Source organism: Talpa occidentalis, unplaced genomic scaffold (assembly GCF_014898055.3).
Source record: "Talpa occidentalis isolate TD23 unplaced genomic scaffold, MPIMG_talOcc4v2.1 talOcc4.14, whole genome shotgun sequence".
Lineage (NCBI taxonomy): Eukaryota > Metazoa > Chordata > Mammalia > Eulipotyphla > Talpidae > Talpa > Talpa occidentalis.
The window spans coordinates 88680643-88965367 of record NW_023601433.1 but is presented as its reverse complement, the minus strand read 5'-3'; the positions used below and the strand labels follow the sequence as shown (position 1 = coordinate 88965367).

The 284725-nt window shown below is 56.5% G+C and overlaps 1 protein-coding gene across 1 annotated transcript; it reads right to left on the bottom strand.

Annotated features, from left to right (window-relative positions):
• Nucleotides 1–106215: 106215 nt before the first annotated feature.
• On the bottom strand, nt 106216–272377 carry TMEM132B (transmembrane protein 132B). The gene is made up of 10 exons (XM_054695431.1): nt 272352–272377; nt 227847–227992; nt 185291–186182; nt 159893–160039; nt 128022–128208; nt 118203–118346; nt 110680–110891; nt 110348–110615; nt 108219–108410; nt 106216–107388 (listed from the first exon to the last, which is right to left on the bottom strand). The coding sequence occupies exons 3-10, from the start codon at nt 186178–186180 to the stop codon at nt 106249–106251; spliced, it is 3180 nt and encodes a 1059-aa protein (XP_054551406.1). The 5' UTR covers nt 186181–186182; nt 227847–227992; nt 272352–272377; the 3' UTR covers nt 106216–106248.
• Between the last annotated feature and the right edge of the window lie 12348 nt (nt 272378–284725).

Here is a 284725-nt window from a genome sequence, read left to right as displayed (position 1 = left end):
CGCAGACACAGAGACACACACGGGAGGAGAAGGCAGATGGGCCGGGGCGAGGCAGCGAGGACGTGTGTGTTCCCCCAGCGCGGGCCCTTGGCAGGGCGGCGTCCAGCAGGAGCCGGAGTGGGGGCCGCAGAGAAGCCCCTGCCTGGCCTGGTCTGTCGAAGTCCACTCTCTGGCGTGGTCGGCCCGGGTGGGGGCTCTTCTGGGCCAGCATTCAAGCCACCCCGCTCACCCAGGGACAGGGAGAGCGCGTGGAGTCCGTCCCCAGCGCCGTCCTGGGGGCCTGCAGCACTCAGGGCCCCAAGAAGAGCAGCGCCCGTGAGGGAGTCGGAGTACCTGGGAACGGCCTTCCTGAGCAGTGAGGCCCTGACACTGGGGACGGCCAGGTGCTGACTGACCAGCTGCAGCCACTGCCGCACACAGCAGCCGCCTGATCTGGCTGCAGCCAGCAGCCCCTCCAGAATGGCCGGGAGCGCGGTGGTCTGTTCACTCATCCCCGCTCCAGCAGCCAGGGCTGTGGGCAGCGCCCCTCTGCCCGCGGTCAATTCAAAGCCAGCGGCAGACCCCGCAGGGCTCACTGGCCTTGAAGACGGTGGCGTTTTGCTGTCCCCGCGGTGGCTGCCCTCGTCTGCCTGGGGACAGAGACAGCTCTGCCATCCACTGGAGGGTCCTGGCCAAGTCCTCTTTCTGTGGTCATGGCCGCCGCCTCCGTGGTTACCCTTGCTGACCCTTCCCTCAGCCCGCACCCTGGCCATGCGGCAGCGCACAGACACGCCAGCGTGTCCACAGGCTCCCTGGAAGCTTTTGTCAAGGCCAGCTCGTTTTTATTTATTTATTTATTTTCATTAAAAAGTGCCCCACAGTCAAGGATTGGGTGTCTTTGGGCAGCAACATGTCTGAAGTTTGATTGACATCACAAAGCCCAAAGGCAATTCTTTACAGTCCTTCTTTGCTCTCCTCTACGTACTTAGGCCTTTTAATGGCAAGCACCCGGGCTGCATCCTGGGCGCAGCCGCCACTGGCGAGGCCCCCTAATCATCAGGGGCACCGTCTGGAAGGCTTGCCCGTATCAGCACCCGCGCCCTTCTCTGGGGAACTGGCAAGGTCTGGAAGGCGATTCGGAGCTCAGCCGGGCCCTGGCGAGTGTCGTCCCCGAAGGCCCGCCTGTCCCCTTCTGGATTATCTGCTGTGAAACCATCTTCCCTCAGCGTGCCTGCTCCCCAGGGAGACGGTCCCGGAGACTCGAGAGAGAAGCAAACAGGTGACCTTCTGGAAGGACGAGTAAGTAGGGGCCGGGCTCACCCCAGAGAACGCCTGGCCGCCCCACGTGCCCATGAGTTCATCTGCGAACATCTCGCCGCCCCTCCGGCTGGAAACGCCCCGCCTCGGCTTCACCAGTGACACTCCTCACAAGAGGGTTGGAACAGTTAAGCTGCTGAATTTAGGTCCATTTATCCCTAGTTTTGGAGTTGGAGACTCCGGGAAGGAGGGTGGGGAGACACAGCGGAGATTAAGTGTATTTCCTGCTGCATCATGGACGGGGCTTTGTCTTTGCCAGTTGTTAAGGACTGTGGGCATGGTTAGAGTAAGTATGTTTTATCCATGTGACTGTTCCGCAGCACTGTGACCTGTATAGCATGCGGTGTATATACTCTAATTTAGCATTAAAATAGCCTGACAGTTGTATGAGTTTTTTTTATATGTCTTGGCTATTGGTTCCTCCTCAGTTCTGTCGTGTGTGAATATTTTCTCCTATTTAATACAAGGTCTATTCAGTCACATTACAGTGATAGGTGACAGTTATATGTATGAAACGTACACCTTCGTGCTCCTTTTTGGGGGGTTGTTTTGCAATTTGAGGCCTTGTGGGGTTCAGTCTAAATCTCAATATTTTTCCTTAAGTTTCTTTGAAAAGGATTGCATTTGGATGGAGGTACTTGCCTCGGTTCACGGATTTGAGGCATTAAATTTATAAATCATTTTAGGCAGGATGGTCATTTTGATTATACTGATTGTACAAAATGAACAATGATATAAAATATATACAAATAAATAAATTAAAAAGCCTCCAAGGCAGACAGGAGCTGAGGGAGCAGGCAGGACACCACGGCTTCACCCTGTTGTCGGGAAGAACAGAGGACCCTGCAGGGCCCAGGAGCTGGAGCAAGGCAGGGGGCTTGATCTGGGCTCTCTGGTCTATCAAGGGCTGAGCAACCCGAGCCAGGGTCTGCATGGGTCAGCCCTGCTCACCGTGAAATTTGTAGCCAGCACCTCCAGCTGCAAGACCCACCCCCCTTGGCACCGGGGACCTGTTTATCAGCAACAGGAAGACACCCATGGGCTCATGGCCAGGCAGCCCCTGTGGGGACACCACCCAGGGTATGTGCACCCCAGATTCCCTGCCCCACAGAAATCCTCTCCAGTAACCACACTCACCAAAGCAGCCCTTCAACAGTCTTTGAAGACTAAATTCCCATATGCTTAGGACTGTAGTCACAACTTTCTGGAAATGTTAAAATTAGATCCTTATTAGATCTTAGAATAAACAAAGATGATGAATTATAACAAATCCGCATCATCGAAGGTGTGCTTGGGAATTCTTTGTGTATTTAAAATTGTTAAAGATAGTTGACCACATTAAGTTGCAGATTCTCCAGTTAAAATGCTACTGGAAATCAAGTTTTCACTGGCGGTGTTTAATTGAAAAGTGTGAGGAGTCTGTCCATATACTGTTCCTGTGAACAGTTACCATCAAAGACAACGACTTGTTCGTTGATTAGATTTATTAAGCTTGTCTAAATACACAAGCTAGTTGCGTTTGGTACATAGTATTTGAATTGTTTAAGCATTACATTTCAACCAACGATGGTTCTTCACACAGAATTCCTTCTTCCTTAGCAGGGCGACTTGTTCCGGAAATAAGCCACCTTTAAGGGAAGTGGATTTTTCATGACATGATACGCAACATTTTATTATAATAATTATAATTCTCATTGTTCTGCCTTTGCTTGATTGTGTGGACAGAGCTATCTCATTAACTTAATTATGTGCAATTGCTTAATAATATAAAAGAAGCTTTAATCCATCCGTTTTTCAGGTTAGAAATGGCCTGATCTAAATATTTCTTTTTGACAGAGGAAAATTTTTCTCAGCTAAGAATTTGGAAGAAGCAGCGGTTGAAAGGCTGAGTATATATTTAATACCCACAGCAGCAAACAGACCATGTAGTTTTATTCAACTCACTGAACAAATGTGATATTAAGTAGTCTCCACCAAATACATCTTGGGATAAAAACAAAGTCTGTCTTTTTGTCCCATCTGATTTCATGAAATTCACACACCGCTGGCTTGTTATAAATTAGAGATTAGTGTCATTTTTTGGTTTGGTTCAAAATGCAAGGTGACAGAGATGAATTAACTTTACAGATGTTCAGAGAAATTGTATTAGGTTCACCCAAGTAGAACAAAAGGGAGCCAGTTATTAAGGAAAGGGATAACATTTGAGACAGAAGTTACTGAAAAGAAGAGGCAACTGGCTAGGGAACAGGAAAACTCACCCAGCACAGAGTGTCTGTGTCAAGGGGTCGCTCCCGCCAGGCTCTGGGGGCCCTGGCCTGTGGACACTGGCCAGCGCCAAGCAGTGGAAGAGCTTCTGTCCCAGAGGGGGACCTCTCAGCAGAGGGCAGGTTGCATGTCGCCTGCACCAGCTGACAAAGGGTGGAGCTCAGAGGGAGGCGGGAGGCTTGGAGGAGGCACGCGGAGCAGAGACAGGTGAGGAGGCCGCACTGGCTTCTCGGCCTTGGACTTGCACCAGGGATTTGGGGGATGTGAAGGAGACACTGGAGGAGACAGAGACGTGGGTGAAGGCCCCGTGGGGAGGTGGCCGTGGCAGCTGTTATCTTGATTTTCCTTCCAGACCCACCTGGCCCCTTCTGCCCCTTCCTATGGGTCCCCCCAGGAGGGTCCTTAGACTGTGGCAGGATTTTAGGCCCCAGTGGCCCCGCTTTGGGCCAAGCCTGTTGGGCTGGACTTTTACCCACAAGGGCATGGGTAACTTGGGGTGTTTAATTGGGAAACTATTGTCCTTTCTTCTCTTCTCTCTAATCCTATTAAAATTCTGTCACATTAGGGTCTGCTTTGTCTTTATGCGGCGGATGGCAGAATCTTTTAGAGCTTTCAAGTTTGGGGGTCTCGGGGTGCTCCTCAGTGTTCACACTAGCCCTTTTACAATCTTAGGGACCAAAGGAGGCTTACAGGCCATTGCACAAACCCCTCTTCCTGGCTCCTCAGTCCGCATGCAGCGGGGGCAGAGAGCTCTTCCCTGCGACCAGCCGCGCTAGAGCCCGCTGTGCGCTGCCGCACCTGCTGGTCAAATTTTCCCCCCTCGGTCAGCCCCCCAAGCGCTGGGACCCATTACAGCGTGCCCCAGAGAAACCTCTCGGCATCACTACCTGCGAGCTGCGGGACACACAGCCATGGTCCCATTTACGGAGTGGACGTTCACCCGTTGCCTGTTGGCTGGGTGGAAAGATGGAGGGAGGGACAGACGGCCGGACGGGCGGGCAGACATCCGTCTCTCTTCGCGGGTCTGTGATCTCCATAAGCCCCGATCTGCTGTCTTCACGGTGGGTCTGCAGTGGAATTCTGACGTCATCGGGTCCACTCCCCACAGGGCAACTGTCCACAGTCAGTGCTTAACGGATGCTCCTCACTGATCAGGAAGGAGGGAAAGCGCCGGCATCCGAGAAGAAAAGGGACAGACGCATCTGCCTGAACACAGCGTGAGCTCCAGACCCAGAGCACAGACCCTCAGTGCCCTCCCGGCCCCACGGGGACAGGCCCAGGCCTCCCCTGCCAGAGAGGTGAGAGCCTTGTCTGATCAGGGCCTGGATGAGACTCCGCGGGGCTTTGTGCTGCTGCCTGAGGTCCGAGGTCGGGGAGGACCCTGCCCCGGGCCCCACGCCCGGTGACCCCACCTGTCCCGCTGCTCTGTGACCCAGGATAAGGCACTGACTGCACTGGCGCCCTCCAAGATTTATTTACAGCAACTTGCCCGTTGTTTTCAAATCCAACACACAACACAGCACGGCAGATGCCGCGTGGAAGCTTCCTGGAGCCTGCTGGGGTTTCCTCAGGTTTCTAGCTTTTCCTGTTCCCCCTCAGAGCCAAGGGGCTGCCAAGCACCCCAAACCTCCCACCATCAGTCAATGCTGATTTCAAGCATTTGCAAAAGTAAGAGAACAGCCTCCCTCTCTCTCCTGGCTGGAATCCCCGAGACCACGCGTCGTCCCCAGGAGGCCATCGTATGCGCCGGCCATGGGCAGTGCTGTCTCGGCCGCCCGCCCTGCAGGTGAGGAGACACTCTGGAGGGTGGCTGCCCTTCGCACGGGAGGGCACTTGGCATTTGATGGACTGGACCTGGTATTGGTAAAGGCTGGGGTTCCTCTCCAGCCACCAGCGACCCAGGAGGTGCCGGGCCCAGAGCCCCGGACTGGGGGTGGATGAAGTTGTTCTGAGCTGCAGGAGCGGGGGCTCCTGGACCCCACACGAGGACCACCTCTGCCCACCACGGCACAGGCTTCAGTCACTGACAACCAGGGAAGTCAAATCAGAAGCCACATGCCTGCCTTGCCCAGCTGCCTAGTGAGAACCTGCTTCTCCAATTCACCAGAGATTCATTAAACAGAAAAGTCCCCTCCAATTTAACTGGAGTAGCCCATGAACTTCACGCTCTAGCCTCTGGACAGCGGCCTTGATCTGGGGGCGCCGTGCCCTTGCAGAAAGACGCCTTCCCGGCTCATGCGGCTTGGGCTCTGACCCCTGAGTTCATACAGGCCAGGGCCATTTCCTCCCCGCGGACATGTCAACACGGGCCAGCGGAGGTCGTCGTTTCTCCCTTCAGATTGAATTAGCAATTTTAAGAAGACGTCACTTTGGTCTGCGCTTGAAGAACGGCGGCTTCTTCATTATCCTTGACCCCCGGGACCCCTTCCCGCAGCGTCTGGGCCGGATGTCTCCACATACAGCTCCCCTGTGGCATGACACGAGAGAACCGTCGGGGTGGAGAGACTCCAGAGGGGCTTTGGCAGGGAGCAGGAGTTAAGCTCTCCGCCACGGAGAGGAATAAACTCAGCAGTTGACAATGTCGGCCAGGGCCACACAATAGCCAGGTGTCTTTCTTAGGCCCTCTCGGAATTCAGCGTCACGTGATGGAGACTTGGGATGCGGGACGAGAGGACAATCAACTCACGGGGGCTTTTGCTTCATTGCTCCTAATAATCCCAGTATAAACCTTACAGCAGATGTTCTCAGGAGCAATCTCGGCACCGGCCCTTTTATCCCCAGCGCCGAACAGCAGGCACCGCTAACAGCTCAGGTGTGACAAATTCCCCATGCTGGGGGCCGAGGGCAGGAGAGGTAGAAATGGACCCGACAGAGCTCAGAGGAGAGTCGGTGTCTCTCCTCACGGACCCCAGGAAGTCAGGCCTGCCAGACGGGTTCTCAGTGGGCTCTGCCACCCCGGCACCAAAGCAAACATACTCGCGTGCACAGGACCTGTAATGGGCAGGAGCTGTAATACAGCTGGCGTGCGACAGAGCGGAGGGGAGAACAGAGCTTCCAGATCAAGCACCCACAGTCTCCCGTCCCCTCGTGGGTGAACACCCACCCCAGCAGGGTCGGCCCAAAGCGGGGCCACTGAGGCCCGAGAGCCGCCCCGGTCTCGGGCCCCTCCTGGGGAACCCACAGGAAGGCGCATGGGGGCCCAGGCGGGTCTGGGAGGAAAGGAGCAAAATCGAAACCCAAGTCCAGATAATGGCTGCCACGGTCACCTCCCACGGGTCTCCCCACGTCTCTGTCTCCTCTGAGTGTCCCTTCCACGGCCCCCAAATCCCCGGTGCAGGCCGAGAAGCCAGCGCGGCCTGCTCCCCCGTCTGCCCCACGTGCCTCCCCAGGCCCCCTCCTGGCTCTCCCTCCTCCCTCCTCCAACCTCCTCCCCAGCTTCTCCTCCCTGCTCAGCGCCACCTTCCCCAGGTGGGGCAGGGAACCCAGGACCTCCCCTTTCCCTGGGGACTCCCCAGTTGCAGAAATAAAACTCCTGACTGTCAGAAGAAAATCCCTGGTCAATTTGCACAGCTCCCCCCCACCCTCGCCCGGCCTGACATCCAGAGGCGTTGCCTGGGAATTAGGGTGTCTCTGGCGCCCCAAGAGTGACCCCCTAATGCCGTCCCTGCTCAGAGGCCAGGGTGTGCGAGGCCTGTCACCTGGACGTCAGGCCTGGCCTTGGCCTTGGTGCAAACATCAAAGTGCTGGGGGCTTCTTTTCTCTCCACTGGGATCACAAGGGCCCGCCCGGGCGGCTAACACCAGCTGAACCCAGCCGGAGGGCTCGGCAAGGGGCTGGGGACGGGCCGGGGATGTCTGCGCTCGGGGGGGAAGTGGAGCAGCTATGGGGCATCAATTTCAAATCATCTGCAGCCATGGGAGGGACATTTTCTGAGGTTCTTATGAAATGGGATAATTTATGTTTCTGTCATGGCTTTTTTATACACACCGGGGGGGGGGGGGTGGGGGGAGAGAGAGCGCGAGAGAGCGCCACAGCCTTTTTAACTCCTCACCTCATCCCAGGCCTCACACCCATGTTCCGTGTAAACCAATTACCAAGAGCTGAAATAAGAGCTGTCTCGTAGGGATGGGATGTCTTTATGAAAATAAAGCAATTTAAAAATCGTGTCTTCTTCATTAACTCGCACTGCTGGTGGGAACAGTCTCCTATTTTTCAGCTTGTGGATGACAGCCTGTGCTTGGGAACCAACTCGTACAATGGCTTCCCCTCCTTGAGGAGTGGGGAGGCGTCGGAGGCAGGAGAGCTCCCCCTGCCCCAGGGCCGGGGGCTGGCCGGCCAGGCCACTGCCTCTTCTGGAATCTTCCTGCACCACCGACCTGTCCCTGGGAGCCACGAGGCCTCTGTGCCAGGACATCGGTGGGCTGGGGTCTCCCTCCATCATCACCTGGGGTCCCCTCCACACTCATCCTGGAGGACCCCACTCCTGCACTGGGCTCCCCATCTTCTGTACCCTAAGCCTCTCTCCTCCTTGGCTTATCCCTCATTTTGGTACAGAAGTCGGTCCAGCGCAAGTTGGACTACCAGTCCAGGGTTTTAAAGAGTGTAGTGAACCCCAGCTGTGTGACCCTTTAAAACCAACCACACCCCCCACATCCATGTCTGCTGTCCACGACAGTGTTGCAAATGCTCTAAGGATCAGGGAATTTAGGGTTCACCTGGTGATCTTAACGGGGAGAGGCGGGAGCCACAACTTCGTTCCCCATGATCAAAGCCAAGTGCACTGGCCCAGAGACCAGGTATGGGGGAGTGTCCCCCTCGAGATGGACATGGGGATCAGGGCCTGCAGAGTGAAGGTCTCCATCCTGCAGAGCCCCGTCTGTGCTCAGCACATTTGAGGATGAAGCCAAGAGGCAGGATTATCCCTGGGCCATAGGAAGCTGGATCAGCACTAGAAAATTGTTTGCAGGCGGGGAAATAAATTAGAATATGCAAAGCTTCTAAGTCTAATACCATTAACATAGGAGATAAAAAGGCGCATAATTTCATGAAGCCAAACATAGAGGCCTTCCCTCAGCTCCCCAGTAGCCACTTCTTTCTCCCCTCCACAGTTAATCATTTTTATGGTGATCGCCATAGTTTATGGAAAGAGAGAATAATCTTTATTTATCTCGGGACATTATCTGCATAGACGGCTTGCTGCACACGTACCGCCGGCCCTCAGCAGAAGCTGCTTCTGACAGCTGTGGCGGAGCCTCCTCAAGATCACCTGATCTGTGCACACCCCACTTGCTAATGGAAAAGTCACTCAAGAGAAATCTCAGACTAGTCGATAAATATTTTATCCTAATGCTGATCTGTCTTTTATATAAATGGCATATCAATGACATCTCTCCCTCTCCACGCCACTCCCCCAAAAAACTACAAAGGAACGGAGAAAGCCAGCCTGTTCATGCTCCAGGATAATGGAATATATTTATCGATGCAGAATAAATGACATGAGTCAGGAGTTGAACTGTGGAGACCCCCAGGGCCCCCACTAATCTTATCAAGATGAAGTGTGCTGGGAGTTTGAATAAATGAGACCCATTTGGTCCTTGAAAGCCCATTCAATTCACAATCTGAACCCAGCGTTCTTGCATTTTCAAGGTCAAGCAAAGTGCTCAGTCCTGAGCCTTCTCATCTTTGTGGATCCGAATGTCATCAGGGAAAAGGAACTAAGGGCTAAATCAGCCTCATCACAAACACTCCTCCGGCTGCAGACTCTGTCACGGTCCCAGTCTTCACGCATGCATTGTCGGGGGGCCAGTGCCATAGACAAGGGACTAACACTAGCCACTAAAGCCCCTCCAGGAGGGTGATTCACAGCATCCCGGGAGTGACTGGAGGCTTCTCTTCCCTGGTGCCCACACGGCAGTCTCCATGTGGTCAAGCCAACCCTTCGGCGCCAGCTGGGCCTCAAAAGACAGAGCCCTGAATCGCAGCACAGCTCTGTCCGTACTGTCACTTATGCATATTCACCTGACGATGATTCTGGAAAGCTTTTCTTGCTTTCTACTGAACCGTAGAGTCAGGCTTGATGAGCCTGCGTGGACTTCTCCAGCTGGATCGCCCCCCACACTCACCTGCCCAGGTGCCCAGGCCCTGGGCCACAGGTCACCTGGACTGCCTTGGGCTTTGCCTGGACGGGATGCAGTGGATGTTCTGGCTTGCAGCTGCTTCTGTCCATGAGACATCTTCATTTCACTCTCTACTGGTGTGTTTGTACTTGGTACATTTCACTTTATTTTTGCTGTATTTGGTAAGGATATACCAAGCTGTATTTTCACCCTTTACATTTGAGCTTCTGGGTGGTATGTGATGTGGGAATATTGTAATCACTCTGCTAGGAACATTCTACCATGTGTATCTCAATGCACCTGTGCAATTGCTGGGTCGGGGGTTCAATATGCCCCATTTCAGACAATAATGTTAATTAGGTTCCCACGGTGGTTGGGTTAGTGCGAGTCCCACAGGGACAATAGGAGGATGCTAGTGACCGAAAACCCTCACCTGTGACAACCAAGTGCCAGGCTGTCGGGTCCTCAGCGATTTGGTAGCCACGTAAGCAATCTCAACGAGTTTAATCTTAATTTGTGCTTCTCTGACTGACGAGCTTGAAATGGTTTTGAAACGTGTCCCTTCTGGGAAACCACCCGCTCTCTGATATTGAAAGTGCCCTTTCAAGAATCTTGCCAGTTTTTTCAAATGGGTTTGAACGTCCTTCGCCTGTTGATTGAGGAATTTTGCCGTATCCTGGACGTGAGCTCTTGGCTCACTTCTGACGTGCCAAGACCTCCTCCGGCGCTGCGTGTGGTCTCCTGATGAACACCAGCTCCAGTGAGTGACGTCCGGTTCATCAGTGTCTGGCCGTGTTTGCTGCTTTTGTGTTTGGCTGAAGAAACCTTTGCTCCCCAAACATACGTTGCCCTCCAGGAAGCCTGTGCCCACCGTTCGCATGTAATGCTAATGCTCAGGAAACTGATTTTTGCGTGCGGCGTGGGGTCGTGGCCAGGGCTCAGCTCAGGACTCGTAGATGAACCCAACACCACGTATTGGGATCAGTAATCAGTGGGATTACAGGAAGCCCCCACACTGAAGGGCCACCTCTGACAGACAGTGGGGGCCCATCTAACAGCAGGTCTGTTCTTAGGGTTCAAGTTTGCCCATGGGTGGGTTTATCTCTCCTTCTGACAGTACTTGCCTTGAAGCAGTAACTAAAGCTCTTTATTATAGCTGAGAGAGAAATATTTCTACATTCACCAGCTCAATTTTTTTCTTTTATTTTTTCTCTACATGCTCTACATTTTCACAGAAATTTTAGAAGGTGCCTGTCGAATATCTCTGGGGTTTTGATTGCAGTTCTACCGAAACCAGGTAAACACGTTCATCACAGGAGGGCGCCGCCCATGGCCAGGCCCATCCCGCTCCATGGACTGGCCTGAGCTCATCTGAATGACGCCGCCCAGGTTACGCCGGGGAATCTTGGCTGTCTCCGCCACATTCAGTCTTCATTTCATTTCATTTCATTTCATTTTCATTTCATCTCAAATGGCAACAGTTATTCCATTGCGTTTTCTAAGGGTCTGTTCTGTGATACAAAAACGCTATGGATTTTTTTATTGATCTTGTATGCGTGCGACGTGACTGGATGTACTTACTGATTTGTTTAGATACGTCTATATTCCTTTAGGACGTTCTGTGATGTGTTTCTGCATCTGCGAGCAAGGGCCGTCCGTTTCTTCTTTTCCAATCCGGAACAGTGTCGTTCTTTCCTGCCTGTTAGATCAGCTGGGGCTTCTGCAAAGCGTCCAACACGAACAGTCATCAGGCTTTTTTGGCCCCTCTCCAGACCGAAGGCATTTTCCCATTAGGCGTGGTGTTTGTGGGGTGAGGGGCAGGTCTGTGTGTGGCAGGTGTGAGGGGGCAGGTGTGCATGGGGTGGGGAGCAGGTATGTGGGGGACAGGTGTGGGGGGCAGGTGTGGGGGCAGTTATGTGGGGAGCAGGTGTGTGGGGAAGATGTGGGGCCAGATGTGTGGGGAGCAGGTGTGTAGGGGGGTAGTGTGTGTGTGTCAGGTAGGGCGCAGCTATATGGGGGCAGATGTCAGGGCAGGTGTGTATGTGAGTGTGACCAGTCACCCCGGGCAGCACCCCTGGCTCCTACTGGTGGCTCCACATGCTCATGGCCCCCACCACAGGGGAGGTAGGTACTTTTCCTGCATCAAGATGGTGCTGAGATTTCTCTCCTAGATGCCGACAATGTCATGCCCTTTTTCCATTTAATAATTTAGAAATGATTCTGTGAATGTTGAAACTTGCCACAAACATTTTGTTTTCTTAAAAAATCTTTTCAATTGAAACATTTTTATGAAACTGACTGTCTCTCCCGACTCCGGCCGGCTGAGCCAGGCGGGCCGCCTGCTGCAGAACCTCCCCACCTTTCCTGCCAGGAGGCCAGTTTAAGGGAATTCTTAACTATGTCTACCTTCTTCTGAGCACACTTCTCCTTGAGAATGAGCTGTTACTCCAGCTAAGTCTATATTTGATCCCCTGATAGAAAGAAACGTATATTTTTAGCTGGTGATTTTTCCAGATTTAGTAAAGAGAAAAATTCTGTAGCTACCTGGGAAAAAGTCAAGTGAGTTTTTTAATACATGCATTAAATCAGTTAAAACCACTCAGCAGGATGGGGTGAACTTGTATTTTTAGAACCCAAATTGAGACAGGTAGGAGCCCTGAGTTAGGGGTGCACGCGTGATTGCTGAGCGCCGTCTGCCTTAACTGTCCCCCCAGGCCCGGCTGCAGTCCGGCCTAGCCACCCTCCTTGCATTGCCAGCCCCGGGTGACCTCCCGGCAGAGCGAGAGGCCAGGCCCCTCCCCCACAAGTCTCGTCCTGCAAGGGCCCCCGACAGCGAACACGCAAGGACCCGAGCTGTGGGCCTGTCCTGCTCCTCATCGCCATGTGCGCTGCCCAGGTCATGTGGCCTCAGAGATCTGGTCAGTGGTGCCTCTCAGTGGACACGCCTGCTGCCCGCCCAGCGCTCAGCATGCGGACCTCCTACAGCTTTCTGATGACTCAAAATGGATTCCAGCACCAGCATTCCTCAGCACGCGGGTGGATGAAGAAGTGACCCTGCCCTTTGGGGCTGGCGGTGAGTGCCGGTGTCCAGCCCCTGTCCATGCAGCTGGCCTGGCCTCCGCTGTCACCGTGCCCTCAGCTCCAGAGGCGCAGCTCCGTGCCCTGCTCAAGGTGTGGGGACTTCTCAGCACCGTAGGCGTCTTGGCAGCACCCCCGGGCAGCAGGACCGTCTTCACTCCTGTCTCTCAGGGGAGACTGAGGCGTAACAGGGAGGGGAAGCTGAGTGGCCTTTAAACACCTGTGCCTTGTCTGTGCCGCTGGCAACCACGTGCTCCGACGTTCTTCCAGGTTCCTTACCGAGTTACTCAAGAACCGACTTCCAGAGCCAAGAGATAAGCAAACATGGAAGCTTTGCAATCCTGCAATCCCTGTAGCTCGGCTCTTTGAGTCCCTCCCTGGGAGGAAGGTGGTGTCACCTGGCTGGGGAAGATGGTGCGGGCACCCGCACACCCTCTCAGAAGTGCCTGGCCAGCGACGTCGGGAAGGCGGGTCCAGGCAAGAGTTCTGTGCTGACATCGAGCCTTGGCCGGGCCAGGGTGGAGATGTGCGCATGAGCCGGTGCGCAGGGGTGATGGAGGCGCCTCTGGACAGGTGATGACCGTTCATCAGTTACCAGAACTCCAGAGCTGATATCACCTTTCTGAGTGGAGAGGAAGTGAGAGCAGATTAGCAGGGACACGGGCAGGACGTGATGGGGGGAGGGGTGACGTGGAGGTGAGTTGAAGGTGGACAGAGAAGGCGCAAGCCTCCCCCACCCCGCCCACGTCCAGCCCCATCATCAGAGGCGTCACGGGGCTTTCTGTTAAGTCTTTGTTAACAAGGATAAAATAGAAGCTCTTGGTAACACAGAATAGTGATTTGAGATTTGTTCCGATCTATTATTCATGGGTTGTCCTTAAGGCGTGAGCACACGCTCCCGGCAAGCACAGCCAAGGGCAGAGGCACGTCAGCGGACGGGGCGGCTCGCGTGGCTGGCACCGTGACTTTCCGGGATCTGCTCCTCTCCTTAATCCCTGAGGATGTGAGCGTGAGCGTGGCCCCCACTCGCAGGCCTGGGCTGGGCCTGTCCTCCGTGGTTCTAGCCACTGGGTGCCTGGAATATAGATCTCCCAGCGTGGCCAAGCCCTCGTGGCGTCCTCGAAGCCCAGAATGTGGCTCTTAGCCCCTCACATGGCCAACCATAGACAGGCTGTGCCCCAGCGCCCCAGCAGACACCCCGAATGTACACCGAGCAGAGGCAGCCAGCAGGAAATCCACCGTCAAAAGTCACGTCAGCTTGACGAGTGGGTGCCCAGTCACAGTCACTAACGGCGCCAGAGTGTGAGCAGTGAGAGGCGAGACCGGAGCCACACGGGCCGAGGTGCCTCAGCAGAGACAGTGGTCCCGTTTCACAGCGGGAGAGATGGCCCCTGAGGCTGGCGTGCTGGGAGCCCTGGCCTCCAGCACCCCAGAATGGGACGGTCTCTGGAGAGAGGAGTCGGATGAGGTCACTAGGGTGGTGGTGTCCTTGGCAGAGACTGGGGGGATGCTTCTGTAAGCCAGACAGCAAGGATTGCTGCTCCTTGCTGGGAAGCAGCAAGGAACAGGCGCTCCGGGACCCAGCCCTGCCCTCGCCAGGGTCCTGGCTTCCAGAACTGTGATCTCTGTCATTAAGTCACCCAATCAGTGCTACTTTGTTAAGGTCACTCTGGCAAATTAACACCAGCTAAGGTGTTACGGTGGGACTGGGCGTAAGATGAGTAGATCCCTGGGGGGAGCTGGTGAGGGTCCGTGCAGTGGCCGGTGCCCGCTGCCGTGGGTCTCAGCTCCTCCGAACTGTTCTGTGATTAAGAAGACACGGGGGCGTCGGGGGAGACGCGCAGCCTTTTGCAAAGTGAGGGTTTTGCAAAACACCATTAAATTGTCACAGGCCAACTGTTCCCCCAATTATATACAATAATTCTGCGATGTTAGCCCAAACCAGGAAAAAATAATCTCCTTATGCAAAATGTATGCGATTAATAAAAGATGAACATTTTTATTCAGCCGTTCTTGTCCTTCCAAAGACTAATTATATTTATTGCTTTTTTATTCGTGCAAAGTCTTTTCATATAAATGGAATCAGGGTTTAGTAAATCCGCGCGCGTTTGTTAACAGCAATGCTGATCACATCTCTCCAGCTAAGGCTCGCAAAGCATTTCATTAAAATGGTGTTGGCACCAGGTTCGCCCCATGAATGGGACGTGTGATAACGGGACAATACGCGGGCACACCAGGGGCTTTGAAAAGAGCCTCTTTGCCTGTTATCAGCCGCCTGCCGTCGCCAGAGACCGTCCGTGTCCCCAGAGCGATGGGCCAGGGGGTCAGGCCAGCGGCGACCGCAGAGCACCGCGCGCAGAACACACAAAGGGCCTCTGTTCAGCTTTTCACTTTCTGCTCGGCAGAGGGGGAGTAACAGCAGCGTGTCCTTGCAGAAATAACCTGGGCGGAAAAAGTGGCTCCCGCAGAACCCGTTCCTGAGTTTCCTCTCAGCCCTGCGGTCACCAGGCCGGATGCAGCGGTCCTGTCCTTCCTCAGTGGAGTCGTCCTGGCCCGGCGCTCACTCACAGAACCGTGGCATTTCGGGAGTGCAGCTGCACACCTGGGCAGGAGCAAAGGCCTGCCTGGCCCCAGCAAGGCCTCATCACCGGGGCGCAGGCCTCCTGCTCGCCCCTGCACTGCCCTCCAGCAGCCACCATATTTTTCATACCTAAGAGTTATTTTGTAGATTTGCCAGTTTTCTTGGGATTTTCCCCCTCCACGGGTGCGGGAGACCAGCGGTAACTGTCTTCCACCTGCTGACTTATTTCGCTCAGCGTCATCCCCTCGAGGCCAGCCGGGCTGTGGCACAGGCAAATGTCTGTGGTGTTCCCAGCAGGGCGGTGCCCCCCTGAGCACGTACTCCATGCAGCCGTCTGGGGACGGGCGCTCAGGTGGAGGCCAGGCCTGTGGATAACATTGCTGTAAGCATAGGGGAACGCACATCTCTTCAAGGGCGTGTTTCCACACTCACTAGCTGAGTGCCTGGACGCGGCCTGCTGGGTCAGGCGGCCTTTCCTTTTCTCACGCATGAAGGAGCCTCCGTGCCACTTTCCACTGGGGCTGCACCGTCCCCTTCCCGCCCGCAGTGGGCGAGGGCTCCTTTCTCTCCACGTCCTTGCCGGCAATGGCTGCCTCCTGTCTCCCCAAGCTGGGCCTCTCCCGCAGAGGAAGGTGACAGCTCACTGTGGTTTTGATTTGCCTTTTCCTAAAAATGAGTGATGCTGTCGTCTGCCTGCTCGAAACACCCACCGCACCTGCTCACCCCAGACCGTCAGCGGGAGGGAGCCTGGCAGGAGGGCAGGGAGGACCTTGCAAAGATGGTCCATGCTGTATGACCACCCCGGTGTGTAACAGGCTGGCAGCTCACACCTCACGAGGCACCCTGCCTGGACCTGGGGAGGGGAACCACAGGTCGGTACTCAATTTTCCTCTAGTTAAGAAAATGATGGACAATCAACCCATCTTTGGATTTCATTCTTTCCCACGCACACTTGGTACAAAGTGGCCCCTGGTACCGTGGCTGTGTGCGGAATCAGGGCCCAGGGCACGGAGTGCCTTTGTTTTAACTTCCGATGCCCCCTCTGACACGCTGCGCTCCCAGCGTTTCTGGGACCCAAATGTGAGGCAGGTGGAGAGATGAAGTACCGTGGAGAAACGTCAGCTGGTATTTCAACATATGATTCCACCTTTCATTTCACGCTTCAATCTCAATCATAAAGACAAGCGATAAACAAAGAATTCAGGGAAAGTCCTGTCACCTCGCCCGGTGATACACATGGGGAATATTCTTAGTGCCCCGAGTGTGACTTTGCAATAAGTTCTGCAGGAATTCGGACTGTTTATTAAAGCATTGTCCCCCACCTAGACTGTTCTCGCCTCTCGAGCCGTGGGCGTGTGCGGAGCAGTTTGAAGAACACGTTTCCAAGATCTTCTTCAGCGTTAACACTCTATGCGCCTATATTGAAATGCTAAATGGAATTTCTACCTTACAGGAGGTTTGGTAAAACCAGAAATGTAGACGGGACTGAACCAACGGCCTGGGGGGTCTAGTGGGATTCACTTTGTTTCTTGCCTGTAGGCTCCCAGCCATGACGACAACCCCAGCAGGTGTGTGCAGGGCCCTCTGCAGTGAGGACGGTAAAGCAGACCCATGTGGTCAGCCTCCCTGTGCTGCCTGCGCAGAAGCGTCATCCTCTCCGCTCACAAAGAAATCTCCCTCGTGGCGGACGGCCCCTCCTCCTCCAGTTCCATAATGAGTGTAATGGTGCCCAGGTCTTGTTGGCACTGCCTGCACCACACGTAGATATATGACTTGCATTTCTCCAGGAGAAGGAAGTTCTGATGGGAAATCCTTGGTGGGGGCGAAAAAAAAAAAAAAAGGATGAATAAGGGATGAATTCCCTGGATAGCAGGACATTATTCCCCGGAAATAAACAGTTTGTCTTGTCCAGTGGCTGTTATGTCTCGTTGCAATAGTTCTGTCCCTGCAGCCCTGATGTGTGCTTGAGGCTGAGGGCAGTGCCCAGGATGCTAGACCAGAGGGAGGAGGAACCGAGGTTCTTGAGGACACCCCTGGGCTTCAGAATCCCCCACCTCTGTGACCTGTTCCGGGCAGGACTGACTAGTGTCCAACACGAGAAAGTTCTTTTCTTGCCCAAGACCGTTTGAACTGGAATTAGATTACTTTATTTGCAATTATCCAACTACATGAAAATTGGTGTCATCCTCATTTGCAGACAAGAATCCAAGATGCGCGCCTGGCAACAGCACAGCTTTGCAGCGAGAGCGCTAGAAATGGGACTTCGTTTCTCTGACTCAAGTTCCTGGGAGCACAGAGGGGAGGGAAGTTAGAAATAAAATCTTTAAATAAAATGGGGCTGGTAACTGAGGCGCCGACCGGGAGCCTATGTGCCTGGAGAAAGGTTTTTAGAGGAACGGATAACATCAAATCCCTCATCTTATCTTTCCCCTTAAGCTCCAATCAGGCCCTCGTTCCGGCTGCTAGATTGAATTCTCAGAAAAAGGATAAGTTGAAGAATAAGACTCTAAGTATTTTTCTTTTTGATTTAATTCCCACTCACACCCTGTCCTTCGGTCCCTAATGTCTCTGATCATCCCGTGCTTCTTAGGGACGGAGGTCAAAGACTCTTGACCGGCGGGCGGGAGGGAGCTCAGCCTGCCTCAGCCACAGCCACTCGGGGATGTCAGCCCCACACCCACGAGGAGACGATCGTTTAGTTCAACCTGCTGCTCTTTTTCAGACAAAATGCAGGTTCCCCTCTTCACTCGCTATTCCTTAAAGCCCTCTGAGCCCACGTCGCTCCTCACCCACCCCTCCCTCTGACTTTGAGGTGATGACTTGCAGACGCCATTTCAAAGCAGAGTCTTATTTCTCATCCCCTAAGTTTAGAAGTGCCCGGTCATCGGCCAACAGAGGGGCTCCCCCAGCTGAGGAACGGTCAGCATATTTGTGAAGGACAAATTCCACGGCCGGGCTACACCCACACCTGACTGCGCCAACCCAGCAGCGATAAAACAACAAATAAATAGATGATAGTTAATTGACGAATTAACCAAAACCTCCTGAGCGATCACGTGCAGGGAGCCGCGCTGGCTGTGGGCAGACGGATGGGAGAGGATGGACTGTCCGTCCTCGAATGCCGGCAGCGCAACAGCTGAGTGTTTTCCCCCCGCTGCCAATAGAGACAAACCAAGAAGCTCCTGACCTGGGTAGGAGAAGCCAGCTAGCTTCACATGCAACGCCCCGGCCGTGAGGAAACGCTGCGTGAGGGGTTGGTCCTTGACTGTCACCCACTAAAACCCCAGCACCCTCACCTCTGCTCTCCGTGGGGGTCTCTGTGGACGTGTGAGCCCCAGGGACTGGCCGGCCCAGCAGTGCTGAGGGAGGACGCTCGCCAGGGTTCTGCCTGAGAAAACCAGTGCATCTGGGCTGGAAAGGGGTCCCCCGATTTGTTGAGCAGCTGGCAGGACTCCAATCAGGGTTCCAAGACACCCCCTGACCTCCTCGCCTGGACCCCGGCAGCTCCTGGGCACGGGTCCTCTGTGTCACCATCATCAGCTCAGTGGCCCGTCCATGCACTATGACCCCAGCCTTTCCCTGGAGAGCCATTTAAACTCACTTTCTCTGTGGCAGTGTTCCCTGGATTTGCAATTCAAAGCTGAGGTTGAGATTCCTCAGGGAGCTGGGATGTCAGTAGAGGGAGGAAGGACACCACACCATGACCGGTCCACCTGCACTAGACCCCCAAGGGTGCAGCCCCGGGGTACTTGCTGCTCCATCATAGACCCTCCCAGCTTCACCCACGGCCACTGCAGGGAGATGCTGACTGGGGTCCCACTCTGAGCCTCCTTTGAACCTAGTGGCTGTGAGGTCCACAGGCAGGTGAGTCGCACCCAGTACAAGCAGAAGCCGGACCCCACTTGACGTCCTGTGCCCCCGCGGAGCAGATGCAGCCTGCACAGTCTGCACCCGGGAGGCTCCGGGCTAAGGGCCAGAGCTGCTGCATTTCCCTGAGCAGGGAGGGCAGGGACACTCGGGGTCCAGAAAAGGCAACCAGGCACCCCCATTTCTGCCATCCTCCAGCCCCTTGGGCCCCCAACATCCCGGCCCTCGAGACAGAGGCGGAGGCTGTGCTGGGGGAGCGGCCGGACCATCCACAGGGGCTTGGCCGGCATCGACTCTGCCTGCCCCACGCGGTCTGGCCGCGTCTCCCGACTTGAATTCAACAGAAACAGATTTTTCTCTGTTCCACCGAGGGACATGGTGGCACACAGGAAGCAGGTGGTGCCCCAAATCAGCGGCGATTTGGATAAGGGACCAGTGAAATAAAGTCACTTTATCTCTGACTCAAAAGCCATTCATCCAGGCACACCAGGGCAGGTGCTGGCCCGCGCTCCGCCGCCTGCACGCCAAGTTTCATCGCTTTGAAAAGCTCCAGCCCGCAGAGCAGGCCCCGCCAGAGGGGCGGCCGGGAGAGGCCGGAGCCAGGCCACGCGGGGGCCACCTCGGCCCGTGTCCTACCTCGGCCCGTGTCCTCCAGCTACTCGCAGCCCCAGGGTGTCCACAGAGGGCCTCCCCCGGCCCTGGGGCCAGCATGGCCAGTCCGGGGCCGCCGGGTCCCGAGGCTCTGCTTGGAAGGTGACGCTCCTGGACTTCAACAGGGCCGGTTCCAAGCACGTCCCCGCCTCCAGGCCAGGGGCCGTGCCGCTGCCCCCGCGGGCGCCCCGACGCTGGGCTCCATGCACGGTCAGCACAGGGGGATTCGGGTTTTCACTGAAGCCCACCAGGCCCAGGCTGCTCTGAGCTCCTGAGCAACTCGGGGAACAAGGCAAACCCCAGCCGTGGGTTTGTCCTCTGCGCCCCGCCCGGCTCCCCCCATCTTACGAGCTCTGAGCCAGGGCCCGGCTCTGCGGGGAGCCCACGCTGGCCCCGACCGTGGGCCCGGGAACGAAGCATCGCCATCCTTTACAGCCGCCCAGCTCCTGGAGTTCTGGCACTGGAGCCTGCACGGGCTAGAAGCAGTTTGGGCGACAGCGTGGAGATTGTCTCCCGGGGCGCCAGCCGGGGGGACTTGCGTTTCCTCCATTAAAAGAGAATGATGGTGATTCCAAGGGGCGCCCAGATCGGAACAGCCCCCACCAGGCACGTGGGACGTGGCCCAGCCCCAGGCCGAGGCAGCCCCAGCACTGGGAGGGTGAGCAGCGCCCAGGCACCGAGAGTCGGACCCTCCCCCGGCAGAGGCCGAGGATGGGCCCCCACGGCAGACGCTGGAGGAGGGGAGGGGTGGAGGGGCCGGCGGGGAGTGGGGGGAGCCCTTCCATGATGCTGGGTCCTCAGTTCCCGGCTGAGCATCCCCCGGCGTCCTGGTTCACCTTCCCCGCTGGGGCTGCAGGGGACAAAGCCCTGCCACCCCCGGACAATCGTCTCTCTGGCCAGGAAGCCTGAACGCCGACTCCCCAGCCGCCCAGGCTGAGGTGGCATCTGGCCCGAGGCTTCACAGGGGAGAGGAGAGACGGTCCTTTCAACACAAGCGCGGCCACGAGGCCGCCACAGATCCAACCACCGTGCGAGGCCCTGGCTGGCGGGTTGGGGTTCCAGCACCCCTGCTGGCAGCAGCATCTGCCCGCCTGGCTGCGGTTTGGTGAGGCATGTGATTCGAGAATATTCCAAACTGAATATGAGAAGAACCCCGCAGAGCTTCTGGATGGGGCGATGTGCATTCTCGGCTGCCAGGAGGCCAGGCCGGGAGGAGGCGGCCTTCCTGCGGAGAGGAGGCAGGCCAGGCTGGCCGCCCGCTGCGTCTGTTGGACACACTTGCCAGGTCCTTCTGTGGCCGTGGAGCGCCTGGCGCGTCTCAACACAAACCTGCCAGAAGCTGAGCAGCTTGCCGTCCAGGTGCCGCGCAGCCAGCGCAGGCAGGTACTTGTTACCCCGTCACCGAGGAGAGAGGCGGCCCCTGGCCCCTGCTTCGGGCGACGCGGCTCGCGAAGCCGGCGGTGCTTTCTCTACAGCTCTGTGCTCCCCGCCTCGCTCCCACCGGGCCCACGTGCACCCCGCAGAGACCACTCCCTGAGCCTGGGCTGGAACGCGGCCCCGCCCCCACCCGAGGCCCCCAGTCCTCCTGGCCGCGAGCCCCTGCGGCTCAGTTTGTCAACTGTCATCCCCCACAGCGCCCCGACGAGTGAACGGTCTCTGCCCATGGCTGCATCCCCAGTGACAGGACCGAGGCCACCCCCCTTGCTGGATGGAAGGTGGAGGGGGGTACACGCCAGGTCCCCGCTGAGGCGGCGGACTCAAAGCATCTCCACAGAGAGGCCAGTCAAAACCACACTCACCACAGCCCCCCCACCGCCACCCCAAGCAGGAGCCACCCACATGCCCATCGGCAGACCAACGGACCCAGGGACGTGGCCGTTCAGACAAGGGACCTCACTGGCACAGGAGGGACCACGCCGGCCCTGCTCTGGCTTGAACCACCTCAGGACATGACCTGAGCCCACCAAGGTCAATTCCTGTGTGATTCCACTCATGTGACACACCCGGGACAGGTAAATCCACAGAGATAAGAAGCGGATAGAGGGGCGCCAGGGACTGGGCAGATTCAGGAGTGAGGCTTCCTGGCCCGGAGCTCCCTGGGGGGGGATGTGCTGTCCTGGACCTCCGTGGCGGTGGCCGCTGGGGTCACGCCGACATGCTGGATGCCTCTGAGCCACTTCAGCAAGGTTCATTCCATTTTCTGATATCTCACCCCAATATTTTAGACTCACGCAAGAGCCGTGACCCCTCCTGGGATAAACTCTTCTGGCTTCAATATCTTCATAAATCTTCCTAAATATCAAACTGACAGTGTTGCTGGGGGTTCAGCAGAGACTGAGCATAGGGCAGGGATTTGTCAATTATAAGGCTCTGCAGAAATGCCAGTGACCGTCTCCCTGCTTCTCCTGTACCATCTTGATGGGGCTGTCACCCTGTGTGGTTCCAGCTGAGCTTAGGAAGGTGTCACAGATGAAAAAGGGAGGTGACCGTGACCGCTGTCTCTGTCCTCTGAGCTGCTCTTCGCAGAGAAGTCACCCTATGGACAGTGTTTTCTGTTTCTTGGTACTTGGTACACCTGTGACAGCTGTCCTTGGATGCACTGTCCTCTGAGTTGGACAGCTCTGCCCAGCGTCCCCTCCTGCCCACTCTGTGCCCAAGAGACCGACCTATGTGCCAGTCACCCCAGCTCCGCATCACCATCCCGGGGACCTCAAGGGCCGCAGAGGCAGGCAGTGGAGGACAAGAGCATAGCGGGGTTGCTAGAGCGCCACCTAGAGGTTGTGCAGATGGGGGCTGGTCACGCACCCTGGAGGAGCTTCAGGCTTTATCTCCTGCCACCCAGGGAAGGGAGCACCCACCGGGTAGCACCGCTGTGACATTTCCAAAGTTAATACACAGAAAGTGCTCAGAAGATCGCCCGGCTCGCCATCATCACTGTGGTTTGCTCCTGCTCCTGCGCTGTCCTTGGAGCAGAGCGTGCTTTCACTTAATTGTACGCTTTTATAGGTTTTGGAGCCCGTAAAATTACTTTCAACCTGAGTTTTAATGCTAATGTCCCATTATATGCTGCAGTCATAATTTGTCTCACTAATCGCCTATTATGAGATCTTTACCTTTTTTTCCCAACTGTTCTCTAATACAAACACTGTTTTGATAAATTTCCTGCCATCATATTATTGCCCACACCCTTTAATATATGCCTGGGAAATAACTGCCGGATCCAAGGGTATGTAAATATTGGCATTTATTTTTTAAATATACATACATAGGCAAAATATGCCCTGGGAACACTGCGCACATGTGGAGAACCACCAGCCAAGTTTGAGAATTATCTAGTTATGGCCTCACTTTTTAACACTGATTTTTAACTCTTTTAAACACTGAACGTTGTATAGTTGATCTAATTTTTCCTTCAAATATTTTGATATTAAACGAAAATGCAGTGCCCAATGATTTATCACAAAATAACATTCAAAAAGTTTCCTCATGCAAACATCACTCCGGTGAATATAGCTTGACCACCCCCCCAAAACCATTCTCATTTTAATGAACTTTTATAAATATTATATAGTTGGTTTTTCTCTTTAACTCAGAGCTAAAATCAATATCAATATCTTTACATTGAACATTTCACTCTCTTTACAACCTCCCCTATTAAATCATACACTCTTTACCTCTTTTTAGTTATTACCCCAGACATTGAATATGTCTGGTAGCGTGGTAGTTTTTCTCTCTTCCAGGACAACAGGTCAGGTCGTAGAACAGCTTGTATTTATCACCCCCTTCCTGATGTCTGTGTTCTTGAAGTCGTGTATTTGAATTTGTCTTGTTTTTAAATTTTCATCACTGTTTTATGGGTTCAGTATTCATTGAGTTAGATACAGTTTTTCACCCCTGCCCGACTCCATTGCTTCTGCACCTTTAATTTAGAGCCTGTGATCATTTTCCTTGTGGATTCATCAGGATTCTCGCAACTGTGGGTCTGTGAGAGATTTCCCTGAGCTTTCATTTGTCTGAAAGTATCGTTATTTTGTCTTAATTTTGAAGGATCTTAATGTTGACTGTGTATGGGCTCCGTGGTTGGCGTTATTCTCTTTCAGCCATGTGCAGAGGTCATCCTATGTTTGACTCTTCCATTGTCCAGACTGAGAAGCCACGTGTCAGGGCAGTCGCTGCTGTCCTCGGGGGGCCTGCTCTGCTCTGTGACTCTTTAAAGATTTTTCTGTTTTGTCTTTGAATTCTGGCACTTGTACTCTCCGTGCCCAGTTGGATGTGAATCTTTCTTTTCTAAGCTGTTTTCCCTCGGATTCCCTGGCCTTCTTTAATCTCTTTCTGATGTCTTTCATCACTTGGGAAGGATCCCCAACATTCTTCCTGCAAATACTGTTCTGGCTCATTTTACTCTGCGCCTCAAAATACAGATACTCAAATATTAGACCTTCTTCTTGTCTCCTTGTGTTTCTGGCCTCACTTCCACTGCATTCTTTCTTGGTCTCTGGGAGCTTCTTTCTGGATTGTTCTCCCTTCTTGTCCACTGACTCTCTCTAAGGGTAAGTCTGCTCTTCAACTAATTACTGAGTTTTGCATGTTGCCTTTTGTATTTTGTTTTGTTCTACAGTTTCCATTTGGTCCATGCCTTTGCTTTAACTTTTCATATCACCTCTTGTTTCCTGGACAGTGCATATTCATTTTAAAGTCTGTGTCCAGTAATTCCAAACTAGCACGATATTCTAGAGCATGAATCTCTCCCCTCCATGTATCCACTTCGCATGGTTTTCATTTATAGCACTTTGGGACTTTGCGAGACTGTTTATTCTTTATTTGTTTGGGATAAATCGATGCAAAATCATGAACAAGAGCACTAAGATGACGTACTCTTCTGCGAGAGAAAATTTGCACTTACTGTGTTGTCTCACAATGAGTGTTCAAAATCTACGATTAACTCTACGCTGTTTCGATAGAGGAGATGATTTAAAACTGAGCTGTAGGCTCCGGGAGGGGCTGCCCAGCTCTGGCCCACGCTTATTGGCATGGTGCTGCCCACAGGGAATCGCAGTGTGCAGGGGCTCATCAAACCCCCTCCCATCACTCCCTGAGCCCCATTCCTTTCGCACACCAGCTGTTTAACAAGCTGCTCAGATGCCAATATTTCAACTAATTCCCCTGGAACGGTCTCCAGAGAAGAGAGGAGCCAGAATCCTGGGTTACCGCCCCGGGTGTCTGGAAAACCCTCCACACTGGCCTGGAGAGTCTTTGTCAATGAACCATTGGCTGTTCTCTGCATCCTTTCTTTCTTGTCGTCCCCGAGGGGAGGGTAATTGCCGGGGAATTATCCCAGAGGAGCCTAGCTTTTCGTGACTGAAAGTGAAAGCTTTTCATTATTCCTTTATTTTCATTGATTGTTTGGTCAATGATAATTTTTTTCATGTGCTTATTAAAGATTCTATCTCTTCTTCTGAGATTGCCTTTTTGATATGATATCGATTTAGAATTAACAAATTCGTAAGCATATTGACTCCTTTGTCCCCTCTGAACTAGTACCAATGCAACCAATTCATTCCGACATGTCAGGAAGTGTTGATTGTGAAATATGAGATTAAACTCACTTGAGAAAAGATATAAATTCCAAAATATTGGCCATTCCTCACCCTTAGTTCCTGGGCATGAACAAAACTGTCTGTTTGCAAAGGGAGCTGCCTAGACCAGCTCTTTCTCTGTTGTGCCTCTCAGGGGCATCTGAACACAGCAAATGCAAATGAAACCTGTCACTGTGACCTATTTCCCATCTTCCTCAGTCCCCAAATCATTGAAATCTCTGGCAAACTCTAGGGCTGTTTTACTGGGTGGCGGGGGTGGGGGGATTGCTTTATCCTTAAAGGTGGAAACATCAAAGGTAGCAAGGTATCCAGAGGCTTCAAAGGGGAGGATAGAAGTGATGAAGAGAGCAGGATTTATACCAAATATCAAGAGGACCTCAGGGTAAATATCTGCTCAGGAAGCCCAGCGAAAGTCGAATTTGCGGATCAATAGCCTACTGGGTACACTGTGCCTAAGTGCTCTCACACCCCACGCTGCCATCGATCCTGCCTTCCCATGGAGCATCCCTTTTAACAGATAGAAAAATTGGGGCATGGGCCCCCCAGTCATCAGGTGCAGACATCGCTGCTTCTATAACTCGAGGCATTGGGGCCACGTGTTACGGCCATGCACACCCCCCTTTGAGCCCATTCTGTCAGCACCTGCACCATGCATTAGAGAGCAATCACCGTGGGGCTTTCTTAATAATATTAATGCTCCCTGGAGGAGAGAGCCCTGCCCCCTGGGAAAGGGGTGCAAAGACCTCCCAGATGCACCTGCCAGGCGGCAGGAGAGGAGGGGTAGCCCCGACGTGGCAGCCAGCCAATCCCAGTCCCGGGTCCGCAGCCTGGCCCCCGCCCCCGTCCTTGATGGATGCACACCCAGAGCCCCCTTTCTGGGCGCTGCTGTGTGCTCCCTCACGCTTCCTCTGATCTCATTTTCCAAAGAATAAATGGTGTCTAATGGAGCTAAAGCGCTGACATTTACAGAGGGTTAGGAGACTAATGATATTAATGACATTCTTGTTAGTTCCACATTGTTTTTCTGCAGATTTCAATTCATGCTGCACTCCCTCCAGGGGCATAAGTTAAAGGTTTTTAAAAAGCTTCTTAGTAAATGTCTTAGTTAATGGAAACCAAAATAAGCCAACGATTCTTTTTCTCTAACCTTGAAATTGCAAAGGTTGACAATGAACTCTGTAATGCTGCCCTGGCCACTTGCAGGATTTGGAAAGCTTAGCTGTCCTTCCTGTAATGATCCTGCCCCACATGCTGTACATAACAAGAAATCAAAAACAATCCCCACAGACCTTAAAAATGACTGTGAGCAATCCACGGTGAGCAGCAGCAGCCTTTCTCATATTTCTTGCTTAGAATAAATAATATTCCTTGTCCAAGGCAACCAGCTATTTGCATGTGGCTTTTAATTTGTCAGATTTATTCATTTAGTAACTGCAGCTTGAGCCTCTCTGATGTGCTGGACATCAGGCTGGTGTCTGGAGATGCCGTCGGAAACAAAGAAAGGATCTCTTTCCTGGGATTTAGGGTCAACCTTGGTGAAAATACAAACTAGATTTTGTCTCCTGCGAACAGTTAGCCCAGGACCCAACCTATGTCTGCCTGACATTGTGTCATTCTTTAAGTTAACCATCAACTTTTAAATAGCAGAATATTGCATGTGAAAATAGCATTTCCCTCTTCCTCTTAAAATATGGAAGATTAATCAAACTTAAGCCCATGTTCTTGCCCAGAAACAGTGACTCACTACCTGGTCTTGAAACAGGAGCCCAGGGGTACGGTCAGGTTTGAGGGCCAGCCCTGGAAGGTACCTCTGAGACAAAAGGCCAGCAGCCAGTACAGGCTGTGGCCCCAAGCCTGCATGCCAGCTGGTGGGCTCCGGCAGCAGCCATCTGCAGTAATTTCCAGATGTTGGGTCTGGGCAGCTGCCTGAGTTTGCTTTTAAATACTCCCCCCCCCAATTGTAAATGGACCAATCAGGTTTGAGCTCCCACCAGTGTCATTCAAGGGTTTTGAAATGCTTCAGGATTATAAATGGACCAATCAGATTCAAGCTTGACCAGCTTCAATCCAACAGCTGGAATTGTAAATGGACCAATCAGGTTTGAAAGGCAGGTTCCCTGGAGGGGACATAAGCTGAGATTTGAGAGGGCTAAGGATCATCAGATTCGTATGGACCTTCTCCTGGAAAGACTTTTGCAGACATAGTCATTGGAAAGAGTCATTAGGTCAGACTTCCACAGCACTTTGCATCTGATCTCTACTTTGAGCTACAGCCTGACTGCCTCTGGCCCTGCCCCTGATACCGCCAGTAGAATGGCACCACTGGCCTGTGCCCAACGTCTCTAGAAGGGCTGTCTGCTGTTGGCATAAGCCATCGGCTCTTACAGGACTGTCACCCTGGTGCCTGTTTTCTGGCACCATCACCTACTGACAGGTGTGGACCTGTGACCAGCACCCTGGACTGTGTTCAGCTCCCTCTGAGAGCTGTCCACCACTTCTGATCCTCCGGCACCACCTCCTGTTGTCCGTCACGAACTCTGAATAGGTATCACTGGGTGCTGTGGCGCCACCTCAGCAACACCACCTGTGAGCACCTCCAGCTGCCATCACGAGTTGGATCCTGGCGTATCACTTACCACTGTGCTACCAGCTCCAGGCTCTCGTCAAGGGGACACCACCATCTCTTGCAAGCAGCCTTTGCTTTTGGGCTACTGGACAAGGAGAACACCACCTGGGACAGGACAGCCAGCAATTTGTGGCCTTAGGAACTCCTTCCTTTTTCCCAGCTACCCCTTTGTTAATGACCCCCACTGCTGCTGCACCCAATGCCTGAGTGTTTTGCAATTGTGAGTGCACAGGAGAGAACTTACAAGCAGTGACCTGTCCCCAAGCCTTTGTTACAGTCCTGGCGGGGCTGTTGCCCCAGAGTCACCACAGTCCTAGCTGACTCTTGGCCCACTCATTTCACCAATCCTGCTAAAATTATACTGATGAGTGTAAGTGCAAGGGGAAAAGTCATTGCACAAAGAACTACCTAATTACCTCTACAGTCCGTATTACCACGGTAACGTTAAAGGACATATTATATGTAATGGGGGAGCTCACGTCCTCTCAGCCCCCAGCCCCGGGACCTCTGCAAGTCAGGGGCAGAGAAGCCAGGCAGGTGAGCCTGGCATCCGCCCTGAGCCTTAAAAAGTGAGCTAATTTCACGCTCCATGAAATGATTATTCATCTTCGCTGGATAATGTGCCTATTAATCTGGCTAAATACATCTGTTATCAGGAGCCCCTTTGCTTCAAAAGCTCTGTGTACAAGTTCTATGCCAGCCCTTGTCACTGTCGTGAGGATCTTAAAGCTGTTGAAAAATAGTCCCACGGCAAAGAATGATGTAAATCCTGATGTTTTAACTTTAAGCAAGACTCTGAGCTGTTCCATTATTCAATTATTGCAATGCTGCAGGGTCACAAGGCCAGTGTCTGCAGGTCTGACATATTCATCTACTTGGCATTCAACAGTTGACACTGTTTCCACAGCGTGACATCTGCGGGAGAAGGGCAGAGCCTCGTCCTGCCCACCCCTGCCCGCCGGGCACCTCTGTGAATGCAAGTGCCGCTGCTGGAAAGGGGACACACTTAAATGTGGGAAGAGAAAGCCCCGTGGTGTTCAAAAGAAATATTTCAAGGACAGGGAGGTGCACATGAGGACGAATCCGCCTTTCCTTTTATTTGTCCTTCAATAGATGGAGCTGGGAAGGCTAATAAAGTTGCCTCCTCTTCAATAAAATCCCAGCCCATAGTTACTTCTCGGCTAGGGAAGAGGCTGCCAACCTCCTCACTCTGCACCCCCCCGCGCTGACCTGTGCGCACAGAGCCTCTGCCCCAACCGGTAACCCCCGGTGGTCGCCAACACCAGGCGCGCACGGCAGGAGAGGCGCTCCCGGGCGTCCTGGTCATCCTCGGCACAGGCCCCTGGCGCGCTCCGTCAGGGTCCCCGGGCGCGCGCGCGATCCCACACGACGTGGGTTTGGAAATGGGGAGCTTCGCGCCACCCACGCTGTTGATCCCCCACCAGAGCTGATCACACTGTAAAAGCAGCCTCGGGTGCTCACCCTGCAGGGCGCGCAGACGCGGCTCCCCGGGTCTCCGAGGAGCGCCCTGGCTTGAACTCACTTCGGGACACCGTGGGGTGCGGCGGCTCCGGTCTTCGGAGCAGGGATGCGTGTCCCCCCGAGGAACGCCGGCCTCTCCCTGTCCCGGGACCCGGAGGGGACGCCGCGTGGACGCGGGAGGAGGCAGGCGGGGCCACCACCGCCCTGCGCGGGCCCTGGCGGCGCCTGATGTCCTCGCTCGGGCCGTCCTCGGGGGAGAGCCACGCGCTGCGAAGACCCCGGCCACGCGAGCGGTCGCGGCACAGCCCTGCAGCCCTGCGGCCGGCCGGCAGCGGGGGTCGGTGCTTCTGCTCCCCGAGGAGCCCCCCGTGGTGGCCGCACCCCGCCCCGCGGAGGCACCTCCGGCTCTGCGCGCTTGCCCTGTCCGGAGCTTTCTCGGCAGCGAAACCACAAAACGCGCCCTTCAGCGTCTGGCCCCAGACTCGGCCGGACCGACGCGCTCACGTCCGCGCTTGGCTGAGCGCGGCCCGGGGTGCGGCCGGCGCCCCTGCAGCGGCCGAGGGACTCGGGGCGTCTCGGCGGGGCCATGGTGGACGTCGGGGGGTGAAGGTCCCGGGAGCGGGGCTGCTGGGCTGCGCGGGCTTCTCGGTCCGGGGGGCCTCCTGGGTTCCCGCGCGGCGACCCGACTATGGGGCTGCTGGGGAGAGAAAATGAGCCCAGTCTAGGGGCGCCCTCGGACACGCTTCTCTGGCGGCCAGCTCCGCCCAGACCGGCCCCGCGCTCCCCCAGGGCGGACACCCCGCCTTCTTTGGTGACTGGCCCCAGCTCCAGCCTCGCCCCCTGGAAATCAGGGGGTGGCCCTGAAAACTCAGAAGCTCTCCCCTTGGTTGGCTCCTCTGCCCCCATCGCGGCCTAAGGCGGGGTTCACAAGTCACCTCACTCCCGCAGCAGGAGACACCTTCAGGCGCGCCCCAGAAGAGGGGGTGGGGGGCGCAAGCACCCGCGTAGACGGCGCCGCTGAAACGCCTTTTTCACTGCTCTGCTCTGGGGCGGACACGCTCCCCCTTTAGCTCTCAGATTAAAGGCAACAAATACTCCCCGGCCAGGACCCTCTCCGAGGCCCTCTGAAAAATCGCTTCTTGGCATTTCCCATCCCAGTCCCGGCTGCCTGGTCAAGCGCGCCCTCGCCTGCCCAGCCCCAGGCTGCTGCCGGGTGGGCGCAGCAGCTCCGGGTCCTCTCCGCCGGGGGTGAGCACTGAGCGTCTCCTGCCGCCAGCCCTCGGGGTGCAAACAGGTGAGGACCCCTGTTTCTGGCGCGCGCCTGGGCGGCGGGGTAGGCGGTAGCCGTCGGCGAAGCGGGGGCCGATCCCTCGGTCGTGCGCGGGGCCGCCAACCACGTGACCTTGGTCCAGGTCTGCAAATGCAGCGGCCAAAAAACTCCAGATTCAGCTAACGAGTCCCCAGAAGCCTGAGCCCCGACGGCGCGGCGCCTGGAACCAGCCCTGGGGTCGCGGCGCGCGCTCCTTCTCCACGGTCCTCCCTGAACGTGGCCAGAGAGAAAACAGGAGCCCGGGGATGGGTCTCGCTCCCCCTCGAGCGGGCGGCGGGACCCCCCGGGTCGCCCCTCGGGCACTGCAGGCGGGAAGCACCCCGGCCCCGTGCGCCCAGGCGAGCCCAGGCGCGCCCGCGGGGCTGTCGGTCAGGCTGATCCCCGCGCTGCGCTGGGGCCGGCGCGCAGGTGGGTGGCGCCGCCGCGGACCCCAGGGCTCCACCGGGAGCAGGGGGCTCCCGGGCCTGCTCGTCCGCGACAGCCCCCCCGCAGCCTGAAACACCAGCACCTCCTCCTTCCCCGGAAAAGGAAATAACACGCCAATTTGAATGTCGCCTCATGCAGAAGGCTCAGCTGTGCAGTGTGCAACCTGCTCACCCGTCCAGGGCAGCTCTGCTCACTGGGTCTAATTCTTTAGAACACAACCAGCAGACATGAGGAACTGTGCATCCCAATTAATAATGCAAGATGACCTGCCATAAAGGTGTAAGTGTGCACATTGTCACTACTAGGACTACACTCTAAACCTGCATGTCACCCCCTTCTTGTTCCTTGGGGTACGCCTGCAGGTGCGTATATCAGCTGCCAGCAGAGAGGACAGCACCCCAGGGGTCAGTCTGGCGGACATGCTGCAGCCTGGGGGAGGCTGCCTGGGGACGTCACAGCAGCTCTGCAGGGGCAGCCACGCCGACCCCCTTTCAGCCCCCAGGAGTCCCCACATGAAGCTGCTATTCCAGTGACAGGGAAGGGGTGCACACGTCCCCACGGCCTCAGGGGTGCCCGGTGGAGGATGAGGTCAGAGCGGAGCCGAGACAGTTACTGCAGCTGTGGGCTCCTGTTGTCTTGGGCGGACTTTCCTATAAACTCTGTCCCAGGTGGCTGGGCAAATGCTTGAGCCTTGAAATGAAATTTTGGAGCGCTCCGTAACCCGCACCAACTCAATCAATCTTGGATGTGTGTAATAAACTTTAGCCTTTGGCATTTTATGATTTCAAGACTTTTATTGCACCAGCTGCTTTTATAGTTCATCTTCTACGTTACTTGTGTTTTCGTTATATTTTGTGTGAACTCTTGGAAAAGACACTATTAGATGAGCCCTTCAGTCTAGGACGAGTACTGACATTTTATCATCTTCGTTATAGGGAAGTAATGCTATTTTTATTTTCAAAATATCTCATTCAAAAAATTTTCTGCTAGAGGATATATTATTTAATTATTCCTAGTAAGCACCTCTGGACTGTGGCGTATCCTGGGAAGTTTGTGGCCATGTAAACAATTTTCTTGTAAAACCCCTAAAATTAAAATTTACCTCATATTTGCTTAACAATCATTAATGTGTTGATGGAAGAAACACACTGAATCCAGAAGGAAGCAAATATATTGGATCAGCTTATACTAGCATCAGTCTTATTATTAGTCAAATTCCTACTTGAACAACAAAAAAATTGTCCTATAGGGCCTCCCTGGTGGCGCAAGGGGTTAGGATGCAACCTATGAAGCTATTCACAGACACTGTAACATGAGTTCAATCCCCAGCCAGGGAGCTACCCACAGGGCGCAGCAGACCTCACCTGACTCACCCACTGCTCCCCTCAGCAGCGTATTTCCGTCAGTCTGCCTGTTCTGTTCCCCACTCTGTCTCTGGTGAATCCTCTCACCCCCCGCACCTCTAGCCTGTGCCCCAGCTCTTGTATGTATGCATAAATAAACAAATCGTTAAAAAAATTGTCCTAAAAAATAAGGCATGTTTTTAAAAGAAAGATTACTTACTGAACATATTAACATTTTCAAATTATTCATACTGACATGGGAATATAATAATGCCCATAAAATATAACATAACAAATGTACAAACCCCTTACAACACCCAGGCTGTAGGCTGTGTCTGAAATGCTCACATAGTAGCCCATTTAATCCTTGCAACGACCCCATAAGATAGGAACGCCTCTACCTCCAGGTTCCAGGTGAAGAAATTTAAGCAAAATTAGTCATGTGCAACATATCTTAGTATCAGATAGGTAGTAAGTGACAAAACAGGCCTTTGAATGCAGGTAGAATTGCCCAAATATCGTGCTCATGATCTCAAAATCATACAATATGTCTAAAAATTGTGCTATTGTAGATCAGAAGCTTGAAACCATCATCACCACCACCATCTTCATCACTACTACCACCACCATCACCGCCATCATCATTATTTTATTATTTCAAATAATGCCACCACCTCTGGAACATTTTTCTTTGTGTATACATGCAGGGCCAGCTCTAATCCATACAACATCACATGAAATTTTTTAAATGTCACATCTCCCATGTTTTTATCAATAAATGTTCATATTACATTGACTTTGTAAGACTAGAGCCTTCTTCTGTCTGCTGGGATACAGTCCAAAGAAATAACACACCAATTTGAATCTCGTCTCATGCAGAAGGCTCAGCTGTGCAGTGTACAACCTGCTCAACCGTCCATGGCAGCTCTGCTCACTGGGTTTAATTCTTTGAAACATAACCAGCAGACATGAGGAATTGCACATCTCAATTAATAATGTAAGATGACCTGCCATAAAGGTGTAACTGTGCACATTGTCACTACTAGGACTACACTCTAAACCTGGATGTCACCACCTTTTTGTTCCTTTTTGTCAAACTTGCTAAATTTATTTCATTTGAAAAGTGAGTTGCCCTGATGACTTCTGAGGTTGAGGGGGAATTAAATCCTCTTGGAAACATGAATCAAACATACCAGTGGGTAAATAGTCATTAAAACAGTCAGGGAATTTGATCTCTAACTGGTTAACAGAATATATAATAATTATTATTAATTCTATTAGAGGCGATGGTAGTGATATAATTGTTTTGAGATGCATCCTAAAGTATTTACTGATGAACTAGGTTTAGCCAGATGGGACGAGTACAAAGCAACAAGATCAGCAAAATGCTAATACTTGTCAAAACTGGGTAATGAGCACATGAAGTTCATTAACTTAGGTCTCCATTTTCTGTTTTGATGTATGTTGAAAATTTCCATAAAAAAGAAAAGTCACATTTTATTTCCTCATAAAAGAATGATCAAATAACCTTAAGTAACCAATCCCATAGAGATAAGAATATTAGAGTAAGTGGTACAGAAGTTAAGTTTTTCATTAAAAAAAAAAAACAACTACCTGTAGATTTCAATGGATCTAAAATATAATCTACCTGAGGGCTGTGTGATTTAGGACGTGCTGAGGGAAGCCTGGGAACTCCTCACGCGCCATGACATTTTTATGTTCCTCTCTTAGCAATGTAAGGTTGATTATTTTATATCCTTATGGATTTCTTTCCTGCCCCATTTATGTGAAAAAAAATTAACTGTGGAGAGAGGTTAAAATTAATGGATAACTTTAAGATAATCCCCAGGTTTCTAGGGGCCTGTGTGTTCCATCTGCTATTATTCTATTTAAACTCTTGCTTGATGCTGTACCTACAGCAGGATCAAGAACACGGGGAGAATTAATCTGGACAGGTCTCCCTCATTCTACCGAGCCCTCGCCAATTCCTGACTGTAGAATTATCTAAGTTTACTATTGAGTCAAAAGCGGGAGACATGTCCCCAGAGCGCCCACAGACGACCACAGAACTACAGCGTGTTTCAGCTCTGCCTCGGGAGGGTCTGATGCCGCTGTTTGCACAGCATCTTACAGTCTGCTTCCTCAGCCTTCTGCAGTTGAGTCCTACGGTGTAGCCACTGGGAAGGACACGGCGGGTCAGTCACATCCTGCCTCCCTCCTCAGCAAAGCCAGCTGGAGTCACTTTTCCTTATTTCCTGTTCATTCACGGAAGACCTACTTTTAGAGCATCCACCAGGGAAGAATATCTTGGCGAACCAAACAGACAAACCTTTTTCCTCAGGGATCTTAAGTTCTAGTGTGAGAGGAGAGACAATTAAAGAAAAAAACTCTGAAAAAAGAATTTACTGATCTGAATGTCTACCAGGTTTGGGGATGGGTGGATTTAGATTCTTGGACTGGGTTATCCAGACTTGCTACCTTCTACTAATACTTGTGAATGTTGGGCTTTAAATAGACAAGATGCACCCTATGATAGTTTGAGTTTGCAGCAAAACACAGGCCAGGGGGGTAGGAGACCAGGTGACGGATGGTCTCAGCACCTCAGCTCACACAGTGAGTGGGGTCACGGAAATGACTGGGTCTTATTTGTTTTGGATCAACGCTTATTTTCCCCTCGACTGGTCAGGCACGTGCCAGGTCAGGTGCAGACCTGGCACATCCGTTTGCTCCTGACCCACCTGCGGCAGGAATGACGCAACAGCAGGTGCCCAGGTCCTGGCACTGCAGTAACAGGGACCAGGAGCAACAGAAAGTCTTTCAGTCCAAAAGGTGGCAATCAAGGTGATGGGGCCTCGCATCCCTAGGGCCAGGCCCACCCCCGCCTCCTCCAGCCTCAGCTCCAGACCGCATTGCTCCATCCCTGCCTCTTCCCACATGCGTCCTTGCATTGACTGAAAAGGACGCCAATCAGTGCATGTAGAGGCCCCCTGAGCCCGGGTGCACCCAGAAGGACCATTACACACACAAAGACCTTATTTCTAAATAAGGCACATCCTGAGACTCTGGAGGGGGCATTATTTCACCCCGAAAAGCAGGCGCCGTCTCAGTGGAGGTCTGTAAGAGCTCTCTGGACTAGGCAGGGGGAGGTGATGACCCTGTGTTCAGATATCGTCACCCAAGTATGGAGAAAATGGACCGGTCAGGCCTAGCCATGCCTCCCCAACAGCTCCTCTGCATCTGACCTAACAGGTGGTTTTCAGCCCCAGCTTCCTCCCCGCTGACCTCATCCAGCGAGCCCCAACCCCACCATAGGCAAGATGGTGTCTTGAAGCACGCATGTCTCTTGAAGACCAAATTACCTGGGCCGAGCACTGCAGGTGCTGGTGCATCTACACAGGCCACCACGTCCCATGGGGCAGGGACCTCCCTTCTGCAATGAGGAGAGCTGTGGCTTTCGGTTGGCTCAGGCACTGAGGATAAAGAACACTCTCCCAGCTCCTTTGAAACCGGGTGTAGCAAGTGTCCAAGGTCTCCAATGGGGCATTGGTGGGACAGTCGTGGGCAAACTGCAGCTCCACCCTCACACCCCTTGTTGCTGCCCATCCTCCCTGCTGTACCCGGGGTTGCTGGGGCCTCCCTGGCCTTGAGCAGACCTGGGGGATGGAGACGAGCATCAGAATGCTGTGATGGAGGACATCTGGGCCTTTTGTGGCATTCTGGGGCTCAGGCACCTGCAGCCAGGCCGCCTGCTCCAGGCTTCATATTGGATGAACTTGGATCCCTGCATAAGCAACTGCTCTTTGTGCTTCTTACCGACTTGCCAATAAAACCCTCTGCACCAGTATGTTCCCCAAAGCAGAAGTGTGAACCGGCACTGTCGGTACCACATTCTTTGAATACAAGAAGAAGACGCAGGTGTGTCCCCACGCAGGACACAGCACCCCTGAGGACAGACACCTGCCCCAGCACACGGCCTGTCTCCAGCCACCTGCCGTAACTGGCTGCTCCTCGCTGGGCGCCCCGAGAGCGAGGCTCGCCCCCACCGCTCCGTTCTCCAAGACGGCGGGTGATGGAAAATAAAAACAAAGTGAGATTTGTTTCAAAAACAACACCGTTACCGCTGTCTCTGCTAAAAAGGGAACATGGTTGGAGCTGGGAAAAATTGTCTTCCTGATACTTCTCTCTGCAAGCCTGGGTCTTTGGGTTCTGTGGCCTGGAAAATCCGAGGCCTCTTACCTGCGTGAACATATTGCATCATTTTTCCGGGGACCCCTCCCAGTCTAGCAGGCAAGAGAGAGCGCCATCTGCGAGGACTCGAGGTGGGCAACAGCCGCGCAGAGCCTGAGGCCCGCAGGGGAAACCCCGAGGACTGAAGAGCAGATACAGGAGAGGCAGCAGGGGGTGCGGCCTCGCCCCCTCAGGGGTTGCTCAGGAAGGAAGAGATTACATCTTGCCGCGTCATGGCTTGTGGTTAAAACAACTTAGAAGGAGAAGCCCCTCCTGTCCCAAAAAATCACATTCCTGGCGTGGACGGCTCGCCCCTCCCCGTAGCAACTGAACCCCGTGCAGTGTGGACCAGCTCTCGCGGCGTCCAGGCCAAGGGACGGACTTCTCACCTGGATTATCTCATGTGGCCCCTGCCGCCCGCTGCTGAGACGGTCTCTGTGAACCCCGGGGGCAGGGAAGGCAAGGGAGCAGAAGTCTGCCAAGCGGAGCATGGGACACAGCAAGCAAAAGCAGCCCCGTCCAGAGCGGATGGTGAACAAATGGCCGTCAGCCCCCGCCCCTCCCAGGGGGACCCTCCACCTCTCCCATGGGGATGAGTGAATGCAGAAGCCAATGGCACCCCAGCACCCTTGGGGAGGGAAGTTCCTATTTCACGCTGTCCTGGCCGGACCATTTCACCATCCGCAGGGCAGAGGCGATGTCTGAAGAGCTGAGTGGCACACAGGTGGCGGGGGGCGCGCAGGTGAGTGATGGATTCGTGGGGGGGCTGAGTCACCACAAGGAAATTGAAATTGATCCATGCACAGGGTCACAAGAAAGATGGCGTTTGATTTTATGCTTCTCTGCCTCCTTCTTGTGAGTTGTTGCTCTGGCACTGGGGTCCGCCTTAGGCATTTCATGCGAGAAAGCAAGCAAGCAGGACGCACGGGTTGAACACTTGCCAGACAGACCCGACTCCTTGGAGGGGGTATACAGACACTCTGGGGGTACCCCGTGCCTGCACCCTGCCTCCAGTCCCTCAAATGCCCACTTTTTGCCAGCCCACACCCCCGCTGTGACGGGGAACAAAGAGCAATCACTCACATAAAAGGGGGTCCTATCAGAATAAACAGGCCAGCTCGTTAATCCATGACGCACGTGGAAACTGGAGCCCTCACAAGCAGCGGTGTGGGGAACAGTGCACATTCCGCCGCCAGAGCTATGGACAGCGGCACGTGGCAGGAGCCCCGCAAACAGGTCTAATTATGCCACTCAGAGGCCTTTCGGGAAGGCCTCGCCATGGCCAAACCCCCTAGAAGCTTCTGTTGAACAAGGAAGTCAGAACCTACCTGACTCGTCAGATTCCAAAGGAAAGATGCGACAGAGGTGGCGAAGAGCAGCCTGCGGCTGAGAAACAGGCGCTCTGGAGCTTGGGGAAGGCGCACGGTGGAGCGGCACGGCACCCGCGTGGGGCTCATTCCCGGAGCCACGGGGCTCGCGTCAGCTCGGCCTCCTGGGAGACTAAACCTTGCATATCCTCCATGTCTGGCTGCTCCTCCAGCCTTTGAAAATCCTTCGGGGGGTGGGTGGGGGGTTCTCGCGTGGAGTCTGGCGCTAGTCCAGCGCATTTTGTGAATGACGAGACCCATTTTCAGACCTGAGGGGCAGGTGTCGTGCTGAGAGCAGCGAGCATGCATGTGCATCACACACACGGTGGGCGGGGGGGGGAGGGCAGTGTTCAAATCCCCGCAGAGTGCGTGCGGGTCTGTGTCGTGTCCACGGGCAAGCGTGTGCCCCTTTCCTTACGCATTGCTTCCCGCACACGCAGGAAATCCTGCGTTTCGTGCCCTCCGTCAGGCTGCGTGGCGCTGCCTCCGATTCAGCTGCTTTGGATTCAAGTCAACTTCTCAACAGACAGAAGGCGCCGTGGTTTGTTCTCAAAGACAAGTCTTGTCACCATCCTTGGGGGAAATCAAGGAAGGGAGTCGGCTTTTATCACGATAAATGCAAATGAAGCTTCCAGTCGCTGAGAAGGTGACAATCGACCCGGGGATGTAGTGGGACAGGACTGCTTTACTCAGTGGGATTCTGGGGAGATGCCGTCTCCCCCAGAGGCCACAGGACGACCGCAGGGCGAGCCACCTCTCCACACGTCCATTTCAAGCGTTACCTTAACTCCCAGGCGGCGCCCGGGCGATGGAGGGAGAAGAGTACAGTCTCAATGAAAACTGAGCTCTTTAGGGGACAAGCCAATACCTAGAAACCACCGAGACGGCGCCCCAGCTTCCCGGCGGCCCTACCTCCTAAAGCTGCGACGGGCTGTAAAAACCCCTCAGCAGGCCGCTGGGCCGTGAAGACAGGATGTGCGTCTCAGGTTCCTCTTTCTGATCCACCAACACGTTTGGTCCAATTTTCGCCAACAGAGAAGAGAGGTGTCAGGGCTGTGGAAGCGAATGAAGCCGCTGCAGGCGCCCGCTTCCCTTGCTCCCTGGCACCCCGGTCCCGGAGGCAGGTGGGCAGCTGGTTCGTGTTTCCCTCCGACCGCGCTGATCTCCTGGTGGGGCCAACAAGAGGCTGCACCTGTGGCTTACGGCACACACAAAAATTAATTTGGAGAGATGAAAGACATGAACGTAAGACCAGAATCCACAGGATGCTTAGAAGAAAACATGAGCGTGAGCGCCCTGACATCGGCCCCAGAGAGGTGTTTGGGGATTTGTCTCCAGCAGCAGAGCGAACAAAAGCAAAGATAAACAGGTGGGGTGACGCCAAACGAAAATGCTTCTGCACAGGTGAAATCCATCTCCAAAAAGTAAAGGCAAACTGCTGAAGGGGAAAAGTTCTTTGTGACTCTTACACCACACAGATTAACATCCAAAATGCATAAAGAACTCATAATCTCAACAGCACAAATAGTTAAGTCAACTAAAAAATAAGCAAAGGATGTGAACTAGACGTTCCTCTAGTGGGGACCCAAAGGTGGGCACAGGTGAAAGACGCACCTCCCCAAACTGCTAGGGAAACGCAGATGGAGCCCCGCGAGCTGCGACCCCACTCCTGGGGAAGGCCCATCTCCAAAAGACAGGGAGCCACAGCGGGAGGAGGCGGGAAACTGAGGCCTCGCCCACTTTGGTGCCGCCGCTCTGAAAACACCCAGGTTCCTCTCAAAGCTAAGAACAAGCCTCCGGTGTGATCCAACCATCTCACCTCTGGGGTTTAGCTGCAGAACACAAAAGTGCTAACTGGAAAGGATCCATGCCCCTGTGTTCAGTGTAGCATTACCTGCAACAGTCAAAACGTGGGGGAAGCTGAATGTCCTTCCGTGGTCAAACAGAGAAGGACACACACCTGTGGACACACACCAGGGACGACGACTCAGCCATGGAAAGAGTGGACTCTTGCCACCTGAGACAACATGGATGAACCTCTAGGGTATTACGCTAAGTGAAATACCTTAGATGCAGCAAGAAAAAAGGCATATGATTTTTGCTGATATGTGAAGTTTAAAGTAACAAAGCAAATGAGTGAGAAAATAAACACAAACGCTTAGATGCAGAGAACTGATCTGTCGCTGGGAGAGAAGGGGCTGGGAGATGGATGGGTCCGACGGTTTGGGGGTCAAGGCTGTGGGTGGAAACGAGGCTCTTAGAGTTGGAAACGAGGGTGTTTTGGGTAGAAACTAGGGTTTGGAACTGATCACAACATAGCAGGGACAGGTCTCAAAAATCCCGTCTGCACACCAGAAATCTGCATGATCGTCAACCAAGGTTACCCCCATAAAATCTATTTTAAATAAACAAACAGTTCCGAGACGAAGGAAGCAGCTATTAAGGTCCAAATCTCAAAAAATAATCACTTGCTATATTTGAGGGTCAGTTTACAATGATACATTTTGGAGGAGAATGAAGGGCTTTTTTAACCGAAAACAATGTCCATCAGAAACGCAGGTCTTTCCTAGAAGTTGAAAACAGCCGTCATAGAAAAGGAGTTTCGTCCTGGCGAGAGCTTGCTGATCTCACTGCGAGCTGGAAAACCTCACCCACGGCTCGTCTGTGTCCACAGCACCATCACTTGTCATAGCAAAATCGAGGACCAGCCCAGGGAGGCGTCGTCCGCCGGGGAAGCGGTGCAGCAAGCAGCAGCGTGTCCCGGCCCGGAGCCCACGCGGCCGGGAGAAGTCACAGCCCAGCGCGACGCCAGCACCCTGGAGGAATCACCAGGATGTTACGTCGAGAGAAAAGCCCCTCAGCAGGCAGATGCTGGGAGCTCGTGGGTATAATGCTTCGGAACTGACAAAGCTGTCAGCAGAGGCCAGGCAGAGGCGGGGAGGGGGGCGGGGAGCTGTGGGAAGCTGGGAAGGTGGAGGTAGGAGTTCTTCATAGTCACAAGGAGACAGGTTTGCTTACAAAATGTCGCCCTGGGGTCCTTGTGGTGTGACACTGACAATAGAGCAACCGTAGGGTGGGGGTGCAGGTGGGAGGGGGCTGCAGGAAGCCACAGAGGGGACACAACAGACCCTCCTTCACGTGCTCTGCACACAGTGAGCGCACGTGACCTGTGACATCTGAGACCTGCAGATGCCACCCAGCACCCCAGCCGGGATCCCCCGTTACGGGTTTGTCAATGTTTCCACGGCAGGTCCTCAGCAAAGGGGACACTCGCTTGTCTCTTGCAACTGCCTGTAGCAAACTGTGGACATGAATGATGCAAAAATGCTCTCCCCAGTTAGAAAGACACGTCATGCCAAACCACGAGACAAACAGCCGACCTTCTCTAACACGCCAGGTGGGGAGTCTTCAAAGCTATTAGAGCATCAAAAAAAGGAGGCGCTGAGGATCGGGCTCAGCCTGGAGGGGACCGGGGATGGATGTCAAGCCACGTGCTAAGCAGGACCCGGTGGAACCAGCACCCTGGGCAGAGCAGAGGGGCTCCCGGTAAACAATGGGCGTCATGACCAGTGGACACTGCTGGCTCACGCGCGACGAAGTTGCCATGGAAACGCAGGATGAGGGGGGCGGCTGCGGGGGTGATGGGAGCTCCCTGTACACCTTGACAATTGCTCTGTCCTAAGACCATTATGCAATTAATTAATTAGTGTGTCTAATGATGAAGTATTCCATAAATCAGCAGGGCCCACCCGGGGGTGGGGGTGAGTGCAGGGACTCCCCAACCCCGCCGGGGCTCCGGGAGGGGCTCCCCTGTGCATGAAAAGGCAGCGGATCTCTCTGACCTCACAACCATGGGGGACACGCTCTCCATGCCAGAGCTGGCATCAGGGACCCGGCCCTGGGTCCAGGCTCTGCCAGGCTGGTCTCAGTGGAGTCGCCGAGGGATTCTTGAGCCTTTAGTCAGCATTGAAAGGCTGCACTGAAATACCCCTCTAAGCACAAGGGCGGCGACGGATTCAGCTAACAACCGGCTGTCCGGCCCACCCGCTGGCACCGCAGTGACGCATCTTTGCAGGGAAGGGATCCTCTTCTGCCTTCGCCCCAGATGATGCAGAACCGGGGCCTGGGGCCACTCACAAAGGATCAGGCCACGCCGTGGTGGCTGCAGCTGGCTGGCTCTGGAATTGACTGGGGGCTGGAAGCTTGCAGGTTATTGTTTAAATCACCCCAACCGCCAGACCCAGAGGTCACGCCCACAGCCACGGGGTGCTCTGGGAGGATGCGGGGACTCCGTCAGCCGGGATGGAAAGCCTTTTGAAATTTCCCGAGAAAACAGGTGAAAAGGGGGTTCCTTTCTCCAGCCCCACTGTCTTTTTTGATATAATTGCTCGTTTGCTCCTGATCACAAAGGAGAGGTTTTTGGTTGTGATTTAACGCACTGTGAATTAGCGGTGGGGTTCTGCAGGCAAACGGCAGGTACAAAAGTCTATTCATACAGGGCGATCCAAAAGCACCAGTCACGCAGCACCCTCTGAGATGCTGCTCTGGCGACAAAGCCTCGTTCCCCTGGCTCAGATGTCCTGTGACGTGACCTCACAGGCACAAGTCTCTCTCCAGGAACCCAGGTGTCACGGCCGGAAGCAGAAATCCCCCAGCTGTTATTTTCATCTTCCCCCGCAAACTCGGTCTCTTAAACGAATTGACTGGAAGGTGTTCCGCCCTCCACTCTTCCTGTGTTTATTTCTAGGACAAATATATTGAACCAATTTAATTCAAGGATTATGTGGGCTCAGGCAAGGGCTTCAAGTTCAAAGGGTAAAGAAAGACTATAGAGAAGAATAAGCCTGGCTCCTTAATTTCGCAGTATGTTCGCTCTAGCCCCAAACAGCTCTCTTTGATTCGGCGCTCGCTTTTATGAAGGACAGAAAGACATGCCTGGAGCAACGAGCACAGCATTTATCCTGCAGCGGTAGCAAATGAGCCTTAATATTAGAATAAAGTAGGACTCAAGTTCGGCGTTTTGCAAATCCTCTGGATTTAATCTGGTCAGTTGCGGTCCTGGATTTTTGACAGTGATATTAGCAAGAGGGAAACAATAAAGGCAGCCAGGGACTCAGTCCGTGCCCTGGAAACCAACACGTGGCCATTGATCTCGGTACCTCGGACTTCACAGAGCGGATCAGGGTAACTTCGGGGTGCGATCAAAGCCACACAAGTCACTTGCAGCCTATTTTTCTGCTGACACTTGATTTGCTCTGTCTTGCAGAATTAACTTGGAAAACTAATCACCTGTTTTTTTAAAAATAAAGATGCCTCTGCTGTTGGGGTTCACTTTTAGCCGGAGTCTCCTTCTGCAGTGCTGCTACCCTAGCCTCGAAGCGATTGTTTGAAGTGTGATTTCCAGTGAAGTGTGATTTATCTGTAACAGAAAGGTGAATTGAACATCAGTCAGAGAGGCTTTCAGAAAGCTGCAAGTTCAGAAATGCCCAGATACTCAGGAATCGAAAAACACCAGCCTCTTTTGAGGGGAAAAATGAGCGACCTTGGAAAGCTTGGACACCATGGCGCCATCTATAAAGCCACACTCACCAAAACAAATGTCCAGGGCTCTCTGGAAAGCAGTATTGAAAAAATGACCTACAGTCACAATGACTTTCATGTTGGCACATGAGAAAAAAAGAACATTCAATTCTTTGAACCAAACAAACACGGTCACAGCAGCTCTTTTAATGGCCTTGTCTGCTAATTGCGATAATAGTGTGACCGCTCCCGGCTGGGGTGACCGATTGGCTGGTTTCCTCACTACTGGCCAGGGGTTCCTGGCCCTTCACATGCCTGATCATTTTTGATTGGACATCAGACACTGGAAATTGACTTTATTGACTGTCTGAGATTTTGGTAGCCTTATAAATATTCTTGAGCTGGTGGTGGTGGGTGCAGTTTGATTTCTTGGAAACTGCTTGATCCTTTTAGGTCTTGCTTTAAAGATTCACTAGGCTGAACAGGAATGGGGCTCAAATTAAAGTGAATTATTCCCCACTGCTGGAGGAACCCCCTTCTGTGTTCTCTCCCCAAAGCCCTGTGAATCTTGAAGTTTGCTCATCTGGCTGGTAAGACAGATACTATTCCCAGCCCTGCAAGGGCACTAGATCTGTTCTCTCAATATCTCTCTCTCACACAATCACTCTCTCTCTCTCTCTCTCTCTCTCTCTCTCTCTCTCTCTCTCACACACACACACACACACACACACGCGCGCACACACGCTGAATGCACGAGGGCCTTAGGCACCTTTCCAGGGCTCTGTCTCTGCACAGCTCTCTCTGTCTGGCCTCTTGTCCTCCAAGCTGTGACCTGAACTAACCACACCTATGAAGCGAATTCAAAGTCTAGTGAAAGAGAAATTTACTAAAGACTTTATTTAGAACCAAACTGAGGCTCCGGGACTGAAGGCCAATTCCAGATTTCTCTGAGCGACTGTCCCCTGTCCCTCTGGGGTTTCGAGCCTCCATTTTTATGGGTAAGTCACATGCACAGAAATAAAACTGTTTTTTCTTGACAAAGGGCATAAGACAGCCACTTGGTTTCCAGCACTGCCAGTCACTAGAGGAGGCTGATCTCTAGCGCCCTTGGCTCGTGACAAAGGAGGACCGTGGCCATCACTGCCAAGCCGCCCCCGATGTCACAGCCAACCCAGCACACTTCTGTGCCTGGACCATGCTAGGGCAGAGGCGACTTGAGTCTCTCGTCCTGAAAGCACGTGGAGAGCTGACAGGCTGTTTCTCCTGCTCCTTCTTCCTGCAACTCGCAGCTCAGGGGCTGGGCTGAGGCCGGCCGCTTGCTCTGTGTCTCCCCTGGTTCCTCGCACAGAGCAAGAGCCATTGTTCTGCCGACTCCAGCCTCTAGAGGCTCCCGCAGGGCACAGGGAGACGGGTATTTTTCCTTTTTCTTGTTTCCCCTTTTTGTTTTTTTGGTCTAGGCATCCCCAGCTGCTGGCTCCCCTCTTCCATTCAAGGCCAGTAACTTGAAGGGGCATCAGGCTCACCCCTGTGTTTCCTGATTCTCTGTCCTTGTTACCGTATCTCTGTGGTTTCATGTATGTTTGTCTGTTTTCTGATTGTCTGCAGCAAGTGGCAGAACCTGTCCCATTCTGGCTACAAGCAGAGGCTGGCTCTGACCATTGCGTGCTCACTGCAACCCAAGCACCTTCAGCGCACGCCTGCAAGGCCCAGCGCAGCAATGGCCTTGGGGACCCCCGACACCCAGGCAGGGAAGCCTCAACATGGAGACTGACGCGCAGTCGCTGACCCTGCCGGCCCCGCCGGAGGACAGGCAAGGCTGAGGAACAGCTGCCCGGGCCGTGTTCCCGACCCACGCGCCAGCGGGTCGCCCCAGCAGAGCAGCTGGTGAGCTGTCGGCAGCACCCCTCGTTCTCAGGGGCACCACCTCCTAGAGCAGGAAGATCTGCCCCCAAATGCAGCTCTCACTGTTCTGCGCCCCCAAATCACAGTGGCTGTGAGGACATGCCCTGTCACCAGAGTACGCAGATGGCGCAGAAGACGGTGGGTCACGACGGAGGAGCCTTAGACGACTGTGGTGTCTACTTGGCTCATCGCCCCAACCCTACATGCACCCTGTCGCCGTGCTCCCGCCGATGAAGGACAAAAGTGGAGTTTAAAGAAGTTGGCCAAGGTCACTTAGTGTCGCAGGAGGCAGACTGGGATCTCAGCCTGGAGGGGTCTCAGCCTGGGGGGCGTCTCTGCCTGGGGGGTCTCAGCCTGGGAGTGGGGTCTCAGCCTTGTCTGGTAGCAGACCCCATAGGCAGGTCCCGTCTGCCTCTCAGCCCTTGAAAGTGCATCGTGCGCAGCTTCCCAGCCCAAGTCACTCTTCACAAGGGGATGCTAGTGTTTCCATTCGGTCCTTCGCGACCATTCACGTCGCCTATGGAAGTCGGGGCTAGGAAGGCGCAGGTGAGCGCAGCAGTGATGTCAAATCACCCTCCGCCCAGGCCACGAAATGCTGACGCTGCACCATGCGGGAGGGCAGCCAGCGTCTGCCCCTAGCCTGGGGCGCCTTACTGAGGCCACGCAGGCATGGGAAGTGTTTAGAAAGGCAGCGTCTCCACAGCGGAATCCAATTTCGTGCCTTGACTTTGCTACCTTGTGAGTCTCTTTCCCCATCTTTGCTTGTCACCCTATCTTGCTGGAGAAAAGCCAGCAGGATTCAAAACCTGGGAAATTGTGGCCCCTGTTCCTGAAAAGATTCTGTCTGAGGCAACCAAACAACCTTCTAGGTTACTCGTTTGCTGACTGTTCCCAGGCTACAGGCTCAGCATTTATCAGAGCAAATGACCTTTCTGATGTGGCCACAGGACAAGCAGGGCGAGGAGGGAGGGGAGCTGTGGGCGCCTGGCCGGTGTGTTTCTGAGCCTTGATTGCAAAGGCGTGAAAATACAAGACAGTCTGACAAAGCAGCAAGAAGCTGCAGGGCCAAAGAAATGACCGGTCGCCCCCTTCCCCCCTGCTCCCCCAGGAGAGCTGCCGGCTTGCAGAGAATCTCAGGGGAGCTGAGAGGCCAGAGCTGGCGGGTGGGGGGCGGGGGGCGGTGAGGAGGGCCCTCCCCTCCCTGTGCAGCAAGCTCTGGGCAGAGGACTTACAAGCACAGTTAGGATGTTTGGCATTTTCCCCTGTCTTCTGAGGGCAGAGGTGAGAATTCCAGGTTCACGTGTTAATTCCTTTTGCACAAACCTGCCGTGACACTGCCCGGCTGCTGCTGTGTCTCCGCGCAGTCTGCAGGCCTCCGTGTGTCCCAGGGTAAGGGAAGGAAAATTTCAGGGGTTCAGAAAAATGGGGAATCCTGCCATCCCAAAAGTGGTCTGATTTTCTCTCTGTGACAGGGAGGATCAGGGTTTAGGTTTTTGTGGCTCAATTTTTCCGCAGCAACCAGCTTCCCAGGAGTTCCAGAACTCATAAGAACAAATTCAGTCTGTGCACAGTTCTAATTAATTTTACCTTCAAGATTAAGAAAAAATGATTTTGATTAAAATGACTTCCCCTGGGTAGACCAAGACGTAATAAACAGAGCAATTTATAATCTTTGTTTCTGATTAATGTCAATTAAAATATCAAGCTTGGGTGACAAACCAGTATTGAGCCCGGTCTCTGTCTGGGCGCCTTCGGGGCCAGCAGACTGGCTTCTGCAAGGAATGATAAATTCAGATCAATGCCGGTGCAGGGACGAAATGAACAGATTCCTTCAGAAAGCTCATCTCCCATATGCCACCAGCTAGTGATTTTTTCCTTCAACTGCCAGCTAAAAATTGTGGTTTTCACAGCATCTCTTCTTTTTACTCATTTATAAATACCAAAGCATGTCAATCTAGCTCACACTGTGTTTGACTTAGCTACATATTGGTTCAATTAAAACTATCTCTACCCACGACAACAGTGGGGCACGGAGCTAATCAATGGAGAATGAGATTTCAAAAACAGAGCCGGGAGGACGCGGGCTCGGTGCACCGATAAGCCCTGCCCGTCTCTGTCTGCCGGGCTTGACTTCCAGGGGTGATGCCTTGTTCACTGTGGCTCCGGGGCGAGAATGGCCCAATGCTTTTTTTCATGATTTTTTAAAGATTTTATTTATTTCTGCATACAAGAGCTGGGGTGCAGGCCAGAGGTGTGAGGGTGGAGGACTCACCAGAGACAGAGCAGGGAGCAGAACAGGCAGATTGACCAAAGTAAGCTAAGGGGAGCAGCAGGGAGACAGGAGAGGTCTGCTGCACCCTGTGGGTAACTCCCTGGCCAGTAAAACTCTGACCTTTTATTCCCTAACATAAAAACAACATATATTTAGAGTCCAAAATTCGGGGGGAATCACATGCAGCCTTGTAGCAACCCTCCCACTCATGATGATTAACCATTTTCAGTTTGTCTTCTGTTGTCAGCGGCTTTGTCCTTTTGGGTTTATTCTCATGAAAACATGGATGTTAAAAGAGCACAGTGGACAGAAACTCCTATGAGAATATGAAGAGACTGCAGCCTCCACGCATCGTGGGAATATGTAGTTGGCAGACAGAGTTGATAGGTCACTTTGGAACCACAAAGGACTCACCATACACCCAGCAACTGCAGTTCTGGGCATTTGCTTCAAAGAATTGCAAAGCAGTTTTTATGCAGAAACCTGTGCTTGAAGCCAGCCCTTGATCTCACAGCTAATCCAGCCAGTGTCCCTGGCAGCTTTATTTCTGAGTGCCCCAAAGGGAAAGCTGCCCTGAGTCCTTTTCCAGGTGAGCGGTTGAATCAATCATGCCGTAGAACTCTGGTCAGTAACCAAAAGGCATGGGCCTCAGGGACATTACCTCAGGTGGAAAAGTCAATCTCTAAAGGATACATTCTGGAGATTCCACTCAAATAACAAAGGTGAAGTAGCACAATTGTAGGGAAGAGAACAGATTGGCGGTTTCTACAAGCGAGGGGAGAAGCAAGCGGGGAGAAGGACAGGAGAGAGAACACCAAGGAGCGCTGTGGAGCAGGGTCTCTGTCTGCAGGGGCTGTGAGCCCGCGTGAAAGTGTTCGATTGCTCTCGGACCCCAGAGCACAAGAGAAAAAACACTCACCTAACTTTCTGTTGGAGTTAACTTTCATAGACTGCAGAGCCTGGAGGCTGATCAGCACGTGACCCAGGCTGAGCCGAGCAGGACCACCTGGAGCTGCGCTGCAAGCCAGCCGGGCCAGGACCACGACATACATAGCAGAGAGAAGGGCCGCGTCTCCTCCTACGCCCCCATCAAGGAACCGCCCTGTAACTAGCCAACGTGCTGTGGTCAAGGCCACATGAACTGGCCCTGAGCCCATAAAACTGAACCCCTTTGTGCTCAACCCAGTCCCCCACAGGGCCTCATTTATCATCACGCGCTGATGACTCTACAGAGCCTCATTCCCTTTCTTATCCAGGGAGGCAGGAGGTGGGAGTTCACCCCCATCTTCTTGCCAATCGATTTGCAGTGAAGCTTCTTTCTTTTCTCAAAACCCAGTGTCATGGTATCAGCCTCGATGCACATTGCATGGTAAACAGCTATGCGTGCGTGTGCACACACACACGGGCACACATGCACACACACGTGCACACACAGAGACGAGTGCGTGTATAACTGGTAAGACCTGAATGAACTTTTGGGTTGGACCAGAGCTGCCAGTTCTCTGATTTCGCTCCTATCTCACAGTTACACGGATGTCGAGCTGGGCAGGCTGGGTGGAGGGCATCTGGAATCTCCCTGCATGTTTCTCTGTAATTTTCTGTAAATCTGTAATTATCTTAAAATTATTTTTTGAAGAATAAGATAGTAACCTTGCTCTACTGAAGAATGATATATAGGGTTTTTTATATAGTTTTTTTTTTTTTTTCCTAAAACCATTATCCTGCTCCAGGGCAATTTTAAGATTAAAGGAGAATTAATATGATCTATGAAGGAAATTCTCTATTTCATTCAACGGCATATTAAAGTTGCTATAGATTTTTTAAAAGCATGCTGTGCACCCGGCACTGTAACTTAATTTAACTTTAGCTCTAATTGCCATTTTCCCATGTCATTAAGTACATTTTTGTAGCATCATTTTTTGTTGCAGTCCAGCGTGAGGCAGACCATGCTGAAGCACACCCCTGCCAAGGGGCATTTAAGATGTTCCGTCCCAGTCCTGTCATAAACCTGTTGACCTTAGACCAAAGCATCAATCATTTCACCAACACGGCGGAACAGTGTCAAAGGGCAATTTGGTAGTGAGTAGGAGACAATCTTTTGTTCCCCAGAACAAAAGCCAACACCCTTACACGCCCTCCAGAGGGGGCTCCTGCTGGGCACAGGCACCGTGTTTCTCCCACTGGCGCGGGAAGAACCTCACTTTCCCTGAGAGATGAAGGCCAGTGGGCTCTGTGCTTGCTGATTGCCAACTTCCAGCCTCCCCGCCTCCTTTTAATAGGGTTTCTGTGTTTCCATCTTCACAATCTTTGGGGTACCATGATTGATCACGTTCCTAATTTTCTTAAATGGAATTTGGCAAAATGCATAAGGCTTGGATGGGAGATTCACCGCGGCCCCTCTCAGGACCTGCCCACGCCTGCTCTCCCAGCACCGGGGAGAAACCGAGTCCTCCCCCCACACACAAGCTGACCTGCAGGAAGCTCCCCCTGCAGTTACCTGCACAATAGCGCCAGCTGACCCCCATGGGCTAGACTCCCCCGGCCTGCTCAGCATGGAGGTCCCTGGGGTTAGCAGTCCGCTCAGCCTTGTCTCCTGTGACTGGAGACACTTGGTCCCCCAGAACACCAGGAAGAGGAGAAAAGCGGCATCTTCCAGCCCGCTGAGCTCGGGCCCATCCGAGTCAGCACCAAGTCAGCTCCAGTGCAGCCGTCCTTGGTCCCAAGGCGGAGAAACATTTGAGAAAAACCACGAAAACGGCAAAGAAGACATAATTCCTTTGGACATCACTGAATTTTCAAGAAGGGAGACCAAAAGGAAGCACTAAACCAAGTGAGAGGAGCAGCACGAACCGAAGACAAATCACTTAAAGGCCTAAAAACATTTCGTTGAAATCGGCCGCACAAGTGGGAAAGCGAGCTGACGGCCAGGCAGGACACCCCGCCCCCCAGGAGCCCGCGGCCCCACCCCTGCACAGCGGCCTGGGGGCAGCCACCTCCACCCGAGAACTCGGCCTTCCACGCTGCTCCCCTTCCTGGCTGGTACAAGTCACGCAGCCACGCACCGCCGGGTGGTATCTAGGGGGGCCTCAAGTTATAAAGTGCCGAACGGCCTCCCAGCGTAGCCATCCCAGTGTCAGTGCCACTTTGCTTCTCTTTTTGGTCTGGGGAAACAGAGTCTGCAAGATGCAAGATGCTTGGCTTGCACGCGTGGTGTATTCTAAAATGGATGATGTGGGGTTGACGCTCCTGGTCCCCGAACCGTGTTTTGAGATGAGAAGAATCCCTCGCGTGACTCGGTCACCTGGGCCGCTATGAGAGTTTCTGTCTCAACGGGCTTCTTGGGATGGGGAAAGAGTTCCGCTATGCAAGGGCCGGCTGCGCTGCCCAGGGGAAGGCCGGCCCCTGGATGAGTCTTAGCAGGAGCTTGGACCTGCTGCTCTCTGCGGACGAGAATTTTATATTCAATTAGAACATTAGAATTATTATTGTTAAAGTCAGAAGTTTATAGCAGGGAACAGGTGGAACATTTAGAATTTCAGAATTCTCCGGGCAGTAAGCACAGGGGGAGCCTGGCGGGTGGTAAGAATGGGGGCCAGGAGGTGGGAGGGGCCCCCCAAGGTGGTGTCCAGCCCCAGGGGAGGCACCAGATGTCTCTCTGGGGATGGGTGCCGGGACTTGAAAACAGGGGAGGCGGTGGGCAAGGGAGACTAGAGGGAGGCCCCGGGCTTTGTCCTCCTGCCCAGTAGTGGCCGTGGAGCTGGGACTGCGACGTCCTGGACCACAGATTCCCGATTCATCTTCGACTCATGGTCCACCGAAAGGCTGGCGCGGGCAAGGGTGGAGCAGACAAGCGAAGAGAAGATTCGCTGAAGTTTGGCAGGAATGGAGATTCCAGTGGTTGGCAAAGACACTGGCGGATTCTCAGCTTCCCGCGCACCACCCCCCGACAGCCGAGGCGGAGTCAGGGTGCCTGTCCTCGCAGCGTACGCCCCCACCCTGGCTGAGAGAGGCTTCGGGATGGAGGTCAAGGTCCTGTCCTTCGGGATGAGTTCGGCGCTGCACAGAACACGGACTAGTCTTCCCTTCGCTTTTAGAAAAAGACGGTGACAGCAAAGTGGCGTGTTCCCAACAGAAGCATCTTTTTCTTTTAAGACGAATTTTAAAGATGCATTTTGCAAAAGGAGGCAGAGCCAGTGCCTGGCCGGGGGTCGCCCTCTCCTGCAGGCTTGAGCTCTAGGTGCAGGACGCCCCCCCATCAGCCCTGCTGCTGCCTGGGGTTCGGTCTGATGACAGCTGCTCCCGCGTATTGATTTCCTAGTTTGCATTTTTGATTGTCTTGATCAACATGCTACATTTTACTGCCCGGCTCAGTCTCTGTGCTGCATTCTGATGTTTAATTTAAAGGCAGTGTTTGTTTTCTGGGGCGGTTTCTGTTTGAATTAATAACGTGTTCGTGTAGAAGAAAGCGAAGATGTGGTAACTGTGGGTGAGGGACCCTGCCGCCCCTCTTCACGACACTCGGGGGCGTGCAGAGTTGTTGGGGGGCGCAGGGGAGCACCTGCACCTGAGCCCCGTCTGCAGGCGCCCCTGCTCCAGCACGCGTGGCAAATACCCTCCGTCCGTGACCTCTCATTTCTATGCAAGCCCTCGCAGCCTGCGCCGCAGAGAGCAGGTTCTGAAACAGCGCCGCCCGGTGAACAGTGTGATTGATGAGTCACCTGTGTCCTGGGCGCGTGGGAGTAAACTCTGCACGGCCCGATTGAAGGGGACGCAGGCGCCCCCCATCCATCCCAGCCCCGTGATGGAGCCGCAGCGTCTGGAGAAACGAGAGATGCCACTGCCCCCACACAGACTCAGGCCGAGCCATGTTTGATGGGCAACGAGGGGTGTGGCCAGGGCGCTGGGACTCGGTCACCCGGAGCCCAGACTCGCTGCTCGGCTACTGGGCGCGTGTGCTGTGAGGCCTCTGGCGTCCAGGCACAGCCCCCTCCCGAGGTCTCCCGAGGTCACTGAGGGACACCCAACCGGGTCCTGGGAGAATGGCCGCCCGAGGCCACCAGCTCCCCAGCCGCCGCGACAGCAGGCAGCATGTCACACGCTGTGTTGTCTCCCGCCGGAGTCAGGAACACAGAGTCAACGGGCCGAGAAGCAAGGGGTCCTCGGCTGCGGGGCAGACTCAGTGCCGGCCAGAGGCTCGCGGTGAAGAAGTCACCAGTCGGAGAAGGGAAAAGGCGGATTTACTGACATACAGAGGGGAGAACAGAGACCGAGAGGCCTGCTGTGCAGAGTGGGGGTCCCCCGCTGTGTTATTCTCCATGTCTCAGGATTGGTCGGGGGGCTGGTCTTGGGGGTGTCCTGACTCATGATCCCCATCAACTTCATGGACCACCAGCTTAACGGTCGATTCCCAGGCCTGACTCCCCTTATCCTGCCAAGCCCAGACTTGCTTGCTGGGCGAGCAGTGAGCCTTCATTTTTAAATTTAGTGATGACACCGACCGGACCAGAGAGCGACTCCGGCCTGTCCCGATGCTGGAGGCCCCAGCCCCTGGGCGCCGGGTGAGCAGGACCATGACTTCAGCCTCTATCATCACTTCTCTGACTCTGACCTGCTCCCTTGGTCTCACCCGAGAACATCTGGGGTCCCACCGACCAGTGGCATCACCAGGGAAAATCTCTGTCTCCAGATCCGTCCCCACGTCTGCAGAGCCCCAAGGAGGAACCACATCACTGGGGATCGGGATGCGGATGCCCCAGGCCACTGCTCCACCAGCCATGGGGGCCACGCAGCCCCGAGATTGCACTTCCAGAAATGCAAAGAAAGAGGGAGACTGGTGCTCAAAGTCCGTGTTTGTGGCCCAGGGATGATCACTGAGCTCCTGTCTCCAAATGTATGTACCGCATCTCTCTGCTCCCTGATGAACCAAGCCCACGTCTTTCTGTCCTACAGTTTAATCTGTTTTCTTTTTAAGATTTATTTATTTGTGCACACAAGAACTGTGGTCTAGGCCAGAGGTGCAGGGGGTGAGAGGACTCCCTAGAGGACTCCCCAGAGAGCGGGGAGCAGAACAGGCAGATCTACTGAAATCCACTGCTGAGGGGAGCAGCAGAGAGACAGGAGAGGTCTGCTGTGCCCTGTGGGTAGCTCCCTGGCCAGGGATCAAACTTGTGCTGCAGTGGCTGTGGACAGCTTCATAGTGCTGAGACTGAACCCCTGAGCCACCAGGGAGGCCCCTAATCTGGTTTTTATAGGAAGGGAATCTATTCCCCAAACGCTGCTGTCGAATTGATAATGCATTTTTATCCCAGGTATTAAGTACGTGAAAATGCTGATAAACCTCATTAGGGAATTTTCAGTGAACAGCTAATCGCTGCAGTCTGGCTCTTTACGACCAAGGGGACGGAGTGGACCGCATGTTATTGATGATTAATGACATAGTGCCAGAGTCGATCAAAGGGGCAATTCTGGAGACAGCAGCCAGGAAGCAGGAAGAGAAAAACCCCTTTGGTGTGTGGGTGGGAGACCCCCTGGGGATACAGTATTTCCTGAGGACAGTGGAGATAGAAAGGGGACCAGGGAGCCTCAGAGCCTGGGGTCGGGTGTCCTGGGTACCAGCCCTACCTGCAAGACGGAGCAGTGGCCGGGCCAGGGCTGCCTGGCGGGTGAGCGGCTTTTAGGTCTCTGCTGCGAAGGACCGCAGGCGTGAACTGAAGCCAGAGATGGGTGCTGGGTGGGAGCATTTCATCACATCGGAAACTCACAGCATCACAGGGACTGAGGGACGGTCCAGTCTCTCCAGCCCCGAGCTTGCCCCTGAGGAGGGAGAGCCCCGCTGAGGAGGGGCTGGGATTGAGCTGGCAATGACCTCTCTGTGCAGACGACCTAGAACGTCATGTGCACAGCTGTGGCTTCAACATGAGCCCCACGCCCCAGGGCTTGCCACTTCCTGGGTCCACTTAGCGGCCCCACAGGGGTCGGCCTCGAAGGCACAAGGCTGGACTGGCGCAGCCCCCCAACACCCTCTGTGCTTCCTGAGGGCTCTTCCACGAGACCCTCTCTTGCCTCCTCCTCACCCAGCACTGGGCCCAGAGCTGGTTTTACCCAGACAAAGCGTCCTCTGGAGCCTGGGAGCAGCAGCTCACCCGCCTACAAACACCTGAGGCCCCAGGGGGTGACTTTGAAGCTTAGCTATTAGGGGCTTTTCATTTGCTCTGACTCTCCACCTAGGAGCCCCAGGATCCAAACGTGGGAGTCAGCCCACAGCCAGGTGCGAACAGAGCGGCTGCAGGCATGTGGTGGGGGAGAGGGCGAGGGGCTGGGCTGCGTGGGCTCGGCCTCTGGGATGGGGGGCACCGGTGCCCAGGCAGGGAGCCCAAGAGGCTGAGGAGCAGATGGAGCAGAGGGCGCCCCCTTTTCTGGCTCGTCTTTCCACTCACCCGGCGGCATCTGGTCTGTATCCTGCTGTCCTCTGGTCCTGGGGCAGCATCTGGCACCTGTGCACCTGGGGATTCCCCTTGTAGAGGGGACCAGGTGACAGACCAGACCCCATCGCCTCAGACTGCAAAGAGCATCCAAAGGGAGGGAGCCAGAGCATGTGGGCGCTGGAGGAGGAGCAGGGCTGCCACATGCTTGTCCTGTCTCACGGCAGGCTCACCCCACACCAGGTTCCCCCCTTCGGGGCCCTCTCTGAGGAGCTGGTCTCAGTCCAGGTGCTAAGGAAGTGGAGGTGGGGCCAGAGCCCTCAGGACCCCAGGGTGGGTCCGAATTTGCAGCTTTCCGGTTCCCAAATCACCCCGCTTTAACCGCTGCATTTTGCTGCCTCTCCTCACAACAGAGGAAGCAACTTCTATCGTTAATAGGAAACCCAGCAATTCTCACCCCCAAGCCATTACTTATTCCAAAGCTAGTATCGGAGAAAGGCTGATCCTCTTCTAAAACTCTTTTTTAAAAAACAGTGCAGCTCCCAGCCTGCTTCCCAGCAAGTGAGAGCATTTCCCCCCTCAAATCCCACAACATCCCGCAGCATGAAGTGGCCCCATGCTCGGTGTGGACCCCCAGGGCTGCTGGGTGAGACCCTGTGGCTCTGGGTCAGCTGCTCTCGGGAAACTGCCTCCAGGGGGCCAGGCCTCACGCTTTCAGGGCCGGGGGTGTTATAAACCCACACAGGTGTCCAGCCGGAGCAGACGTCACTCAGGGCGGTGAGCCGGGCGCCCTGGGCACCTTGCTGACCGGGCCCAGCCGCCCACACGCCGCACGGCCTGCAGACTTCGCTTGGTCATGTGGCCAAACTGCCCAGCGTCAGGTCCTGAGCCTTTAACCACCAACCCCCTCACCCCACCCACATACCCAGGAAGTGTGGCCTGACTCTCACCTGAAGGTTCAGGAAGGGAGACTTCACCTGGACCCCACCCAAGGGAGCTCGGCCACACCCGGCCCCGGAGACGCCCTTCTGAAGGGGCACTGACCTCACAGCCACCCCAGCACATGAGTCCCAAAGCAATTCATTGTGATCGGGCCCGGCCCCACGGAGCGTGCGTGGAGGAGCTCGGGAGAGGGCGGTGCCGGTGGCAACCATAGTCTGGGCCGAATCCCAGGCTCAGGGCCTGTGTGAAACCACCGCCAACTCTGGGACGCGGAGCAGCGCTTGTCACCTGCAGTTCTGGACTCCAAAGCCCAAAATCAAGGGGCCAGCGGGTCTGTGTTCCTTCCGGACGTTCCTCGTCTTTTCCAGGCTCCAGGGGCACACACGCGGCTGTGCAGTGGCTCCTCCTCCTCCACCGAAGCCAGCAGCGTCTCCGCCTCCCTCTCTTCCCACTGCCCGACTCCCCCTAAGTACCCCATGGGCACACTTGGTACAGTTAACAAGCGTGCTGAGGCCGGCATTCGGTAGCATACTGGGCCCACCGGCACCCCCATCTCAGGCTGCGAGGACCCCATCTGCCATGTAAGGTGGCACAGTCACGGCTCCAGGACTGGGTATGGCTCGGCGACGGGTGGGTTCATTCACCGAGCCCGCCTGCCAGACACCCCTCCTCGTGCATTTGGGGGAGTGGGGTGTTTGGGGTGAGGGGAACATTTCAGTGATACAGTGAGTCAAGCAGACACTGCCCCCCCCACCACACACCCCCACATGGGTGGGCCTCACCCAATCAATGCAAGGCCTGCAGAGAACAAAAAGGCTGCCCCAGGCCCCTGTTCAGAGCTCAACGCCTCAGGGCTTGAGGGTGGACCCTGGCTTTTTCTACCCTCAGACTTGTCGGAAACAGCAGCCTTGGCCTGGTGGCATCACAGACCTCTGGACTCAAAGGAGAACTAGGCTATCAGTTTCCAGTTCCTCCTGCAGATGTGTCTGTCTCCACCATCAGCCAATTCTGAGCAACACGATCCATGTGTGTGTGTGTGTGTGTGTAAATGTCCTGCCTTAGTGTGGACTGTGTCATCCCCAGACATTATATAAATAAACAGCCAATGAACCAGGAGCTGGGCGCAGCTCCGCTGGCGGCCCGGGGCTGGGACTGGAGGGAGAGTTGGGATTGCTGGGGGTCAGGAGGCTCCTGAGGGCTGCCTGGCAGCAGTAGAGGAAATGACATTCTAATCAGATGGCAAACACCAGCTCTGTAATTGCAGCCTGCCTGAGGTGCCTTTTAGACTATTAGTGCTACGGGAGTCGTTTGCATCTAAATTAAAATTGGACTTCAAAGCAGTTGGACGTGGTTGCCTCGCTAAGGATAGAAAAGCGTGACAGACAGCTTACTAATTACTGTGGAGCCTGCACAGTGGCTGGGGACAGCAGAAAAAGAACAATAATAATCATAATAATAAGGGGGGGCACTGGCAGAAAGAGCAGGAAAAAGTCATCTGGAGTCAGAAACTTACCTCTGGAGCCCATTATTTCTGTGTGATTTGTAGTGGCTTATATTGACAGTACAGTTATTTATTATGTCGACGTTACATTATTTTGGTGATGTCGAGGCAAGTATAGAGAGAATAATTTAAAAGTAACATCAGAACATGATAGATAAAACCCTGCATGCGGCTATTTTTACATCGGTCTTCTGAAGTGTGCATGTTATAGGCATGCTTCATTTTATCCTGCTTTGTTTAATTACACTTCATAGATCTTTGCAGGACCCTCCAGAGCAAAAGATTAAGATTCACTGAAGGCTCAGGCGATGATTAGTGCTTCTTAGCAATAAAGTATTTTTAGGGCTTTTTTCCCCAGTTTTATTAAGATATAATTGACAAATAAAATCTGTATATTTTAAGGTGTATAATATATGAGTAAATAAATGTATACATTATGAAATGATTGCCATGATCGACTTAATTAGCACATCTATCACCTCACATATTAGGTAGACAGACAGACAGCTAGAGGGAGGGAGGGATGGATGAATAGATGATAGATAGATAGATAGATAGATAGATAGATAGATAGATAGATAGATAGATAGACAGATAGATAGATAATACATATCCAAAACTTTATGGCTTTTATTGACAGACCAATAGGGTGCAGATATGTATACATAGGCACGTATCATCAACCAGGGACTATAAGTGGTGAATTCTGAGAAGGCAGGACCCAGCCCCCAGCACAGAACCTGGCAAAAGGAGATAATTTTAGACAGTGTTATATGTTGAAAGCAGGAAAAAATGGGGTACAGGTGACTTAAACATTTTAGCAATTACAGGGCTGGTGTTTGCCATCGGATTAGAATGTCATTTACTTCACTGCTACCAGGCAGCACACAGGTATTCATTGATTCCTAAAAGCGAACATTCACAATTGCCTTCAGGTATAGCTTGATCCAGGGGCTCAGTTTATGTCCATAGGCATCTCTTGATCTCTCAGATACACTTCCCTCTGTGTTAGACTTATGGATGGACAGATAGGATCTCCACATGTCACAGCAAATTTGACCACAAGCTGTTCCAGGCTTACCTTCTAGCAGGACCACACCCTTCCACTCCCGGCAAGTGCCACCTCTGTGCTGTGCTTTGCTGGCCTTCATTCTGTGAGCAGGGACTAAAGGGCAAGACTGGGGCCAAAGGCTATTACAGACTCTGGGGGAATGGGAGGAGTAGGTGAGGATGAATAGGGCCAGGTGGAATATGGCTGGGGAAGGAAGAATCAGTGGGGGTGGGGACTCTGATGGGGAATATAAGGGATATAGAAGCAGCCCCCGGGGTCAGCCATTCCAGTCCCCACGATGCCAATCTCCCAGACTGATGCTGCAGGCCCCCAAAGGATGGATGTGGAGAGGCTTCCAACAGCCAGCCTCTCAGGAGGAAAGTCGAGAAGTCTTACAGGTAGCCAGGTGGCTGGAACTATTCCCAACTTGGCTGCCATTACAGCTGGGAGGGGAAGGCGAGGGCCCAGAGCAGGGCACCTCACTGAGCTGAGTGAGTGTGGCTACTTGTCAGGTTGTTTGGAGGCTGCTGCTTCCGGTGTTGCTTGACTGATACTGTGTGTTGCCTCAGGCACATCTTGGTGACTCGGGTGTGTCTCCTGCTGGCATCCTAGCCTGCTGTCTCTGGCTGCCGCGTGCTCCAGGCCCTCAGTGGCAGGAAGACGCCATTTTGAGAGCACAGCCTTTTGTTACAAATACGTGGTCCAGGTCTCCAGTGGCGGGAAGACACCATCTTGGCCACCGTTTTGTTTAGGACTTGTAAACATTGGACACTTGTGTGTCCTCAGTGTCTTTCTTCCGCCCTCCACTTTGTTAATTAAATTCCATTATTGTTGTTCCCTAAACCTGAGTTTTCTTGCAATTGCGTGCATGGGTGAAGGGAAATATTTGGGCAATGTCCTTGGCCAGTTTTAATGCCCCTTAACGCCCAGTAACAATTCCAAAGTGTTACAGGGCAGGGAGAGGGTCACCCCAGACCCCACAAACCTGCCTGCTCTAAATAGGTTCTGCCATCCACTGCATCAACACAAACCTATGATACTTTAATGAAAAGGAACTTCAACAATTAGTAAACAATACAGGAAAGGCAAAGAATATAGTTTCTGAATCAAGCACCCAAAGTGACCCGTCCCTTCGTGGGTGAAAGTCCACCCAAGCAGGATTGGCCCAGAGCAAGGCCAGAAAGCTGCCACAAGTCTGAAGCACCTTCCAGTGGGACCCACAGAAAAGGGTCAGAAACAACCAGACAAGTCTGGGAGGAAAAGAGCAAAATCAAAATTAAGACAAAAACCGCCATTGTCCCCTCCCCACGGGTCTCACCCACATCTGTGTCACCCCGTCCACAACCACAAGGCATTGCAGTTTCTCCACGTGTCTCTCGGCTCCATGTGCCTCCTCCAGGGCTCCTCCTTGCTCTCCATCCTGCTTCCTTCCTTCCTCAGTCTCCTCTGCAGCTTCTTCAATCCCTGCTCAGCTCCGCCCTCCTTTGGGTGGGGCAGGAAACTGGAACTTCCCCCCTTCCCTGGTACCCCCTGTTACAATAGGATGGGAGGGAACCAGGGAGCCAACTTATATTCTGGCACTGAGAGGCCCAAAATGGTTTTTTTTTTGTTTTTTTTTTTTAAAGAACAAAGACTGAAAGGAATTGCACCAAAGTGTTAACCCTGATGTCCTCTGAATATTGAGATAACTGGTAACTTTTATTCCCTTCCTCACACTTACCTGGCTTCTACATCATTTATGAGAACATGTGTTCATTTGGCAATAAGAAAAAATAAAAGTGGAGCAAAGCAATAGCGTCCCATTTAAATTATTTTATGAACTATTTTAATATAGTTATCAAGATCTGGTCAGGCCTGTAGCCCCCGGGCTGATACCCTCACCCTTTCTTACAAGCTAAAGCAGTTTTCATTGTCTGGCACCTAAAAGGCACAGAGAATTGGGGAACAAAGCCGCAGACAACACTAACGTTGCTGGGTGGCCTCTATACTTCAGAACCACCCCTCAGCCGCTCCAGCACCCTGGAGGCAGGGCGGTTCCCATCCGTTTATTTTTAAAATTGACCTACTTTCCGGACTAAAGTGGGAAAATGCCAGGAGCCAGGCGGCGGACCCGATTCTGTGCACAAGGCAGGGTCGCGCTGACTCCAGCCACCCCAGCTCGGTGAAATGCATAAAGGAAGCCCAGCAAGTGCGGGAGGAGGCCCGGCTGGGGTCCCGAGCTCGCACTGACAAAATGAGCATCGAGAGAAAGGCTCTGAGGGCAGCTCCTGCCTTAAATGGACGGGGAGAGAATAGAAGTGCATTTCACACAGGTTTGCCCTGAATGCGCGGCGCTGAGTGACAGGCTTCAGAACCTCAGAAATGCGCAGCAACGCTGCCAGCGCCAGTGCCTTCGGGAGAGGGGCTTTGAGGGAGAAAGAAAGGCTGATTCGTCCCGCTCTCCCGCCCCGCCTGTGCCCTGGCTGCCACAGATTTCTGAGCAATAAAACACTATCTCCTAAGAAGGGTTCCAGCGGCTACCGGACAGGACAGGTCACCCCTTTGTCCTGCGGGAAGATGATGCCAAAAGGGCCCCGGCCCCAGCAGGTAGGAGCGGCCTAGCGAGCCAGATGCCCTGTCTAACTCGGGACACCGGCTGCCCGGGGCTGGAAAAAGGGCCCGGGGCCCGCTGGCTGGCACTCACCAGAACAAAACAATAAAACCATTATTTTCCCAGAGCCCTTCTTATCTGCTCTTGCATTTTCATCACACTCAGCGAGGACGGAATGTCCTTCATTGATGACCATTCATTATCTGCTACATTTTGGACAATGGAGAATAAAATCAATAATTTTCTATTCTCTGCAGAGGCTCTTACTCTTCATCACCACAGAGCCCTCTTTGATAGATGAGTTTCTGTTTTAAGTGGAAAACGCCGGCCAGGGAGGGCTGGGCGGGCCCAAGGGCCCTTGGGCTCAGGGCAGCCCGGGCAGGTGTCCGTTAACTCATTATTCCAGGCAGGTCCCTGCGCGCACTTTGTTTCGGAAGGAACGGGGTTCTTTACGGTTCTGTGTCTGTGGCAATGCTGCAGCTGCTGATTATGCTAATTCTTGCTTACTTGCAAATAGCCCTGTGTTTATTTGTGCCACACCAGCTGTCAACAAAGACATTTTAGGAATAATTGCCATATTTAAAGGCAGACTTCTGCGGTGGGCCCTGCTGGGTAGGTGCTGAGGGTCGGAAGGTGGGCACAGCTCCCGTCGGTCTCCCCCAAGCTGCGAGTGACGGTCACTCAGCAAGAACCCTGCCCTTGGGAGATGAGAAAGCATTTTTAGTGGACTCCCCTAGGGTGGGGAAATTTTCCATCCTCTGGTGCTCAGCGAGGCTGACGTTGTCACTGGTTCAGAATCGAAGTTTGGGAAACTTCCTCTGGAGGAAATCCCGTCAGAGTTCAGAGAACCAGTCAGACATCGTCAGAGATTGGAAATGCCTCCCACAGGCTCAGCGCTGACCCTCCTAAGTGCATTTCAGGGTCAACGCCGCCCCAGGTCTGGCTGTCACCTCCTTCAGACCCTCCACTAAGTCCACGAAAGACTGTCAGTGGCCAGGATGCCATTAGGAGTTCTTGGGAGAGGTTCAGTGCGTGATTCTAGAAACCACGTCTGCTTTGAAATGAATTTGCAACACAGATGATCCTTTTCCAAACTCACTCTAGCACCTGAAATGTGTCCCTCCCACGAGGCACATTCTTACCCCCCAGGCCACCGTGTCTTCTGTATTCAGGAAAGTTCTTCCAGGTCCAACTTTCTACGGATGCCCTTCATTGTTCTCGCGCTCTGTTTTCAGCGGAAGACCTTCGGGCGCTGGCGCTGCGCTGTGCTGTGGTGTTTGGGTTTCTAGAGGAGGAGATGATAAAGGGGGAAAGGGGAGTGGAGAGTGAGGGAGGAAGGGGGTCATCATAAGCCGTCCCCAACCAGGACCCTTGAACTACCACCTGACACGGGTCCTGGTTCAGACACGTCTGATTACGTGACCTGAAACGAATGTCCTCCTCGGGCAGCCACCAGCAACAGTCAGACGGGTAGCCCTGGGCTTCCAGAAACCCAGACCGAGGGAGTCACCAGCAGAAGGAGCTCCCCCATGGCCCAGTCCTGGCCCACAAGAATGGGCTAGGGCCCCAGTACCCTGACTCCCAGGTGAAGGTCATGTGCCTGCCACGGGGAACCCCATTCAAGGCATGAACTGAACTGTAAGAGTCAAGCCAGGTGGTTTCTAAGATCCCTTTGACTGTCAAATTTTCTTTATCTTATTATGCAAAAGACCAAAGACCAATTATTCTTAATCAGAGACGGGATGTCCAACTCTTGGCGCCATCTTTGCTCACAGTTCAGCCCCCACTGGAAAAGACACCTATGGAGAAGGAAGCCTCATCCCTCGTGAGCACCCCAGCACACTGACCAGAGAGCTCCCTTTCCTCTGGGCGTGAGCTCAGCACTCACGTCAGCCCCGGCACAGGAAATCTGCCCCGGAATTCCTTCCCGCCGCGGTAGCGGTAGTCGTGTCTCTTCTGGCTGGGAGGCATTTGGGGCAGGTGCTGGGAGGCAGAGTCTGCATTTGCCAAGATACCGAACAGCAGAAACAAATTGTTTTTCTACTTTAGGTGGATGCCCTGAGTCGCCCTGCTCTGGCACCTCCCAGGACAGCATGTGGAGCTGGTGGGCATGCATGGGCTGGTGTGGGCTGGTGTGGGTGTGGCGTGGTGTGGTCCCCAGAACAGAAGGATGCCACTCCTATGACCACCAGGTAGTGATGCCCAATTTTATCTCAATAAAGAAAAAAAAAAAAAAGAAACAAAAAGTAACCTAAGGGAAATGCTTACAAATAGACTGATTTTGCAAAGGACAGTGAACCAATATTTTAGAAAGCAACACAGTATGGTCCATTTTTTCAGTCATAAACACTATGAATATATGTGTTTTTCTTTCATGCCTAGACTCAACACTGAAATTAAATAAATCAAAATGATTAACCATGGTTATTTCTACTCAGAATAGAGATGGTTTATCTTTTCTACTTAATTGTCCTTGAGTTTGAATTTTTCTACCATCAACCTACACACTTTTTCTCCAAACTTTATCAAGGTATAATTGACAATAAATACAACTATATGCATGCATATTTATGTTATAAATATACAGAATTATGCATACACATGTATTTATAATGATGCCTTAAATAGTAAGTAAGATTACAGGTCTTGGATTTGACAATGCAGAAAAGCAGCGGGCGCTTCCATCAGCCGTCTGCACGTCAGCTGCAGTCGGGGCCTGTTCAGAACTTCCACCAGCCCAAACGGCAGGAGGGGACACACGTGACTTGGGTTCAGCGGCACCTACTCCCGGACTCCCGAGGTAGGACAAAATCATCACACGATCACACTTACTTCTTTCCATTTAATGCCGGAGCAGAACATCAGGTGTGATGACTAGATCATCATCACTGCTCGTGAGGCCCCGCAGGCGATGAAGAGCGCAGCCCCCATTTGCGTTCACCCCGCGAGCCGCGCCGCTCAGCTGACCCTGCATCTCCGTGTCCTACCCAGGGTCTGTCTGGGTCACGCCCAGACGCCGGACGCTCTCCCCAATCAGCCCCAGCCCCGCGCGTCCTTCTCCGTGAGGGCCCCGAGCCCTCTCCAGCCCCTCCGCGGCAGCCCGTCCCCGACCCCGCAGCCGCCGGCCTGCCCGGCCCCCGGGACGCTCTTTCCAGCGGCTTCTGGGGCGCCGGGGCGGGTGCCAGCCCAGGAGCGCCGCAGCTCCACGTGGCGAGAGCGGGGGTGCGGGCGGGGCGCCGAGCCCCGGAACAGGAGCAGTGACGTCCCGCCCCCGGGTTTGGGGGTGTCCTGCCCGGGCGTCTCCTCGGGTTTGGGGGTGTCCTGCCCGGGCGTCTCCTCGGGTTTGGGGGTGTCCTGTCCGGGCGTCTCCTCGGGTTTGGGGGTGTCCTGTCCTGGCGTCTCCTCGGGTTTGGGGGTGTCCTGCCCCGGCGTCTCCTCGGGTTTGGGGGTGTCCGGTCCCGGGGCTGCTGTCAGCAGCTCTGCCGAGGGATGGGCGACAGCGCCCGGGGGCTGCCCAGAGGCTGCTCGCCCGGCACCTGGCTGAGAGGGGCCCCTGGTGTTCCCTTAGGGGGTCCCACAGCCCCCCAGAACCTGGAGGTTATGACAACCCTTCTGGGCTCAGGGGGTGCGGAAGGAAAACCAGCGGGCGGAGTCGGGGACCAGCCCCGGCCTCGGACCCCACGTGGCCCTCGGGTGAGGCCCAGGCCGCTCCCTTGCGGCGCCCCTGGCGCAGGAGCCACGGCCTTGGGGCGTGACGCAATCGCCCCCCCCCCGTCCCCACCCCCACCCCCGGCAAAGCCGCCTCCCGCAGAGCTACGACGTTCGCCTTCCCCCCCAGATAAAGCCAACGGGCGACCCCAGAGGGCCCCGCCCGGCCTCCGCCCCGCGCCTGCGCGCAGGGTCCACCGGGCCCGCCCGGCCCCGACCTCCGCCCCGCGCCTGCGCGCGGCCAGCCCCCAGCCTCTCTCTGCGCCTGCGCGCGGGGTCCGCGCTCGGCCCCGCCCGCCGACCTCTGTTGTGCGCCTGCGCACGTCGCTGGCTCGGTCCCGCCCACCCAAGCCACGCCCCGGGCCCTGCTCCGCGCACGCGCGCTGAGCCGCTCGGCCTCCGGCGAGCTGGAGGCGGGGCCCGGCAGGGCCGCCCCGGCACGTGCGCGGCGAGGGCGAGGCCCGCGGTGCGCGCAGACCCCGGGCCCGGCGGGCGCCCCATGCCCCCCGCTTCCTCAGGGGTGCGGGGCCCGTCCACTGCGGGAGAGGCGGGTCCCGAGGCCGCGCGGGGGCGCCCGGTGCGAGCGTCCCAGCCTCGGCGGGGCCGTGAGGGACGCGGGGCTCGGAGCGGAAACAGCGGAGCGAGCGGGGCCCGCGCCGGCCCCTGGGCTGCGCCCCCCTCGGGGTCCACGGGAACTCTCAGAACTGCCCCCCACCCTTCCCCGCCCGCCCCCCGGCGCCACTGCACGCCCGGGGCCTGCCGGGGAAGGCGCGCCTGACCCCGTCCCCGACGGCCGGCCTCCCGGGGGGCAGGGGCAGAGATGGGGTGACCCAGAGATGGGGGTGACCCAGAGATGGAGGGGGTGACGCAGAGATGGGGGTGACCCAGAGATGGAGGGGGTGACCCAGAGATGGAGGGGGTGATTAACAGTCATGTCAGCTATGGTAGGCCACAGGCAAGGCCAGGAGCTAGAGGTGGGGAAGAAAAAGTTAAAAATCCTTTCAGCAAATCAGCTGAACTCCAAAGGGGGACATTCCCTTGCCCGGGGGCCCTGTATGGGCGTCTCTCCTAAATAACCCTGCCCTTTGCCAGCCTGTGTCAAGGCAGGTGTCTTACCCCTTTTTCCAAAATAACGTGCTGTCGGCTGCTGAAGGAGGAACTCTGCGAATACTCATCAGAGGGGCCCAAGAACCCCACTTACCCAACCCCAACACCTAAACCCCATCACTATCGCTTCCGATAAAGTTTCATTTCTAACTCACTTGTTTTGACACCCATATGAATTCTTCCTTTGCAGAGATCTGTCAGCACCCCAGGGCCCCATTAAACACCCCCCCCACTTGGAATTCCAGCAAGTGATTTCGAAACTGCTGAGGACCTACTATGTGACGGAAGAAATGGGCTAAGAGTCCAGGGAGACAAGAACTAAGGAATAAAATTTTTTTCCTCAGGGGCTCAAGATCTAGAAGTAGCGAAGCACTCTCAGAACTAATGCCAAAGCACACCATGGAAAGATTCAACACTGTGGAAACACTGAGAGAGAAAGCAGTTCTCACGTGTGCCTGTAAATAGTCCCGCATTTCAACATTTTCTGGACTTGACTCTGAAAACAAAATAAATGCTTGTGCACACACCGAGTCTCCTGGTGCGGGGCCTGGATGGTGAAGGGCGACTCCGCACGGCGCGGGCAGCAGGCAAGGTGCAGGGCTGACCTGTCCTCAAGAGCATTTATTTCAACCCCACCTTGACCAAACTTTTCCTGAACTTGGAAACATGCCTCCCTTTGACCCGGAGAAGCACCAACAACTACGACCCAGGAGCAATAACGACACACCAGAGAGAAAACACAGATGCCGTTTTCTTAACAAAACACATTTGAGTTTTCTAAAGGACTATATCGGAATACCAGTAATTGAACCATGTGGTCAGCACTAACACTATTTACCCAACCCCTGGAAGCCATGTGGACACAGATGTGGTCTGTTGTAATCACGTCTTTAGCTACCAACACCCCTGCCCAAGCCAGATGGTCCACTGTCCGGGGTCAGTAACTCAAACGCATCATTGAAGCCTGCGGGGAAGGGATCCTGACCCCCCACCGCACCCCAGGGCCCAGTAATTAGCAAACATGGGCTGCCCTTTGCCTACTTGACAGTGAGGGGGAATCTGGCCTGGACACAGAGGCGAAGTGTTGCACCAAGTATCGGAAACAAGCTCCGGCCATCAAGTCTTTTTCAGGGAATGTCCACTCCCACAGCTCAAATAGTTACACATTTCAGGTTGAAGGTGATTTATTCCTGTATGATTTATTTCTCTCTTCCTGGAGCGTTTGGAATGGAGTCCCAGGTTGTTCTGGCTTGTTGTTAAGTTGGGTAGAAGTGCCGTATTATTCTTGAGTGCTCGAGTTTGATGAGGTTATTAAAATGGTGACAATATCAATTGCTAGAACAACAAACACATCAATCTAGAGACTGATTTCTCCTATGATTCCCAAGGTCTTTACGGCTGCCAAAAGCTCGGACACGACACAAATCAAACATTCACCTGCTCAGAGGTCAGTAGCCCTCGGCTCTGGCACTGAATCATTGGGGACGCTCAATAAGGAACAGCACAGACCGTTTCTTTTCAGATCCGGGGAGTTAAAAGGACCCGGTGTGTGCAGTCACTGTGCCTGCTGGGGACCCCGACCTCTGTCATAAATCGCCTGCATCTGATGATCGATTGCTTGAGAAAGCAGAGTCCCCAAGGGGGACAGGGCCTTCCCCATCACCTGTGAATTTCGTTCAATCTCATCCACAATGAGGCATCTTTGTCTCCCAGTAATTAACGCGAATCAAAGCAGAGTGAGAAGACAGTTACCTAGGAAGGGAGTGTCACCAGCGCCACGAACAAAATACACAACTAAAAATATATGAGGCAGTGGAAAATATGCTCCATCTCATCCCTGCTTGACAGGCACATAAATCTCTCGTTGCCGGCTTCATCCAAAGCCAAGAACTAAAAATAGGAGGTGGCACCTGTGTTCTGAAGCAGTGTTTGCTGCAGCAGTGGCTTCGAGGGAACAGTGTGTTTTTGGTTGAGCAAACGGCTGTCCCTTAAAACAACAGAAAACGTGAGGTCCAGATCAGACGCCACTTGGAAAGCTTTTCCTGGCCCCTGTCCTGCATGCAGTCTTCTCGGTCTGTGATTTGGAACGAGGTTATGATGTAAATCACTTACCTAAATGCCCCTTTCTCCAGAACTTACTGTCTCAGCACCCCATCATCTGATACTTGAGAACCAGGAAAACAGAAGCTGAAGTGTGTCCTAAGACAATCACATTCTTAAATTTCCTAGGCAAGTTGTTCGTTTTTTTTTTTTTTTTAAGTCATTTTAGTCCTTTAAATTTTCAGTAGGAAACAAAACTCTAAAATGCTGGGCCACGTGAAGGATTCATTCATTCAACACACGTGTGCATGGCTCTACTCTTCTGACCACTGGGGATTCAGAAGTGAGCAGATCCCAGCGTCTGCCCTCCCACTGCTTACACGGTTGTTGCAAAAGTAATAGCAGAGCAGGTGCGTGAGGGAGGAGGCTGTCGTGGCGTTTCAGGCAACTGACACACGGTGGTTTGGACCAGGGAGCAGGATGGAGAGAAGCCATCAGATTCTGCTTATTTGAAGGTCAAGCTGACAAGGCTGATGGATGCGTGGTGATTGGAGAAAGAGGCATGAGTTCCAAAGAGTTGGTGCAGTGGCCCGGCACCAAGGAGGCGGAGGCAACTGTAGGAGACGCGCTGGAAGGATGGGGTTGGTTTGTCTGTTCCACCTGGCACACGCTCTGTGCAGCCACAGGAGATGCTCCGAGGAAACCTGGATCTATGGTCTAGAGTCACAGGGGAGACTCAAGCTGCAGATTAACATTTGAGAGGCCGGGGCGTGTGGAGTGTGTGGGTGGCACTGAAAGCCGCAAGACTCATCTCCTTGGGAAAAAGGAGGCAAGACGGGGCCAGCACAGGCCTGCAGCCCCTCCAGCGCTGGCGTCCCAGGATGGCGGGCAGTGAGGGCAGGGCTGGGGTGATGGAGGTGCTGCTGGCAGAGCTTCTCGCGGTCACCGCTTGGGGGAGCTGTGGAAACGGCTTCCCGTGGCCCAGGTTCACACCTTCTGGGAACGTTCAAGTCCCGAAAATGGCAAAATAACAAGAACGCAAAAGGAACAGCCAGCGATGAGATCGCAGATGACTCGCCAGCTTCCCTGCAGGCGCCTCTTTCCACCTGGGGACACGCATGTCTTCCAAAACATGTCTCCGTGGCAGAACCAGCCTCTGCAAAACGCATCTCCGCGTGAGGGAAGCAGCAGCATCCTGCTGTGTGCGGTGCCTCCGGGATGGAAAGAGAGAGACAAACGTACTCACCTGACTTTGGGGTTTGAAAATCCTACACTCCCCTGGGACACAGAAGCGTGGTAACAAAAGAACTTCGGGGAAAAGCACGGGGTCAGAATCTCTCCCTGCCTGTCCGCTGCCCACTGGAAGCGCTGGCCGGGGGCTCCGGGCCTGCGGGCCAGACCCCGACGTCACTGAGCAGGGAGGGGCAGGCGGGGCCCCACAGAGAGGGTCACGATCGTGTCGCCCGGCTGGTGTCTTGGTTCCAGCGGCGGGTGTGTAAGATGCCAGCCCGGGCGCTGAGTGCAGGGCGCGGGGGCTCTCAGCACTAACTTTGTGACATCTCCGAGTCTAAAATTATTGCCAAACTCTTTAAAAATAGTCCTCGCGCAGGATTGAACAACCCACCGAGCAGATGGCAGCGGGCGGGGCCCGGCTTTGCCTGGTGGGGCGGTAACGAACGTACAGATAAGCAGGAGGAGACTAGATCACCCTCGGGGTGTAGACGCCAGCCAGCGGCGTCAGCGTGGGCTGGAGTTGCGTGTACCTTCCCGTCTACACCGCGGTGGGCAGCGGTGCGGCTGCTCTGCCAGCAGGGAGGCCCTCGGCCAGGACCCCGGGGCACTGGGCACACGGCACCGGGGTCCTGGCTGCTGCGACGGCTCCGGTGAAAGGAGCAGGGGCTTGGGGACAGGCTGACCGCGGGGCCGGGCAGGAGCTGCATGGACACGTCAGGAACATCTTGGAGCGCTGGAGAGGAAGAAAGTGACAAAAAATAAAAACAAAAATGCCACAGCAGCCAACCACTGCACCGGCCACTGTCTCCTCCTTGGGGAGAATGAGGGGCTGCCAGAGGGGCCACAGGGGTCAGGCGGGGATGCAGGAGTCCAGCCTCTCACATGGCCCCTCCCAGCTGCTTTCTCCCTGGTCCTTGGTGTGAAGCTGGGGCACCTGCTGGCTCCGGGACTCCAGCTCCATCTCCTCTGGTCAGGCTGACCGCTGCCACTTGGCACCATGACCACTCGCACCCCTGCCTGCAAAGCGGCCTGGCGAGACCCCGGGGTCCCTGACCCTGACCCCACGGGCCTCCCTCCTCTGCTGCCCACCTCTCGGCGTCATGGTCCTCTGCACCCCGCGGCCCCGATCTTAAACATGTCGCTTAGATATCTCACCTATTTTCTTTGCGTTGTTTCCAGTGCACAGATAAAGCTAATTCTTCACTCCAGTGTGTCCAGACGTTACATCTTAATTTATTCTTTTGTAACCAGACGGAAGGGACCTGAACGCGAGCCCACCCCCGAGGACCCGGGGCCAGGGCTAGCGCGAGGAACTCAAGAGGCTGTTAAAGGAAAGGCTTGAAGAGCAACAGATCCAGGCAGGCCCGGCCAAGGCTACGCCGACCTGCGGCTGGGGTCTGAGAACAAAGGAATTAGGCTTTCGGGGCTGAGACGGCCAGCAGGTAGACTGGGCTGTGGGTTTGTCTGACCGAGGGGCTCCAGGTCCCGTTGCTGGCTGTGAGCCCCCGGCTGCGGCTCAGGGTCCTGCGGGTGACCCTGTCTGGGTGACCGTCTCGCGGTGACCGTGGGCCTGCGGCTCCAGCGGGGCCTGGGCTGGGCCAGGGTCTGCAGCTGCTGCTTCTGCCACACAGACTCAGGCACCTGCTGCGCCCGACAGAGCTGAGGGGGCCCCGCCTGGGACAAGTCAGTTTAAAGAAAAGCCACAAGGGACCAAGGACGCTGGGCACCTGGGCCCAGAGTCAGCTTCGCCTGCCCTCTTGTCTGCCAGCCGGCCCCGGCGTCCTGCTTTGTCCATCCTGGCCTCCCCCAGCCCCCCCAGCCCTCGATTCCTCCTCATCGCTGTATTTTGCATTTCGATCCAGTTCCCGCACCGCCCAGACGTGGCCCCGCGTCCTCTGCTTTGCCCCGAGGAAAGTGAAGCCTGGAGGGCGCGAGGGAGTCGCCGGGTGGCCCGGGGCGCGCTGCTCAGGGCGGGTGCCGGGCCCCGCCGCCCGGGGTGCGCCGCGGCCGTCGGGGAGCGGGGTCTCCGCTGGCCCCGAACAGTCCAGTCGCGACGTGGGGCGCCTGCTCCCCCGGGCCAGCCCCCGCTTGCAGAGGGCGCCCCGCGGCTGGACGTGAATGTTGAAGGAAAATCCCCCAGACCCGGGGCGGCACGCGGCTCGGCAGGGGGACGCAGCTCCGCCGCCTGTGGACGGGGCTCCCGCCGCTCGGGAGTCGGGGTGCAGGCGGCAGAAGCCAGGGTGAAGCCGCCTGGGGCTCGGCGGCTGCGAATCGCGTCCCGGGGCGCCGGGCTTGGGGCCCTGCAGAGGCGCCTCAGGTGCCCGCCGTGGGGGGGCAGGTGCCCCAGCAGGAGGCGCGGACTGGCTGCGCCCCCGCCCCGCCTTCCGTGGGCGCCCGGAGCCCGCGTGCGCGCTGCCCCTGCCCCAGCTCCGCAAACTCTCCTCACGGGGACCCCCGCCCCCGGGCCGCGACCCCGAGTGCAGAGCCCGCCGCGCAGGCCCCGCCGCCCCCCCACCCCCGCTCCTGCACCCGAACTAGGCGGCGGCGCGGGCGTCGAGGGTTCGCAGGCGCGCGGGAGCCCCGGAGCCGGGCCCTGGGGTCTGGGGTCCGCCCTCTGCCGCCCCGAGACCCGCGGACCCCGCGCCTCCCGCGCCCCGGCCCGCCCGCGGGGCCCCGTCCGGCCACGCTGGACGCCCAGAACCGGGGCGAGGCCCCTGTGCGCCCCCAGCCTCTGCGCAGTCCGCGGCCTTGGGAAACACCCTGAGCGCGGGAAGCAGCTGCGGAGCCGCCCGCGGCCGTCCAGGGCCGGGCGTTCTCCCCGCGGGACGCGAGGCCCCGGGGGCGCGGGCGTCTCGCTGGAACCTCCTGGAACCGGGCAGGGCCGGGCGGAGCCGGCGTCCTGCGCCCGCTGCCCAGAGCGCGTCCTCCCGGCAGAGGCGCATCGGTCACGTCCGTCGCTTGTGAGCTGGGGCGCTCTCCACCTTGGGGGTGGAGCTCCCGGCGCGTTCCCGGCGCAAAGCCTCGGTCGGTCGGCTATTTTCGAGAATATTCTCTCGTCCTCCGTTTTCTCGGCAGGCCCGCGGAGGGGAGACGCCCTCCCGTCCAGGGGAGACGCTGATGCTGCCGATGCCTCGCCGCGCGTCGGCGTCAGTCTCCGTCTCACCCAGGGTCACGAGGAGGTTTTTCTTCTGTTTCCTTCTAGAAATGCGCTGCTTCCGGGCCCGACCTTCCGCACTCGGGCCCATTTTCTGTTCTTATGGGCCAGAAGGTGAGAGTTGGGGGTGTTTTTTTTTTTGCCTGCGAGCGCTGAATTGCTCCAAAGTCCATGTGTTGAAAACGCCATTTTTTATTCTTTAAATTGCCTTGGAGACTTTGACAAAAATCAATTTTTCATAAATTGCTGAGCCGTTTTGTTCCATGACCAGCATATACATTCTCCTGCAAATGCCGCTGTCGTGGTGACTCTGGCCTCTTCATAAAATTTAAGATCAGATAACGTGAATGTGCCACTTTTGTTCGTTTTTGGAAATTTTTTACAATTCATTGGTTTGCCCTTTAATTTAAATTTTAGATCTTTGTAGATGTCTCAGAAAATTCTGCTGGCATGTTGGCCATGACTGCGTGGCAGAGGCAGATTCTGTGGAGAAGAACTGGTGCCTCCACAATCTGTGAACGTGGTAAAGACCTCAGTCCCCTCAGGGGCCACTCATCAGTGTTTTGTCATTTTCAGTTTCAGGACCTGCCCATGTTTTCTAGATGTATTTATTTATGCAGACAAGAGCTGGGGCACAGGCCAGAGGTGTGGGGGGTGAGAGGATTCACCAGAGACAGAGTGGGGAGCAGAGCAGGCAGACGGACTGAAATCCACTGCTGAGGGGAGCAGCGGGGAGCCAGGAGAGGTCTGCTGCACCCTGTGGGTTGCTCCCTGTCCGGGGATCGAACTCGTGCTGCAGAGGCTGCCGACAGCTTCGCAGGTTGCGTCTTAACTGGTTGCACCACCCGGGAGGGCCCCTGTAAACCTTTTTTTAAAAGCCATGATTCTGGGCTACTATAAAAGGAGAAGGTAAGGCCCAGAATCAGCTGGTCGAGTTTTAATTGTCAGTGCTCATTATTAAGATAAAGAAACATGCTTAATTTTTGTACACTGACCTTGTCTATCGTGGCCACAGTAAAAGCATTTAGAAGCTCAACAGCTTTTGCAGATTCTCTGGTATTTTCGCCGTAGATGATGACGCGACCTATGGACAGTCTTCACCTCTCCCCAGGAGATTCTTGGCAGAGAGACTTCCCCTGTGAGGGGAGTAAGGGGTCTGGCTTGCTCCAGATTTCAGGGCGAGGCGTCCAGACTTCCTTCTGCAAGGGTGATGGTAGCCCTCGCTGTTGGGTGTTTCATAGGACAGCAAGATTTCCTTTTCTTTTCCCAGTGAGTGGAGGAATCTTACGCTAAATAGGTTGCTTTGGGTACCATGTAGATAACGAAAGGGTTTTTCTTTGGCATGACGAAGCAAAAGCATCCATTTCAGGGCTGAAACAACCTGCATTTCAAAGGATGCCCCCCACCCCCGCCCCGGTCCTATTACCACCAGCGCACTTTGCTAGACTACTTGCCTGCTATTTTGGGGGGGACCTTTTGCTTCTATGTTCATGAGCAATATTGAGGCTTATATTGATCCCAAAACTACCGTCTATCTTATCGAATGTTCCACTTGCAAAGAATAAATCGTTTGCTGTTGTGGAGTAGAACGTTCAATAAATGCCGAGCGTGTCGAGTGGGTTGATAACCTTTGCTCGGGTCTTCAAAATCCTCACCAATTTTCTGTGCACTTTTCCTATCCGCTGAAGGAGGAGTGTTAAGTCTGCATCTGTGGCTGTGGATCTTTGCATTTCTTTTTTTCAGTTTATTTCCAGTCTGTGACTGATGCATTATGCATTTTGAAGGCCAGTTTTAGGGCCATCCTCATTTAATTGTTCTGTGTTCTTGCAAATTGACCTCTTTATCGAATTCACTCTACGCCTGGAAATAGTCCCCATTCCTAATGCTTTGCTGACATTAGTGTAGCTACTGTAGCTTTTTTCACTAATGTTTTCATTATGGGCTTATATCTTTTTTGTTGTTAATATACCCATGTCTGAAAAGTTAACGTGGGCTTCTTGCAGATAGCATCTATTGCTTTTTAATCCACTCTGTCTTTCAACATGTTTAGATCATTTACACTTAATGTAATTATTGGTCTGGTTTGCTTCCGACCTACATACAATTTGTTTTCTCCCTCATTTGTCCTCTTATTCCTCATTTTCTGCCAGAACTTATGTTGTTAATTTTCCTGTCATCAGTCTTGGCTCACGATTCATCTCTCTTTTTACAGTGGCCTTGGTGCTTTCTCCTGAGGTTCACAATATACAAACTCCGTCACTGCGCACGCCTTCAAATGCTACCACATGGCTTCACGCGGTGTGAGCCTCACAGTGGGACACCTCCAAGCCCTGCGTCCTATCTTTTGTGTTATTGTCACACAATTTATCTCTACAGTGCTGCTTGCCGCCACTTTTGCTTTAGACAGAAAATTACTATTCAGAGTGATGAAAATGAAGAGAGGGAAGGTTTTTATTAGCCTTATCTTACACATTATCACGGGGCTCCGTTTCTTCCTGTCTATACAAGCTCTGTCTGGTCTCTGGTTCTTCCTATTGGAGGAACTTTCTTTTACATTTCTGGTGGTGAAGACATGCTCACGATTCATTCTATGGTTCTGTCTCCCTGAAAAAAACCTCATTACTTTTCATGTCTGAAAATTCATGGTCTCTGCACAGAGAATTCCGGGGCTGACAGCTTCTCCCCCTCACTTCCTCCACCCCAGCAAACATTTCAAAGATGTCAGGCCACTGTTTTCTGATCTGTGTGGCTTCTCAGGCAAAGCCTGCGCATGGGTTTCCTTTTGTTCCTCGTGTAATCTCTCTTTCCCTCTGCTTCTCTTCAAGGTGTTTTCTCCGTTTTGGTTTCAAGCCATTTTCAAGTGTGACTTTGTCAGACGCCCGTGTTCCCTCCTCTTTGTGTTTCACTTTGAGGAGCTTCTCTTGACTCAATTTCTGACTTCAAGTCGCCCGTTCTTGGCTGTGTCACTCTGATGAGTGAAATGTGCAGGCGGTTCTGCTACCCTTTGAAAAGCATCTCTAGAATTTATATTGGATGCAGATAGTTCTCAGACTCTGCTGAAACTCTCTCGTATGTTCACGCGCGTCGTCCACGTTTGCTCTTAGAGACGTCAGCACGTGAGTCATAGTTATTTTTAATTCTGTCTTTGATCCTTCCGGCATTCAGATCCTCCTGGGCCTGGTGCTGCTGGCGCCTCGGGCTCTTCGGAGGGGCTGCTTTTGTTCATTTGTTCATTTTGAACCCCTCGTCCGTTTTCCGAAGGCCACGCGGGCTGGCAGGTGTCCCCGCGCACAGACGGCTCCTGCTCTGCTGTGGGGCCAGGGCTGGTGCGGGTCACCAGGCACAGGGGGCTGGGTTCGGGCTTCCCTGCAGCTGCGGTCACCGCTGCTTCCAAATCCTGGTGGCACCAGCCCGCACTCAGGGGAAGGCTGGTCTGCCCCGGGCTTTTCTCGCCTCTCCCCCTCTACCTTGTGGCCTGCGGCCCCGGGTGTTCCCCTCCGTGGTCCTGCGCCCCCAAACTGGGGAATAGCTGCTCTGCTTGTCCCTCCTGGTGGCGGGCAGGAGCGCCCTGGGTTCCGGCCCGTCCTCTGTCGTGGACACGCCTCTGCCCGCAGGCGGGGTTTTCTGTTCTGTCTCTCGGCGTCCTGGGCTGTGACCGCGGCCTCGGGGAAGTCTCAGGCACGGCCCTGGCCCCGAGCGCCCGGTGTTTGGCGGGAGAGTCTTGGGGAGGGAACCAGGTCAGAGGAGGTGGCAGGATGGGGTTGGCGTCAGAAGAAGAAGAGAAAGACAGGGGGAGGGAGGAGACAGGAGAAGAAGGGGCAGAGACCAGAGTTCCCGCTCTCTGGTGTGTGGGGACGCAGCCCGAAGGGGCTGCTGACCTTCACCTTGGAATTTCCAGGCTCAAGAACTGTGAGAAAATAATAGCTGTTTTCTAGGCCTTTCCATCTTTGACATCTGCCTGGCTCACTGGGCTGACCAGGGCCTTCATGACAGAGACGTCCACTGCGCTTTGCTCGGGGTGTTTTCCTTCCCCTCTCCCGGGGTGAGGGGTTCTCTCTGATACTCCCCGGAGACAGAGGGTCTCTCCTGGGCCCAGGGGACAGCATCTGCATCCCCGCCCTGCAGGCTGGAGACTGTCGTTCTCTAGGGAGGAGTCGTGGGGCAGGCCTTGACCGAGACACGGATCCTTGATTCAAACCCCGACCCGCTCACTGTAAACATAGAAAAGTGACTTCCCCAAGCCTCAGCGTCTTCTTCGGTGAAAGGGAGACAGGAAAGGCTCCAGCGTCCCGGGTGGACGTCGACGGGAATAGATGCCCGCCAAGCGTGGGGCGCGCGTCCCAGCACACGGCACTTGCGTGGTGAGGACCCAGCAAAAATCTATTTGATTAGGAGGGTTTTAAAATAGTTCATCTACTTCTACCCGCCTCATCTTTTCTGTGATGAGCCGATGCTATTTTTAAAACCGTTCCGAGCTTATCCCCGGCGAGGAGTCGCGAGGCCCGTGGGGCCTTCAGCGCGAGCGGCCCTGTCTCGTGAGAGGGCACTCCCGGCACGGAGAATCACTCCGAATTTGCATAATTCTAACTCAGTCCTCGCGGAGAGTGGCAGGTGGACCTGTTTATCAGTTAAAGTGGCATCGCCAGCGTCCGTGCATTTCAAAGTTCTGTAATTGTAGTGGTTTCCTTTTTAATAACTATTTTCTAAAGCGGGCGCATAATGGAGAATCGCATTAACATATTTACATTTCACTGTTGTTACTACCGACATTCAAATCGGCACCAAATCCCAAAGCCCCCAACGCCTTTCTAACTCCATCAGGGCTTCGGTGTCGGCTCTGAATACCCAGCTGTTGACCCGGCTGCCCCGACCTTGGCAGGACCTTCCTTCACCCCTGGGCGGCATGTCCAGGTGGGTGAGGCTGTGGATTCTCTTTCCTGCTAAAAGGCTGATGGGGACCTCGCAAACCCCAAGTCCTCAGGGGACCCAGAAGAAATACGTCCTGTGTGAACTCCCACGTTACCTGGGGGCTCACTGAGAGCCAGCAAGACCCCCACCCTGGAGCTTCTAGGTGTTTCTGAGAAGTAACTTGCACACACACATACACTTACAAACACACTTACACACACTCATGTGCACACATGCATTTACAGAATGTGTGTAGATACTTATGACACACTCATAGACACACTTATACACTGCTATACACGTGTGCTTGCATACACTTGCAAAACACGTGACATGCTCATGCAGACACATCACATGCAGCTACACCCTTACACATGGACATGTAGGCACACACTGATAACTAGACACATACACACGCACAGACACACATGCTTACAGACACACCTTGACACACATACACTTACAGATGCAAACACACTAAGGCTCATACATAGAGACACTCACAGACACATTTTGACAACTGGAACCCCCTTCAGTTGCTCCCATGACCCTGAGCTTGGGACCAATGTTCTAGGGGATTCCCTAGATCATCGCCCCACACATCCCAACTCCAGTTGAAAGGTCAAGACATTGACAGCATTTAACTCTGCCCGGGATGTGGGAGAACGGGCTCTCGCACGCCCTTTTCAACAGGGTGAAAATTAGCTGAATTTTTTGAAGGCTTTTGATGTCTATAAAAACTTTCAAGTACCTGCTAATCTACATTCAGGAGTAAATCTCATTTATACGTTTCACACACAACCAAAACTCAATTCGCAAGAATATTAATTGCCGTGTCATTTGAGAAAAATGCTCCTGGCACGAGTGTTCACATAAAGCAGCATCAGGCATTCGGCGGAAATGGCGGCTGTTTGTGTCGTGACTGGGTCCTCATTCATTCCATTACAGCTACTCATTGAAGGCCTGTTAGGAGCCAAGAATAGCTCCTGTCACCCGAGTTACTCTGAACAAGACATATTATTCTTTCTCTCCTGGAGCTCATATCATAACAGGAAGAAAAGGATCATCAACACTTAACAACGAACTACACACAGTCATTCCAGACAGAGACAAATCCCGTGGAGAAGATTACAGAACGGTGTGATAGGAAGTGGCCACGTCGGATATTTAGACTGGAATTCTGCCTAGAAGGTGCCAAGCAGTTGAGGGGAGAGGGTGATGCTGCGGAGGACTCTGTCGTGCCAAATCTGGGTGAGGAGGTTTCCAGGAAGCAGGCAGAGCACATGCAAAGGCCCTGCGGCAGGAGAAGCAAAGAGGAGCCGGTGAGACCTGAGCGCGAAAGCCAGAGGCTGCTTTAGTCAATCTTGGAGCAAAAGGTGGTAAAGAGACATATAAATACAGTTTCATGAAACAAATTTGTCCTTTTCAACCTGCTTAATAGCTCAGACACTCCAGCCTGGGTTGGGGACTTAGAATTAGCCTCCTTTGCGTGGGCTGGTGAATGGGTGGAACTTTCAAATACACAGGGAGGGTCAGGAAATGTCGCATCGTAACCAGTGGGACCCAAATGTGCCAGGTGAGCCCCCACTGACCTCCCGGTGCACACCCAGGACGTGGACTCCCCGTGCACACACAGGGGCTGGTGGTGGATGCCCCCACCTCTGGCTGACCTTAAGTCTGTTAAACCCTAATAAATGTGGCCACAGAAGGCTGCAAAGCTGTTGGGAGGTGGCGCGTGCTCCTGAGCCTACGTCTCCCCTGAACTTGAAGGCATCATCAGGGTGCCTTTCTCAGAATCTCACCAGTGAGTCAAAATTTTTCTGAGAATTGCATGGGTCCCTAGTGGTTTTGAAGCCAAGGTCGGATCTGCCCTCAGATCCCTAGACCCTGACTTAGCTAACTTCCCTGTGGAAGTCTGTTTTCTACAGATGCAAATAAGCTAAGCTGCAAGGTAAATGCAGGCAGGTGGACCCTGTTCTTAGGTGACACCCCAGCTGGTGGGAACAAAATCTCAACCCAGTAGAACCGGAAGCACCAGAAGACGAATGCACAGGATCATTTCCACAGCAAAGGGTGCAGCGGTGAGGACAAGCCAGAGAAGGAGACAGCATCCCCACTTACAGACTAAACTGGGACTAATTATAATTTGCCACCCTCCTTCCATGCTTCCTCTTTCCAGCCTGGATCACAACCCTTAAAAGCTCCGCCCACTTCAGGCGGAGCAAGACCTGCCCGTCTCCTCCAAGGCTGACATTGCAGTAAAGTGTTTTCTTTTCTCAAAAGCCGAGCCATAGTATTGGCTTCTGGCATTTGGGGCAGCAAGTGTATTGTTTGGTAACAACTTATCCTTGGTCCTTTAGTTAAAATCCTCAGGGAAGAAGTAACATAAAGTAACAAAGGCGCTTAAGGATTGACCTTTGCTTGTGTCATATGATTTTTCTTTGAAAATATGGAAGTACTAACAGTGAGCTAAGTTGTCCCCGATTTGAAAAGTCTGTAAATAAGGAGGGGTCCTAAGAGGAGACCCTGGAAGACATGGTTTTCACCTCCAGATGCCTTTGCCCCTTCGGGGCTACATGGCCAGCTGCACAGGTGAAGGCACAGGGGTGTCAGGCCTGCGTCAGAGACTGCAGGGCCACGGCGAGCCTGCTCCCGGTGTCAGAGCCCCCGCGGGGAGAGAAATTTCAGGGAAGTCAACTTAGACTCGGTCACACTCTGCCCACAGTCCAGGCCCCCATCTCACGAGAACAAAAGCAGCAAATTCCCAGTAGCAGCCTGAAGCAGACCCACTGGCTCTGACCCCCCCATCCCAACATCTCTGACCTCCATCAACTCCCCCCCCACCCTGCTCACTGGATTCCAGTCATCAGCCTCTTCTGCATCCCCAGATGAGCCCGAAATGTTCCATCTAGAACCTTCATCCACCCGGAGAGCCACTGGTTCCATCTCACTCCTGAAGATCTTTATGCAAATGTGAGTCACGCCTGCTTGTCTGTCTCTCCCCAACAAATGGTTCCCTCTCTTATTTTCTCCTTAATTACTAGCACCTGAAACATCACTGATTTAATTACTCAAGCATTTATTACCCGTTGCCACCCATCTAGAATGGAAGCTCTCTGGAGGTGGGGGACCTTCGTGTGTTCAATGTCCCAGTCCAGGGATCACACAGGTGTCTTGGGTCTGATCCAAATTGGGAGATGCCCAGTGAATGCAGGTGGAGTGAGTGAATGAACGGAAAAGGTGACTGTCATGAACTGAGAACGACAAATCTACTTTGAGGGACCAGTATAGTGTGTGCAGATCAAATGAAACATGTCTATGATTTGGGGACAGCCCTGGGGGCTACCAGCTTGCAACACCGGCACTGTCTTCTTAACGAAACAATCTACTGTTTAATCAACACCTATTAACCTCTGTGCTCCCTGCGGGGGTGCAGTTGCGTGCAGGGCAGCCAGGGAGGAGATGCACAAAGGCGGTTAAAGCCTCTAATGTGCTCATCCTCTGCTGGGACCCACGAGGGAGAAACTGAGAACAAGCTGAGACTATAAATCAGCTAGAAAAAAAGTGGCAAAGATGGATTTCTAGTCAATGACAATTTTTTTTTATTTCATACAGAATTTTTAAAAATGTGGTTGGGTTCCCCAAGGTCATCCTCAGGGTCAATGATTTTTCGAGGACTCCCAGCATTCATGGAGGCCATTATTTCATGGCCATGGGTTACTGCAGCGAAATGACGCAGATGAACTTCAGCCAAGGCAGAAAGCGCAGAGGGCACGTCCAGCAGAGCCTGGCTTCAGCGCCCGGTGTCGCCAGCTCTCCGGCCAGGACGGCAGCACAGACTGAGCACTGCCCATCGGGAGGCTCCCAGAAGCTCTTGTCCAGAGATTTTATTTGGGATCTGGCCACTCGTTTGTCCCCTTCAGTCCTCCAAAACTGGCACCATTTGACCTCAGACCCTCACCAGGAATCACGTCATCATAGACCATGCCCTGTGGCAGGTCAAGGGTCAAATTCCATTTTAAAAGGTACAGGGCTTGGGGCCACCCCTAGTGGCGCAGCGGTTGAGCGCTGGGTTGCGAAGCTGCCCGCAGCCTCTGCAGCGCCAGTTCGATCCCCGGCCACCAGCGAGGGTCCCACCAAAAAAAAAAAAAAAAAAGTACAGGGTTTGGACAATCCAGACTTTAGGAGTTAATCCTTTACTGGAAAAAAATATACGGTGGGAAACTTTCTCTTTAAATGAGAGTTCACAGAAAACCATCTGCTGCTGCAGGCTGCGCCTCCCATGCTGTCTCTTGACATGGTCCGGCCATTGGGGGAGACTCCCGAGAAGCAGGGAGTTCCTGTGCTCCCCCGAAGAGGGAAAGTTGTACTTCCCAGAAGAGGGGAGTTCTTGCACTTCCCAAAGAAGATCTGAACTAGGGGGTCTCTATGGCAACGCCTGCTACTGCTCTCCTCTTTGTTCTTGGTTAATGCAGAAGTTAGTTAGTCATTAATTGGCATTGGCGTATGAAAACCCAATTCGACCTAGACGTTAATTGATTTGTTATTCTTAGATTTGAATCAGTATCAAAGAAAGTGAAAAATGCTAACGGTATGGCTAGGAAAGAAATGTTCCGGCCCTGAGCACTATGGAGAACAAGCTGCCCTGAGCCGGCTGTGCTTGGAAGCCATAGCCTGACACGGGGGTGCATGTTTGCGGCAGCAGGGCATCTCCTGGTGTTTGCAAGAGCTCAATAGTTGGCAGCCGTGTGGAGGTGAGGAATTTCTAGTTAAGAGTTAGACTTCAGGAGAACTTACTTAGATTTGATGAGTTGTTGCAGACCACTTTGAAGTAATCAATATATTAGCCAAGTAAATTGAGTGCTAGGAGATAGATTGATTTTAGTAATTGGATATAGAATAGGAATTTTACACCCACTTAGTAACTGGGAAAGTTTAATTGTTGCCAAATGTTGTGCTGTCCTGTATGATTGATCCTGTCAGTAAATGAGCTGTACCCAGGAAACTAATTGTTCTTAAGGTTACCAGAGAGTTGCCCTTTAGGTGTGAGACCTGGGGAGTCTTTGCATGTTCATGAGAAAATATGTATTGATTGTCTTGGCTCTGCCTCGATGCTTGCACTGATGGAATCCCACCGCTCGCCTTAAGGTATAAATAAAGACCCGCTGAGACCCTCAGCAGGAGACACTTGCACGGAATAAGGTGTCTGTGTCTTCCTCACTCCTACCTCGCACCACTTCCCCTTAGGCCTCCGAGAGAAAAACTTCACCGACTCCGTCCTCTCCTTTCTGAGATCCCTGACACGACTTCTAGCTGGAGCTGGTCTCCAGCAATCTGCCTTCCTGACCGCTCGTGAAAAGTCAGAGTCCCTTAACATCGGCCTATGTCCCCACAAGGCAACTCGGGTTGATGGGGAGCAGCAGAGGCCATGGACACCTCATGTCCCCACCTGAGGTGACTCAGGGCTCTAGCATATGAATAGTCAGTGGAACCAAGGTGAGGGAGGACCCAGGATGGTCTGCAGCAGTCAGGGAAGGCTTCCTGGAGGAGGAGAAAGTGCAGGGAGTGTGGCTCTGTCTGGAAGAAGGAGAATTGCTTAAAATATCCTTCACGCACAAGAGATCCTATTTTTTTTTTAAATCCAGTTACAAAATCGAGATATTGGTTCAGAAATCTTGTCAGGGACCCAAAATGTAACTGTTCTAGCTCACTTATTTTTAAGTCTCCTGCTGCCCAAAAATGAGAAACACAAATTGACTTAACCACAGGCCCTGTCGTGCATGGCCGTTCTTTTCTGTCTGTATTTTCATGAATTCCAAAACTGTCGCGTCGGGACAAATTTTCCAGTAGGCTTGCGCTTGATCTCACGCATTCTCTCTGAAATATCCTGCATGTCAGGCCAGTCTTACAAAGAGAGCTGGGACCCAATAATAAAAAATAAAAAGGATATGTGGGCCTCAGATTGAGGCACCTTGGGGGCTCCCCCCACCCCAGCCCTGCACACAGAGCAACAAGGAACTGGCCTCTGGGGGGTCGTCCCAGAGCCGGGGGCGGGAGCAGAGAGTTCTCTGGCTGGGTGCTCAGGGTGGGGGGCTTGTTCGAGACACTCGTGACTGTCACGCTAATGAATCCACTCCCATATAATCACACAAGATCTTTAAGATAACACAGTCTCCATGTGTAATTTGAAAATAATTATGTTAATTATATAAATCAAAGTTCTAAACTTGCCATAAATGCAGTGTTCTCCCTGTTTAGGGCTTTCCCGTTCCCAGGTGGGGCTCCCCTCCTCCCCCCAGTTTGCTGGCTGCTGTTGCACCCCAGGGAGGCTCAGCCCGGCGGCTCTTCCTGGGTGAGACCGTAAGGAGCGGCTGCGCCCCAGCACTGCCGGGGTTGGAAGCAGACTCTATTTTTGGAGCCCTGTTGGGCGCCCCAGGCCCCTCGGTGACCCGCAGGGGAGTGTCCCCCCAGGTCCCCGGCCACGAGATGCAGCCTCCGCTCATGGTCTCCCCCTGGGAGCCGAGAAGCCCTGGTGCCTGCACCTCCCAGGACAACCAGGCCCTGGAGGACCTTGAGACGAACACTAGCATGAGGAACTCCAGAGGACGGCTCCAGGGAAGATTTACTGAAAATTGACAGAGCAAGAAATGGAGCCCGGGGAGAATTCCTTAAATAAAGTGGCTCTCTGAGGTGCGGGCCGGGGCCTACTGAGACCTGCGGGCTGGGGTTTGAGAACAAAGGGATTAGACTGTTGTGGCTGAGACGGCCAGGAGTGTGGACTTGGCTGTGGTCCACTTGTCCGACCGAGGGGCTCCATGTCCCGTTGCTGGCTGTGAGCCCCGGCTGCGGCTCGGGGTCCTGCAGACTCTGACCGTCTCGGGGTGACAGTCTCACGCCGACCGTTGCCCGCAGCTCCCGCGTGGCCTGGGCTGGTCTCCCGTCAGTAGCTGCTTCTGCAACAGCCGCCTCAGCACCCTGCTGAGCTGTACAGAGAGCTGAGGAGGCCCCGCCTGGGGACAAATTAGTTTAAAGAAAAGCCACAAGGGACCAAGGACGCTTGGCCCGTGGGCCCAGAGTCGTCAGATCGTTTGACCTCTGCTTGGCCAGCCCAGATAGTAGGGACAGACACATCCTGCCCTGGTCCGTCCCGCCTCTGCTCTGCTCTTCCCAGCCTAGCAGTGTTCTGGGTAGGACAGGTTCCACTACTTCTAGACCCCAAAGCTTCCCACCGACCGGGCCGAGCAGCAGAGCCCTCCGGCTGGGTCGTCCTGATCCAGCTGCTTTTGAAATTCCTCGAGGCCAATATTCCTGCTTCTGGTTCTGTTGTAAGGGGTCCCCGGAGGCCCACGCCGTGCCCCCACCAGAGGAGGAGTGAGCCGGCCTCCTCCCAGGGCTGCCTAGGGGCAGTTTTCACTCTTTTTTCTGGTTGATGTTTATAGGGGAGCAAAAATCTGCCACCCCAAAATATGCCTTTGGCACAGGCAGATTTCACGGAGGGACTCAGGATAGCTGTGTGCTCCCGCAGGGCGCATACGAGAACTAATCTCCTTATCTCTTCTCAGCAGAGAAGGCAGAAGCTGATCTGAGACCTTTGCCGGCTGGAAACTCCCTCCCTCCCTCCCAGAGTCCTCCTGGCTGGGCTGAGCTACTGGCAACGGCCTCGGGAGCCCCAGCGGCGCGTCCGCGGCCCCGCTGGACCCAAGAGGCGTCTGTGTTACTAAACTTTCTTTTACTTCCCCCCCCCCATCAACCTGCCTGATGCTTTCTGATGACTTGATCATTAACCAGCCTATCAGGCAGAGGGAGAAGGGGTGATTTTTTGCACCTGACACGCTCTTTATTAGCATCACTGAAGGTGATTTGGCAATGACTGTGCACGTCCCGCGAAGGGAAATGATGTTTCCAGACAACAGACGGGGACATGAAACTCACAGACTCACCCGGAGCTAAAAAATACTTCTTGCTTTATTTTTCTGTTAACAACATGCAGCCTATCAAAAATATGAATCTGACAGGTGAATTAGCTGTTTTGATATGTTTGCTTATGTTGGGCATGTGTCTCCGGCAGATAAGCGAGCCGGCGCCCCGGCCGCGGATGTCTGCGCGCTCAGTGATGCGGGGCTCCCGTTTCCGCGACGCTGTCTCATCTTTAAAATTAAAACATTTTCTGAAATAGAGCAAGAAAAGCATTAATAATTTAGCATACAAATCAGATTTTGCATTGATGATAAAAATTAAAAGTATTAGGGATCAGATAGAAACATGGGCTCATTTGCAGAAGCCCATTTTTCAACAAATAGCTTTTGGGGTCATTTAGGAAACCAAATTGAGGCATCGATGGGGAACCCAGACTTCGAATGTTCTCGTATTAACTTTCTCCTCTTCTGTCATCTTGCACTGGACTGGGAAGGACCGGGCAGCTTGCCCAAGTATTGGGATGGGGAATACGAAGCCGCTAAAGGCTTATTTATTGTTCTATATTTTAGTTAAAATTGTAAGTATGAATATACATTTATATTTTTGAATTAAAGTTTTAAATTATTGGACACGGCTCAGCAGTAGCCACAGAGTGGGACGATGATCAGGAGAGAGCGAGGGGAATTGTCAGCCTCAGGGCACTGCTGAGTCCCGGGGTCCTGTGGGCCCCAACAGGAAGGGTCTCGCGGCGAGGACAGCCCCTAAGTCTAGAACCACAGCAGGACCCTGAGGGTGATGATTGTAATTTGAACCGGGGGAAATAACTTCGCCATATTTGCAAAATAAATTCTAATGCAGAGCTTTATTAAAAACGCTGGCCCTCGGCAACCTCTAATTGCCGTATGGAAATCACCCCTCTTCGCTGGAGACGCCCTACGTGCAGGACTCATGGCCGCCATCGCAGTAAGAGACGTCACGACCCCTTTGCCGCGTTGTAGCGGCTGCCACCCGGCTGCTGCGAGGGTGGGATGGAGACACCCAGCACCCCCCGTCCCGCTCCCCTGTCAGTTGAACACCCACTGTGACCCCTGCTCCGGTCAAGGCTGCATTTCTGGGCACCCCCTGCAGCCAGGCATGGCCCCGCTTCCCTGCTGTGGACGATGGTCGAGGGTCTCCCTTGGGCATGTTCCTGGCCCCCATCTCGGGGTATGAGGGTGCAGCGCTGGGCCCGTCGCGGACCACACCCTGGGGAGGGCCAAGTTGCAAACGAGGCGGCGGGAGCCAGGCCCCTCCTGACTTGGCGGTGAGGACACAGGACCGTGGGTGATGGCGGCTGCCAAACCATGGCGGGATGTGACCGCGTGCCCCGAGTCACCCGACAGCTGCGTGGGGAGCAGGCAAGGAGCCACCTGCTCAGGCCGTGGCTGCAGGCTCCCCAGTGAGGGCCTCCAGGCGGGGCCTCCCTCCCCCAACACCCCCAGGTCGGGGCCCCTGCCCCCTTGGGCAGAAGCAGCAGCTGGGCCTGAGGCCATGACTCACCTTCTGGCTGGAGTCCCCGGGCCTGAACAGCAAGGGCCACACCGGTGGGGTCTGGAGAAAGGTCATGGCACGTATGGGAGGGGCAGGCGGGGCTGCAGGGCCATGGGCTGGCCCGACGGACGCGTCTCCCGTCACAGAGCCCCATCAACGGGGCCATGCAGGAAACATCGTCCCCTCGCTCTGGAGGCCTGAAGTCTGAGATCGAGGTGGCCCACTCACGGCGCCTGGCTTGGTCTGCACAAAGCCTGCTCCCCCGTCCGCGTCCACCTCGGCCCAGTGCCCTTCTTGAAAGGGGACCGGTCATGTCGGGTCAGGGGCCCACCTCCTCCCGGGTCACCCATCTAATTGCAGTGCAGTGACCCCATTTTCAATCAAGGTCACAGTCTCCGGCCTGGGGGTCGGGTCTCCCTGCGTTAGAGGTCAGCCCTTCCGCCAGGCCTTCGCGCCCTCTGGATGGCGATACCGGTTGTTTTGTTCCGTTTGTTTTTTAATAGAAAGTCACGAGGACCTGGGCTGCGGGGGCGCTTCCCATGCTTCACAGGCTCCAGCAGGCCCTTCTTAATGAATCCGTGACGCTCCCAGTGACTCGAGTCAGCAGGAATTGATGATGTGTTTCCACGCCACGGATGCCCGCGTTAGTGATCCCACATGGCGACTATCAAGGGGAGAAATTGGTGGGTGTGACTTGCACTTAGAATCGGAGCTCAGACCCCTGACCAGGGCGGCGGGCTCGTGGGCCTGGGGGGCGGGATGGGGCTTTGGAGGTGAGCGGAACCCCAGGAGCCAGGCTCTCCTCCCTTTTCACTCGCAGGAGACCCGTCCCAAAGACCAGGCCTCCTGCAGGTCAGAGGACAGTCTTGAAGCCCTGATTGGGGGGGGGGGGGCAGGAACCTCAAGGTCAAACAATGTCACGGCAATAGAGCGCCACGAAGCAGCCACTTTACCGCTTCCCTCCTGCAGCCGCACACGCGGAGCCCCAGAGAGTCGGCGGCCCCTTGTCCAAGGCCCAGGAGGCAGAGGCAAGAGGGGATGGACCAGACCACCCCCAGCCACCTAGTTCTTGAAGGTCGGGTGTGGGGGGCAGGGGGGATCCTCCCCGACATTTTTATCACACCTGAGAGTCTGGGACCACACACATTTGTTTCCGATTCAGCCTGGGCACAGACCATCTTTTCTTTGCCCTAATGAGAGAGAAAATGGAATTTCTCTCTCCCTTATTTTTTGCAGGCCAGAGGCTGAGAAAATCAATTACCAGCACTTTGAGGCCCCATCGCTCTCCATTGTCTTGACAGCACGAGCTTTTGTCTGCTGGGAGCTGATCAGGAGAAAACATTTCAAAGCAGGAGCCGGGGAGAAATTTCTGGACTGACCGAGTTTTGCAGCTTCCCAGGCTGAGGGTGCAGTTATGTAGATGAAGGTGACTAATGAGACCAGATCTCCCGTGTACCCATCTCTCCGCCTCTTCTGATGTCTGCTGATGGTGGCGGAAACGTGGACTTCTGTGGGGAAAATAGATAACAATAGTCGTCATTTGTCTGGGTCTCCTGTGGGGGCTTGTTTAGACGCACTGGCCAGGTCCTCCCGGAGCGCAGCACTGAAGGAGCTAGTTAGACACAGGGGTGAAGGGGGTCACCCAGAATGACCCCCGAGACTGCTGAGCGCGAGATAAATGTGCATCCCTCAGCTCGCGCCTCCTAAGTGGAAGTCTGAAGCCATCTCTGGGGCAGTAATGAATGTGTCTGCGGAGCAAGGAAGCGGCTAAAGCAATGAATAAAATAGAGACGATCCAGAACACCATTAACTTGGGGCGAAAGTGAGCCCACGTGAGGTCTGAGACCTCCAGCCTTCACGCAAAGGGGGAATCATTTCTGAGCAAACTGCTTCTAACATTTAAAGAAAAACCACACAACTTGGACAGAAACAAACGCAGCTGTGATGTAAATAGGTCAGCCGAGGGGGGTCACGTCGCCTCGCCGCTGGCCCGGGGTAACCGTCCCAAATAAGTCAGGTGTGCAACGTCCTAAGACAAAAACCCGAGGAATTAGGATTTCATTCAGCATCCCGCTTTGCACCTTTTGTGAACTCTGTGAGAGCTAGCCTTCGCATTTTGAAAACTGGGGTGCCTCTGGACAGGAAAACTTAAGAATACCACCCACACTTCGCAGTAAGACTCTAAAGGCGAAGTTCGATGTTCGCTGTGCCCTCGGCTGCTGGCTACCGGTGTTTCCAAAAAGAAAATTCATCTATTTCACTATGTTGTAGCATATTTGATCTAGTAAATACCTTGTAACCAACAGCGCTGAAAAAATTGAAAGGCTTTTAAAATACTATTGGTCGATATCAAATTTGTCATCAATTTGCCCTAACTTGGGCGCCAGGCCCCGGCGCTCGCCTGGCTCCGCTCCTGCAAATAACTCACGGTCCCTGGTGACGGAAATTCGAGGCATTAAATCCTGTCAAGTGCAAAGTTTGTTAGGATAAGAAAAAGATTCCTCTTCAGTGATTAGTTCCAATAAAGCTCATTTCAGGGCTTTCTCCGGTGCTGACTCTGACACTGCTCGTCATGTTTTTTAACATGCAGACGACTTAGTGGCACATTAAGGAAAAGCGCAGAGTGAGGAAAATAACCAAAATGTGTGCAGAAGCCACAAGGCTGCCCTTTGAGCAAAAATGCCTAAGTTTGGGTTCTTGGATCGTGATAGTCTGTGACTCAAGACATCAAAATATTTTGATGAGACTGAGATTTATTTTAAGTCTCCAGACAGGGGAACTGGAAGCTCTGGGCGTGTTTTTTAATTTGTTTTTATTTTTGCTTAGAAGAGCTGGGCTGCAGGCCAGAGAGGCTGGGGCTGAGAGGACTCACCAGAGACAGAGCGGGGAGCAGAACAGGCAGAGTCACTGAAATCCACTGCTGAGGGGAGCAGCGGGGAGACAGGAGAGGTCTGCTGCACCATGTGGGTAGCTCCCTGGAGGGGATGAACTCAGGCCACAGTGGTGACAGCCTGAGACTAACGCCTGGGCCACCAGGGAGACCCAGTGTGTTTTTTATTTCTAGTTATTTCTCCCAGTGCCCTGGCTCATGGCTGCTGCACGGGAAGCGCAGGTGCTGAGGGCAGTTTCTCAGGCGCCTGATGACTTCACCCTAGAAGCAAGCTGATCTCTGGCAGGAGACGCGCCGGGCTGGACCGGGATCTCCCAGAGGTTCTGCTCCCACTGACACTGCAATGCCGAGGGCAGTTTCCACCACCTGAGCCCTGGCAGCTCCCCCACCCCCACCCCAGGCCCCGCATCCTGACGGGTCCTCACTGCCCCACGCCCTCAGCCTGCTGCGCTGGTTTCTTGGAAGGTGATTTCATCCCCTTTTCATCTGCTGTTGCCTTCATCCTTTGTCTTTTGGAACAATCATTGTAACAGTAAGAAAAAGTTTGCCTTCCCATAATATGCAAAAAGCAGCTTTTAAGAAAATAAAAGGACACAGCAGATAAAGCAAGACACTGTGTGACTTCAAGTGATTCAAACATAGAAGATAAAATTAAAGCTGATGACCCCGGGGCAAATTAACCACCACGGCTGATGGTGTAATTTGTTCCCTTTGCTCTCTCCTCCCTTCCCCGGATACTGGGAGGTACGAAAAATCAAGCAAGAAAGAGAAATATTTTCCGAAAAGTTTTAATTCTCATTGTGATCATAGAAAAGACAGCATCCTTTAGGAAGAGCTGGTTTAGACTTCCACGCACAAATCATTCCCGGTCCCATAGCGCGTGGAGATTCTATCATTTTCTGAGAAGGACAGAATTTTCCTCCCAGCTGTGAGGGTAGAATGCAGGGTGATGTGGGGCACCGAGGAGTAATTTGAATTTTCGATGTAAGGAAATCCTTTTTTTCATTGACCAAGCTAAATATCAGGCATTCTCTACGATCTCCCCACTGGTTTGATTGTGTAGAAAATAAACATTTGAATAATACCTTCTGAGCACAGGACATCTTTAATGTCACCCAGTGTTGATAAACGAACACTCGGGGATTATTCATCAATATTTGGCAGAGGAATCTGTTGATTCTCAATATGGCTTCCAAGCAAAGGTTAAAGTTAGCCTGTTCGTCACCACTAGCCTCTCCCACGGGCTGGGAGGAAACAAAACTATGTGAATGTTTCAACAGAGATTTTTAAAATCTAAAATATGGAATAGCAAAAAGAAATGGTGGGGAAGCACAGCTGATATCTCTCTACTTTCTTGCTCAGTTATTCCAAGCTTTTCCAGTTGCACAAAACCCTTAGCTTTCATTCCAACCTCCTAAAATAAGAAATGAGAAAAAGAGACACATTTGACATCAGTAATCTATGTTTCTGTTTTTTGGTTTTTCTTCAAACTGACTAGAAAACACTAAAAGCCAGAGAATAATTGCTGGGACTAAACATGACTCTCAATTGAATTAATTGGTTCTCAAAAGTTTGAATTTTGTGCCAGATTATAATAGTGTCTGCATAATGGTAAATCATTCAAACCAGCATTTAAAAATTCAGAGTCTTTATTAGGCTTTAGCAGCAGGGCGGGACACCAGCACTTACGTTCACCTTCTAGGCCTTCATTCCGGCCTAGACCCACAAGAACAGGGGTGTGGGGCTGAACCCACATTCTCTGGGACAATCTTTGGGATACTGGGCATTAGCCAGCATCCGGGAAACAAGGACTCTAACCCATGTGTGCCTCAGAGAACCCCAAAGCTCAGGAGAACTTAGCACCAGGTACCTCCAAAAGTGAGTTGAGAAAGGGGCTGGGAACAGAGCCTTGAAGTGAGAGTCTGGCGCAGGCGCGCCATGCAGGGAGCCGGGCTGTGCGGGAAGGTCGGTCAGGTGATGCTCCAGGCATCAGTGAGGCAGGATCTCCGGCCCAGCCCGCAAGGACTATCCAGGGCACAGATGCACACCTGCTCCCCAGCCGCCCCCCAGTGTTGTGGGAAGAAGTCGAGGGAAGAAGGTGGACTCTCCCACCGGGGGTTCTTTTATATTTATATACAAATATACACGCGCACACGCACATCATTGTTCATTTTTAAACAATGTTTGCTTCCCCCCGGGTGCAGTCCCCATAGAGTTTCCTTCCCCGATGCTCCGTCACCATCACCTCAGTCCCCTGTGCTCCTCCCGCCCCCCTCGGATCCCGCTCCCTCCTCCCCTGCAGGGTGGCTCTGGTTTACAGTTGTCTGTTTGTGTTTGTTTTGTTGTGTTGTGTTTTGTGCTGTTATTTTTTCCCCTGATGTCTTATTTGGTTTCCTTATATTCCTCCTATAAGTGAAACCAGCTGATAGTTTTTTTTGCTTCTGATTTGTTTCCCTGAGCATCATTCCTTCTAGTGCCATCCACGCTGCCGCGAATGGCATAAGTTTATCTTTTTTGATTGCTGAATAGTATTCCATTGTTCTGCTCAGCCCCGGGGTGACTCCCCGTCTACACCCAGCCTCCCAGGGACCCTCTACAGCGAAGCCCCCGGGACAAGCGCGGCTTCGGAGGCCACACCCTCCGTCGCCCTCTGATGTACACAGAGGACTTGGAAACTCGCCACCATGTGGCAAAACCATTAAACTCAAAGCTAATAGCGACTGGGAAGAAAGACTCTAAGCGGAAAACATCCCAAAACAAGAACAAAAATCAGCAACAGGAGTATGTTGAGATGTATAAATTCTGCTTGGTTACAAGGTACAACGTCTGCTCTGTGGACAGGAACCATGGGCTTCATGCCTAGCACAGCTAAATCCAGAGGCCCAGCCAGGACCTTCCCACCTACCCGAGCTGTGGCCAGAGGGCACCCTGGGTTTGGTGGCACCTCCTAAGAAAATAAGGGCTATTTTCTGTTGGCATCAACTGGAGGGACATGAGCCAGTTGCCACTAGGTAATGCCTAACAAAAGGGTGCACACAGGGGAAGGCAAGAAATGAGCTTAAAGAAAATATATACTAGTGAACACCTGGGTTCAGCCAGACCTGCACCCCACCCTGCTCTCCAAAACTTCACGTCCATAAAGTTAATTTTTTTAGTTCATTCTTTGAACCAATTTGAATTCAATTTTCCATGACTACAAAAGTGAGGGGCCAAACGGGTACAGTTCATCCCTTCAGGACCTTGAGCTGCTAACGTGTGCTCCTGGCAGCAGAACGGCACGTACAGCAATGTGGATGCAGGAGCAGACGTGGGGAGACGACGCGTGGGGAGCGAGGAAGGCTGGGCGAGTGGCAGAGATCAATTTTACAGAACAGCCAAACTGAGAGGCAGCAAGGGTAGGAGTAGGTACATCCAGGAAGGGTTTTATAATCTCCACCAAAAATTATTTCCCAGATGGTCCCACCCATAAAATAAAATGCATTATTAGGCTTATCGCTTCCTCCCGTGGGTACTTTGTAACTAAATGGCCACCTTTAAAAATCGTACTGTTTTGAAAGAAAGTAATTTAAATTGGGTAGTGAATTACACAGACCAGTGGACTTTGATAAACAAGTCTGTTCTAAACTGATAAACTAGAAAAGCCATTCCTGAAACAATTAAAAGCGAATCTGACTGCCTGCCCCTGGCCTGCCCGGGACCAGGATGGATCCTACTTACGGCCGGAGAGGATGACCCCCCAGGATGACCGCGAAGACCAGGACAGCAGTGCCCACCTACCTCTGGAGATTGGGCGCCAGTGTTTGGAGCCCAGAAGAGGCACAAAGCAAAGCCCCCAGACCTGGCTTTCCTCATGGGCATGTTTGTTCCCGCATCTTCAGGGACACGCAGAGCAAATAGCCGGATTCAAAGTCTGAAACCTCCCGTGTCCACAGAGGAAACCCAGCCGCGGGGACAGGAGATGGGGCATCTGTTGCTGAGACCAGCTTCGTTGTCACTGGCCCACCTTTAGCCATTAGTTTGCTAGCCCTGCAGAGTCGTGTTTCTTCCATATGAAATTCAGCATCCATCCCTAAACCATTTAAGCAAAGCAAAGGCTCCAGTAATCGTTCAAGGGATTCCAACTTCTAGTTATTAAGAGTTTTAAATTTTTTCTGGTATCCATTCTTCATCACAGTGCTCTCTAATATTTATAAGAGTGTTAATATTAACAGGTGGGAATTACAGTTATAAAAAAGCTCACGAACCCCCTATCAGGACAATGCATCAAATTCCTTTGGCGTCCTGCCCTGGAGGCTAGCAAAATGTTTGCATGTTTAAACCTTTTCTTGTTAAAGAAATCTTTTTCTTTCTTCTTTATGGGCCATTTATTTTACTGTGTATTAAGCCAACAACAGAAAAATTGATCTGACATTTACTCTTAGATGTGATTTAATATAAACGTGCCTGAGTCTCGAGTCTACTTGCTCCTATAGCTGTAAGCCAAGCCTCGCTCTCACAGGCACCAGGAAAGATGCTTATAATGGCTGGATCATGGATCAGTCCCTGGGGATGAAGTCCCCCTTCAGTTCTCATTCTAATCCAGATCTTGTCTCCTATCACATTTCAGGAACCAAAAGAAATAGATGAAGAGATAGAAAAACTGGCCAGAATCCCCTGCAGTTACTATTGACATTTATCAGGAAATCCCAGGACAGGCTACATCTGATTTCTGATCATCTCCAACATGCTGATGCTTCTTGTTGGGGGGGTGGGGGATTCACCCTGTGCATCCTATCCAACCTGGGTACAGCCTCCTCTCTGGGGCGCTGAGTCTGGATGTGAGAGGCTGGGGTGGAAATTCAGGCTTCTGCTCTTCCTTACTCCAGCCAGTTGCCTTCAGAAGGTGACACTGGGAAAAAGTCAGGAGAACCTCACCTTAGAGTCTCAAGGGAAATTAAAAAACACTCTGATCAAGAGTTACCTGAAGTCCATCCTGTGGTTCTCCCTTGTCAGCTGTGTGAAACCACAAATTCAGCCTAAAAATGGATTTAATTCTGTGTCTGCTCATGATCTAATAAGCACTAGCTACTTTTCTGTTAGGTGTGAAATTCAATCTGAAATAGGTTCAAATTCTGATAACAGGTGAGATGCCACTAAATATTTGCTAAGGTTCTCATCATCACATCACATTCATCACCACATCATCACCATCACCTCCACCACCACCACCATCAGCATCACCACCATCACCACCACCACCATCAGCATCACCACCATCACCACCATCACCATCACCACCATCACCACCACCACCATAACCACCATCACCACCATCACCATCACCATCATCACCACCATCACCACCATCACCATCACCACCACCATCATTATCACCATCACCAGCATCATCACCACCATCACCATCACCACCATCACCATCACCATCACCACCATCATCACCACCACCATCACCATCACCAACACCACCATCACCATCATCACCACCACCATCACCATCACCAACACCACCATCACCACCACCACCATCACCATCACCACCATCACCACCATCACCATCACCACCATCACCACCATCACCATCGCCATCATCACCACCATCACCACCATCACCATCACCATCATCACCACCATCACCACCATCACCATCACCACCTCCACCACCATCACCACCATCACCACCATCACCATCACCATCATCACCACCATCACCACCATCACCACCACCACCATCATCACCACCATCACCATCACCACCATCACCACCACCATCACCACCATCACCATCACCACCACCACCATCATTACCACCATCACCATCACCACCATCACCACCACCATCGCCACCATCACCATCACCACCATCACCATCACCACCATCACCTCCATCACCATCACCATCACCACCATCACCACCACCACCATCACCATCACCACCATCACCACCATCACCACCATCACCATCACCACCACCATCACCACCATCACCATCACCACCATCACCTCCATCACCACCACCATCACCATCACCACCATCACCATCACCACCACCACTATCACCACCACCATCACCATCACCACCACCACCATCACCATCACCACCATCACCATCCACCACCATCACCACCATCACCATCACCACCATCACCATCACCATCACCACCACCATCATCACCACCACCATCACCATCACCACCACCACCATCACCACCATCACCATCACCACCATCACCACCATCACCATCCATCACCATCACCACCATCACCACCACCATCACCACCACCATCCATCACCACCACCATCACCACCATCACCACCATCACCACCACCACCATCACCACCATCACCACCATCAGCATCACCACCATCACCACCACCACCACCACCACCATTATCATCACCATCACCACCATCACCATCACCACCATCACCACCATCACCATCACCACCATCACCACCATCACCATCACCACCATCACCATCACCACCATCACCACCATCACCATCACCATCATCACCACCATCACCACCATCACCATCACCACCATCACCACCATCACCACCACCATCACCATCACATCTTTATCATCTTTATCTTCATCAGCCATTCTTTCGCAGGCTCATACGGGAGCCCTTTCTGCCAAGCCGGCAGTAGGACAAAGTGTTCATCCTAAAAGGAAAAATGGACATAAAATTGTTTGATATCAATTTTTGCCCGAGACAAATGGAGAAGAAAATGCGCTGCGTGAAAGGCTGCCCAGGGCAGCTCCCTCTGCGCGCACAGTGGAGCCCAGAGACTCCCCCGAGGCCGCGCCAGGCCTGCGGGGGAGGCTGAGCGCCCCACGTGGAGGTGAACAGGCCGCAGCTCAGACGCCGGCGGGTTTGGGCGGGAGCCGCGTCCGGGCCGTCCGTGGCCCCAGGAGGAGGAGGGGTGAAGGAGGCTGCGGATGTCCGGAGCCATCGGCAGAAACAGATTTTTAGAAACACATGTCGATTCATCAGCTTCGGTCCAGAATCTTCACTCCAGCGAGCGCGGTTATTAGGAAAGACGCCCGCGTGCCCGTGAAGGCGCGACGCGCTTGCAGCCCCTCGGGGCGGGTTAAGCCCTCGTGGACTGAAAGCCCTTTCATAAACCTGCTGAGGCGCTGCGTCTCCCCGGGCCCCGCGGCAGCAAGACCGCCCCGCGAGCCGGGCCCGGCAAGATAAGGGCCTGGGGTTCGCGACGGGCGTGGGGACGTCGCCCCGAAGGGCTGCGGGCGCCCCGGGCTCGGCGTCCAGAAGCGCAGGTGCGCGCGGGTCAGGACCCGAGGGCCCCCCACGCCCCGCGCGGGCCCCGGGAGTGCCCGCCCCACGCGCGGGTCCCCACGCAGACGCCGAACCTCCGCCCCAGCCGTGTCCGCTCGCCAGGAAATATTTTTTTTCAGCAACTTTTAAAACGCGGGGCTGCGGTGCACGCGCCGGGCGGGGGGCCGGCAGCTCCCCAGCGTGGACGCGAACCGCAGCCCCGCCCGTCGGGCTCCTGCAGGCTTGGAAGAGCAGGTGACCTTGGCGTGACCTTGCCGGGCCGCTCATCGGGGCCCACGCCTGCGCTGGGCTGCTTCTCCCAGGCGGCAGGAGGCCAAGGGCCCCTTGTTCTGGAGACGGGAAATGTGGGCTGGGGGTCCCCAAGGGTCTCCAGAGCCGCCTGCTGCCCTGAGTGGGTGACCTGCACTGTCACGTCCTCTAGGTCACATTTGGGGGCCAATGTCACTCAAGAACCCTCTTTACCCTCAGGAGCAAACGGAGGGTCTCCCCCCTGGTCTGGAGGGGCCGGCCCTCTCCAGTATTTGACACAGATGGGGACCTGCTGCTCTATTGTTGATTCTCTGACAAATCTGAAGAAATCCTGCGATGTCCAGCCTGTGGCTGCGGGAGAACCTTCCTTTGATCAAAGGCCACCCAGCCACAGAGCTCAGGGTCTCAGGGCCCCTAGAATGCAACCACCTTTCTGTGTTCGTGGCATATGGGGGCTGTCGGCATTTTGTGGCAAATAATACTGGCTTGGCACTGATGGGAGTGGCTTCAAGTTTTCTTTGAAATAAGCTTATTTAAGAAAAAGTTGACCTATTTTAAAGAAGAAAAGCATCTTAATAATAACTTAGCAGATCTCGGCCACTCTGGGAAGGGGTCTGGGTAGCGGGGAGTGAGGATCTCCAGGGGCAGGATGGGGAGAGGCTGGCTGGGGGGTGTGAGAGGGGCTGCAGGGCCATCGGCGCTTACAGCCCCAGAGGCGCCACGCAGGTCCCCAGTCTGTCCAGCCCAACATCAACTATGGCAGCAAAGCCCCGCGGCCTCCTGTGTTCCTGCTTCCCAAGGCCCTGGTGGTGGTTTCTAGAATTGCTGATCTAAGTCTAATCACTAATCTACTTGGAAACTGGCTACAGCCCCCCAACCCAAAACAGGGACCCCCCAGGGGGACTTGGGGCCATGGAGGAGAGTGACATGGTGAGAGCCGGACCCTGGAGGACATGCGGGGAGGAGCAGGACACCCCAAAGCAGAGGGCCAGGCCGCCAGTCTTGTGTGGTTCCCAGGGCCCAGGAGGCAGCTGCTACTGTTTGGCCCAAGCAGGAGTAAACAGAACCAACTGTATCCACCAGCAAGGTGTTTAGCTGGAGTAGGAGATTCAGGAATAATTCCTTCATCCAGAAGGACATGCGTTACTTTGCGCGAAGCACTGGAGAGCAGCGGAGCTGGCTCTCTGTCCTCTGGCCACCACCACCCTCAGTCCTTGGCTGTGATGTGCAATCTTGGGCCTCATAGAAGCAAGATGGCTGCCACACATCCGAGCACCGAACTCTCATAATACATCCCCCGAGCAGGACGCCACAAGTCTTCTCCGTGTGCCTCTGTGTGTCACACTCTGCTTCTCAACACCCGCGATGGATGTGGAGGCGTGAACCATCCAGAGTGGCCAAGCCAATTTTCATGGTTGCTCTTTCCTTAGTATCTTTTGGTTATAAAAGCAAAGGGTCCTGGCTTTCCAGCCAGAGTGTTCGTGGCTTCCATTTTGAACACTTTTACTTAAGCAACATAGTTGCAAAGAAAAATACTAAGTTATTAACATTGCAAGTGGCAAATGTGAAAACCACCCCAAGGGTGTCCATAACAGACTAAAAATGTGGGAGCTGGGTAAAAGGAGTGGCGAGAACATGGGGTGACATGCTGGACCTAAAGGGAAAGTCTTTATGACAATTTTGGACCTAAAGGGAAAATGAAAGGTCATCTACACACACTGAAGGTCAAATCCCCGACACCTGAGGCTGTGTCCAGGCGGCCACGCTGCCCCTCCAGAAAGACCCCCAGATGCCTCGCGAGTCACCGTGGGTCTCTGTCTGGGTAGACGTAGGGCGGTGGCGTCACTCACTGGATGCCCCCTTGGCATTTCTTATTGATTGCTGCCGCCATCCCAGCTCTTTCTGAAAACCGCTGATGTGTGCCGCGCCGTGATTCAAAATGCATTGATTTTGTGCTGAAATTTAGAATGATGATGACAGATCAAGTCAGGAGCTGTACATTCATGACCCCGCCATGTGATTTATCTTTAAATGACGTTTTTTTAAGTAGAGCAGCAAGTTGAGTTACAGACCATGCAGACCAAGATGGCGGCACGAGCGGGTGCTCGCCGAGGGGGCCTAGCGAAGGTCCTGCGTGAGACACACCTGGAAAAGCCTGAGTTCGAGGACGTCGGGGACATGTGCGCTGAGGTCCAGACCCGGTTCAAGGAGAAGGCCGGGGCCCGGGTGACAGGTGTAACACTTGGCCTTTATCCGCCCTGCTGCTGCGTCCACGCGGAAACCACGGAGCCCCTCTGGGTAGCGCCTCGTTGCCGTCGGGGCCTCCTGGGCACGACGGTGTGTGCAAGCACGTGCGTGAAGACAGCGTGTGGCTCTCCGGAGCCGGGAGGACGACGCACGTCTACGCCTCGCCACCTCGGCGGCAGCTTCGGATTCTTCCTTAATCTTGGACCTGAGGTTCTAGCAAAGGACAAATCCTCGGAAGCCGAAAGACGAGTTCTTCCAGAAGAGTGGGCGGCATGTGACAAGCGCCGGAGTAAGATCGCCTGTGGCTTTAGTTTTCTAGAAAACTAAACTTTATTTGCTTTTTCAAAGCAAACTGTCGCGCGGTTCGGAGAAGCACGTCGGAGCCTCTCCCATCCCGACGAAGGGAAGACGTGGGTGACGCAGGGGCGACGGGGTGCTGCGGGAGGCGCGACTCAGGCGGGACCTAGGGGTGACGTAGGGGTGACATGGGGCAGCATGGTGGCGTCGCAGGGGTGGCGTAAGGGCGACGCCGACGCCACGTCAGGATGCCACAGGGCGGGGACACTGGGCCAACACCAGCCAGGGATGTGCGAGGGAGTCTGAGGTTATCCCCGGCAAGTGCGCGGGAAGGAAAGCTGAGCAATGTTGGCAGGGGGGGCTCGGCGGCGGGGGGCTCATCATGAAGCGCCCGGGGGTCAGGCTGGTGGAAACGGGAGACACAGTGGCCGCTGTTCATCCTTCCGCGACGGAGGAGACGGGTGCTCGGATGCGTGCTGCCCTCTGGGCACGTCTTCGCTTACCAAGTATTTTTTAATAAACTTTCAAACTGCCCCTTCCCGATGGGTGCTCCTCCCTGCCAGGGTCAAGGCTCGTAGAGGCCTCCCGCGGGTCAGCGGGCAGGCTGGCTGCCGTCACGGGAAGTCACAGAAAGGGGGTGTCTGCATTGTGTTCTAGGGGGAACAACCTGCCTTGAAGCCACTCGTGGAGAACCGTGGGGGCAGCCGGTGTCCCCGCCGCTTGGGCCCAGGGAGCCCGTCCTCCGGTTCAGTCCCTGGCGCCTCAGCCAGGCCGTGCACCCGGCAGTCAGCCCCTACCCGGCCATCCAGGACAAGTCCCCGGAGCTCCCTCCTGCCGAGTTTTGGTCTCGCTGGCAGCATTTTACCGACTCCTCCTCACTTCCCTGAGCTCTGATGGCCGACGGGAAGGAGGCAGGGCCAGGAGCCGAGGCTCCCCGAGTGCTCGTGGACCCAAGACTCACCTGGCATCTTCTCTCCACCCTTCCCCCTATGCCTCGTTCCTTATTTCCTATAAAACAGACCAAGGACACGACACATGACGGGGATAGGCTAAGGATGACACAGGGAGAGATGAAGGTGTTGTTTGGTTGCTTATTTCTGGATTTTATGTTACATGAGAAAATGCACTAACTGATTCGCGCATGTGCATGCACACACACACACACACACACACACACTTCTTCCTGCTTTTGTACGTGAAGGACGAGGATGTGATGCCAGGAGCTCTGGCAGCCACCTTGCGACCATGAGCAGACTAAGCACTAACCAATATGCGTATAGTGATAAGACAGTCTGGAAACATGGAAGAACTCCTGAGCTAGCCCTAAAACTGCCCAGCTTTAGACTCTCTGGTGTCTGAGACAACCACCATCCTTGTTGAAAGTCACCTGGTTGAACATTCTGCTGTTGGGCATCAGTATCGGGTAGCATTGAGGAGCCCAAAGAAACGGATATGCTAATTGTGAAATGCCAAGACCCATGATAAGTGCAAGTCAAGGAATTTCTGGGATTGGGCGTGGCCTTCCCCAAAGCCCTGCACGTCAAGATGCGGTGTTGTGTATGTGGCTTATATGAAATTAACCAGAGCACATTTGTCCTGCCTCCCGGGGCAACCTCCCAGGGCAACCTCCCAGGGCTGCCCCGGCCTCCGGCTGCACAAGACACTCAGGAAAGTGGACAGTCACCTCTGACGGCTCTATTCACAGTCCAGAGCTCCGTCCTGCACTTACGGAGAGTTTCGAGGAGTCCAGGAATCTGGCTGATTTCCTTCCCCGCCCACGGGATGGAGAGGTGCAGTCGCCCTGTACCCCCATCTGCCAGCAATTCCCAAGGAAAATATCCAGCATCGGTCTGATAAGAGACCCTATAAAAAGTTCCAAGCCCCATTAGTCAACTGTGAATACAAGGAAGGGCTTTTCTCTTCAGCAACTCCGCCCTTTCTCAGGACGGGGCTGACACCTGGCCCAGACACTGTTTGCTGCAGACGCCCCTTCCGCCGCTGGGTCACCCCTGCATCCAGGGGGACTAATGCACCCCTCAGAATACACCCCTCAGAACACCCTCCGACTCGGCTTCTGATGAAAGTGGAGAGTCCGTTAGACACTCCGACCGGGACAGGCGGACGATCCGCAGGGACAGGGCACCCAGACCAGCTTTCCCAGCCCCCCATGTCCGCCCGGAGGAGGAGGGCGCCTGCCCGCCCCGCCCCTCGCAGCTAATCAGCTGACAGCCACCCCGGTGCTCCCGGCGGGCGTCCTCTGGCCCCGGGACCGCGGTGAGCACCCCCGCCCCGCGCTCCCTCCCGCCGCGCCCTCCGCCCGGCTCCGGGCAGCGCACCCGGGAAGCCGCGGCAGGTGCGGGGCTGCTGCGTGACCCGGGACCCGGGACCCCTTCAGAACCGGCTCCCTGGCCTCCGGGCTGCGCCCCCTCCCGAAGGCGGGGGGCCCACGGGACGGCGGGCCACGCCCAGAGGCCAGGACGCCGGGCAGGGGCAGCGGGGTGTCTGGGGCCCCGGGGGACACGGCCAGGCCGAGCCCCGAGGGACAGCCCCCGCCCGCCCGGGCCGCCCCGAGCCCGCAGAGGCTCCGACCCTACGGACGCGGGCGGGCCGCCCTCAAGGGAGGAGGACGCCGGGGCCCACGCAGGGACCCCACACCCCCCGCCGCCCCCCAGCCCCCCTGACGCGCCCCAGAGCGCAGGAAACCGCCCTGCGGCTCCCGCCCCCCGCTGTCCTGCCCCCCGGGGCCCTGCAGGGGGAGCCCCAGGAGGCGGCCCCTTCCCCGGCCCAGCTCAGCTCCCGCTCTGGGCGGCGCAGGGTCTGGGGGACCCCGGGGAGCCCGAGACGAGGTGCGGCGGGAGCCCCCGAGGGGACGCTGCGCCCCACGGCAGGGCGAGGCCCGGCTGCGCGGCCCAGACCCGGGAGGGGCGCCCCTCTCTCTCTCTCTCGCCGGACCCCAGGCCCGCGGCGGGGGCGGGGGGGGGGGGTCCTCGCGGAGCCCTCAGCGGCGCCGCCTTCCCCGCGGGCCTGGGCGGAAACGCGCCGAGGACAGGACAGTCCCCCGGCTTCGCTCCTGCCCCCCACCCCCTCCCCCCACCCCCCTCCCCCATCCCCCAGCCCCTCCTCACCCCTCCCCACCCTCCGGCCACTTTACCCCGATCTGTGACCTGTGACCTGACCGACCAGACGCCGTGGGCGGGCCTGTGCTGTGGGCGGGGCCTGACGTGGGCGGGGCCTGACAAGGGAGGGGCATGCTGTGGGCGGGGCCGGTCGTGGGCGGGGCGTGTTGTGGGCGGGGCCTGAAGTGGGCGGGGCCTGGTGCGGGCAGGGCCTGCCACCACCGCGCCGTCCGAGCAGCTCCGGCCACGCTGCCGCCAGGGCAGGACTGGTCTGTTGTGGGGGGCGAGTGGGAGGAATGGGGGGAACCAAATAAGGGGTCGGGGAAAATAATAAATAAAACCCAAAGCAACAGCAAGGGCGCGGGGGAGCGGGCAGGGCTGCGCCCGGGAGGGAAGCGGCTTCGCGCAGACACGAAGACGCCGCGGGAGGCGCGTGGCCGAGGGGGCCGCGCTGCGGGGGCGCCGGGGCTCTCGGCGCTCGAGGGCGGGACCCCGCGGACCTCGCGGACCCCGCGGACCCCATGGACCCCACGGACCCTGTGGACCTCGTGGACCTCGTGGACCTCGTGGACCTCGTGGACCCCGCGGACCCCGTGGACCCCACGGACCCTGTGGACCTCGTGGACCTCGTGGACCCCGTGGACCCCACGGACCCTGTGGACCTCGTGGACCTCGTGGACCTCGTGGACCCCGTGGACCCCACGGACCCCGTGGACCTCGTGGACCTCGTGGACCTCGTGGACCCCACGGACCCCGTGGACCCCGTGGACCCTGTGGACCTCGTGGACCTCGTGGACCTCGTGGACCCCGCGGACCCCGCGGACCCCGCGGACCCCGCGGACCCCGCGGACCCCGCGGACCCCGTGGACCTCGTGGACCCCGCGGACCCCGCGGACGAACGACGCGACTCCGACGAACGTTTAAATGTTTTATTCTCATGTTAAAAATGACGCGTCACCTGCGGTTAGAATATACTTTATGCTGGAAAATGAAGCCTCTCGTCTCTGCGGTGTTTCCAGAAAAAATGAAAAAGGAAAAATCCCAAAGTCATGACGTGTGAGCTCGCCGCGCCCGGGGCCCCGCGTCCGGGGGGCGCTTCGGGGGCGCCCGTGCTCGCCGCCACCGGGGCTCGCTCTGATTTGGGGGCGCGGCCGCAGCTCCGGGCGTCGGTGTGGCCCCCCGGCCCGCCCCCACCCCGCTCGGGTGCGCAGACGCCGGGGCGGGCCTCCGTGGCCACCGCGGGGCGCGGGGGGCGCGGGGCGCGGGGGGCTGCGGGGCCGGCGCGCGGGGAGGCCAGGGAGGCGCCGCGGCTGCGCCCAGAGCCGGGGCTCGGCTGGGGCTCCGCGGGCTCCGTCCTTCCTTCAGCTTCTTCTCAAACGCAGCGCCCCGGGTTCAAGCCCCGCGGGGCCTCAATCCTGTCACCACCTGGGAGAGGAAACAGGGGCCCGAAACCGGGGTGTCACGTCCCCCCTGCGGGGCCGCCCAGCCTCGGGGGCAGCTGGACCCCGGCGCCCACCCCCGTCGCCCCCCGGGTCAGGCAGGGCCCGCAGGCGCCGCCCGGCCACCCCGGCACGGGCGTCCACCCGGCCCCGGGAAGCCGCGATCCGGCTGCGGCGCGGGCTTGGGGGGAACCGGGCGGGGCGCGGCGGCTGGGTCCGCGGTCTCGTCTGCGGGGCCGCTCAGAGCCGACTCGGGGGCGCTCCGCGGGGCCGGCCCCTCCGGGCCCATCGGGGACCCCAGCGCGGGCCCCGCCCGCCTGGTACCGTGAGCCGAGGGCGGCCCGGGGCGCGGGGTCAGCGCCGGCACCCTCGACGGGCGGGGCGGGCGGAGCCGGGGAGGCGCGGGGCCCCTGGGAGGCGCTGCCCCGGGCCCTGAGCGTCCCGGCCCGCGCCCCCGGAGCCCCCCCCACCCCGAGAGCTCCACAGCCGGGCTTCCCGGCCTCCCTCTAGGCGCCAGAGCAGCCGGCCGGCTCCGGCCCCGGCCGACCCTGGCCCTCCACACACGCGCGTGTTCCTGTGGGTCCCGCTGCAGGAGGCGGCGCCCCGCAGACCCCAGAGAAGCGGCGGGGGGCCCTCGACACAGCGGCGCCCCCGGACTCCGCGGGCCCCGGGCAGCCCGGCAACCGCCGCAGCCCCCCTCTCTAGGGACCGAGGAGGCCCCGCAAGCCCGCTCCTCCGAGCTCCCCCAAGGGCAGCGCCGCCCCGGGGGCGCCGTCACCGCATCCCGGCTCGCTCGGGCCGCTGTGCCCCGCGTGGCTCCCGCAGACCTGGCGGCCCCTTATGCCAAGGGCCTAGGGGCGCGCCCTCCCTCCACGCCCGGCGGCTCGCCTCGGGGCGCCCCTCGCGGGCGGACCCCGCGCCTGGCACGTCCAGACGTTCTTCGGGACAGCGGGACACCCCACAGGACTTCCCGGCGGGGTGACTCCACGCGCAGCTCCGGTGTAGCACGGGGGGGCCACGGGGGAAACCCGGCTCTTCCCCGGCGTTCCGGTCCGAGGGTGCAGGGGGAGCCCCAGGAAGCTTCACACGCAGGAGGGGAGCTCCACGTCTGCGGCTCGGGACTCCTGGGGTTCCGTCCTTCACGTGACCCTGGACAGTCTGCCCCCGGGCTCCCGACGCCCTGCCCTGTGAGCCCCTCGCCCCAAGCTGAAGTAGAGCTTCTCGGACAGACAGAAGGACGGGCAGGGCGAGGGCGCGCGCCGCAGGCCACCAGGCCCCGGCCGACAGGTGGACGCCGGCAGAGCCCCGGGCCCGCGTGGACATCTATGTTTCTGTCCTTCGCGATCCGGAGGTCAGAGGAACCGGGTGCAGGTGCAAAAGCATATAAAAATAACAAGTGAGGGGCCCACGGGCGGCCGCCGTCTGTCCACTCTCAGGCCAAGGGCAGGAAGCGTCCACTGTGCTTTAAGAGGTCTGGGAGTAGAAGCGCCCACGCCGGCCTCTCCAGCCCACGCGGGCGCCGGCTCCCCGGGGCGGACTGTGCCCCGGGCCGACCCACGGCCCCCACGGCCCCCACGGCCCCCAGGCCCACCCGCCCCTCCCGCGGCCCGGCCGCGCCGCCAGACACAGAAGGCATAAAGGTGATGGGAACCGAGGCGGTCACAGCGGGTCGTGCAGCCGGCCCACGTAGTCCCGGAAGTCCCCCGCGCCCAGCGCCAGGTCCGGGCACACCCACTGGACGCTGTCCTCGCCGTCCAGCAGGATGGGGTCGGTGTAGGGGCCGCCGTCCTCGGGCAGGATGGTGGTGTAGGAGGTGAACTTGACGCGCTTCCGCCTGGGCCCCGTGGGGTGCAGGGGCTCGTCGCGCATGTCCTCGTCGTAGGCGCGGTCGGAGGGCCGCAGCAGCGCGCCAGGGAAGGCCTGGGCGCCCCCGTTAAGGAGGAAGTTCCGCTCCTCGAACTGCAGGCCCCGGTCCCCCACGCCGGCGCACTCCTCGGAAGGCAGGGTGAGGTCTGCAGGGCTCTCCAGGAGCTCCACCTCGTTGCCCAGCCACACCCAGTCGTGGGAGTGCGGGATGTTGCCCTGCTCGCTCACCGCCGACCTCTTGTGTCTGTATTTCCAGGCGAACGCCACGCAGTTGACGAGGAAGACCAGGATGGCCAGGCAAAAGACGCACAGCAGCGCGTACATGCCGATCTCCAGGTCGGTCAGGCCCCTGGAGGTCACGGTGAGGTCACTAGGATTGTTGGGCTCCGGGGACTTGCCCTGCGCGGGGAAGCTGGTGAAGGCGTCAGGGCCTCCGCCCTTGAGGGGCCTCCGGCCCTGCCCCTCCCGGGTCGGCTGCCCGGTTGTGCTGTTGGTGCGGTCCTCGTGGCCAGAGGGGGCGCCGGGCTGTGGCCACTGCTGCATGTTCCGCTCCTGGCTCCCCTCGCGCTCGATGGAGTTGCTGAGCTGGTCTTTGTACTCCCGGTGGATGCCCTGGATGTCGTTGGTGCCTCCTGGGTGCTCGCCCACATGTGGCTCAAACTTGACCTTGACGTTGCCTTTGCCCACGGCCAGGACGCTCTTCCTCTTGGTCTTCTGGCAGGACTCACTGATCACCATCTCCAGCTTGATCAGGGGCCCCTGCCCTTCGCCCTCTGCCACCACCACCGGCCACTGGGCCTGGAGGTGTGCCGGGACGGACACCACCATTTCATCCAGCGACGAGACGGTGACCGAAAAGTCCTTGGGGTCGTAGATGTCTAAGGGTGTCGCCGAACCGTCACTGAACAAAATCCAAGCGCTGACGATGGCCTCCTGGGAAAAAGGAAAAGGAAGCGTCGCGTTACCACAGATTGCTTCGACTCTGCCGGCACAAGCAGGGTTTCTTTGGGTCATTTAAATCTACAGGCCGACAAAAATATACTTCCGTGGTTTATGATCCTGAGCAGCTCTGGGCTGCCCTGAGCGAGGGGCCATGCCGGGCCGGGCCTGCTGCAGCGCGGGAAAGATAATGGACTTTAATGGAGCCGTCGGGTCTGTATTAATGCATTGCACGGTATGCAACAGAATTTGACCTTTCTGCAAAACACCCGAAAGACCAGGCCATTCATCTGAAGCAGCGTCGGGTGCCACTCATCAGGCCACTGCTGAGGAGAACATCCTTTATTAAGAAGCCGGCGCTGACAGGGCAGCAGAGCACGCCCGGCTGGGAGGATGGGGACCCTGGCCGGCTCGGGGGCACCACGTCAGGGAGCTCCAGATTTGACTGCCGGCGTCACTGAGATGGAGACGCGCGTCGGAGCTGGTGACATGCGTCAGGAGCGGTTTGGTGCCCACTGGCACTGCGTGTTCCAAGCAACCGAAATGGAAGTTCCGAGCATCCAAACCGCCTGCTCGGGCAGACGTGGAAGCAGGACCTGATGAAAGTATCAGAGTTGGAGCCGCACAGCAAAGGGCACATCGCGATCTGGACATTTAGGGGCGTTTAGAGGAGAATGCATCAGTGCCCGCCAGCTCCCCCTGAGCCGGGCCAGGCCAGAGGAGCGTCCCTTGGCCAGCGCCAGCAACCAGGGCGCCCCTGAGCTCTGCGGGGGGCGGGGGAGAGCTGCCTGGGCAGGGAGGACTAAAGGACTGGGGAGCCCCACCTGCTGTGGGGCTTGGAGGGTGTCCTGGGCGGCCACCGTGGAGACAAGGGCCCTTCTGTCGGCTCGGTGAGGCTGCAGGGAGAGGGACAGGCCGGCCACCAGCTGCACGCCCAGGTCCACGATGGTGACACGGTCGTCCAGCACAGTGACCGTCTTCTCCGCCAGGATGGAGTCAGACAGAGGGGAGAGGACCTTGGAGGAAGCAGAGAGGTGCCAGTCACTTCAGCCCCTGAACCGCGGTCTCCGCCAAAGCCCCCTCCGTCCCCTGCTACGTGAACCAGCTGGTGGACTCTGGGTGCGCGAGCCAGGAGCGAGTGTTCATCACACTTGCCGGGGCAGGGGTGTCACGAGCAGCCCCCCACCCCAGTGTCGTGCGATGATCACAGCCGTGTAGTCTCCAAGAGGAGCCTGATTTGATTTAAAGGCAGACGCTCAAAACTGCGCACCTTGGAAGGGAAGCAGCCAAGAGTGACATTTGCCCAACAACGGACACTTGGGGGGAAAAGAGGCAGGACCGTGGGGAGCCCTAGAAAGGAGCATTGGACCAGCTGAGGGCCGAGGGGGCCCTTGAGGGCCAAGGTGGGGCTCCGGGAGCAGAGTGGTCCCGGGTGGCAGACACAGGGGCAGACGCTGGCCCCCCAGCACGAGCTCACACCCACCTCATCCCTGACCAGAACCCAGTAAGCTCCCCTGGACCCCTGGACTCTGGCCCGCTGTGCTCTGACTTAATATGTTAATGTTTTGAGTGGCTAAGCTTATGGTGATTATAAAAAGTCTGCCCAGCACTAAGAGGAACCCCAAACGACAGCGTGAGGAGTCCGGCACTGAGGGTGAGGTGACACTCTGCAGACACGAGGGAGGCTACTCGGCAAGAAAGAAGGCCGAGTGCCTGCCAGGGGCCCGGAGGGGCGGCCGCCGTGACCTGAGTCAGACAAAGACAAGCACCTGTGGTCTCGCGCACACGTGGAAGGTAAGAAACAAAAACAAGTGACCGAAGTAAAACAGAAATCACCTTTTAGACTGTAAGGCCAAAAAGCGTTATCAGAAGAGGGGAAGAAATGGACAAATCGGGTGACAGGAGTGGGGGGTGCGACGAGCGACGGAATTAGGACCTTCGTGGGGACACAATGTGGCCTGCGCGGGATGGCGTCAGCCAGCGCATCCTCAACAGAGTATTTTTTTTTTTTTTACTCCAGCTCTGTCAAACATTCACTTCAGTAACAATGAAAATATAACCTGATTAACTATGAACTGTAACATTTAAAAAATTTATTGAAAAGATAGGCTGCACGAGTTCTGCATAATTATCCTGTCAAACTGCCTTAAAAAACTGGCTAAAAATACTGCTACTAACAAAAGAGCACTTAACTGCGGGTTTTTTTTAAGTATTCTTAGTAGAAGTTTCGTAAAAATCATATTGCCACGGCTCAAGGTGTGCTAAAACCAGTGGTGAACCCTGGAGGTTAGGAAAACAAAAGGCCAGCATCTCAAGGCCCACCGTGGGAGGGGAGGCGCTGGGGACACGGTCGCCTGCGGGCAGCCCGCCTGGCTGAGGCCGCTCTCCATGCTGGGGCGAGGCTGAGCGCACAGAGCGTGTCGGATGCGCTGTGGCTCCTCGTGGTTCTCTTGCGCGCACACTCACAAGTACACACACTCCCGTACTCACACAAGCACACACTCACATGCACACATGCCCTCAGACACACACTCACACTCAGACATGCTCAACAGACTCACACGCACTCACAGGCACACTCAAGCTCATGCACTCACAGTGCTCAAGACACACATGCAGGTGCACACTCAGACACACACGCACTCACGCACATTCACACACACACTCAGTACACACTTGCACAATCTCACGCACTCACACCCCGACGCCAGTCGGACTTGCAGACACACACACACATGCACTTGCACACTCACGCACGTGCACACATGCATGCACACAGCACCGGCCAGGCTCGCAGCACGCACGCACGCACATGCACTTGCACACGCACGCACTTGGACACACACACGCGCGCACACGGCGCTGGCCGGGCTCGCAGACACACACACAGGCACTTGCACACGCACGCACTTGCACTCGCGCGCGCGCACAGGCGCCGGCCGGCCGCGCGTACCTGCACGGTGGTGATGCCCGGCTCCCGGCCCACCAGCGTCCGGCCCTCCTGCAGCTGCGCGACCCGCGGCTCCTCCACCTTCATGGACGCGGCGACCAGGTGCGTGATGTCGAACTGCCAGTCGGGGCCCAGCAGGAAGCGCGGCGGGCCCGGCCCGGCCTCGGCGGCGAACTGCGCGAGCACGCGCACCTTGGCGCGCTGGAACTGCAGCGCGCACCCGCGGCCGCGCCGCTCCTCGTCGTCCTCGTCCTCGCTGTCCCGCGCCGGCCTGGGGGGCGCAGGCTCAGCCGCCGCGCGCCCGCGCCCCCCGCCCCGCCCCCCGCGCCCCTCACCTCCTGTCGGCCGCCGCCGGCACCGGCACGCGCCAGCCCTTGACCTGGCTCAGCTCCGCGTCCGAGAGCGCGATCTGCAGCGGCAGGCGCGGCGCCCACACGGTCACCAACAGCTGCGCCGTGAAGTGCTGGTGCGTGAAGTTCACGACCGTGTCCACCTTGCTCTTCATCTCCCGCCCGTTCACGAAGATGGCGTCGCAGGTGTTGGAGACCTGGGGGGGCCCGGAGATGCACCGAGATGCTCCCGAGGACCCGCGGGGGAGGCCGACGCGGGGCTGCTGGCGCCCCATGGTCAGACGCGCCCCGACGGTCAGACGCGCCGCCCGCAGCGCCGCAGGGCCCGGGGGTCGGGGGGCAGGGAGCGGGCCTCGCGGGGCGCCCTCGCGCATCACCCGAGACCCGCAGGCGCGCGGGGCACCGTCCTCCGCCGCGACGGGGCCTTCCCAAGCCCGCCCAGGCGGCCGTGGCCTCCCCAGGGGCACCGGCGCGGGGCTGCCCGCGCCCCCTGGGGCTCCCTCCTCGGGACCGGCCCCCGGGGTCCGCGTCGCCCCTGCGGGAGCCCGCGCCCGACCCTCCCCGACCCCCGCGGGCCCGTCCCGAGCCGCCTCTCCGGGGCCCGCGAGGCGGGAAGGGCCACCGAGGGAGGCGTGGACAGAGCCCCGTCCACCGCCCACCCGGAGGCCGCGCCGCAGGGGGCCGAGGGCAGCTGATTCACAAACCTAAGGCGTGAAAATTAAAGCAAATCCCAAGAGAGGTGCCCGGAGAGTTATGCGCTCCCAACCTAAGAGGCATCAAGAGTTGTAAAATCACTCAAACCCTTTCTTTTTCCTATAAAATAGCCTTATAAGTCTGTATCGTTAGAATAAAAGGCAAACATCCCACGATCAGCAGGCACCCCCCAAAAATCTGACAGAACACCCCCTCATGATAAAAGCATTCAACAAACTCGAAACAGAGGGGAAGTTTCCCAGCAGGACAAAGGCCTGTATTAAAAAGCAGCCGCCATCATACTTCATGGAGACGTGAACGTTTTCCCCAAGATGGGGGAGCGGCAGGGCGTCCACTCTCACGGCCACTGCCCAGCATCTCCCGGGGCTCTCGCCAGGGCATCGGGGCAGGACAGAGGAGTCAGAGGCCTCAGCCTGGTAGGAAGGCGTAAGCCCTTTACGGAGGACATGGCCTCGGGAGTGCAAGTCCTAAGGAATCCACCGGAAACACTATGAAAGCCAATAACAAGTTCAGGGCACGAGGCCTGCACACAAGCCCCGCTGTCCGCACGCAAGCAGGCAATAGGCGAAATCACGCAAATGATTCGTGAGAATGGCTTCAAAAAATAAATACTCAGGGACAAACATAGCAGAAGGAGGTGCAGAATGTGTGCTCTGAAAACCAAAAGCATTGCTGGGAGGAGCCTCATCCAGGAGGGGCACCCCAGAAACGGCCAGGAGACCGTGACTATAAAGAGGGCAAAACTCCCCAATTCCCTCTAAAGATTCAACGGAATGTCTATCAAAATTCCCAAGTTCCAGCTGCCTTTCTGGCTGAAATTAACAAGTTCACCCCAAAATTTATCTGGAAATGCAAGAGGCTGAGACTAGTCAAAACAATCGTGAGCCCAGAGTCTCAGGATCCACACCCACCCGTCACAGAGCTCGCCGGAGCTCCTGCAAGGCCGAGGGGCGTCCCAGCAGGAGACACGAAGGTCGCCGACAGCACTGAGCTGCACACACGCCCCCATTCCCGGGCAACGGACTTTCAAAAAGGCTGACGAGACAACAGACTTTAAAACAAATGGTGTTGAGCAACCGGACAGCCACGTGTAAAAGATTCAGTTGACATCACACGTAAAAAATAACTCAAAATGGAATACAGAAGGAAAGGCAAGAGACAAAACTATAAAACTTGTAGACGCATACAAGAAAAGGCTTGTGAACTTGAATTAGGCTCTTATTTCCTTTTCCCTTCGATTTCTCTTGCTGAGGTAACACTGGTTTATAACACTGTGTGGCTCCGGGCCCAGGGTCACCCCACCCCGTGCAGGTCGCCCCCACACCCCCACAGCCCGTGTGCCCTGCCCCCTGCGTGGACAGGCTAGTATTTCTTAACTACCATAAGAATAATATGAACTATAAAAGAAAAACTTGATAGATTGGAACTCGTCAAAATGAAAAGCTTCTGTTCTTTAGAAGAACGTGTAGAACATGAAAAGACAAACCACAGACTGGAAGGAAGTATTTTCAGGCCATATATCTGAGAACGGACCTGTCAGCAGAAAGAGAACCACCAACACTGACACATAAAAAAAAACCCAATTTTAAAAAAAAACAGACAAAAGACCCGAACAGCCACTTGATCGAACACCTGAGGCAGGAAGTAGCTCATGAAAAGATGCTCAGTGTCACTCACCTTTAGGAAAATGCAAAATTAAAACCAAAATGGGACACTTGCATATATCTATGAGAGCGACTAAAATTTTAAAAGCTGACCCTCTCGAGTGTTGACAGGACAGGGTGATACCAGAACACTCAAAACCCAGTGGGAGGAATGCCCAACAGTGCAACCACTTTAGAAAACAGCCCCGCAATTTTTTTGAAAAGCTAAACATACACTCCCCACATGATACAGCTTTTCTGTGCTAGCGAAGTGGAAGTCCAGAGAAAACTTGCATGCACATCTCTAATGACCTTCACTGCGAGAGCCAAAAGTCAAGAACCACACAAACGTTCATCAACGAATGGAGAAGCAGGGGAGCACCGCCGAGGGAGCACTCCCCGGCAGTAAAACAAACCAGCCGCTGGTCTTCGGGGCAATGCAGGCAAATCTCCAATTATTTACACCAAGTAGAAGAAGCTACTTCGTATCGTTTCATTTGTACGAAATTCTAGAAAATGAACATAAATCTTCGGGTACAGAGAAAAGGTAAGTGTTTGCCTGACTGATTTGAGTTTCACGGGGAAACCCATGAATTCGCATATGAAGCGGGGACGTTCTGGCCACAATGAAACTGCGTGGCAGGAGTTTAAAGCATGGACCAAGCAACAAACATCCACAATGCAACACACGACACAGCACAGGGGCCGCGGTCGACCCGGCCGACACCCAAAACCCAGTCACGGGACTCCATCGACCCCAACCTTGGCCCAGAGGGGGTCTGGGCGGAGAGGAGGCAATGAGAGCGGGCAGGGAGGAGGGGCAGCTCTGGCGATGTCTGCCCAGCGCAGGGTGCGGGGGACGTACGGGTCTCCCTGGCTCACCCCAAGATCTCTCTGCGTCACACAGAAACAATTCCAGGATGTTGGTTCTTACTCTGAGATGCCAAAGACAGAAGTGAACACAGGAGCTAATTAGTGTTGGCCGAGAGCGAGCTGGCAGGAATGGGGCGCTGAGAAAGCAGCGACTCTCCTCGGCCCACAGGAAATGCGTCTGCGGGGAGGGCGGACTCGGAACATCCCGTCACCGCGCGGGGCCGAGTCAGGCTTGTCTTGGCTGCCAGGCCCCGGATGGTGGGCGAAGGGAGGGGGATTCGTGCCAGGACAGAACAGTGGTGTCCTGGGGGGCTCTTCCCAGCGGTACAAAAGCAGAAAGGAAGAGACTCAAGCGCTGTGGGTTGAGCCTCGTCTCCTTCTCACGCCGGGCCAGCCTGGAAGCTGCTCCGGGAGCCCCCAGGCCCCGGATTGCAGGGGCCCTTCCAGGCACGCGAGCGCACAGACGCTCCAGCCCGCGCCCTCCACTCCATCAGCACCCTCAGGTCCTGCAACATCCTCAGTCCTCCAGGGGGCCGGGGCTGCACCCCACGAAGCAGTTCCACCGAGGCCTGGGCCAAGCTCTCCTGCTGGGGATTCTCCACATCTGACAGCCCCAGATCTTAGATAAAAATCTAAATTCCAGACACACCCGTCTTAAATGAGAGCGCTTTCGCTTTCGTAGCTTGTACAGAGGCGTCGCTGATCTACTTTTCAAGGTGATGAACGTGGATGTGCAGTGGACGAAGCTTACTCCAGCCCCCTGTGGCCGCCATACCCCTGGGCCGCCGTCCTGCACGGTAGGGCTGTTCCGTGCTCCCGCCAGAGACCCAGAGGGGTGCCGGCGCTGGGCTGAGCAGGGGTGTGACGTGGACAGTGGTACCAACTCCCCATCACAGGGCACAGCCCTGGGCATGGCCCGCAGCCGCAGCTGGACACCCCCCTGGACTCCAGAGCTGTCCCAGGAGATGCGGGAAGTTCTTGCTGCAGGACAGCGGCGTCAGTGCCTGCGTGGGGCGTGGGGGCTTCTCTTCCCAGCACTCACAAGGGCGCCGTCCACGGGGACGTCTGAGTAAGGGACCAGAGAACGGGAGGGGCGTGGGCCTCCTGCTGGGGGAAAGGACGTCCAGTCCTGAACACACACCACAAGCAGGTTTTATGGGCCCCCCACCCCAGACCATAGAGATCCCAGACACAAGGACACGTCCACCCCAGCTCGCCCTCCCACAAACCCCCCACGCAGGAGAACAACCCAGCCAGACGCGGCGCCGTAAGCTAGGGGCACGCCACACCAGGCCCCCCGCGCGGCGACAGCGGCCCTGCTCCTGCCCACGCCCGCCTGTGAGCCCCCAGCGATAGAGCAGCTGCCCGCACTGCACCCCGCCCCTGCGGCCAAGCCGGAGCCTCGTGGGCAGCAGCCGAAGGAGACGCCCTGCCGGGGCCTCCGGGGCTCTGCCGGCTGGTCCGGGACGCCGGAAGCCTGGGGACAGCTGCACCCGCTGCTCCCCTTGTGAGCGGCCTTCCCAGGGCCAGGGAGCGGGTCAGCCCGGGTCCTCCCGCGGCCACGCCCTGGAGTCGCCCTTGCCCCGCGCAGAGGCCAAGCTGAGCTGGGTCCCGTCCATGACTGCGAACCTGCCAGCTTTCACCTGCTGGTAGTAACACGTTCATTAAAGCCCACGCGCCCCACACACACTACGAGGAGGCAGCCTCCGCTGAGTTGCTGCTTTTAACGTAGAAGGGTTGTCAACTTAAAGCTTGGCGTCTGGCCTCCCCGTCTATTCGGCCTCTCTGACTTTTGTCCTCAGGTCCCCAAACGCCACATGACCCCACATCAGCAAAGCCGTCTGTGTGTCTGTCCCCACAATCGCGCCTCTCTGAACACCCCGTTACCTAAACCATGCCCTGTGAACGGGGCTTCCACGCGTGAAGACCTTGATGGCCCTGCAAGACCCTCCCAGGGCGCCCCAAACTCTGCAGGGGTATGAACATCGGCGCCCCGGGTGACCCCGAGCGCTGGCAGGCCCGGGCGGCCCCGCTCAGCTCAGTCGCAGCAAGAGTTACAAACACTCACACGAGCGGTGACAAGTGCCCGCAGTGTTCAGCTCACCCTCCCAACACCCCAACACCCGCAGCTCAGCCACAAAGCGCCTGAGCTGGAGACCCCCACATGCTGGTCCCTCTGAGCACAGGGCCACACTCACTGGACGGACACCCCATATCACAAGGCGACATGAGGGGTAGCTGAGCAAGAAATGATTGTCCCCCAGACGCGCGGGTGGGGCAGGGCAGAGGGCATCTTGGTGCGTTTCTGTGGGGGGGAGGTGGGGGCGGGGGCAGCCTAGCACCCAGGGATAAGGGAGGCCAGAACTCGCACTTGCCCCAGAGGGCAGAGCCCAGGACAGGAGGGGCCCAGCCGGGGGCTGGGGGCAGGCTCTGGGGTCATGACAGGCGCCCATATCGGCAACCTCACACCCGCCCGCCTCCACGGGGCCCCCAGATCTCCTGAGTGGCTGGAGCAGGAGGCGGGGGTGGACGCCGAGTGGGTTGTCAGAGGCTCCTGGGTGGCAGCGGCCAGTCCTGCTGCTGTGCAGATGCCCGCGGCCCGGTTCAGGCCCGCCCAAGCCCGGATCACAAGGCTTCAGATCTTTTTAATCCGGCCGCCCCAAGGGTGTCTGCCGAGCCCGGGGCAGGCTGGAGTCTGAAGTGAGTCCACCTTCTGTGCGGAGGGAGAATTAGCATTCCAAGCCCGGGCAACAGACGGTGCCAAGTCTGGGTTTCCTGAGGATTAATTCTGGCTTAATTAGGCCGCACAGACACAGCACTTCTTGAGCCAAAGCGTCTTCGGCTCACGACACAGCTGCCGGGGTCACGGTCAGCGGACGGGGTCTCGGCCACTGCAGCATGACCCTGCCGGCTCCTCAGCCCACCGCGAAGGCCTGTGGGGTCCCCTCTACCCCGCAACTGCAGCCTCACGCATGGCGTGAGGAAGGACAGGACCAGCAGTGCCGTTCCTGGGTGAGGGCTCTCATGGCGACTTCAGGAGGGAGGAGAGGCCTGAAGATTTCAGCCCTGTCAGGCCTGTCTCCCCGAGGTCGCCGTTGCAAAAGGAACAGCCAAACAATATGCAGAGAAAAACAGGCAGAAACGCCAAACTTGGTGGTTCAAACAGATCCCTGCAAAGGACCGAGAAAGCCAGGAGCCGGCAAGGCTGAATGGGGGGTGGTAGATACGCTAATTAGAAAGGAGAACCTGGTTCCCCAACTTCGGGCTGAGGCCCCTGGTGAGACTCAGTCCAGGTGGCGCAGGGATTCTTCTCATTCAGTCATCTTTTAACTTAATAGTCATTCATTTTAATGTATATTAACAAAAAGTTAGTGAAACCAGCCCCCCAAAGCTGAAACCAACCCCCAAACTAGCCCCGTATTGTTTCTGCCCACAGGGTGGCCGGAGCCCATTCTAATTCTGTTTGCTGTTTCAGCCTGGCCACTTTAGCAGCCAACTTACGGCTCCTTCTTCCCCACAGCAGGACCGACTGTTCCTCCCAAGCAGTTCTGCTTCTCTCGTCAAAGAACCCCAACAACCTGGACCCGGCCTGCGTCAGGCTCCCCAGTGCTGGAGGGTCCCACCCCCACACGTGGACAAGGGCCCGCACCGCAGGCGGCCCTCTGCCAACTCTGTCCCCTGCCTGCCCCGCCTCCTCCCGCCAAACTCACATCCCTGTGCCCCCAGCCCTCTCCCCGCCAAAGGAATTCAGCTCCCAAGTTCCCTGGAACCCCACCTCCCCAGATGTGATACAGCCCCTTCTCCACACCGGGGGAGGGGGAGGCAGCACTGACTCTGGGCTCCAGGCTCCAGGCTCCAGGCTCCTGCCTCCTGTTGGCACCGCTGCGGCATTATGCGCACCAGCCAGCCAGGCCCTGGAGGCGTGCACGGGTTCTAGTGATGAGGCTAAGTTAGCATTTAAGTTGGCAAAAGTGAGGGATTTGAGGAAAATATACTGAAGAGATGACATTATTGGGCGTGGCGAGCTGACGGAGTGGACGAGGCAGCAAGTGAACTGCTCACACGGGGGAAGCTCGTCCTCGGAGCACAGGAAGGAAATAATCTCTGCTCAGGGCTCTGATGAGGCCCCATAGCCAGGAGGGAGCAGCTCCTGATCCCGGGGGGCCCTGCCATCAGTCCCTCTCCCCTGAGCGGGTCGTCCCGCCCCCGCCCTGAGCAGCGATGCCGGGTCAGGACACAGGTCTGGGACAGGAGCCGGGGCGGGGACGCGGCGGGTACCTTGATGACGTCCTCGTCCGCAGACCTGCACTCCACGGCCGGGGACACGTCCACCACGGACCCATCCTCCTCCACGGCCACGACCTTGACCGGCACCGAGACCACCTTCCCCGTGAGGACGGCCGTGTTCAGCACCTCCGTGTCCTGCGGGGAGAGAGGGCGCTGGTGGAAGGGCGCGGGGGAGCAGGGGAGGGCCCCCCAAGGGTCCCCCACCTCCCACCTTCGGCCCAGCCCCGCCATCTGAGACAGCCCAGAGGGGCGAGCGCACGGAGGCCGCAGCTGGACACCCCCGACCGCTGGGTCCATCCCGGACGAGAGACGCAGCCGAGGCTTCCCAGGCCCCAGGGGCCACGGGTCAGGGTCCCAGCGCCCGAGGTCCCCACCTCCCCCACGCCCCCCATCCAGGCCTGCAGGCACCACTTCTGCACTGCCAAGAGGTCTTTTTGATTTTTTCCAGAGCCCAGCTCACTGGCGAGCGGCGACCTGCTTCCACAGCACGCAAACATGGAGAACAGAGCCTTGGCGTGGAACCGCAATTAGGATGTTTGAGAAGGACGGATGGGAGGACAAGAGCACAGGGAACGAAGAACTGGGTGGCCCGGCGCCACCCGCAGGCCTCCGAGCACCCAGGCTTCCCCCACACCCGGGTCGTTCTCGACGCCCACACCGGGCTCGTTTCTCTCGTCCTCTGAGGACCCCGTGGCTTTCTGGCCCCGTCTGTCAAGCTCCTACCCTCCCCGCCGCCCGCCTTCCTGCGGCCCCTGAGCCAGCGGCCCAAGTGAGCGTCTATTTCAACTCAGATCGTTCCTCTCCTGGATGAATCCCCTGGAAAGCTCCAGCATTCTCAAGCTGAAGTCCAGCAGGGTTGACCCTTGCCCTCCCCGCTCTGCCCCCCCAGGTGAGCCCCACAGTGAGGGCCCCAAGTTCTTCTCCCAGCGCCGGCTCATCTGCGCCTTCTGCTCTTACAGACCCAGCGCCCCGCCCCCTCCCCGGCCCGGCCCAGCCGCACGTCTTCCTCAGGGACTCAGGGCTGTGGGTCGGCGCGGGGGGGCAGATGGCCAGCCCGGCCCCAGGCTGCCCGGCGTGGAAATCCCCGCCAGTGCTCACTCCGGATCTCCTCGGAGACGCTGAACCTGTCTTCTCATCACACCGGACACCGCAGGGCCCGGGCCGCCTGAGCTCGCGACTCCACGGCCACCGCAGCTCTGGGCTGGCACCTGGGGTGCGGGGAGCAGAGGCCAGGTCAGCTCCCGGGCCTGGGGCGGGGCCGCGCACGTGGCTCCACGCCGGTTAGTGGATCTGAGTTTCAGAAAACCTGACTCAAGCGGAATGACCCGCCATGGGTGTTCTACGCGTCCAGTGTCGCCAGAAGTCTGGAGGAGAGTGGCTGCGGCCTCCGGTCCTGACTCGGCGAGGTCAGGGCTGCTTCTTGCAGCTCTACCGGCCCCTTCCTGAAGCAGCGAGGGGTGCCCACCACTCCGGCCATCTTTCCACCACCTAGCAGGGAGAAGCACACCTGCCGCACCTGCTTCTTGTCTCAGGACATCGGGCCTTGCACACGGTGGCCCGCCTGCAGAGGAGGCTGGCAGGGCGGGCGTCCACCGGGAAGCTGGCAGTGGACAGCTGGGCTTACGAGCTACTGCTTCAAGTTCATTGTCAGCACCTGCCACAAGGTGCTTCCCCAGAGCCTAAGCTCCCTGATCTGAAATATGAGGTCAGTAAAAGCACCTGTTGTGGAGTGAACTTACGGAAATGAAATGGGCAATCTAGGTACAAAGCTTCGAATAGCACCGGCATGTGATGAGCAAATGAGAATTGAATAAACGCGGCGATTACAGTGGGTGTTTTAAAAATTTCCTTCAGGAAAGGATCAAGGAGCCACCGCGCAGGCTCATAAAGGGACTCGGAGGGAAATCCCACTGCCAGCCTTTGCGAGGGTCGCGGAGAGGAGCTGGGCCACAGCGGGCAGCACGACCACAGGTGAGCTTCACCCCACACTCAAAAATGGCTCCACCCAACATATGTCAAGGGATCCTGTCACACTCAGAACCCCGAGTGTCAGCTCAAGCACCCGTGGGTTCCTTGTTCGATTTTCTAAATCAGCCCCTCACACTGCACCCCAAACCTAAGAAAGGGGAACAGATGGAATCAGAGGATGATAGTGATGCTGCTGCTGCTGCTGCTCATGGAGGAAGAGGAGCAAGAGGGTGAAGGGGTGGCGGGGCAAGGGGAGCTGGGGGAGAGACGTGTTTCAGTCCTTTACACATAATTGCTCCTTCCGTTTTCTCAACAAGCTTCCTGAGACAGTCACTGGGTTGCTCCCAAGTTGTAGACTGTGTTTTTCATGGACATTAAAGCAGGCGTCCTTGGCTTGTGGCCACATCCCTCCCATCTCTGCCTGTGCTTCCTCACATCCCACTGCCCTGCTTCTCCCTGTGCCTGTGTGTCTTAAACCCCACTCCTTTTTCTCCTAAGAGCACCCCTCGTTGGATCAGGGGTCTGCCATCAACTCTGGAGGATCCTTAATTAAGGATCCCTTGGCTTATCCTTAATTAAGGATCCTCCAGGGGCAAAAGCCAGCTTCCGGAACTGGGTAAAGCAAGGCGCCATCGAGCAGCCCCAGCCTCCCGTGACCAGGAAAACAGCAGAAGTGCACCTGCGCGGAGGGCAAAGCTCCCCCTCCTGCTGCTCTCACGCTCTGGGAACGCGATGGGTGTTCTGTTTGCCGTTTCCATAAAAAACTCAACAGCAGGTGCCGCTTGCCTGTAAGCAGATGTCGTCGTGCTCAGCGATCTACACGCCCTGGTCTTCCACAGTTTATATTTGCTTATGTTTCAAGGAAGTGGCCAGGAAATGGCCTTGCCTATTTCCAAGAGAGAAGAGGCGCCGGCCGTGCGCAGGAAGCCATCCCCTCCGCTCCGGTGACGTGCTGGCACTGGCGGGACGCAAGGTCTAAACAAGTGAAGGCCTGAGACAGCTGTTGTCTGACGCCCCGTTCAGGCCAGCGGGGTGGGGGCTGCCAGTGGAGATGGGGTGCACAGGCATCCGCCAGCCTCCCCAGGAGAAGGAAACGAGAGTGGTTATGGACTGAAGGAGCCACGCCTTTGGGTGTGCCACGGCCACACATAAACTCCCGCAAACTCCCTGGGGGCGGGGGAGAAGCTGTTCTAGAATATTTGGCCTGAGCTAATCCTATTGCTAGACAGAGAAAAACATCCACATCTTCACTCGATGCTTCAGGTAGGCGTCGCGCCGCCCCGAGCGGGCAGGTGAGGCGTGACGACAGCAGGGAAGCCCCTCGGCCGGCGGCTCAGACAGCGTGGCGCTCGCGGGCCCGAGTGGCTCTCACGTCCACATTTCTGTGTGGCGGAGGCATCTGTGGAGTGTCGTCGAGGCGCGGAGGGACTCGGGAAGGGACACGGGCAGTGGGAGAAGCCGCAGCCAGATGCGCACTGACTGAGCTCATCCTCGCTGGGAACTTGGCCCCTGACCCGCACCTGTCCTCGCCGCAGGGCCGAGCCACCTGCCCATCAGCGGGCTGCTCTGGGCCGTGATGGGCTCCAGGCCTGCCCTGTGACCCCGGGGCCCATCAGAGGGCCCCTCTGCCCACGGCCCCAAGCTCGCTGGTGCGGGAACCAGGCCCACCGGTGCCGCCCCTCCCGGGACCAGGCCGGGCTCGGCCCACCTGGTGACCGAGGGCGCTTGGGGCGAGGGCACAGGGCCAGGGCATGGGGCTAGGGCGTGGGGCCAGGGCGCAGGGCAGGCACTTGGCTGGGGCCAGGGCCACCCAACGGGGCCCCGGGCAGCCTCAGGACAGCGGGAGGGCCCAGCCCCGGCTCCCCGTGCCCACGGCCCCGCACGAGGAGACGGCGCAGGGTGCATGCGGTGGGCAGCGGTGGGCGGGCCCTCGGCTGCTTCTGGGAGCCCTTCTGGAGTGGTTTGGGGGTCACAGTGCCGCTGAGAAGCGTGGAGATTCCCCGCCCGCCCTCGGGGCGACCGCGAGCCCCCTCTGTGCTCGCGCCCCATGGAGAGCAAAGCCCCCCTACACGACAGCCCCACTGGGCGGGGGGCCCACACCCGCAGTTTGTGGCCGTGGAGCATCTGTGCAAGTGAAGAGCTGGAGAGGAGGTGGGCCTTGCCACCGGCGAGGGTCCCACGTGTCGCAGACCTCTCCTGCCGCCCGCTGCTCCCCTCAGCAGTGTACTTCGGTCCTTCTGCCTGCTCTGCTCCCCGCTCTGGCTCTGGTGAATTCTCTCACCCTCCCGCGCTTCTGACTGTGCCCAGTGCTTGTATAAATAAATAAATCTTCAAAAAAAATAGAATGATTATAATGAATGCATCTTTCTAAATAAAAAGCAACAAAGTCTTTTGAGGAAAATCCCGTGTTGAAGTCTACCAGCCCCAGGTGGACAGCGGAGGAGGCCAGGCCCCTGGAAGCCAGCAGGTGCGGTCACATGGGTGCTGAGGGCTGGGAGGGGCTCAGGAAGGAGACTGCAGGTCTCACAATTTGGAGAAATCGGGGGTCCGGGTGGGCAAGGAGCGTGAGGAGCAGTCAGGTAATCAGGGAAAAGAGTGGACCAGAGACAGGTGTGCAGGGACCTTCAGGACAGGTGTGCTGGGAACCTGGAGACAGGTGTGCAGGGAGACTTCAGGTGACAGGTGTGCAAGGGGACTTGGGGACAGGAATGCAGCGAGACTTCAGGGGACAGGTGTATGCAGGGAGAATTCAGGGGACAGGTGTGCAAAGGGCTTTGGGGACAGGTGTGCAGGGAGGCTTCAAGAGACAGGTGTGCAAGTAGCCTCGAGAACAGGTGTACAGGGAGCCTGGGGACAGGTGTACAGAGAGCCTTGGAGACAGGTGTGCAGCAGGGCTTCTAGGGACAGGTGTGCAGGATAAGTGTGTCCACAGCTGGTCTGTTAGCGCCATCTAGCGGGCGCCCGGAGACTGTTGCCCGAGTTCAAACCCATCAAAAAACACCTTCTTGGCAATTCGTAAAATTGAAGCAATTTAGAGAGAAAGTGCTGGACTCTGCAATAAGCAAAGCAAAAGAGAGAAAGAGTCCAGGTACGTTCCTGCTGCTCTGTCAGGTGGGGCTGACGCCCAGCTGGTGCGGAGGGCGGGGGGTACACTGAGCAAGAGGCCCGAACATTCCCAGCACATGTATGACAGACAAACACTGTGCACGCCTGTCCCTTGCACCCTCGGGGAGGACCGGCACCTCCCTGTGCAGACTACATGGCGGGGCCCCAGGCAGACGCGCCCGCGGCCAGAGAGGCGAGGGAATGGTGGGGGCTGCGCGGAGGCCGCTTGCCTGTCCCTAAGCGCCCCTCCGTGGGGAGAAGGGCGCCCCCCCACTGGGGCCGAAGCTATTTGCCAGCAAGGGCTCTGGCTTGTCATTTCCATGACCTTCCCCTCTAAGGCTGAAGCAGCAGCGTGAAGCCGCCACGCCGCCACCCTCAGTGCTGGCATGCGGGCGCGTCCCCCAGCAGGCCAGCCCTCCAGACACAAGTCTTTGATGGCATGTCCGCTGCCGGCAGCAGCCGAGAGCGCACAGTGAGGACGGGAGCAAGAGGTGAAGGCCTTTCAGCAGGGCCGTCCCCCCGCCTCCCCCACCTGTCTCGTCCAACCCCAGGCCCGTTCCTGCTGAGCACGCGGCCCGGAGCCAGCACCTTCGCGCCCACTCCCAGAGGCAGCTCAAAGCCAGGCTGGCCCAGGCGTGCCCTAGATGGAAGGTACCTTCCTGGGGGCCTGTGGAGGGGCCCCTCTGGGCTCCAGCCCCTCACTTGCTGTAAACATCCAGCTGCCGGGCCATGCCAAGTCTCAAGCCAATGCAGCTAAGAAGAAATCTGCTTCTCTCTTCTTTCTCCTGTGCTGAGCCCGCGTGCCCAGTTGCCTAGAAACTCGCCAAGTGTGTTCTGTTCGTTATTTGAGTCCAGCCTTTCTGGAAGCTGATGTGTTTTTTATCTGTATGTGCAGAGCTGAGCCTTTCAATTGTGAGCATTGCTGGGGAGCAGTGGGCTGCAGCCCTAAACTCCAAGCTACCCGTGGAAATAAACCTGAAAGCTCAAAGCCCCATAATTGGCCAGAAAACCAGAGAAGTGAACAGGAGAGGGGGAGGGGAGAAAGATGAGCCGCGACGGGGCTCAGGGAGAGCTCTCAGCCAAGGAGGGACAGCGCAGAGCCGCCTTTTACATTTTAGAATTTAAAGATGAAACAGAAAACATCAGCTGGCCCTGGGTTGCGACACTCCTGTTTTTAGACTGCCCTTTGTAAGGCGGGATTTGTGAAGGCTTTGACCATCTGTGCCGCTGTGCAGAAATGGAAATATTAGACACAAATCGTTTCCAAGGCCTGGTGATCGCAACTCCAAATCCCCATCAGCTCTATTTTCTCCCCTTCCATTTACCAAACAGTAGTGGAGCTGGCGCTTAGCTGGCGCTTAGTGGGCTAAACACATGCTTGTCGTGTCGCAATTGACTAGATGGGCGGGGGGGGGGGGAGGAAGGCAGGCAGGCAGGTAGGCAGGCTAGGTGGGTGGATGGATTGGTCAATGAATGGATGGGTGGGTGGGTGGGTGAATGGACAGGTGGGTGGATAGGTGGACAGATGGACAGACGGGTGGGTGGATGGATGGACAGATGGGCGGGAGCATCACCATGGCTTCTGTCCTTTTGCAAGCCCTCCTGCCTGCACTAGTGCATCAGCCTCCACCCTGACTTCCTTCCCTGCAGCCTCTCCCCAGCCCTCAGGCCTGCCGCACACTCACCTTCTGGAAGGAGAGGCCGGTGAACGATCCAAAAGTCTGGACCACGGCTGACACTACGGGGGCACACCACTAGACAGCGAAGTTCTGAATGGGTCTGGAGTGGAAACCCAGGGCGGGCGGCCCCTTCTCGGAGGGCGCTATGAGACTCGCCAGGGCGCAGACTGCTGACAGGCCGCCCAGCCGTGGCTTTCCCCGCCTGCCCGTCACAGGTGAGGCCCAAACCACCAGGTCCTGTCTCCCAGCCGCACCTGACTCACCGCATGAGCCCATCCCTCCGGGAGGAGCCCAATGAGACAGCCACCCCGAGACTGACCTGCTCGGCCGCCGCCCAGAGCCAACAGACACACCCTCCCGCACCTGAGCCGACTGGGACGGCGACGGAGGCACCTAGGTGCAGGCGCAGGGGCTGACCCCATCTGTGACAGCTGGTAGCTCCGACGCAGCAGGAGGCGGGCAGCCTGGTTCTAACAGATAAGGAAACTGGGTCTCGACGAGTGTCAGTGACTTGCCGAGGCCACAGGCTAGTAGGCAGCTGCGGTCTGGGCGGGCAGACCTCCCTGGGGCACGCGGCGCCCCTGCACAGTGGACAAGAGGGTTCCTGCTTGGGATTCCGCGCAAGCAGCCAAGGCAAAGGGGAGCCTGGGACTCCTGAGGGGCGCCTGGCTCTGCCCTCGCCTGCTCTCTGAGCCCCGGGGGCAGAGTAGGGTGGGGTTTGATCACGGAGCCAACCAGCTGGGCATGGCAGCCCACATCCCCCCAGGGAAAGCTGTGAATACAAGCTAAAAGGCACTTCTACTGTGGGCCCCACTGGGAAATCAGGGTGCACAGTGCGTCCACGACAGCGGGTGGGGTCCCCGCTGAGCTGAGATGTGGTGGGGGGAGTGGCAGGGTTGACAGTAATGTCCAGAGAGACCCTAGGGCAGCAGCCGGGGTGGGGGTGAAGGAACAGGCCATGGAAGAGGGGCAGGTCTGAAGAACCCCGAAATGGGGCCATGCACAAAGCAAGCCGGGAGGGAAACAAGGCCCCCCACAGACGTCCTGATCCCCAGCCCTGGGAACGTGTCGCTTTACACAACAAAAGGGAAAGTTAAGGATCTTGAGGTGGGGATGGGATCCTGGGCCTCAGGTGGACCCCGTGTCGTCATAAGCGTCCTTGGTGGGAAGGGGGCAGGAGGCTGTGGGGCAGCCGAGGTCTGAGGGGCGTGGAGCCGTGAATACCGAGGCCTGCAGGAGCTGGACAAGACCATGCGGGGCCACCCTGGGCCCCCGGAAGGAAGGCTACCTGCTCGCCCCGGGATGTTAGCCCCAGGAAACCATTCCAGACGCTGGCCACCAGGCTGTCAGCTGCTGTTTTAAGCCATCAAGCTTGTGGCGATTTGTTGCAGCAAAAAGAGAAAAAAGTGCAAAAGTGAGAGCTGGGCAGCCAGCGACAGGTTCTGCTGGCAGATACACTCGTCATGCCTTGGCTGAGCAAGTCCTGTGCCCTGGGCACAATGCCAGGGCCTGAGAAGACGCCTGGGGAGCAGAAGCATCTGCTGGACCTTCCCTCCAAGGAGCTGCAGTGCCCTGGGGTGGAGGGAGACGGGGTGATCCTGGCTCCCGACTGATGGCTGCCCAGCTCCCAATTCACCCATCATCACCTGCTCTGTGAAAACAGAGATGGGCCCTTAATATGTTTCCTCTGTCGTAGGGGGCGCTGGAGACACACTTTGGAAGGACGGGCTTTGCCGTCTGATCCCAGCGCCCTGTCTGCAGGCTCCCGGGCAGGGTGGCTGCCCCAGGTGGGGCTCCTGCTGCTTTCCTCAGCATCCATGCTGAGTGCTGGGGAGCAAGGCCCCTGGCGTGCTGCCTCCCAGGGAACAGCTGTCCCCAGCCCTGCACAAGCTCGGCTTCCCACCAGCAGCACTGCCCCTGCCGCTCCAGAGACCCGTCTGAGGGGTCTGTCTCCGCTGCCCCTGCGTCAGCCCGGGCAGCGAGCTCGTTAGGGGCGCCAGCTGGCCATTTACAGCACATAGAAGCACCAGGTGTGACGTGCTAGACGCTCCGTGTCGACCTTTTTTTTAAAGACAGAAGAAACGGGCAGAGCCCTGCCCGCAGGCTGCCCTCTGGAAAGGGCTTGGAAGCAGCCAAGGCAGCTGTGGGGAGTGCAGCCCCGCCAGCCTCGGCCCAGGCCACCCTGCTCGACTCCCGCCAACCCGGGGACCATGGGGAGCACGAACTCGCAGAGGAGCGTCCAGTACGGGAGATGCGAGGAAAGGCGTTTGGGGCGCAGACAGGAGTGGGGGACACAGAAGCGGGACTGCAGGGTTAGCCGTAGCTGGAGGGGTTCTTTGCAAGGACCTCATGATCCCCAGTATTGAGCCTGAGCAGGGAAGGTAGACGCACCCACGGGTCACCCCAGAATCCCAGAGTGTGGGTCCCCACACTTCAGCCCCAGACAGGCACAGCAGGGCTTGCAGTGAGCAAGGCCACAAGGACGTGCATCCCATGGGCTCATCCCCCAACCCCACCCACACGGCCTCATCCGGGACCCGTTCTCAGGCCCCCAAGTCACGCGGAGGAGACACGGGGTCCTGTCTAGGCCAGGATCGACACACGGGGAGCCCGTTCCCAGCAAGCCTCAGGCTCCGTCTGCACTGAAGGTCTGCCCGTCCCCACGCGGCCTGGGCCCTCAGCAGGGAGCAGACGGGGCCCAGGGGCCGACCCCTCAGCACACAGTCCCCACGGGCGCTGCAGCGAGACCAGCTTTACTCAGCACAGCCCTGCGCCTGACACCGGCTCGGATGAAGACAACACAGGGCGCCGTTCTGGGAAACCCTTCCGAAATATGCGCAAATGAAAAAGGATTTACACAGCAGATCCTAATTAGTTTCCAAGGAGCCCTGACGGCAAGTGGGTAAATCAAGTGTGGTTTAAGTGTGTTTCCCTTGCTTCAGTGCAGGGGCCGGGCGCGCCAGGAGGACAGGCTGCAGGAAGCGGCGTGTTCCTCCAATAGCAAAAGCACCCAGAGAAAACCCCCTTGGTTCCTGGCTCCGGAGCCCCAACTTCTCACCATGGCCAGGGGGACGATGCCCACATAGGACGTCGGGCTGACGAAGATCTCGGCCACCACCAGCTCGCTCCACGTGTCCTCCGCCGGGTACTCCACCTGCCAGGTGATCTGCTGGGCCCCCGCCAGGCCACTGCTGTTGTCGATCCCGAAGTCCACTTGTAAGAGCTCGTAGAAGGAGCCGTTCGCCCTGGAAGACAAGCACAGGCGCAGTTTAAAACCTGAGGCTCAGGGAGGCAGCGGCGCCCACAGGGGCTGGGAGCCCCGCCCAAGGCAGCTGCCCCGCCCCGGCCGGCCCAGGCACCTCCGGGAGGCCGAGGTTTCCACCCTCGCTGCGTGTCCACAGAGCAGGGTGCAAACCCCGGACCTTAGAATCCGGGCAGAACAGAGCTTCGGGGCATGCGGGGCAGCGTGAGGCTGAGCGGGAAACGGCGTCGTCAGCCACGGGGTTCCCAGCACGCAGCCTGAGGCGGGAGACGAGTCCAGCCAGCCCTGCGGCCACCAGCCTGACACAGAAGACGCAGCGCGAGGCGACCCTCCCCCACCCCACCCCGCCCGCGCGTGGCCCCGACGCTTGGGGCAGGCAGGAGAGGGCGATGAGCGCAAAAGACAAGTGCCAGGTCCTCAGTGTTCTCTAGACACGCCGGCTCGGAACAAGCAGGGTGAGGAGCTGCGCGTGGACGCAGGGCTGGCGGTGGGCACTGCCAGCAGGTCTGGGCCACCCTCATGGGTCGGTGAGGGGCCCTGCCCTGGAAGCTCGTCCCCATCACCCCAACGGCGCTTCCCCCTGTCCCAGGTGACAGCAGAGATAGGCCCACAGCCCCCGGGCCAGAGAAGCTGGCCTGGCCCTCCACCCCTGCCTGACCTACGTGGGCCTGGCGACCTCTGCCCAGCTTTTTGGGTCCAGGCAAAGTCTGCAGACCCCTACTCTGAGCCTGAGGTCATTTTTGAAAAAATTGTCACCTGCTGCTGGGCCAACAGCGACCGGCTACCACAGGCGCTCCCACCGGTGACACCCATTTCCTCACACTGCCGAGGCCCAGGCCACCCTCAGGCACAGCAGTCACACCTGCAGAACTGAGCTGCACCCACCTGCCTGCTGCGGAATTCCACTCGAACCAGAGCCACCAGGCCAGACTCCCCGTGGACCTGGCCCTGCCCCACCCTTTCCCCACTTAGCGGAAGTTTTAAGAAAGGCCCAGTTGCCACGCTGTCCAGACGGAAGCTACGGTGCTCCAGGGCCTGTGTGTAAACGCTGCTCCCCGGGGAGGATGGGGGACGTGTGCCGAGGAGCGCCTGTGGCCTCGAGAGAGGACCCAGAGTGAGCACGTGGGGGCCCTCCCCCGGCATCTTTGGTGAAAAGGCAACAAGAGGGAGATAAAGGGCTGAACCCCAAACTGCTGAAGGGCCCTGGGGACCTTAGGCCGTCAGTTCTCAGCTTCGACCCCCGCTCCCACCCACCACGCTCAGCCCAAGTCTCTCTGGCCAGAGCCTTGCCGCCCCACGGCCGTGTCCCACCGCACGCGACGCCCTGGCCCGGAGGCTCTCGGGCAGCCCGTGCTTGTAGCCAGAGCCCTGGAGCCACGGAGGAAGGTGGGAATCCAGAGACAGGGAAGGGCTTTGTTGTCGGACCCTGTGTCTAGTTCCCAGAACAGAGAGGTGCAGGCTCTGGGCGGGGCGGCCGGCGCTGGCCGTGGGCTCCTCCGCCCTCCGGCGCCCAAGTGCAGGATAAAAGGAACGGCGGTCACTTGGATGCATAAGGTTTCATTTTATTTCATCTCCCTCCCACTAGAAAAAGGGGTTCTTTTACTTTGAGGCAACCAGCCTGCTCGCTAATAAGTCCACCTCTGTGGAAATGTGCACAGCTAGTAACTGGACCTGCTCCTGGTCTACCTCGACGTCTTTCAAATCTGGAAAAGTGCTCATGAGTCTCTCAATTTAATATTTACCAGCTGCCTTTGAGGAGTCAGGGTTGGTATTTCGGCCACGAGAGATCCATTAGACAATGTCCCCTGGGGTGAGGAAGCGTGTATGTGTGTGTGCATGCACGTGTGTGTGTGTGTTGGGTGCACAGTGTGACTTCAGACATGACCTTAGAGTAGGAAGGAAGAGGAGGGTGGGCGGGCAGGGGAGGGCGCCAGGCTGGCAGCCGGTGCCCACATTCCCTCGGCCACGTCCCAGCACAGGGCTTACAGAGACCCGTGACCCCTGAAGCCACAGGACCGCCCTCCCACCCCGAGCCTGCAGCAGCACCAGGGCTTGTTCTTGGTGCCGTGTGTGCACCGCGAGGCGGACAAGGGGGTAATGACGGCCCCATCCTGGAACCAGCCTCACTGCCCTCCAGCCCTCTGTGCGCCACCGGCCCATCCTCCCCTCACTCCTGCCTCCGCTGATCTTTTCATGTCTCCAGTTTTGCCTTTTCTAGGTGTCATGGAGCTGGGATCAGGCAGTATGTAGGTCCTTCCAGGTCGGTTTCCGTCACTTCCTAACAAGCACTGACGGTCCCTCTGCCTCTCATGGCTTGAGAGCTCCTTCCATGTCCCTGCTGGGTCACATTCCACGGTCTGAACGGGCGCACTTTATCCACGCACCTAGGAGGGAGGTCTTGAGTGCTTCTGAGTTTTGGCAACCGGGAATAAAGCTGCCACGAACATCCAGATCAGGTGTCCGCATGATGTGAGTTTTCTCTCTCTGGGGCAGACACCGAGGAGCTGCAGGAACGCACGTTCTCCAAAGGCCGAAACCAATCCCGACCCGGAGTCCCTCGCCCTGGGCAGGTTCGCTTGCTAAGTGACTTCTGCTAAGGATGTCACGTGTCAGGCATGAGAATTCCTCAGCAGACAAACAGACAAGATCCCTGTCTCACGGGTCAGGTTAATAAGTAAAGACATCTTGGCAATGACAGACACTGTCCTCAGACTAAAACAGAAGGACGCGATTTCCTTGTGAACAGCTAAATAATTTTTCAAAATTTTTTTAAGTTAAAAATTAACTAAAACAGCCCCTTTGGATTTTAAAATAGAACATAAATTACCCCCGGACGCAGGAAGCAGGTGCTGAGAGGGCCGTGGGCCTCGGGAGGGGGACGGCAGCTTGCGCTCCTACTTCTGTACTTGCTCTAATCAAGACGTATTTTACTTAACTCTGGGAAGCTTCTGCGCTCAACTCTCCCTGGTCTGGTTTCTTCTCCTTTTGTTTAAATCTCAAGCACATTTTTCTGCTGGAAATACGCCCATCTGACTCAAGCCAGCTCCTAACCAGCCTGCCCGCTTCCCGGGCGCAGGAACACGCAGCTCCATCCTTCTTCGCTTTCCCCTTTTAAATATTTTCAAGCACCTCGCGGGCTGGTCGGGGCGACCCTGCTTCTGCTCACCAACATCCTCCCAGAGGCGGCAACAATGCGTCTTGATAATGAGCAAACCCTGCGGCACCTCGCTCCCCGCCGCCGAGCAGGACTATTTCTCACACCGGCAGCTCACCCTCACTCCCAGCTTATTTGATTTTATCAGCATCACCGTGACAAGCCCAGGGACAGCTGAGACAATCGCCACAATTAATTTTTTCCCACAGCCTCCATCTTTCTGACACCATCCCCAAACACTCCCAGGAAGCCGTGGCCCAGAGCCGCCCCCAGCCTGGCCACACCACCCCGGTCTGCTCTCTGCTTCTTCCAGTGCCGGCCTGGAGGCTCTGGCTGGAGAAACGGCCACACGCCGTGGCCACGTCACCTCCTCACGAGGGGGACAAGCCCGCGCTGATGGAGATTAGAAATGGGGCAGCGGCTGCCATGTACACAGCAGGTGGTCGAGGAGTCTGGTGAACTGTCCCCGGGGTTCACCCGAGCCTGGAGCTGGGAATCTACACTTTGATGTATAATGCAATATCAAGTTTTGAATAAATAATACCTTCCCAGGAGTCACAAAGTACCAGAGAAGGTCAGTCCTTCCAGGTGGCCCCGCAGACACCCCTCGTCTACCTCCGCTGCTCTCGGCCTCATAGATGCCCGGCATGGGCTCCGCTCTGCCTCTAGAACATTCCTCCTCTGCCCCTGGGGAAGGCTGAGCTCTGCTCCTCCTCTTCTGGCTGGCAAGGAAGGACAGAACCGGTCCCAGAGCCCATCTGAACTGGGGGCCTGCAGGGGGGCCTCCTGTGCCCACAGGGGCAGTGAAAGCCTCTGTCGCCCCAAATCACGGGGCCCTGAGCAGGCCCCTCACGCAGCTCTGGCCTCAGGGCCTTTGCACTGGCTCAGGTGAGCTCGCCCCCCCACATCTGCACACACACCCCTTCACACCTGTGTCTTCAAGTGTGCGGAGTCCCCTGGCGACCTCCGGAGGGGCCCCTCTCCCTTCTCCTCCCCACCACCCTCCCTGCAGTTTCTCGGTGGTGCTGACCCCCCCGAACATCTGGGGTCTCTTTTGCCTTTGCTCCGGGCCATTTCTGCCTACTGGGGTGTGAACTCAGCGGGGCAGGGATTTTCATCACGGTCCCTGACATGGCGTCCACTCCGAAGGAACCTGGCCCACAGCGGCGGCTCCACATACACACCAGGGAGTGAATGAGGCCATCGGTCACTCGCTCAACAGGCGACCAGCACCGGGCCTCAGAGCTCACACTTCTCCGCCACCTGCCTCGAGTGCAACGATGGTCCTCGTGTCTGAGGCCACCCCCACAACCCCTGGCTGGGTCATCGTGGTCACCCAACGCTCCCCATCCCAGCCTCTCAGGGAGGGGGTCCTCGTGCCCCGTAGCAGCCGGGTGGAGGGCACAGCACGGGACACCCACGCACAGCGGCGCTGCCCTCGCATCCACCTCCTTGGGCCACCTCTGCCCGGTCTGGGGCTGCTTTTTGTATTTTCTCTGGCTTCAGTGTTGACAATGGTGAGAATATCAGCTTGACAGCAACTCCCCGCCACCGCTGGACTTGGGCCCAGCCACACCCGTGCTTTCTTTTAACTGTGACGAGAACATCTCACAGGTGATCTCAGGACAGCGAGGTCTGCAGCCGGCAGCTCGCCCAGAGGGTAGGGAGCCGACAGGCCCCTCGACCCTGGCCACCACTCCAGCGCTGATGTGTGAGGGCAGCCCTGCTACAGCGGACTCTGGGGCTGCAGGACGGGGGGCCACGTGCCAAGGACTGTCAGCAGCGATAACGATCCCCGGCTTTCCCCGAGCAGGTAGAACATCTACTCACTCGGAGTGCCTCCAAATCACCGGCAATTATCCCAGCGCCATCAGAGCAAACACTCCGGGGCATCAAAAACAAACCTGAGCCAGAACTCTAACTTCATTAACCTGCAGTCGAGTGGAGTTAAGGGAAGCCCACACACAGACTGGCGTTCACAATGCCATTTGGGCCGAAAACCAGATCTGAATTCTCGTAACCTTCCATTTGCTGAGCGCCTCTTCAGTAAATGTCAGCTGTGCTGAAACCCTGCGGGCGCGGCGCACAGCACCTGCAGCCCCGGAGCGCAGGGCCTCCTCCAGGAGACCTGCAGCCTCCAGCTGCCAATTCACTGGAGCCCAGAGATCCCATCACATCCCCTGCCCGGCCCCCTGCATTTGTTACAACAGCCTCGACCCTTCCTTCCAGGCCAGTTACTCCAAAGTAGTTAGGAAGGAGCAAGCCTGGACATGTAGACACCCCTGTGGCCACATCTGCGCAGCTCCCCAGATGCCCCCGTGGGCCGGGTCTGTGCCCGTCTGCCATGTTTGAGAGAGAGTTTGAGGAGAAACTCATCTGGCTCGGAGGAGAGAGTCGGAACCAGAGCACAGGAAACAGTGGTAAAAGCCGGGGGGTCTGGTGCCCTAAGGCTGCTGGGGTAACCAGCGACAGGATGCAAAACTAAGATGGCCCAGGACAGGCAAGGGAAGGTGGTGTGGACTGGCGTGGGGTTCGCGTGCCAGCTCTGAGCTCGCGCACCCTCCCCCAAGCCCAATCTCCCTTCCTCGGAAGGTCCCTGTGAGCGGGGCATGAACATGATTCCAGATAATGATGCCGCCAGTGTCAGCGCCAGGTCAGCCCCTCGGAGGGAGAAGACCACTAATTGGCCTGGAACAGCAGCTGACAGTGACAGCTGTCCGCGTGGCCGGGCCAGCCGGCATTAATGAGCAGCTCGATGGCCGTGTGACAGCCGTGTGCCCGCTGACCTCCGGCACCTCAAACTGGTCCCAGCCCCCACCCCAGTCCCTAGGGACCACCCCAGCATGTGCGGGGTGGGGGGACAGGTTTGGAGCTCATGCCTGAAGCCCGGCAAGGGAAGCCCCACACAGACATGGCCCTCGAGGTCAGGGCCGGTTTCTCTGAAAACTCCACTCCCGCCCTCGGCTGCCGGACGCGTGGGAGGCCCGGAGTGGGGGGGCCCCTCCAAATATCCGCCACGGAAAGGACGGCTCAAAATCTCTTCTAAGTAATTTTGTGGGGAAACTTAAATGAGACTGCCATTACCAGCGGGACTGGGTTGCGCCAAATCTTGCTGAGCCCTACGCCCGGCGCCTGTGAGCAGACCCTGTTAGAAATGAGGACGTGACGGAGGAGTAAGCGGGCCAGCGCGTGGGCCCCGAGGCCAGCGCAGCCCTTACAGAAAGGGGAAGAAGACCAGGGGGGTGATGCATCTGTGCATGGAGGAGCGCCCGAGACGGCCGGCGCCGGGGCTGGGAGAGGCCAGGATGCCCTCGCGGTCTCACCCACCCCCCACACATACCCCTCGACCCTGGACTCCAGCCTCGAGTGTGCTGTTCACCCTGATTCACAGCAACCGAGGCCACGGGGCCGCTGCCAAGGCTCCCTCTGCTGTTACCCTCATGGCCATCCCGGCTCCCCCGCAGGCATATGTCAGGTCGAAAGAGCCGTCGCCCCCGTGCCCGGCGCCCACTCACTGTTCTCAGGCTGAGCACGAGCCGGCCCTGCCCCAAGCCCCAGCCCTGGCCTGCAGAGTGAGATGACTCTGCACACGCAGCCCCATCCGGGGCCCCCGCCTGCGCCACCGGCCAGGCCAGGAGCCCCTACCCTGGCCCCAGTGAGAGTGACCGCCACCCGCCCGCCAGAAGAGCCACCGTCTCTACACCTCGGGCCGGACCGCAGGGAAGAGGGCAGGTGACCCGAAATTGACGAGACAGCCTGAGGATCGCTGGCCGCTGCGGGCCTCAGGTCACCCCCACACCAGGAGCTGCTCGCCAGGGGCCCACGTGGCGGGCTCTCTCCACCCTGCTTCCGGCTCCTGGCCAGGCACTGCTGAGGCTTAATGCAGCACCCCCTGGCATGTCCGCGGGCCCCACCCCCCTGCGCGTCCACAGGCCCGGTGGCCTTTCCCAGGGACAAGCCACAGGAGATCACTGTGACTTTCGGGCCAGACACCGGCTTCACAGGACTTCACGCCCCAGGACGACCATGCTGGAACCCCACAGACACGCTGGCAGCACCGGAGTTCCTCAGCAAGAAAGGGCTGGGAGCCCCAGAGCTGAACTCAAAGCCAGCAAGGCCCCGGGACCTGAGCCTCCGTAGGGCCCGTCCGGCGCCTCGGCTGCAGCGTCAGAACCCAGCTGCCTTCTCTGTCCATGGCCTGGATCAGGCTCCTGAGCCCCCGCCCGGGGACTGACACGTCTCCTGCACGGACTGTCCCCGGGTCGCGGCCACTCCTCTGCGGGAAGCCGCGTGTGATCTGAGACCCGCTAAAGCCCGTTCACAACGAGGGGCGGCCCGCCGGTCAACCCCGGGACTTGGGGCCGCAAGCGATGCCTCCAGCCAAGACTGGCTGTTCGCATAGGTGACTGGTCAGCGCATGAAAGGAGCCTCCGAGGCACCTGAGCAGACTGGACCCGCCCCAGGTAAATGGCCACCACTCTCCGGCTGGGTCAGAGACCCCGGGCAGGAAGGACTCCTCCCGGACTCACCAGCCTTGGCTGAGGGCTGCCCGGAGGTCCATGGCAGAAGGGGCCCAGCAGGGCGTCATTCTCCTTGGAGGGGAGCAGATGTAGGGCCGCCCCAACTGTAAATGCGGCCCCAGAGCTTAGGGATAAGGTGACTGGCCCTGGCAGAGCGAATCCAGCGAGGCCCTGAGAGGACCAGCGGGCTGGGTTCACTGCACTAGGGACGGGAGATTCCTGTGGAGACCAAGACGGGCCCCCCAGGGAAGCGCTCATTGTGGGAGGAGCTGAGCCTCGTGGGTCACACTGTTGGCGCCGGGACGCTGCGCTCACACGCAGAGAACGGTCTTTGCGGAACACAGAAAAACACAGGCGTAGCGCCCCTGAAAACCCGACTTCTTTAGAGAGGGGGCTCTGAGCTGGGAGGAGCAAGCGCCCCAGCAAGTGTGAGGACACCTGCCAGAGAAAGAAAGAAAAGGAGAATAACTAAGAGGTGAGGGAGGCGGGAGCCAGGGAGGACATCAGACGCGCCCTCCACCTGCCGCGAGCCGCAGCCCGGATGTTTGACCCACGGCGTCCTCTGGAGACCTGGTTAGGCTGATTTAAGCTTTTTCTGTTTGCAACTATAAAAAAAAAAAAAAGATACGATCTGACAGCATAAAGTGCATCGGGGGGAGACACGGGGGTGGACGGCACACGCGGCATTATTTCACTTGCAGGTAGTTTGGGGAGCCCCGGCTGCCACTCGACTGTATTTCAATTGATTTATGGGGAGCGCCAAACAGAGCGATAAATCAGCACCTCGTGCCAGCAAACCTCCTTCCTCGAGGCCGGTGCTTTCCTCCACGGACGTTATTTCCAGAAATGCCAGCATCCCGAGATGCCCGCGTTACGCACCCCAGCCCCACTCTGTAGGCAAATCTTGAAATCCAAGGAGACTCTTTCCAGCTTTTGTTTCAGCCGCGAACCCTCGAGCCAAGGGGCAGTGTCCATCACAGTGCAGTGTCCATCACAGTGCAGGCAAGAGAAGCAGCCCCGGCACCGAAGACGCTGCAGCCCCGGAAGGCCCCGGCGGGCTGGTGGCCCTGCGGGTCCAGGCACAGCGGCACGTCCAGCTGCTCTCAGCCATCCTGCATTCCCATGTGCAGAGAACCCTCTAGCCAACTGCAGGGAAGGTTTATATTTTTTCAAAGGTTTTATCTTAAAAGACCAAGCCATGTCCACGAGCTGCCAACAAAGGGCCAGGCGCTGCTGGCACTCATGAGCCCACGCGCACGTGTGGCAGGTGCGCTTCTTCACGCTTACCCCTAATGCTGGGCGGGCTCTGGACTCGACGGGCATCCACACACAGCGAGAGCTCTGCCCCTCCCCTCTGGTTGCATCAGTCGGATTTCCCGGACTCAGCGGCCAAAGCAACTCGCATGCAGCTCCCGGCAGCCGGTCAGGAGCGCACGCGGCCACCACAGCTGAGCCACCAGCCGGGGACACTGGGCCCGTGGGGGCCGGGGCTGCCCCTCAGGCTTCACTGCGGGGCAATTCGTCTTGCAGCAGCAACAGCAGATCCATAATCCCGACAACGCGTTCCTTTCCCGGGTCTCAGTGCTCGGCTGCTCGCTCAGGGCCAGGTCAGCGCAGCGACACTTTTCTCCTGAACTGTGATTTCCGATTGACGCCACCTTGCTAGCGATCTCGGAGGCTCTTGCGGGAAGAGTCACTTGCCATCTCTACTCTGCTAAGCATTTTTGCCTAAGTTATGAGCTCACACTCGCCACACTCACTCTCTAGACACTAAGCAGCCCTCTCCAGACAGGCGCAAGAGTCTTCCAGAGCCCAGCTCGGGCGACCCCGAGCAGCCTGCCGTGAAGGAGGAAAGACCGAGCCACAGGCAGCACGTCAGCAGCGGCACAGGCCATGTCTGCACATCCTCCAGCGGGCAGTCCAAGGATGACCGGGGAGGCGTGAGCTCGCGGTCCAGAGACGCGCACAGGAGAAGGCAAATGCGGCTCTTCAAAAAGCAGAAGATAAGCAGCAAAGTGAGAACACAGCAGGAGATGGAGACGGAGCCCCAGGGAGAGAATGGCCTACGGCGTGCGGCAGGTGCAGGAAGCACTACACACACCCGCCTTCCGCCTCCGAGGCAGAGAGGAAGGCCGCGTCCGCAGCCCTCCTGTGAGCTGTGTCTCCACGTGTGGTCCATGGAATGCGGGCCGAGGTCATGACTAGGGCTGACCTTTGAAAACACGCTAGGAGACCCTCCGCAGTTGCCATGGAAACTTCCAGGATGGCATGGCAACAGAGTTTCCAGGTGACATCCGCAGAGCCAGATGCACCCAGAGTCCCTGACCGCTGCTTGAAGCTCAGAAACCCACCGGGGCTCGATGGGCTGGGCTAAGCCGCTGAGAGACGGAGCTCTTTGTTACGGCAGCTGACAGGAATGATCCCGATTAATACAAAGAGCTAAAAGAATCCAGAAATGTGACTACCGGGTGAATCCCTTAGTGGCCAGTCTCTCTGGGTTAGCCCCAGGGGCCTGCTGTTCCAGCTGTCTACCGCTCACGTTCAAAGACAGCTTTCACATTTGGGGTTCAGGAAGAAAGACCTCCTTGTATTTCCTGGGAAGAGGGATGCACCTGCTGTGAGGAGGGAATAGGACGCTGAGCAGCATGTCAGAGCAAGGTGGAGGCTCCCGGGGCTTCCATTCCCACGCAGAGTGAAGAGCCAGCAGGCCCGGGGGACAGAATTCAGGCTCTCTATGACTTTAGCCAATTTTAAAACACCATCCAGCAGGAGAAAGGAAACAGGACAGTGTAACTCGGGGTTACACACCTTCTTTGGGGAGCCTAAGATTGTTGGCTCCCACGCAGTCCCCATAGTCAGCCGGGCGAATAACACAGCAAGCACCGTGGAAGCTGACCCCGGAAGGTAGACACTCAGCCCCAAACGTTGGGTCCCGCCAGTAATTACACCGATTTGTCTCCTGGCACCAGGAAACAGGAAGGTGACAGCGGCCATGCCCTTGGAGGCGTTGACAACGGCCAGAGCTTTGTGTTTAGAACTATCACTTCAAAGCAAAATAATGTCAGGGTGACCTGGAGGTTTGAGCGTAATTGTCACAGCCCTCTGGGCCTCTGATGATCAGTTCTCAAGCCAGCAAACACAGGACCCAGGGGCACTGGGCACCCAGGCCCGGCAGACTCCCGGAGACTAAGCCCCTGACCTAACAAAGCCTCAAAAGTAAGTTCTTGATCAAATCACCCAGATTACCCAGCGTCACAAGACCAGGCGAGCAGCATTTCTACGCCACATAATCTCACATCAATGGCCCATAACTCAATAAATTAATGGGTTCATGCTGCAGCGCCAATCACAGCAGGCAATGTGGAAACACCATAATGAAGCCAAGAGCACCCCGGCTTCCCACCTTGTCCCCAAGAAACCATTCCAGTTGTGGCTTCTCTGCTCAAATCCCGACTGTTTTAACTGGACAAGCTCAGGACTTCGAGAAAAACAGCCATAGATGAAGTTCCTTCCAGGGGCGATTTTATGACTCAACACACACGCGTGCACACGCACACGCACACACTTTGTTTTCAAAAGGCAGTCCTGGGGGCCTCCCCAGTGGCGCAGCGGTTGAGCGCTGGGTTGCGAAGCTGCCCGCAGCCTCTGCAGCGCCAGTTCGATCCCCGGCCGCCGGGCGAGGGTCCCACATGGCGCACAGACCTCTCCTGTCGCCCGCTGCTCCCCTCAGCAGTGTACTTCGGTCCTTCTGCCTGCTCTGCTCCCTGCTCTGGCTCTGGTGAATTCTCTCACCCTCCCGCGCTTCTCACTGTACCCAGTGCTTGTATAAATAAATAAATAAATCTTTTTTAAAAAAAAAAAGTCAGTCCTGGACACTGTTTGGCATTTTCTCCAACGGCGAAACACCAGCTCCCCCTGGACCTGGGCATTCTCCCAGGTACAGATTCCCCCCAAAAGGAAACAGGCATCAGCGATGCGGCGCTCACGGAGATGCCAGCTAGGGTTCCCCACGACGGCCGCGCGCCCGCCAGCCACCACTCACCAGGGCACAACCCAGCCAGGACAGGCTGCAGCCCAGCCACACAAGCCCCACATCGCCTGGATCCCTCTCCTGCAAACATCCAGAACACAGGAACGGCAGGGGCTGTCCTGAGCCTCGCTGTTGCTGAGAACTCAGGCCAGGGTGGTAGACGCGGCCTTCGTTCCTGAAATGCCAGCAAGCCCTCCAGGCGGGAGAGCTGTGGCTGGCTGGATGCACACAGGGGCCCTGGGCCGGGAGCCCTGGGGGGGGCAGGAGCAGGGGGGGTGAAGGAGCCGCTGGGGGCGTTCAGAGCATGAGCTCAGGGCGGAGACCTGGGCGAAGACAGGGCTCCATCCCCAGCCCCGTGCTCAGCATGACCTGCAGAAGCCGCTAACCCTCCTGAGCTGTCCTTCCCAGCGCGACAAGGGGGCTCTCTGTATGCTGTCTCCACAGGACGTGGGGGGCTTGAGACTGCCCCCTGCAGAGCCCCTGGCATAGGGGCCCCCCGCCCATGACTCCACACCCGCCCAGAGTCCCCAGGTCCTCCTGGGACGCCCAGCCTCCCCTGTAAGCCCCTCGGCGGCACAGCGAGCTGTGCGGGGCAGGACGTGGTCACAGCGGCCCGTGGCTGACACCAGGCAGCCAGACCACCACCATGAACACCCCATTAGCAGAGCCGGCGCCTTACCCGCTGAGCCTCAGTAACGTAGGGGCTGCCTTGTTCTCCTAATCGACTTCATCAATTAGAGTAATGCCTTTCAGGCCATTTCTGATCACTGGGAGCAAAGGAACGTGAAGGAGGCTTCTGCGGAAGCAGGTTCTTGCGCCTCTGCCAGGACACTCACGTCTTATGCGGGCCAGAAGCCACAAGGCACCGGCGAGGCGGGAGGGCAAGGCACGGTCCCTGAAACCCAGCGCCAGAGCGGAGGGGCCGCCGCACTCAGGGAAAAGTGAGGGGCTTCGGGCGAAAGCCAGGCCTCTGCAGAGACACATCATCGGAGCCAGGACAGGGAAGGTCTGGAGCTGGCACTGCCCGGAGGCCCAAGGTGACCGGCACCGAATGCCTGGACTTGAGAGCTGTGCAGACTAAAGGGCCCCTCCCGCACGGCTGCGCCTGGCTCCTTGCTCGTCTTGGAAGCTCTTGCTCTGAAATGTGCAGATCAGCTCCTTTTCTTCATTCAGTTTTCCAGGGCCACACGCCGGGGCCCTGCTCCCGGGGCCACCTTTGCTAAGAAGATTTCTCTCGCGCCCCTCCCCTGCCCAGTTGTCTCCCTGACCATGACAATGGCCACGGCCTCAGCGACCTCCTGTCTGCTCATTTATGGGCTTGAGGCAGTCCTTCCCCCGGGATGCCCGCTCCTGGCGACAGGGTCCTGTCCCCCCACTTCCTGCTGCATCCCCTGCACCCCATGGCGCCTGGCACCCAGGCACTGGGTAATACCTTAGCAGAGCTGCCCACTCCCTCCACAGGAGAGAACGAGCCGCCGCGTGCCAGCTCACCCGCCCAGGCCAGCCGGCAGCATCCTGGCGTCGCGGGGCTCCCTCCAGGCCCCCGGTTCTTGGGGTGCCATCAACCCCAACAGTGATGATTTGGAGACCCACAAAGGTGGCAATGATGACATATTTTCCCACAGTCAGGTCTTGAGACCCAGCAAGAGGTTAACTGGAAGCCTCTTCCAAAACACAATTATTTCCCCTCCATAGAGAGTTTGGAAAAGTTCCTCTTTCATAAGTGACGTTAGAAAATTAGAAAATCATTTCAAACCAAAGGGCACTGCAGTGTGTCGCCAATAAAAGTGAGCAAAGTCTCATTAATGAGACACAGTGACGTGGAAACACCACAATTCTTTTTCACAGCAAAACGACCGTAATTAAGCCAGAGCGTGTCTGTTAGTTAGCAAAATAAATAATTACCCCGTGCCCTGGAGGCTGATTGCTAATTCGAGCACCGGGCTGACACTCCTGCAGTCTGGTCTGGAAATCCACCCCAGGGCTCGCGCTGGGGGCAGAGGGGCCTGCATGGAGCAACGGGGCACCGCAGCCGCCGGCCCGGCCCCGACACCCAGCAGCAGGCGTTGCCAAGGAAGAGGGGGTCGTGCCTGCTTTCTGTCCCCTCCCACATCCACAAAACTAGAGGGAGGCGGCCTGGCCATGGGTGGACACTGGACACTCCGGCCCCAGTCGGGGGACAGCACCGTGCCCAGTGTCCTGTCCCCGCCCCCAGGTGGTCCTGGAGGGACCAAAGAGGCCACCAGAGGGTCAGCAGGGGTCAGGCTCACGTTTTGTACCGTTGGCACCAGCTCGGCCTTCTAAATGGGTAGCTGGCAACAGGGACCTGACCGGGTAATACCCTGACCTCCTGGTCCAGGGGCTCACAGAGTCTGGGGCACCTGGACCCCAGAGCAATGCGGGGGACCCACCCTCAGTCCCAGGCCTGCTTAAAGGTGGGTGCCACAGACACTGACCCCCTGAACAGGGTGCTCATTTCAGGGTCAAGCTCTTGCCTCGGTGCACACCCCGCCTCCCACCCATGACCGTGGCGGGCTCCGTCCCAGGCTCCCCCTCCGTTCTACCCCAACCAAGTGGCCCTGCTGGACCCTGGGGTTACAGCCCCCCATGTCCTGTGGGGACAAGTTTGGTGTCATCTGTTGAGTGTCTGACAAGAGCCCCGTGTCTTTTGCCAGTTCCAGTTGTCCATGCAGGAGGACAAGGCCAGCCGACCCACAGAGGCTGCAGCTATGCAGGCAGCCACGGGCTACACTTCAGAACAAGGACGCGGGGCCAGGCTTCTGGCCCGGCCCGGCCAGCCCAGCCCGGCTGTTGGGGCTTTGGGGCACCTCGGCCTCCTGCTGCTGCTCTTCTCCCGCAGGAATCTGTATCCCCAAGACGCGGGCTCGGCGGCCAGTCAAGACTCCACCCTCCTCTCTCCCACTCAGCAAGCCGGAAACTCCTCCTGGCGGCCAGCTCGCCACGTTCACACGCGCCCAGGGGTCCGTCCCAAGGCCTCCAGGGCTGGCTAATCCCTCTGACCCGCACACGGAGCGGGTTGTGCTCTGCACCAGGGCCCCTCGTCCCCTCGTCCCCTCCCGCCCACCGAGGCCCCAGCCCTGTGGCTCCCATCTGCCACACGCACAACAGCCAGGCCCTCTGCAGAGCTGCTCACCTGGGAGCAGGAGCTGTGGCTTCCTCCGTGTGCCCCTGCCCCGCGGGGTCCCCCCCAAACTAAGTGGCCGTCCGGCTGCGGGGTTCATGCCCCAGAGAGGCCAGAGGCAGCTGCGGAGCTGAGGAAGGGCCTGGGTCCACCCCCACCCCAAGGCTGACCCTCCTGAGCACAGGAGGCCAGTTCCCCCAATTAGAATGCAAACTGGCAGAACCTGCGATGAACACGTTTCAAAGAAAACGCTCAAGCCAAGCATAATGTGAAGGAAAAGCCTTGTGGGGGGAACCCAGGAACCCCAAGAGGAGGTTGGCAAAAGTCCCGAATCGCAAAACCGAGTCACGCGACCCGCAGAAGGCGCACAGAGGAAGGCCGGCCAGGGACGGCAGCCAGAGCCGGCCCAGCGTGGGGGCCTGGCCGGGGGGAGGGGGTGCAGGAGACTGTCCTAACAGAAACGGGGCGAGCTTCCTGAGGCTGAGAGAGATGGCAGGTTGAAGCAGAAATTAGAAGTCACAGGCTTTGCTACAACCATTTTATAAATAAAATTCAGAAAGTCCAGATATGGGACTCGAGGGTCCACAGGAGTTGCTGCAGCCCCGTCCTGTGCCACCTGGTGGGGGGGGAGGTGTAGGTGAACAGCAGTGATCCTTTCCTGCAGGGGCACAGAGAATTGTTGGGGGACCAGGAAGAGGGCAACGGATGCATGTGGTGGGTAGCGGGGCTGAGCCGACCACAGCCCTCTGAGCTGACCACAGCTGCTGGCCAGGCTGCACCCCCGCCCGTGGACCAGGCTCCCACGGCCCCGTCAGCACCCCACCTGCGGACCCCTCCAAGCTGACATTCTAGACTCTCCCTCGGTAAGGCTTTGGAGCCTCAGAAATGTGGGCTGGGAGCACATGCTGGGGTCAGTAAGCACGGGCTGGACCTGGCCGTCGTCACACACCGGAGGCCCAGGCTCCCCTTCCAGCAGCCAGATGGGCCCGCGGAGGCAAGGAACCCGCAAAACTGGGAGTGGTGGAACAAACCAGTGGGCTTCTATCCGAGGAGGAGAGTGGGGGCTGGGGCCGGCGCTGGCGGTGGGTGTGGTGCGAACCCCCACCCCTAACCACGCATAGTGTGGAAACCCCCGCTACCTCAATAAAAAGCAATGTGATTTTTAAAAAGAAATAAAAATTAAAAAAACAAAAGCTGATTTCTTGTGCGACATGTCCTGCCAGCTGCTCCACTCCACGGTCAGCGAACTGTGGCCCTTGGCCAACAGCGCCCGAGGACCCCAGGCCCGCCGCTGGCCACTTCACTCCAGGACCAGTCACCTGGAGGAGCGTTCCAGAAAGTTCCGCACCTCTAAGCTAATGCTTTGGCATGAAAGGGACACTTGTGACGCCCTCTCAATTCACTGGCCTCAAGATGGCTCCTCACCCCAAGGGGGCTGAGCCCCACCAAGTCGCCAGGGGCCACAGCCGGGAACACATCCGCCTGTGGGCGGGGGCATCTGGTCCAGCGGCCTTTCAGGAAACGCAGAAAACAGTCAGAGGATAAAGACACCCCACCCCTCCTCCCCAAATCCCCTCACACTTCCTTTCTTTGACTGGTACTTGTTGTTATTCAACCCTCCAGGCACAGCCTTGCAAATTTCTCTCAGTCCCCTTTGGAGAGCCCTCCGGGCGGGCTGGGCTGGGCAGGGTTTCAAAAGTGATTCACTCTGGCTGCGAAGAACAAGCTGTGATTCCCACCAGCGTCCCTAAGTGCCGGGCTTCATCCTGGTCAGCATCTGCTCTTGACTCCAGCTAAGCCCCTGGGTTCCCAGGGCAGCGTTTACCACTTGTGCTTTGTGGTTCTCAACGCTCTGCTCCCTCCCCGCGCCCCCCAGTGGGGTCTTTGTCCTCCCCCTTGCACCCTTCAGCTCCCCCACCCACTGTCCCCGCTCCTGAAACGGGCAGCGTTCTCAGACCCCCGGCCCCAATTAGGAAGGCCTCCAGCGCTGCCGGGCGCCCGGCCTGCTTGCGGATCCAGCACTCAGCTGCCCACTGCTCCTGGTGACACAGGCAGCGCCTTCTGTTCCGAGGGCCGCGGGCCCTGGCCGGGGAGGTGTTTTTCAAGTTTTTAATGAGCCCAATTCAGCGCAGGCCCATTTTAAGTGCCACATTTAAAGTTCTCTTAGTAACTTCACAGAGGGGGGAGAAGGGACCAGCGCAGGGCACTTAAAAATTCGCTTCTTAACCCAGAGATGTTTCACGTTTCTATCGTGACTGGAAATCCCATCAAAGGGGCCCGCACCCCTCGGGGAGAAGAGCCGGTGGCGGGCGCGCAGCTAACGCGGCCCAGCCGGGCGGGAAGGCCTCCTCCTCCGTGAGGCTGTGTTTATAAATGTTTTCCGAGGAAATAAAGAAGCAGGTTTCTGGACGACAGTCCTGTTTTCTCTCCTGAGCTGCAAGCGCGATGTCTGCCATCACAGCTTGTCTCCGGGGCTGCCCGAAAGGCTTCAATCACCCACCAGCGCGCGGCCGGCTCCGGCCCGCCAAGCCCGGGAGGCCTCCGGTGGGGCCCAGCGGCAGCACCGCACGCGCGCGGCTCACTCCCCGGCACACTCGTGCCCACAGACAGCGCGTTTACGCACACGCGGCACCTGCGCCGCACACACGACCACGGCAGGCCCCCCTCGCGGCAGGGCGGCCTCATCAGCCATTTAAAGGTTTGGCCAAGAGCCCCCGCGCTTCTGCGCACCCACTGCCCAGGCGCGGCCGGGCCGGCAGAGGCGCAGCGCATCCCGGCATCCCGGCATCTCCGGCATCCCGGCATCTCCGCATCACCCGCGCGGCGGCCCTGGCGGGCGGAGGCCACCGGACGCCTTTGCTTTCCCAGAACAGAAACCCGGACGGGGCGGGCGCCGGGCGGGTCGGCACCTGGCGGGGAGGCCAGAGCCCCGCCGCCCCGCTCCCCCCACCCCGCTCCGCTCGGGAGCCCCCAACTCCGGCCGCGCTCAGGCGCACACGAGGCGGCCGCCGGGAGGGCGCTGACTCTGCGGCCGGGCCTGCCCAGGGGCACAGGTAGGAAGCTGCCCCCGCCGGGGACGGCCCCGCGGGCACAGACCAGCGCGCGCCCCAGGCGGGGTTCCCGCACCCTCCAGGCCGCACCCTCCGGCCCGGGCACGGTCCCGTCCCCGCAAACTGGCGGAGCTTAAGAAGCCGCTGTGCGTCCGGAGGCGCGAGGGCAGGACGGGGCGGGGGACACGCCGGAAGGCCTGTCCGCGTCTGTGCGCGGGTCCCCGCGGCCTCTGCACGGCCGGCACCCCCCGGGCGCTCGGGGAGCCGCTCTGCCGGAGGGTCCTGCTGGCCCAGCCGCACCCCAGCTTCCAGGCGTCACTGACTCCCAGGCCAGAGCTCTTACAAGATCCAGACCCATCGGGGTGGCGGCGTCAGACTCCGCGGGCCGCGAAGCACGTGGAGACGGCGAAGGAGCCTCACGACGACAAGAGGGGGTGGCCGCGCGGACCGCACTGGGGGCGCAGCCAGACCCGGCCCAGGCCGGCCCCGATGCTGACCCGAGCCAGCCCGGAGGCAGAGAAACACGGACGGTGTCAGGTCCGAGTGGAGGAGAAAGAAACCAAACAGGGGGTCAGACAGAGCCAAGCTAAGATCTGACCCCAGGGAGCTGACCACAGGAGGGGGGGCAGAGTGGACCGTGGACAGGGGCTCGGGCGTCCTGGGGGTGGGTGCCGGGTGGTCACCACACCTGAAGGCTGTGACCCTACACCTCTGATCACAGAAACCAGTGTGACCGCAGCCAAAGCTGGTGGGGAAATACTTCCCCCATCCATTTCTCCTGCTGCTCGGGGTTCTCTCATCATTTCAAGCTGAGGCTTCTTGTCATCATTAGAGAAAAAACTAGAAAGGAGGAGATGTGACAGGAAAAGCAAAAGCAGCTCCTCTTGCAGTCTACCAAGAGGTCACCAAGCACTCCGGTTTAAAATTCATGCCGTGAAACCTGGAAGTACAACGCAAGCAGCAAACACTCACAATATATGAATGAAGAGAGAAGTTTCGGTGCCTGAGTATTTATATGTGTAAGTCATTGAGATGCAGAATATAAACAGGATTACTCAGAAAATTCTAGGAGACAAGGATTCTGCAAAGTCACAGAATAGAAGGCTATTTGACTGCCAGAGAAGCTTAAACGTATGTGAGATTCCATGAAGAGTGAAGGAGCATCCACGCTAAAGGCAGTACTTGACTCCAGCAAGAAGAACGAATATCCAAAATACCTCGCGAGTACCTCTAAACCAGCGAAGGAAAATCAACTCCTAGCCAAATGCGATAAAGAGGGGTTTGCAGAGAAGTGAACGCAAATGACCGATAAGCACACACGGAGATGTGGGACTTTGCTGACACCGGCCGAGGCGAAAATCAGGACCAGGCAATGCTGTTGTCACTCGGAAACGGACTATATTCCAAAGACTTAGCGCTGCCACGTCCTGAGAGCACCTGGGGACTGAGAACACTCATGTGTGGCCATAGCAGTGGCCGGCGGGAGGGGCGGGTGCAGACCAGGGCGGCCACTCTGGAAAACCACAAGCTGCTGCAGAAAGTCTAAACCACGCCAGCCTATGACTTGCTTCAGCTCTCTGTTCTGGAAAAGCACTGCACACGCACCCAAGGAGACGTGCACAGATAGGACCAGCCCTCCACAGTGGGAAACAGTGACAATCGGTGAGCAGATAAAATGCCCATCACAGCCAGAAGAGCTAAGTGAGATGGGCCATGTCCCCACTATTGCTCTTTCGTGGCAGCTGAAAAAATCAGGCTGAAGCTGTCCTCACCCTCGTTTCACTGCCGCATCGTTCACAATAGTCAAGACACAGAAGGAGGCTCAGGGTCCACCAATGGACAAGTGGACAAAGAGATGTGACAGGTGTAGACACTGGGACATCTTCAGCCTTGCAAAGTGAAGGAGACCCTGCTGCGGCGTGGATGGGTCCTGAGTCGTGAGCTGGTTGAGATGAGCCACGCAAAGACACAGATACCATGTGAGCTCACATGTGGAATCTTAAAAAGAGACAAAAACTAGGCTTATAGTCAGCAAATAGCCTGGCGGTGTCAGAGGCAGGGGCTGGGGTGGACAAAGGCACAAACTTCCAATTATAAGATACAAAAGTTTCGGGATAAAATGTTCATGTTCGGCGCGGCGACTACAGTTGCTAATACCACGTTGTACAGATGAGAGTTGCTAGAGCATGGATGCTGAAAGTTCTCATGCCACGAGAAAGAATTTTCTTATAACTTTGGTGATGCACGGTAACTGGACTTTACAGTGGTGAGCATTTCCAATGCATACAAATACCACAAATGTCAAATATTATAAATATATTACACATACTACAACTATCAAATGCAAACCACTACAATGTTATATGTCAAGTATATTTAAATTTAAAGAAAAAGCAAGCTGGGAGACCCTTGCTTCCAGTAGTGATCACTGGATAACCTCAACCAGCGTTCCTGCTGAAGATACAGGAAAAGCTGATCAAAGCACAAGGATGGTTTCCTGGAGTTATCAGAGAAATAGAAAAGTGGAGGAGAGCTGGCACTGAACTCAGGAGAGGCCTGGGGTGAGCCTGGGACTGGAGACCTCATTCGCTCTACAGACATCTGTCCCATCCAAGGGGGCAATTGAGGAACCTCGTGAGTCTCTCTCTCTCTCTCTCTCTCTCTCTCACACACACACACACACACACACACACACACACACACACACACTTGTTTGTGAAGCCCAGGGCCACACGGGAATGAGAGTGACCCAGAATCACTCTGCAGCCCAGCTGTGTTTCAGTTCATGTCAGTCTCTCATGTGTCTGAAGACCAGAGCTTTCCCAGGTGTCCTAGGAAGTCTAGTGCCCCAGGCACCTGCAAAGAAAATAAACAGCCCCTGGAGAAAGGTGACTTTGCCTAAGGACTCAAATAATTTCCACAAACATTTTTGAAAACACAATGTGTAGAAGAAAACAAAAAATAACCAGACACATGAGAGACAAGGCAGTAAGAACTGTGAAAGCATGAATATTTGAAACAACAGGCTCAGAAATGGGCCCACGGGAATGACCTGCTGGGGTTCTCAGGCAAGTCAGCACTTTCTTTTTCAGTGTGTTCACAGTTTATTTACAAATCACTTACAGAAAATTTTCAATTTATACATGAATGCTAAATAAGCAGAAGAAAAAGGGCTCAAAATATTTAATTATTAGGGAAACGTAAATAAAACCGTGAGACACTCCTACATACTCACGAGAATGGCTGCAGTGAAAGACTGACAACGTCAAGTGCTGACAAGGATGCGGAGCAACCGAAACTGTCCTGCGCTCTATGAGGAGCATAAAGTGGCACGATCACTCTGAAAAACAATTTGGGATTTTCCTACAAAATGAAACATATGCTCAGCACACCACACAGTGATCTCACTCCTGGGCATTTAACACAGGAGATAGGAACATATGATCCCACGAATGCTTGTCTATCAATGTTGGTGGGTGCTTTATAACTTCCTGAAACTAGAAACAATGTAAAAGTCCACGGATGGGTGAATCTCAAGACATTTTGTTGACCAAAAGCGCCCAAACACATCTTTTCCTACAAAAAGGCCTATCTCATCTATGGAGATGGAAAGCAGGGGTTGCCTGGGAAGGTGGGGGGTGGGGGACGGGGAACCACACAAGCAAGCCTGTAGTTGCCATGGCGACGGGATGCAGCATGTTCATGGCACTGATCAGTCAGGTGAACAAACTTGTCAAAACTCATCAAAATGTATATTTCAAGTGAGAGTTCTTTATCGTATCTGAATTATACCTCAAGGCATTTTTTATGTTTTTAAAAAGGAGCCACAGAAAGAAGAATGATTACCCTGAAAGCAAAAACTAGTTAGACTGATGGTCCCTTCTCAACACAGTGTGAGCCAGAGACAATATAATGGTACATTCAAGGCACTGAAAGAAAATAACTGCCAAGGTGGGTTTCTATTACCAGGGAAAATACTCTGGTAATACTTCCATAGCAGACACTGCTAAAATGCAGCCGAGTGATCCCAGGTGGAGGAACAGAGATGCAGGAAAGAAAAAATATTAAAGAAAATGACAAATATATGGGGAATGGCCGTGAAAATTTTTTGATAATTTTTTTATTGAAGTTCCATTGCTTTATCTCATTGTTAGTGTTTTGGAAGTAGAGGCTCTCCCCTTCCAGGGGCTCCCCCCCAGAGGCTCTCCCCCGGGGGCTCTGCTCCCCCAGGGCGAGTCCCTGCAGTGCCCCACCACCAGCAGCCACAGTCCTGCCCCACAGGGCTTCTGCCCTCCCTGCTCTGCCCCAGCCCCCACATCCGCCCCACAGTCAGCTTTCCAGGGTTGGTTTTAAAGTCTACCTGTGAATGTTGAGTATTTAAAAAAAAAAACAAAAAAAACCCACCAATAGAATATTAACTGCACAGTAACACAGCACAGAGTCAGAGACACGGCGCAGGGGACCGAAGCCCTCCAGAAACCCCGGGGAGACACGGGGGAGGGGTCGGGCGTGGCGCTGGCGCCCCAGCCCCTGTGGCACACGGCGGCGGGCAAGAGGACGTCCAGGCGACGCAGACCTCAAAACCCAGAAAACAAACAGCACCCAAGTGCATCTTACAGTCACCAAGTGAGTCGAGGCCCGGAAACCACTCAGATGACGGGGACGGGGAAGAGAGGCATACCCCCCACTTCTCGTGGCACGGGGCTGTCGCCCCAGAAGCGCAACCAGGAGGACATCTGCAGGGGGCTGCTGCAGGAGCGCCTGACGCCCCTGCAGGCACGGCGGGGCAAGGTCAGGCCCCGGGACAGGCAAGGGGCAGAGCCGGCGTCCAGGCGGTTTTCTTCTTGCTCCGGGAACTTCAGTTCTGCTCGTGAAGGCTTTCGTCGTCAGACCCCCAGGTTCTGGGGTGATCTCCACTTAAAGCCGAGACTGGCTCTGGGCCAGGCCATCTACCTGGCAGGGCGCAGCGATGGTGTCTGGCAGAGGAGCCGGCGCAAGCCCCGTACCCGCGGGAAAGTGCCCCACGGAGCAAGTCTCCAAAGCCTGGCACGGGCCACACAGGTACCAACGTGCATCGTGGCGCTTGTGGAAACACGCCTGAGAGACGTGTCCAGAGACAGCTGTGCTTCAGGCCGGCCACCGCAGGCGCGGACACACCCCAACTGGCCCCATGAGGAAAATTAAGTCAATTAAGCAACGCTCATATGAACACACCGACCGAGACACCAGGCGAAGGTCTGCCAAGCCCTGCAATCACGCCGGCCAATGCCTGCGACAACAGATGGAGCCAAGAAAACCAGAGGAGGAAATTGTTTCCCCCGAATGCAACAAATGCAGGGAATGAAGACACGAGCGGAGCAGAAGAAATGTCCTTTGTCCTTTCTGATTTTCAATTTCTCTTGCAACCCTTCTGAGATCACAGCGTGACACAGAGCGGCAGGTGAGATCCGTGCCAGCCCTCAGGCCCCGCGCCTCAGCCCCGAGTCCTTTGTGTGCAAATGAGGGAGGGGCTTCACCTGGCCCAGAGAAAGGGCAGGACGCCGGGAAGGCCCGGAGACCTCCCTCAGCCCAGCAGCCTCCCCGGGACACACAGACACACAGCGTCTGCCAGCCTTTGTGAAGGCAACTTTCATAAATTACCACAGGAGAAAAAAATACACTTTCCCCAGCCTTGCCCTTCCCGATTCAGCTCAATTTCACGGTGCTCGATTGTCTTCTATTTTATTGTCACAAAGGCACCAGAAAATAAAAAAATAGAACAGAATAGAATAAAGACTACCGTTGTTAACAGACGTTTCAAAAAACTGAAAACATTTTTCTTACAGTTTCAATGGGTTATTTAGCTTCCAAGCAGCTGTTGACAATGAAAAATGTAACCAGCATCGCTATAAATCTGCTTTGGTTGTAAATGTTTAATTATAATGTTTCCATTTCAATTTAAGATAACTTCACTTTCTGTCTGAAGACAGGACTGTTAGCAAGAAAGCAGAGTGGAAATAATATCCGTGGCGTGATTGTCACGGGCTCCCTGAAACTCCTCAAAAGCAGGGGTTCCACTCAGTGCCTCCCAGCAGGGACCCAGATGCCCCTGAGACTCTTGGAGGGACCGACGGGATCCCAGAGGAGCCAATGCAGCCACCGCCCCCCTCCCCGGGCCCAGGCAGCCCCACGGGACGCAGAGACAGAGGCGCAGAGAGAGCCGCTGCCCGCCGGGGCCTCCACGGGTTTCCCCCGAGACCGGAGCTCCGTCCCCAGCGCCCGGTCCCACCCCCGTGGACATGCGGCTTCCCGTGAGCCCCCTGGACGGCCCCAGCACATGGGGGGGGGGCTCCAGGCGGGGAGGAAAAGCCAGCAACAGCCCCTTCCCACCTGGCAGCGCCCCTGCCCACTTGCAGCCGCCCCTGCTCGGGTGACCTCTCAGCAAGCCTGGCGAGGCCAGAGGTGCTGGTCCCAGAAACAGACGGCGATTATGGACAAGAATCTGCGTGGCTCCGGCAGGGGGGAAAGTGGGCCCCGCCACCCGGTCGCTGTTCTCACACCTCGAGGGCGGCCAGCGCGCGGTGGCAGCATCCGGACAGCAGTGGACGTCGAGTTCTCTCGGCTAACCGCACAGCCACCCACGGGTGGCTCATTCCCTTCGCCAGGTCACAGGAGAGAAACGGGACCAGAGGGGTCGAGGCACCTGGCGGAGGTCGCACAGCCCGGTACAAACAGGGCCCCGAGGGAAACCCAGGCCCGACACCAAGGACCGGACTTTTCAAGAACATCTGAAGATTCCCTCCCCACAGAGGATGCGGCGGATCCCAAAGCCCGCCCCAGCTCGCGGGGGACGGCCACTCCCGCCCGCGGGCGCCGGCCCTGCCCTCCTGCAGGCGCTCCGGGCGCCAGGGACCCCAGACTTCACAGCAATTTTCTCTCCCAAAAACCTCCCAAGCCTCCTGCCTCTTCCGCTCCTCAGTAAATCACGCTCGAGGCCTCTGGCACAGCCACTGCTTTATTTACTGTTGCCTTTGAAACAGGGAAAAGTGGGGCCCAAACATTTCTGGAGAAACAAAATGTGCCTTCAAACTCTCTTTGAGGATCCATTTCCATTCTCCAAGTGTGTGTTTTGGCCTAAGAAAGTCGGTTATTTAGAGGAAGAAAGTCCCCAAAACACTACAGGTCGACTCCAATCTTTGGGGCACAGCCCCCCAGGAGACCTCGTCAGGAGAACTTCCCGAGGCTGGGCTGCTGCCGCAGGCACACAGCTTCTCCGCACTTCCACCGAGCCCGAAGGACCCCCTTCTGCACAGGGCTTGGTCACACGTGCTCAGCTCCGCCCCCCGATACCCCCCAGCGACCCGGCCCCTGGAAAGGCTCCTCTCCCAGACGCCAGCGATGCTGCGCAGAGGGGGTCTACACGGAGGGGCTCAGGCAGGACACCCAGGTGCCTTCCCCACAGGGAGCCCAGGCTTATCTGCATTTAGAGAGACCAGGCTGAGGTCTGCACTGGGGTTCACCGTGCTGCCCACCACCTGCCGCCCTGCAGCTCCATCTCAGGTCTCACCCCTAAGGCGTCAGCTTCTCCACTCCCAACAGGAAATCTGCTGTTACATAAACCTGTTGTTTACATGGTAACCCCAAAGGATTAATCTCTGTTACAAAGACTTTCTGATTGATCTCAAAACTCTTGCTCTTTGTCTATCCTGATAAAGAAATGGATGAACTGTAGGGACCCAGGCAAGGCTCACAGGTGCTCGCTCTGCATCCAGCTGTGCTGCAAGCCCGAGGATCCATCACTGCAACAGCCGTAGAGGGTAGATATCAAATTTCCCGTTTCAAAGTTGATGACATGGAGGCACAGGGGGTTTCAACAATTTGTTCAAGGTCACAGAGTTAATAAGCATGAACTACTTACCATCAGGAAGTGCTTCTCCCAGTAAGGAAAACACCACATGCCATCAAAGAGCCAACCCCAGTTTGGGGGGCACAGGAGGGAGTGGTGAGGACTGTGGTAAACAAGAGCGCTCCAGTGGCTGTGGCTATTCTCTAACAGCCTGATATTGCCAAACCTCCTGATTTCCCCCAGAGATGGCTGACATGTGTATTTTTCATCCTAGCTCCTGATTTTTTAATGTTAACCCAAAATGAAGATGGGGGAAAAAGCAGTTTGAAGGCCAATCAAAATAGGATCAGGGGCTACTTGTGTGCCACCTGAGCAAAGGAGTAGCCAACTGAACCAACGCAGTGGCAGAAGCGCCCATGTTTACATAATGGGGAGACCTGGGGTGTTCTTCACAACAAAAGACTTCCATGTTTTGCAACTGTTTAATCAAGAGAAGATGCAGGGTTCCCTCGTTAACTGGCAATAATAGTGTGCCCTAATGAATCACTGGGTGCCAAGATGCATCAAATTCCCCATCACTGTTTGTATTTTTTGAAAATGATTAAATATCATTGTCTTTCCCTGTATAGCAAGATCCAAGTGGCAAGTGATCCATCAGCTTATCTGCTGGTGTTTAACTACAGCATTTTGCATTCATTATTTCCTGCTTAAATCATTCTTCTACAAAGAGGAATAACTTAATCCTGCCCCTTGACAGCAAGGAAATTCAATGACATGTCTTTAAAATGAGCGTTTCTCCTACAAAACACCCCCGTCCATCCATAAAACCGGAAGATCTTCAACTCGAAGCAGACAGACAAGGACCGGCTTCTGGGGAGATCCAACCCTTTCAGGAAAGGCAGAGGCCCTCTCACCTCAAGCACAACTTCCCAGTTCACGCAGCCACACCGGGGGCAGCCGGGCAGCTCAGAACAGGGAAGACGCAACCCCAGAGCCAAGTCCACACAGCCACGCCACCCCCAGGTGACTTCCACAGTCGAGGGCTGAGATCTACAGGCCCTTGTGGGACTCAACATCAAGAAAACCAAGAGCCCAATCAAATAAGGGGGCGGGAGGGCTGGATAGGCAGTTCTCCAAAGCAGACACACAGACGCCTCAGACACGAGGGTTGCCTGCCCACCCCTCGCCGCACTTGCTCTGGTCCCCTTGATCTGGGTCCTCATAGGCCATTTTCCAGCAAGGATGACAGACAGCCCAGCACACGGCATATTTCTGTGCACGGACGCCTGGTTTGAAGGACTGCGGTGGCCGGTACCCCCACCTGCCCCGGGGTGCACTGGCAAATACTGTGGCAGATCAAGGATGCCGTTTCTAAATCCATTCTTTTCAAACCCTAAAAGTGTTCAAAGTGAAACACCTGTATCTTCTGCAGGTCACTACCTTGCTCATTCCTGTAATTCACAAACCAACTACGCCGTAAAATCACAGGGGAGTCTCCTTTAAAATGCAGAGAGCAGGAAGCCTCCCTGGGGGCCTAGGGGTTAAGTCTCAGGCTGTCACTGCTGAGGCCTAAGTTTGATCCCTGCCCAGGGAGCTGACCCACACGGCGCAGCAGATCTCTCCTGCCTCCCTGCTGCTCCCCCCAGCAGTGTATCTCAGTAGATGCACCTGTTCTGCTTCCCACTCTGTCTCTGGTGAGTCTTCTCACCCCCCTGGATGTAGGTGAGACCTACACCTCAGCTCTTGTATGCAAAAATAAAATAAAATATTTTTTAAAAATAATGAAGGAGCAGGTGGCATCTTGGGCAGGCCCCCCATGACATGCGTCTGACGTGCACCCCAGATGGAGAGGCCTTGGCTGGCTCGTCCCCCAAGGTGCTGTCTCGCCCATGCTGGCTTCCTGTGTCTGCCATAACCACCACCCCAGGCGTGATGACTGATGACAGAGGTGCACCCACTCCCAGACCTGGAAACCAGACCGCCAAAGTCACGGTGAGGGCAGATCCATGCCCCTCTGGAGGCTCCCGGGCTGTCCTGCCTCTCCCCGCTCCCAGCTCCCGGGGCTGCCGGCACCCTCAGCCCGTCCCTCCCATCTCGGCCTCCACCTCAGGCACTTTCTCTGGTCTTCACTTCCCTGTGTATCCTCGGAGAGCATTGTGAAGCCTAGGGTGCACGCAGTGACGGGGCGATTGCACCCCAGAGTCTCTCCAAACAGCGTGCCCTTCTAAACTCAGAGGACACGGATGTGAACGCGGCTTCGGAGGGGCGGCCGAGTCACCCAGGCGGTCCTGTCTGCAGACACTGATGGACACTGATTTTACCAAGTCTTCAGGCCCGCTGGGCCCGGGAGCTGGCGTCTGGAGGGAGGGGCGCAACTCAGGTGCCCCGCCCTAGGAACTGCGCAGGCAAACGCGGCCAGACTCTGGCACTCTCTGCCCCTGAACTGCAGGAGCCGCATGCCCCAGCACACATCAGCTCAAGGGAAAGAACAGAGCTGCCTGCCTCCCACACTCCAGTATTTCCAATTTTTAAAAGTTTGTTTTCCAAAAAAAAAACAAGCTCGGGGCTGTTGCCTAAGGAGCCTCATACAGCCTTAGGGTACATTTTTAAAACACAGTAAGGACTAGGCAGCACACCCTGGGAGACCTTCCACAGCCTCCGGCCCTCCGGCCTCTCCGTGGAAACCTCCCGGGGGAAGCCACCTCAGAGGCGGGGTGCGACCCCTCCAGAAGAGCGAGGGGCAGCCGTGTCACCGCAGAGAGGCCTCCATTCTCACGCGAGGGGGGTGCCACGCCCGGCAGGTGACACTGGACACGCGCGGCCTATGTTCAAAAGCGGGGAGCGTGCCAGGCCGTGCCGCGGGCGAGCCCCTCGCCCTGCCCAGCTGCTTGCGTGATCGGAATTCGAATTGCCCCAGCCAAGCTCCCGCGGCCGGCTCAGCCTCTCGAGCCGGGAAGCCTCCCAGGCACGTGTGCCTTTGACCTTGGCGTGCCCTTGAGCTGGGTGCAGAGGCGCAGACTCCTCTCCCCTGGGCTCCCCTGGGCTCTCCCTCCGGTTTCCAGGCGCAAACGTGCTCCGCCTCACAGTTTCTAACCACGGGAAAGGCGGCCGCTGATCCCCTCCGGGGGCTGGGCCCCTGCCGCCCGGCCCCCCGCCGCCCCCCACCCCCGCCTTGGCTGCGCCTTATCTGCTCCCAACACTTTCACACGGATGAGTCTCATCTCCCCGGCGCTCCTTAGCAAGGCTGGCCCTTTATCTTGGGGGCCTCATCTTTATCACTCACACTGAGTGCTCATTAAAATATTTCAAATGAAGACCTTTGCTGCCTCTCGAACAGAGCGCGCGAGTCTCCCCACACAACACATTTTTAATTCTTATCACAGAATTCCAGGCAGTTTGTACATTATATTCTATTAAAACCCCGATTCTGCCCAAGGTTGGCGCCGTCGGAGACGCGGCTTTCTGCGGGTCCCGTCAGGGATACAGTCGCGTGTTCATGTCTCTCGCCAGCAAACGTGGCCCGTGAGCCTGTACTTCACACCTCATTTGCCGGCACAATTCAACAAAATAGTGTAAAAAGAAGCAATTATTTATTTAGATGACGAAGCGGGCTTTAGTGGATGTTAGAGGAGCATACACTGTCACACAGAAGCAGCGGCTGCCCCCCCCCCACACACACACACACACACCGGGGAGGTCAGATCCCGCAGGCGAGCATCAGGGAGGGAGGGGCGCAGGCACCGAGTCGCCCCCGTCAGCCACTCTGCTTATGCGGCTGATTTTTCTTCCTCCTTGACCTTTTTTCTATCTTCTCTAATGAGAAAGCAAAACTGAATCTCATCACAACAAAAGTGATAACCAAGGTGGGTGTTTTCCATCGAGTTAAAATATCACCCCCTGGTCAGGGCAACATTTCAACACCGCTGACTCCTGCACGCAGGCCGCGCGGACGCTGGGCACCAAGGGACTCGGGCAGCGAAACCAGAGCACCGGCAACAGGAGGACGTGCAGGACGCTGCTGGCTGCTGGGACGGCCCCCGGCACACCCCGAGGGCCCCGCCCCTGTACTCTCAGCCCCAGGGCCCCGGCCCCAGAGCTGCTGGAGAGGGGGGTTCTGGGTGGGTGTGTGATCCAGGTCTGCCCGCAGCTGGCGAGGGCCGGGCCCAGGACACGCTGGGCCTGTTGGAAAGAGCCGTGTCCCCAAGGAGCCACCGAGGCTGCGGGCAGGAGGCTGGAACCGCTGCGGCCACTTCCCAGCAGGAGGGGGCGCCCGCTGGAGACAAAGAGACCAGGAAAGACAGGAGGCCGCTGCCAGGGGCACCCGCATCCAGACCCGGGTCCAGCTCACCCCACCCTTCTCCACAGGCACGAGGGACCCAAGCCCCCTTGGCACAGCACCAAAGGACCAACTGACAAAGCCTCCTGGTGAACACCCAGCTCCTGAGGACACAGACGTGGGGCCCTGTGCGGACAGAGGTCCGTCATCCCCGACGGACACCACCTTTGAAGAATGTGGCAAACTGCTCACCGACCACCAACCTCCCACCCTTCCTACCGGACAGCAAAGACCATGGTTCAGAGCCCAGAAGTCATGCCAGACATGCGCTCCCCAGACTGCCCTGCTGCTTGGCCCAAGGCATGGAACCCACTGCCTGCTGATGAGAAGGGAGGGAAGGCTCCCGGGGCATTTCTGGAAAGGGCTTCTCCTCTGGTAAAAAGAGACTACATGAGGAGAAACCCCCTCCTTGCTCCCTTCCAGTCTCTGTATACAGCTGGGTGAGTGTGTGATGCCTGGAGGAGCTGCAGCCACTTCGCAGCCATGAGGAAATAAGATGGAGGACGGCAGCAGTGAGTTGGGTACAGCTGAGATGAAAGGCCAAACGCACCTGGGTGACGCGGGTGCTAGACCCACACACCTCCAAGTGCACGTCAGGTGGGGGACGGCCGTGTCACAGCCTCTTCAGGGGGACCCTCAGTCACTAGCCACTGAAAGCAGCTGAGCAAGTATACGCATCCTCGGTTCTCTGCAGGTACCGATGACTGGGGCTTGGGGTGCTCAGCGGGCAGGTCCAGACTTCCCGGGAAAGTGCAGGTCCAGCGAGAGCAAGGACAGAAGCTCTGGCAGGCCCTCGAGGATGAGGCCCAAACTGCGAGGACGGACGTGCGAGGCACCGGCCCCTGAGCACTGCCCCAGAAGCGGCTGCGCCTCTCAGCCAGGGCATGTGTGCCGAGCGGCGCTCGGGCCTCCGCCTGGGAGAAGGGGTAGTTCTAAAGCAAGGAGGCCATTTGTCCGCCCTGGCCATCACCCGAGTCCCCCCCCCCCCCCCCCCCGCCAGCACCTGGCGCTGGTGCAGAGGCAGAGCCCAGAGCCAAATGGCGCAGACAGCACTGCCTGCCGGCTCCCTGGGGCGGAGTCACAGCAGCCCCAGGGCCCCCAGGGAACTGGGCCCCGAACCCACGGCCGGAGTCCTGTGGATGAGCTGCCCACAGCAACGTCTCCCCCACCCATCGGCCTCCTAAAGCCACACGCCCAGGTGGAAGAGCAGCGTCCCGCACGCTGACCGTGGGGACCCGCGGGCAGCCCTGGCCTGTTCCCCAACCCTCCAAGCAGCTCTACCTCCCAGCCAGGCCTGGACTCGCCACTGAAGACGATACCAATACAAATAGCAAGATCTGAAAATGCAGTTTTCAATCCCTGTGCTGTGGCCCGCCGAGCTCAGGTCACCTTTGACACCAGATGCGCGCATCAGATGACAGTGTGTGGCCAGCGGGACTGAGGCCTCCAGCCAGCAGCACATCCCGCCACGGCCACCTGGACACTCAAAGGGACACACCCCACTCACGCAGCACCCACTCATGCAGTGCCCCATCAAACACAGGGGCCGGCTCTTCCCCTACACCCCGACGTGACCATCAGCCCGTGCAGCACCCCCAGGAGGCGCCCACCTGCTCCGCGCGTCCGGAAGGTGGCCCACGCAGGTGAGCGTGGCCGTGGTCTGGTCCCCGTCGCTGTCGATCTCCTCCTGGACGGCCCACTGGTCCTCACTGCTCACTCTCACCGCCGTTATTTTCACACCTGCTGCTGCCTTAATTCTGCGGGAGCGGGTGGGGGGCAGGGAAGAGAGAACCACTTTAGTTGGAAAGAGGCAGGAAAGACGCGGGGCCGAGCCTGCTCTCCCCACCCTCAGAGCTAGAGGGAGCGCGGCCAGGAACAGTCCCCCTTTTAAAACTGCATCTTGGCATCTTGACAAGTGCCCCGGGGTGGGAGCCTCCAGCCTGGCCATGTGCGCTGACCCCTGTTTCATCAGCGTGCAGGGAGATGACACGCTCCAGCCCGGGCCCAAGGCGGAGACCAGCAGATGGGCTGGGCAGCGGGGAGGGCGTCTGCGGGCCGGTCCCTCACCCGGCGCTGGGGAAGGGACCCCAGAGGGTGGAGGGGCAGAGACTCGAGGCGAGTGGCACTGACCACAGTAGAAGGACAGCACCAGACGGCACAGGCCCGGGATAGCCACGGACACAGCTCGCAGACACATCAGGAGAGGCCTGTCTGGCCCAGTGCTGGCAGGCTCAGCCCCCAGGGAAGAACCGAAGACCAGGCGCTTGGCCACGGGGAAAAGCCACAGGAAGCTGACAGCCTGGGCTGCCTCCCAGTGCACCTGCTCTGTCCCCTACCCGCCCCCCGCAGCCCCCGAGTTGCCGCTGGCCAGCGTGGGTCTCACAGGCAGCAGCCTTGGCACGTGCGGGTGCTGGGGGCAATGGGCCAAGGAGAAGCGCCCCCGAGGCCAGGGCATCCTCTCCCATGAGAGACGTAAGAAGGAAGCCATGTGCAGACATATTCTGTAGTTAGGAAAGTGCTTCAGAGACAAGTCCAGGAGGACAGACGTCCCGAGCATGGAAGCTACACTTCCCCGAGGGGAAGCAGCCACGGCTGCGCCCGCCAGCCGAGTCTAACACTCCAGCTGAAACCCGCAGGTGAACGTGCAAGAACAAGAATCCACAAACCACGTCTGACAAGGGTCTAGCATCCGGAACAAAGAGCCGCCACAGCACAGCAACAAAAAGACAAATAATCCAACTTAGAAACAGGCCAAAAAAACAGCTTAAAAAAAAAGTTCTTAACGAGACATTTCTCCAAAGAAAACACAGCCAGCCAACGAGGATGTGGAGAGGTGGCTGCCGGCACCAGCCCATGGGGAGGTGCAACCAGGACCCCATGAGGTGTCACCTCACACCTACTTTTTGGCAGTTGCTTAAAAAGCTAAACAGAGGATCCAGCTATTCTACTCCCAGGGAGATGCCCGAGAAGCTGACAACAGTGTGCTCACGGCTGCGGCGCTCACAACAGTCACCAGGTGAAGACAGCCCAGATGGTGAATGGAGACATAACAGACGAAGATATGTGGAGTGGAATATTAGTCAGCCGTGAAAAGGACCACATGCTCCAACATGGATGACCCTGGGAAACATTACGCTAGATGGAAGCAATCAGTCATGGAAGGCCACATGTGGCATGATACCATTTACATAAAATAGTCACAACAAGTAAATCCATCCAGACAAATAGCAGATTACGGGCTGCCCAAGTCAGGAAAGATGATGGAGCTGGGGAGTGACCGCTGAGCTAACTGGTAGGGGTGCTTTATGGGGGCAGGGGTGAATGTTCTGGAACTAGACAGAGGTAGTTTGCACAACACTGTGTGTACTGAACGCCACTTCAAAGTGGTTAATTTTATGTAATGTGAACGTACCCTCAATTTAAAAAAAAAAAAAAAGACAATTAGGGGAAAAAACAGGTGGTTGGAAGTTTTAAAGACTTTCCAAAATCAAAAAATCTTTAAGACGGAACAACAGATCTAAAGACAGAATTTTAAACACTGAGAGAGAAAGTTCTGGGGGAATTGGGTCCAAATCCAGGTGTATCACAGGTACCGCGTCCCGCAGGTAGCTGCGTGTTTCCCACCCTGGAGGTCTGACCGCCTGCACTGCGCGAGCCTGTGAGCTCCACTTTGCGGCTGCAGGGGTTCACTCTCTCTGTCACTTTTTTGGCGGGTGCACCGTCTTCAGACATAAGGCCCTGCACCCGCACAGGCCACAGTACGGCGTAGACATTACAGGCCCCAGAAACCGAAAAATACTCGGCCGGCTGGCCACACGGCCACGCCTGCTTTACCACCGTGGCTCTGGGGCTGAACCCACAGCCTCTGGAGAGGGCACACAGCTGGTGTGTGATCAGCAAGTTCCCGCTTCTCCGCTTGCCTCCTGCAGGCCGCGCCCCCGGCCGCGCCCCGGGGCCTGCTCTGGCAGGTGCCCCCCTCTTCCTGCTCAATTCTGGAGCCTGAATCTGCTGCTTCCTTAAAGCTTTCTTTCTCGCCATCATGATGTTCCCGGAGTTAATTTATGCGAGCCGTGAACAGCGCGTCCTGTTCTGTCCCTCCTCTGAGCCGTTCCATCTCACTGCCAAAGGGGCCACTGGAGAGAATGTTCCAGAACACATGCCTCAGCAAGCTGCCCCCCGCCCCCCATCGGGGCGCCCCCTCCTTCCCGTCGGCACTTGCTATTTCAGCAGCCGTGCACGTTCTCTCCAGACGCCCCGCTCACAGGGCTCTTTCATGAGGCGGCCGGTCGGAGCCGCCCCTCTGTTCCCACAGCAGACGCACCCGCCCGTGGGCCACCAGCTGGCGCGGGGGGAGAGGCCGGGCAAGCGGGATCAGAGCCGGGCTCCCCGCCCCAGACAGGCACCCCTGCGCTGCGAGCCCTCATGGCGCGGCTTGCAGGACCCCCACTTGCCAGACTCCCCGTCTGGCTTGCTCACCAAGCCCAGGAGGCTGGGCCCGTCCCCAAGCCCCAGAGGCACCAACAACCTATGTCCACTCAAGGGCTCCTGTGAGGTGCCCACTGGGACCCAAAGTTCGAGGCCCCAGCCCATGGTCCTCAAAGACCTCATCCCTCAATGCCCCCAAAGGGATGCATGGGACCACGCTCCATGTCCGCAGCCACCCCCACCCCCTACGGAGACCCTGGCAGAGCCGTCTCCCTGTGAGTTTGAAAAGCAAGTCTGGCCCAGGGTGCAGCCAACGACTCCCCGAGGGACTGGGGCGCAGAGAGGAGGGGGGCGGGTGGAGGACCCCCGAGCACAGGTCAGAGCCTCCGGGGGCAGGGGCAGACCGGGCAGGGCCTCTGCCAGCAGCAGCCCCACCGCACCTGGGGGCTCCCTGTCACACGATTTCTGAGAATCCGTCCCATGTACACAGAGTCCTGTGGGTCCAAAGAGTTGTGGGCTGGGGGCGCGCTCAGCAGCCTTTAGGAAAAGGCTGGACTAACTGTGGCCAAGTGGAGGCTTTGCCCCATCTTGGGATTTTCTGTGGCTGAACGGGAGTGGGGTTAGGGGGGTCCAGCCTGGAGGGATAGCGGCCGGGGGTCTACGTGGAGACAGAGCAGTCCCAAACGACATCTCCAGAGTGTTTGGTCCCTGGAGAGCCCTGGCAGTCCACTGTCAGAAAAATGATCGCAATTTACCAAAACGTAACCCAGGTCTGGCTCATGTCTCCTAAGATGTCCAGAGGCGGGGGAGGCTTTAGCGGTGCCTGGCTGCAGATCACACCCCATTCCCCCAGACACCGGACTCTTCCGCCTTCACACGTGTGGGTTTGTGCACTGACAGGCTCTCTTCTTGAGGTCAGTGTGGCTGCAGTAGCTCCGGATCGCACATCCTCATCCACAAAGAAAAGGCAAAGTTCTCTCCCCAGAACCAAATCCCGGAGCCAGGTTTCCCTTGGTTGCAGCAGACTGAGTATTCAACCTCGGGCCGGTAACTGGGGGGCGAGGGACAACGCTCACCAGCTTAGCCAGCCCGTGAGGAAGCGAGGATGAAGTTAGTCCCACCTGAATCACGTGGACAGGTGAGCAAGCAGCGACGCCTGAGAAGAAATTCAAGTCGCCACAGAAGAAGTGAAGGCTGGGGATCAAAAGCTCCAGCCTCGAGCCAAATGCGAGGCTCTGCCTGTCTCCTAAAGGTCACAGGATTGTCCTTACGTTCCAGTTCTGGTCAGATCCTTCTTCATTTTAGGTTGCATTTGTCAGAACAACTTAAGCCCAGAAAAATCCATGTCTTGAATATTCATTAAGTTTGTTTTAGGGAAATATTTTCGGCTCGGCGGTATTCTTAGCGTTTGTTATTTAAAAACCACAATATCTAAAATGATGCAGAAGGAATGACCGCAGCGCCGTGCTGAGCGGGAGGGACTGGGGAGCAGGGGCAGCAATGCCACCGGGGGGCGGCAAGGGCTTTCACAGGGTGCTTTGCCTGCTCTGCGTGTTGGGGAGTCCCTCACAGTGCAAGGAGCTTGGGGGCCGCGCCCAACAGGGGTGCAGGGCAGGGAGCTCTGGGGCGAGGAGCCTGGGAGCGGGGCCTTCTGGGCCCAGGTGCTGCCACTGAGCAGCCAGGGTGGGAGCGGGGCTGTCAGCTCCGAGGTCCCAGAGGGCAGCAGCGGCTGCAGGGGTGTCTGCGGTTCTGCAGGGCGAGCAATGCAGGGGGCTCCAAAGGGCTAGAAATGTGCTGGAGGGCGCCACTCACGACGACGACGAAGACGACGACGACGGGCGCGGGGCTGAGGCTGGCGCCGGCAGGCGTGGGAGCTAGCAGGGGAGTGAGGCCCAGAAAGGTCACGCGCCGAGGCCTCTGCGGCACCCAGACTCGCCGGCGGGAGTACGATGATCCATGGAGCCTTCGTGACCCTCCCTGGTTATCCGAACCCCTGGAGTTGCGGGGTGGCGCGGAGGAGGGAAAGGGGGCAGGACAGCAAACAACGGGCTGAGGAGCACCGCGCTCTGTCCTGGCCCTGAGCCCAAAGCCGGCCCTGCCCGCTCGCGGCTAGAACCAGCGCCAGCCACAGAGTCCCATGCGGCGCGAGCGGGCCCCGGGGGACAGTGGGGCACCGACAGACGCCGGTACAAGGCCGAGAGAGGGAAGCCCCGGGCCCAGCACCTTCGGGAGGCGTCCAGGGACAGGTCACGAGTCGCCAGGAGAGGTGGGCGCCTGCAAAGGGGGCAGTCCGAGGAGCAGGGAAAGGGGAGTGCTTTGCAGAAGTGGGGGGCCCTCGGCGTTCCTGCTAAACTGATCCTTTTGGGGTCCACTTTGTGGAAATGTCAAGTGTGAAATGCAAAGGGAATAGCGCGTGGCTACACAAAGTGGGGGGAAACGACAAGCTGCGGACACGCACCGCCGCCTCCGAGCCGGGTGCCGCAGGAGGGGGCCGCGAGCCCCACCTCGGAGGGCTCGTCCTGTCTTCACTTCATTTCTCAGGGAAGCACATAAAGCCCGACCATGTTTTTGGTCGATTTGTTTCTCTCTCTCTCTCTCTCTCTCTCTCTCTCTCTCTCTCCCTCTCTCTATCTATCTATCTTTGGCCTCATTATTTCCCACGAGACTCACGTCCTCGTGTTCCATCTCACTGGCCACAACCCGCCGGCGTAAAGCAACGTCCCCCATGACGCCGGCGGCCGCAGGAGACACACCCGCGTGTCCGGCCACGAGCTGAGTCCTCTCGCGGAGGGGCTGGCCCTGGCACGGTCCTTCCTCTGCACCTCGCAGGTGCTGCTCCTCTCACCTGGAATCTGTCCCCAGCCCCCGGGGAGCCGCCCCCAGCGCCCCACGGTGGCCAGTGCCCCTTCTCCAGGAGGCTTCCTGGGCGCCCCGTCTAAACCGGCAAGTCCTCCCACCTTCGGCGCCTCCCCCTCCGGCTCCGGGTCTAATTTTTCTTCGACCAGACCCCTGCCGGCTCTGCTGCCCATTGGTGTCCCTCTCCCCAGCGGGGGCGACCCCCGGGCAGCAGGGGCTTTTGAGTTTCCTCCCCCACTGGCCTGTGGTCCTGAGAAACGCCCGCACGGGGCGGGGGCACTGGGTCAACACGGCAGCACCAAGGGCTCTCGGGACCCTCGTCTCTAGATGCTCCAGGCTTTGAGGGGCAAAGATGCCCAGGCAGAGACAAGGGCTGCTGGGGGCAGGTGGGAGTGTGCGGGCACCAGGGCCCGAGGGACCAGAGGTTCTGGAACTTAATTTAATGCAGCTGGTGACAGACATCTGCCGGACCTCCAGGGCCTGGGTGGACAGTCCGTGGGGGGGCCCAGTGGGGCGGGTTCTTCTCTAGACAAGCTGCCGACCCGCGGCGCGGTCCCAGGACACCCTTGAGAGAAGGTGTGCGGGTCACAACCCGGCAGTCGCGTTCTGCCGGCAGAGCGAGGCGGGAACAGCTGGCGGGAGCGCAGCACTCCGAGACAGCCCGGCCCGCGCTGAGGCGCTTTCAGGGAGCCGTAAGGACACTTCCCATTTGGATTCTCCCAGCAAACCACTTCCCCGGTGATGATCAACCACAGGGAGAGGCCGGCATCTCCCGCCAGCCCCTGGAGGCGGGCAAAGTGGGCGCTGCGGAGCGCTCCTTTCAGGCCACGACTGAAAGATGGCAGGGCGGGGAAGGAGCCGGGGGAGCCCCCCCCCCGGGGCTGCCACGGTGACCGCAGAGCAGGGGGCTCCCTGCTGACCCAGGAGCGGAAACCTGGCCTCTGGAGGCAGAGGCTGTTGTCTCTGAGTCAGAAACAGGGCAGGAGCCGATGGGAGGACAGACGCCCGGGGACCGGCGCCCGCCGGGGAGGTGCTGGACAGCGGGAGACAGGACTCCGAGACCACAGCACGCAGAGGGCTCTTCTCGAAGGAGAATGTGCCCTGGGGGCCCCTCCTCTGCCCTCTCGCTGCGCCTTTCAGTCCTGCACCCAAAAGTGGGATCCTGAACAAACTGGACGGCTAGCTCCTGACGAGTCAGAAATACAGCATCTTTCCAAGCAAAGAGCGTTTTAATTACTTCATAGTTCCTATCCCAGTGGCTACTTGGATGTGTGTACACGCGTGCCTGCATGCGTGCCTGGCTATGCAGGTGCGTGCTGCGTGTGTGCCTCCCTGGAGGCAGGTCGATATCAGCAACTGGGAAGGTCCATATTCAAAGGCTGGGTGACCCCACCCTCGGCTCCAGGGAGTGGCCAGAGTGTGGTGTCCTCCTGGACAGTATGATTGGTCCAAGAAGGAACCACGTGACCCTACAGGCCAGTGAGGATAGCCCATCCTCTGGCCACACTTGATCGGCTCACAAATTGATTCAACTGACGTGTGACCCAGGATTTGTCAGGTGCATGGAAGCCAGCTTTCTTTTCACTCTTTAATCACTAAAAGTGTTGCCAGAGTCCACCACCTGCCTGAGGAGTAAAGCCAAGAGAGAACGCGGGGGCCAAGACGGAAAGAGATGCCTTCCACGCCGCACTGAGCGTCTGGATCCAGCCAGACCTGTGGCTGTCACCGCACTTTGCAGTTACGTGAGCAGATGAACTTGACTGAAGCCACTTTGGGTTGATTCGCCCTATGTGCAATTCAAAGTGCAATGAAAAAACAGTGAGAGGGCCTGACGTTTCCACCACACTAAGGACCAAATAAAATCCTCCTGAAGTTCACAGAAGATTCGTACATAAAGTTACCCCCAGTCAAGGGAGGACAAAAAAGAATAGATGGCAGGAGGATGCCCAATATTTCAGCCATCACTGCGAGTACAGAGAGCAAACATTAAACAAAAGGGTCTCAGGAAACAACCCAGAGAGCCTCTCCCTTGTCACAGCCAAGTCTTTAGTCATAAACATAATAAACAAAGCTAAGGTATAAAATTCAATTCATAATCTGAATTGATCTTTTGTGAAATTAAACTCATTTTCCAGCACACCTGCTATTTGTAGCTCGTCGGCAGCGGACGTGTCACGTGCCTCGTAGAGGTCATTTCTTCCTAGTGAGCTGAAGCGTTTCATGAGCCACGAGGAGGCCTGTGTGTCCCTCTCCACTCAGGCGGGGCCTGACGTGCGGGATGGTCCAGGAAGACGTGTCGGTGACCTGGGCACTCGCAGCCGCCAACACTCGCACACACGCATGTGCACACACGCACGTGCACACACACTGTGCTGGCTCAGTGGCTTTCGAGACCCCCCAGACTAAGTTTAACCCCTGGGGTGTCATCTGTCGTTGTGGCAGGAAACATTTCCCGCTCAGTACCTTCTGGAAGCCGGCCTGGCACCCCCGCACATATTATCCACCTGTCCCCTGTGAAAACCTGCGAAACTGCCGCCAAGACTTATTCACGCCCAGGGACACATGGGTGGGTGGCCAAGACCCCCGTGGCCCCAGGCCCCGGCTCCTCCCAGGAGGAGGCCGCCAGCCTCACTTTCGCAGCTTCCAGACTGGGTAAGAACCCGGCTGTCGATCAGCGAGGGGACACTGCAGCCTGAGCCTGACATTAGGGGTGGGCGGACAGCAGACACGAGCAGTGTCTGTTCCCACGTGACCTTGAACATTTTGGTTCCCTGCCACTAAGGAAGCCCCCTGTGGGCAGCAAGCCCGGGTGAATCAAGCACCTCCAGCTGCGTGGTCGGTCAGCTCACAGCCCCCCGCGGCCACGCCCCCGGCAGGACGGGAACTCGGGGGTGTCAGCAGGGCCTCCCCAGAGAGCCCAGCAGTGGGGGCGCAGAGCTCGCGGGTCGCCTCCACCCGGACATCGGACATCGAGTTCTCAAGCAGTCACGCCCGGCTTTTAGCCCAGCAGGAAAGAACTAAGATCCGTAAGAAGCCGGGCTTTGGTCTTGCCACATTTTTAAAAGCCGGCAACCCGGTCAATGCTCTAAATGCCCGATACAAAATGTGTTTTTTAAAGTTTCTTAGCCAAGAGAGCACGGCAAGGACGCAATGTCGAGGACTAGGCCCGGGGTGGGGGGGCTGCGCATCTCCATGGAGCCTTTGAGGGAGCCCGGTGGGAAGCGACTCAGCGCCAACCCCTGGCAGCAGAGAGAGGGAGTGAGCCTTCAAGTCAGGCCTTCGAGAGCCTCCGTCTGTGGGCTGGAAGACCGGACTGGCTCCCGCGTGCGGTTATTGTCACGGTTTTCTCCCCTCATGGCAAGTGATCCGTCCTTCCACCCAGAGGGGGCAGCGGGCGTCTGCTGCAGGCCAACTGACTTTGTCAAAACACAAGTCGACCGGGAGGAAAGCACTGACTGAGCAGCGGTGCGGGGAGGCCAAGGGGCACCAGAGACCTGGCGGGGGAGACGGCCCTGAGGGCAGCGCGGCCCGGGGAGAGGACGACACGTCCACTCCAATGCGCGCTCGAAACAGTGAAGCCAGAAAATCAAGGTCGGGCCTCCCCAGTGGCGCAGCAGGTTGGGCACAGCGCTGTGAAGCTGTCCGCAGCCTCGGCAGCGCGGGTTCAATCCCGGCCGGCCAGGGAGAAACCCACGTGGCGCGCAGACCTCTCCTGCCGCCCGCTGCTCCCCTCAGCGGTGTCCTTCGGTCCTTCTGCCTGCTCTGCTCCCCGCTCTGGCTCTGGTGAATCCTCTCACCCTCCGCGCCTCTGGCCTGTACCCCAGTTCTTGTATAAATAAAAATAAATCTTTAAAAAAAAAAATCAAGAGATTGACCTTCTACCTTCCAGGGGTGTAAAATGTTCTTCGAGGCTAAGTTTATTGCCAACAGAAGCGAGTCCCAGCTGGAGTGGGACGTGAGGAGAAGCGCCCAGGCAGCAGGCAGGCGGGCCAGGGTGCGGGGAAACCCAGAGCAACCCAGACACGCCGGGCTTCTCCCAGGGGCACGGGGCTGCCCGTCCGAGAGGCCAGTGTCTGCCTGCGAGGCCTCCCCATGGCGCGGCAGAGACAGAGCCCGCAGCAGGCGGGGACGGCCCGGCCAGAGCGCGCACCCAGAGGGGCAGCGGCCGCTCAGAGAACTCCAGCCGGTCTTCACTGGCCCCATCATGGCTCCGCTGCCCCCACTGGCCATCCACGCAGCCGCCGCGGCCGGAAAGCCTTCTCCAGCCGAGGGCGGACCAGGAGAACAGCTTCAAAGGTAAAACACCCGCGACGCCCACCGCTGAGACCGGGCGGGAGGAAGTGCAGGAGCAGCTCAGCCCAGGCCCGCAGCGGGCGAGCTCAGCACCGCCTGGCCCCGCGGCGGCCACGCCACGCTCCACCTCCGCTGACTCCGGCCCGCAGGGTCCCTGCCCTTGGCCACGTCTCCGCTGAGCCGGCCATTTCATGATTAAGAGTCGGGCTCGGAGGGGCAATGGGACCTCAGCAGCGTCCTGCAGATTAGGGGCCAGAACGCAGACGTCTGAGGTCCTCCTCCCGCATGTCCCCCTGCGCCGGGATGAGTCCCTCCTCAGGGGAGCGCCTCTGGATGCCGCGTGATCTTCAGGAGACGCAACACCCCACCAGAGGAGAGAGGCCGGGACAGGAGGGGCGAGACCCCCGCCCAGCCAGCGCCGGGCAAACGCCCGCCTCCACGCCCGCCTGCCCGCCAGGGGCACCGGCCACGGACACCCACCTCCCACCAGGGCTGCCACACTCCCACGTCCTCCGGGGTTCATCTGGGTCACCACGGCCCAATGTGTGCTTTTAGATCTGCTCACTCGGCTGGGGAGGAGGCGGGACATCGGCACTTCGGATGACAAAGGCAGCATCGCCTTCCGCCGAGAGCAGAAAGCCCACGAGGAGGACAACCAAAGCGGGCAGTGTCGTCCAGTCCCCGCCAGCCGCCTCCAGCCGCAGAGCCGCCAGGCTGGGCGCGGGAGTCACTGCTGAGAACACACAGCAACAAACGGCGGGGTGAGGGGCTGCGGGGACTCGGGCCACACACAGACCCTCCAGCCCCCCCAGACCGGGGCAGGAAGGGTGGGTGCAGAGGAGCCAGCTGGCCTCTCGGCGTCCCCCTCACAGCCGCAGCGTGTGGGGCCACCTTCGGGTCTCAGTGCTCCCTGCAGGGCCCCGCGTGGGCAGGCTGGCCAGGAGCTCTCGGGGTGCAGCAGGTCACTCTACAGCCTGGTGACCCTGCGGAGGAGGGGGAGAAAAGGAATCCAGAGCTCCCGGGAACACCGCAGGGGAGTTACCAGACGTGCAGGGCTCCCCCCTACGGCGAGTCCACCACGGTCTGTGGACGCCCTCGCGTTGCTATGGAAACAGGAAGCCGAAGGTGTGTTCCGGCGGGGGACTGCAAGGTGTGGGGTCCCCCACCTGCCCGGGAGAGCCCTGCTGCCTGCCCGCCACCCGGCGTCTGTGAGGAGCGAGAGCAATGAGGAGTGTTCCTCCCGCCCCGGCGGCCGCTAATGAACTCCAAATGTACGTCCTTTCGCACTGCGGCCTCTTTACAGCCGCCACGGGAGCCGCTGCGGGCGGCCGGCCCTGGACTCAGCGCTACTCGTGGGCAGGAGGCCTCTTCCCAGGAGAGCTCAGCCCCCTCTAAGCTCCGACTGTCCCATGCAGACGCGCCGCCTACCTGGGCAGGTGAGCCGGGCCAGCTGGGCCTCCCGAGGAGGCCGGGAGCCGGGACGCGTCATCGGGACGTGCACACGGGGCGGCTTGGCTTTTTCTTAGCTCCAATATGACCGACCATGGTGTGCTATCTGGTTGCAGCCCAATTTCTGACACAATTTCCATAATAGCAAAATTTACATACAGATGGCAAATAAATAAAACCTTTCTGCCGCGGGGTCGGTGCGGCTTGTGGCCGGCGAACCCTATTAGGGGCTCTGCTCCCCTGCTCGGGATGGAAAGTGCTCTCTGATCGCGCGGGTGTCGGCCGCGCTGCCCAGCCCGGCCACAAAATGAAATTTAACTCTCGACCTATCCTGCAACACGAAGCCACCACAATTGAGTTTTGTCCCCGCACGCAGCCTTGGAAATAACCAGTTTCTCGCTGCTCATTCGAACAACAAAGACTCACTTTTCTTTCTCCGATTTTCTTTAACGGCACATAGTTGCAATTAGCTCGCTGCAGCTGAGGGACACCGGCTGCCACAGGCAAGGGCCACGGGGGAGAGGAAGCCTGGGCAGAGGGCGTGGGTGGTCCCGGCAGGGACGACCCCTCAGAGGCTCGGCTGAAGCCCCAGAGCAGGCCCGAAGGAGAGCGCCTGCCCGGTGCCTGCCATCTCCAGGGTTCCAGCTAAATCCTGGTGGGAAACATCTACCACTCGGGGAAGGAACAGGACTTGTTAAACAGGAAGGAAATGGTCTGGGAGGCGCCGAGGTCCGCACTGCTGCAAACGCGGCTGAGAGGCCTGGGGAAGGCGCTGGTCCCAGGACCCAGCCCGAGGCGGCCTCCAGGGAGGGCGCTGCAGAGTCAGGTCGTGGCACCAGCATCACTTCCGCCCTTCCACTCCTGGGGAGACCCCACGGCGGAACCCGCGTCCAGACAAGAGCCCCCGGCACACCCATCTGCCGGCAGTGGCCCCAGGTCCATCCGCACCCGAAAGAAAACCTTGTGCCCTTGGACGCCTCCAGTCAAAAGTGAAACGGTGTGGAGAACACAGGGGGCAGGAGAGAGAGGACACGGGCCGGACAGAGGCGCCGCGGACTCACCAGCGACCGAGTCAGTGGCCCCTGGGCTGCCTTCCATCGCGAGCGCTGCATCTGGTCTCCAGGGTTACGCCGCAAACTACACGGGGCGGGGGGCGGGGGGCGGGGGTTAAAATACAGAAGTTTATTTCCTGGAAGTCCCTGGAGGCTGGAAGTCCCAGGTCAGATGCCAGCAGGGCGGGTTCTTCCTGAGGCCACTCGCAACCTGGGGACACCGTGTCCTCGCCTGGCACGTGCATCTGAGCCCTCATCTCCGGGGGTGTAAGACACCCTGATGTCGTTTTGCCTCCATCAAGCCCCTATGTCTCAGGATAGTCACACTGTGAAGTACTCGGGGAGAGAAGGACTCAAGGTCTGGATTTGGGGGGCCACAATTCAGTCCCCAACTGGCATCCGCCCACAGGAGTCCCCTGCTCTTCCAGGATGTGGATGTCAAGGTGTCTGCTCCCCACTGAGTCCCCACTACCAGCCGGGCAGTCCTGGGCTCCGGGGACACACGCCCACTGCAGGGGGGTGGGAGGGCGAGCAGAGCACAAACAGGGGGGCTGGATACTCTAAGCAGCAATGGGCAGGATGAGGAAGGGGGGGTCACTTAGGGATGGGGGGCGTCTTGAAAAGAGGGTACTGGAAGTGAAGAGAGAGGAGGGGCCAGTCCTGCCCACCCAGGGGAGAAATGCAGACAAAGAGCAAAGCGAGTCCATGAGCCGGGAGTCAAGGCGGCGATTCCCAGGAGAGAGGGTATGTGCCGCTGACACTCGTGAGCAGAGTGGACCTTGGGGGACGATGAAGTGGGGGAGCAGCGCCAGGACCTCCAAGTGTTCCACTTACCCTTGTGGTCTTATTCCACGCGCCCTCCAGGCCACAGTCACCCCCACCAAAGACCTGCAGCAGAGACGCTCTTTTATATTTCACCTGCCCTTCCGCTGCTGACTGATCGAACCGTCCAGCACTGCAAAAGTCCTAGCCATGAAAAACGGGCCTTTCCTCCTCCTCCCTCCCTCCCCTTCCCTCTGGAAAGACACCCCCACCCCCAGGGCAGCCAGAAAGTCCCTCGGCTAAGCCCAGTGGAGCGCAAGAACCAGAAAGGAGTCTGATTCCCCACTTAAGAGAGAAGCACGGTGGATTTATTAAGTAGCAGGTGCAACTGTGTTGCCATAAGTGAGGAAAAATCATTCCTTGGGCCCCTGGAGGTAAGTGGCAAGTGTTCTTATTCTGGGTTTCAAATTTAATTCAACTCCAGGGACACTTCACGTGCTCTAACAGGCTTCCGGTCCTGGCTGGGGACACAGACCGCCAGATCAGCAATCCCCATGCAGGAGCTCGTCATCCGAGCGGCTGACACAGATTCAGTTCATAGTAATGGCTGCGAAACGCTAGACCCGAAGTTTGCAGAGAACAGCCCGGGAACACGGAGGCGCGCTGGCTCTCCCGCAAGGACTGTGTGGACCGAGACTGGCCGGACGGAAAGAGATGCAGCTGGCACGGCTAGGCTGAAACTGATAGGGTCTGGTTACAACATCACACACCTCATTACCTTCCTCCCTCCTGGTGTTGTGAATTTTCTCTAAAAGACAGGGTGAGAGTCCGCCTTGACCCAGGAGGGGCGCAGACTGCATTTTTATTTTGCACGGAACCCACAGAGATGAATGCAGTTCCAGATCTGATGCAGCCGGCGCCCACCATCGCTCCACCAATCAAGACGAAAAGCTCACCGAGAGGAACTCACCTCTGGTCAGCACCACCCCTTTGAGTCCCTCTAAGGAACCTGCAGCCCAGACACTGGCAGGAAATGACAAACCCGCCCCACGTTGGGTAATGACGTGAGGCGGCCCCACCTGAACTAGTCTTGGCCTGAGTAGAATCCCCAACCGCGGCACAGTGAGTGGTGAGACAAGAGGGCCGCCCCGCTGCAGCCTGGAGGTCGGGAGCAGCAGAGGGGTTCTCTCAGGCCCGGGAGATGAGTCCACAGTACCGCCAGGCCCTCAGTTTCAAGTCGGCACTTAACCACAAGTGGGGTCCCCTCAGCCTTAGAAGAAGAATCCTCCCAATTTACTCTCCTTCCTCTGCTTCCCTTCCCAGCCGAATGCTGGGGGGTCTATGAGAAGACACTGCCCGCCCATCAAGTTGGGGGTGGCAGACGCTGCTAGTTAGTCACCAGTAGCCTTCTTCTGTTTCTTCCTGACTGGGGGGACGAGGGGACTGGGGCAATATGTCCAGCTGACACCCACAATTCTGTATTCACACCGCACGGACTTCAGCGTGAGAGCCTGTAGGGTAAGTAAAGTATCAGGCTTTCCGCCCTCCTGCCATTAGGATTGGTGAGGGATCCCCGCGGTCCTGAATGCACGCCTGATGGCGGCACCTGGAGTGGGGTGTGGGCATGTGTAAGTGGGTACACCTGGGCTGAGAGACTGAGCTCATAAGGGCGGCGTCACGGGGACGCCCGCAGAACAAATGGAAGAACCACAAGAGGAGCAGCAGAGAACGCATGAGAGAAGAGAACAACCAGAAGGGGCAGAACCACCAGAGAGGGCCGGAGAGCCCGGGTAGAGTAAAGACTTGCTGGGGGGCTGGGAGGCCAGCCTCCCAGCACCCCGGCACCCCTGCCTGCCGTGTACCTGGTAAATCCCAATGAAGCCTGAAAAGTCACTGAGGGCTCCAGGACTCTCTCCTTACTCCGTCTGCTCAGGTCACAGAGCTCCTGCTCTGTGTCCTCCTGCCCCCTACACAGCCTTTCCAGCCATTGTTCGACAGTCTAGAGGCTGCCTGACGCTGCTGGGGAGGGCCTTCAGGAGGAGCAGACCAGGTGCACACACTTTCTCTCCTTCCTTGCTGCTCCTTGAAAGGTAGGCGTGATGGCCACCACTGCAGCAGCCATCTTGTGACCATGAGGGAAAGGCTGAGGGATCGTACAGTTCTTGGTGCTCTGCCCCGCCAGACCTTATCACCGTCTAAATCCCACCTGTCCGTGGGACAGTCTTACCTTTCCCTAAGTCTATCCCTGTCTTGGTGAGCCAGTTTACTTTGGCGTTCTACTCCATGTCCTGATCTGAATCCCTAACTAATATGCCTTGAAGATCACTCACCGCCAAGACCCTTCAATCTACTTTTTATGCCCAGGAATTCATTTAACCTGTTACCAAAGTCTACCCATGTAAGAGACCTCCGTATGTAAGGCACAAGGGTGGTGCTCCCCCCTTGGCCCGAACCCTCAGCGGCACTCGGCCCTGTGGGTGCTTCCTTGTCTTCAGTCTCTCCTTGGGCGTGAGTGGTGCCACCGTCTCCTGCTTTCCTGCTCCTTCTCCAACTCTTTGCTCTTCCAAAGACTCTCCTTTGTCATGTATCAAACTGTGAAAAGCAGGAAGTCAGTCATGGCCTTTTCTTCTCAGGATTCTGACTTAGAGAATCTCATCCTCCCAAGGCTCCCATTACCATCAAACTGCCAAAGACACCTTGCTGTGTACCCAGAGAAAGGACATCTATTTGGGGCTTGGGACCCACAAACCTAGACACTGCCCTGTGTGTCAATACAGTTCCCATGGGCACCTCACACTCCACATGCCCAGCACAGACACAATGGCTCTGCTCCCAGGCGCCCCCAGCTGGGAGACAGAAGCAACTCAGAAGACACGGGGAAGTTATTAACACGGAGAGCTGGTGACTATCCTGGGAAGGTGGGGGCCCGCACAGGGGTGGCAAAGCATACCGCTGGGCAACAGCACCGCGTGGCCCTCCCCAGCCTGGAGCCATGCAGTGGAGAGGTGGTGTGACCTCAGTCCCTAAACTGGACCATCCAGTGGGAGCTAAACCCTGGCGTCCACAAGAGCGGACTAGGTGTCCTGCTAGAGGCAAGCCCAGGAGGAGATGCCCACATGTCAGGAAGCAAAACAAGAGGGAAAAATCACTCTGGTTTCTCTACTTCTTCCCTGCCTCCAATCTTTCACTACTGCCTCCCACTGGGCAAATCCATTCAATAAGAGGAAATCGTTACTCTACATAATTGTAAATTAACAAATGAGTAAGTTGAAAACTTGATGAGGAAGGAAATATTTACCGTGCCATAGGAACTTCCCACAAAATCCTTATTAATTGCAAAGTGGAAAACATTGGCAGAGGCCATCTTAATCACATGACCAAAATTAACAGTAATGGGGCCAATTAAAACCACATACCACCTAATAGGAGGTAATGAGAACACAGCTTCCTTTCTGTGGGATCAGACCCAAATTGAAATACATTTTAAAAAAAATATAACTAAAATCTTATAAGGGTAAAGATGTACATAGGTGTTTTATATATATATATATATATATATATATATATGTAACAACAGCACAAAAGATGGGGAGAATATCGCTACACTATTGCAAAGTAACTATTTTGCCAAGAGTAATAAAATGTCTGCTCCAATTAGATGGTGATTAAGGTTAAAGATGCATACTATTATCCTTAGAGAAACATTTAAAATGCAAAGAGAAATAGTTAAAAAGTCATCAGATTAATTAAAATGTAATACTAAAATTGATTACTACAAGGGAAATCAACAAGGAACAGTAGGACAAAAATGAGATTTAAAAAAAATGGCAAATAACAGACCTAAATACAACCATATTGGTAATTACATTAAATATAAATGGGCTATATCTACTAGAGATAACAACCACAAACCCTAGACATCACATAAGCAGCCATCTGAAGGTACTAGAGAGTAAACAGAATGGACAGAGCATAATGGGGAGTCTACAGTCAGCTGATTGCTCTAGGAAGGACTGCCCCAGTTTTGCATGCTGAGCCCTGAACAACCTCATCTAAGTATCTCAGCTATAGACAAGATCTGTACTGAGTTTGGGGTTCACATCCAAGAAAAAGATCTGCACTTCAAGTCCAACCAAAGAATAGAATCTTGAATGTCTCCACAATTTAACATTCATATTATCCAAGATACAGCCACAAATTACTCCAAAGCTAAGGATTCAAAAATATAAAAGTCAGGGGCATTCCTGTGGTTCAGGGATAAGTCTCAGTGCTATCAAGCTATCACCAGCCACTGCAGCCTGAGTTTGATCCCTAGACAGGGAGCTGACCCACATGGCACAGCAAAAACATAGAAGTCCTTTGAGAGTGAAAAGACAAGCAACTGAGACCAAGCCTGGGATGACTTAGATGTGAGAATTCCCAGATTTTAAAGTTTAAAGGATTTGAAAGTTGTTCTATATAACTACCCTCGATGATGTGAAAGAAAATATGCCCTCAGTGGATAAAAAGCCAGGCGAGCGCAACAGAGAAATAAAATATATAAGAACAAAATGGAAAATCTAGAACTAAAAACTACAATTTCACTGGATGAACTTAACAGTCAACTAGAGATGACAAAGGAAATACTAAGTGATCTTGGAATGAGATCAACAGCAGTTATTCAATGTGAAAAAGGAATAAAGACAGAAAAAAAAATGACTGGAGAACAGTTTGATACTAGCAAATGGATCAAATGATATCCTGCAACAGACATGCAGGGGAGTAAGAAAATAAGACAGAAAGAAAAAACAAAAAGATTGAAACAAGTAATTGCTGGAAAACTCCCAAAATAAATAAAAGACACAAATAAATAAATTCAAGTCTACCACAAATCCAAGTCAGGATAAACTTGAAAAGCTCTGCTTCTGCGGTCAGCAGGCTGTTGAAAAGCAGAGACAACATGCAAAGCTGTTCCAGAAAACCCCCTCCCGCCAGGGGAACAAGCCAGCAAGGGGCTGTCTTCCCACTACCATTATCAGGTCCAGGAGGCCCACAGAGAACAGGACAACAACTTCAAAGCGCTGGAAGAAAAACTTGCCATCCCAGAATTCCATACACAGCAGAAATATTCTCCTAGAATATTTCAAACCAACAAAACTAGGGGCACTGACTACCAGCAATTCCACTGCAAATACTACCAGCAAGGATCTCCTACCCGGTGAAGGGAAATGGCACCAGGGAAAGATTTAGATCCCCAAGAAGGAATGAAGAATGTCAGAAAGGGCAAAAGCCTGAATAAATGCCAAAAGCTATTTTTTTGTTTGTTTTTCCTATTAATTCTTTATCATACATAAAACTGTCTCAAGCAAAAAGTTTAATATTGCCTTTTAAGGTTTTTAATATAGATCTCCATGTAATGACATAAAATAACATAAGCATAAAGAACATGGGGACCTGTTATCTATCTATGTGTTATGAGAAGTGATACAGTAATTCCAAGTAGACTGTGAAAAGTTGAATGTGTCTATTGTAATCTGCAAAGCAACCACTAAAAACATAATGCAGCTAAAATGCCTATAGAAAAGTTAAATTAGAGTTCTTGAAAATCTGCAAATAATCCCAAAAGAGACATAAGAAAAAACAGGAACACCAAGCAATAGAAACAAATAAAAAGCAGATGATAAAACGGTGAGCCCAAGTCGAACCACATTAGTAATCGCATCAAATGTTAATGGAGCAATCACTCTAACTAAAAGACAGAGATTTTCAAAATAAATAAAAGTACAGGACACAACTACATGTCGGCAACCAGAGACACACTGTAAGTATAAAGGCAGAGAGGGCCTTCCCGGCGGCATTAACAGGTTAAGACACAACCTATAAAGCTATCCACAGCCACGGCCAGGGAGCTTCCCACATGATGTAGCAGACCTCTCCTGACCTGCCCGCTGCTCCCCTCAACAGTGTATTTCAGTCAGTCTGCCTGTTCTGTTCCCCACTCTGTCTCTGATGAATCTTCTCACCCCTCTGCATCTCTGGTCTATACCCTAGTTCTTGCATGTATAAATAAATAAATCTTTAAAAAATAATAAAGACACAGAGAAGTGACTTTGGCAAGGCTGCAAGCTCAATCCACAGAAGCCATTTGCATCACTGCCAAGTAGCAATGAAAATTAGAAAAAAGAAAATTAAAAAAATAAAAATTCTAATTTAAATTTAATCTAAAAATTTAATAAAGGAAAAAATTAGAAAAATAAAATCAGCAGCTCCATATAAAGCATTAAAAAATAAAATATTCAAGACCTGTGCACCAAAATCTACACAGTATTTCTGAAGAAAATTAAAGATGTAAATAAATAGACCATGTTCATGTATTGAAAGATTCAATATTGTTAAATCAGTAATTCCCGTAAGTTGATCGCCGTGTGCAATATAATCACAGTCGAAATCATGAATATTGAATTCTAGCTAATGATGTATAGATTGAACTGTTTAGGGGAAAATAAATGAATGCCCACAATTTACTTTTAAATGCATCGAAAGGTGATGGATCCATGGGTGGGCACAGGCATTGATGGAGGGCAGAGAAAAGATTAGGCAAAAACTTAAATATTAATGGCACAATCTAAGTGGTTGGTATATGGATTCTCGCTATAAATGCCTTTAACTTTCCCGTATGTCTAAAAATAAAATATTGAGAAAATTATACGTGTGAAATATTCCAACACCTGGAAGAGAAGGAAGGTAGTAAACTGAACCAGTGACCGCCCAGACCTCCCATCTTGATCAACAGGTCAAACAGGGGGGCACAGTTCAGGCTCCCTGGACACTCTCAACTCCTGGGCTCATCACTGGTGCTTGTGACGCCCGCACCCTGCCTTTCAGTCCCAGGATGGTACCCAGAGACAGGGCAGCCCTGACCGGGAAGAGGAAAGAAGTCTTGAAGTTGGTGCCAAGGTCAACCAAGATCATGGACCAGCCTCCTTCGGACAGGTAGACCCGGCACAAAAGACCTGTGGGAAAGCTGGGCGTCTGGTCTGCCAGGCAGCCTGGGAGAGAGACTCCAGCCTCCTGCACAGCCTCCAGGCGTGGAGCTAACACCGCTCGGTGACGCTGGGCACAAATCGAATGTTCACTGACTTTCTAGGTCTGCTCCAATTTTTCAAAACTGTGGCCTGGGGTGAAGCCGCCCCTCTGAGCTCCCCACACTCCCTGTCCACCTGCTGCAGCTCTCAGGGCACACTCAGGGGGCGGGACGGGCTAATGACAGAAAGGGGCTCCCTGAACCCAGCGACCACCCTTGGCACCCATCCCACCCACTGCGTGGGTCACGGTGCTGCTGCGATCGCCTGGCTCCTCTCCAGGCTGGTGGAAGCCGGGCCCTGGGCGCGACTTGAGCTCCAGCGCCCCAGGTCACACAGCACTGGGTCTGGCACAGTCTCCGCAGGGGAATCTGAGTTTTGTTTGGGGTGGGGGTGAGGGGAAGCATTAACAAAGCCTGGATTTCTGGGGCCACCTGAGGAACAGTCATCAAACAGGTGGCTGGTGTTTGTTTTTTCATACGAAGCTGAGCATTCAAGGCGGGGACCGTGAAACAGGCATGGGCTTGGAAGCGGGCAGACCTGAGCTGGGGCCCTGGCTTGTGACCCAGGACAAGTGACCTGTGACCCACTTCTTGGTCCCAAAGGAGAGGAAGCAGGTACGTCCCAGAGCTGTCTCGGGGATGATGGCAGATTGCGCTCAGGCGTCTCCGGGGCAGCCTGTGTGACAGGCGCTGCAGCGGATATGGTGGGGGTCGGGATCCCCGATCCCCGTGTCCTTGAGACAGTATCCAGAATCCTCGGAGATGCTGCCGAGAGCAAGCATCCCAGCAAAACTGCTCCCAGGCGCTGGGCTAAGTGCCTTCTCGCATTATCTTCCCAGGCATCCCGAAAGGCAGGTGCAGTTCATGTCTCACTGCACAGAAGAGGAAGAGGAAGCCCAGGCTGAGACGTGAAGCAAAGCACGCAAGGTCCCATGGCCAGCAAGGGGCAGGTGAACTCCGACCCCAAGCATCACTGATTCTAGCCATTGAGACAACTGGCCTCCCAAGAGCATGCGGGGAGCCCCACATTCTGTGATCAACTGCTCTGCCCACACACACTTTCCCTACTTTCTTTAATTGATCCAAACCTGCCTACCCGCCCCCCGTGCTGCTGCGACAGCAACAGTTTGATGCCTGTTCCTCAGGTGGCCCCAGAAATCCAGGAGGAGCTGCCTCCTCCAGGAAAACTGCCCTGGTTAACCCCAGCAATGAGGTAGTTCCATCCTGGCTACCCAGGGAAGAGTCCTAGGATTTTCTGGCGGTTCAGATGCCCAGTTTCCCAGCCTTGGAAGAGTCCAGCAGTCATTAGATGTTGGGCCTCAGTCACCAGCGGGGCGGGGGTCTCTCCAGTTAAATGGGAGAACCCGGCTGGGTGCTGTATAGTCACTTGAAGCATAAACTGGCCCCTGGGCAGGTGGGGTAACTGTGGCACAGAGAGCTCGAGTAACTTACCGAAGGTCACACAGCTGGCCCGTGACAGTCCAGACCCTTAGCCACGGGGCTCCCTTCCTTATAGGATGGGGGAGAGTCCAGGAGGTTTCTGTGTGAGCTGAGAAAGAACTGTTTTAATAAATCAGGGGTAAAGATTCCCAGGATTTCTCTTAGCCTTAGAGACGCCCTGTTTGGAGTGGGAATATTTCATATTTCAAACGTTCTTGGAAGTACAACCAAGATCTGTCGGAACCCAGTCTGGCACTGCCCTGCCAGCAGCCCCGAGCCCTCCAACCACACCTCCTGAGCTGCTGCTGACAGTCTGTATGTGGTCAGAGTTAGGGGCTCATGCTCAACAGAACTATTTTGGTTAGAGAATCAAGCCCGTTTTGGCTGCAAAGCCCCCCAACAACACACAGCCAGGAGCAGCAGGGTCACGTGAAACCACACAGCTGTCCCCTGCCCTGTGTCTCCAGCCCAGGGACAGACCTCGGCGATCCCAGCACATCCGGCTGCGGCCGGGCCCCTCTGAGCCAGAGCGAAGCTGTCACCTTTCATTCATGGAAGACCCAACTAAAACGCAATCGCTTAGGCGGGAAGCAACACGTCTCCCTCGGCCGCAAACAGCACTGTGTTTGAGATGGCACACGCCAAGGGGAGGCCCGGACCCAATGTGACCAGAGCGCTCTGAGCCCCCACCTTGTGGCAACCAGCCCTGGCTGCCAACTACAGCCTCTGCAGCCACTGGCCCAGAACCTTCTGAACACCTGCCTCTGCGCTGCCTCTGCCACCCCTCAGGACCAGCCAGAAGAAGCCAGTTACGCTCCCGAACCCAGTACGCATGGCCCCCATGGCCTGTTAGCCGCCACCAGCTTCCCCAGGCCACCCAGCAACCCTCAGCAGACCTGAGCCCCCAACTCTCTATGAAGAGCCCCCCCACTCCACCCTCGCCTTCGCGTCTCCACCAGACACAGTGATGACGGCTGCTCCAAGCAGCTACCCCGTGTGTGTGCTCTTGTGAATGATCTTTCATTTCCCTCATTTCAGGGTAATTTTCTCTGGCCATAAATAAAGTATTAATGCCTAACAGCATTCTAGAAAGGCACGAAGACAAGAAACTGCACACTGGACAGATGGCGATCAGTCCAGAGCCAGGCAAGCGAAACAGCCGGAAGAGTGGGGAGAGCAGGATTCGTGGATGCCCCTATGTGGCCACACCCCGATCCCACTACTTCCCACTTCAGGACTTTGCCCGCGAGCCCCTGGGCCCCCCGACTCTGTGACACTATGCAGGGTGCCTGTGATGATACACGGAGAGGACACAGATAAAGGCTTCACACAGAGCCAGCACAGGCACAGGGAAAATTAAAATGTAGGAATTAATAGTGTCAATTACAGTAACCGCATCCGCAAGGGCATCAATTACACAGTAAGTCAGCATCAACAAAGTGCGGAGAACAAAGTAGCTAATTCACTCAACGATGACAACGCTGCTGGAGGGGCGGCTTCCTGTTCTGTGGGACTCAGATCCATTCTACCTCCTGTCACGTGCTGACTGAGTGGGTGACCTCTGCCTTCAGAGATTAAAATCTAGCCCCTCTTTTTGGCACTGCACCCCCTTCTTTCCAACACTATGGCAGGAGTTTCAAAAGCAAATGCCCAGAGAAGCCAGAGGGATCACAGAACTTCAGTTGGCCAGGCGCGAGACAACGGGTAGTGGTGGGAACCGGGGAGAACTAGACCATGTGTGAAGCACCTCAGGAGGGAAGCCACTTCTTCAACTTCAGTCAATTGTCACCACGTTGCCAGATCTTCAAAACTTTCCAAGAAAACGGTATGTGAAATCTCCCTATTGCTAGAGGTATCTTAAGGAATGCCATGTGAACCTGAAAAAAACACCTGTGGGCTAGATTTAGCTGGAGCCACCCGTTTGCAAACTCTAGGCTGGATGTTCTTCCTTTGGGACAGTACCAAGGCCCCATAACTAAAGTTTAGACAACGATGTGGGAACATTCCTTTGGCTAAACAGCCTCCTCTTCATGTCCCCCCCCCACACCTGCCCCAGGAGCTCCAGAGCCCACATAAGGATCTAAAATCTTAGGGGCTCCCCAAAGGGAGGAGGCCCTGAAGGGCTGAAATCTCACAACCCGGGGGGGGCAGCTGTTACCTGTGTGCTTCCAAAACCTTCCTGAAAGGAAAGCGCTGGGACCCCACAGCCTGAAACACAGCTCCGGGAGCAGATTCTTCCGACGCTGGGCTCCTGACAGAACTACCTGGGAAGCGCCGAGACACCATGGCCGGGGCGGGACTGAGCGGTGCGCGTGTGCAGGCGGGGCTGAGCTCAGAGACGGTGTCTCCACCGGGATAAACACGAGGTAACGGGTCTCTAACGAGGTCGCCCGCTGGAGGCAGCACCCTCCTCTGTGGGGTTGTACCGTCGGGCACAGCCAAGTCGCCTGTCACAGCCCCCCCTTCTCTCTTGGGGGATGTCTCAAGAATCCCCACTTTCCTCCTCCAAACCTGCAGGTCTGCGCATCAGCTCACCGTGGCCAGCAGAATCAGAAGCCCTGACTGCTGACGCCTTCTGTGGCCAAAAGGCCTCTGCAGATAAGACCAGGTGAAGGGCTGGAGGCGAGCACGTGGGCCTGCAGCATCCGAGTGAGCTCAGAGCCATCCCAGGCCCTTCTGAGAGGAAGGCAGGTCAGGGTCATGGCGGACGGGACACCAGGAGCACAGTCTGGCCGCACTGCCCTGGGGGGGACCACCTGCTCCTTCCTTTGCGTGGGGGCCTCCTGTGATCTGCTGATAGGGGGCGCCAGCAGGGCTAGGAGGAAGGCACGGGGATAGGGGGGCGTTCCCTTTTCCCTGGGCCCCTGTTTGCTTCCTGCTTCCATCAGTCCAGGCCTTGGCCCTTCCCACCAGCTCATCCCAGTGAATCAGCCAGGCCCTCCCCTGCAGTCGCTGCCTGCCCAGTACCTCGGGCTGTCTGCCTGCCTCTCGGGAGCCCACCGAGCCACCTCCACACCTGGCTCGGGGGTCCTCACAGGAACGCCTGCCCTTCGCTCAGGGCCTGGCCTCACCCAGGCGGTGGGCAAGCTGATTCCTGGAAGCCGCAGCTTGCAGCAGGGCTCCAGTAAGGACAGCAGGCCCTCCGCCCACCCAGCAGGGCCATTCTCCCTCACCAACATCGTCCAGGGGCCTGGTGGCCCAGCAGGACTGGACTCTGTTCAAGCTGCTGTTTCTCTCGCCCCAGATGCCGGCTTTCCAGGCCCAGCTAAAGACGAGGCGCTCAGCCCTTCCAACTCGGCGCTCCTCCTGGGCCCTCAGACGCGGTCACTCCAGCTCAAGCCTGCACTTGGCCGTCCACGCAAGAAGGCCGGCACACTGGCCACAGGCCAAGGACAGCCCACTGCCTGTTTCTAAATAAAGTTTTATGGGAACACGGCGTCAGCACTCGCCCATGGGCCAGCACTCCAGGGGCAGGGCTGGGGGCCCGAGAGGCCAGAGGACCACAAAGCCCGAGACCGTCCCAGAGAAGCTTCCCGCGCTCCAGCCTTGAGTTTGGTGTGCAAACAGCTCACGTGGGAGGTTTCCCCACCCCCGGACTCGCGGCCAACCTGCTGACCGTGCACCCGGGGTCGCGAGTGGACCCCCAGCCTGGCCGGCAAGCCCCTTACCTGAGAGTGAAGTGGTCCGCCACGGAGCCACTGGTCAGGGACACCAGGAAGGTGGCCGCGTCCCCCTCGTGGACCAGGTTCAGGGGCACGGAGATGGCCACGTTCCGGTCCAGGCTCAGCAGGGACCAGCGCAGGTCGTCCTGCGTGGGGTAGACCACCACGCTCCCGATGCGCTCCCGGGCCGGCACGGCGGGCTGCGGGCCCTCGGGGCCGGCGTGGATGTTGTTCTCCCACTTGGCATCCTCCTCCAGGGGACACTGGCCGGCCTGGTCTGCCGGGTACACGGCGAAGAAGAGCTCCATGGCCGTGCCCCCCAGCAGGGCTGGGATCTCCTCCTCGGGCTCCAGGTCCAGCCCGGAGCTGAACCACTCGGGCAGCAGCTCCAGCTCGGCCACGCACAGCCCCGGGGCACCCTGCAGCCGGCAGCTGGCCGCCACCTCCCTGGCCTCGGGGAACGCGAACATCCTGACGCAGGGGAGGCTCTGGGCGGCGTCGCTGTCCTCCCAGTCCATCCCGGTGATATAAAACAAGGTCTGCACCTTGGGGCGGTTGGAGTAGATGGAGCTGTCGAGGATGTGGGCCTTCAGTTTCCAGTTGAAGGGAAACTTCTCCATCTTCCCAAAGGGTGTGGACGCCAGCAGAAGCTCCTCGGGGATGACCTGCTCAGCGGCGAAGGGGCCGTAGGTGGCGTTGACCGTCGGGGGGGTCCGGGCCCGGTAGACGAAGAAGGACTCGACCCGGGCTTGCAGGCTGGAGTTCCTCGTGAGGTCCTGGTTGGCCTCTCTCAGGAAGAAGGCCTCCTCGGCGTCGGAGACGTGCAGGCTGGCGGGGAGGTAGGCGGGGAGCGAGGAGAACCGCTGCAGGCTGTCCGCCACCCCGCGGCCCTCCATGCCTGCAGGGGAAGGAAGCAGAGGCCGAGTGAAAGCCACGTCCTGCCGGCCCCCACCACGGGAAACCAGCTCCCACGCCCTGCTGACCCGCCTGGCAGGGGTCCCGTAACCCCAGAAACGGTGCTCTCGGGACCGGTCACAGGCGCCCACTGACACTGAGCCCGTCGTCACCCTGTTGCCTCCGCTTGTTCGTGCAGAGCCCCACTCCCAGGAGGTCTCGGGGCGCTGTGCTCTAGCTCCCGGGGTGCGCAGGTGGCTCACCACTGTGCCCAGCACTGCACCCTCCTCTGTGACCCCTGGCATCTTACAACTCGGTGGTGCTGCTTCTCGCCATCACTCCTCTATGCAGCAGCCACCTGGCAGCCACCTGGGCATTTAAACATTTCCATAAATCAATGAAATGAGGTGGCGTGGGGCTCAGCGGCCGCACCCCCAGGCCCTCCTTCCGAAGCACCAGCGACGATGCGGAGGCTGTCACGAGGTGGGTCCCTGCGGCCACGCTGAATCACACGCAGCCCCAAGGGTGAAAGTGCTGAAGCGGGTGCCTTGGTTTGAACCCCAGCTCCGCCACCTGCCTGCTGGACACCCCGAGCAGGTGCCTAACCTCCCTGTGTCTCGAGTGTCCGCAGCTGAAGGAGTATGTAGCTGCGCGTCTGCCTCCCGGGGCCGCTGCAGGGATGGAGGGAGAACGAACAGGAGCGCGTGGAACAGCGCTGGTCCACCAATGCTCGAGCCATCGTCATTTATTAGCTTAATGCACGCTAAAGGCTTGTTAATCAGAGGAGATGTAAATGATACATCTTTGCAGCAGAGTGACAGGCAGAGCTCTGCAGACATAACCGAAAAGACATCAACCGTGTGACATCCGTGACTCGTGAAGAATTAAAAACCACGCACGGCTCCGCTCTAGCCCTGGGGGTAGATTGTGCGTGTCGTGCGGAAGTGTGGACACAGCATGTGCGTGTCTGGTGAACCCAGAAAAAAACTATTTTCCCGCTTTCTACTTTCTTCAAATTCGTTACAATCACATATTACTTGGTTAACAGAGGCAGATACACACCCACGCTCGTGCCCGTGTTTCTGTTGCTCATATATGGGGGGGGGGGTTCTTTCAAATGGGGAGACACAGAGCAAAGACCCCACAAGCTTTTCAAGCTGAAGCCTGAACCAGGGCCACAATGCGGGTACCAACTGGGATGCGCCCCCCGGGGAGCCGGCTCCCCAGAAGCCCCAGGAGCCCTGGAGCCGGCCGGTGCCCGCGGGAGAAAGGCTCCCACCGCCCACCCCATCGGCTCTGGCTCCCGAGAATTTCTTTTCCTCAGCTGGTGGAAATTCTGAGGGATGGAGCTTTCCATTGATTTCAGCAGGCTCTGGCCTTTTCCGGGCTGCCCAGGCTGAGCGCTCCTTCCGCAGAGGAAGACAGGATTGTAACGAGGAGGTGAAGAGAGACACGAGCACGTCGGGCGACGCAGACTTCACTCAAGGTGCCCCCAGGCGAGTCCCCCCAGCTACTCCATGATCTCACCTGCACGCGGGTCTGAAACTGCCGGGCGCAGGCGCGGGGAGCAGGACAGTGGCGGCCAGCGCGGGGGAGGAGGGGGAAGCAGGTGATGCTGGTCAAGGGCACAAGGAATCAGTCCCGAGATGAATCATGTCTGGAGGCGCCATTAGGGGCCAGACCTTACGTGAAGCCGTCGGAGCACACGCTACAGGACCCGGGCAAGCGGGACGGGCTGACGAGCACGTCTGTGCAGACCGCTCCACAGCCCACACGGTCATCAGACATCAGCCCGTCAAGTGCATCCGCTTTTCAATATGCCAAGGATAGCCCCGCGCTGCGCGCACACAACGGCGCGTCGCCCGGCCCGCGTGGAGAGCCCGCTCCCGTGCGGGGCGGTCCCTGGAGGGCGCAGGTGGCATCCCTCCTCCTCCGGCGGCGTCTCACTAGCCACCCGCCCGCTCGGCCCCACGGGCGCCACGCCGGGACAGCGCGGGGACGCGGCGCGTCTGCCCAGGAGCTGGCACAGAACCGGGGCCCAGCCGCCTGTCCCACAACGTGCCTCCTCGGAATCCCTTCCCAGGAATAATCAGGAGTCCGGGAAGGAGACAGATGGCAGTGGGCCCAGCACCAGCGTGATGGTTGACAGCAACACCCGGGCCACCGCAAGCCCACCCTCGGAAGGCACTGGGCGAGTCTGAGGGCGAGCCGGGCCGCGCGTGTGACAGCGAAGCGGGGCCGAGCCACACTCTCAGCGTGTGGCATCATGAGAAAAGGCTGCCCACGTGGTCAGTGGAGAAGCAGACATGACAGCTGCATTCGGCTTCGCCCAAGCTGGGTTTTCAATCCATCGCGCGGCTCTAGGTAAGGCGCACGCGTACATAAGCCTGAGGCCACCCAAGCTCGCCCGCAGCATCTTCCCGCTGACCACGAGACCTTGGCTCCGCTCCCATCGGCAGCCTCGGCGGGGTTTGCTCCAAGGCAGAGGAGGAGACGTGACTGAAGAGTCAGCCTCGTCTGGGCAGGAATTTGAGCTGTTGCCGCCTCCAAGGGGCAATTTGTATTTTGGCAATGTCGGGCAGCGCCGCAGTGCCCTGTGAGCTCCAAACTCGCTTTGGGGAGGTGGGTTCCCCTCTCCAGGAAGTTCAATCCCAGGGGACTTCGCCCCTGCATTAAGTGGCACGAGGACAGAGCGCAGGGAGCGCTGCCTCGCCCGGCACGAGTGTCCTTCAGTGGGCCAAGGCGCACGGCGGCCGGGTTTGGAAAAGGAGCTCAAACCCACCCTCTCGTAAATGTAGGGGAAGCTCAAGGCCAAGTGTAAATTCTGATTTTTTTCCCCAACGTGGAAAAGGAAATTAAAATTAATGCAAACTATAAGATGCTGTTTTCTTTGCAAAGTGATTTGGTGTTTTTTTCTCCTTATCATTTATGTCAATATTGTAAACCTGTCCAAGAAATTGATTTACAAGAAATTTAAAGCTGTGCCTTCTCTCTTCTTTACGGTGGCCAAAGCCTCCGTTTTATCTAAAATAACAGTGTGGAGTTTGCGATCCCGCCCCACCATCACTCAAGCACAAGGCAATACAAATCTCGTCTGAAAGCTTAGTCATAAATATCTGCCTCCAGGGCCTCACCCAGACCTCGAGCCGACACTGTGCCTGAATCCAGGAGCGCTTGGGGAAGTCCTGGGCCGCATGCCCAGACAGACATCCCCAGCCTGGGACACCAGCACCACCTCCCTTCAACCCCAAGTGTCCCACGAGGGCCCCACCCCGCTCCCCTGACAGGTGGGCCAGACAGCCCCGTTCTGAATGTGCCATGAGGCCTCAGTCTGCTGATTTCCTAGGGGGCTCTTTACTGCTGAGCTGGCCTGGCAGACCTGGCTGGAAGCTGGCGTGAGGAGGCCGGGCCAGGCCTGGCTGAGGAGCACTTCCCACGGGAGTCCAGGATGAGACGGCATAGGCAGATGAGCACCCCGACAGCACACGGCTCCAGGGCCCCCACCCCGAGACTCAGGAGGAATGAGTGTCCTCCCAGATCAGGGAGACTGGGACTCACCATCTTGGGGCGATGGCATGGCTCTGCAAGGCACCCTGGTCAGGTTGGGGAGGATCGGGGACCAGAGCCCTAAGATCGTGCAGCAAGAGCCTCTGAATACCCCGCTGGCCTTGCCAGGAGCAAGCCTCCAGTTTTGTGGCCCGGTCACCACGGGCAGCTAAAGGCAGGTGACCTTTGCCTAGTGCACACAAGACAGCCGAGGCTCAGACCCCGGAGGCTCCCTTCCCCGTGGCCAGCAGGCAGCAGGCAGCCCTAGAAAGCCGTCCACAAGGAGGGTGATCCTTCAGCGGGTGCCCAAGAGCCGCAGGACGCGGAGCTCCAGGAGGCCTTGCCAGCCCCCCCACCCCACCGGGACGTACCTCTGGACACAGGCGCAGGTTGGAGACCCTGCTGTCTCCTCCACCTGGCGTTCTCCCCTCAATGCCCACGACACACTCGGGACGTCTCCTCGGCTTTGTCCTCGCACTCAGCCTGGCTGGGGAGTCCGTCACCCGCTGAGTGGAGCCGGCTCCTTCCTTGGGGACCTCTGAGCCCAGGGAGGCTTCTCTGACCAGTGCCCCCAACCCCGAGCCCTCCTCTCCACAGCCCAGGGAACCAGAGGCCCCAAGCGCCCGTGCTCCCGGCTTCTGGGCGAGTGTCCTCAGCGTGAGGCCCTGGTGGAAGACAGGGTGGAGGAGGGGAGAACCAGGGCACACCCCCCACGGTGCAGCATCCCTGGCTGAGACCACGCTCCTCTGTGACTCCAGCCCGACAGCCCCACCGTGGCGGCGGCTCCCTACAGACAGCAGCGCGAACCTCCTGGGGGCCCAGCCAGGTCCAATCTCCCCTCATTCGTCCCTCTGGCCTCATGCTTTACCATGCCCAGATCGTGCCTCACCTGAGTAACTAATTCCCTTTAGTGATCTCCCTCTGTTGAAATACCTAGAGTTATTTCCATTTTCTTGGGTAAAGTCTAATACATACACCAGTGAGAATGGCTCATATTTAAAAAACCATCAACAACAAATGCTGGCGAGGGTGTGGAGAGAAAGGAACTCTCCTGCACGGCTGGTGGGAGAGCAAACTGGTCCAACCACCATGGAGAGCTGTGGAGGTTCTTCAGCCTACTAAAGATGGAGCTTCCATAGGATCCAGCAATTCCGCTCCTGGGTATTTACCCAAAGGACACAGAAACATCCATTCCAAAGGGCACCTGCACCCCTATGTTTATAGCAGCACTGTTGACAATAGCTAAGCTTTGGAAACAGCCCAAATGCCCAAAAATAGATGACTGGATCAAGAAGATGTGGTCCATATACACCATGGAATATTACTCAGCAATCAAAAAAGATAAACACATGCAGTTTGCAGCAACATGGATGGAGCTGGCAGGGATCATGCTCAGCAAAATAAGCCAGAAAGAAAAAGAAAAATACCGGATGGTTTCACTTATAAGAGGAATGCAGAGGAACCAAATAAGGGATCAGGGGAAGAAAGTAATGATAATAACTTAAAAATCAAAATCAACGGGCAACTTTAAACCAGAGACAGGCTGCAGGGGAGACGGGAGTAGGATGAAAATGGGGCGGGAGGGGCAGGGACTGCGGGGCGGCGCGGGTGGCGGTGGTGGGAATCGCGCAGGGACTGCCCCTGAGAGGAGGGAGCACACATTGGACAACAATGAAGAATGATATAAAATATATAGAAAATGAAAAAAATAAAGTCTAATACAGCCACCCACCAGCCACTTGATTCTGGTAAATTTCTGCGAGCCCCCGCCACCCTCTGCAAACAGGCCTGTGAGTGCTGACCTGTTTACTTGCTGCCCATCCCCACTATTAAAATCCAGGCTTCCATGCCAGCAAGAGGCCTGGGTGTCCAGCTTCTTGCTAGATCTCCAGTCCCGAGCAGGAGAAACCAAATAAATATTTGCCGAATGACTATCAATTAAGATGGCTTTGCTTTAATGCCTGAGAAAATGAGTCTCTGTGTGTCCTTGTGACAGGGACACAGTGTCCAGAGTCGCCAGTGGACACCATCACCATTAACGCCTTATTTGTGCATCACATTATCACTCCATCCACTACTCCTCAAACATCACATCACTGCGGTCACTAGCTGGTTGCTAGGTTTGCCAAAAAAAAAAAAAAGAGCTGCCATTCTTACGTGGAAGGAGAAAATATCACTTAAAGGACAAACACGCCACACACAGAGCTGCCAACATGCCAGGGCGTATTTATCTGCTACGTCAGCTGGTTATCGACACAGTTGAGACGAGGAGTCTTAGTTCCTTTTGAAAAAAGACAAAACAGAGGTACGAAGAAATTAAGTAATTTGAATGTGGTCAAAATTAGGGTTTGAACCAGCTCTGTCCAACAGGGGCTGGCGGTGCGAAAGACTCTGAGGTCTTGTACTTTATAGAACTGTCAATGAGACAAGGAACGCAGGGGATAGATAAAAGCATGAGCAAGAGGAACAGAGCTGGGAGGCTACTGAGGGTCAGGGTCCAGGCACGTCCGGTGCCCAGGCATGCTGGAGGTGCTGGGGCATGCTGAAGCACTGCAGGGCCACAGCCCAGAAGATGGAACCACCCTGCCAAGCCTTGAGCAGACCTCTCCTGTCTCCCCGCTGCTCCCCTCAGCAGTGTATCTCAGTGATCTGCCTGTTCTGCTCCCAGCTCTGTCTCTGGTGCATCCTCTCACCCTCCCGCACATCTGGCCTGCACCCCGGTTCTTGTATAAATAAATAAATATATTTTTTTTAAAAAAAAAAAGCCTTGACCCTGTCTAAATTCAGTGACGAGGAAAGGTCTGAGACAGGAGGGGCCCAGGCCAGGGGCAGGACTCGAGGACAGGCCTGTTCCCATTGTTCCTGCTGGGCTGGTTAACAAGAGGTTAAATGAATCTGACTCGAGGCCCAGACACCTGCTGCCGTAAACTTCCTCGGCCACAGTGTGTGTGTTTGTTACCGATTGCGGCCTGTGCCTCCCGGAGCCAGCTCTCTGCAGCTCAGTAAGCCCACCTATGGGAGAAGGGAGCTCCAGGCCTCTGGCCAGGCTGGGCCGGACGGCAGCGGGGGCACCCAGACTCCAGGAGCTGTGCGCCCAGGAGCTGTCCACGAGCCCCGGAATGCACCCCACTCACATGGACAGATGGACTTTAGCCAAGTCCACGCTCCTGGCCGTCTCGGCCAATGAAGTTCAATTCCTTTGTTCTCAAACCCCGGCCCTCAGCCCTGCACAGACGCGGCCCCGGCGTCTCAGAGAGCCGCTTTGTTTCAGGAGGGCTGTCCGGGCCCTGTCACTTTTCAATAAATCTTTCTTTAACCAGCACTTGAGCCCCTCATTCTAGTCTTGGTCTTGAGGTCCTCGAGGGCCTGGGTTTCTGTTGGGGAGCAGGGGGCACCAGGGCTTCTCAGCCGCTGGCAGGTGAAACGGGGAGTTGAGGCAGCCCCCCTCACTGCCAGGGACCTGGGGGACACACTTCCTTTCCAGTTACAGATAAAATCTTTTAAAAGAAGGGAAACAGGGAACAGAGAGCATCACCGTCGTTTAGAGAATCCCGGCACCAAGCCCTTCTCCACCCCTTGCTGGGCCTCAGCTCTGTCCACCCTCATGACCTTTGGGCCGCACGGCTCCAACTCCCAGCCCACCGCGGGAGGAGCAGAGGCGCAGGGGGTCGGTGGCCAAACCGTTAGGAAGTGGCAGAGGCGGCATCTGACCAGGCAGCCTGGCTCGGGCCGCGCCGGCTGCCAGCGGAAAGCTCCCAGCAAAGTCCCCATTGTGCGCGCGTCCGCAGTGACAGGGGAGCGCAGCGGGCCCCTGAATGGCCCTCTCAGAGCACGAGATGAGGTCACTAGTTGGACATGGTCCCTACAATGAAAGCAAGAAGCAAAGCTCTCCCTGGCTCTGGAAGAACCCCTTCCGCGGGGTGCCCAGAGGGCCCGGGGGACACAGCCCCTTCCTCCAACGCCGTGAGCTCACGCGCACTCTCCTTGCCAACCCCCGTGCAAGGCTGGGAAGGGGTGGACAACCGGGAAAAGTGACCCCATGGGGCACAAAGGCACCTGGGCCAAGGCCGCTGCCCGCTCTGGCCTGGCCCCGGAACAGAATCCAGACTGTGCCGCCAGCAGACCCGGCCCGTCTCCGGGCTGTCTTTCTTACCAGAGCCAAACCAGGCCCTGGGCAGAGGGAAGAGCACTTGGGGTAACGTTCTGTGGCAAGATCCGGGGGACACGCCTTCTGCATAAAGGCCGATGCACAGGATTTAACACACAGTCAGACTCACAGTCTCTGCTCCCAGCAACCCTCCACTTCCACGCAGAGTCCCCACACATCCTGGGATCAAATTCGCAGTCACCTCCCCTCTCACCTAGGCCTGCAGGTGGGGTGGGGATGCACAGGGTCGTTCTTGCTTCGGGGGGCGTCCTGACAGCAGCGGGACGCCTGAGGTACACCCAGGATGGCCCAAGCCCGGGGCCTGCAGGGCCCCTCCCACCATCACCCCCCCACACACATACTCAGTTCCCTTTGGGGCTATAAAAATAGGGGCCCTCTGGGCAAATTCAAGCGCTATATTCAACTCCTGAATCTATCAGCAGCTTCCTTCGGTGCAGAAGTCCAAGCGAGAGCTCTGTGGAGACCGCGCAGGCCGCACCGGCCGCGGAGGCCCTCCACTTGACTTCTCACTCCGGGAGCTCCCCCTTGGAAAAAGCGTGAAGGATTGGGCGCTAGAGCCTCGGACGAGACCATGAAGGTAAGATGCAGCCTGTGCGCTGGGCTTTTATCAGCCACACTGGGGCCCCCTAAGGAGGTGAGGAAGCAGACCCCCGCCGAGGTGCGGCCGGGAGAGCGCGGGACAAGGCCTGGACACCCCGACCGCAGATCCCAACCCCCGCGTGAGGAAGCCCTTCCCTGCGGCAGCCCTGGGGGCACAGAGGCCCTGTCCCTTGTCAACGCCCCCTCGGTGGGCCCTGCCTGTCCTCCGGGCCTCCCTCTGAGCCCCACTCGGGCTTCGCCTGCCCCGCCAAGCCTGCTGCAGCTGCCGGCCGCCCAGGGTCTCGACCTCCCGCTGTTTACTTCCCTGTGTTTTAAATTTTCCAACATGAATGTGCCTTGCTTTTTCAATCTAAGAGAAGTGTTGACATTTTTCCTCTAAAGAGAAAGATAGGGACTTGACTGAGGTGGCGGGTGCGCGTCTTTCCCCGACTCTCCACAGAAACGGAAGCGTGTAAGCGCTGAAAGGAGCGAACCTGTTATCGAGAGGAACGGAGGAGGCATCTGAGATAAGGCAGGACGAACTCTGAAGGGCAGGACAGCAGAGGAGGCCCTGACCTAGAACGTTCCGTGTGTGACAGGGGTCGAGGCTGCCCACCTACGGGACCCCAGGGCACACCGTGAGGCCAGGAGTCCCGCCCGAGAGCCAGGGAGTGAGCCCACGTGCAGACAGCACCCACCCGCCTGGGCAGACCCTGCCAGGCCCCACTGGAGTGGGGGCTGCTTGGAGCTCACCCCCAGGCAGAACTCAGTCTCTCCCAAAGGCATGTACATGGACCCTGGAGAGGGTCCAGGGGAGGGCGCGGGCGCCCCCTGGAGGGGTGGAGATGCAGCAGCCATGCGTCAGCCTGAGCGCCAGCGACACCCTGAGGAGGACAGAGCTGGCGACGCCCGCAAATCAAACAGATAAGCCCCTGCGGAGCCCTGAAGCCACCCCTGCTGTTACTTGCAGCCAAACTCCAGGCTAACCAGCCGCGAAGGGAAGGAAGAAGGCACGTGAACCAGCCGAGTCCTCGTCCCTCCCGGAGAGCGCTGCTGTCGGGACGGCTGACTCGGGAGCAGGTGGGACTGAGAGCAGAACCCCAGCGCTAAGCCCTAGAAAGAGCCAGGAGCGGCACTGGCCCCGGCTGGCAGCGGGGCGGAGGCAGAGATGCACGCGCCGGAGATGCGTGATGCACGGGGATGGAGGCAGAGGTGTGGAAGGGGCTTGCCAACCTCAAACTCAGGTAGCATGACCTCCCTCTCCCATGCACGCGCCTGGCTGTGAAGATGCACCCCAACTAGCCGGGCAGTGGGGGGGGGTCAGCACTGAGCAGCGTTGGCAGCTTGAGATGGGCATGCGGGCGAGTGGCAGGATCTAGAGGAGGCTCCACATCTGTGGGAGAGATGAAGAAGCTCTTTCCAAGCACAGTGCCATGGACGGCTGCTCAGCCAGGAACATGCCGCCTCTCCTCCAGGTGTGGCCGTGTGACCAGTGCTGGCCCGAGGAACATGAGCATCGGTGTTGCTCGCCACCTTAAGGCCAAAATGGATAACTTTTACCTTCCTCCCAGGAGAAGGAAGGACTCAGGGGTCCCAGAACGTGGCAGAGCCGTATGCCTGCAGGAGCCTGGGGCCCTGAGTCTTCACGTGGAGGAGAGCTGCTGGTCACACACCGCCACCCGCACAGGTGTGAGCAGGAAACCACCTTTCAGTGTGTTCAGTCACAGCTGGGGTTTATTTACTACAGCGGCGAGGGAAACGCGACTCATCCAACACTGGAGAGATGAACAGTTTGGGCACTGTGCACCTGCCCCACTAAAAGGTGGGAAGAGATCACATAGCTCTTCCTTAACATGAGCTGTGCTTTCGTTAACAAAGAGGCAATCACCACACTCAGAGCCACAAAAGTGAAGCGCTGTTAAGTCATCGTGGAAGACTTCCGCGGGGCACCAGATGTAGGAAGCGCATTATTAAACGGATTATATAGATCTTAGTGACAGTCGTTTTGACCTCCTGGAGGCATCGTCAGCTGTTAAACAGTAGGAAATGCTGATGACCTTGTTCTAATTTCCATTTATATTTATTCTAAATTGGACACCTTGGAGATTGTTTAAATAAGAGAGGGAAATTCACTAAGTAATGCTGACAGCTCCGCCGCTGCCTGAGTGGTAGGCAGCTGAGGCTTACACGAGGTGAGGGACACCTGGCCGAGGTCCCAGCTCTGCCACCAACTCAACTGATGTACTGAGACAAGTCACCTCATCCCAGGGATTTGATGTCCCTCTGTGTCCAATATGGTGTCACCTCCCACCCCCCACAGGGTCACGCCAGGAGGAAGCCGGCCGTGTGGCCCGCTGTGGCATAGCCGCACACGGGGGACTGTCCTATGCAGAGCACGTCTGCTTCGCACTTCTCACTAGTGCAGACGGCTTCCTTTCGTCTGGCCACTGTTGAGATGCAAGCGTGATTCTCTCGACTCTCAGATACCCCGCACCACGCAAGTATAAACAAAATTGGAACTGAAAGGCAGGCGTAGCTGGAGTGTCCAGGGGGTGATGGTAGCTTCAGGTCTGGCTGGATCCAGCATCTAAACCATACTATCAGTACGCTTTCACACAAGGCCTACAGCTAGTAAATGGAGAAACAAACAGCAGTATTCCCGCTGAACGGGATGGTACTCAATGACAAAGCAGCGCGCATGAGGAAGGCACGTGTCAGCGTGGGTAAATCTCAGACGCATTTTGCTGAATGAAAGGAGGAGCCTCATCAAGCTCCCTACTGTACGATTCCATTTATGTGACCTTCAAAGCTAGAGGGATGGAGAACAGATCAGCGATTGCCAGGGATTCCGGGCGGGGAGGGGCTGACCGTAGAAACGCAGAACAAAGGGCTCGGGGCGGCGTGACGGGACTGCTCCGCACTCCGGCGTGCTGGCGGCGACACGACTCCATGCATTTGTCAAAAACCTCACAGAGCTGTATGCCAGAAAGAGTGAGTTTCAACGAATGAAAATTTTTTAAGCCTTTTCGAAGATGCATTTTCACCCATCACTCTGCTCTCCTCCATGGAGCTAGCTTAATTTCCACCCCCGTGTCATGTCAAGACTAACACCAGCAAGCCTCACGCCGCCCTCTGCAAATCCAACAGGACCCAGAGAGTCTTTCTGGGGCTGTGGGAGCCCATCTCCGTGAGGCCTCTTGTCCCTGAGGAGCCACACGCCTACCCCTACGCCCCTCACTGGGGCCATGTGAACAGCCTGTTCTCACCTGCTCAGCCAAGGTGCCGTGCCTCTTCCCAGCAGCATGGAGACAGCTCAGCTTCTGCTTAAGTATGGGGAGGGGGTTGGGGGTCCCCAAAGCACCATCAGGGCACTGTTTCAGCCAGAAGAACAAGGGTCGGAAACAACGTACAACAGTCACTCTGCTACCAGAGGAAACAATCCTGGAGACTGTGGCTGAGCTCCCTGCTGCCGTCACCACTCTCCACGTTACCGGTGTCAAAGTGAACCAGCAGGACGCTGGGGTCACGCGCCAGACACTCGCGCTCACAGCACAGGCTGGAGACCTAGGCCGAGGGACACAGCAGAGCGGCCCCAGCCCAGGCTCGTCGTCCAGCTGAGGGTATCGCGTCTTCACGGTGGCGGCAGTGGCAGCGCCAGAGGGAGACACGGGTGGCTCGGGGGTGTGCTAAGAAGGGCCTGTGCGGTCCCGCACTTCCCCTCAGAAATTCCCAAGAGTTTTACCTGTGCCCTGTGCTTTGTGACGTCCCGGGACAGAGCAGGGGTCGCGTGCAACGCCTTGTCCACGGGCCCTGAGGTCCCACTCGCATGTGGTAAATATTGTCCCGTGGAGGCAGAATTCAGGGGGTCCCCTCGCTGGGGAGCTCAGCCAGACCCAGGAGGCGCCCAGGTAAGTCTGTTGCCCGGAGGGCACTGACGGCCCAGGGAAGCCACTTCCCATTCAAGCCCATTCAAGGTGGAACTTGCTTCCCACGGGGGTGGGGGGGGGAGCAGGCAAGGGCATTGCAAGAAACCACCCCGCGGCCACCCACCCCGTTCTTTCTTACTCCTGTTTTCCCATACTAGCCGACAATCTACTGGCGACACCCCATGTTAGCAGAGCGCACAGTAAGGCCTGACATCACCCCATAGGTGCAGCAAACACACCTGACACAGACAGAAACCCCCACCCCGGCTAGCTGGGGTCAGCTCAAACCCCTGGGGGAGCACCTCTCTTCTCTGGCTCTTTCTTTCCTTTGTTCTTTGGCTGCCGTGCCCTGCCTTCCACTCCACGAAGCACCTAGCGGCAGGGAAACAACATACTCCCGCCCTGTGGTTGGCCCTGATCTGCTCCCGCGGCGCGGCAGGGCGGCTTCTTAAAGTTAAGCATCTAAACAGCACGAGCTCAGATGCCTCCAACACCCCTCAGTGATCCCGGGGTCGGCTCAGGCCCCTGAAAACCTTTGCCTACCACCAAGGAAAACCCTCAAGCCTGCTGTCCGTCCGAATTAATTTCTCCAGAGGAACAAGAGTGCCCGGGAGTAGGAGCCGCGAGGAGAGCCGCGTGGGGGTCCGGGCGGCCTTGGAGGAACTTACATTTTTAATTGAGAAGAAGAATCTACATGGAAAACCTTGGTAACGACAAAAGAAAGGAAAATATGGGTGGTCCACTTGGCAGATTCGCACCACCAAATTTCAGAGAAAAAATATTGGCAGTGAGCGATCATGGGGGTAGCCGCAGCAGGCGGTGAGCGGCAAAGGCAGCGATGACAACGAGGAATTACTGAGGACCTACTACGTGCAGGTCACGTCCTCTTTACACCTTTATTCTTTTGTTTTTTAAAGATTTTTTTATTTATTTATGCATACAAGAGCTGGGGTGGGCCTCCCCGGTGGCGCAGCAGTTGAGCGCTGGGTTGGGAAGCTGCCTGCAGCCTCTGCAGCTCTGGTTCGATTCCCGGCTGCTCCCCGGCCACAGGAGGAGGGTCCCACATGGCGCGCAGACCTCTCCTGCCGCCCGCTGCTCCCCTCAGCAGTGTCCTTCGGTCCTTCTGCCTGCTCTGCTCCCCGCTCTGGCTCTGGTGAATTCTCTCACCCTCCTACGCTTCTGACTGTACCTGGTGTTTGTATGTATACACAAATAAATAAATCTTTAAAAAAATAATAATAATAATAATAAAATAAAATATTAAAAAAAAAAAAAGAGCTGGGGTACAGGCCAGAGGTGCAGGGGGTGAGAGGATTCACCAGAGGCAGAGTGGGGAGCAGAACAGGCAGATCTACTGAAACACACTGCTGAGGGGAGCAGCGGGGAGACAGGAAAAGTCTGCTGCGCCATGTGGGTAGCTCCCTGGCCGGCCAGGGATCGAACTCAAGCTGCAGAGGCTGCAGAGTGCTTCATAGTGCTGCATTTTAACCCCCCCGCGCCACCCGGGAGGCCCCTACACCTTTATTCTTCACACAGCCTGAGACACTATTCGCGTATCGGGACAGTGCTAATAGTACTGTGTGGTTACATGAGTAATTTGTAATTGTGTAAGTGACACTGTCCTATCGTTTTCTAGATTAAGAAAACAGAGATGTCAAGAAACCCGCCCCAGGCCACGCAGCAAGAGCAGAGCAGCTCCGCCCACCGCTGGGCCCTGCAGGCTTAGCCGCCTCTGGCTCCAGGTGCTGAGGCCCCAGGCTCGACACCTTCTCGCGCAAAGCAGGGAGAGCTCCGTTCCTGCTTTTGGTCAATAATACGACCCAAAAGTTGGGAGAATAAATCCCAGAAAGAACACAAGAAAAGAAATAGAAGCTTCCCCACCGCCCTGGCTCCAGGGGCCGGGCATGAACCCGTCCCAGGTGAAATCACTTCTCGGCCGCCCCAGCGGGGGTTTTGGTGGGAAAACGAAAGCCCTCGGTCTGCTTTCCTCAAATTAAGTTCAGAGCTTATTCGCGTCACACAGTCGGCCTGGGAAGGGAGGGGCGCGGAGACAGCAGGTGGAAGACAGAGGCGGACCCCCGGGAGCGCTCAGGCCACCCCAGTCCAGCCCCGCATGGCCGGGCTGGGGACCCGGGGCCCCTCCAGTGGCCGCTGCGGGAACGGCCTCGTGCAGGGCTGCGCTGCCACCTGGTGGCGAGGTCGTCCCGCGGGGCAAGGAGCAGGGGGTCGCCCCGACTCAAGCAGGAGCCGGACGGGGGCAGTTGGGGGCTCCAGTCCAGGCCCCTCACTGCGCCCGAAAGAAACCACTGGACCAAGCAAGTCAACTCAGAGGACCAGACTCCTCGTTGGCGACGCGAGAAAGCAGGTCACCTCCTCCCCGGCCGCGCCTGGCCAGAGACTGCGCGCGGCGGAGGGGGCCAGGGCGCCCCCGAGCCGCAGAGGAAGGGGAGAGCGCACCCAGAAGGGGCACACGCCGCCGCCCACCACTCTGGGCTCCAGAGCGAGGCCGAGTCCCTGAGACAGACGAGGGCAGAGCCCTCACGGCCGCTGGCACGGGGACCCACAGGCCGCCCGCTGGCACCTGCCAAGTCCCCGCCCTCCCCCCATCCCTTGTCCAGAGTCTCAGCTCAGATCACACGGCGCAGGAGAAACGACCTTGGCCGGTGTGGGCCCCGCCGGGCAGGCCTGAGGCCGAGGTAAGGGCACGTCTCTCTTCTCAGACGCGTGCGCCCCAGGAATTCTCTCCTCTGACTCGGAAGCTGTCACAGACCCGCCGAGTGCTGGGGGAGATCTAGGGTGCTGCCCCCACTAGAGGAGATCCAGGTGGTGGGGGCAGGGGGAGCTGGGGCTCCAGCTGTGTGACCCCCCAGGCAAGGGACGTACATCGTGGGGGCCAGTGGTCAGCAGCAGCTGGGGTGGTGGAGGGTGGACAGGCTGCGGGCACAACCGGGGCAAGGCGGGAGTGGGGTGGAGGCAAGGCCACTGCACTGGCCAGCAGCAGCCCCCAGGCGCGGGCCAGCTCAAGCTCTACACCTCCAACCCCCAAAACACAGCAGCGGGTGTGAAGCCAGCTCGCCCTGCACCCCACATCTGCACCCCAGAAACTCCCGGCTGCAGCTGCCCCACAGAGCCCCCTGGCCTGGAGACCCCCAGCTGCTGCGGAGGGACGGCACTGCCTGGTTCCTGCTCCCCTGGGAGTTCCGCTCCCTTCCCCCTGGGTGGGCGCCCTGCTCTGGAAGCTTCCGGGTGGCCCTCCCCCCCCAAGCACATCAACCCCTCAAAGTACAGCTGGGGGCCACGGCCACCTCGTGGTCACTTACTTACTTGACTGGCTCCAACAGCCCCAAGCCCCCCACAGTCTGGACGGCAGACAGGGCCCAGGGTGGAGGGAAGACGCAGGGGTGCTGGGAGCACCCGGACGTCGACTGCACGTGGCAGGAGGGGACAGAGGTGCGGAGAAGGAAGAGTCAGGAGAAGGAAGAGTCAGGGGTTTTGCTGGAGCCGGGCCCAATGGGAGGCAGGTATCAAGATGGGGAGAAGGATGTGGGGGAGGCAAGTTCCTCTTGGAGAAAAATGCATGTGCAAAAGGGGAGCCCCAAGTGGAGACGCCCGGGAGCAGGAGCGCGGCCAGGAGGCCAGGAGGCGGGGAGGCTCGGCCCATCGAGAGGGGCAGCTGCCCGGGCCGGAAGTGGCCTGAAGGAGCCAGTGTGGCAGCGGGAGAGGCCCTAAGAGAAACAGGTGCCAGGAGCCCACAGAGACGGCTGGGGGCCCCCAGGAAGGGGAGGCTTCTGGGAAGGAGCCACTTGCTGGCCTCAGCGGGCATCTCAGCGCGAGGTGGGGGCAGCAGGAGCAGGACACCAGAGGGGACAGACCACGCTCCAGAAACAGCTTCCAGGGAGGCCCCAAGAGGCGAGGGCCGCCCCCCACCACAGTCCCAAGCCCCCTCTGCAGGTCACCAACATCCTCTCTGGGTGTCCCCAGGGACACAGAGTGAGTCCGTCCCAGACCATCCACAGAACCTCCCCTGCAGGACCGGGGGCTGGGACAAGGGCAGCCAACCTTCAGCCTCGTTCAGATCCCCCCAAATTTCTAACCCCTCCCCCTTCAAATAGCACAAAGCTGATGTTTACCACGCGGGTTGCCATGGCAGCAGGATGTCAGCGTGTGCTCTGTTTTGAGCGCATACTGTCTTTATTGAAAGCAGGTCAATGAGGAGGGCGGGCAGCTGGTTCAGCAGAATCTGAAAAACTGAAATGGAGACGGTGGAGCCCAAAGCAGTCACCGGGGAAGAGAGAATTCTCCCCAAAGCGCCGCTCAGACCACAGGCGGTGCGCCTGAGGGTCCCGGGCAGAGCACAGACCCAGCACCAGACCCCAGGGGTCGTTTCCTTGCTAGCGGCTTGCTAGCCGGCTCTCCGAGAGTCAAGTTCCCTCTCTCCCTCTAGGTGAGGCCTCGATGATGTGGTCATCAGTGGGTAGTGGCCCAAAGCAGACCACTACAGAGGGAGGGCAGACACAGAGGCTCCCCAGAGACCGTCCCCTCCCCAGCCAGGACCAGAGCGCAGGAACGGGGCGGGGGTGGGGGGGCTACTCTGCTGGGGACTCAGAGCTCAGGCTGGGCTGCAGCCAACACCTGGGGAAACCAGCACCTGGGGGAGCCAGCACCTGGGGACCCCAACATCTGGGGATGCCAATACCTGGGGACCCCATCTGGGGACCCCAACACCTGGGGAAGCTGGCACCTGGACAGCAGCCAGGTCCTCAAAGACACAGCCTAGCTGCGGGTCACGGGCAGCCTCCACCAGGAGAATTCTTGGGCTCGCCTGCCCATCCGTGGGGGCATCAAAGAATCCATGGTGCCCGGCGAGGGTCCGTAACTGTGTGGAGAGGAGAGAAACTTCTACAGGACTCCGTACGCCATAAAGTTCCAATGGAAGCGCTGGGATCAGAAGCCAGACAGACCCCTACAGGGCGGGTGTGGGCCAAGAGGCGATCCCGGTATGAGCGCCACCTCGGGTCCGGAACCACCAGCCCCTGCAGCGCGGCGCAGAGGAGTTCTTTTGCCAAATGAATTCTTTGCAAAACTGTCAACTCTGATCAATGAGTTTCAAACGCCACCATCCAGGCATTCAAACACTAATTCTCTGAATGCTTAAAGGATAAATACATTGATGAACACATTACTTCTAATCATTTCTCCGATGGAGCCCCTTCTTCCAAGCAGCCGGATCCGAAACAAGCGGGTCTGCGGGAAACGCTGCAGAGTCCACGGAGCAGCGGCTTCCCCAGGGCCCGCCCGGCCCGAGCAGCTCTGGCCGCTCTGAGGGACACGGCCGCGGCTGCGCTGGACGCCTCGTGTCAGCCTCCCGGAGGCTGCGCTTTTCCTGGTTTCCCACGTTCCCGGGACATGAAAAACGTAAGCAACTGGCGGCTGGATGTGTCCTGGTAAATGGGGTGGGGCTGGTGCACAAGTTCTGACGTCTCCCCGTTCCTCGCCATCTCGGTGAAGAGGCCCCCCGAGGCCTCTCTGTCCTGCATCTCCAGCAGGAAATGGTCTACGTAGCGAGCCTAGGGCAGGTTCCCGCCCTCGCGGGGTTCTGCTTGAACCCTGAATCATTCAAGTTGGTTTTTCCCCCTAACGTGAGGAGGGGGCTCATCTTATTGTTCTGTGTATATTTACCATTACTATTTTATTTTTTTAACTTTATATATTTTCACACCATTTTTCATGATTGCACAGAGTATGCATTTTCATCTGGCACAGTGTATACATTTTCACAGTGTATACATTTTCAATCGTTCCGTACGATTCCTACCCCCCTTTTGATCCTACTCCCTCCTCCCCACCCTCCAGTGTGTCTCTTGTTTTTTAGTTGCTTATTGATTTTGATTTTTACTTTATTATAATTAGTCTTTTTCCTGGTCCCTTATTTAGGTTTTCTAAATTCCTGCTATGAGTGAGACCATCCGGTATTTTTCTTTTTCTTTCTGGCTTATTTCGCTGAGCATGATCCCTGCCAGCCCCATCCATGTTGCTGCAAATGGCATGAGTTTATCTTTTTGATTGCTGAGTAATATTCCATGGTGTATATGCACCACATCTTCTTGATCCAGTCATCTATTTTTGGGCATTTGGGCTGTTTCCATAGCTTAGCTATTGTAAACAGTGCTGCTAGAAACATAGGGGTGCAGGTGCCCTTTGGAACGAATGTTTCTGATTCCTTTGGGTAAATACCTAGGAGTGGAATCGCTGGATCCTATGGAAGCTCCATCTTTAGTAGGTTGAGAAATCTCCACAGCTCTCCACAGTGGTTGGACCAGTTTGCACTCCCACCAGCCGTGCAGGAGAGTTCCTTTTTCTCCACATCCTCGCCAACATTTGTTGTTGCTAGTTTTTTTAATACGTGCCATTCTCACTGGTGTGAGATGGTATCTCATGGTAGTTTTGATTTGCATTTCCCTGATGACAAGTGATGCTGAACATTATTTCATATGCCTGTTGGACATTTGTATTTCCTCTTCAGAGAAGTTTCTTTTTAGCTCTTCTGCCCATTTTTTGACTGGATTATTTACTTTGTTTTTCTTGAGTCTCATCAGCTCTTTGTAGATTTTTGTGTCCTTTATCACTAGTGTTGTGTACAAAAATTTTCTCCCAATCGGTGGGGTTTCTCTTTGTTTTGGTTACTGTCTCTTTTGCTGCGCAGAAGCTCTTTAATTTGATGTAGTCCCAGCTGTTTATCTTTGCCTTCACTATCACTTCTTTGGGTGATGTGTCTTTGACGATGTTACTGAGGTGTATGCCATACGGTGTTTCACCTATATTTCCTTCTATGTATTTTATGGTTTCAGGTCTTATGTCTAGTTATTTAATCCATTTTGAGTTGGTTTTTGTGTATGGTGTGAGGTAGTAGTCAAGCTTCATTCTTTTGCATGTAGCGACCCAGTTTTCCCAGCACCATTTACTGAACATACTTTCTTTGTTCCACTGCACATTCTTTTCTCCTTTGTCAAAGATTAGTTGACTGTAAATCTGTGGGTTTATTTCTGGATTTTTTTATTCGGTTCCATTGGTCCGTATGTCTGTTCTTGTTCCAGTACCATGTGGTTTTGATGATTATGGCTTTGTAGTATAGTTTGAAGTCTGAGAGTGTGATACCTCCATTCCCTTCTATTTTTTTCAGGAGAGCTTTGGCTATTCAGGGTTTTTGGTGGCTCCATATGAATTTCATCAATATTTGTTCTATTTCTTTGAAGAATATCATTGAAATTTTTATTGGAATAGCACTGAATCTATAAATTGTTTTTGGTAGGATGGCCATTTTGATAATGTTAATTCTTCCAACCCATGAGTAGGGGATGTCTTTCCATTTCTTTGTATCTTCTTCTATTTCTTTTTTTTTTTTTAAGATTTATTTATTTATTATTTATACAAGCACTGGGTACAGTCAGAAGCAAGGGAGGGTGAGAGAATTCACCAGAGCCAGAGGGGAGAGCAGAGCAGACTGACAAAGAAATACACTGCTGAGGGCAGCAGCAGGCACGGCAGGAGAGGTCTGCGCGCCACGTGGGACCCTCGCCGGGCGGCAGGGAATCAAGCTGATGCTGCAGAGGCTGCAGGCAGCTTCGCAGCCCAGTGCTCAACCACTGCGCCACCAGTGGAGGCCCTTCTTCTATTTCTTTTAACAGTGTTTTATAGTTTTCTTTGTATAGGCCCTTTACCTCTTTTGTTAGGTTTATTCCCAAGTATTTTATTTTTTTGTTGTTGTTTCAATAATAAAAGGGATGATTTTCTTGATTTATTCTTCTTCAGATTTATTGTTTGTGTATAGGAAGGCTACTGATTTTTGTGTGTTGATTTTGTATCCTGCAACTTTACTAAACTGATTGATTAGTTTGATTAGTTTTTCTGTGGAGTTTTTGGGGTTCTCTATGCATATTATCATATCATCTGTGAATAGTGCTAGTTTAACTTCTTCCTTCCCTATTTGGATTCCATGTATGTCTTTCTCTTGTCTTATTGCTCTGGCTAGGACTTCCAGTATTTTACTGAAAAGCAGTGGTGAGAGTGGACATCCTTGTCTTGTTCCAGATCTTAATGGAAATGCTTTCAGCTTTTCACCATTGAGAATGATACTGGCTATGGGCTTGTCATATATGGCCTTTATGATGTTGAGGTATGTTCCTTGTATCCCGAGAATTTCAAGGGCCTTTATCATAAATGGGTGCTGTACTTTGTCGAAAGCTTTCTCAGCATCTATTGATATTACCATATGGTTTTTATATTTCTTTTTGTTGATGTGAGGGGGCTCTTCTTAAACACGCTGACAAGAATCAGAGGGACCAGACATGTGTGGCACGGTTTGGCGAGGTGCTGGGTGGGGACAGGCGCCTTCATCCCTCGAAGATGCGCAGCTGAGAAGCTGCCAAACTTCATCCAAACGTCATCTGCACAAACCCTTCCATGGAGTAGCTCCCCTTCCTGAGGTCCGCCCTGTATACACGCCTGCACACAAGCAAGAGGACACCGCCTGGAGCGTGCAGGTCCCACCCGGCCAGTGTGTCCCCTGAGCTGCATGTGCCGGGTGCTGCCGGGAGCCTCAGCTTGGCCACAGGGCGTCGGGCGGCAAGGAAGGATGAGCAAGCTGAGGACCCAGCATCTGGCCAGGGGCTTCTGCGGCAGCCGAGTGTGCAAGAACCAGAGAGGCGAGGTCAGTGAGGGGCCAGCCAGACGGTGGGGGGACGTGACAGCAGGTGGAAACACAGCTCGAGATGTTAGAGATGCATCTTGGAGACATATTGTGGGAGAAGTGGAAAAAAAACAAGGTGCAAGATAGTATTCGTGGTTTACTCGTTTTTGAGATGGAAAAACAAACTATATACAGTTTCACGTATATATACTTCAACACACGTTTATATGTTTATATGTTTTTCCATGCATGAAATACCTTGGTCGGCCATGGGGAAGAGGGCGGGTTGCTGGGAGAGGGGGGGTCTGTTTATTATAATCATTTTTTCATTATAATTACTTTTATACTCTTTGAAATTGGAGCCCTGTGGATGTGGTCGGTCTTCAAATGCAAGCTTCGCTGAGGTCCGCACACTGTAGCTATCATAAAGTCTTCCTGTGGGGCTCCATCTGACCCCCACAGCTAGGCATCCATCACACAATTCGGTTCCAGAACATTCCATCACCCCAAAAGGCCCCTGAGTCCGTTGCCTGGGGATCTCCGTTCCCCGCACTGCCCCAAGCAGCTCTGTCATCTCCCCTGCTCCAAGGAGCACTGGGTGGCTCTCAGCCACGTGGCCACTCGGCCCCAGGTTTCCTGTCGCCTCCTCCGACAGCACGGCTGGAGGGCACCAGCGCGTGTGCGTCGCCGGCTGCTCTTTTTACAACACTGCGGGTGCGTGTCCATTGACAGCTGCCCGGCATTTGGGCGGCTTCCAGTGCGGGGCAACGAGGAGCAAGGCCACACGAGCCTGCATACACCACGTTTATAAAGTTGAGCAGGGATGGGCCACAGGTAGGTGCATGTTGCACTTTACAGAACCTGGGGGACTGTGCGGCCAAGCAATGGCCAGACTGGGTCCCTGCCAGCCCGGCAGGCGGTTCTGGCTGCCCCACGCCCTTGCCCACATTGGGTATCGTCACCGTCGTTAGCCACTCCCTTCACCGGGCAGTGGCATCTCCGCAGTTTTGACTGGCAGTTCCCTAATCATCATCGATGTGGAGGAGCTTCTCTCTCTGAAAAAAATGTTGAAGTTGGAATCGATAACTCACACACAGAAATGAAGAAATTTCACGTAAAACTCAGGGCTGCTGGATTTTCTCCCCCAAATCAGAAACTGACATGTGCCCTTCAGCCAGCGCAGAGCCAGAGGCAGAGCCTCCTTTCCAGAATGTTCGATTTTAGTTTTTGGACTCGGAAAAACAGGACAGTGTACATTCTGAATATTAGTGGCAGCTGGAACCACATCCTTTAATCAAACACATCCATGGTCCTAAAGCCAGAGACAGAATGTTGCCCTTGGGGAACAGTCACAGTGAGTTCAGGGGAGGTTCTGCCTCCAAGTGCCTCTGCTGGAGTTTACCCACTGCATTTTCCTTTTCAGAGCTTTGCGGATTTGGGATTGCAAATTAGAGCTTATGGCACCTGCTTCCCCAAAGGAGTGTGCTCTCCGAGTCCCCACAGCCCAGGCAGAGGCCGGAGCTGACCTCCGAGAGCATCCACTACCGCACGCCAGGGTGGTCTTCGGCAGGGCGCGCTCCGCTGACTGCCCTCACTTCCATCTAAGCCAAAGACCTGAGCAGCCCATCCTGGGAGCGGGAACAAGAACACACCTGAACTCTACCCAGCAGACAGGCCTGCCCCTTCTAGCCGAGCTGGCCCTACCAGCACCCCCAGGCCCCCCGTCCCCTCCAGCGCAACAGGCCGGATCCTCGCACTAATAAGAGCTGACTGTTTCAAAGGCGCCTGGCAAATCTTATTAAAGTAATCCCCCTCCCTGAACCCAGATTATTACAGCCACCTTTATGGTAGAATAAAAATTAATTTTCTCAGCTATAATAAGAACGATAAGAATGAATCACTTGGGACCAAATAAAGATTACAATTAGCTTCAACAGAATAAATCTAAATTTAACACAGGCCAGCAATTTCTCTGCTCCTGTTTCCTCTGGGGTGTCTGTGTGAATGAGGTCGCTGGGCTGGACTCCCTCGGCGGCTGGGCCATTGTTCACACCATTACTTGGGGGCTTCCAGGAGGAAGGCCAGGCTCCCAGCCAGCCCCCCAAAGGCTGGAGGCTTAATTCGGGGACTCGGGTCTTATGAAGGGAGGCAGTCCTTGCCAGGGGCAGCGAGCAGTGCTGCGAGATGGGCAGCCGGCCTTGGGGCCCCTGCACAGGCGTGGCTGCCAGCACTCCACACCGTCCCCCTCCCTGGGAACCATCTCCTCCCCTGCGCCTTACTCCAGGCGGTATTGATTCCACTCGCATTTCCAAGAACAGTACTTGGCCCAGGCGCGGCCCATCAGAGACCCCGTGCAGACCAGCAATAATGAGGCCCGGGACTTCTGGTGGAAATATCCAAGCAGAATTCTTTATTCCCCGAGGCCACTTGATCCCCACAGTGATACAGAGAACTGAACCAAGCCTCCAGGGGAATCCAAGGCAACGCCTGGCAGCAGGTCCTGGTAACATTAGTTGAACTGCTGGATCAAGCCCTGCCTGAAGCTTATCCCTCTGCATTTTCAACCAGATGAGCTAATACATTCCTATTTCCCCGTTTAATGTTTTCTGTCTCTTGAAACGAAAACAGGCCCTCATCGAGGTAATCACTTCTCAGTATGTCACAGAAAAAAGACCCCATCATTAAATAGAACCCATTACCACAAGAAACGAGAGCTGGGAAAGCAGGGTTTGGCCTACCAGCAGCACAGACGGAGGTCCCCAGCAGACAAGAAGGGGGGTAGGTACAAGGAGCCTGATGTCCAACCAAGACCACGGGTGCCCTCGGGGCCACCTGGACAACACGCTTTCCGCAGGACCGGGTCTAACCCCCAGGAGGAGGCGCCGCCCCAGCCTCCCAGGTGCAGGCCACGGGCACGCCCGACAATTTCGATGAGTAAGTGGCACTCCACGCCCTCAGTGCCTGGTACCAAGCAGCCTGGGAGGCCCCACGCCCAGACTGTTCCCCCGCCTTTCTCCACCGAGGTGCAGCTGTGCAGACGGGGGCCTGCCCTCAGTGCAAATCCCACACTGTGTCCCACGGGACGCACAGGACCCCACACGCCCACCCAGGACGGAGCAACGATCTGCCTGGACTTCCTCCCCTTCGCCCCTCCAGCTCTCACGTTGCCGCCAGTCCTCAAGACCTCCTGAGCCCGCGCCCCACCCCGACGCCTCGCAAGCGGCGGGCGGGTCCAGCTGGTGGCACCGAGAGGAGCAGAAGTGGCCCTGAGAAGGCCTTGCTCCGGGGCAGTCTGCCCGCTGGGGCCCAGTCTCTCCACCCGCAGAGAGAGAGGCCCTCCCAAGGGCAGGGGTGACCACCACCCCGCCTCTGTGAGCGGGGACAGGCAGCCCCATGCGCGCGCAGCCAGAGCCCCGCCGCCCCGGCCCGAGGCCATCGAGGCCGCAGGATCCAGAGCGGGGTGGCACCAGCCTGGGGCCAGAGAGGAGGGGCTGTGAGCGGCCGGAACAGAAGAGAAGGCGTGGACACGGGCGAGGCAGGACCCACTGGGGGCCGCGGACTGAGACCGCAGCCTCGTGAACCAGGGGTGCTGGGGCCTCTGTGGGCCGCGTCCCATCATCCCCCGCCACCGGCCCCTCTCCGTCTGCGATGCAGCAGCTGTGCCTCCGCAGACACCTCACGCCGGCCCGCCCAGCGGCCCCAGGAGGCAGGTGCCGGCACCAAGCCCTCCCCGTCACAGGACGCGGCCTCGTCCCAGGTCACCGGACACACCAGTCACGTCCAACGTCTCACCGCTGCTCCGCCCTCCCCGCCGGACGGTCCTAGAGGTCACTACCGAGAAGGCAACCGAGGACGCCCCGGCCCCAGCAGCCACCCCGCACCGGGGCGTCCTGGGGGGCGCGTGGCGCCGACTCACGTTACGATGTGGCGTGACGGCTGGACACCAGAGGCCACATGGGGTGTCCTCTACGCTCCTGCAGTTTGCATCTTCCACGCAACACTGCGTTTGTGAGAGTCAGTCTCCTGCTGCCAGGTGTGGGCGCCCACGCAGTGTCCCCCCCCAGCGCCCCTTCGCGGAGCCACCATCTGGGCCGCTATCCCGCGGGCGGGCGGAGGCCGGGCCCAAGCTCCGTGACAATACAAGAGAAACGATTCTCACACGCGTTTCCTTGTTTACGCTGCGTCCCGCCTACCTAGGGGCGGGCTCCTGAGTGCGTGGGGGTAAGACAAGTCCCTTCTGGGGACAGCAAGGGAACCCCTGGACGCGGCAGGGGCCGTGGTGGTAATGCCGCCCCTCCTTGCAGCAGCCCCGCGCGACTCCTCTGGTAGGCGCCCAGCAGGGGAGACTGCCAACCGCCACCCTCGTGGGGGCAGCAGGACCAGGCCCGAGCCCACGCCCTGCCCCAGCCCAGGAAAAGGCCAGGCTGACGGGGCTCGTGGCCCACTTCCTGGCCGGCCCAACCGGCGGGGCTGGTGAGCGCATGTCACCGGGTGCTCCTGCACGTCAGCTACGTGCCAGACCTGGAGGCCAGGAGGTGCCGAAAGGCCCGCTGAGCTGCAGTAACAAATAGCACCCCCGTTTGCCGAGCACTCGGGGGGCACCAGTCCAAGCGCCTGAAAGGTGCCGACCCGCTCCTGTGCCCTCCACCCGCAGGGACCACGGTCAGCGCCGGCGGGAAGGAAATGCGGGGAGAGGGGTCCCCTGCTCCGGCACCCAGCCAGCGGGCGGGGCCGCACTCCGGAGCCAGGCAGCGGGGGGCCCCTCTCGGCCTTGAGGTGTGGTCTGGAAGTGACTCAGGTTCTCACCCATGAAAAACCCCCAAGTGTAACGAGCCCCGGCGTAGGCCGGCCCGGCAGGTGCTGCGGGGGACAAAGGGAGAGAGCAGAGAACGAAGAGCAGCTGGGGGGAGCCCCGCACCCCACAGGAGACAGCGCAGCCCCTCCCCCACCCCGGCCGCGTCCAGCGCTGTCTCGAGGGTGTGGACCCCTCCTGGCCGCCTGCCATGTGCCCATGGCCTGGCCAGGGAAGTGGGGGGTCGCCAGCCCAGGAAACCGCGCCTGGAGCCCAGGAGGCCCCAGGGACACAGCAGAGCCCAGCCCGGGCACTAAATGAACCGAACCCGGCAACGGCCCGCCGCCTCCCAGGGAGCCGCAGGCCCCGCCAGCACCGCTCGCCCGCAGGACACCCTCCTCAGTGCCCGCCCATCCCGGGCTCCAGAGGGGCCGCCCGCGGCCTAGCGTCGGCGCGAAGAGGGAGGCCTGCTCGGCCCGCTCCTAACCCTGCCCCAAGCTGGAGTGACCACAGCCTCCGGCAAGCTCGCTCCTCTGGGCTGGAAGAAAAGCTCTTTGTGCCCGCCCCAAGGGTGCACGACCTGGACCCGGACCCGCTGCCCCGGCCCAGGGAATGTGCCAGTCTAAGTCCTGCTGGCCCGTCTCTCCACGCCCCCCTCTCCCTCCCACCCCATCCCCGGGCCCCAAGAGGGCCCCCAGGCCCACAGCAGTTCCTACTCCTGAGCAGGAAGGGAAGGCCAGCCCCATGGGGAGGGCGAGGCCTTCTGGACCCCACCCCCAGCAGGGGCTGACGGGTCACGGGCTGAGCAGAGCCGCCACACTCAGGAGTCAACCCCCTGACGCCGCGCTGCCAGCGGTCCCTTCTCCTCTTAGCGCCCCCTTTTCTCACTCCCTGTGTAATTTCATTATTTTAAATCTTTGTAAGTTCTCTCCATGCGTCTGCTTTTGGGTTTTGTCCTGCACGCCACATGCAGTAAGGGCTCACCACGGTCATCCCTCTGCCCCATCACAAGAGGTTCAAACGAAGGTGTCTCCATGGGTGGAGGTGTCTCCATGGTCTCTGCATTAGGGTGACCCATTCCGGACCCCCCCAGCGAGGTGCAGCCCACGCCTCTACACCACATGGGGCATGAGCCGGCCACATCGCCTCCAAAGTCACACCTAATCCGAGCGATTTCCGAGAGATGAAACCTGTAAGAGCAGCTTCCCAGGCATTTCTTGGGCGGCTGCCCTGGGTGGAATGCAGCCGTCGGGACACATTAGCCGCACTGTTCATCAGCCCCGCAGGCCCCGGAGCAGAGGCTAATCTCCCCAGAGATGGTGGCACCCGGCCCAGAGCGCTCTGACGGTGCCAAAAGCTCACCCAGGGACCCTGGAAGGGCACCCCAGGAACAGAGCTGGCTAGAGTGGCGCTTTCCTCCTGACTGTGGGTTCACTGCCAGCCTTTAAAAACAGCTCAAACACAGGCTTCTTGGAGAAGTGGTTGATTCCACGTCTGGAGCAGGAAATGTACCAGATGAACCTGGAATATCTTGTGCCAGGGGAGAGGCGAGCACTCCAGAACTGACAAGGATGTGTGAAAGGGGCACCAGAGCCAGCCCGCAGTTCCCACGGGCCAGCGCTGGGATGTCAGCCTCCAAGCCACGAACGATGCGATGGGTTGAAACGCGGCAATATGTTAAATTTTCTTGAGTGATATCCAAAAAAACAAAAGCAGGGAAAGTCCACAAGGCTGGAAGATTTGGCAGCACAGACTCGCATTCTCCCAGGACTACAAACCCGATCCTCACACGACAACAGGCTGGAGAATCCCTTACGCTGCACGTGGTCTCTTCTGTGCCACAGCCCCCACCGCTCCCTATCACCCACCGGGAGCTCTTCTGTTTCCATACAGGCAAGCACCTGCTTAACCGCCGTGCACCCCGTGCCTGCACGTTGGTCTCAAGTACCTTTCTGGATTGGGGAAAGGAAGAGAGGAACCAGGATAATGCCAAGATTTTCAGCCTGAGCAAACTGGAGGAGGGCCTGGTCATCAGCTGCCCTGTGTATTTTGTGGGTGCAGAATGTCCAGATCTATTTAAATGCCAAATGACTGATTTTTAATAACCAAGTGGCAGCTGCCCCTTTCACGGCCCGGAGCCCCCACGGCTAATAAACAGAGAAGCTGGTCAGGGTGAGTTCTCAGGAGCCAGGAACATCCCAGAGTGAATTTCCCCTTTCAAAGGGCCACTTGCTACCAAATTCTCCTGCAAACACCAGCACACACCCACCTTTTGTCACGCTCAATTATGTCTAAGAATATGTGAACAGTGTCTTAGCCCAGCCTCCCAAAATAGCTCAGAGGAGCGAGCAGGAAAAATTCCACCCCGAAAAAGCCCTTTTATTGAGGAGTTTGGCAGCCCTGGAAACCAGTGTGTATAATGGAACAGCCTCAGGCCCCAGGGCTGAGTGACGGGGCCGCCTGACGCGACATCACATTGCACGTTTCTAATTGCTCAGCCCGTGCCTGGATCAAGGAGACATCCTGGACCATTTGTCAAGCCCACAAGCCCATTAGCGGACGGATGGCAGGTGCGCCTCTCAAGGCTCTCGAGGTAGGGCGCCTCTCATCGTGCAGGAAGAGCCAGAACCGCGGAGCGAGGGGAAGGGAGAAAGGTCGAAGCGTCTCTGCACAGTGGCCGGCCACTGTCGCCATGGAAACCGAAGGCCTGCCAAACCAAGTGGCAACTGAGAGATGGTTCCGTGGATTCCCGGGTCTGGAGCTTTTGGAGCAAACAGAGAAGCAAACAGAGGGGGTGGGCACAGGACTTCCACACCTGGGCACGGCCCTCCTGCGGGCAAGCCGTGCATTCTCTGGAGCTCACGCGGGGCTCCACCTGTCTCCTCATCTGTGAAATGAGAGGGACACTGGGTGTGGTAGGGAGTCAAGGAGACAACGCAATGTCCAGCACGCTGAGTGGCCCTCAAGTGCCCCAGCCACGGCCACAAGACCATTGCCCTCCAGGCTTCCTGCAGGCCACGCCGCTGCCCTGGAAGGTCTGGCTGGACGCACGATAGGGACCAAGGGCAGCTTTGCACGGTTCGCAGTGGATGGTCATTTCCAAAGATGCATCCCACATGTCCCCTCGTACCACGGATATGAACGCTCCTCCGTGGAGTCCGCGTGGGCCTGTGACTACAGAGGCAGTGGCTCCGTGGGACTCCTGCGACCACATCATAAAAGGTAAAAGGCAATGCGGCTCCTGCCCGGTGTCCTGGGCGGGCCAGTCTTGCAACCGGCCGCCGTGCCGGGAGGAAGCCAGCCGCACGGAGGTCTTGCGGGGAGCTTCAGCCACAGCCCACTTGTGGCCTAAGGACAGCCAGCAGCGACAGCCGCGGGGTCCTCAGAGGCTTCCTTTGACTTGCCCCTGGGAGGGGATGATGCAGAGGGAGCTCTCTTGAGAGCCCCGCCCTACAGTAGATTCATGCACAAAATCAACGTCGTCATTGTTTTAAGCCACTAGTTTGGGGAGAAGGGGGTGTCACGCAACAACTGATCATCAGAACATAACCTTTGGAAACTAATTTTGAGCCCAGTCAATCTCGTCATCACAAAGCTCCTCGGGGCCCAGCTGAGACTGAGATCAGAACTGCCAGGGAAGCTTCTCCATTAGCTCTTGAGGAACGCCCTCGGGAAGTGAGGAACGCCCTCGGGAGGGCAGGTGCCTTTCCTGCCAGTTACACTGCCCATTTCCCCCTGGAAATCCACAATGACCAGGACCGCATCTGAGATCTCCCTGCCAGGAACGGAACCTGGCACAGGGTAGGTGCTCAGTAAATACTGGTGGAACAAGAAAGAACAGCAGTACAAAAGGTTCGCACTTGAGATGCCGGAGCGTGGGGATTTTCCATCACAATATACATTAACAACAACAATAACCAAGCTAATAAAAGCAAACCACAAGCATGGCGTCTTCTACCCTAAAAAGAACAAACACCTGGCAGTCAAGAAAAGGCAAATAAAATGCATTTTTATTTCCATGGCTGGTTCTGTGTCTATGGGAAGACAGACAGCGTCTGACTCCATACAGCACTGTCAGGCATCACTTAGCAAAATCTTCATCAACAATGGACTGAATAGACAACAGTAGTCCCAAAATTCCTATTGCTTGGTGGCAGGGAAGCCATCGAAAAGCCACACTCTGACAACAGCCTCGTAAATCTCTGTGACATCTGCACAGAGATGAAGGTGCCTGAGGTCACATTTCTCAGACCTCTCCCGCTTGTAAGTGAAGCCTGACTATACCGAAGAATGAAACATACAAAGAAATACATATTGAAGAAACTGAATGTGTCCTGACTGGGGTATACATCTCAGGATTGGTGGCAAGTGTGAAACACTGGACTCATCCTAATGCCCATCAGGTGGAGAAGAGCTAAATAAACCACAGTGAGGTGGAATATTACACAGCAGGTAAAAAGAATGGGGTAGGTCTAGAGCTTGGACAAACTTCTGGGAGCTCCATCTTGATAAAGAATGAGGTAGGACTAAATATGCTAACTTGGGTAGGTTTACAAAATATATCACTGCCTGAAAAAAGCAAGTTGCAGAATACTGTGGCCAGTACAGCATGTAGAGTAAAATGTTAAATATACAAAAATAATCTATAACTCATGGTTCTACGTGTAAGAAAAATAGAAAAATGACTTTCAAGGGTGCACACTGAATTCAGAACTGTGAGACTGTGTCTGGGGAGGGGTGTGCAATTGCGCAAAAGAGAGCTTCCGCTTTTCTCTAACATTTGGATTTTTTTTTAACAAATTAATAAAAGACTTGTTGCAAAAGTGACAAAATGTTAACAGCTGACATTTCTAGGTGCTGAGTACACTGGTGTTTGTTATGTTACTCTTTGTACTTTTCCTGTTTTTTTACTTCTCAAAATAAAAATTATGATTAAAAAAAACAGACAAGAAAGGCTTGTCATGTGGTCCTGGAGGGAAGGGACTAGAAAGAGCATTCCAGAAGCCGCAGGGAGCACAGGGAAAGGGCAAGGGCGTGGCCTGTGCCCTGGCAGCCCTGTGCTGGTGGCCGCCCTGGGAAGGCAGAGCCCTTACAGGGGGGTTACCTGAGAAGTGTCTGCGGGAGGAACTGAGAGCCAGCTTAAAGGCGCACCCGGCGGGAAGAGCTACAGACTCTGGAGCACTCTGTGTTCTAGAACCTTCCTGGCTGGACCCCAGCAGCAGCAGAGGATGAAGTCACCGTGGTGTATCATGGAGAAGAACAAAGAAAGCAAGCAGTACAAAACAGAGTCCGTGGAACACAGCGCTGGTCTGTTCAGTGCTGTCTCCCCAGTGGGCGTGTCCACACGCGACTGCGCAGAGACATCAGAAATAAGGAGAAAAGGTGAAAACTGGTTTTTCGGGGTGGCGGGGGAGAAGTGGATTTGGGATGAGGCTCATAGTGGTCATTTGCCCGTCTGTACTGTTTCCACTCTCACAGGGGTAGCAGAGTGGCGATGACAGTGACAGGCCATCGGGGCCTCCGAACGGCAGAAGCGGTTCTCAGGGCCATCCCTGCTACCCCATTACTCCAAAGCACAGCCCCAGGCTGACAGGCCACGCTCCCTCTCGGGGAGGACCCCAGGCCACAGAGGTCAGGACGCTCACCTGAATCAAGATGCGTAACCACCGGCAAGGTCTGAAGCAGTCAATGGCATGTCCACGCACGGGTTTGCAGTGACGAGGCCCAAGGGCGCTCTGGGTGTCCCCCATTCACTCCCTTGTCTAAAAACGAACCCTTCGTGTGCCAGACAGAAATCCTGGACGCACAGAACTGAGATTTTTAGTGGGAAAAACCTTCCACAGACACGTGTGTTCAATCACAGCGCATTCCACAGGAAAAAACCAAGACTGAGAGGGAGAAAGGACGCCGGGGGAGGTGGGCGAGGCCTCGGTGCCGGCGGGCGTTGGACACAGGGGAGAAGGACCCAGGCAGAGGGGGTGAGAGAAGGGACAAGGATATGGGGAGCACAAGCAGCAGGTGCAAAGGCCCTGCGGCAGGCGCGTCCCTGAAGTGCCAGGGTAGGCGAGCGGGGCTCCCCGGAGGAGGCGGCGTGGTGGCCATGGGGAGTCTGACTACTCGGGACACTGGGGCCCACTGGACGGGTGCTGGTGCCTTTCCTGGGAACGTGTGAGCAGAGTGGGGACAGGGTCCAATTCACCTCTAACAGGGCTGCTCCCGGGGAGAGGCGAGGGCGGCAGCAGGGAGACCGGTGAGGCTGCTGCAACAGGCCAGGCCAGCGACGCCGGTGCTGGGCAGCAGAAGTGGGCAGGAGGGTCGGCCTCTGGATATACTCGGGAGGTGTAAACGACACCCTGAGGGCTGGGATGTGACAGGAGAGACATCCCGCACGGCTCCTGAGCAGCTGGAAGGGCAGAAACAGGCTGTGGGCAGAGCAGAGCAGGGTGGAGACCGAGGGCATGAGACATCAGGCAGAAAGTCTCATTGGCGGAGACAGAGAAGCCCAGCCCTGGGGCCAAGAGCTGGCTGTGGGTGGCACCCCCAGCTCCGCCCACAGCGGAGCCTGCGGTTCCCAGGCTAGCTGGCACCCGAGGGTGTGTGATCGGTCTGCAGGGTATCTTTAATCTAGACGTGTTCCCCTCATTTCTCAGAAGTGTCCACATTTCCAACCTGGGTTGGAAAATTGGATAATCTGGACCCCCATCCCTGAGCAGCTGACCAGGGGGTGCCTCCCCTGGGCCGGGCAGCCCCCAGATGGCCTCACGGAGTCCCGGGAGCCCCTAACTTCGCACTCCTGGCTCCAGACTCAAACAATGAGTCTCCACTTCGGCCACAGCTGTGACCACGGGAGCGGCGCCTGCGAGGTCTGGCCTCATCTCCTCCTCCTCCCAAAAGGTCTCATGAGGCTCTCTAGACCTCGGAGGGGCACAGACTCAAACACCCAGCAACAGGCGGGCGGGAGCCCCGAGTGAAACGGATGGTCAGAGCCACCCCGCCTCCCGAACGTGAGGGCCCCAAACAGAGCAGCAGGTCAGCCAAGGGCGCGCCGCTGTCTTTGCCAAACCCCGGAGCTCCGCGCACCAGCCCCGATGAGCCAGATGAAGATCAATGTACCCATAAAAGGCCAGGACGTGTTAAGGCAAACCTTAAGCGAGATAAAACGCTTTTTACCTCAGTCTTAGGAAAACCTAATGAAGAATTAACTGTCCGAGACGCCACGGACCTCACTCGAGGTTTTCTCACTCCGTGTCAGCACTTCTTAGACCATTAACTTTGAGCAGACAGTGCTCCCTGGCCGCGCCCTCCCCGGCGCCATCCCGCGCCAGATGCCGTTCAAGCTGGCCTCCTGCTCCCGGCTGCTGCGAACACCCTCAGGCAGATCCCTGCTGGGGGGGTGGGGGGATATCGAGGCCCACAGATCAGAGGCCCCACGTCTGCACTCCCATGGTGTGCAGCTGCCGGCCCGGGGGTGGGGGTCTCTGAGCATGAAGACGGGCGCCCCAGTCTCCTGGAGGAACCAGGGAGCAAAGCCCCACCTCCTGAAGGGCGAGGCGGGTCCGCTCCCCGGCAGGTGCAGCGGGCACAGCCGAGCACCACAGACAGCGGCCACGCCGTCCGCCCGGGGGCCGCGCCCTTGCCCCGTGGCTGCAGGGGGTAGCGAAGCAGAGCTTAGTGGTCTTCTTTGATTGACTGTTAAATATCTAACCACCCATTGGGGCAGGAACTCCCAAAGGGCCCTCTCTCTCCCCTTCTCCAATATCAGTAGAATCCCCCAAAGTCAGTCCCCCAAAAGCGCTGGCCCTCCCGCCTCCCCCTGCAGCCAGGCCTGCAGCATGATGGAGTCCGGGCCCAGGGCATGGGAGGGAAGGTCCAGGGGGTGTCGGCCGCATCCGCCCCAGCCTTCCAGGGGGCTGGGATGTGGCGGGAGGCGGGCCTTACTGGGCGCCAGCCGTCAGGGTATGGCTGAGGCAGGACGGAAGCACAGGCCCTGCCTCCACACGCTCCTGGGCCTCGCCCAGGCTGCAGGTCAGCCAGAAGCAAGCCGGAAGCCCTCGCAGAGGAGCAGGGCCGTGGGGTCTCTGCTGCAGATAGCCTGTGGCCTAAGTCAGCCCACGATGCCACAGACAGGGCTGCTTCGAATGGAGAAGGGCCCATTTACTTACAAGTGAGTTGAGGGGACAAAGGAAGATGCAGGAAAGACGGCCCTCAGGTCGCTGCTGCGCCCACCACACAGCCCACGCCAGCCTCTCCTGAGAGGCCCCTGAGAGCCGCCATGAGGCAGACTCTGCGCCCCACTAAATGCAGCCCCAGTCACTGCTCTTTCAGCTGTCGGAGGTTTCCTCAAAACATCACTAGAGATCAGTGTCAACAACTTCATTTTAACGAGAACAGACTGTCTGACTCGGGGCTCCCTCGGGGTTCGGAGCCACGCAGACGCTGCACTCTCCAGGCCCTCCTGCGGGCCCGGGCAGCTGCGGGGTCACGGCCACACACGGTCAGTCAGTGACCACACGGCACCGGGACACAGCAGAGCGCAGGACGGCACAGCCGGAGGACAGTGACCGTTTCCTGGGTGCCCTGAGGAGCAGAACATCCCAACACGGTCTGCTTCTAGGACACACGGTGCCCAAACCCCTGGAGGAGTCGTCACTCCCCTTGCAGCCTTTTCAGGGTGCGAACACCTAAGGACGCTGCCGCCTGGCCACAGCGACCCCTCACCAAGAAAGCTGCGGGACACAGAGAAGCAGGAAGGGCCCTGAGAGGCTGGGCGGGAAGCGGGTGGCCAGGGGGAAGAGCCTCAGGAGCCCCGGGGGCGAGGACCGGAGTCTGAAAGTTAGGACCGAGACCACCACTGGCTGGAAGAGAGGCCTGTTCCCACTTCCCAGCAGGGGCCGCGGGGTCTCCATGCCCGTCCCCGCCGTCACCTCCACGCTCAGAGCCCAGACGACACCCCAACACAGCATGGGCTGAGGGCTTGGCAACGCCTGCACTGTGGATGGGGAGTGTCAAGAAGAAAACCTTCCAAGACCCCACTGGCTGGTGCTGGGAAACTGGGAAGCATAAATACACACAAGATTGGACTTGGCCCCTTACCGTCTACATCATATAAAAATTAACCCCAAATGCATCGAAGTCCCAAACTTAAGAGCTAAAACTAAAAAACTTTTAGAAGAAAAGTCTGGCCAAATCTCCATGATTTAAAGATAACAGAAAAGCACAGGCAGCCACAAGAAATACATAAATTGGACATCATTAAAATTTAAGAATTTTGTGCTTCAAAGGACATTATATCAAGTTAGTGAAAAGACAGCCCACAAAATGGGAGAAAATATTTGCAAATCACCTGCATGATAAGGATTTAATATTCAGAATATGTAAAGAACTCCTACAACTCAACAACCAAAAGACAAGTAATCCAATTTAAACATGGGTGAAGGGCTTGAATAAACATTTCTCTAAAGAAACTACACAAATGACAAAAAAGCACATGAAAACATGTTCAACATCATTAGTCACTAGAGAAATGCAAATCAAAACCACAGTGAGAGTCCATTTCACCCCTACCAGGATGCCGATAATTTTTTAAAAGAAAAATAATAGTGTTGGCGAGGATGTGGAGAAAACAGAACCCTCATGCATTGTTGGGGAAAATATGAAATAGTGGAGTTGCTGTGGAAAACAGTTTGGCAGTTGCTCAAAAAGTTAAACAGAATTACCATATAATCTCGCAACTCTACTCCTAGGTATAGACCCAAAAGATCTGAAAGCAGGCCCTTAAAAGCAGATAATTGTATGGCAACGTTGATAGCAGCAATGTGCACAATAGCCAAAAAGTGGAAACAACCCAAGTGTCCATCAACAGGCAGCTGAATACACAAAATGTGGTCCACGCCCAGTGGACTATTACTCAGTCATGAAAAGGAACACAGTAGCTTGCTACCATGTGGATAAAACTTGAAAATCAATGTTCAGTGAAAAAAGACAGACACAGAGGACAAATATTGTCCTATTCTACCCACACAGAACATCTACAGTAGGGAAATTCAGAGACACAGAGTAGATCAGAGGTTACCAGGGAGAGAATGGAGAGATTTTGCTTACTGGGTAGAGTTTCAGGTTGTGAAAAAGTTCTGGAACTAGACAGAGTGATGACTGAATAACATTGTGAATGAACTGAATGTCACTTGCCTTGGACAAGTAAAGATTGTTAAAATGACAAATTTTTCAAAATGTTATATATATAACATATATATATGTATATTGTGTGTGTGTGTGTGCGCGTGCGTGTCTATCCATCCATTAAAAAGAAGAGCAGAGGGCCTCCCCGGTGGCGCAGCGGTTGAGCGCTGGGTTGCGAAGCTGCCCGCAGCCTCTGCAGCGCTGTTTCGATCCCCGGCTGCTCCCCGGCCACCGGAGGAGGGTCCCACATGGCGTGTAGACCTCTCCTGCCGCCCACTGCTCCCCTCAGCAGTGTACTTTGGTCCTTCTGCCTGTTCTGCTCCCTGCTCTGGCTCTGGTGAATTCTCTCACCCTCCCACGCTTCTCACTGTACCCAGTGCTTGTGTAAATAAATAAATAAATCTTTTTTGTTTTAAATAAATAAATAATAAAAAAATAAAAAGAAGAGCAGAGCAGACCCCACCTACCCTCCGTGCAAGGACCGAGCATCCCAGAGTCCATCCAGGCCTCACACTCAGGCAGACCCAGGTTCTGATCCAGATGTGCCACTTGCACTCGTGTGTCTGGCTCGGTGCCTCTCCACAACACAGCAGCATGACCAGCTGCCCCAAACTCAGAGCCTCAGGCAATGAGCATTTATTTAGCTCTTCTGTCTGCACCCGATGATCCCCCCAGCTGTTCCTTTTGTCTCCACCGGGCTCGCCTGCGCCTGCGTGTGTGGGGTCGGTGGGGGTTGATAACCCAGAGCAGCGTTGGCTGGGCCATCCTGGCTCTGCTCCACTTGACTCTCGCCCCCCACCCCCACCTGCCGTGCTCCCAGAGTGAAGGCAGAGTGCACAGGGGAAGGCAGAGAGCACGGGTTGGGTGGGGGGGCCCGGAGGAAACCCCGAGGGCTGGGTGGGACAAGAAGCCCTGAACGAGGCGTTTCCAGGAGGGGGAAGGGCGCCACCTCTTTCACAGAGGAACCAGCCAGGCCATGGGGCCTCGCAGGGGTCTCTGCATCTCGGCACCTCCTCCTCCCCACGCCTCCCTCCCCAAAGGAGAACAATCTCAGGTGGGTGATGGCGACCCCAGACAGGGCTCAGCCCAGGGCCTGGCTCGTCACGTCACCCTGACAGACAGAGACACCTTCTCTGAGACGCTGTCGACACCTGAGTCACAACTAAAGAAATTCTCGGAGTGAAGCGACATATACGCGCACTTGCGCACTGACACCGTGCCTGTCTACAGACCCCGGAGCCGGCATCCCAGGAGGCGGCCTCACGCCTTCTTCTTCATATGCCGTGAACGTGCGCTGGCACCAGCCGCCTCAGAGGTCACCAGGAAGCCCCACGGCCAGGTCTCCCAGCACCAGTCTGAGCTGATCCCGGGGCGGTAGTTGCTGTAGGGTCTGGGTCCACTGCCAGGGTTCAAGTCCTGGCCGGCCCCTCCCAGCTGTGCCACCTTGGGCGAGCTTCCTGGCCTTCTGGGGGCGCTCGGAGAGGCTGTGCAGCTGGGGGGAGTGCCCGAGTGCACCAGACAAGCCAGTTGCGCTAAGACCCCATCAGAGGTGATGCCTGGGGACATTCTGCTGGGTCTTTCCTCAGAGGTTTTTCTCCCCTGTGTTGGAAGCGCACCGGCACCTGGGGGCAGGAGCCGCTGTAATCGCTGGGTCTCTTGGACTACATATGGGGGTCACAGTGCTGTCTGGTGCCTGCTGATAGCTGACTCAGTTTCCCCACAGCTCCTGGCCCCGTCGGCTGTCTGGCTCCTCTGCACACTGGCCACCCACGCTGACCCGGGCAGGACCAGCAGGGGCCCACGTGCTCAGACCACACCCCCAGCAAAGCAGCTTCCGGCCTCACGTCCCTCTCCCTGACCCCTCCTCTTGGCCTGGAACACAGAGGTCAGGCAGGCCGCTTCTCCCGCTGCTGCTGCTGCTGCCCTCGCCCCCACGAGCTCAGGAACAGTCAACCCTGGCTCCAACCCAGCAGGCTGGAGGGCCTCTCCCGCAGCAGCTGGTGACCTGCAGGCCTCCCGCGCAAAGTTAAGAGATTACCCAGCCAGCTGCCGGCTTAACAGCTTTCCTCGGCTCCTTTTACTCTGATCCCTGACTTAGCGCAAGGAGCCTGGTGAGGGCTGGTGCCCTCCAAACAGCCTGGGCCTGATTCTGTGCTTCTGGCATGGAGCTCACGGATTTGTCTGAAAAGACACTTTGCAGCCACTACCCATTTGTTCAACAAACAGCTGGGAGCGTGTGGGCCAGGCTCTGTGCTGGGCACAGGCCCCGCACGCGGCTGGGTGGCATGGATGTGGCCGCTGCACCACGAGACTGAAAGTGCCTTGCATTTAATTTCATTAATGAATTCCCTGGCATCTGCAACCAGTACTCAGCTCCGCTCCCGAAAAGACAAGGGCATGCAACCCCCTTCAACCATCCGCCTTGGGAGACCTAGACAGGGACCCAGCCTTGCGGGCCAGGCCTGAGCGTGCAAATCAAGAGGTGCGTGAACGTGAGATTCTCCGCCAGAGTCCAAGGCCCAGTGTGGAAAAAAGTTAAATCTCTCACCAACAACATCCGCGTAGCGCCTGCATGCTGGGAGAATCACACGTCATGCAGACTGCTTAGATAAACTACACGGTTAAAACGTCACGTTTCCTTTTCACCTTTTCACGGGGCTACCAGGAAATGCTCTCCTGTACTGAGGCTCGAGTTAGGTTTCTGTGAGCGGCCGGTGCCACTCACTCAGCTGCCGACACAGCCGAGAACACGGTCTCGCCATCAGCGCAGCCACCACATCACAGGCTAGGGGCCTGCAACACTGTCACCGTTTGCGCAGGACAGGAACCTGCACCAAGGCCCCGCGCAGTCCCACTTCACAGACGGCAAAGCCAAGGCTGCACCCAGCCACGTCCAGCCACTGACTCACGGCGGAGCCGAGGCCCAGGTTTGGATCTGGAGGACGCAGCCGCCCCTGGGCCCGACCTGCCCCTGGCCCCGCTCCTGCCCATCACACTGCACGCCCACATGCCGGCAGCTCCCTGGGCAGGAGACGCAAGCAGACCTTCCAGGAGCGCCCCTGTCCCTGCCGAGCGCCGTGTCCCCGCTCCGTGCAGCCGCCCGAGTCTCCCGGCAACTTCCCTTCAGGGCCAGGCAGGAGCAACTGTCAGTGCGGTGGGCTTTTGTTTTCAACTACCAAGAGTTAGCTCTTTCGTCACCCGTGCACCATCGCCTTGCCTGTCCTGGCTTCTGCTTGCTTCCTTTCTGTGCTTCTCTGCAGCATTTGTTTCTGGAAGAAAAGTGGGAAACGCGAGAAGCCTGGGGCTCGCCTGCACCCGGGGCCACCTCGCGGGTCGGGTTCTGCCTTCTCCCTGGGCTGCCTCTGCGTGTGGCTTCTATCCACTGGATCTCATTGTATACACAGCTTTTGTTCCGCGTATTTCCTCCCACTTACCTTAGCGTGAACACTCGCTCCTATTATTAAAAACTCCTCATACGTATCATTTGCAAACACACCCTAACGCGCCGCTCAGAGGCCTCACCACAGATTCACTGGATCATTGTCCTGCCTGAAGCCAGAAGAGGTACATTCTGAACCGTGTGGCTGGAGTCAGCAGGACAGCTACTCGCAGCCTCGGGGAGGGGATAAGCCTTTAAGCCTCCATCTCCACACTCTGTGGTGGGCAATTGGGGCCATAATTCCTGCTCCAAAGGTTGCTGGACGGATGAAAGATGGTCACAGGCAGCCCTTGCCCAGCGCGGGGCAGGAATCCGGCGCTCGGGGCAGCCCTAACTATCTCATCAAGGGATCAAATCCCCGTCACCAGGAAAGCCAGCTGTTTCCAACGTGCTGTCGCTGTACAGTGTCGTGGGCCTCTCTGTGCGCCACCCTTTTCCACACTTGAGATTATTTGCTTTGGTTAGCGCTCCCACAGCAGGATGACGGGTCAAGCCGCATGCGTCTCAGCTGTTCCTGCCTTGCCTTGTCCACAGCGACGCAAGCGCACCTGTGCCGGCCACTGGCTGCGTAGGAGGCCGCCCCGGAAGGAGTGGCGGAGGCCTGGCTGGGAGCTTGGAGCAGCGGGGCCAACTCTGAGTGGACTTGCTTCACCAGAGGCTCTTCTGTTCACATCTGACGCTTGGTCTTGGGGGGCCGACAGCCTGGGCTCAGCTGTCAATCCTAGAGCCCCCGTGTGGCCTCCCCATGGCTTGGTGACTGGGCTGAGAAGTCTCCCAAGAGAGAATGTTCACGAGAACTAGGCGGCTCGACCTTTAAGGGCCGCGTCTCAGCAGTCACCTGGCGTTTCTTCCAGTGACGGGTGGAAGCAGCCAGCAGGAGGGGACACACGCCACCTCTCTTGGGAGAGGAGTGTCCAAAACATGGCCTAGTTTTTCAGTTTTTCACGGGAAGGATCCCTGCCCGTGAGCCGGCGCAGAGTGACGGCCCTGTCGTGAGAGGAACAGATCCACCAAGGGAAACCTGCACTTCTCCATCTTGAGGGAGGATGAGGGGACAAGGATCCTGATGGATTTGTCCCCCAAAATCGTACCTCACCACTGTTACTTTCTCTCATGCCTTCAATGAGTGAGTTATGTGTCCACAAGAAGGCCCCGCAGGCCCAGACAGAGGCCACCACACAGAGCTCCCCAGTTTGCCAAAGAACTGAGCCCATCCCCCTGCTGGAAGGGCTCCAGCTTCATCCTCGCATGGCCCATCGCCTCCTCCCAAACACTCGCTAACAATCCTGAAGTCCCCTTTGGCTTGGCTAACATATGCCCAACTCCAGCCAATCAACCCTGCCCAAATGTCTGGCCACAGTAATAATTCAGAGGCAAGTGTGTGATACCCCAAAAACCCAGTGAGAGTCAACTTCTCACTTATGCTGGAATGGAAAAAGAGTCGCTCTCTTGCCATCGCCAACACTAAGACTGGCATGGACCTAGATTGCCACAATTTGGCCTTGAAAGGGCAGGGCCTCCCTGGTGGCGCAAGGGGTGAAGACACAACCTATGCAGCTGTCCGCAGCCTCTGCAGTGCAAGTTCGATCCCCGGCCAGTCAGAGGGCAACCCTCATGGCGCAGCAGACCTCTCCTGACTCGCCCACTGCTCCCCTCAGCAGTGTCTTCGGTCCATCTGCCTGTTCTGTTCCCTGCTCTGTCTCTGGTAAATTCTCTCACCCCCCCACACCTCTAGTCTGTACCCCAGTTCTTGTATGCATAAATAAATAAATATTTTTAAAGGAAAGGAAAGGAAAAGGAGGGAGGGAGGGAGGCCAGCTGACCAGCCAAAGAAAGAGGCCAACAGGGAGCTAAGGATTGGAAAGGAACCAAATCCTGATGACCTCGCTTGAGCCCCTGGATCCAGCCACTCCTGAAGTTGTTCCTTCCAGATACACATTTTTCTGAGCCCATCTTCTTTCCTTAAAAGCTGGCTTTGGGAGGAGTCTCTGTCATTGAAAACAAAGGATTCCCAGCCACTGCTCTGAGTGTCTCATCACATCATCACGGTCCTTCCATTGACCTTGCTCTTACAACCAGCAACAGCCAATACAGTGAAAAAGAAAAATCAGATCTCCCCTGGCTACAGTTCCAAAGCAAGAGAAAAGGGAAACATTTCACATTTGTTCCAGCTCATAAAACCTTTCAAGCGAACACCTAACATCTCCCCCCACCACCCATGTGTCACAGAAATTTAAAAAATAAAATAGAGAATAAAATTGTTTCTAAGCAACAAATTTTATACATAATGGGGGGGGGATTAGAAGATCTAATCTAGTTAGAAACTATTTCCATTTCCTCCCAAAGTTGCTACCTGCATGGAAATGCCGCAGGAGAATGTAACAAAGGTTGAGCTATTTTCATTCCTCTCTGATGTGCTGGTAATAGACGCACCCTGGGAAGACTTGACAGGGATGCCCAGCCTGGGCCCACCAGTACCACTGCTCTGGGAAACCATACCTGTTTAAAAAAAAAAAAAAACAAAGAGCTTTGGACACTGTAGCATTTTCTATCACTGTTTACAAATGGCCGCAAATGTAGCAACTTAAAACCAAGTAGATTTTAATGGGGAGAGACTCAGTGGGAAGATAAACACGTTCTCGGGATGGATGGTGATGGCGGTAGATGCGAATGGACTTAATGCGACTGAATGGTCCACTTAAAAATGTTCAATTTAACCACAGTCAAAAAAAAGAAAAAAGCGCAGAAGTGCCAGCGTGGGGTGAGTGTCCAGGTTTTCAGGAGGATGGAAGCAACGTCAGCGGAGTTGTGTGCTTATTAACTGGAGCTCAGGGCCTCCTGCAAGCTCGTTCAGCCTATTGGCAAAGTCCAGTTCCCTGTGACCATCGGCCGGGCTGCTCTCAGCCCTTCAAGCTCAACTGCGTCCTGCGCTTCAGGCTCCCGCATCAGAAGATGGAGCCAGAGACGGAGAATCTCCCTTGTGGCAAACCAGGCGGTAACTCTGCATCTCCAATTTCTCAGTCTCTGAAGCACCAGACCCTGACTGAAAGGGCTCTCCGCAAGGCCAGGCCCACCGGGATACTGTCCTCTCTCCAGGTCTGCCAAGCATCAAACACAACCCTCTGGGGAGCAGCACCCTTCGCCGTCACCGTCCCGGGTGCCACACAGGGCACGCGCATCACAGAGCGGGGACACTGGAGGCCATCCTCTGTCAACCACACCTGCCCTGAAGCCCGGCACTCTGCTCCTAGGTACACCCTCCGGAGAAACCCCTGCCACCTGTATGTAAGACGACGGATGCGAACATCCACTGCAGAAAGCGGCATGAAGCCTAAATGCCCTTCAGCAGGACAGGTGAGTAATACGGTGTGACAGGCAGCCACGTGTCGATCAATGACATTTTAGTCAAGAAGGGACACGCAGACAAGGGTGATCCCACAGGCTCCACCACCCGACCTAGGCACATCGTAGGCTGGACCACCTGGATATATGAAACTACACTCTGTGGCCTTTGTACGATGGCGAGGTCACCTAAGGCGGCGTTTCTCAGCACCCATCCCTGTTGCTCAGCAGCACGTGATGATACACTGGAATACTACGCAGCAGTGGAAAAACCCACAGTAATGTGCATGGATGAATCCCGCAAACATAGCAGGCAAGACACATTCAGAGGATGTGTGTAGGTGCGTGTAGTGAGATGCTATTTATATCATTTGTAAACATGCACAATGCTTTCGGTAGTTCATGGTCACAGGCACGGAGAGCAAATTTAAGAACGCATGCTAAAGTCAGATGGCAAATTCCCTTGGGGAAGGAGAAATAAATGCAACCTGAAAGGAGTATAGAAAAGCATCAATTGTGACTGTCCTGTTTCACTTCTCCTGTTGGGCAGTGGACACAGGGTGTTCATTAAAATATTCTCTGTCGCTCCTTGTGTGCCTGGAATATTTCATCATTTTCAAGATAGCAAGGCTTCAAGAATCAGTAAGAACAGAAAGCTGAAACTGAAACTGCAGAATTGCCTGCTGCTCAGAAGCTGGGGTGACTCTGATACATAACGAGCTACTTGAATGAATTACGGCCCAATGCCAGCCAAGATTCGGGGAGGCTTTCATCTCGTTCCAGTTTGGGGTTTTAAAACACATCAGCTTTGTGGATTCTAACGAAGAAACAATCACCAACTAGAAAAACAGACATGGCTTACGCAGGCCTCCTCTTACTGTAGGGGAGATCTTTGATTTAATGGGGACATAGAGCATGATGGATTATAACTGGGGAGCAAAGAGCACCCAGATATGTCAACAACACAACTAGGGAATAAATTCTCCAAGATTCTAGGGGATTTTTCCAAGGTGACAGCAGCTGAGGCTGCTGTGACTAGGAGTCCTGCTCGCAGGAGGGTTCTGATCGGTTCCAGGTCACGTGTGCACTGCGTGGCCTCAGCTGAGTGCCTCAACCTCTCTGTGCCTCGGCTCTCTGCACAAAGAGAGTGATGGCAGCCCCTGCTTCTCAGGCCTGCTGTGAGGACTGAAGGCCTTCCCTGTGTGCAGCACCCAGGCCAGAGCCCGGTAGGTGGCAGGCAGGTGCTGTTACCTGCCTGAGCTGCTGTTGAATGGTCTGGTCCGAGCACCAGCTGAGGGCACCCAGGCCAGCGCTATTCTCTCTGGTTCAGACGGCGGCTCCTCACTTCACGCTGACAGGGCCCAAGCCAAGCCATATACCCTCTCTGAGCCTCAGTTTACCCTGAAAAAATGGAGGTCAGGATAACAGCAGACAGGATGGTGAGGATTAAACTGATTAATATAAGTAAAGTCGCACAATCCCGGGCCACAGCTTTGGGGAGACCTTCTGCTACCCTTGTTTCCCCCAAGAAGAGGGTCATGCTGTTACGTGCTTGTTTCAGGCTTCTGAGTGAATAAAGGCAGCAACATGAACACCTCGGCCACGGAGCAGAGATCAGGACACTTGGCCAGGACGGGAAAAGCCAAGACTGCTGAGCCGGGGGGTATCACCCACAGAACTTTCCAGACCAAACCAGACAGAGCTGGGACACAGTCTCTCTGGGCCCAGCAATGTGCCGATCACCTCTGAACCCGGAGCCTCAGCACGCTCAGCGCTCAGCACCGCCAACCCCAAGGTACAGTGAGTGGCCCTTTCCCTCCTCCCATGGACTCTGAATGCACCCCGCCCCCTAAACTGGGGTCCACCCACCCACCAAGGCGGGCGATTTCCCCAGACACGCCGGGCAACGCCAGGGGACTCGGTCGCCGCCAGCAGGGCTGGGGGGGGGGGGGTATCCGGGAGTGCCGCAGAACTGCCTCGGTCGCCAGACCCAGGACGGCCGGCGGCACAGACGGCCCCGCTGCTGGGAGCCCGGGCGCAGCACTGCAGGCCGAGCCCTGACGTGCAGGCCAAGGGTCCCGACAGCACAGCCCGCACCGGCAAACACGCAGCTGCCGGCCTCGGGGGACCAGCGCCAGGGAGAGAAAGAACACGTGGCCCTCCAGGGGAGCCCGCGGCGCCTTACAGGAGAAAGGGGTCTCTGTGCTGAGACAAGGGGCGCTAAAAGGTATCGAATACTATGAAAAGGCGGGCGGCGTGGCAGTACGATCACGAGTGGTTTTTAGACGCATGTATTCTAGTTCTCACATGCTTTTTTTTTCTTCTGGAAAACCCCCCCGAAAGTGTAAAGTAGCTACTTTGGATGGAGATTATGTGGGGGCAGGAGAGTCGGGGAGTGGCTTAAACTTTTCATTTTGGTATCACTCTGTTGTTTGCATTTTTCATCCCTCTGTGATATTCCTTGCATTTTCTGTTTAAATGTCAAAACAGGAAAAACGGATCTCTTGGGCTTATCCGGGCAGGGAGATCAGGGCCCTCTTTGGTTTCCCTCTGAGAATCCATGTACCTGTGCTTTAAAAGGCTAGAAAATGGTACATTTAAAATGGTGACGCAGGCGCTAGATAATGACCTGACTAAAACGACGCTGAGGGCGCTGTGGTGGACAGAATGCGGCCCTCCGGGACACGGCCCCTCCTGCAGCACAGGGGGCTGCGGCGGAACCACAGGAAGGATTCTGAGTGAGGAGATGATCCCAGCAGGCTGAGGATCCCCTTCCCCAGGGTCCTTGCGGGGGAAGGGGGAGGACATAAAACTGAACCGTCTGGCACATTTGGGGAACGTCGGCTTGTGAGGACCAGACCTGGGCATGTTTTCTTCCTCGCTGTGTCCCCAGCACCAAGGACATCTGGCACATTGGAGCTGTGCAAGTGATGCTGTTAAACACAACGCTAATAAGGTTTCCTATTCCGGAGAAGGGAAGGGAAGGGCAGGGCAGAGGAGGGGAGACAGCCAACAGAACCAAAACAGGACTGAGAGAGTATTCCAAATGACTCAGCCGACACACCTGGATACAGCCGCACCTGAACGCCAACCTCTCTGGATGTTCACCACATGGGCCAACAAATTATAGATTACTCTCCACACACAGAAAAGAAGCGTGTGCCAGGACCTGGCAGCATCGCTTGTGACAGCTGAAATCCACCACAGAGGCCATCCGATGCCCCATCAGTCGGGAACTGGCCAAATAAATGGCGGCCTGGCTGCTCAACCACACGCAGCCCCTTCAACGGGAAGAAGGCGGCACCTCTCCGCGGGCCCATAAGGAACTCTCTCGAGGGCTAAAATGAAGGTTTAAGAGAAGTGCAGAGCTCTGCCTGCTCCTGGCCGGGGGTGGGGGCTCACTGGCTGTCGCGTGGAGGACACGATCTTTGTGCTGCTGCTTCACCCCCGTGCCTACCGCGGAGCCTGGCACACAGCAAATGCTCAGCTGCTGCTGAACAGGCGGCCGAAGCCACAAGCGAGTGTCTGAGCACAGATGCGTAGGAGGATGCAGGATCGCAGCGCCGGCTGCACTGGCTGCTCCAGGGAGAGGCGGGGGGCGCAGGGGGTGGGAGGGGTGAGACCTAACTTTCAACACAAACCCTCTGGACGTCGCGCATGGGCCTGCACATCTATTCAGAAAAATTAAATAGGAAGACACAGTGTCACCTACTGGCAGAAGGAACACGTTCCTGACTCCCCTAGAAATCCGTGTCCCCCAGGGAACAGGGCCCAGCCCAGCTGCTCTCCGTGCTGCATCCTGGGGGAGGCGGGTCCAGGAGGGAATCCACAGGCACACGCGCCAGTTCAAGGACAGCGGCGGCTACTGAGTCACTTGGAGGTTTTGGGGATTCCACTCCCCCCGCCCCACCAGGCCTCAGTTTCCTTGGTGCAAAGGAGAGAAATGGAGAGTGATCTCCCCTAAACGGCTGCCTCCCTGCAGGAGGGGCGGCTGGCGGCCGGGAGCCACTCAGAGGCCCAGTTACTGCCCTCGACGTATTGGCTCACGCCCTTCCTTAGGCACGTACACCCTGGGCATGGCCCTATGGAGGCGCCGTCATGGAGAGCGGCGCCCTCGGTGATCACGCGTCTCCCAGGCCAGATCACCCACCCGCGGCGTCACCCTGCTTTTCTCACCAGGGGCCTTTGTCACGGCCAGTGGAGCCTCTCCCGAGACATGGGCGCGGCCCACGCGGAACAGCAGACACGCCCGCTGGCTCCCGGCTTCTCACTTAATTTTCATGAGTTGGAAATATCCTTCCGGAACAGAATACATATTCAACATGTTGAAATAAATCCCCATTCTGACTGCGGAAGCTCAGAAACTTGGCTGGAACGGGATAAGGAGGTTTCGCCACTAAAATAGCACCTGCGTGGAGAAGACCGAACCCGGACGGCTGCAGGACCACAGAACAGGGCGACCCGGGGACGCTGCGCCTTCCAGCAGGGCTGGCGAGGGCCCTGGCGCCCAACAGGGGCCCATTCAGCCAGCAGAACTGACTCGAGGTTGCCTGAGGACGCAGGTGCTGCCCAAAGTGGGGGTGCCGCTGCCCGTGGGTCTTTGCCTCCACGCGGGGCAGGTGCCCCATCACTGCCAGAGACCAGCCTGGGGGGAGACGACCACACGACCACGTGCCCAGGGCTCATGTTATCAGGAGGGATCCGGGCACAGAGAGGTCAAGGGGCGCAACTGCTGAGGCCGCACGGTCTCGCGCGCAGTGCCAGGGCCGGCTCTGACCCCCTCGCACACTCTGCCATACAGTCACTCAACAGCATTCCCTGCCCGGGCCCAGGGGCACGGAGGCAGCAGGCAGTGGAGGCCAGGGAAAGGACCCCAGCGCCCCACGAGAGGCTGTGAGAGGCCATGGAGCCGCAGCACTAGGGACGCCCTTGGGCGCCGGAACGGACAAGCCAGGAGGGAGGTGAGAGAAGCTTCCCTGTGGCAGGGTCTGGGCTGTCCTTGAGGGACAGGACAAGTGTGGGTGAGCCCAGGATGGAGGGGAGGCGGGACACAGCATGGGGGGCAGGGAAGGCGGGCGGGAGGGGCTGAGGCCAGCGGAGGCTGTGTGGGAGCTGGGCAGAAACAAGGCGGGGGGCGGGGGGGGGGGAGACAGACGAAACGAGGGCGGCCAGCGCTGGACACACGGCGCCACCTGCCCTGCCCGTGACGGACACCGCCGGCGCCGGCTCACTGAGCTTCGGGACCCTTCTAGACACAGGCCCGGGACACCACCAAGGATCCTGAGGGCGCGAGTGAGCTGGCACCTGCTGGCCGCCGTCTGGGGAGAAGCCGGCTCCGGCCACGCGGGGCCACGCTCGCCACCCGCTGCCGGCGGCGCGTTCCGTCTGGACAAGGAAGGCCCCGAGCAGACAGACAGACAGAAAAGGGGCCTGACTGACCCCAGCAGGCTCGAGACCGCGCAGCCCGGCCCGGCCCATCGCGGCCGCGGCCTCGGCCTCCTTCCTTTCCCAGAGTCTGGATTTTGATTCCTTGGGGAAACGCGGCAACGCTCCTGCAAGCCCACGCTCGGCCCGGACCCCAGGCCACTACGGGGCGCCTGCTCCCGGCCCCCGCCGGCCTGCCCTGGGGCCCCTCCCTCCCACACTCACATTTGTTTATTTCCGAGCACCCCTCAAGCACCCCCCTTCTCCCAGGTGCCGGCTGGCCTCCTGGGGGACTCAGCCAGCGCCCCCATCAGAGGGGCGTGTGGGCATCCAGGAAGGGCTGGGGGTCCCGCTGGGGCGCTTTCTCTCCCCTCGCCACCCCCAGGCCAACGCCCAGGTTCATTGTGGCGATAATGCCTCATGTTCCTGCGGGAGGACTGGCGCGCTCTAATTGAACTGTTGTCATGGAAATCACTCTCATTTGCTCTGAAAGGACTTAACTACCAGGCCCCCTGTTTTCTCACTTCTGCCTCCGATAATAACCAGGTCCCTCCCAGCCCTCGGCTCTCCGCTCCCGAGCAGCCTGCCCCAACCCTGGGGCTGCTACCTTCACCCTCACCCCACCGTCAGGGCAGAAAGGCCCCTCTCCGCTTCCGCCTGCAGTCCGGTCGGCCGGCGCTCACATCTGCTGCCACGAAAAGATATTCTTGATTGACAGTTAAGTTTTTGAAATTAAAAATCAATTCTTTTCCCTCATTTAAAAATAAGAACTTCTACGAAAGTGGATTTCTTGACTCTGTAGCATAGGGCTCAACAAACTCCCTCTGTGAAGTGCTACATGTTTAGTATGTTCTACCTTGCAGGCCCAACGGTCTCTGTTGAGCTACTTAACTGCTGGCAAAATGGGATGACAACGACAGCAACAGACAGGCGTGGCGATTTGTTTATCGAAACAGATAAATTTTGACAGACGGGCTACTGTTTGCCATCCCCCGCAACAGAAACACAAAGTCAGAGATCGGTCCTTTCTCCACCCTTCCATCCCAGAGCTGTGGTGCAAGTGGGGCCAAAAGTCAGATACCCAGAGGGTTCCTTGTGAGACAACTGGGAAAGGCAGGTAGGTTGTAAGACAGCTGGGAGCGGTGGGGAGTGGGTAATATAAACAGAAGAGGTCCACATGACTTCCTGCTGAGAATATTGATCCGGTATGGACAGATCTGATTTTTCTAGAGATGTCAAATATCCCAATTTTTTGTGAAACCTCTATTTTTTTGGGTTTTTTTTAAAGATAAATCTTTTTTTTTTTTAATTTATTTTATTTATACAAGCACTGGGTACAGTGAGAAGCGCGGGAGGGTGAGAGAATTCACCAGAGCCAGAGCGGGGAGCAGAGCAGGCAGAAGGACCGAAGGACACTGCTGAGGGGAGCAGCGGGCGGCAGGAGAGGTCTGCGCGCCATGTGGGACCCTCGCCGGTGGCCGGGGAGCAGCCGGGGATTGAACCGGCGCTGCAGAGGCTGCGGGCAGCTTCGCAACCCAGCGCTCAACCACTGCGCCACCGGGGAGGCCCAAAACCTCTATTTTTGAATGCTAGCCAGGAGTCCAATTTTTTATTAAAAAAAAAAAAAAAACTACTTGCAGCCATAAAAAATGACCACAACCTCTTGTCTTAAGACAATAGGAATTTTTTGTTCTCTGTTCTGGAGTCTGGAATCTAAAGTCAAGGTGTTGGCAAGTCGAAGCTCCCCCTGAGGGCTCTGGGGAGGTCTGTCCACGCCATTCTCTTCCTCCCTGGAGCTGGCATCCTCGGCTGGAGACACACCACTCCCTCTCTGGCTCCGGCTTCACCTGCCATCTCCTGTTCTCTCCTCCTAGACGTACCCAGGAACAGGCCACCCCGCAAGGCCTGTTTTGTAACTCAACTGCATCCACAAAAGCTCTATTTCCCAACAGCGCCACGCTCGCGGCTAACGTGCAACATCCACAAAGCCAGCTCGGGGTCCCGTTCACAGCCCTGCGTTAAGTCTGATGCAGCAAGCCATTTATCCCAAGTCATACCGGAGGTGAACTGCCAGGAAAGCCCCACCCTGCCTCAAGGCCTCCACCCTACTCCTACCAGCCCGCCGCCTGCCCCCTCGCCCCCACCCCTGCTGTGGGTTCTCTGCTCCAGATTGAAACATCAGGCCGCCTTCCAGAAGACAGCTTCCTGGCCCTGACAGTCGTAAAGCCCTGCTGGCAGGGGAGATGCCAGCGCTTCTGTTTACTTGACTGACAGCAGTGCCTAGGGGCAGGTCAAGGCCAAGGCCAGCACTGCCTAGGAGACAGGCAGCTCCCAAAGGCAGGAGGGCAGCACACCCATGCAAACACTCTGTCAAGGCTCCCCACTGAGAATGAACATCTCATTCCCAATCCCAGCCAGCCAGCGGCCTTGGCTAGCCCCCCCAGCCCCCACACAGCCTCGGAGCCTCCCAGACGCTGGCACAGCACCGCCAGCTCATCTTTGGAACAGAGTCTGGATGGACAGTTCACTCCACCTGATGGCTCTGTTCTAATTAGCCAAATGTCCAGAATGACTGTGTGCAGTTCCGGCCACAGGGAACAGACCCACAGCCTGATCCAAACCGCTGAAAAATGTCAAAAAACATACCTCAGCGGTGACAGCTGTGCCACCAGCTGGCGTCGCCTGACCCCGGCGAGGTCAGGACAGAAGCCAGCTCTCACGGTTCTCAGGCCAGGGTTTGGTCTGTTTTCCTTTGTTTTTTATTCAAATGTCCAGCAGCTGCAAACTATGCCTTCAAATAAAAGAATGAGTATATAAAAGTCAACGCCAGCACCAACTGCTCACTTCATTTTCGATGCATTCATAGCGAGACCCCCTGGATACTGACAGGACAGCTCTGCTTTTCATTAATATTTGCCTTTGAAAGGATTTCCTAGCCGAAGGTTTCCAAGGGTGCAACAGGACAGAATTCCAACCATCCACAAAGTTAGGAAGGCAGGACACTGTTAACTTACCAATGCAGAGTCCAGTTGACCACTGGTTCAACTCCTGCACATCCCTCAAAACCCACATCACAGTAACCTTCCCTCTGGCAAAGAAAGTCTTTAATAATGTTTCTTCCTCCTGCCTAAAGTCACATCACATTGCTCTCTTTCATCCCTTTCATTTCTCCTGGAAAGCGTGTCCCTGACAAGGGTGAGGAGTTCAGTTTATCTCTGAGGAAGCTGCCATTATCATCAGGCCTGAGCAGCCCAAACTGAGTGCTCAACATTTTCTGGAAGAATGAGCCTGGACAAAATGCTGTGTTAGTCCCTAAGGGAAAACACAAGGACAAGGAAACGTAAGATGACGTCAAGGTCAGGAAGCAAGAGCCAGTAGAGCACAATTAAACAGCCTGAAGCACATGGAAGGGTGAGCTACACGAGCTGAGCGAGCTGGGCCAGGGAAGGGCAGAAGGTGCTGCTAGCGGCAGGGATGTGAGGTGTGGGCGGGCACTTTGGGGCGCGTGCAAGCTCCAGCTGGGACAGCGTGGTCAGCTGAGGCATGGGAGGGCCTTCAGGTTTCCGCTGTGAGGCTCAGAACCAGACACTGGGATATTCTACTGTTTGGTCTGTGTCCCTGTTCCTGGCAGAGTCCCTTGGAATCCCAAGTGACGGGTGTGAGGTGGCTGGAGAGTCCCTCAAGGCCTGGGGCAAACCCCTTTCGGCCACATGGATGAGGCAAATTTTGGAAAACCCCTTTATCACCGGGCGGGGTGCGTTGCCATGGGAACCACCCCTGTGATGAATTCCCATCAGGGAGCCGGGCTCAGCCCACCCGCTGCCCAGGAGGCAGGAGGCTGGAGGCAAAATGAATCACCCACGGCCACGGCTCCACAGCCCCGCCTGTGTAGCGAGGGTGCCACAGAAACCCAAGAGGATGCTGTCCAGGGGTTCCCAGCTTAGTGGGTGAACTGGTGGGGGTGGGGGGGTGCCCCGTGTCCCCTCCACACTCCTTGCCCCCCACATCTCCTCCATCTGGATTTCCCTGAGCAATCACCTCTTACAATCCACTGTATTCTGGGAAGAAGACTCTTCCCAAGTTCTGTGAGCCGCCGTAACAGATCAGGCCCCAGGAAAGGGCCGTGGGGACCACCGCTTGCAGGCGCGCAGGTGACAACCTGGGCTTGGCTTCGGCCCAACTGCAGGACGCCCTGCTGAGAATCCCTGGCAGGAATAGGCCCCACCCCTGGGCATCAGACGTCCAGTCCAGGAGGCAGGGGAGAGCCGAAAAGGACCTCCACTTCCAGCATCCCGCGGGGCCACCCCGTCCTCACACAGCTCAGCTGGACAAGTAAGGCAGGTGCGGCTGCAAAGAGCAACGCCGTGGGTGAACGACATCTGCGCGCCTCCTGCTTGCAAAAAAGCCGACCTCCCCACACGAGCCCCGGCGCCGCCGGCCTGGGCAGCACCGAGATCTAAATGTGCCACGAAATAGCACGTCGCCCCCACAGGACTGGTAAAAACTGCAGTCTGCAATCCGTGTCGGCAAGGACGCAAAGCAACCAGGCCCCTCCACACAGCCGCTGCGGGTGGTAGCTGGGACGACCGCCTGAGGGGACGGTGCCCTCGACTCGGCACCTGGGGCCGAGTCAGGACACACGCGTGTCAGGACACACGCGGGACCAAGGGCCTGCCCCCAAGGCCCCATCACCAGCGCGAAGAAGCGACAACAATCGGGGGAGAGGGAGCGAGATTGGGGAGGGGGGCAGGTGGGACTTAAAGCCGACCTACCGTTTATCACCCAGCCCCGAGCATCCTTCCAGGAGAGAGAACAGGCGTTGGGAAGGCTCCCCCGAGACGGCCAGAGGGAGCCAGGGCTGCCCGGAAAAGGAAGATGTCTGGAGTTACCCCTCTCCGCGGCTCCGCTTCCCACGCCCTCGGGTACAGGGTCAAGCCGCGGACCCACCGGTTCCCAACAATGGGCCATTTCAAGAGCGAGCAACAACTTGCACGTCGCCCTTATTCCGGTTATGACTCTTGTATTTCACCAGCAGTTACTGGCGTTCCTCTCCTCCTGGGCCCAGTTTCTACATCTCATCACAGGTACGCAGGCACGGGAGACAGTGTGGACAAGATTGAGCACTCCCCTGGATTTCGGGCACCCACTGGGGGCCTCAGACGGCGCCCCCGGGGATAAGGGGCGAGGCCAGACTGTGGCTCATGGTACAGCTGTATTTTTATGTGTTCAACCCCGAACATGTATGGAGGGGGACACCTTCCAGAATGTTCTGTGCAGAGAGCGGCTTCCGGATGAGATGGCGGGCAGCCCTCCAGACCCTCGTCGTCTGGCTGCATCTGAGTGACGAGTGACATTCAGATGCAGACAGATGGGCACTGGCGGCAGGAGCGACCCGGCCACGAGGCCACGCGTCGAGCGGCCCTCCATGTGCGGGGGGAGGGGTTTCCTCCTGCCGCTGGGTCACTTCAAGAGGCACCGGCTCACTTCCGCCTCCGCCTTCAGCTCCTGATCTCCATGGAGACGATTGTGAATCAGCTATCATAAATAAAAATAATCCATGGCGCACGCCCGCGCCACATGCCACTTGGATGTGGTGCCGACTTGGTTTTATTATTTTTGCTGCTCCCAGAACTCACGGGAGCTCAAGGAGCAGGAGACGCCTCCAAAGAGTAAGGGCTCCTGGTGCCCCTGAGCCCAGGCCGGCCGGGCCTGCCTCTCCCTCGCCCCCGTGACAAAGGGAGGCCTTCCCCTCAAAGGAAAACCCCACGAGGGGCTGGGGAGTCCTGCCCACTGGGGCGGTCTGCCGTGCAGTCAGCTACTTGTGTCCCCACACTAGCCCCCAAAACTACCCAATGATACTCCCCGCCAATGCACCAGGCCCCCCCCCCCCTGGCTCTGCATTCAAAGCCCTCCAGCCTCCCCAGCCCCCATGGCGGGGGACGACCATTTGCCAAAGCGTTTTCACAACCAGGGACCCCACTAAGTCGCTCCCCCCTTGACTTCCCACACAGCCTCTCCCAGAGAGGAGCCCAGCGCTGGGCTCTCCACCCCGGTCTGGGAACATGCAAGCCTCGGCGAGCAGCGGCCTCCAGCAGGGCCTACGACCGTCCCGAGGATGGTCCCTGAGGCCGCCGTCCACGAGGGCAGGCGATGCGGCTTCCACTTGGGTTCGTGATGGAGACGGCTTCAGACTAAAACCAGCGAGTCCATTTCAAATTGCATATTAAACACCAGCCCAGGAATACTCCAGATGCGGCACGCCCCCCAAAAAAATCATGAAGGTATGTCAAAGCTCAAAGTTTGGGAAACACGGCCTCCTCGTTGTACCCTCTAATCCTCCCCATCTGTCCAGACGCTGGCTGTGCACGTAGCAGGCTCGCAGGTTACGACTGTCAAAAGCACACCTAGAGAAAGACCAAGCCGGCAGTCGGCGCGCAGAAGCCAAGCACGGCTCCGGGCAGGTGGGCCGTTTCCGGGACTCTGACCGATGTTTTAAATTTCACACCAAACCAGTGAACGCTGGGCGCTGCCACGGCCACGGGTCAGGGACGGCAGCGCCCCCGGCACCACCCCTCCACCCAAGGACCGACAGATACGCCAGGGGCCTCCCCACGACTCCGTGCCCTCCGCTCAGAACAGCAAGGCCGGTGCGAGCGCTCCCAGCGCAGCAAGCGTTTTCATAAGTGCGAGGTGAGCACAGCGCTTTCTCAGCCGCCGCGCCGTGACCGTGTCTGCGGCGGGCTGCAGCAAGCCTGGCTGGGAAACAGGCAACCCACAAACACCGGAGCACGGAGCTGCCGCGCCGGCCCCTCTACAGCACGACCACCAGGCCTGGAAACTTAGAGGGTGACGGGAGACAGACTGACTTCCTAACAGTTATGATGACCACTGCTGGGGCAGGTGCGGTAGCTAGAAACAACTTACATTGCCAGTGGGGGTGTCGACAGACAATCCTTTCAAAAATTAATTTGGTAACACAGTGGAAGACCGAAGAATAGTCATACCCTCATCCCAGGAAGGATACTGCTAAGAGCTTATAAGAAATAATCATATGAGGGCCGCCCGGTGGTGCAGTGGTTGAGCGCTGGGTTGCAAAGCTGCCCGCAGCCCCTGCAGCACCGGTTCGATCCCTGGCTGCCCCCTGGCGACTGGAGGAGGGTCCCGCATGGCGCGCAGACCTCTCCTGCCGCCCGCTGCTCCCCTCAGCAGTGTCCTTCCGTCCTTCTGCCTGCGCTGCTCCCTGCTCTGGCTCTGGTGAATTCTCTCACCACCACCACCCCCCCCCCGGGCTTCTGACTGTACCCAGTGCTTGTACAAATAAATAAATAAACAAATCTTTAAAAAAAAAATAATCATATGCAAGGAAACTCATGGTAGCAAAAAATCAGCAACCACTTAACTGCTCAAAATCAGGGGATGCTGCATTTTAAGAGGTTTGTCCTTTTGAATAAAATAGGGGAGCACTGGAATACTATGCAGTCTTCAAAAATCATGCCCGAGGAGTACTGGAAGACATAGGAAAACGCACAAAATCTCCCACAAAGTGAAAAAACACCAAGATGTAAACCTTTCCTTTCAGGGGACTCAGGAGGGTGTGCCGGTGTGTACAAAGGCTGGGAGGGAGTAAATGAATGTGATTTTTCCTGGATGGTTTTTATATTTGTCTGTACTCTCTACATTTTTATTATCCCCACTGACATCTGAGTTGGGAGGAGGAATACACTCTAAGAGTTTCCAGGAGGATGAATAAATTCAGCCTTTAACATTCCTTGACTTTGTTTTCTGGGGGGTTGGGCAGACAATCGTTGATGAACTTCTTTAATAGACAGTGAAGTGCAGCAGAAAGAACTGAAAAGCTCGCCTGGCCAGGCGGCCTGGCTTCCAGCACATCGGAAGCCAGCAGGGGACCGTGTCCTTTGCTCAGGCCAAGTTGCGGGTGACTGACCACTGGCTGAGCTCCCCCGTTCAGGTCCCACGGCAAAGCCACACATGGAGTGCAGTGCTGGCCTCCCAGCCCCGCCCCACCCGCAGCCTAAGTGTCAGCTGGAAACCGCACCCCACGGCGGCGGCAGGGGCCAGGCAGGGACTCTGCACCCTCTCCCCAGGACCCAAGTGCAGCAGGGAAGAAGCTCCCTGGGGCCGGAGCGGTGTTTCCACCCGTCACTCCCACAGAGACTCGCGGAGACCTGCCGTGTGCGGGTCCTGGACACACCGCCACACTCAGGCCAGACGCGGCTCCGCGCCCCGCACGAACACCACTGAGCAAGAACGAGAACGTGTGGGCATCAGGGCCTGGCAGGAGGCCCCGGCGGACCAGATGGGGGCGAGGTGGGGAGAGCGCTCTGGACACGCAGAGAAGGGAGGAGCAGGGGGTTTGGAAGCTTCTGCATGGGGCGTGGCCCTGAGGGGCAGGCAAGGGGGCAGGGGAGACAAGGACTTTGCTTCTCAAAGGAGCAAGTGACATCTGATTCCCGAAAGTCACTCCAGAAGCCTGCGAGGGGCAGGCTGAGCTGGGAGGACGGGTGAGGGCTCTGTCTGTAGAGAGACCCTCAGTGGTGCCCCCATTTCCACCCACTTGTGTGCTGGCTCCTGGAGGACAGAAACCACGCAGGTGAGTGGGGCGTGCGAAGTACGGGGCCTGGGTCTCAGCAGGGGTCTTACAGTGGCCCGGGCTCTAGTGCACGGCCTTCCACCCCATTCTGGCCACTCGGCTGCGCTCCAGGTCACTGGGATCGGCAGGTTTGGACAAAGACCATGATCCAGAGTCCACCGTTTGTTCTCCAGAGGTCTTTCCACAACAACCAAGTGCCCTGCTTACTTGCTGGGTCCATGGCCACCTTGAATAAAAACTACATTTCCCAGGCTCCTTTGCAGCTGAGCCAGGCCCTAGAATGTCCGGTCTCACAGCCTCTGGCCCACCTTTTCGCCCTGCCTGTTGCAGCCACGCAACGCACACAGGCCCCTCCGTAGGGGCAGGCCCCTCGCTTTCTGCCCGGAGAGGCTGGCCAGCCACTCTCCACAAGTGCAGGACAGCAAGGTCAAGGGAACTGGGCAAACAGGAAACCCGTGGGGCCTGGCACCCGTGGGTCAGGGCATCCATCCAGGGGATCTCAAGCAAACCACCCCTTCGCGTCCTCTGGCTACCCCTGCAGCAAGCCCCACGGCACTGGCCCCAGCTGACCACCACAGTTACCAGCTCTACAGATTTGAGTTGGGTTTTGCCTCCTTCCCAGCTTCCTCTCCCTACTCGCCCTGCTCCAGTTCCGACTACTCCCTTCCCAAGACAAATGAAAGCCACACAAGCCCTTCTATCAGGATCTGCTTCTCTTCGGTGAGGGCCGGAGGGAGGGAGGGAGGAAACTAAGTGCTGGTGATGGGACAAGCAGCTTCTTCCACAGCCATCTCACGGGCAAAAGACTGCTTTCCTGCCCTTGACCTCCCCCTTTCCTGGTGCCCGGAACACGAGCAGGATGGCTCGGGCCGGGGAAAGACCCAGGCCTGGTGACGGCGGAGAGCTGCAGCGGACTCGGCGCAGGGGGTGCAGAGCGGAGATGCTGTGCCGGCTCTGGACCCTTATTTATGCCCTTTTCTATGAGAGAGAAAGACACTGCTGTCCAGCGGTTGTTATTTAAGGCCCCGTTACCTGAGGCCAAACCCCTCCGGTCCCGAACGCAGACCGCAGGCGCCATCCATCACGCTGGGCAATCCGAGCGCCCCGGGGAAATTGAAGGTGACAGGGCAATCCCCGACACCCGGATCTCTCATTCTGCTTAAACAAGGAGAAAGTTCTAATTCATCTTGGGTCAGAACACTGTCTATCCTCTCCAGGCTCCCCTGACGAGGGACACAGGGAAGGAGCTAATTGCCATGCTCCAGTCCCCACAGCTCCCAAGGCCGCTCATCTTCGGCAAAAATATCATTTACACGTGTCTGCGAAGGAGTCAGGAAGGCTGCCTGCCTCCCTCCGCAAAGGCCCTCATTTGTCACCCCACTTTCTGCAGGCAAGAAATCATTATTTTTCCTGGCACTGCTAGAGGAAGGTGAAGGGGCAAGGAGACCCTTTGGCTACAGGAATCCCTGCCATGGTCAGGGTGCCCGCCCTCAGGAGCCACCAAGGTCACCCGCTGAGGTGAGGAAGCAAACATGGGGACCCCAGACCCCGCCTGTGAGCGGCACAGGAAGTGCCGCTGCCTCAGGGCGCATCGTGGGGCCCTGAGTCCTGCCGCGGCTTGGCCAAGAACCCAAGAAGCAATGTCAGCGGGTTAGGCCACCTCGCTGGTGAGCCAGGCGGAGTCTTCTGCGTAGTCTCTAAAGGCAGAAGCTGGCAGCGCCGGGAGATCGCCAGGGAAACATAACGTGGTGCTGGGAGGCACAGGAAGGGAGGCCGATCCTGGCTCCACACCGCTGTGTGACTCTTGGGAAACTCTTGCCCTCTCTGAGCCTCGCTTTCCTGTTCTTTCTCACCTCTGTTTTATTTGCTTATTGAGTTGACAAAACAGTTACAGAGTTAAACTTCAAAAGATGCAAGACTCTAGAGTAAAATATCTCCCCACCATGGTCGCCAAGCCACTCCAGTCTCCACATGGGTACTATTTCATGCATCTAAAAGCACAGACAACTTGATTCTTTTTAAATGTAAATCGCTGCACACTGCACCTCTGCTCATCACCTTGTTCTGGAGAAATGTCGAAATGTCTTACGGTTACAGCTCATATATATTCTCAACCTCTTTTAAGACTGTGTATCTTTCTACTGTAGAATGCACCAAAATTATTTAGCCAGCCCCCATTCAGTTGCTTCCAGACTCTTGCTACAGCAGGGCCACAGGGGAGAACCTTATGCCTACGTTAATTTGCACCTGTAGATTCTCTCCGGATGACATGTTCCCAGAAGTGGAACCGATGGTCAAGGAGTATGTGCATTTGTGATTTTGAAAGACAATGTCAAACTACCCTCCAAAGAAAGCGTGCCAGCACTGCTATCACTGGCGTATAAAAACTACATCTCGAGTCCCCATTTATGAAGCTGATAGGTTCTAGGGTATCCCTGAGCCTTCAGTCCAGAGGATAATGTTGTCTCGACTTGGCAGAGTTGGGGCAGAGACCATAAACTGGAAGTCCACATATGCCTTAGGCATAGCACTTTTTAAAATGAGTCAAGAATGAAAAATTAACACTTCCTTTTAATCCCATTTCTGGCTTCTCTTTAAAAATCACTGTTAACTCTAAGCTCAATTTCCTATAGTGCAATAAGCTGCCATGACTGATTAGCAGCCACCCTCCATGCTCAAGAAGCCACAGTCCACACCACTCCCTATTGCTCCCTGATGCAAGTTCCAGTTACTGTTTGTCATCCCACCTGCAGTGCTCTCTCCTTTGAGTAAAGGAATATTCCCTGTGAGCACGTGCCTCCCAGAAGCAGGAGCAAAGGAGAGAGATGCTATGAAGGAAAATAGCCAACGCCCATTTTCTTTCTCCCCCTCTTCTGGAAGCAGAATCCCCCAAGCTTGAGGCTGTGCACAAGGCCACCTGCCATCCCTTCCCGGCCTCCCTGGCCAGCCCTGCCCACGCGACTTAGCCCACGCTGAAATGATGTGCACAACTTCCAGGTCACGTCCCCAGAAGAGGAAATCCCACCTTGACTTCCTGTCTCTTTTCCGCTTCCAACATGTGATGTGCCGTGGGGGTGAGACAACCTCGACCGTGACATTCCGACCTCAGCCTAGGGGCCAGGGACAGAGGAAGAGGTAGAAAACCCCCATCCGAGAACAAGCTTACACTCCCGTCCTCATTAGTGGGCAGGGGCAACCCCCAGCTTGTCAGCATCACTGGCCTTCGCGGGCTCCGTGATTCAGTGGCTGTCCCTGTCCACAGGATAAAGAGAAAGCCTCCTTCTTTGAGGATGGGGGACAGGCCCAAGAGCGGGGTCCCCGTCCCCACAGGCTGTGGGCTGCGAGCTGTCTGTCCCCGTCCAGTCCAGCAACTCCACCTGAGTAGCTCTCGCTGGGCAGCCCGCCCCAAAGTGCCCCTTGACATGTCAGCTTCAAGTTCAACGCCCTCCCTTCAAAACAGTCAGAAAAGGGTGAATTGTTTGATAATTCACGTGGCGGCGACTGATGAGCGTTCACAGGAGGCTTCATTCACCCTAAACCTAAAATAACTCCCAGACATCAAAGACGTTTCCAAGGAGTCACAGAAACACCAGACAGAAAGCTCGGAGTTTTCTGCCCCTGTGGCGTGGAGACGGCCTAGCCCCAAGCCCAACCTTCAGTCCCAACTGAGCCAAAACAAAAACGACTCCCCAGACGACAAGGCGTCGGTGTGGCGGCCTTGGGCGGGCTGGCTTGGGCTGCAGGACTTGCGCGTACTCTAGGCCCTTCTGCATCACTGGAGCTTTCGTCAAGTGCAAGTTACTCGAAACTCTGTTTAAATCACAATTATGCCGTTAAGATAAACTGCCTTTAAAATGACATCGAGGCCCATGGACAGACTGGGTAGACAGGGACAGTCACTCATGGACACGCCACAGCAGGCGTCGGCAAACTTGGCTCCTGACAGTATGTACTTTAGACTTTGCTGGCCTGTGGCCTTCGTGACTATTTGTCTTGCTGTTGCTACAGAGGATGGGAGCCATCCCGGGCTGGCAGCTCCATCTGGCTGCCGGTCACCGTCCCCGGTCTGCAGCACGTGAGCGGGTTCCCTGACCCTCGCGCGCAGGCAGAGAGCTGAGCAGAGCGCCCGAGGCGGGGCCCAGTTATGTCACAACAGGCCGTCTGTGCTCTCCGAAGTCAGGCGGTGGTCACTGGGGCCGAGGGGCTGTGGGGAGGGTAGAGGAGCAGACGGCAGCAGCTTCTGGAGAGCAGGCCACACACAGGTTCCAGGCTGCAAAAGGCACGGCTGTGGCCCCCGCGCGTTTCTGTACACATCACAGACCGACAAGAAGTTTCAGGCCAAAGCTTTTTACAGAGAAGACAGGCATGCGGGCAGGTGCGTGTGCACATGTGCATGCGTGGGGGGGGCAGTGCATGCTCACCAAGGCAACGGCGGGGGGCCCCGCCAGGGCCCACAGTGCTCCTCTCTGGAACGAGGACGTAAGACAACGTTATCCCCTCCCTCTACTCCGCTGCGGTTTCCGCATTTCTACAGTGAGTGCAGGTGGCCTTTACCACCCAGAGGGGTGGGGAATGGAAAATGCATCAGGCCACTTGAAACCTGTTTGGAGAATTAGGTGTGTGTGTTGGCGAGAGGGGAGGGTGTGCTGGGCACGCGGTTAAGGGGTGCTGGCTGCAGGCAGTGTGGCTCTTGGGGTCCCCTGCTCCTGAGACTCCAGCGATGTGAGCTGGGGACAGCCGACAGCCAGCCTCCTGCCCAAGGTCACTTGCTCCCTCTGGCCCCGTCCTGCCCAGCGGAGGCAGCCCTAGACCCACCCAGAGCCCCTGCCCAGGATCAAGCTGGGCCTCCCTGGGCCCTCCCAGCTGCAGCAGCCCCACCACAGCGTCCTGCCCAGCTCCGGTCTCGCAGCGGTAGACAGAATCGCGCCCCCACCAAGCCCACATCCTAATCCCCAGCACTGTGAACGTGCTACTTCGTGGCACTCAAGGGATTTGGGGGATACAGGTTGATTTCAGGGTTTTGAGATGAAGAGACTATTTTGGATGACCCGAGTACCCCGATGTTATACCAAGGGCCCTGTAAGAGGAAGGGGGTGTCAGAGACAGAGGCAACGTGATGGTGGAAGCAGAGGGTGGAGTGTGCGTTCTGCAGGTAGAGGACAGTCCACGGGCCCAGAACTGCAGAAGCCACTGGGAGCTGAAAAAGACAAGGGACAGACCCCCCAGAGCTCCCAGGAGCCACAGCCCTGCTGGCACTCCATCACTTCAGCCCTTAAGACAATTCTGGAGTCTAACCTCCATGCAGTGAGTAAGCTGTGCTGTGTGAAACCCTGCATCCGTGCTAATCTGTTACAGCAGCAATGGGGGAATCACACATGAGTGCTTAGGGGTCCCGAAAGCAGCACCCAGACCCATCTGGGTCAAAGCCACATGGGTGTGACTCTCCAGGTCTGCTACCATCTCCCCATAAACCACTAACACTCACAAATGCCTTTGTTTCACGTCCAGATTATAGATCCCAGGCCAACATCTTGTCCCTGGAGGCTCAGGGAGGGGCCGCCACATCCTTGGTCAGCCCCCATCTGACTTCTGGTTGGAGACTGAGTCTTGGTGCCCGTATCTTAGATGCACCATGGCTTCAAAAGCTGCCAGGATCCATTCCTTCCCTCATTTTTTTTTAAGAAATATTTATCTATGCGCACAAGAACTGGGTACAGGCCAGAGATGCAGGGGGTGAGAGGATTCACCAGAGGCAGAGTGGGGAGCAGAACAGGCAGATCTACCGAAATCCACTGCTGAGGGGAGCAGCGGGCGAGTCAGGAGAGGTCTGCTGTGCCGTGTGGGTTGCTTCCTGGCCGGGGATCGAACTCTCCTTGGCCGAGGATCAAACTCGTGCTGCAGTGGCTGCGGACAGCTTCATAGGCTGTGCCTTAACCCCTGCGCCACCAGGGAGACCCACATTCCTTCATTGTTTCTTGAAACCACCAACTGATTGCCTAGGAAGGATGGGGAGCTGTCCTAGGTGCTGAAGTCGCGAAAGGAAGCATCAGGGAAACCGACACAGTCTGACCCGGAGCAGTGCCAGGTGCCCAGAAAGTGCTTTACAGGCAAGAGGTGTTCACAGATCACAGTGACCGACCTGATGCCTGCTGTACAGATGAGGAAACTGAGGCCAGAAAGCTGGTCAGCTGAGGGAGCGCCCAGTTCCGTCTGCTTCCCCCACCTCTGTTCACGGTCCCGCAGGAAAGCACCGGCCTACATCCAGGTTTCCACTCCTGTGACTTTCTGTGCTAGGTGGTTGGAGGGGACAGAGACATTATATAAAGAAAATCTGACCTCAAGCTGGGGGTGGTCTCAATGTCCCCACAGATGTAAAACTACCACCCCCAATATCTCAGGATAATACACAAGAGCAAACTCGGCTGTTTAGCGGAGGCGAGAAGGAAAGAGTAGTTCTAAGTGGAAAACTGCTGGGTAAAAGCTTCTCCTGCTGTGAGCTATTCAATTCATTCATTAAGGATGAAACAGACTCCAATCCACTTCATCCCGAGGGGCCCTGGAGGCTGGCTTATTGCATCTGGGGGCACCAGGCTCTGCAAGAGGTTTCCCAATAGACTGTCTGCCGGCAAGCGCCCCCCCCCCACCCGACCTCTTAGCTGGGCCCAGGGGTCAGGAAGTCAAATGCCTGCAGGGACCAGACAGCGACAGTAAATGAACAAGGCAGCCAATGCACTCTGCTTGCATATTAAGTACACAGGAATGATCTTCACTTCCACAAAGATGTTCTCTCCTATTGTTCTTAAAGACCCAGCCCTCTGGAAAGGCCTCTTTTTGTGACAGTGTCTGGGGAACAGAGAAATACTTGTCTACCATAAGAAAAACTATAGCTCAAGGAGGATTATAAATGGCAACACCGCCCTCCATGTGGGGTGGCGAGAGGGCACAGTGGAGAGCCTGGCAAAGGGGTGAGCCCGAGCCCTCTCCCGAGGGGGCCTGCACTAGGCCGCCCCTCTCAGGAGTGTTCCTACGTGGACTGCAGAGCCCACATCGCTATGGCCTCCTCTGTTTTAAGACAGATTGAAAATCCAGATACTTAAGAGCAATAATTCAATTTTTTTAACGTTGGTCATTATTGTTCTCAGACACCGCCTCAGCAAAACAAAATGTAACCGTCGGTCAGATTCAGCTGACGTCATTTTCCATCTTTTGCTTAGAAGTAAAGGCCATGAATTATGGAAGCAAATCCCAGGGTCCAGGAACACATAGGAGCCCCTCCCTGGTCTTCCTCTGGTTTGAGAATCTGCCATCTGCTCCAGATACTGACACCATGACATTTTCATATAGTATCATTCTTTCCATAAACTCCACTGGTTGGCCACACTGCTAATGATTTGATTCTCTGACAGTGGCAGGGTGTTGCTATTAATAAGTCCACATAATACCTCCCGCCTTGGGGTCCAGGACATACGGTCGTCGTACTGACGAGTCTCTGCTCTACCAGTGTCACCACAAGCAGCACCGCTCTTGCCGCCGAGCACAGAGCCCCTTTGCCAGACCTTGACACCAGATGGTGACGTGAGGCTACTGCGACCAGCCACCTGGCACATGTCCCATTCTGGGCATCAGGGTAGAGACAGGGAGACCAGAACAGTGCAGCTCAGGACCAGCCACCCTGGGGAGACTCACCTGAATGTTTTGGCAACCAGTCAAAAGCAACCTGAGAAAGCCTTTCTTATAAATGGCCTTACATCATTTTGCAGGAAAAGAGAAAAAATGGGCAATGAAACCAGAACTGAAGACACAACCTATGCTAAGACACGTAGGCCAGAACCACTCGCTGGGGAGAAGGGTCTGTCAGGGCTCTCTGGAGAAACAGAACCAACAGGAAGTGCAGAGGCTTACAGAGTGCGACTGACCACAAGGAACACAATTACCACAAAATGATGGCGGCTGAGAAGCCTCGTGACCCGCCGCCTGCAAGCCAGAGGCCCAGGAAAGCTGACTTGCAGTTCTGGTCCAAACCCAAAGACCTGAGAGCCAAGGGGCCGGCGGCGTGAGACAGCGTGAAGGCCTGAGAGCCGGAGCGTGACTGTCCAGGAGGGGGAAGGCAAGGCCCAGCCGGAGCAGAAGGGAGTCGTCCCTCCTTCCGCCTGCTGGGTCAACTCAACCCTCACAGACCATTGAGGCAACCCAATTAGCGCCGGCAACGTTCCTTACTCAGTTCACCAATTCGGATGACACTGTCATCCAGAAACACCCTCAGCCGAGCCCAGAAAAAAAATGAACCAGCGCGAGAGCTACACCGGCGGAAGGTGCGGGCCTCACCAACCCGCCAAGGAAGTCTGACTTCCAGCCAAAGGGGTCATTTTGTTTCTGGAAGTGGAGGCAGCAGAGCTTGGAGGCAGGGAGCTGAAAGGGTGGGACAGAACGGTGTTTCAGGTGGTCGACCAGGGACATCTTTCTCAACATTCTGTTTTAATGTGCAAAGAAATGTAACTGGCACAACAGACGAGACTGAACCAAGCAGGAGATTTACCGCTTGGAACAAAGTGGAAACTTGGCGCTTAAGTTTGAAAACAAGCCTGTCAATGTCAAGATAAATAGGAGGAAGCAGAGCTGAGTCTGCATGTGGCTAGAATGTGGTTAGAAAGTAACCACTGTCTGGGGACCCTAGAACTAATCACTCAAGTGATGATGCACTCCAGAGACCAAAGTGACTCTGAAACAACCACAGGGGTATGCAGGGCTGTGCCCGGGAGAGACTCAATAAATACCAACTAACGTATAAATGGCGGCAGCGCGTCCCACCTGATCTCTGACATAGCTCCGACCTGACCTGCACCCTCTCTCCAGTGCGGGCATCAGTAGCTTCTACACTAGCCTCCACCCATGGCTCACTCAAAAGCAAAATGTCATTTCTATAGTTACAAGAAGCCCTCTCCTGGCACAGCGGAGGCCGAGTCCACAGCTGAGTGAAGAGACCGGCTCGTCTGGGTCAGCAGGATGCAATGAGGGGCCCAGAAGTCACCACCACAGGGAGCCCAGCCCTCGGCCACAGGGCAGACACCACCTTCCTCTGTGACCTCTGGATTCTAAATCTCAGCTTCCACCAGTGTGAATGTTCTAATAAATCGCAACCTGTTCCCTGAATCACAGTGGCAGGTCCTCCTAGGCTGCCTTCCCCCATAAACAAGTAAGATTTATACCTTCCCAGGACTATAATCCACGCCCATTTATCTTTATTTCTATGCGTAAGTAATGAACACCATGCCAAGCTGATGAGTCCCGGGGGATTAATTACTGAAAACATTTATGAGGACTTCTTAGGCTCCATTCCCTCCTGATTCTCAGAGTATTTTTCAAACCGAGGAAAGAGACTTCCCTTTAAAGGTCCAATGCCCTGTGCAAGCAGCATCATTACGAGGTTCCAATTCACCTGGTGACAAATTTCCTGTGCACAGAAGGCGGACGACATTCTTGGGCTTTTCTTTCATTACTTCACCTGGGGACAATGACTACAGCCACACACATGTCAAAATCAAGGTGGAACTGCATGCCAGGCAGCCCCAGGGCAGGGGGGCAGGCTGCTCTAAACGCATCGCTCACTCGGGAAATGTTTACCAGGTTCTTGTTGTGTGCCAGACACCAACACACACCGAGGGCAGGTTTCTCAGGCAGATAAGGTCCTCATTTTCATGAGAGAGACAAAGCATCAACAAGTGGGCAAATAAGATACTTCAGAAAGTGGGTAAGTGCACAGAAGACAACATAACAGAGAAACACGATGATGCTAGGATGCAGCGAGCAGGGTGGTGAGCTCATCTCCAAGACAGGGACTTGGCCCTTGCTCTTCTCCCTTCCCAGGATGTCACAGGACAGCCGTCCTCACGCACCGTGGCCGGCGTTCATTCCAACCTGCAAATGTGTTCTTGCTGACTGGCCAACACCCACATCACACTTATTAAGGATACAAACCTCTCCCCTGGCCTCAACAAGCGTGCCCCCCGAGTCCTGTCAAGGTTCTTCTCCCCATTCAGAATTTACATAAACGGCGTCTTTCACAGAGCCCTTTGCTCACACTCATCTAAAGGGGGCCCCATGTTCCAGTCACGCCACTCCATCCCCACCATTCTTTTGTATCAGCTTCACAAAACTTTCCAAAGAAGTCGGCAATGCCGCCTCCCATTCCAAATACCCTTCCACACGGTGATCTTGTCATTCCTTCCACCACCAGCTGGGATCCAGGGCCTCTCCCCTTCCAGCAAGCAGACTCGTGACTGCTCTGACCAGTGCAGGCAGCACAGAGACCATGCCGAGGCCTTGCCCGGAGCCCTAAGGCCACCATGTCGGAAGGAAGCCCAAGTACATGCAGCGACTGCACAAAGACATGCTGACAGCAGTCTCGGTCTTCAAGTCATTCCACCCCAGGATCAGTGAGTGAGGGGGGTCTTCCTGCCCCTAGCCACAGTCACTCACAATCTGCAAGCCTTCAGCTAAATCTAGAGGCATCATGGGACAAAAACAGCCATTCCCACTGTGTTCTGGTCAAACCCCCAAACTGCAGATTCTGAGAACATAACAAAATGATTTCTACGAGGCACAAAATTGCAGGATAATTTCTTCTGCAGCAAGATGGGGACACAAGCACTGGACACTAAGTGAAAATCCTTCATTTCTGTGTTGATTCTCTGCCTTACCCGCTCAGTGCAACACCCCAAGAGGCAGGATCACGCCTATTTTGTACACACCCTAGAAGCTCTCAGAAAATTAATCATGAGCAACTAAAGAGGGAAACAGTGACAAAAACTTGCAGTTTGAAAACTCTGATCTTGGAGTGCTGAGGCCACGGGCACAAACGGTGGGAAGGTGCAGCCGCCGACAGCAACACCTGGCTCTCTTCGTTTCAAACTCAAGGCGTCAGCAGGCCCAGGAGTCCTCCAAAGGCTCGTAGGGAAATCCCTTCTCTGCCCTGCCAGCTTCAGGTGGCGGTGGCCTTCATGGCCTGTGGTCACACCACCCAGCCTCTGCCTCCTGCGGGTGTGGTTCCTCCTCTTCATTCTGGGTCAAATCTCTCTGCCTCCTCTGTACGAACACACTTGTGATGGTATTTGGGGTCCCCTGGAATGATCCAGGAGAGCCCACATCTCAAAATTCTTAGTCACATCTGGTTCTCTGCTCCTCCTGGGCCTACAGACAGCCCGTGTCCACGCAGAGCCAGGGCGTCGCACAGACACCAGAGTGAACGGATCTGGTGCCCAGTCACCTGGGCCGCTTTGAACTCTGGCCAAGTGGACACTGTCACCGTTGACAACTCCTTCATGGACTTCAACTGCATGGTCTACATGCTCCGGTGTGACTACACTCACAGCGAGCTCCATGGCACCGTCAAGGCTGAGAACGAGGAGCTTGTCGTTGGGGAGTCCGTCCCCATCCTCCGGGAGCGAGGTCCCACCCACACCGATGGATGATGCTGGCATGAACATGTTGTGGGGGCCACCGCTCCACTGCCCTGGAGAAGGCCAGGCTCACCCGAAGGGTGGGGCCACAGGGTCCTCCTCATCACTCTCTTGCTGACGGCCCATGTTTGAGATGGGAGTGAGGCGCGAGAAAAAATCGCATCTGGAAAGTCTTTGTGTTTCCAGCAACCGCCATGGGTTCTAGGAATTAGGATCAGGAGTTGGGGGAGAATGTCAGGGGAACTGTCCCACCTTCACACAATCCAGGGCAGAGATCCAGCTCGGGCGACTCCCTGGGCACCCCAAACACCACGGCCTGCACCCACAGGGCCGCTCACCCCACTCCTGCCGGGACGCAGACGCTCTCTGTTGGGAGGAGCAAGAGGGGCGGTGACACGGCACAGAGAAGCTGGCGCAGCTCTTTCTTCTCCCCGCGCCAACCTCGGCAGAGTCGGAGCCTCCGGGGGTGAGATGCGCGAGGCTGCAGCTGGACGGGCAGGAGCCGGCGGTGAGCCTGTCCCTTGTTTTCACAAAACTGCAGCTCATCACAGACTCGAGGCCTGACGAGGACAAGGGTCTAAGCTGTGCCCCCAAAGCCTTCCTGCCGCAGCTGCTGTCGAGAAGCAGAAAGCCGGGTGAAGAGGCCCGGCTGGCTCTCCTGCTCACACTCAGGGGAACAGGAACACGGGCAGGGGACACGGAACAAGGGGAAGCGAATGTCTTCAGAGCCGGGAACCAACTCCTGGCCCAGCCACCCCGATGTCCACACCCAGTCGCACGCCCGGTCCTGGAAGGAGGGCAGAGGACAGTCCTAACACAGGGGCAGGCGGCGTTTTCTTCAAAGGGCCACACAGGCAGGGCTGAGGGCGTGTTGCATCTTCCACTCTGCCCTGACGGCCTCAAAGGCCGCAGCTGACGTGAGGTGGGCGAGCACGGCCGTGGCCAGTAAAGCCTGATTTATAACACCGGGCAGGGCCGGACTCGGCGCCCAGTGACTAAGTCAAGGTTTTGTGCCAGCGTCACTGCTCCGATCCCCACGGCAGGCTCTGCAGCGCCCCCCCAGGCCCCGCCCGCCCCTCCACCCCCTGCCTTCCCCAGGCAGCGTGGACACTGTTCCTTTCCTTCGGTGATATGGACTAAAAATACAGGAACCCTGAGGACTGACACGCTTTGAGAGTGATTCCAAACGACCCCCGTCTCCTGGCACGGCCGTCAGGGAGGAGGAGCGGCGGACCCCTGAAGCGGCCTCGTCTCCCTCCAGCGGAAGCTCATCATCTTCCGGCTGCAGCGCGGTCGCGGGGCGGGGTGGCAGGCGGCAGGACATGAACGAACTGGCTGACCCAGAATCGCTTCTGGGAGTCCTGGAGATGAGAAATTCAAATGCGGTTCTTAAAAAAAAGAAACACAAGCAGATGAATCAAAACTCGGGGATCAGGGCTGACACCAGAAGCCTAAAACAGCGCCCAGGCGGGTGTGCTAACTGTGCCCGGCACTGGATTCTCGTCGCATCAAACCCGCCGTCAGTCGCCGTGACAACTTCAACCAGAACAAGTCCTTCCAGGGCATCTTTTCATCTCTTCTTGTTGAAAGCTGTTCTTTCCCCTCAGACACGCCCACGCTGCAGCGCCCTCCTATCGCCTCACGCGAGCATCCCTGAGCGACGATAAATAAAGGGACACAGGGAAAGGGACAGAGGGGCAGAGACCCGGCCCAGGTCCCAGACCCCGCCTGGCGGCTGCCCCGGCCCACACCCCGGAAGGCGCGCGAGGGGACTGTCTTGACTGTTGAACAAGAAAGACCCTTTAATACCATGAAGTTGAACCTAAGGGAGCAATTATTAGGCGATGAAAAGCAAAGGCATCTGTATGCAGAAGGATAAATTTGCACACTTTTCCATTTCATTAGGAGAGTCTTCTGTGGATCTTTGACAGTCACCTTGAACAGAATTAGAGAGCGAGCTGATAATTGCCTGCAGCATACAGCACAGCCATGCCGCCCCCGTGGGCAACCGCAGCTCCGCAGCCCACACGTGCAGAGGCAGCGGCAGGCTCTGCAAGCTGTCCCCCCACACCCAACTCGGCTCTGAGTGAGAGAGGGGGGCGCAGAGGTGGGGAGCGTCGCAAGGATTCTGCAAGCCCCCCGAGATCAAAGCCAAGCCGTCACCCGCTCCCGCATCTGCACACGCCAGCAGATCAGAGGGCGGGGGTACCCATCAATTCTGGGTCATGCCCCCCGCCCCGCGTCTCCAAGTAGGAAGGGGCCGGCCAGCGCGTCCCCAGCCCCCGACCTAAACATGCACCTGAACAAAACGGCAACTCCCTTGCTGGTCCGAGGGAGATGAGGACAATCCGTCTTCGTGGTGACGGGAAGGCGCCCCACTCCCCACCCCACCCCCAGAGCCGTCAGCCCACTGGCCCTGCAAGCAGAACCAGCCAAGCTGCAAGCAAAACCCCCCGGAAGTTGTCCTCTGATCTCTGCAGCCTCCAGGCTGACCTGACCTCGGAAGGGGCCAGGCGAAGAAGGGAGCCTGGGCCAAGCTCACTTCCAGGAGCCTCCCAAGGAGACACCCCCAGGCGTCCCCACACGTTCTTGGCCTTGGCCTTTACCCCAAAGGCACATCTGCCTCCTTGCTTCTTTCCCCAGGAAGGAATGCTGCCGGGGCGAGGACCCCCGAGGGCAGGAACGAGTGGCTACAGGAGAGGCACCAAGCCAGCACCAAGGCCAGGCCGCATTTCAAATCCCAGTCCCCCACCCACTTCATAGAGCGTGGCCTTGGGCCTTCCCCTCACTCTTCCACGGCTGCAGAACAGGGCTAGCGGCAGCGGCAGCTCAGGAGACCGGGCACAGACAGTGAGCCACGGCAAGGTGCATCAGCGCCACCTTCGACCAGAGGTATCTGTCACCATCAGCACTTGCTGCCAACGTGTGCTAACAAACAGCAGTTGTTGGTAATAACTGATCAGCACGTTTGGACAGAAACCCGCAGCTCCTAGCGAAGGACGAACATGGGGCGCAGCAGACTAAGCGTCCCACAAACGTGGGCTCTGCCGATTTTCCCCCAACAGCCACGCCCACCCCAGGGCCACCTCCACCACCGGGGTCACACAGCCGAGAAGACGCAGGGCTGGGTCTGGGGTGAGGGTTGGGGGGTCAGCAGTGGCCTCCGCCAGGGAGCACCTCCTCTGTCACGCTCTGGGGTGACAGATGGGCTTCTCGGGCTCAGACAGCCCCGTCCCCTTCTCGCAGGGGAGGCGGGCGCTCCCTCCGATCTCCGTGGGCCCCAGACACAAAGCACTCAGATCATGTCAGCTGCTTTCATCTCGCGATTAACCATTCTTAGTGTCACCACCTTCAGGACCGCACCAGAGCTGGGATGACACCAGGCACCGCGTTCTGAGGAAACGGAACAGTGTCCGAGGGGCCCCGCCACTCCCAGATCAGACAGAGACCCGCACCTCTGGGGCCAGGAGCGGACACCGGGGGCTGGGGCATCTCAGAGGGCACGCGACTAAGCAGGCCACCCTGACACAAAGCTCAGCTCAGCCGACGCCTTGGACATGGGCGAGGGACGGGGGATGCCCATTCTGGAAAGCAGTTCCACGAGCCTTTAAAACCACACTGGCCATCCTGGGAGCTATGGGAGCCACCAGGGAGCTGGCCAGGTCTCTGGTGCCATCCTGGCCCTGTGCAGCCTCACAGCCTAGGCACCACTGGCTGGGCAGGGACTGGACACCTGACTCCAGGGGAGCCCATCAGATTCCCTCTCCAAGGCTGGGGCAGGAGACCCTGAGATGGGGTGTTGACGATGGGGAGGCGCAACAGAAGCGCCTAAAGGGAGTGCTATGAGGCACCCATCCCCTCCTGTAAGACAAAGATGGGGGAAGGGCAGCACAGGCATTCTGGAGGCTTCCACTTCCCAACTCCAGGCCCTTCCTGAAGCCCAGCTGGCTGATTCTGCCCTGAGGTGTTACAAGCCTCCCATTTTGGTTTGCCTCGGTTTCCAAACCTTACCACCCAGAGACTTCCTCCCACCTCTGTCCAGTCGGCAGTGGGAACCCACTTCATTAGGGGGTGAGCGCACCCGCGGCCAGAGGCCGCCAGAGCAGGAAGTGGGTGCTGTAAGGAGGCCGCACGTATGACAGCCCGAATGACACAGGAGGATGTGTCCTAGGGCCTAGGAAATCCATCCAGTTCAAATTCTAGAAAACTTTAGGCCATCCTTCTAGAAAGGTCTGAGACTGGCTGTGGTGCCCAGGTGCGCTCTGATTTGCTGCTGTTGGTCTTTGGCTTTGCCATCCACTGCTTTGTTTTTAACTGTGATGGATGAATATTATAAAACTGGGAGATTTCGCATGAAAATCTAAATGCATGGTCTTTCCGGAACAATCTGCTCTGGAAATTGTGCACCTGTACTCCCAAATGGAACCAATTAGCTAGAGCTGAGCCCTCACTAGCTCCTTCATCTAGAGCACGATGTCTCTAGTGTGCCACAGTCCTCACCATCCCCTACTGTTCCACCAAGCCTGGGTCTGGGTGGCACTTGTTCTGTTGAGCCTGGGATGCTTGTCCTATAGTAGGGAAGTATTTCTCTGTCTCTAAGTCTCTACCAAAGAAGAACCAAAGACAGGCAAAGACAGGCAAATAGCCAATCTACTCCCTCCCACATAGTCTCTCCTCAACCTGTAGGTAGCTGAGCTTACAATCCCCGGTGTCAAGACTCAGAAAACTGCTTTCAGCCAGAGCCCCCCTCACCGTGATCAGGCCCTAGTCACCTCTTAAGGCCCATCTTGAATGCAAAATCCCAAATCACAAAATATATTTCCAAGGAGCTTTTTTTCTAAAACGCTTTTTCATATTATTTAATATTAAATTTTAAAGCTATGCTGATTCTACCCAGACTAAAGATTTTTTTTGACATTTTCAAAGCCACTCTCATTTCCTAAGCCAAGGGCAAGTGTCTCTTCCACACGGTTCAACCCTCAGCCCCCAGCCCAGCCCCGGAGGCCCCGCTGCCCGGCTGAAATCCACCACAAGCCGCAGTTTGGAAACCACAAGCCAGAAGGGCCCCGCTCGGCCCTCGCTGCTGCTGCTGCTGCTGTGCTTTTAGCGCTAAATTAACAATGGCTGGAAATGATCCTGTCTTTGTAGACAGAGAAACCTCATTAAATGTTACTGCAAGATCAAATAAGGAGATGGAGGCATCAAAGCAGAGAACGCTGAAAGGTCACCGTGGGAGTCGCCGGCACCTTGCTGGGTTTCTGGGGTACGGGATGGAAAGGGCCAAGGGTGAGCGCCCCCTCGGGCAGACCTCCGCAGGGCCAGAGGCCAGGCTTGTGGGTGTCTTCCGCCTCTTCTCGGAGTCTGGATGTCTCTCTGGCCTGCATTCCCGACAGGGGCCATTCAATTAACTCTATTTGCTCAGTTTCTGTACTTTTGAAGCTCTGGCATTTGGGGGCCTGCAGGTCCAGAGAGAGGCTGCCGGCCCAGGGCTGGCTGCTTCCTGAAGAGAACCAACTACCGCCTTTCACAGCAAGTCTGTGCCCCCTACCCCTCACCCACTCACACACCAAGCCAAGACGCCCCCACCCACCGCTGCTCTGAGTCACCCCAGGGTGAGAAGAGACCCCCTCCAGTCAGAGCCCAACAGAGTTCTCCAAACCAGCCCACCCCATGCTGTCTGCTCCGCCCTCCCTGCCCTGCCTTCCCGGGGGAACCCCAATCAAAGCTCTGGCCTGGGCGAACTCCACTCTGCCTCCTCTCCCCCCCCCCTCCCCCCGTGCTCCCACGCAGGGCCTGCGGGAAGGGGGCTCCCCTCTTCAGTCTGTGGGGCGTCAACTTCCTCCTCCCAAGTCTTCTCATCCATCCACCTGACCACGCAGACCCGCATCCACTGAGGGGGGTTTGTTTTTGAGGTGTCAGTGGCCGTGGTCCCTGGCCCGAGCCAGCGCTCCTCGCTCTCAGGCCTCCTGCGCTCCTGCCTGGGGGAGGAGGGGCCCAGAGAAAGCAAGAACAGAGGAGGGGACCCTGGCTCTCAAGTTTCTTGGGGTGTGCTAAGTACTCCTGTGTTTAGACAGAAGATCCAGGTACTGGGCAAGAGCGAGGCCCCCCTGCTGGAGACCAGCTCCCCGAAGGGGGAGGGAGCAGGGGCGCCAGGAGGGTGAGGGGTCAGCAGGCCCAGGAATGAGGGCATCTGAGAATCCAGAGAAAGTCCGATGAGCACTAGGTAAAACATGAAAGTGATGATTTCCGCCAAAAGCAAAGTGACTTGACATTTTCTTCATGCAACGGGGCTAACTGCAGGTAAATGAGCCACTTTCCCCACTGCTTACTGAGGTATCTGGACTAGCCCACCAGGGACCCCGTCCACAGTTTTCTAATTCCCCCACACCCCATTTTTGTGCTAGGCACAGGGATGCAGGGTTCAGCCGCCCGGCCATGACAGCCTGTTACCCGGGCTGCTGTGATCCGGGGCTGCAGCTGGAGCGACAGGGCCTGAGGTCCTGCCCGAGCGCAGTGGGGTATGCTAGCTCCGTGGCCTCATCCAGCAGGGGGCATGCCCAGTTAGACATCCCGCACCCCAATATCTGCCTCAGAGCCTCTTCCTGGGAACCCAACCCCTAACACCCTAACTGAATCTTTGTGTCCCCCAAAACCCTTACCTGAAACCCTAACCCCCAATGTGATTGGGGTTAAGAGGTGGGGCCTCTGGGAAGCGACTAGGTCATGAGGAGCCCCCAGTGGGAACAGGGGAGACACAGAGAGCATTTGGCCCTCTCTACTGCCCCCTTCTGAGGACACCCAGAGCCCTCCCGGAAGCCACGCAGAGCCCAGAGCCCGAGCATGGGCACCCCAATCTCTGACCTCTGGCCTCCAGAGCTATGAGAACTGAATGGCTGTTTAGCCTGCAACCGATGCAGCCGTGTTACAGCAGCCTGAGCTGACCAGGACACCCCCTCAAGTTTGCCACCCCATGGCCCCCAGGCTGGAAACCACTGGTTTAGGGCAAAGGTGAAGCTGAGACGTCACTGAGGCCCCTACACACTATTTCTGCACTGCTCTGGGGGTTGGGGGGGCCACACAGAATCGCTGCAGGCTTGTTTTCCTAATTGTGACATGAGGATCCGTGACCCCGGCCCACCCCTCCTGGTTTCCAGACCATGGGGTTGAGAGGGTCTCACGCTCCCCGGGTATACCCAACAGCAGCTGGCAGCAGCAGGGGTGGTCACGTTTGTGAAAGTGAGTGTCCCTGGTCACCTTCATCTTCATCATCCTCTCACAGCAAAATTAACCCTCCGCAGCCTCTGAGCAAAGACATCCCTGCCCTACCCTGACCCAGTCACATCCCCTCGACTCAACTCGCTAGACCATTCCTCAGCAGTGGGGTTAAAGAAGGGTTAGCCCTCCTGCCTGGGGGGGATTTTCCTTCGGTTGAACTCAGCAGTTGCTTCTCCACATACGGTCCTCACACTGAGGACCTCAGCATCTGAGAACTTGCTAGAACGACAAATTCTCACCCCAGACCTACTGAATCAGAAGCTCTGGGACAGGGCCCCCAGGTGATTCGGATGCATGCTCAAGGGTGAAAGCCACGGGCTAACTTAGACTCGCTGGCCCTTTCAGATCCGAGGTTCCAAAGATGGGATGGGGGACAGGTATCACTGATCCCCAAGTCTCTGGGAAATCAAGCCCCAAAGGGTAATGGAACGCCTTCCTTCAGCCCCACTGCCCAGGTCACACAGCTTACAAGGGACTCAGTAGCACCCTGCCCTACCTTTTGCCCCCAATCAGTGCTGGCCATTCTGGGGGGCCAGCCAGGTGGCCAGCAAGAGAAGGGCATCATAGGTTGGGCTCCCCGGGAAGAAGACTAGCTGGGGGTGGCAGCTCAAAACACTTATTTGTGGACACCCCTGGGCCAGCACCCGAGCGAGGAGGTTAAAACAAGCAGGAGCAGGCAGAGGGAGAGAGGGAGTCACCAGGAGGGGTGCACTGCTCGGACTGTCCAGCAGGGGCGCTCTGCTCAGCCCGGCCGGGAGGAATGCGGTGCTCCGACTGGCCAGAGGGGGCGCTGTGCTCTGACCGGCGGGGGTGCGGGCTCTGCTGAGGCAGACCGTGGTAACTCCTGGGCAAACACTCCTTCCCGCAAAAACACCTGCCCGGTACCTGAGCCAAAACATAAATAAAGCCGCGGAATCAAAGGGGTTGCTCCGCTAAGTGGGCGAGGCAGACGGCGTCATAAGGCGCGAGCCCCTCCCTGGGGCACACGCAGAAACCAAGGCCTGAGCACATGCACTTTCTTTTTCATGCAACTAGTGACACAAACTCTACCGGGCGCTATATAAATCCAGATAGAGGTGATGAAGTCAGTGTAGTAAAAGAACAGTGGAAACCTAATAACTGATGCCCCTGGTAACCTGCTAAACGCCACATCGCCCGGGGCTCGCACAGAGCGCTCCTTCTCTCCCTCCCCTCGGAGATAAACCTGTTTTGAGCTGCAGATATTTAAATCAGGCTAGACTGAATTCATCCGGCCTACACTCATAAAGATGCTCCCTCGGGTGTCTCTGGGGCTCTGTTTTCCTGACTGGGTCTCCCGCCGGCTCCTTCTTCCCCGGCAGGAAGACGAAGCGAGGACCACAGCGCCCGGGGCCTCCGCTGACACTGCAGCCGCGGCAGCCTGCAGGTGAGAGGCACACTGGCTGCCAGGCTGTTTCCTGCCCACCGTTTCCAGGAACTGTTCTGGGAATAAAAATCATGTTGGTTGGGATGTTATTTAAAGTCTTCTGCCGCGCATCCTGGCTGCACAGAACCTACGTGCAAATCCGCAGCCGGCTGGCGGGTGTGCCCTGGAGCACTGAGTGTCTCAGGACGGTTTTTAGCGGCAAATCACAGAAAACCAAGCTGGCTTAAGTGGAAAAGAGCGGTTATGGCTGAAGAAATGAAAAAGTGGGGGGGGGCCTCCTACTGCATGCCCTATGGTGGTGGGGGCCACAGCCACACGCTGCCCGCAGAAGCCCTGGGGTGCAGCCAATGAATCACATCCCCGCCAGAGACAGAGGCCAAGGGGGGGCTATGCTCTGATTGGTCAGGAGGGGTGCTGTGCCCTGACTGGCCAGGAGGGGGTGCCGTGCCCTGGTTGGCCAGGAGGGGTGCTATATCCTGATTGGCCAGGAGGCCTGATTGGTCACAGGCCCCCCTGGGGCTAAAGACATGCCAGTTGTCCCTCAACCAAAAATAATCACTGGGGAGAAGGCACCGATATCAGCGCTCGACAAAGTCCTCAGGGATCATCTCTCAACAGTGTGCAGGCAGGAGGGTGCTGGCGGAGGCCTGGAAAACCAGCTCGTAGCCCATCTTCTATGAACAGAGAAACTCTTAGGGGATCCCAGAACCTCTCTCCTGTGAGCTCCTAGACTAGACAGACATTCTGTATGAAAGTTGTGTCAGGCAAGTTGCCATCACACGAACACAGACGGGTGGAGGATGTTTCCTCTGAAGATGTGACATGACGGTTGTCACACAGGGAAGCAGGCTTATCCTTGTCTGCAGAGTTCCAGAAGCGCCACAGGGTGGGGGATCATGGATACACAGAGAAAAAGTGAAAAATCTGACAATCTGATCCGAGTTCTGACGGGACGGCCATCTTTTCAGAGAGAGAGTGCCTCACCTACAGCAACAACCAAGAAGCCTCTCAAAGGGATACCCCTGTCCAGCCCTCAGGGGGCCTCCCTCAGACCCCTTTCTCTCGATTCAGTATCTCCTAAAAACATCCACCCCAAGTCCAGGGGAGTAACACCTCGTGGAAAACCTTGCCACCCCGGCTTTCCCAGCAGGAGGGGTGACGGACACTCAACCCCAACGGTGGCACACCAGAGACGCGGAGGGCGCCCGACAAGCAGATGGAGCGACAGTGATGGATTCCTCCAGACTGCAAATCCATCGCTTCCAGCCATGGAAACAAAGGGCGAGAGGAGACACGCCTGGAGGCAGCTCTGCTTCAAGAATCAAAGCACCCACCACTTCCCAAGGGGCTGAAACAGAAAAATCAGTGTATGTTTGCACACCCAGGCCAACACTGGGGTCTGGTCCTTCCTCCACGCCTCCCTCCGTCGTGTGTGCTCCCGACACGGAGTTAGTCCCAAAGTCTCGCATCTTGCGCATTCATGCCGAAGCAAGTGGGAATCACTTAATAAGGGCTTCCAAATGCCGCTGCACAAATAATAATAGTAATCACAATCATAACACTGGCGCGCTGTTTTGAAACACGGCATCTGCATCGGGGCGGCATGTCAATGAACAGGGCTCAAGAGGCAGCCCGGAAAGCAACTTCCTCGTGGGTCTAGAGCGCGCCATTCATAGTCACCGTGCTGCATTATTTACACAGATCAACTTGCCCCCTGACCCCAGCCCAGCTCTCATCCCCTGTGGCGGGAAGGTAGGAGAGCAGAGGGGCGCCACCCCAGCGCACACTGACGGCAATGCGGGTTTTAGGAGCGAACAGGATGGACATTCCATTCAGCAGAGCACGCTGTCCAGTTGACACTGCGCTGTCACTTGTCAGCAAGCAGAAAGCTGAGAGGCCACAGAGGAGGAGATGCTGGCCACTCTCCAGCCCCGCCCGGTCAATGTAGGGCCAGTGCAGTGACTATGCCTGCCCCGTCATGTGGAAGAAGCATCCTGGTCTGTACAGCCTTGATCACTGTTGTTCGGGCTGCCCCAGCCTGCAGCAAGCGTCAGTGCTGCCTGGGTGAGCTGACTCGGGCACCCAAGGCAGGACTAGTTTGGCGACCCTGCTTCAAAGCCTAGACCTCAAGGAGCAGTGCATTGGGACAGGTGTGTGACACCTGCAAGGACACAATATGGAGTAAATCAGAGGCTGGGCAGGCCAGTGGCACCTGCCCAGCTGTCTCCATGCCCACCACTGGGCTGTCTGCACACCTACCAGAAAAGCAGCAGCATGCCCCATACATTCAGGTGAGCAGGGGGCCGGGGTGCTTGAACTCAAGAATTCCCCAGGTAAATAGACACTTTTCCACAGGAGTGTGGAAAAATGCTCACCATCCCCTCATCTAATCAGGAAAATGCAAATCAAACCACGATGAGAGGCTGCCTCACAGCTGGGGGAAGGCCCCTATCAAAAAGGCCAGAAACAGGGCCTCCCTGGTGGCGCAGCGGTTGAGCGCTGGGTTGCGAAGCTGCCCGCAGCCTCTGCAGTGCCGGTTCGATCCCCGGCTGCTCCCTGGCCACGGGAGGAGGGTCCCACATGGCGCGCAGACCTCTCCTGCCGGCTGCTGCTCCCCTCAGCAGTGTACCTCGGTCCTTCTGCCTGCTCTGCTCCCCGCTCTGGCTCTGGTGAATTCTCTCACCCTCCCGCACTTCTGACTGTACCCAGTGCTTGTATAAACAAAACAAACAAACAAACAAATAAATAAAACATGCCTCTATTAAAAAAAAAAAGTTAAAAAAAAAAAAGGCCAGAAACAGCAGGTGCTGGCGGGTGTGGGGAAAGACCCTCATCCTCTGTGGGTGGGAGTGTAAGCGGGTCCAGCTCTATGGAAAACAGTCTGGAGGTTTCTCAAAATACTAAAGATAGACCCACCCTATGACCCAGCAATTCCGCTCCTAGTATCTACCCAAAGAATGCAAAAACACTAATCTGAAGGGACAGCAGCACTCCTGTGTCACTGCAGCACTATTTACAGTAAGTAGCCAAGCTCTGGGAATGGCCTATGTGCCCAAGGACAGAGGGGTGGCTAAAGAAGATGTGCACATACACAGTGGAGTACAACTCAGCTGCACAAAAGATAAAATCCTGCCATTTGAAACAACACGATGAAGCATTGTGGCTCTGACCAGCCGGCTCTGATGAGGGCTGTCATGCGGGACCAGCTGCTTTGTTGCAAGGAGAGTGAGCTCCAGGAGCTGGAGCAGAGAGGGGCTTCTTCCAGGGATGCCGTGGGCTTATGATCATCAGGCAAGTGAGAGAAACAGGTATATAGACACTAGACCCTAAGCAGGGTCTAGAGGTTCATGTTTCTAAAAGGAGCCCCCCAAGTCACAGGGAAGATACAGGGCATAAAGGCACTGATGTCCAGTCTGACCAGGAAGCCACCAGCTGAGTTGAGAAGTTGACGCCATAGTTGCTCGCTCCAGAATCACACCACTGCTGCCACCATCTGGAAGCCAGCCCAGAGAGGAAACCACTACAACCCAGAAAAAGCCATATCCCTAGGTGGCCACTGCCCGCCTGCAAAAGCCCAGTCACCAGCACCCACCTCTCCAGCCCTCGAGCAGTGAGCTGACTCTACCGACTCTGCCCAGAGCAGCTAGCTACATCCCCAGTGTGCTTGCTGGGAAGTCTGGAAGAGAACTGGCTCTGCCCCACCTCCATCTTCCAAGCCCCACATTTGTGCACCTGAGCCAATTCATACCCATTTCTGAAGGTCAACACTGACAGCCATCCCATGACTAGGAGAAGACCACCTGACTTAGAATCAAGGCAGCAAAGAGCAAAGCAGAGCTAAGAGAGAGAACGTGACTAAGCTTCATAGAATGTCCTGAGTTCCTGGATCTAACCATGCCTGAAGGCAACCCTGAACTTTATACATATCCACAAGCGCACGGGAAAGTGTTTGGCTTGAGCTTGTTTCCTATAAACAAAAGAATTCTGACTGTGAGGATAATCCAACCCCAGGGTCAGAGAAAGACTCACTCAGTTCTATCCGTAGGGAGACATGCCAGAGCAAATCAGAGTTCACAGACCCTCCCCTGACCCAGCCCCATCAGCAGCACTTATAAATCTCACTCCTCCTTCCTTACAGTGTCTAAGCCTCAGACTTCACCTCATTCTTTTCTCTCTTTCTCTTTCTCTCCCCCCCCCCACCACCCAAAATTGCATTGTCCCTTTCTCACCTCCTCCAGGAAGTCTTCCCTGACATTCCCATGCTATTTGCCTCTAGTCTGCCCTCTCGGGGCATTTGCCAGCATCATCCATGCTAGACTAAAACTCTATGTCCTTCTAGAGAACGTCAGTCTCCTGCGGGCAAGGTTCATATCGTTCCTCTTTCCTGGCACAGAATCAGAGGCCGTGTAGAATTCTGCTGGTATTTTCCTAACAAAGGAATAAAAGCATCTCCTTCAGGTCGACCATCTGTTCTGCTTCCCCTTGCTCATATCAGCATCCCGACACCCTTCTTTCTAATTATCCTCAACACTCTGAAGTGCAAAAAGCCAGAGTTTTGCAAGAAAACTTTCCAAAACCAGTATTCCGTGAGCGACACGCTCACGTCAGTGTCGGTCTACAAGACCCTCGCGCGGGCGGAATACGCGCGGACCTGCCCGACCCCCGCTTTCTCCCCCTTCGGACCATCTCTTCTCATCTTCTTCCTCCGTCTCTCGCTCAGACTTTCAAAGCTTTCCAAACAAAACCTTCCTCACGGCCAAGCCCTCCCCCGCACCCCCCAAAAAATCAGAACTTCCAGGCTTATAAACAAAATCATTTGAATGCACCGTAATAAATGAACAAATGCAAACTCACCACCTAATGCTCCTGAGAATGAACCTCGGCGAACGGCCTGAGGCGCGAAGGAGCGGGGCTGGGGACAGAAACCAGGCTGGCGCAGCTCGGAGAACGAAGCTTGAATTGGAGATTGTTTTGACAAACAGAGGCGGCCACGTGAGAGAAGATAGGTAATAACCGCCCAGAAATTCCCCAACGTCTTCACTCTTAGAACCGGTCTCTTTTGGAAAGAATAAAAAACACAAACACAAACCAAGAAGCACAAAACCCGAACACGATCAAGTCTGGTTTTGAAAACTAAACGGGAGCGGCTGCTCCGTGCTGCCTGCGGCTCAGGCGCCTGTGACATCCTCAGGCAGAGAGTGCAACATCTGGGGCCTTGGAGACGGCAGCCCTGCGGCCGCGGCCGGGCCCCGGGCCGGGCAAGATGCGGAGGGGCCGGCTGGCTGGGGGCTCCGACTCCTGCCCAGACACCCCACCCCACCCCACCCCCGAGCCGCGCCGCCGGCACACAGAGCCACTGAGCACCACCAGCCGGAGCGCGCCGTGCCCAGGCCAGCTCCCAGGGGGCAGCTCCCAGGGACACTGCCCCGCCTGGAGAGGCCAGCCCCAAGGGGTCTCAGAGCAACGCCACAGCCGCTGGGAGGTCACCTGCCACACCGGCGGGCTCCCCTCCACTCCTGGAACCTCCTGTCTACCTGCGCTCCCTGGTCGCCGGGGCACGCTCAGCCTGAGGCGGCCCAGCCAGCCAGCGCCTCCTGCGCAGGGCCCACAGGGGCTGTTCGTGACCCCGGGCAAGACAGCTCGGAGGGGACACTGAGCCCCCGGTGCCCTGTGGGCCCAGTGGCTGCTACCGACACACCCGGCCGGCCTTTTCTCCCTCCCATCTCCCCACCACCGCACCCCACTGCCCACCGTCACCCCCAGGAACCGCGGGCCCTTGGCGGAGAACGGGCGAGGCGGCCAAGGGGGAGCAAGGAGAGGAGTGAGCAGGCACAGCCGCCTCGGGGCCAGGCCGCGGCTCGGACGACGGCTGAGATGTATTCCCAAGGCTCCCGCTCGCTCGCCCCGCCAGCCGGCCTGCAACCTGGGCAGAGCACACGCGCCAACGAGCGGCTCCGTCGGCCACCTGGCCTCACTTGAACTCTCTGGCTCCCCTCCTGATGGAGGTGAGAAACACAGCGGACCCACTCCCCGGGGCACCACCGTCCACTGCCCGCCTCAACGGACTCTGGCGACAGCTGCCCTGGAGTCTGAGGGGCCTGAGCCAGGCTAGCCGTGACCGGGCGGCCCCACCTCACGGAAAGTACAGGAAGAGTCAGCAGGTGCCAGTGACGGAGAAGTCGACCTGGAGGGTCTTTCTGGAGCATCTCGGCATCAAGGGCATCACTTAAGTGGTCCTCAGGTTGTTGGCCCCCCGAATCACCTGCAGTGCTTGCTGAAAATGCTGCTGCTCCCAGACCCCGCCTGGAGAAACCCCGGCCACCCCGTGCCGCAGCCGACCACACCTCTCCCACTCACAGGGGTGAGTTACTTCGGTTGCTAAGAGACCACCGTGGAAACAGCTTTGGGCCCTTTGAGACAAGACACAGGATAGGACGGTGCGAGCGGAGCAGGGAGAACTGTGGGATCAGGAAAAGCAAAGGGCAGGAGGGGAGGGGTGGCTGCCACCCCCGGGGAGGCCAATGCCTGCCGTGTAGACCCGGCCACGGCCACTCACCCTGACTGAACCCCAGCCAGTGTTGACAAAGGGCTCACCATGCGCCCTTTGTGCTAAGGGATCTCCAGAGCAAGTGCCCACTGCCCTGACTGCCAAGACCATGTAGTCTCCAGTGGGAGAGACAGACCCTCGCCCTGGACTTCCAACGCTACCAGCCTTCCTGACTTCCACGGAATTCAAAGAAAACTCAGCTCTCCAAGTACAAGAGCTGACTGTTCTTGGCCAGCACTGTGTCAGAGTCTGCAGGAGGCGTGTAGAAGGCAAGCGTGCCCGGACAGGAGGTACAAGCTTAAATCCCCAGGAAGAAGGTTCCTTAGCACATCATCAGCTCCCCGCGGGGTGTCTGAGAGGCCTGCTCACAGAGAACCTGCCAGCAGGGCACCTGCTGGCTCCTGGAAGGTGGAGGTGACAGCTGGAGCCCCGGCAGCCACCTTGGAGCCTGTGGTCCAGGCCTGGAGCAGGAGGCTATACATCACCAGCAGAGGGGGGCGGCACAGAAAGTAGAAGGTGCCTTCGAGGCTTCCCTGAATCCTGGTCCGGTCCGATCCAACCCACCCATCTGGCAGATGAGGAAAAATCAAACTCCCAAAGGGAAACAGATTTTCCTACTACTACAGGCTGGAACTTGGGATCTACTACAGTAAACTCCCCGCTAACTCACAGTCTGCAATACCACTTTGCCAGATCTAAAAACAGAAAAGAACAACAAAACAATTTCCCCCGCACACCTTAATTAATTAATTGCCCAAAGAAGTCAAGCTTGGGCCCTCAGAACAACACAGGAGCGATTTCCATATTCATGAGCGGGAGAGGCGCATAATGCGGCTGTGCTCACCGAGCCCTGGCCCAATATTTACAGCCTCTCCTGTCTGTCTTGGCAAGCAGGTGTCAATTCTATATTTGGGCCTAAAACTTTCCCCTCAAGCCACTTACAAGTCAACTAATCAGGAGATGTTTGTTGGCTGGGATTTCATTAGGAAAATTCCATCACCAGGGATGGATTGTTACCGGCATTTGTCTAGAACAAAAAATAATAATAAAAACGTAGATTCAAAGTAGAATAGCCAAAAGTTGATTTTTTTTCCCCAAGAAGATATTCTTGGGGGAGGAAAAATAAGAAATCAAATTCCTCTAAAGTGGAGTGTCCACCTCACGGTGAGCGTCCATCACCTCCAACGGGACATGCCCTCAAGGAGAAACTGCGGAGGAAATTCAGAATCCAGCAAAGTGACAGAGAGGCCAGGGCAGGCCACAGAACGGGAGAGATGTTCCCACCAGCATTGTGTATAACGGAAAACAACTGGAAACGACATAAATATCCATCAACAGGGAGCTTTTTTAAATAAATTCTAATAAATGCAGACAGCGGCTGTTCCGTGGCAGATCTCCGTTTGCATCTAGAACACAGAGCGCCCTTCGCAGAGATAAGAACAGGCGCACAGACTGGATGGGCAGATCAGATTTTTCTGGAACAATAGATAAGTGGTATCTTTAGAGGGAAAGACGGTTTGGGTGAGGCAATGCCTGGTTCATTCTGTAACTTCATGGGCGCTTTGAACTGTTTTTATCAAGTATATTTATATTTTAAGTATTAATAGAAATTGGTGCAAGAGTCATAAGCCTTTTTTCCTTTTACTTTTTTGCTGAGAAAAAATACATATAAGCAAGTGCTTCAAAATTCTCTTCTCTGAAATCCTAGAATCTAAGAAATTAGCTGGGCAGGGGTCTCCTGGCCTGTCTCCGCGGGGAGCCGTGGGTTTCCAGCCCGCGTGCCTCGCCGTGTTTCCTGCAGGGATCAAGGAATTCCACCGCCAGAAACGGCTTCTCCAAACCAGCGGGCTGCGGGCGTGGAAGCGACCCCGTGAGCTCATGGACGTTGTTTTGACTGGGAAAAGGTGCCCAGGTTTTCCTGCACAGACCCAGAGTGAGGCTCTGTGGCTCCAACTCTCAGGGTGGGTAGCGCGACAGCCCCACCGCAGTCACTGGAATCCGGGGTCACTGAGGTGGCTCCAAGCAGTGACTGGGACTGCGCACCCCCCCCCCAAGATTCAGGGCCCGTAACCCGGCATGTGCCCTCCCTGGGGGTGTCTTCACAGGCTGATGCTGAGATGAGGTCAGGCAGAATTTAGGGTGGACCCTGAATCCGAGGCCTGGGGCCGCCTAAGGAGTGAGGACGCGGAGACAACACAGGGAGAAGGCCCCGTGACAGGGCGCCGGAGACGCGAGGGGGCGTCCACAAGCTCCCCCAGGAAGGCTGGACCCCCAGGAGCCCGGAGAGGCAGAGGGGTCCTCCCTGGCGGCCCCGAGGAACACGGCCCCCACACACCTGGATTCCGACCTCTGGCCCCCGAGGGCGGCCTGCAGGCCCGAGGGAGAGCCGGGGCACCCCGGGGCCGGCGCAGGGACCAAGGCGAGGAGGGGGGGGCGGGCCCCCACTAAACCAGCTTCTCCCCTCCAGGGCGCGCGCCTCAACCCCGCGATCTGAGCCGGCAGAGGGCTCCTGAGAAGAGGTTTCCGGCCTGCGCCCCGCCACATTTCGGGGTCCGGGCTGGAGCCTGGGAACCTGCATTTCTGACCATTCCAGGGACCCGCTCTTGGAAGGGCCGCCCCGAGGACCACACCACGGGCGCCCAGGCACCCCAAGGCGGCGACCTGGGCACACCCCGCCCCCCCACCCCCCCCACCCCCGCGCCTCCCTGGTGACATTGTTTAATTCTCCACAAAAGGCTCCACAGCCAGCGGTTAAAGAGAGAAACCGGAGGACACGGGCGTCTCCTCCCCCGGGGTACCTCGGGCTGCGGGGCCGTCCGCCGGGCGCCCGGCCGGGTCCTCCGCTGCTGCCCCGGCGCTCCGGCCTGCGCTCGCCCGGGCCTGGCAGCGGGGCCTCCCGGAGGGGCGGGACATCGGGCGCCCCAGCGGCTGAGGGGTCCCCGCGGGCCCGCGGGCGGGCGCCGGCCTCGGCGGGCTGGGCCCCTGAGGAAGCGGCCGGACCGCGGGGAGGACGCGCCTTCCGCCAGCACCACGCCCGGCCGGCCGCTCCCCGCCAGCCCGGGGCCCCCAGCGGCCCGGGGCTCCGCCGCCCGGAAGACTCGCTCCAGGGCGAGGCCGCTCCGCCCTCGGCGTCGCGCGTCCAGGGGCGGGGCCAGGGACGGGGCCTGCCGCTTCGCCCTCACGCGGGCGCCCCCGCCCCATTGGCTGGGCCCTGGCCACGTGGCCGCCCTGGACCAATCACTGGCACGCCGGCCTAGGCCCAGCAGGAGCGCTGCTCGCCCGGCGCCCACGGAGGACGCGCTGCCCCCCCAGGCCGGCTCCGCGGGTCCTTCCCGGCGCGCGGGGGCGGGGGGGGGGCGGCCCCCCAACCCGCAACCCGCAACCCGCGAGCTCCGGTGAGTCCAGGCGGCCGTGGAGCGGGTCGGAGATGCGGCCCCGGCCCCGCATCCTCCCCGGGCCAGTCCCCGCTGCCCCCAGCGGCCAGGGGCCAGGCCCCGTCACAGGCCCCCCCCGCCGGGGTGTCCACCCCCCGCCCCTCCCCGCCCCGCCCCCCCCACGCACGTGGGCGCGGCGCTGACGGTGCTGACGAGCCCGGCCCAGCCGTGCCGTGTCGCAGAACCAGGAGCAGGGACAGGCGGGAGGGCCGGCCCAGCCACCCCCACCCCCGTCTTAGCCCGGGAACCCCAGAGCCAGCTCCGCGACAGTCACTGCGGAGGGAGACTTGGAAGGCGGCGCCGGGAATGTGGGGCAGAGACTGCTGAGGTGACGCAGAGAGGCGCCGGCGGGGGGCTGTCCGCAGGCTGGAGCGCCGTCCCGGAGGACCTGGGCCCCGGGACCCCATCCTGCTGGCGGCACTACAGAAAACTCAGCTACCCCCCCCCCAGGCGCCGTCCGAAGTCGCTCCCTCCTGGCCAGGGCACCCCCAGGGCCAGCTCAGGGATGGGGAGGCATGGGGCAGGGACACCTTGCCGCCTGGGCCTCCGAGCGCTGGTTCTGTGCAATGGCAGTGACTGTACCTTGCCCAGGGGGCTCCGGTAAGGATTAAACGGTCAGTCTGTGGAACGCCCCTCTGACCTGGCACGAGTCAGCCCTCAACAAATGTAGCTCATGTGAAGACCCCGTGATGAACCCTTCTCATCACGGCTCCCCAGAAACACTCTCCAAGAGAGAGGAGATGCAACTGCCAGTGTCGTTTCCACCTGACCCCAGGGCGGCGCTTCCAAGGCCAGGCTCCCCGTTGTTACAGCAGCAACCCCCAGGCCTACAAAGCTCAGGCTCACACAGGCAAAGAACACAGACAGTGCTCCTGCACCCTCAGTGCCGGGGCCGGGCTGGCTGAGTGAGCCAATGGAAGAGTGGCCAGTCCGGTAAACCCTGACAGGCAGTGCCAACACCCCCACTTTCCAGATGGGAAAACCTAATTTCATGGCAGGGCAGACCTAAGTTAAGGCCAGCCGTGTCCACCACCCATGCAGTCTTCTGACCAGGCCTCCCCGTCACCTGCACGGTAGGGGCCTGCTCACTAACCCGGTCCTCTCCACGCTGTCCTTTTCTGTGTCCTCATCTGCCAAATGGGACGACCACACTACCTTCCTCAGAAGATCATCGTGAGGACAGAGATGTGAGAGGAGCAGGGACAGTGCCTGGAACATGGAAAACATTCGAGAAGCATCAGCCAACACAAGCATCAGCCCCGTGAAACTCAAAGAGGTTGAACCTGGGGCTCACACCCGGGCTTTATTTGGTCAGACACAGCTCAGGGAGCACCATCCTGTGCAGCTTTGACACCTGAGCTGGAAGCAAGCTACCCAACAAATGGACTTGGCTCTGCTGTTTGAAAATAAAAACCATACAGCTACATGTGAATTTGCACACAAGAGGTACATTCAAGGACACTCACTGCTACATGTCTTTGTGGCAAAAACTGGACACAACCCCAATGTCCACAGGGCTACAGGGCAAAACAGGGTTTGGGGACTGAACCAAGAGCAGAAGTTCTAGAACACCTAGCCCTGAGTCTATTTTCTCCCCCGGGATGGGGATTTGGCCATAGTCTCCTTGATTTGGCTTAAAACCAGTGGAGCCCATACTTGCAAACGTTCCCTGAGGGAGAAGTGCGAGCTGCTAACAGACGTTTGCTATAGTTAAGCTAGCTTTGCCCTTTGTGCTGGGTCCACGCTGGACTACATTTCCCACCTCCCTTGCAGTTAGGAGTAGCCATGTGACTGAATTCCAGCCAAAGGGCCATGAGCAGAAGGGAGAGGCCCACTTCCAGGCCTGGTTGGTAACACCCCAGGTGGTCCTCATAGGCAATCTCTGTTGCAGAAGAGAGACTCCAGGGGGTCACTGAGGCACAGACTGGGCCCTTGGGGGTGAGCCAGAATCCTGAGTCCCGGAATCACACCCTGACTGAAGTGTTTCACAAGAGAGAAATAAACTTCTATTGGAGAAAGCCAGGAGATGTGAGGGGTGTTCACATAGCAGCCAGCCTATCCTAATAGAATAAATTCTTCCAGAAACATGATAGAAATCCAAAATAATAAAAAAAAGGCAGCCAGAAATGCACTTCCCATGTCTGGCAAGACTTGCCTATGTTTGTGGCCAGCTTCCTAAATGTGCAACTAGGGCCTGCTCTCAGAAAGCCTCACCCTGGTTCAGTGCTCTGCTGCTCCCTGCTGAAATTCCCAACAGGAATTTTTCCCAACTGGCTGGGAAGTTGGTCTGCCTTATGTGGACAGCGACCCCACACCCCACTGGGTACACAGAGGGCTGAGGGAGACTACAGAATAGTTGCACCTGTTCTGCCCTGGTGGCCACTCACTTCTGACCAGAGCCCTGCATCCTGGTTAATGGACTTGGGAGTTTGACCTGCCCGTGGTGTGGCATGTGAGTGTGCAAGGCCCACAAGCAAGGGTTCTCTTCTTTCTGAGTCATATCCACCTGAAACACTATGTGTGGAATACTATACAGCCAGGCAAAATGAGTGGTTATATCTGCTGGCATAAGGCAATATTCAGCTATGTCAAGAGAGAGAAATATGAAAGTGTAAAAAGTATATTTGTATGTATGTGTGTGTGCATGTGTGTGTTTAAGGCTTTGGGGAGCTAGGGGTCAAGAATGGGAGGAAATGCTTTTTAGCAAACACCTGTCTCCTATTAGCTGATTTATACTGTGTGTCTGCTTTCAATTCAAGAAGACAACATTTTTTTAATTTTTTAAGTGGTCAGGAAAAGCCAGGAAAGAGATGAGAGCCTTTCTGAAAGAAATCCTATAGAGTCAGCTGGTCTTTTTCCTGGCCCTGCCCTTGGAACTTTCACTGAGAGGAGGTGTGCTCAGCAGGGAAGAGGGTCTGGAGTCTCTCCTGAAACCCCAGGGGTCCTGCATCTGACAAGACAGTCGCCCACCTAAAAACAACAGGACTGATGCTTCAACAGGATTCAGTAGTAGGGGAGACACCAGTCTCCTAGGCAACTGTCCCCTGGAGGTCCTTAATATCAGAGAAGAGCTGGTACCCTGGGAAGCTTAAAACCAGGCCAAGTGGGCTCACTTAAAGACTGAAATCTCACAATTAAAAATAGCCATGATATAGAATCACCATAGATCCATCATATTACAATTAACATAGAACACATCTGGCATAGGATTAGCATATAACCCAGCAACTCCACCTACGTGTACACCCAAGGGAAATGAAAACAAAAACTTCTACATGAATCTTCATAGCATCTTCAGTCGTGATAGCCAAAAAGTGGAAATGACCTAAATGAATGCATAAGCAAAGTGTGACCCAGCCATACCACGGAGTATTATTCAGCCATGAAAAAGGAATGAGGCATTTCCCATGCTACCGTGTGGATGAGCCTTGGCCATATCATGCCAAGTGAAAGGAGCCAGACACGAAAGGCCTCCTATTTTATGACCCCATTTGTGTGAAATGTCCGGAGCAGGCAAACCTAGAGACGGAAAGAGGATTAGTGAAGACCGGGGGCAGGGGCCCAGGAGGACAAGTGAGGAGTGACCATCAACAGGCGTGGTCTTATTTTGAGGTGACAAACATGTTCTCCAGCTAGATAGTGGTGATGGTTGCACGACATGGTAAATACATCAATACTGCTGAACTGTACACTGACAAATGAGTTAAATGGGTGAATTTTGTTATGCAAATTCTACCACAAAAAAAAAAGACAAAGCAAATACAACTACGGCAATTTTCTTATGTTTTCCAAAATGTAAATTATACATTTTTTATAATTAACTGCAACTGTTAGCCAACTCTCAGACTAAAGCACAAACCCAGCACTGCAAGCAATCATTTAACTCACCCAACACAACTGCTAACTGCAGGAGGTCACGGCCCCCTCCACAATGGACTTCTGTCTGGGATCCTAAAGACATGCCCTTTGGCCAGAATTCCAGGGCATCGTCCATTTCCCCAAGGTCATCTCTTACTCCTTTGAAGTTCAAATGGTTCTATTTTGAAGCCTCCGAGGATTTCCTCTCCCTCAAGTGCTAAGTGCTCTGACTCTTGACAGCCCCTCGCGGGTCAGTGGTTTCGCGGTGGTTCCGGCAATTCGCCAACATCACTTCCATCGACTTCCTGAAATCCTGCATTTCTTGCAAGACTAGCAATTTCACTCTGTGATGGGCACTGGCTGTACCGTTCATTATGCTTCAACGAAGCGTCAGCTCCTGGTCCTTGGGAGACACTGATAAAAGGATGGGCGGGGAGGACGGTGCCTTTTCTGGCAGGGCAGCAGTTCCCACATGGGGGCAATCCTGCCCCGGTGGCCATCGGCAGTGTCTGCAGGTATTACTGGTCGTCACACGTGGGGGTGAGGAACTGCTACTGGCCTCTAGGGGGTAGAGTCCAAGGGGTGCTGGACCTCAGGGCACAGAACAGACCCCACAACAAAGAATTATCCAACCCACAATGGCAAGGCTGAAGCCTGCCCCAGGAGGATGTCCAGTGGGAACTGAATGTCTACACAGCCTGTCCGTCGGACAGCATGTCCATGTTCGGGCACCGGAGTCCCCAGCCAAGCACATGAGTGCAGGAAGTCCAGTAATGCACAGTCCCCTGGGGAGGGATTCTTGTCGCTGGGCCGGGCCCCTGTTTATGGAAAACCTGGCTTCTGTGACTGCTCCCTTAGTGGCTCTGGCTGCCAGGATGCCCAGGACGATTGATAGGGCCGCTCCTGTGTCACACTGACTATTCAATGCTCTCTTAATTTCCTTTGGATCAATTGTTTAAATCTTGATACCGATTCATTTTTGTGCACCACCTTGAGTCAGCGATGGAAGAGAGCAGGATAAATATGTACCAGCAAAACACACGGCTCAACCTCCACAATGCCCATTGTTCCTTCACCCCATGCCAGTGAAGGTTGTGTGGGGTGATTTTCTCCCCCTTTCCTGCAATAACACACACACATTCAGGGGGATGATTTCACAAGGTTCACATCAAAACAGTCTCACCCCTAAAGACTGCAGGAGCCCCTAAATCCAGACTGCAGCCCTTGGCCTCTGAGACCCCTCCATGAGGGGGTACCTTTCTCCCCACCCCACAGGAATGCCCCTGGTACCAGTTAGGCTCTGGCCCAGGAACACAGAAACTTCCCCCCTCTTCCAATATCCCCTCCCACAAGGTTTCCAAGTTCAACCAGCTCCTCAAGGCCCAACTGAAGTCACACCACCTCCAGGAAGCCTTCCCAGATCTGCCCTTGGTTCTCCTTTCCCTGAATTTCCATTGTTCCTCCAGGACTTACTTACATCCTCTATATAATCACTTTGTTTCAGGCAGGCCAGTTACCACCAAGGAAGTTTTAAGACCTTCCAACTCCTGGGCGGTTTTCCTTTGTGGACTCTCCCACTGCACTCCATATTGAAACACTCCTTCAGCCCACATCACATAAAATGATTTTATAAGAGTTGAGGCTCATTCCAGCTGATTGATCAACACTGTTACAATCGGAATGGCTGTTGTGGGTATCGTCCAGGTCTGGGGACAGGGCAGAAGGGGCCGGGTATTACCTGGGAGGCTGTCACGAGAATCAGTGAGCTGATACACGTGAAATGCTTAGAAAGGACTGGCACGGAGCAGATTCCCTGAAATGTGATTATTGGTGAGACGGTCAGGGGTCCCTCAATTGGGGGGGGCCGCTTGTGGCATTCTAGGAAGTGGGGTGGTGTCCACAGAATTGATCCAGTGCCACGGGGTCCCCCTGGTGAGACAAAGGGATAGAGAGCTCACAGCTGTCATGCCAGATGCCAGATGTCAGCCCGGCTGCCTTCGTGAACCCGTCCCTGGTCATCATCTTCAGGCCCAAAACTCTCCTGGCTGGGCTCCCCACAACTGCTGGCCACTGAACTGGACATGAGCCTGTGAGCCAGGCAGCACTGGCTGGAAGGAGAGGACCCCACCCCGGGGAAGGGCAGCCTCCGCCCACTCCACAGGGCACTGGGGGTGGGAGGCAGCTGCCCCAGGATGTCAGGTGGGCACGCACAGCTGCCCAGGACCGTCACGTATCAGATGCTCCTCACCTCATTACACACACTTCTGATTAATATGAATTATTAATTGAGATCCAACTTCCTGGCCAGAACCCACTAAATCAGCCAAATTCCTCCCCTAGAGATTCAGGGAAAACAATTTAACACCGCAGAGAGTGCATCTTGTGCTACTGGCGTCACTCGGAATATTTGTCCAAACTGGCAGAGCCTTCTTCATCGCTGCCATGGTCCCCCAGATGCCGTGAGAGAGCTTGCCGCGCAGCTATGTATTTTTTAATCCAATTTATCACAGCACTCCAGATATTGATCTCTCAAGCCAGGGACAAATAATCTAGAGACTCGGGTCTCTGGCTACAAAGGCTCTCATTTTTTCAAATTGAGATGAAATTCACATAACCTTAAATTCAACATTTTAAAGTGAGCAAACCAGCAGCACCCAGCACGTTCACCATGCTGTGTAGCCATCACCTCCGTCAAGTTCCAGAACGTTCTACTCACCCCAAAAGGTAACCCTGCATTTATAGCAGGGTTACAGCCGTCCCCATCTCCCCTTCCCCAGCGCCTGGCAACCAGTTTGCATCTGTCTCCGAGGGTGGCCTGTTCCCAGCACTTGCCAGAAATAGAATGGCACAACCTGGGGTCCCTGCTGTCTGGCTTCTTTCACTGAGCACCAACCGTGTTTTTAAGGCTCTTCCAGGTGTGGCTTTTCCAGGCTGTTTTAGCACTTTGTCCCTTTTTTGGCTGAATAATATTGGTTGCATCATTTGGACAGAGCACGATTAATTCATTCATCCTCGATGAATAGATGGACACCTGGGCCGCTAGAACAGAGCACCCTTGACCGCTGTGGACATGCATGGACAGGCCTTTGAAAACCTGTTTTCAAGTCTTTGGGGTCTAAACCCAGGAGTGGAATGGCTGGATAATTCTATTCTCCTCCTCATCCCAGCATTTCTCTTTGGGAGCTGAGGGAATATGTGGAGCCGTCGAGCTGCACATGGGCCCTCAGGGCCCAGCAGGAGGGGGTGATGGGAAAGTTCAAGGTATCCATTGCCAGGGCCAAATCCAGGTCCAAATCTAGGTCCCAGCTGACAGGAGGAATCTGGTCAGGAGAGGGTTTTTCTCTCTCAACCTAGAATGCATGTGTTGGTGTCTGAGATTTTCAGATTTCATTTCTGCACTGAGATTCTAGAAGCCAGATGCAGAGCCTTACAAAATGCACAGCAAAGAGAAAAGTTTCTGAAGGCCCTTGGCCTGCCCCGGATGAGAGAGGCACAAAAGTAGCAGATTCAGCCCTTTTATCTTACTTAGGGAGGAAAAAGAGGATTGGGTGGTTGCCTTTTTTATTTTTCCTTTTAAAATATTTTAAGTTAAATCATTTACATAAATAAATGCATAAATGTTCATGGCATAAAATGAAGAAGATACAAATGAGAACGGGGAGGGGATGAAGTTGCCCCCAGCCCTGTCCCACGTACCCCTTCCCTCCGAGGAGTAACCAGTTTCATGGGAACCCCTAACCCAGTACTCCACATATTTGCAAACATCTACACATGTATCCTTGCATGCACATGCATGCGAGCGCACACGCATGCACGCGTGCACACACACACACACACACACTGTTCTCCAACATGCTTTATCAGTATAGACCTGCCTGGTTTTTTAACAGCTGCATAATATTCCCTTGTGTGGATATTATCATCATTTATTTCATCAGCTGAGGATCTTCCCACATCCCTGCAGTCGCCGCTGGGACAGTGAGCACAGTTTGCACACAAGGAAATGAGCTGGACAAATGTCTCAGCAGGCTCTCTGGGCCCAAGTTCCTGACAGTTTTCATCTTGACAGCACGTAGGAGCAATGAAAAGAGAGGGGGTCTGCGGGGAAGGGTGACCTTCTCTCTGCAAAGATCATCCAGGCTCTAAAACACCCATCGTCGGGTAAGTGCTGGTCCCCCATTTTCAAGATAGGGGAGTTGGGGTTGAGCGACGTGAGTGACCCAGCCTGGGCTCTGGTCACCCCAGCACCCGGCGAGGCTGCTGGAAGCCTGACTCCTGAGGGGCCCGGGCTGGTGCTCTGCCTGCCAGCCGTGAGCTCCAAGTGCCCCGAGTCTGTTGATTTATGGTTCTGCTTTGATACCCGTATTAATCACCGTAACTTTCCATTGAGCTAACACAAGCATCATATGTTACTAATTACACAACGCGGATGAAACAGCCTCCCAGATGAACTTACCCGCTCCCCCTAATTAGAGGCGAGCAATGGTGACTGCAGTCCAGCGCGCTCTGGGCAGGGATCTGCAAGCTTTGGGGCTCAGGGCCCGGTGGCCCCAACTTGGCCGATGCCAAAATCACAGCCAGCGGCCACTGCACCTCCAGGCCACCGCGGATGGCGAAGGAGGCGGCCCTCAGCCCGGAGGGCCACCCAGAAAGCCCTCTTCTAACCAGCCATCCAGGCGGCTGCCAGCGGCACCCCCAATCCAGGCCAGAAGAGGAATCACCGTCTCCTTTTCTCAGGAACTAATTTTGATAAGTTATCAGTGACCTTTTTTGACATCCTGTCAATGTGCCCCGCTCACAGAGCAGAGAATCAGGCCGAGAAACAGGGTAATCCCCAGAGCCTGCAGGACGGAGGGGAGCGCGCTGTGGTTCTCCACAGGCCCGAGGCCCCAGAGCCTGGCATTAGAGAAAGGAGCTTAGGTGTTGGTGAAGGCGGGTGACTATTTGGAGATGGGGCTTTCGGGGGGATAATTAAAATCAAACCAGGCCCCAAGGGTGGGGTCTGCTAGCAGGACACATGAGCTTATAAAGGACCAGAGCGCGTGCTCCCGCCCCCCGCCCCCCATGTTCCTTCTGTTCACTTAGGCACGTTGCTTTCTCTCCTTGATGTCTTTCTGGGGCTCCAGGACTCTCGTCTCGTGTAGATGAGCAGGCTCTCTCTCCCTCTCCCTCTCTCCCCGACAGCTGCCCCCCAAGACCCTGGGAGGAGCAGTGAAAGGGGCTGTCGCGAGCCAGGCAGAGAGCCGCCCCCACACCAGACCGCAGCCCAGCCCCTGAGGAAACCCGCCTGCTTCTGAAGCCGCACGGGTGGCATTTGTGCTGGCCGCCCGGCCGACCAAGACAGCAGGCAGACTAAGCGTAGAGGTCAAAGAGGTCAGGTGTGACTGAGATCGTGGGCCGGTCTTCCACGTAGACTGAGCGCTCATGCAGGGGGGGGGACCGTCTTTCTGTCCCCAATGCCAAAGGGCACGCCAGCCGCTCAGTGCCAGTCAGTGCGGGTCAGGTGGCTGGAGGAATGGAGGATGGATGGATGGAGGGTTATGGAGGACGGATGGATGGATATGGCTGGCCGATGGCCGGATGGGCGGGTGGGTGCATCGACAGGGGAAGGGAAGGCGGGAGGGAAGGAAGAATGTGTGGATGATGGACGGAGAAGGCGAGGGAGAGATAACGGGTGGGTGGCTGGCTGGCCGATGGGTGGATGGGTAAGTTATCCTAAAGAAGTATTTAGCAACAGTCCAGCCTCTGGCATTTTCAGAATGTAGACTCTAAGCTGGCACTGTCGACCAAGAACCCCCTGTAGGTGCCAGGAACACAGGGGTGAGGTAGCGCTGGTCTCAATTCTCATGGACGTCACGTCCAGTCTACAGCGAGGGCATTAGATCATGCACAAGTAAACCAGCCAGCCAGGCCACAAAGGGAGGTTCAGTCAGATGGCGATAAGCAGAACGTGAACAGGGCAGTTATTATAGTGAGTGCCCACAATGGAGAGGGCACCATGGACAAGAAGCCTCAGAGTGACCACTCAGAAGCCATTTGACAGAAACTAAGCGTCTTTTGGCAGCCTCGGGGTGCCGGCTCGCCCCACTGGCCATTCCTGCCACCCTCCCAGGCACGGGTCACAGGCAGTTCCGATGTTCTCACACTTTTTTAAAGTGCCAGGTAGCCCAGAGAACAGAAATAGCTACTCAGACAAATCACCCACAAACGTCCACACAGCGCTGTCCACATCAGGCCGAGGAGACAACCCAAAAGTCCACCAGCAAGTGAATCATAAGCAAAAGGCGTCACCCCGGGCACTGGGCTTGGGACTCAGCCTGCAGGGACGGAGCCCTGACCGGCTGGCACAGACTGGCCCAGGGACACTAGAGGGAGGGCGGGCAGGAAAGGCCACCCAGAGTGTGATTTCAAGCAGGTGCAGAATCACCAACAGGCAAGTCCACAGAGACAGGGGCTGGGAGTTGGCGGGGGGTGGGGAGACCGGGAAAGAGTGCTTGTGGGTGCAGGGTCTCCTTTGGGGTGATGCCACAAATGTTTTGAAACTCGATAGAGGTGGTGGCCGCGCGACGCTGGAATGGGCTGAAAACGTCTGAAGTGTTCACTTTAATGCTTTGTTTTATAGGATGTGAGTTTCACCTCAATTTTAAGAAAAATGGTAACGCCCGCTCATTCTAAAACTGATTGCCAGTAAGTTCCAGAATCTTTTATTTTACTTTTATACTTTAGCACGTGCGCGGGCGCACACACACACACACACACACACACACAGAGTGACATATTCTGTAGAAGGCTTGGGACGTAAAGGCCAGACCAAGGCCGTGCCCCCACATCCGGGGAGACGGGGTGAGGAGGATTCCAATGCTCTTCCTCTGGAGGATTCCAATGCTCAAAAGAACCGGGGTCAGGCCTGCCCACCACAGACAAGACTGACCATGAACCGGGACCAGAGTGGGTGGGGGCTGCAGCGAGGGTCCCAGAAGGGAGGAAATGTCCTCCCCAGATTCTGTTTCCTGCTGAACAAACAAGTGATTTGCGGGACCTTCTGTGTCTCCCTTCCAGACCATCCGTGCCCATGCGTAAGTGAAGCGCCGGGCACTTCAAAAAGTGCCCCACCCCCAGGGAGCCGCTTGCTCGAGCCCCAGGCAGATGGTTAAAGGAGAGCGGGCAGCTGACCCAGGACAGCGCAAGGGCCCCACTCACCCCGCTTGCAAGGAGCTGGGAAACCCGACCTTTGTTCTGCCTGGTGACCAGGGGCCAGGCTGGGTGCGCAGGCGGGGGTGGGGAGGCAGGTCCCACCCCACGAGGGGGGCACCCCCTCTTGGCTAAGTCTTGGCTAATCTTGGCTAAGTCTTGGCTAAGTCTTCCCACCACCACTCAGCCTCCGGGGCATCTCTGCACCTGGAGGACAGGCCCAGGAGACCAATCCAAAACCAGAGGGAGCTGGGGCCAGGCAGAGCGCCCCGGGGGCAGCTGAGCCCCGCGATGCCCGCTTCCAGGAGTGACGCTCCCTGGGCCGCCTCTGCTCCTGCTCCCCATCCAGGTCACTCAGACGAGGGCCCCTCCCACTCAGGGGAGCCCAAAGCACTGCCCCTTCATCCATCCTCGTCACTCTCTGCTCCACAGGCCCCTCCACCCACACTGGCCTCTGGCTGCCCGGGAACCCACCTGGCAACCTCAGGGCCTTTGCCCTTCCTGCTGGCCGGGCCAGAGCGCCCTCTCCCGGGCAGCCATGGGACTTGCTCCCGGCACCCCTGCTCCAGCTGTCCCCTCTCAGCTAGCCCTCCTCCGATGGGGCCACCCTCTAAACAAAAGTACCCCCCTCCAGGGCTCCCCAGACCCCCACCCGCTTTACTCTCCTCCATGACACAATTCCCCTCTAA

Excerpts from the sequence above, each read along its gene's own strand:
- TMEM132B (XM_054695431.1), bottom strand. The coding sequence starts at position 186,180 with ATGGAGGGCCGCGGGGTGGCGGACAGCCTGCAGCGGTTCTCCTCGCTC. Across the intron at positions 118,347-128,021 it reads GCATCGTCCCCCTGGCCATG|GACACGGAGGTGCTGAACAC; the intron begins GTGAGAAGTTGG and ends CTCTCCCCGCAG. Across the intron at positions 110,616-110,679 it reads CCGGCGGCGGCCGACAGGAG|GCCGGCGCGGGACAGCGAGG; the intron begins GTGAGGGGCGCG and ends TGCGCCCCCCAG.